Source organism: Mustela putorius, unplaced genomic scaffold, assembly GCF_011764305.1.
Source record: "Mustela putorius furo isolate JIRA1106 unplaced genomic scaffold, ASM1176430v1.1 tig00003988_pilon_pilon_pilon, whole genome shotgun sequence".
NCBI lineage: Eukaryota > Metazoa > Chordata > Mammalia > Carnivora > Mustelidae > Mustela > Mustela putorius.
In genome coordinates, this window is record NW_025422127.1 from 14,668,900 (window position 1) to 14,904,722 (window position 235,823).

Genomic DNA, 235,823 nt, shown 5'->3' on the forward strand with positions numbered 1-235,823 from the left:
TGTGGGTTGGAAATCTGTTGTTTGCATGGTTCCCCTGGAATCACTCATGCAGCTACAGACATCTGACAGCTTAACTGAAGTTGGAGGATCCAAATTGGCCTCATCACATCTCTGGCAGCTGGTGCTGGCTGTTGGCTGGGTCCATTCTCCGCATGACTGCTCATGCTTGGTAGAATCGTCTGTGTTTTTTCATAGGATGGTGAAACATTCTAAGAGTATGAGAGTAGAAGGCTGGGCCTAAGTCCTAGGCTCCAAAGTATACAAGATCACTTCTGTCATATTCTGTTGGTCAAAGCAAATCATAAGGCTAGCCCAGATTCAATAGGGGGTGAAACAGGCTAAGTGTTTTCATGGGAAGAACAATAATATCACATTGTAATTAATTGCATACAATCATAATGATTCACATCAAAGTCAGATTTTGTACTATTTAAACCCAAAAATCCAGATTATTAACCAAAAAAGAGAAATAATGAAACTCTAAGTAAAGTAACACTGAAATAATCATTAAATATGTAATTAAAGTATAATGGTTTTGCTTTCATATTACTAATAGAACAACAAAGCCATGACTGACCCTCAGAATAAGCACAACTCCTAAAAGCTTTGTTTCTCTTTATTTCCTTTTAGTCTTTTGAGTTATACTTACCAAGTACTTTATTTTAAATTGTCTCTCTAGAATATAAAATCACAGAAAAATTATCCTCAATCATGTCTTTACTTTGATATGCCCAAGTAATCTATAACAGTCCCTTAAGCAATGTGTCTATAAGAGAAGGGCAGTGAATATCTCCACCGGGATGGGGAAAAAAAACTCCTCCAGTTTCTCCCACAGGAGAAACTGATGCTCCCCTCAGGAAAGGAAAGTGAAGCGACTCTCATCCCCTCATGCCCATCCCTTTAAGCATCAATATCGTAAAGATCTCAGACTTGTGTTTAATCAGCTCCTATGAGGGCTTTCTGCATAGAGGCTGTTAAATTGACTGTTCGTAGTATTTAGTTAGGTCTCTGGGCAGAACAGTTCGGTTTCTCTGGAGTTTAAAAGTGCTATTTGCATTACCTAAGCAGTTCCTAAAAACATTTGAGAAAGAAATTAAATAATATTAAAGTATTAGGTGTTATCTAAAATTTGCTGTCCTTAGCATTAGAAGTGGATAAAACGAACACCCAACTCTAATAATCATTTAGCTAGGCTGTGATCTCTGAATTAAAAAAAAAACACACACATTACAAAAGTTCATAAATTCGGACTAATAGAGGGAAGGCTGATTTCAGAGATCCAACAGTCAAAATTATTGAATTTTAAAGGAAAAGCTATTTTGTTTCAAATACAGTTTTTACCAGTGGTTCTCAAACTTTTTGGTCCAAATTTTGGTCTCAGGACCATTTTTTTTTTTTAAGATTTTATTTATTTATTTGAGGGAGAGAGAGACAGAGTGAGAGAGCATGAGAGGGGAGGTCAGAGGGAGAAACAGACTCCCCATGGAGCTGGGAACCTGATGTGGGACTCGATCCCTGGACTCCAGGATCATGACTCGAGCCAAAGGCAGTCGCTTAACCAACTGAGCCACCCAGGCACCCCAAGTTTCAGGACCACTTTTATTAAGAATTATTGAGAACCCCCAAAATGTCTTGGTATACATGGATATTTACTATATTAGAAATTAAAACTAAGAAGTGTTTAAAATATTTACTCATTTAAAAATAAAAATAATAAACTCATTACATGTCATATTGGTCAACTTTCTCCAAAGAAATAGGACCAACAGAATGTGTGTATATGAAGAGAAAGTTAGTATGAGGAATTAGCTCACCCATTTATGGAGGCTAGCAAGTCCAAAATCTGCAGTGTGGGCTAGCAGGCTGGAGTCCCAGAGAAGCTGATGATTATACAGATGAATTCTGAAGGCACTCTGAAGGAGAATTCTGTCTTGCTTGGGAAGGTTGGGTTTTTGTTCTTTTCTTTCTTTCTTTCTTTCTTTCTTTCTTTCTTTTTTTAAGATTTTATTTATTTATTTGAGAGAGAATGAGTGAGAGAGAGCATGAGAGAGGAGGAGGTCAGAGGGAGAAGCGGACTCCCCAGGGAGCTGGGAGCCCGATGTGGGACTAGATCTTGGAAGTCCAGGATCATGACCTGAGCTGAAGGCAGTCGCTCAACCAACTGAGCCACGCAAGCACCCCCTGGATTTTTGTTCTATTCCAGCTGATGAGATGAGGTCCCCCTACATTATGAAGAAAAATCTGCTTTACTCAAAGTTCAATGATTAAACACTAATTTCATCCCCAAATCATCACATATGTTGATATAAATATATTTTTATATATAATAACAATATTTTCCAAAAGACATTTAATGATAGTGGCTTTGGTTTACATTTAAAAAAAATTTTTTTTAATATTTGGCTTTGTGGGATCAAGCTGGATTCTTATACATGTTTCTGCACTCAATTTTCTATGATATGTTGTTTGGGTTGAAAGACATGAAAAAACACAGCATCACATAGATATGTAATAGGAAAGGAAATAGTATTTTTCCAAAATTCGGCTTTTTCAGATAATTGTAATTTCTTAAAGACTAGCAATGTAGAATCTAAAACTTTATCCATGAACTTTTGAACTCTGTTACATTAAAATGGCAATCAACATTGCCCTTGAATGGGTTTATTTATTTATTTATTTATTTTTAAAGATTTTATTTATTTATTTGTCAGAGAGACAGAGAGAGCACAGGTAGACAGAGTGGCAGGCAGAGGCAGAGGGAGAAGCACACTCCCTGCGTAGCAAGGACCCCGTTATGGGACTCAGAATGCTGGAATCATGACCTGAGCCAAAGGCAGCCGCTTAACTGACTGAGCCACCCAGGTGACCCTTGAATAGGTTTTTAAATCAATCCTGACTTAGTAATATCGCGCATTGATGGTTTTGAAAATATTAGTTCAATATTATAACTGAGTTATACAGGTCTTCCCAATGTTGATGCACATAATTATATAATATTTTAAAATCATGACAATATCACCACTGATGATCTCAGAAAACTGGGAGGCTGTCAAACTCAGTAAGAGAAACAAGTTTTCCAAAAAATAATTTTCATTTAAAGCTCAAATTTTCATTGTCAACGAATTCCATCAGTTGTTTCCCTTGAATAAATGGGCTCACATTGTTCATTTTCAAAAAAATGTCACATATCAAGATCAAAATAGACATCATTTATCTGTTAGACTCTCCGGCAATCCATGAAAAAAGCAGCTAGTTTAGCTTGTAAGTCCTTTTCCTTGAGGAAAGCCTCCTGCTTCTCTCTGCAATGGAACTCCTTTATTTGTACTTCCTATTTCAGCACACAGACTATTAAAAAGACATGTTCCAGAGCCATGGTTTATTAAAACTAATCACTTTTACTGCCTCATCATGGGCAATCTTAAATGAAACTGGCTTTTTTTTTTTTAAACCATTACTGTGTATAATGAAGACAATGGTTGCAAGTACAGTTTGGTGTCACTAAAGAACCAACTCTTACCCATCACTGCTTTTGCACTATCAGTGCTAATGTCACTGGTAAAACAACAACAACAACAAAAAACCCAATTAACATCTTAGTATTAATATGAAAATTTTGACTTGAAGACCTTCAGAAAGTATCTCAGGGACCAACATGGATCTGGGGACAAACAAGATCTTTTGACCAGACTTTGGGGACTGCTGGTTTATCCTATCATTTGAATTAACATAAATAATGAAAGAGCTGAAAGAGACCTGCTTTAAGAAGAAACTACTTATAAATTATCACACTCTATTGTCCTTCCTTAATTCAAGTATCAACAACTACTCTCCATCAGATTATTTGTACACACTTCTTTAGTCTATGTCTGTGTTCCCTCAAAGTACCCACAGTTTGTTTTGCCCAAAATATTTATTTATTTGAATTATTTATTATTTATTTGAATATGACTTATATGACCTTTAATGGATTCTTAATCATCTATTCTTTTGTACTTAACAGATAAAGGATTGCTGTAAGGCAAGGTACAAGATTATCAATTAACTTTGATGCATTGTAAATTGTTCTTTTCAGCAGTTAAAACCATGAATATCCTTCCAAGAATATCTTGTAATCACTCCTAAAATAACATAATGTAGGGTGCCTGGCTGGTTCAGTTGGAAGATCATGCAACTCTTGATCTTAGGGGTGTGAGTTTGAGCTCCATGATTAGAGATTACATAAAAAAATAAAATTTAATAATATAATGTATTTTTCAGTTTATAAAGTCCTTTACTGTCTTTCCTGGGTTGTGCTTAAATTCTGGAAGTTGAGAAGTGAATGGGAGGTAAGAAAAGAAGCAAAGCATAGACTCAAGGTTCTTGACTGTGGAGGAAAGGTTGGGCACCAGGAAGATGGAAGTTCCTGAAAGAGAATGGAAGAAAGTCTTCAGAAACTAGTACAGACAAGTGGGTCTCAGTACTGAGAAGGAATAACTAATGGAGAACAGGTGGTTGAAGATAATAAGAGAAAAATGGAAGTCCCTAAAGAGATGAAGAAACTAGCACATGATGGAAACAGAGATACCCCTTCCTCTGAAGCAGGGGGGAAGGAAGCAAGTACAAGTACAGTGCTGTTAAGTAAGTGAATGAGAAGGCAAGAAGTTAAAGCAGTTGGTGACTTTGGGAAACAAAGAGAAAGTTAGGAGAGCTTCCTTAAGGGCTTAAAGCAAATTGTGAAAGCCCCAAATGGGCGTAATATTATATATTCCCACATAATACTGTGGGAAATAGGGGAAGGAGCAAATGTTTCCTGAGAAGTGTTGTTCTTTGCTTCTGAGGGCTCAACTAAGGTAAGAGACCATACAATTTTTAAAAAAATATTTATTTTATGAGAGAAGAGCTCAAGTGCACACACATGTGACCAGGGGGAGGGGCAGAGGGAGAGGGAGAGAGAGTCTCAAGCAGACTCCCTGCTGAGTGCAGAGACTGACATGGGCTTGATCTCACAAACCTGAGATCACAACCTGAGTGGAAACCAAAAGTCAGATGGTTAACCAACTGCACCACCCAGGCGCCCCTGAGAGCAGGAGAATATACCAAGTAAGAGTTTGCCAGGCTGTTCTTCTCATAGTCTCCATACATATTCTTCTCCTTGTATTTCCTATTCTTTTCTTTTCTTTCTTTCTTTTTTTCCTTCTTTCTTTCTTTTTTTTTTTTTTTTTTAGATTTTATTTTTAAGTGATCCCTACACCCAACATGTGGCTCAAACTTACAACCCCAAGATTAAGAGTTGCACTCTCCACCAACTGACCTAACCAGGTGCTCCTTGTATTTCCCATTCTGATTAATGTCAGCTACTCCAGCTAGTATCCTTGTCCTGGATCCAGTCAGTTGGAACTTTTAAATATCTCCCATTTTCCTCTTCATATTCCCATCATTGCCTTCCTTGTTTAGTTAGGCCTTTTCCTTCACATGAATTATCATTGCAGCCTCCCAAATCTTCAGGTGTTGTTCTTGATTGATCCTCTGCCAACAGAGTGTTTTAAAGAAAACAAAAAAATCAGGGGTGCCTGGGTGACTCAGTGGGTTAAAGCCTCTGCCTTCTGCTCAGGTCATGGTCCCAGGGTCCTGGGATCGAGCCCCGCATCAGGCTCTTTGTTCAGCAAGGAGCCTGCTTCCTCTTCTCTCTGCCTGCCTCTCTGCTGACTTGTGATCTCTGTCTGTCAAATAAATAAATAAAATCTTTAAAGAAAAAAAATCAGTTCGATGTTAGGTGGTTGGTTGTGAGAGAGAGGAGGGGGCGCTGAGGATAACCCTTTGGCATTTGAATGAATGATGACACATTAACCTTGGCATAGAGTGGAAGAAGAAGAGCAATTCAACAGGAGAGGCAATACATGTGTAGGGAAAAATGTTACACATGCATTTATTCATTTGGCCACAACTTTTGAGCATCTGCTTTGTGCCACGCACTCTTCCAGATGCTGGATATATGACACGAACAACAACAAAAAGACATAGAACTTGAGGGGATTCAAGATAATAGGCACAAGCCAATAAATATGATTTTAGGTGCTGATAAGATCTTGTGAAAGTAGAGAAGGCAGGGAGTGAAAGGATGGTAAGGGAGGCTAGGATAGTCAGAGAAGGACTCAAGATTGATGACATTTGAACAGAAGCTATGTAGTAAAAATAAGTTGACGAATTGCTAAATGAGTATCAAAACTGAAAGGATTACTTCCAGTAAAGGAGATGGTATTTGTGCTGGCCTTCACCGGAAGTTTATGGGTAAAGATTCCTGGAGAGGGTCAATCCAGATAAAAGGAAGGGTGTGCACCGAAACTAGGAAGTCCATACTACACTCAGAAAATAACCAGTTAATTATTATATAATAGAGATAAATAGGGTCAGAATGTGTCAGTATTTGAATGCCATATTACTATCTGGACTTATTCTCTACTCTTAGGGAGTCACCAAAAATTTATGAGCAGGAGTGTGACATGTTCAGAAGTGTGCTTTAAAAAAAAAATCACCTTTTATGAATGGATTGGAGAAGGAAAAAACACCAGTTTGAAACCTATTGTAGTAGTAGTAGCCCAAGTGAAAGGTAATGAGACACAGAGTAGAAATAGATAGAATATCTTATAGAATATATAATATATAAGAGCTGGTATGAAAATAAGATCACCATGGTTTTGTTTTGCTTTTTTAAAATGTAAGGCCCAAAAGAGAGGCAAAAATACTGAGTTCATATGTCTGGGAAGATCTAATTTTTTTTTTTTTTAATGTCTGGGAAGAACTTGATGTAACTAACAGAGAAAAATCATAAGAAATCACAAGACAGAAAAAAGTAAATTAGAAGACGTCAAGTGACACCAGTGAGAAGTCCCGGCTTTTCCACAGCAGTAGCTGCAGCTCTGAGATGAAGTGCCTTTACCCTACCCCTACACCTTGCTCTTCTGGAAAGATGAGACTACAATTGATTTTTTTTTTTTAAAGATTTTATTTATTTTATTTATTTGTCAGAGAGAGAGAGAATGAGAGCGAGCACAGGCAGACAGAGTGGCAGGCAGGGTCAGAGGGAGAAGCAGGCTCCCTGCCAAGCAAGGAGCCCGATGTGGGACTCGATCCCAGGATGCTGGGATCATGACCTGAGCTGAAGGCAGCTGCTTAACCAACTGAGCCACCCAGGCGTCCCTGATTTTTTTTTTTAAGATTTTTTAAATTTGACAGTGAGAGACACAGTGAGAGAGGGAGCACAGGCAGGGGGAGTGGGAGAGGGAGAAGCAGGCTTCCTGCAGAGCAGGGAGCCCCATGTAGGGCTGGATCCCAGGACCCTGGGGCCATGACCTGAGCCGAAGGCAGATGCTTAACTACTGAACCACCCAGGTGCCTGACTACAATTGATTTTGAACTAGCTTAATATGATTAAAGCCAGTCTTTCACAAATTTCAGGAAAAGGAAGTAGTGTCTGCTATCTGACAAAATTAGTAGCATTATATACATAATTCTCTGTAGAAAGTGAACCACAGGTCCTATCTTGGCTCTAGGCAACTAGGTCATTGAAAAAGAAACTATTTTCTTAGAAAATTCACCTTAATATAAGCTTATAAATTGCAACATATAGTAATCCTGTGATCCATTCCATAATTATGCATCGCGTGCCTGCATAATTTTTCATGAAAAGAAAGTAGTTGAGCAAGCTTAAACTGGGTGTGCCCAGAACTAGTGCGTTCTGACCCCAAACAGCACCCTGCCAGTACTGAGATGGCCTGGGCGGCAATCGGTTTACATCCTCCAACCGGGGAAGCTCTGTGCAGAAGTAAAACTACACTTCCCGGCGATCTCTGCGCGGTTAGGCCCGTAGCGAGAAAGGGCGGGGAACGGGGGGGGGCGTGTCTCTGTGTGAATAGCCTTCCTATTGGTGCGCAATCCAAAGGGTCGTGTAAACTCGTGGACGATTGGACAGATTCGTGCACACTCAGTGGCGCCGCTTCGCTACCGGATTTAAGTTTTGTTTTTCGGTTGGGGTTTCTGACTCGGAGGCTTAGTGTGGCGTGAGTACGGAGTTTTGGGTTTAGGATGCTGGGATTGGGGAATGGGGCCATAGACTAAAAAAATACTTAGCGAGGGAGAAGTAGGTGCGGGGACCGGAAGAAGGAAGTTAGGACGTGCAAAGTGAAAGGTTTCAGGGGGGTGTTGGAGGATTGGGGAGCCATAGCAAGAGGGAGTCAACAGCGGGATGAAATGTAAACGGGGTGTAGAATTTGGAGGTCCTGGAAATGCGTTCCAATATTCCCTCATTCCAGGATAGTCTAAGCCCTCAATTTCCTCATTTGTAGAACTAAGGAATAATAAAAAATACTTGACAGAGTTGTTGTGGGGGTGTATAATTGAAAATTCAAATCAGAATATTGAAAGATGTCATTTGTTTATTCAATGATAATTATTACTCTGTGCCAGGTAGTGTTTTAGATAATGAGGTAGTCATAAACGCAGTGAGAATAATGATGTTCCCACAAAAGTGATTAGAGGAAGTATAAAAGAAAGCTGAAGACAGAACCTTTTGAACCAAGAGAGGAAAATTATCAGTAAAAATAGTAATGATCTCCATTTATCGAGCACTGGCGTGTCAGACACTGTGCTCAGCCCTTTTATTTATTATTTCATTTAATTCTTACACCAACCTATTATAAATGCTATTCTCCCTCTCTTTTAATAAATAACTCAAGTGTAGAGAGGTGAAATAACTTGCCTCATCACACATCTAATAAGGAAAAGAGCTTTGACTGAAAGCCAAGCCTTTTCGATTTCAGAGCCCAAGCTCTGAACTACAAAATTTTTTTAAAAGATTTTATTTATTTGCCAGAGAGAGAGAGCGCGCGCAAGCGAGCACAGGCAGGCAGAGTGGCAGCAGAGGAGAAGCAGGCTCCCTGCCAAGCAAGGAGCCCTATGTGGGACTCGATCCCAGGATGCTGGGATCATGACCTGAGCCGAAGGCAGCCGCTTAACCAACTGAGCCACCCAGGTGTCCCTGAACTACAGTATTTTTAAAAAGGTGATCAGTACTATCAAAGTAAGCATATAAATTGAGGAGTGGGGATGCCTGGGTGGCTCAGTGGGTTGGGCGCCTGCCTTTGGCTCAGGTCATGATCCCAGGTTCCTGGGATCGAGTCCCACATCGGGCTCCTTGCTCAGTGGGGAACCTGCTACTCCATCTCCCTGTGTATTCTCTCTTTCAAATAAATACATAAATAAAAATCTTTTTAAAATAAATAAATAAATAAATCGAGGAGTGACTTGCTGGGTGGAGGATGGAAAACCAAGAAAGCAGCTGAATTCATTCATTTGGGTATCTAATGACCAAGAAAATAACTTCAATTCGGATGTTATAGTAGGCATTGGTAGTATAGTGGTGAGCATAGCTGCCTTCCAGATGTTGTAGAAGACAGACTGTGAGAGGTTTATAAAACTAAATGAGATGTGAATGTAGATACCGTTTTGTTGACCTGCAGTAGTCACAGGCAAGAGAAGGAATGAGGATAGTTACTATAAGGAAGAAGAGAAGTTACAGGTTCTTAGAAGGCTCTTTAAAAGTTCCAAGATATTCTGCGGTGCCTGGCTGGCTTAGTTGGTTGAGCATGCAACTCTTTTTTTTTTTTTTTAAAGATTTATTTATTTATTTGAGAGAGGAAGAGCATGTACAAACAGTGGGAAAGGGAGAGAGAGAATCCTTGAGCAGACTTCCCGCGGAGCATGGAGCCTGACTCAGGGCTCAATCCCAGGACCCTGAGATCATAACCCAAGCCAAAAGCAAAAGTTGGCTGGCCAACCCACTGATCCACCCAGGGGCCTGAGCATGCAACTCTTGATCTTGGGGTCTTGAGTTTGAGCCCCACATTGGGCATAGAGATTACTTTAAAAACAAACAAACAAATGACTCAAAAGATTATTTAAAAAAAAGAAAAAGTTCCAAGTTACTCTTAAATAGTTGAGGAACAGTGACATTCATCTTTAAGATGTCACCTGTATTTATAAAAGGGAATATTATTTGGCCATATATAGGAATACTATTTATTCATATATATATATATATATATATATATATATATATAAACTAACACCTGCTACAACATGGATGAACCTTGAAAACCTCATGCTAAGTGAAAGAAATCCGTCATAGCCAGCCACAAAAGGACCACATACTATATGATCTCATTCTTATGGAAGTCCAAATTAAGGAGCTCTATAAAAATAGAAAGTAGGGCACCTGGGTGGCTCAGTGGATTAAGCCTCTGCCTTCAGCTCAGGTCATGATCTCAGTGTCCTGGCATTGAACCCTGCACTGGGCTCTCTGTGCAGCAGGGAGCCTGCTTCCCCCTCTCTCTCTGCCTGCTCCCTGCCTACTTGTGATCTTTCTCCTGTCAAAAAATAAATAAAATCTTAAAAAAGAAAAAAAGGTAATAGAAAGTAGATTAGTAGTTGCTTAGGGCTTGGGGGGAGGTGGAACACAGGGCTGATGGCTAAAGGTTATAGGATTTCTTGAAGTGATGAAAATGTTCTGTAATTGTGAGGGTTGCACGTATCTGAGTATACTAAAATCATTGAATTGTACACTTTGAGTTTTATGGAATGTGAATTATCTAATTATATCTCTATAAAGCTGTTAAAAAAAAATGTTGCCCATAATCCTACCATCCCAACCCAATTACCATTTTTATTTTCTAGGTTGTTTTTTACAAGAGACAAATTCACCCAGTTTGAAGAAGCTTTGTGGAAGGAAGTGAGTTTAAAGGAGGAGAGTAGTCATTTTAAAGGAGAGAATGAGAAAAAGAGATGGCATGCTTGAAGGGTTGGTGGGCAGAAGGAAGCTAATGGAATGACAGAAGCAGAAACTGATTTTCTAGTTATGTCAGTGACATAAAAGTGAAGCAGAGAAGGTAGGTAAGGGGATGTCAGAAGGTCAGAGAAGACTTCACCAAGAAGGCGACATTAAAACCCTCAAGGAGAGGGAGAAAGCCATATATAGGTAAATGGGAAAAGAACATCATAAATGATGTAGAAGGTGGAAGTCTGAGGTAAAGGTTTATCTGGCGTGTTTGAAGAACAGCAGAGGCCAGCATTGGTGGCACATTGAGCACGGGGAGAGTTCTAGGTGAAGCCGCAGAATCCTGGGGTAGCCAGATCACGTAGGACCTTGGAAGCCATTTTAAAGACTTTGGCTTTCTGACTGAAATTAAAAGTCGTAGGAGGCTTTTGAGCAGAGAAATTTTGTGTTTTGACTTATATTTTACTTATTTTTTATTTTTTAATTTTTGAAAATATTTTCTTTATTTATTTGACAGACACAGCGAGAGAGGGAACACAAGCAGGGGGAGTGGGAGAGGGAGAAGCAGGCTTCCTGCTGAACAGGGAGCCGGGTGTGGGACTCCATCCCAGAACCCTGGGATCATGACCTGAGTCGAAGGCAGATGCTTAAGTGACTGAACCCAGGCTTCCCTTGACTTAACATTTTAGATAATCAAACTGCTGTGTTGAAAATAGACTGCAAGGGCTGAATTTGAAAGTGGAAGCAAAGAGACCCGATAAAGAGGCTATTTTAGTCCTCCAAGCAAGAGATTGTAGTGAGTTGGACCAGGGCAGCATGGGCATAAGCCACTGTCTGATTCTGGATATTTTCGTGGTAGAGCTAAGGGGATTTGCTCTTGGATTGAGCATAGCATGTAGGACAAGAGGAGTAAAATTTCTCCAAGGTTTTTGGTCATAAGCAATTGCCAAGATAGAGGTAGTAATTACTGGAATGTAGAATTGTGAGAGAAGAGCAGGTTTTGGTGGTAGGTGTTTATCAGGAACTTGGTTTTGGACTTGGGAAGCTTGAGAGACCTGTTAGACATCCAAGTGGAGATAAGAAATAGGGCAATGAGATAGGTATGAGTGGAGTGGAGGCCAGAGTCAGCCCTGGAGGTAGGAATTTGAAAACCATTGGTGTGTATGTGGTATTTAAGAATGACACTTTTTTTTTTTTTTAAGGATTTTTTATTTATTCGTTTGAGAGAGAGTTCACGAGTTAGGGGAGGGATAGGACAGAGGGAGGGGGAGAAGCAGGCTCCCCGCTAAGCAGGGAACCTGACGTGGGGTTCAATCCCAGGACTCCAGGGTCATGACCTGAGTCGAAGGCAGACACTTAACTGGCTGAGCCACCCAGTTGCCCCTAAAACTGACACTTTATACAGTCACCAAGGCCCTATAAAAAGAAGGCAGTAACTGAAAATTAATGACCAGTGAAGAAGAAAGAAAACCAGGAACCTCTGGTGTCCTAGAAGGCAAATGAAGAAAGGTTTTAAGGAGGAGGTGCAGAGGCATTCTGGGGTTCCAAGCGGGAAAATGATCTAGAATTAACAAGAGTGATGGTCTCTTCACTCTTGTTCATGAAATTCTTCTCCAAAGGACTGAAGATTATAAACAGATACATACAGATTAAAAGAGCACAAGAACAGAATATTACATCATCATGCCCAAGATCAGAATGGGTTGACAAAGCATGCTTGATAAGCCAGCATTCCCCAAAGCTAATAAAATAAACTCTCCCCTTCCGTCCCTCCTTCTCTCCTCCTTCCTCTCCCTTTCTTCTCCTCTTCTCTCCCCCTTCTCTCCTTCTCTTCTGTTCCCTCCCTGACCGTGAGGTTATCTTCATGAAAATTTCTGTGATAAGATTATTCAAATAGAGGATCCCAAGCCCCACGTTAGCAATTGGAATGGAGATTGTAAGTGGACCTTACAAAGCTTGAAAGTAATTTTTTCTTTCTCTAAAATGAAACAATAAAGTTCACCAGATGTCAGTGGCTTTGTATTTATTTTAAATTTAGTGTAATTAAATTAATTTTCATTTACCGTACCTTGTTAGGAACATTTCTGCATCTCCTTCCTCTTTCAGCACAAGGACTGTCAATTCGTTTTGCATTGCTGCAGACAACCTCCATGTTAAGGAGGCTTTTCTTTTGTGTGTGCTTCTCCATCCAAACATTAGATGCCGTGATGATTTTATTCAAAAATAGTAATGATAAATGCCTTATGAAGATTCAAAAGTCATAGATTTTCAGGATTTGGAACCACTTTAAAGAATCCTACATTGTAGAGCATCACATTCTCACCAGCATGTGATGGTGGAAATGGAACCTGTGTATCCTGTACTGTTGTTTTTTTTGTTTTTGTTTTTGTTTTTGTTTTTTTGGTCTGTTCCTGACCCTTCATTCTGAATTTTTGTGTATTTGACAGGTGTGAAGAGGACAGCATGAACTTTACCCCAGTGCGTACCCCCGTCTGCAGAAAGTAAGACATTTGCCTATTTGCGAGTTGTTAAAGAATCAAGAGTTCTGTAGCCAGAAGCATAAGTTAGCTGAGAAACTAGAAAGGTTTTAGAAGCATGTTTCCAACCTCTGGATTTGAACTATATTACATGTCATTTATCTATTCTTATTAAGTGCCATTAGGATTCAAAACTGGGACATATTAAATGTTGATACCCGAATCCAGGCAGTTTGAATGGGCCTGGTATAGTGCCCGTGGATCCTGGGTTACAGAGGAGACAACCAGCATGCATAAGCAGGGGACTTTTAATTCTGGTTCTGCCCTCTGCTTCCCACGCAACAGACATCCTCCTCCTCATCCTCTTCACAACAACTTTCCACTGCAAAAGCGCAGCAGGACCTCTTAGTTCATCCACTGGTCTATTTCCCAGAGTACTTCCCTTTGAAGACATGAAACATTAAGTAAAAGAACATTTCTGTCACGAGCTTTTAGTTATTGAGAAAACTGTAGGATTTTTTTTCCCCCTTCGTGCTAGCTGAAAGTAAATTTTAATATCTCTTCTATACATTCTTATTAAAGGTGATGACCATCTCCATTGTTAAATACAGCTTTGGGAAACCAGTATAAAGTCTCTGCAGGGAGTTAGCCAAAGTGGATTAATTTTCACAGGGTTTTTCTACTTCCACACCACGTATTTTCTGACTTGGCATTGTTTCAGCTGAACGCTCTTGTTTGCTAAAAACAAACAAATAGAACTTCTTGCCTAGCCTTTTATTAGCCTCTGGTCTTGTCTAGTCTTGGTCTGCGTGATTTAATTGTGTGGTTACTAACTAAGGCTATATCTTCTAATCCTGAATCTTACATTTGTCATTTCCTTTCTTAATAATTTTGCCACTTACATGTACCTGTTCCTAAAAACAGTTTCATTTGGCAAGTTCCATTCTTAAATGGTAATATCTTCTACATATGCATCTACTTATTTTTTACCGCTTAATGTTGTTTGAATGATTCATTGATATTTGGATATCTCTAATCCATTGTTTCTAATGACTTTGAGTAATGTTCCATTTATATAAATATACCACAATTCATCCATTACCCTATTGAGTGGATGTCTGGAAGGTTTACCGGTTTTGTTATTACAAATAATGTTGCTACCAACATTTTCATGTGTGTTGCCTTGTACACATATGCATGAGTTTCTCTAGGACAGAGGGATAGCGGTTTTACTAGATTCTGTCAATTACTCTATGTAGTGTCAAGTTAGACTCCACCAGCAGTGGAATGTGTTCTTTTGCTCTGTGTCTTAATAGTATTAAATTTTCGATTATTACCGGGTCTTGCTTGGGTAATATTTCATTTTTAATGATCTTTTTACTCTTTTAACATGTATTTTGAATCTAGCTGTAAGCCTTTAATACTTGGAAACATCAAACTTCGAAGGTTTATGAGCACCTTAATTATGGCACTTCAAGAACATAAACATTTTTTTTTAAGAAATTACAGTGTCTCATAACTGTTCACATCATTGAATGACTATGTCCTTTTTGATTTCTCACAGGCCAATGACTGTCTCCAAACACGATGTTCCCTGTGGCTTCAGTGGTCCCACCAAGTGGAAGAGAATGTCTTTCTTGGATTCAATGGAGTCGACTCCCTTGCCTTCCACGGAAGATCGTCTGGCTGTCCTCTGCCCTTCTCAGGAGCTTCTGGAATATTACCAAAAGAAGATGACTGAGTGTGAGGAAGAAAATGAGGACCTGCTGAAGAAACTGGAACTCTACAAAGCAGCTTGTGATGCGCAGGTGAAAGGGATGACACGCTATACCCTTTTAGGGCTCTGATTGAGTCTGTTCCTTTCTGAGAGCAGTGCCAGCTCGAACCATAAGCAGATATCTTATTTAAGAAATTATTTTTTTATCCTTTCTGCCTCAGCCTAGCTACCTATACACCTTTTGGGTCCCTCACTAGGTCATAATCTCCCCCAGCTGCTGGACCTTTAAACTCTTATATCTCGGGCTCTTGTATACTTCTAGATCTTTCACCCCCTTACACCTGACTTCATTTAATGTCATTGTTAGCTCTATAGCTCCTTGACAGTTCGGTTTTCTAAGCATTGCCTGCCAGCTTCTGAATTCACATCCTTCCTTTCTAATCCAGGCTCCCCTGGGCTTCACTTCAGGAACTGTACTACCTACATGGGACCCCTTGCTTATTCTGCCTTGCTTGCATAGCACAAGCCCTAGCTAGAATTTCGCCCAGTTCCCTACTACCTCTTCTCTTGGAGCAGGATTCTTAACGTTGGCATTATTGACATTTAGGGCTTGGTATTTGTTTGTTGTGAAGACTGTTCTGTGCATTGTAGGATTTGAAGTAGCACCCTTGGCCTCCACTCACCAGATACCAGTAGCGCACCTCTTCTCCCATCCCCCCCATCCCCAGTTCATGACCCATCAAAAATGCCTGCCGTTGCCCAGTTTCTCCTGGGGCATAGGCAGAATCACCCCCGTTGAGAACCATTGTCCTAACACAGTTACATATCATTACAGAATAAATTCATGATAAACTTGTCCATCTATATCCTTAGTCACTATACAGCAGTTTTCTTGGCCTGTGCATACCTGTGCCATACCTTCACCCTCCACCAGCCTGCAACCCCTTCTTAGTCGTCTTCTCTCTGGCCATCTTGTTTCCGAGTTCATGGAGGAAACACCAGCTATCATACATGTGCTCCCTTTCTGCCCGTCCACGCAAGTTACCTACGTCTACGTCCATGTCTCCTCTCTTACTGCTTTGGGGATGAGCTGTCTCTGCCTGTTCAAGCTGCACTGATCCAGCAGTCCCCCTGACCCCCAACCCTTTCTCCTCCTCAGAAACCCTGCTTCATCATCTCTCTTCTCTGTGTGTTCTATTTTTAACTTCTTGCCTGACATTGGCTTTTGGTCCTCAGTATATAAACCTACTCAAGTCTTTCCCAACTTAAAAAAATACCCTTCAGTAGTTGACTTTCCTCTCTAACTTCTTTCTTATGTAGGTGGCTCTTTCTCAACCATACCTTTAGAATAGCTTGACTTTGTCACCCACTCAGTGACCTCTTGACTGCAGTTTGGTCTCTGTCCGCATTGCTCCACTAAAAATCACCCGCTGTGGTCCCTGGAACCTGCTAGTCAGAATGATCTCTTCTCTTCATGGCCTTGGCCGTATTTGTCGCTATTGATCTCTCCTTTCTGCAGACTTGTCCTTTCTTGATTTCCTTTCCCAGTTTGTCTTACCTCTCTGACTGGTTCTTCTCAGTCTCTGTCAACGGCCCCCCCCTTCCTTAGTCTTAAGTATCAAAGTTCCAGATTCCACAATATATGGTCTCATTGTATTCATGCCTTCTACTACCACATATGAGGTGATGACACCAAATAACTAATGTGGACTCACTTTTCTCCAGAGTTCCTTGTTAATATGTCCGTGTCTGAACTGCTCTCTCTTTCCTACCCTACCCACACATGATGTGTACCACTGATGTTTCCCCTCCTTCCATTCCTTATCTCTTTGCTTTTTCTTTATTTTATGTCCCGTAAATGGTATCATTGCCTGCAATTCTCCCCAGCTCCTACTTCTGTCACTTGGCAAGTCCTTTTGATTCTGCTTCCTAAATGTCACTGCACCCATTCCAACAACTTAATCACTGTTTCCTCAACATCGGTTCCAACTCTCATTATGTCTCCCCCGAACTATTAAAGTGTCCTCCATACCAGTATCCAGCCTGGATATCATACTTACCCACTCTGCCTCTCGCTGTCCACTCCAGCAATACTGAAATACTTGGGGTTACCCAGACACTTAGGGCTCTGATGGTTCGGTATTTCTCTCCCTTTCCCAAGAGTACTTGTCTTCTGGTTGTCTGTAGCAGTCTTCATCTTTCAAGTTCCAGCTTTGCCTGTGTTCTCTGACTTCCCAAAACCTGCAGAGGTTTTACTCTACTGTACTTTCCCATCAACCATTTTACTATGCATTCTCTTTCATGAAATAACTATTTCATTTTAGTTGTTTGCATTTCTCTCCCCTCCAACAAAATTCTTCAACTCTGTGGGCAAGAATCATACCTTTTTATCCATGTTTTTCGAAAATTTTGAAATCCTTATTACATAGAAAGCATTAAAAAAAGAAGTGTGACTAGAACAGGTAAATCATATGGTGTTGCAGGGTTCTGTAATCTGTAAAAGGAAGATACAAGAGCTTTGATGTTATAGGCAAACATCACACTTACCCTGCAGCTGTTAAACTCAAGTCTGTACACAACCTGTTGTTGTCATTTGAATTCCATGTTGGTGAAACCATTCACTCTGTAATATTTCTTTTCTTTTTTATAATTTTTTTAAGATTTTATTATTTGACAGAGAGACACACAGGGAGAGAGGGAACACAAGCAGGGGAAACAGGGAGAAGCAGGCTTCCTCCTGAGCAGGGACCCTGATACAGGGCTTGATTCCAGGACCCTGGGATCATGGCCTGAGCCAAAGGCAGATGCCCAACCAACTGAACCACCCAGGTGCCCCCACTCTGTAATTTCTGCATGACCTGATCCAATCAGAGATACTCCCATGAAGTGCAGTATCTTTTCAATACCTCTTTCCCCCCCCAGCATAAACTAGAATGGGATTTGCAGCAGAGGGAGGAAGAGATTGCGGAATTGCAGAAAGCTCTAAGCGATATACAGGTCTGCCTCTTCCAGGAACGGGAACATGTTTTACGCCTCTACTCAGAAAACGACCGACTGAGAATCAGGTACCCAGTGGGAGAAGGGAAATATTGGAGTTCTATTTCTAAATTACACTAAACGAGATACATTTCTCTTAGGTTGTGTTCCCCAGGAAGCAGACTCTGAGATGGATACAAGGATGGTTAGTTGGGGGACTCAGCAATAATATCTATGAGCAAATTTGGGCAGAGGGAGAATTTGAACTGTGATTCTATGGTAGGAGAGGCTTTAGCCAACTGCACAGGGAGCTCTGAGGCCAGGACAGCCATTCAGAGGCAAAGCGGTTGACCATTTGTAGCCCATAGTGATCACTCATTGGATGTCGGCTGTCACCAAGGAGGGGATGTAAATTTGGGAGAGGCAGCCTCTGTCAGCCTAGGGCAGTTCCTGGAGAAGGACTGAACTCTTGGGTGATGGATGTCTAGGTTCTGAAAGTGGCATCTGAGCAGTGTTCCACAGGATCCACTAATTTTTTTTTTTAAATTGTGATAAAATATACTTAACATAAATTTTACCATTTTAGTCATTTTCAAGGACATAGTGCAGTGGCGCTTAGTATATTTATGTTATCAGGCAGCCATACCACTATCCAGGTCTAGAACTTTTAACCTTCCTTATAGAAACTCTGTCCCCATTAAACAATAACTCCTTATCACCACCCCTCCTCAGCCCTTAGTCACCACTGTTACATTTTCTGTCTATGTATTTGACCTCATATAAGTAGAATCGTACAGTATTTGTCCCTTTGTGAGTGGCTTATTTCACTGAGCATGATGTTTTCAGGGTTCGTCCATGTTGTAGCATGTATCAAAATTTCATTGCTTTTTAAGGCCATATTCATATTCAAATTCATATTTTAAAAAGTCATTGACAAATCCAGTATCACTATAGTTTTTTGTTTGTTTGCTTGTTTGTTTTTTTAAGAGAGAGCACTTGTGAATGGATATAGGGAAGGGGCAGAGGGAGAAAGAGAATCTTAAGCAGGCTCCATGCCCAGCGTAGAGCCCAACACAGGGCTCCATCTCAAACCTTGAGATCATGACCTGAGCCCCAGTCAGGAGTCAGGTGCTCAACCACCTGAGCCACCCAGGCACCCCCAACTGTGTTTTAGAGTTTTAGCTCTTACAGGTAGGTCTTTGATCCATTTTAAGATAAACTTTTGTATATTGTGTTAGGTAAGGGTCTACCTTCATTCTTTTGCATGTTGGATATCCAGTTTTCCCAGCACCATTTCTTGAAAAGACTGTCTTTTCTTCATTGAAAGTTGAAAATCACTTAACCATACATGTGGGACTTATTTCTGGGCTATTTGATTCCAGTGGTCTAAAGATCTGTCATTGTCAGTACCACACTATTTTGATTATTGTAACTTTGTAGTAAGTTTTGAAATCAAGATGTGTGGGTCTTCTAATGGTGTTCTTTTTCTATATTGTCTTAACTATTTTAAGTTTCCATATGAATCCTGAGATTCCATATGAATTTTAGGGTGGATTTTTCTATTTCTGAAAAAAAATGTCATTGAGATTTGATGGGAGTTGCTCTGAATCTGTAGATTGCTTTGGGTAATATTGACAATATCAAGTCTTCCAATCCATGTACATGGCATCTCTCCATTTATGTATATATAGTATACAAGTCTTTCACTTTCTTTTTTAATTCCTAAGTATTTTATTCTTTTTGATGCTAATATAAAGCAAATTACTGTCTTAATTTCCTTTTCAGGTTGTTCACATTAGTGTATAGAAATGCACCTGATTTTTGCATGAAGAATTTGTATTTTGCTACTTTGCTGAATTCTCTTTTATCAGTTCTAATGGGATTTCCTTCGTTTGTTTGGGTTGGCTTTTGTTGTTTTTATGGAACCCTTCGGTTTTCTACATATAAGATTATGTCATCTGTGAACAAAGATAATTTTACTTCTCTCTTTCTACTTTGGATGTCTCTTCCTTTTTTCTTGCCTCCTTGCCCTAGCTGGTATTTCCAGTACTGTGTTAAATGGAAATTGTGAAAATGGGCATCCTTGTCTTGTTCTCAATCAGAGAGGAAAACTTTTGGTCTTTCACCATTGAGTATGATATTAACTATGGGTTTTCCATACATGGCTTTTATTGGGTAGAGGTTATTTCCTTCTTTAGCTAGTTTGTTGAGTGTTTTTATCATAAAAGGGTTTTGAATATTGTTACATGAGTTTTCTTTATCATTTATCATTTATGATTGTGGGTTTTTTCCTTTCATTCTGCTAATGTGATATATTATATTGATCAATTTTCATATGCTGAACTATGCTTGGATTCCAGAAATAAATCCCACTTAATCATGGTGTGTAATCCATTTAATGCTCCTGAATTTGGTTTGCTTGTATTTTGTTGAGGATTTTCACATCAGTGTTCATGAGGGATATTGGTCTGTAGTTGTCTCTTTTTCAGTTTTTAGAAAAGTTTGAGAATTATTGGCGTTGTCCTTTAGATACTTGGTTGGGTTCACTAGTGAAGACATCGGGTCTAGAGTTTGTCTTTGTCAGGAGGTTTTTGATTATCGATTCAATCTCCTTAATAGTTTTAGCCTTGACCTAATGCAGAATTTCCTTTCAACTCTGGGCCACACTGAAAACTCACCTTTCATGTCACTTGATATATGGGTCAAAGCAGTATCCCATAGTATGGGATATGGTCTCTAAGAGATTTGAAGAGTCCTTTTTTCTACTTGGTAAGGGTAAGGCACAGTAATTTGTTTTTTACTTTGAAGGAAATGTCTGGTCATGCCTAGATCAGATCCCTAAAACTTCACTGATATGCTTTGAAAAGTTTACTCCAACCCTCTCAAGCCCATGTATCTTACCAAGGGTTTTAATGCATCTGCCATTTCTTGTCTAGCCAATCTAATTTAATCTGATATCATTTTTTTTAAAAGATTTTATTTATTTATTTGACAGACAGAGATCACAAGTAGGCAGAGAGGCAGGCAGAGAGAGAGAGAGAGAGGGAAGCAGGCTTCCTGCGGAGCAGAGAGCCCGATGCGGGGCTCGATCCCAGGACCCTGAGATCATGACCCGAGCCGAAGGCAGCAGCCCAAACCACTGAGCCACCCAGGCGCCCCAATCTGATATCATTATTAATGAACTAATGAAATCTGTGGTATGGCGGGATCCAGGTCTCTTTAGACTTATTTGATAGGATGCTGAAGAGTTAACATGGTTTTATGGAAAGACTGTAAAAGTGTACTGTGTTCACCCCACACAAATGAGAACTATTTCTGGTCCTGTTAGGAATGGAAAGGAATGCATTTGCTTACTCAGTATCCATATTCCATGTACCTAAAACCAAGTAAATCTACTCTAGCAAAAATACTACTTCTAGGACAATGACTGAAATTGGGACCTCCTTAACAGTAGTAGTCCACTGTTATCCTTCTGGTTTTGCATAGCTCATACTGTGAATTAAATGGGGATTTGATGGTGACTTTGACCCCACATCTTTTAAGTCTTTATCTTCCATCTTGGCAGGGGTGGGGAGGGGCAGTTTCAGAGTCTTCCTCTTACCTTAACCCAGATGCCAGGAAACCAGGCAACTACCAACTACCAAATTTTCCAACTACCAAATATGGCTATTCCAGTTATACATTTAGAGATGGGGAAACTAACCATGGATTGGGTCTGGACCCAGTGGACCCACTGTGAGCTGGGCCTGGTACAAAATTGTGTTGATTACATGGTTCCTATATACTCCAGTGCCATGATAATGGCAGGTATCAATGTCAGTTCAGACCCTGGACCCATCAGTTCTTGAATTACCTGTGTATTTCCTTTTCTCCAGTGTATAATTACTTAAATAAATGGCCATGGGTCTTTTGGGGAAAGACTAGGGGACTCATTATCGTGTACTTGCTGTGGTGTCACCAAGTCTTACCTCCTGGGGACCCAGCTTCTTTGTCAAGTAATTATCTTTATGCTGGCTGAGGTGTGGAAAATGGATCAGAAATTGTGCTTTTGCTTAGGGTGCTGCCCTTAGCCTCCCTTCATCTTTGATTTCTTTTATTTTATTTATTCATTTATTTCTTTTAAGTAGGATCCACATCTGATGTGAAGCCCAGTGTGGAGCTTGAACTCACAACCCTGAGATCAAGACCTGAGCTGAGATCAAAAGTTGGATGCTTAACCAACAGAGCTACCCAGAAGCCCATCTTTGATTTATTTTAATTTTTTAAGCTGTACCTTGTTAACCACCCATCTGTTTTGCCCCTAAGAACACTGTGTTTGTTATTAAAGATTTTATTTATTTAGAGAGAGAAAAGGAGCACAAGGGGAGGTGAGGCCAAAGGAGAGGGCGAGAGAATCTCCAGCAGACTTTGTGCTGAGTACAGAGCCCAACACAGGGCTGGATCCCATGACCCTGAAATCATGACCTGAGCCCAAATCAAGAGTCAGGTGCTCAGCCAACTGAGCCACTCAGGCACCACAAGAACACTATGTTCTATAAACCATCTCCATATCACAGACTCTGAAATCTCATTTTAGAGTTTGCTTCCTTGGTCCATTTCTGATATCAACTGTCTAAGGTTGGGTTCTCCAGAAAACAGACTTTGTAATGGATATTTGCTTGCAGGAGATTGTTTAGGAGAGTCCCTTCAGAGATAACCACCAATGAAGGAATAAAGTCTGATTGGGCAGCAGTAGAACTATTTAATTAATTACAGAAGACCTCAGCCAGTGCCACAGGGTGCACTGAAGCTGGGATGGCCCTTCAAAGGTATTCTGAATTGATGCAAGGGAATTGGACTTTTCTGTCCTCTCATTAGCCAGGCCCTGGGTCCAGTCTGTCCGTTGGGTATACAGTTGGTTAAGGCAGTCCCTCTTGACTGAGGACAATTCTGGAGAGATATTCAGCTGTGAGCCCCAGTTTGCAACATTGCTGGCAATTGGAGGAATGAACCCATTAGTGCTGAAGAGGGAAATCTGAGCAGGGTACCCCAGCATCCACTATAACTTTCTTCTGGAACCAACTAAGAAATTATTTTGTGGTCCCCTCTCTCAATTTCTGGATATAAATATCTGATGTTTTAAAAATTAGAGCCAAGGTCTCAATAAATCTTATTCAATTTTAATTTGATGTTGCTATTGTCTTAAATCAGAAAGGAGATCCTTTAAACAGAAAAGTTTATTTCCTCTGAACACAATGTGTGGTTATTCTCTTTGAGAATCGCAGGGAGATAGAAGACAAGAAAAAGATTCAGAATCTCTTGGCTCTTGTGGGCACAGACACTGGAGAAGTGACCTATTTTTATAAGGAGCCTCCAAACAAAGTAAGTAGTCTTTGGTATGGCATGGTAAGCATTACTTTTTATTAAAAAAAAAAAAATAGGCTGGGGTCTATAATAAGAGCAATTTTGGTACTTGTTAAAGAAGATAGAAGGAGAATTAGCTGTCTTAGTCCCGAAGTCTTCAAAGCATTTTCTATAATTACAAAGAGCTTTGTGCTTTCATTTACTTTTTTCCCCCAAAAAAACCTTGGGAGGTGGCATCATTTCACTGTTTGGAAATCTTAAAGCACAGAGGAGTGGATGTTTTGGGTGAGGTTAGAGAGGAAAGCAGGAGCTAACTTAGTGTGGGAGCAAATTCGCAATACTCAGATTTCTTTTTTATGTTAGTTTATGCTGATGATAAAGTACTACATGGTCTTTATGAAAAACAGATTTCAGAAATCTGTCATATAAAAGTGGCAGTCTCTTTTATCCCCAGAGAGAAAGCTCTTTTCCCATTCATATAGAAATATTTGTGTGTATATATAGTTTTTTTATTTTTACTTTTCTATAAACTGCCTCAGTGAGCATCTTTGTGCATATCTACATATGCATGCTTTTGTGTTCCTGTTATTTTCCTAAAGGTCCTTGCCAAAGATGCCCCACCCCTTTCTTTTAGCAGATAGTATGAAATAACTCTGAAATTTACTTTTTTAGCTTATTTCACTAGCGCTGAGTTTTGTCCACTTTAGTGTCCCTCACACATGACATCCTTATATGATTATGGTAATTTCAACCAATTGTATTTGTGAGTAGTGTTTTGATCTATAGAAGTAAAGCTAAAAAGTGAAATACAACATTTATAGGAAAGCTAACTCTATACTTTTTGCTTTTTTTGCTTCTTCAGGTCAGCATTCACTCCAAGACTATCCAGGCTATAGGTATATGTGAACAGAATGAATCTTCCTCAGCTTTCAGAGCAGGTATCAGCCGTATTACTATAAATTCTCGTTGATGCAGAATTCAAAAACACAGTCAAATAATTAGATTTTGTTTCTACTATGTGGTAATAATGAATGTTCATATTGATGTCCCTGCTAGTTTAAGATCTCACTGAGCTTTTTTTCCTTTAACCTTCCCGTGATGTTTTAATAAAGGAGAATAAATAATACATAATAAACATGCTTATAGGTAATAAAACAGATTGGGAAAACTTCTGGGATCACAGAATGTTAATTAGCTTCTAAGCCTCAGTCTCCCCCCGCCCCTTTTTTTTTGATGGAAATCCCAATTTTATTTCTTTCTTTGCCCTTTTTTTTTTTTTTAAGAAAATTGAGATGTGGGGCGCCTGGGTGGCTCAGTGGGTTAAGCCGCTGCCTTTGGCTCAGGTCGTGATCCCAGGGTCCTGGGATCTAGCCCCGCATCAGGCTCTGCTCAGCGGGGAGCCTGCTTCCTCCTCTCTCTCTGCCTGCCTCTCTGCCTGCTTGTGATCTCTCTCTGTCAAATAAATAAATAAAATCTTTAAAAAAAAAAAAAAGAAAAAAAAGAAAATTGAGATGTAATTGACATATAACATTACATTTAAGTATATAATGTAAGGATTCAATATTTGCATATATTATGAAATGATCACCTCAATAAATCTAGATAACATTCATCACCACAGTGGTTACAGATTTGTTTTCCTTGTGATAAGAACTTTTAAGATCTGTTCTCTTAGTGTGAGCTTCTTGAATCATCCTAGGAATTTTGTTCAGTGTAATTTTAGTGTTTCTTATTTTTAAAATAATCTTGTCTTTTGAAAATTGGGTGATCCATCTTAACCAAATATTTAGACTTACTTTTCCTTATTCCTTATCTTTTCTGATTAAATATGATTTTATGAAGAAAACAGATACAACTTCAAAGGAAAATTTAGTATATTCTTTAGAAAGATGAATATTATTATTCAGGAGACATCCTAGCAGAGTTCCTTTAGAGAGATTCTCATTTGAAAAAGTATTGCTATAGTCATTGTATGCTTTCCTTTTTCTTCCTTTCCTTCTCTTCTAGGTAAATGAAATCAGACTCCTCTGCAGAAGTCTGCTGATGTTCAAATAGCCAAAATAAAAACTAAGTAAAGGTCTTGATTAATTTTTGTTTTCTATTTTAGATTCTAAAGTAAACAAAAAAAAACCAGCAATGAGAGAGAAGGAAGAAAGTTCTGAGCAATATCAGAGAGACATACAAACACTTATCCTGCAGGTAAAGCAGACCAGAACAGTTTCTGTCCACAAGTTTAGCTTTGTGTAACATATCTTTGTTATCATATAAGTATCTCCTTGCACACATTATTTTTTCCTTTTGTGTGTGTGTGTGTGTCTATATGTTTTCTTTTTTTTTTTTATTAACATATATTATTTATTTCAGGTCTGTGATTCACTGGTCTTATATAATACTCAGTGCTCATTACAACACACACCCTCCCCAATGTCCATCACCCTATTACCCCAACCCCTACCTCTCCCCTCCAGCAATCCTCAGTTTCCTAAGATTAAGAGTCTCTTATGGTTTGTCTCCCTCTATAGTTGAGTCTTGTTTCATTTTTTCCTTTCTTCCCCTATGATCCTCTGCCTGCCTCTCAAATTCCTCATATCACTGAGATCACATGATAATTGTCTTTCTCTGACTGACTTATTTTGCTTAGCATAATACCCTCTAGTTCCATCCACGTTGTTACAAATGGCAAGATTTCATTTTTTTTACGGCCTTGCACACATATATCTAGGTATCAAGTGATTACGAAAATTTAGGTTGTTCCTAATTTCTGAGAGTTTATGTTTTAAAACCATTATTCTCTATTCAGCCATTCTAGAAGCGCTATCCTTAGCCCTACCTAACAAAACTATCATATAGTAAGAATTTCCTTGTGGCTTAAGGGATACGCAAAGAGTTACAATTGTCTCTGCTGAAAGATTGACCAGTAGGGGTATATCCATTTATTTAGTTTATGTGTTCTAAAGTCACCAATTATCCTTCTACCACCTGGTAGTTGTGTAACACTTGCAACCATGCGCTCAAGTTCCTGTCCTTACTAGGGTCTGTTGCCTTAAATGACAGTTTCTGCCTTTGGCCAGTATCTCCCCTGGGAGTCATGACAACCAGAATCAGAGAAGGAAATAACATGATACTGATTTTTCTTCACTTTTTAAATTAAAGGATGAAGAAAGGAGTCATTCTATTTCTATGCAACTAGGGGGTCTTAGAAGGGAGATAGTCCTAAGAATCCCAAAAGGGAGATAGTGAAAAGCTGAAAATGTTAGGGTAGAGGAAACTGGATTTTCCAGCTTTTTGTGTGTGACGCAGATCCTGTGTGGTGTGAACAGAGCTTGCTCTTGTGTAGCCTAACCCCATGTATAAGACATTAAATGAAAAGGAGTACACTTAAGATTTTTCTTCTATTTGTTTCGCTGCCGTGCTTTTGTTTGTGGATTTGTTTTGTTTTGTTTTCTAAAGTTTTCTGGAGAAAGACTCACTTTTTGAGGTAAGAAATAAGTGGAAGTGAGACAGGAGTGGATACCTCACCTCTTTTGGCCTGTCCAGGTGGAATCACTGCAGGCTCAGCTGGAAGAGCAGACCAAGCTTTCTAGAGAGCAAGTTGAAGGGCTCATGGAGGACAGACGGATTCGCATTGAGGAAATACAAGTTCATCACCAGAGAAATCAGGACAAAATCAAAGAGCTTACCAAAAAGTGAGTGTTCAAGAAAGCTGCACCTGACAGATCTGTAAATTTTTCTGAGTGGCTTGGAAGTTAACAGTCCTCTCCTTTAGCAGCATAGTACTGTGCAACTGAAAGGGATCTGGAAAATTCGTCTTTGTCAGACACCCCTGCCTCTATGTAGGTGGGTGTCCGGGCTTCTCCACGAGTGCTGTTGATTCTTTTCTTGAATAGCTGCCAAGTATCCCCCATGCTCCGTTTAACCCACTTGACTTTTAGCTTGATCTTAGTGGTGAAGAAATATTCTCTTATCCACTGATAGGTTATCCAGTGCAGCCCAATACGGTAGGGACATTTTCTTTTGTTTGGCCCTTCACGAATGTGGGAAAAATGACTACGTACCTGTACAAAAACCACAGACTCTCTGTCCTCACTGCTTTAATTCCGCACCTGCCTGCCTGCCTTTCCTCACCTTTCTGCAGTCGGATTTCATCCCCACTGTTTTACCAAGCATGCCCTTTCTAAGGTCATCACTGACTTCATTATCTCTTTAAAGTGCCCGCTGTAACTAGTATACTAGTATCATTCTGTATATTCAGTACCGCTAAGCTCCCTTTCTTTGAGATGAATTCTCTTTGCTTCTACCTGTCTGACCCTCCTCAGATTTTTTAACGGTTCCAGTGGCCAGACTGTGCTGTACAGATCTCTTCCGTAATGTTCGAACGCCTCCAATTTACTGCAACTGAATCAGACTGTTTTTCTTCCCCAAGAAACATCTCATTGTCCCATCTCAAACCTACTACTACATTCTTTTTCCCATTTACTTTAAAGATATCCATCCTGTTTCCCAAGCTCCCTGACCTTAGACTTATCTTGAATTCCCCACTCTCTTATTCCTGAATTCTGAGCCCTAATGAGTATGATGAGCCTGGGAAGCCTCTCCAGGCCGTTCTCTCCCTCTCATTCTTCTCACATTGGTTCAACCTATTCTTTTTTCTTTTTTTTTTTTTTAAAGATTTTGTATTTTTCTAAGTATCTCTACCCCCAACATAGCACTGGAATTTGTGACTCTGAGACCCAAGAGTTGGGTGTTCTCCCCTCCTGAGCCAGTCGGGAATCCCCCAGCTCTATTGTTTACATTCCTGCAGTAACCTAGCTGTTCTTCCTATCACTGATCCCACTGCCTTCTACACTTTTCCTCGCTGCTATGAAGTTACCAGCTGCTCCATTGGGAGTTACCAACTGCTCAGAAACATACAATAGCTTCCTATTTATCTCATGATAAAGTCCTGCTGCCTCAGCATGAATTACTAGAATCTTCGTCATCTGGCACCAAATGAACCTTTTCAGTCTTAGCTCTTCCTCTACTGCTGTGTTTTAACCTGTCCTTCAGTCTGACCACTCATGTCTATTGCTTATGGGATCCTTGCTGTGTGGCAGGCACTTGGCTGTGCATGGTCTTCTCTCCTCTGAACACTTCCCCCGGCAGAATTTAATTTTTCTTCCTCCGCATGCCTCTGATGCCTCGCCTGCCTCTGGTGGCACTAATCACCACCTATTGGAGTTATGTCTGTTCCCCAGGGGCGTGCTGTGGCCTCAGTTAAGCATCTGACTCTTGTTCTGAGCTCAGGTTTTGATCTCAAGATTATGAGTTCAAGCCCTGCTTTGGCCTCCATGCCCAGCGTGGAGTCTATTTAAAGAAAAAAAAAAGTGATGATTAAAACTGGATGTGATTCTTAAATTAAGATCTCCCAATACAGGCTAGAAAATGCATTCTGCCTCTTACAGACTCAGTTTTTGTTTTTTGTTTTGTTTTGCTTTTGTTTTTAAGATGTTACACATTTATTTGACAGACAGAGATCACAAGTAGGCAGAGAGACAGGCATAGAGAGGTGGGGGGTGGGGGTGGGAAGCAGGCTCCCCGCTGAGCAGAGAGCTGGATTTGGGGCTCGATCCCAGGACCCTGAGATCGTGACCTGAGCTGAAGGCAGAGGCTTAACCCACTGAGCCACCCAGGCACCTCACAGACTCTGTTTCTTTTAACACAGTATAATATGTTTTCATGTGGCCAGCACATCTCCATCTTCATTTTCATGTTTGGTATTTTGTGCTTACACATAGCATGTTCACTTTTCATTGGATTTTAATTGTTTTAAAAAGCAGTGTTTTTAAATTGTCACAGTAATTTGTAATTTTATATCTGTCTTCTAGCAGATTAATAACCATCCTAGTTTAGCATTATCTGCCCATCTGAGCATATAATCAGTCCCTTACATTTGATAGATCATCCTAAGGATATTGAATGGCATGAAATCCAAGGCCTTTAATGACTGTCCTTTGGGTCTCATTTTCATACCATTTATACATTAACAAGACTATTTATTGCTCAGTTTGTAATCGAGAACATAATGTAAAATAGAATAAAATAACTCATTGAAAGCATGAGAGATCTTGTGGTAACTGAATCAGTCTCTCTTTATATACATAAATATATACCTGAGTATATGTATACATTCGTCTGGTGACAGTTACTCTGCTTTGTGTCTGCATTATGCTCTCATGTTCTCCTTATCTGTGTATCCTATTACTCATGAAAAGAACTGAGTTTCTCTGACATTATTTGGCCAGTGGAAAATTACAGTGATTGCCTCATGGTATTTAATATTCTTTTTAAGCAGTTTGATCATTTGGTACAGTATTTTTCTAGAAAGTATTGATATTAAACTGATGAGTTGCTAACTTCTTAGGGATATCCTTTTTTAAAGATAGAAACATTATTTGCCTATTCCTAAATCTCAGTAGTCAGCAGGAATTTGTTTAGTACTCTGTGTATGTTTAGCATTTGGTACTATTCTTGACAATATGGTGATAGCAAGGCAAAAGCAAATGATAAATAGGGGATATGCTTTCACTCAGGCTAGAAAAAATATGCATGTTGGGGCACCTGGCTGGCTCAGTTGGGAAAGTATGCGACTCTTGATCTTGGGGTTATAAGTTTGAGACCCACGTTGGGTGTAGAGATTACTTAAAAACAAAATCTTTAAAAAAAAAGAAAAGAAGAAATTATGCCTGTTGACAGTTAAAACATGACAAAGGCACCTGGGTGGCTCAATCAGTTAGGCATCTGCCTTTGGCTCAAGTTGTGGTCCTGGGGTCCTGGGATTGGGCCCCGAGTCAGGCTCCCTGCTCAGTGGGGGTCTGCTTCTCCCTCTCCCCTCCTGTTTGTGCTTTCTCTCTCTCTCACTCACTCTCTCAAATAAATATAATCTTAAATATAAAATAAAGTAAAATAAATTAAAATTAATAAAACATGACACAGTCTATGAGCAAGTGTCAAATTATAACACAGGGGTAGAAATTTAAACTGATACAAAATTTCAGAGAATGGAGAAACTAAATGGGCTAAAGTTGTCACGATCTCTCCATGGAGGAAACTGATGTTGAGGAAAGGACAAGTTTTGCTACCAGGCAGTTTACATGTGGATTACAGCATAACAAAACCAAAACTATTTTTGACATTTTAGAACTTGTGTTCACCCTCAGTCAGGGAATATATTCCATACTTGTGCAGGCTCTGTGTAGATATTTCTGTAAATCTTTTAATGATATAAACTAGAATTAGCATTGGGAAAATATAAAGACCAGTCTACGTTGGGCACATGGGTAACACAGTCAGTTAAGCAACTTAACTTGATTTTAGCTCAGGTCATGGTCTCAGGGTGGTGAGATGAAGCCCTGGATTGTTCTCTGCGCTCAGCAGAGAGTCTGCTGGAGATTCTCTCTCTCCCTCTGCCCCTCCTCCTACCCAATGCATGCGTGCATGCTTTCTCTCTCTCTCTCAAATAAATAAATTTTTTATTTTATTTTATTATTATTTTTTAAGATTTTATTTATTTATTTGACAGAGATCACAAGTAGGCAGAGAGGCAGACACAGAGAGAGGAAGGGAAGCAGGCTCCCTGCCAAGCAGAGAGCCCGATGCGGGGCTTGATCCCAGGACCCTGAGATCATGACCTGAGCTGAAGGCAGAGGCTTAACCCACTGAGCCACCCAGGTGCCCCAATAAATAAATCTTTTTAAAAAATAATGTTTTTATTTAAGAGCGAGAGATTATGAGCAGGGTGGGAGGGGCAGAGGGAGAAGTAGACTCTGCTGAGCAGGGAGCCCAATACTGGACTCAATCCCAGGCTCCTAGGATCATAACCTGAGCCAAAGGCCGAGGCTTAACCAACTGAGCCATCCAGGTGCGCAGTAAATAAATCTTAAAAAAAAAAAAAAAGACCAGTCTGTGAACTAGTGTGCATGGATAGGTACATTACACTTTGTCCAGTAAAACATGTAAGTTTACCAGTGATTAGATTGTCTTTTAAATACTGCTAGTGATATTTTATAGAATTTGTGTATTGCACAATTTTTAAAGAACTCGTATCTTCCCTTTGTTTGAGTAACTATGTACCATATGTACCCCTAAACATGGTGTCCACATTTGTACTTTCTTTCATAGTCTCCATCACACCCAAGAACTTCTCTATGAGAGCACGAAAGACTTTTTGCAACTCAGATTTGAAAGCCAAAATAAAGAGAAGTCGTGGATGCTTGAAAAGGATCATTTGATGTCGAAGATTAAACAATACAGCGTGCAGTGTAAGAAGAAAGAAGAAAAAATTGGAAAAGTTTGGCCAGTCATTCATGAGACTCATCATAACCAAAATGAATATATTAAGGTAGTTTTCTTATGTCCTACAGAAATTGTTAATTTTTTTGGAAAAGTTGAAAGAAATCAGAGAATTCCAAAGAACCTGAGAATTGAAATACAAGGTCCATTCAGTCCAGAAAGCTGTTGTAGCAGCAGCCTCAAGAACTAGGTTTCAAGGAGTAGCTTATCATTATAGTGTTTAGGGATTTAGAAAAGTGAACTATTGATTGATTCATTTAACAAATATTTATTGCACTCCTACTGTGGGCTTGGCTCTGCAGCAATAGATAAATTAGACCAGGTCTGCCTTTGCAGCATTTACATTTGAATGGGTGCGGGGTCGGGAGGGAAGATGGGACTGGCTGGCTCAGTAGTGAGAGCATGCGTCTCTTGGTCTTTTGAGTTCAAGCCCCTCATGGGGTGTAGAGACTATTTAAATAAATAAATGAATGAATGAATAAAAAAAGCCTTCATGGGTGAGAGGGTACAAAAACAAAACAGAGAAAATGATAGCTTATTTTTTAAAATGGTGTTAAGGAATTGAAAAGATTATATGAAGATTTTATATAGTTGCTGAAAGTCTGCTTTTATAGGGAAGCACAAGGACCCTCTGTGAAGTCTGATATTGTTGCTGAGACTTATAAAACAGTACTGAGCTTGCCATACAGACCTGGGGAAGAACATTCCAGGCAGAGGGAAGAGCAAGTCTGAAGTATGTTCAGGGAAGAGAGGGAATATCATTGTGGTCATGGAGGGATAAGCAAGAAAGAAGTGGTAAGCAGAGAGGTTGGAGGGTGGGTAGCAACTAGTCATGGAGGGCCTTCCAGGGCCTTTACACGCCTGGAAAGAATATTTAGCTCTAAGTGTTGTATGTCTTTGAAGGATTGTGTGTAAGGAAGAAACATGAGCTGATTAAGTTTTTTATCCACCATTCCCTCTGCTCAATGGAACATGTATTATGTGTTCTTGTTGTTTCTATTTAAAGAAGAGCAAATTTGTGCCAAAACATATGTTGTCATGTCCTACTTGGTATAGTTCTAAGCTCCATTATCTGACCCTTCTCAGAGCCCAAAATACTTGTTTTATTTTAAAGAATTTCTACTGTGGACACTTCAGGAAAAGGTTAAGAGAATCATCTAGAAATAGGAGGCTTTCAGATGTTCTCCAACATTCCTTGCCATCTTGTTCCTTAGTTCGTTTTAGATTTAATGGAAATCATTTCTTTCCTTTCTTTTGTTGCCTAAGTACTATTTGAATTACCAAAATTGTAATTTTATTTTCCCTCTGACCTGCAGTCCCTAAAGGATAAGTTAGTTCAAGAGAAAAAACTGTCCAACATGTATCAAGAGCAGTGCATTTCCCTAGAAGAAGAACTTGCCCGAATTCGTGAGGAAGAGGGAGTGAGGAGAGAGATCTTCAAGGTACAAATTCTCTATCACTTCTGATGGGGTAGGAAGCGCAGATGCTCCGGGAATGTGTTCCCTCTCTTCACATGCCTTGCCATGTCTCTATATTTAGGATCGCACTAACAAGATGGGGAAGCGTTTACAGGTGATGACAAGACGCTATGAGGCCTTGGAGAATCGGCGCATCCTGGAAGTAGAAGGCTTTAAGACAGATATTAAGATTCTCCGGCAAAAGCTGAAACACTTGGAGCAAATCCTCTATAAGGTAATCACTGATCCTGAATTACCGAGAGGGGGGAAAAGGGGTGCAGGTAAGGAAACATGGTCATGAGGGCTCCTCAGAAGAAAGGTGGGCTGTTTCCCTGGTGGTAGACCCTAGCGGATCAACATCCTTTAAGTCTCATTCAAAGCAGCTTAAGTACACAGCAGAGGGAAGACACAGTAGACTAAAATCATTGCTAGTCTGCACCATTGTACTTCCATCTGAGTTGAACTGAGGAAGAAGAAAGCTTCCTCCTTCCCAGATCAAGAAGCAGATGAAAAGAACTGTGTCTATTTTACCAATGGAGAGAGAGCGAGTGAGTAAGGAATGAAGTAGTTTCTCCCCTCAACCCTCAAACACAGCTTTATTTAGAATTCAGGTTGCCTCAGAATTCTTCTTAGATATTTTTTTTTTAAAAGATTTCATTTATTTATTTGACAGGAAGAGATCACAAGTAGGGGGAGAGGCAGGCAGAGAGAGAGGAGGAAGCAGCTCCCTGCTGAGCAGAGAGACTGATGTGGGGCTTGATCCCAGGACCTTGGGATCATGACCTGAGCCGAAGGCAGAGGCTTTAACCCACTGAGCCACCCAGGCGCCCCAAATCCTTCTTAGATTTAAGCAGTAATTCACATATCCTAAATGATTGCTATGTGCTAAACAAGGTTAGTTACAGAAGAGAAGCTTTTTTTCCCATTCTTTGGCAAATTTACCAGTAACATTTATATTGGCCTCTGTTTTTACTCATTTCTGTTTGTTGACCTCTATCTTATGGCTTCTTTACTATCGTATAGAAAAGCAGAGTCTCATGCCTTTTCTGCTTTAATTCTACTCTACATTTTCTTTCTTTTGGTCATTAGCAAGCTAAGGATTGAATTTATCTTATGTGCTAAAAGTCTGCCAAAAAGAAGCCAGCATAGCCTAGTCTTTATGACTGATTTCTTTCTCCTGGAATGTGCCATAAACATTTCTTCTTTTTTTTCCCAATCTCTAGGCAACACTGAATGCCCAGGCAAACCAGGATCTTGCCATTCTGTGTGAGGTGCGTGACAGCAATAGACGGGCACATAAGCTGCAAGGAGAACTGAAGAACCTTAAGTCCAAAGTCTTTGGTCTGGAGAATGAACTTAGACTCTGTTGACATTTACGTTTAGCCATTGCCTTTGTCTGGAATAGGTTTGCTTCCTAAAATCTGAGGAAAAGGTTCTTTTCTCCCAGAAACTATGCACCGAGCCAGCTAGAATCGTGGTATCCGTTATTAAGAAGATGGAGCTAGGAATTGGGGACCACTAAAAGAGCCCTTCTTGTATGCTAAGCTTTAGCTATCATTTTTACTGTCCTATTAATTAACCTTTTTTGTGTTTTGGGTCTGGATTATAACCTTAATCACTTAGAGACTTTCCCACATTATTTCTCCCATTGATAATATGATGACAGTTTTTGTTTTTTTAAGAAGGCAGTGATGATGAAAATTCCAGAAGGAAGTATTTTTTTGCTATGAGCTTGACTGGGTGTCGGAAGTTGAAATTCTGCCTGAGATCAAGGCATCCTCTAAGGTTGCCCAAGGCAGCAAATCACAATCTATCACATGTAAATAGATAGTAATTGTACTATTTAACTCTTCCATTGTGAGCCGAATTACTTTTTTGGATACCCAGTCTCAGTAAGTTTCACCAGAGGGCACTAGAGACCCTAGTCTTTTTCTTTTTCTTTTTTTTCTTTTAGAGACGCTATTTTTAAGTAAAATGTTCATATAGGAAAATAAAGGTGCCACGTTGGTAAGAGCGAGTGAAACTTTAGTCATCCTTAAATGAAAGATCATTATCTTACCAATAAAATGCTTTTTAAAAAAAAAATCTATAAATCAACTACTTTTCGGGCGCCTGGGTGGCTCAGTGGTTAAGCCACTGCCTTCGGCTCAGGTCATGATCTCAGGGTCCTGGATCGAGTCCCGCATCGGGCTCTCTGCTCAGCAGGGAGCCTGCTTCCTCCTCTCTCTCTCTGCCTGCCTCTCTGCCTACTTGTGATTTCTCTCTGTCAAATAAATAAATAAAAATCTAAAAAAAAAAAAAAAAATCAACTACTTTTCAATAAAAATGTAATTTAAAAGATTCTGGTTTCTATAACTTCTTGTTAAAACCACATTTATAACTTTGTTAATGACTCGGTTTACTTACTTGTTCCATGGTCTCTGTAGTTTTGTACAATTATTAAGGTTTTTTACTCTGAAATTTTATGATTTAATAACCATTTTGTTTGATGCCTAGCATCAAAACAGTAACTAATAAAAAGTCAGTTCCTTAAGTGTTAACACAAAAGGAAGAACCATCCGTTATATATGTCCCTCTAAAGCCCAAGACTGATCCTTCTGGGTATTTGGGGTTGAATTTATTAGTGAAAAAACTGTAATCTGGGGGCGCCTGGGTGGCTCAGTGGGTTAAGCCTTTGCCTTCAGCTCAGGTCATGATCTCAGGGTTCTGGGATCAGCCCCGCATTGGGCTCTCTGCTCTGCAGGGAGCCTGCTTCCTCCTCTCTCTCTCTCTGCCTGCCTCTCTGCATACTTGTGATCTCTGTCTGTAAAATAAATAAATAAATAAAATCTTTATATATAACAAAAAAAGAGTCCCATGTTTTACCAAATGAACCGGTCTCCAAAAGGTCTTTTTTTTGTTGTTAAGATTTTATTTATGTCTTTGACAGAGAGAGATCACAAGTAGGCAGAGAGGCAGGCAGAGAGAGAGAGAGGAGGAAGCAGGCTCCCTGCTGAGCAGAGAGCCCAACGCTGGGCTGGATTCAGGACCCTGGGATCATGACCTGAGCCGAAGGCAGAGGCTTTTTCCCACTGAGCCACCCAGGTGCCCCCAAAAGGTCTTTTTTTAAGCCTCTACATAGCTTTATGGGTCTCAGCTGTGAAGGAGTCCACTCCTGGACTGACCTGTAGCTTAGTTCCCAGTTAGTCCTACAAAAAAGCAAGTGTGAACATAACAAAGACCTCTGGAGCACTCACTTCCTTGATTACCTGAGTCTAAGGTGACATCACAGTCTTTCAACTGTTACCGTGTTTGGAGTAGCTCTCAGTTTGCAAATGACATAATTTACTTATAAGCTACCAGATGATAATATTCACACCCTAAGTGGAACCTAAGTGTATGGAGTAAGATTGTTACTAAGAAACCCACTGCCCTTGCCGTAGCAGCTTTCTGGGAACTGGCCCGTCAAATAGCAGTGATCACCGCTTTTGTTTGCAGATCTTTTTGGTATCTCCTCTTTGCTTCTTGGACTGCATGGCTTCTTTTTGAAAACTGAGCCAGCCACGCCTTTTTTTTTTTTTTTTTTTAAACTAAATGTGTTGTATTGACACATGAACAGACTGACCAATGGCACAGAAAATGAAGTGGAGAAATAGGCCCAATTAAATACTGGAATTTAGGTTATTGTCATAGAGTCAAGTTGGTCTGCTAAATATGTATTTGTTTTAGTTAAATAATTATTTATTATAAAATCTTGTGCTTGAAAAATTAGCTCATTTACCTCCACCTGCTGACATCTATGCCAGAATACCTTTTTTTTTTTTTTTTAAGATTTTATTTATTTATTTGACAGACAAAGATCACAAGCAGGCAGAGAGAAGAGGAAGCAGGCTCTATGCTGAGCAGAGAACCCAACGATGTGGGGCTCAATCCCAGGACTCTGGGATCATAACCTGAGCTGAAGGCAGAGGCTTTAACACACTGAGCCACCCAGGCACCCCCTATGCCAGAATATCTTTTAGATAATTGCAGAGTCACATGTAGTTGTAAGAAATCATACAGAGAGATCCTTTTATATGCAGTTTCCCCAAGTACTCCATTCCGACATAGCTAGACCACAGTTTTTGCATCCTAGCAAACTCTGAATAGGACCACAAGGTTTCTGATGGGCCTTGTGTTGGTTTTGTGCCCTGCCCCCCCCTTTTGCTTCATGATTGTCCTACCCACTAAGCATCTTGGTATTTAACCATATCAGTGCTAATTTTAAATTTGTACAATCTTGATATTGCTATGTTGACTGTTCTTTGCCTTGACATTTAGAAAGAGATAATAAAAGTTAAATGGAGGAATCTAAAATCTGAGTAATGTAGTATTATAGTATTGTCATGCAGATTTCTATAAAATTTCATTGGGCCCCAAGCTCCATAATCAGTAAGGATTGAGCTGGTCTGTCTCAAGTTGTTTTACTTAAACTAGAGTGATTCTTCATTTCAGCCCTACGACTTGCATCACTCCCTAGGCCAGGCCAGCACCTGATAAGCTTCTGCAGAAAATAGCTATGTTCTCTATGTGCCAAAAGCTGTGTTCTCTTTCTTGCTTTGTGTCAAAGCAATGAATTCCTTTCCCCCCAAAACGACCTCATAAAATTCCTCTTTCTCTGCATGTTCTTTGCTCAAATCCTCTATAATGTTTTTGGGATTCTGTATTTCGCCTCTGCTTAGTCTGGGCATAACCCTCTGGAATTCATCCTGCACCTTCTCCTTGTGGGTCATACCTGGCCTTTCAGCTTTACCTCCTGAGCACTGGCGTCTTAGGATGCTACCGTGTCCTCGCCTGTTCTCCCTACTTTGTCAATCTCTGTCCCAGCTCCTCTGTCTGCTGGGTTTGCTCACTCCTTGTCTGATTCTCTTCTGCTTATCCCACAATTTCAGTATCCCCAGGACTCTGTGACCCACATGATCCTCCCTAGGTGATATCGTGCTTTTCTATCATGCCAACAATGTTATGGGATTTCTTTTCCTAGAGGTCTCAAAAAGCAGGAGTAATCTCCCTTGAGAACAGTATGGAATTTTTAAAAAGAAACTTTTATTATTTTTAAAAATTATTTATTTTATAAAGTACTCTCTACACCCAATATGGGGCTTGAACTCACAACCCTGAGATCAAGAGTTGCATGCCAGGCACCCCGCCAGGCACCCCAAGAACAGTATAAAATTTAAGGGAAAAGTTAGTTGAAAGCAAAACTTTCCACGTAGTAAGCCAAGGTTGCACTGGGTTGGGAAAATGTATAGCAAAGGGTGACTGAACTCAGATGAGAAAAATAAATCAGAGATTTATTTATTTATTTTTAAATATATATATATATATTTTTTTTTTTGGACAGGGATCACAAGTAGGTAGAGAGGCAGGCAGACAGAGAGGGGGAAGCAGGCTCCCCTCCCCAGGCACCCCTCAGAGACTGATTTAAAGTTCCCAAGTTCACTTTCTAATAATCTAAAGAAAAACTGAGAGCATGAAATGTCCCCTAAAAAGATCTGGGATGATGGAATGCAAGGTGTTCCCATGCATATCTCTCACTGACCTGCACTGACAGCCCTCTTTTGAGGGTAGGATGTCAGGCTGAAGAGCAGAATCTTTGTCAAGGTAGAAGAATTTTTTTAGAACTCAAGGGAATAAAAAAGTTTAGGAAGACTTAAGCATTTCACTTTCTCCAAGAGTGGTTCCTTATACCCAACACACACCCTGACCACCCTCCACTACCATCACATACACACCGGGTATTTGGTGAATATATGAAGGGCGAGAAGAACAAAAGAAAAAAAAAACCATCACGTGACTAGTTGCGCTGTCCTTGACCCAAATCACTAGATGGGTTTTAGCTCCTCTCTTCATAGCTTTACCCAATGAGAATGTTCTATTTCAATTGGTTCTTGGAAACTGACTTTATTATTTTTTTTATGGTGAAAAGATTTATATTTAGAATTAGCCAGATGGACTCAGTTTAGATGATCCCAATTTTGTTGGCAACATCCAAAGCATCCTAGTCAGGAGCCAGCTGAATGGAACATATGCCTTCTTCTCTCCATTGGGCCTGATCAGGGTGTTGACCTTGGCCACAACAATGTCATAGAGCTCCTTCACAGCCTGTTTGATCTTGTGCTTTTTGGCTGCAACATCCACAATGAACGCAAGTGTGCTGTTGTCTTCTATTTCTTCATGGCTGACTCGGTGGTCAGGGGGATCCTGATGATGGCAGACTGCTCAAGCTTGCTTCTCCTGGGAGTGCTCTGTTGAAGATATTTGGGCTACCTTCAGAGACGTCTTGGGCCGTCATAGGTAAGTGATGTGCAGATCTTTTCTCTGTGACTGTGGGCACCTTTCAGCACCCCTGTCCTGGCCTTGCTTTAGCTTTGGCTTTGGGAGGGGCAGGGGCTTCCTGGTCACCTCTGGTGCCATCTTCATGAAAGGGCTGGTTCTTGTGAACTGATTTTAAATCTGACTCCCAAACTCAACACCTTAGCATTGACCATGGAAGGTGGTAGGAGCCTCCCCCGCCACCAAGAGGGGCCGAAATCCTTCTTGTCCTCACCCTAACCCCTTCCTGCTCCTGATGAGCCATATTCACGGGGTTTGCTGCCTGCAGAGGGCGTTGAGAGTGGATGAGCAGCGTTGCTCTTAAATTTTCCCTCTCCAGAGCCAAGTTAAATTCCGGAGAACCACATACAGTGAGGATTTTTGTTTTCTTTCTTCCATCTCCAGTCCGGGTGGCGGCAGAGCTCAAAGGGTAGTCTGTTCTGGGGAAAAGACGGCGTCTGCCTCTCTCCCAAACTAGCCCTGATCAAATCCCAAGCAGCCGGTCCTTAGATAACACAGCTGAGAAACCTGAAACCAACAGCCTGGACTCCCATCGGTGCCCAGCATCACCGTCTGGAAACGGAGACATGCTGCTGAGATGCCACAGTGATTGAGTGTTAAGTAGCATGGCTGGGGTTCTCTCACCAGAGTTTATAGCCTGGACCTCTGAACTTAGACAAAGAAGGTTTTCAGAAAGTCTGTCTGGGGCTGGAGCCCTGGAGCTGTTTTGTGGCACTCTGCACACGTACTAGCCGTTAGGATCATTGTTCTTCCCTAGCAAAGCCATTCGGTACGTTCATCCAGCCTGCTGTCCACTGGCCTGGGTTGCCTGCCACTTTCCCAGCAGGTGAGGGGATTTGATTGTGTTTGTGGCAAGGAGAGGAACGTCCCTATTTCCACTGTTGCTTTAATAGAGGAAGACATCCTTCAATGAGGGGGTTGAAGAGGAGGCAGAGCCTCCTGGGATAAGGAGTAAGAACACTTCCCCTTATGACAGAGTGTTTACAGAGTGACTTCTGGGCTGGAAGCTCTAGAAGGAGTACAGCTTGTAGCGTGTAGAACGGATGTGGTCCTTGACAAGCCCTGTTAGTGACTGGAGAAGCTGGGAAGTGGTAGATGTGTATGCAAGAGTTTCTTCAGGATGAAAGAATAGAGGTAAGAAATCCAGCTCCCCTCAGGGGCTTGGAGACCCACAGTTTATTCTGAAAATGCTGAGAACACCCTCAGTGCTGCAGAAGGTGGTGCCAGAGAGCTAAGTCAGCTGCCTCTGAGTCTACCCTCTGGACAGTGTGGGTCCACCTTGTGTGTATGCGTACTTGTGGGGACCAAGCCTGTGGGGTGTGTTGTCCTGGGAGAAGAGAAGAAAGCACCTAGGGTTCACTCAGAGGTACGTGGGTCATGGGTTTCAAGCCATGGCAAGTCACATAGCTCTCAGACATCAAACACTGCCAGGACGTGGGTGTGGGGAAGAAGCTTCTTGGGGCTGAGGGTCACCATGCTTTAGCTTTAGCTCCAAAGCCCCCTCACCATTACCTGCAGTAGCAGATCGCAGCATGTAGACAAGAGAGAATGTCTTTCGACAGAAGGGTGAGAGCATGTCTTTCTCATGAGGTTTAGTGGTCAGAGAAAAGGGAAGTAGAGCTCCAGGGAAGGCTCTTTTCGCCTCTGTTTCAGCACCAACTAATGAGCAATGGAGAGTGCTGCTCACCCTTTCTCCTTGTGGGTTTCCCAGCAACAAAGCAAATCTGAGTGGAGGGGAATAATTGCTGTTACTCAGCCGAAAAGCCTGAACAAGTCAAAGTTAATTTTTTGACTTAGATAATTGTTTGTTGACTTGCTGGGGAATCCCTTTCCTTGGGGAAGGAAGGCAGGAAGAGGGGTTGTGATAATTTGGAGGTATTCACACTGCAGACTGGAAAGAGAAGCAAGACCCAGCAATAGATGCCAAGTTTAAGCTTCGAAGCATATAGTTCCAGTCTGGGTCATACCTTGCATTTGCTGAAGATCGAATCAACAACTCCATTTGCTTGGGAGGAAGATGAAGCCATAAGCTCTCAGTCTGTGAACTGCCTGGGAACCTTTCCTGAAAGCTAAAGAGCTTTGTTCTGACCCATAACATCTCTGCCCTCTGTTCGTCTTTCCTTTGACTCTTCTCTAGACACGATATTTTTTCAAAAAATCTTTTGTTGATTTGAGAGAGAGTGAGAGAGGGAAAGCAGAGAGGAAGAATGAGAGAGAGAAGAAGACTCCCCGCTGAGCAGGGAGCCTGCCCTGGGGCTTGATTCCAGGACCTGGAGATCATGAACTGAGTTGAAGGTAGATGCTTAACTGACTGAGCCATAGAGAGGGGAAAAAGCGACCTCGTCTGTGAAGAGTGGAGCAGCAGCACTGAAGAGGGTGGGGAGTAGCAGGAGGAGAAGTATTATCATGTGGCTCCGTGAGTTATGGATGTGTGAGAGTGAGCTCAGAGTTTCCAGGGTGAATATATTTCTCCAGGGAAACTTCCAGGGAAATATGTGCAAAGGGGAGTAGGGGGGGGAGGCATTGGATCTGAAGTTAGAAAGCCTGAGTGTGAGTGTCATCTAAGATACAAGTCACCTATATCACCTTGAACCAGTTATTTAACATCTCCTTATCTGTAAAATGGAACTAGTGAATCTATAGCTGTGGATGTGATACATGAGCTGAAAGAGATAAAACAAATAAATGCTAGCCATGATGGCCATGGCACTGGGAGATAGGTTCATGACTATCCTTTCCTCTCTTAGGAATTGTCTCAAAATAAAGGAACTCGGCCCTCTGCATTGTCATAGTCTAAGACATTGAATTAGCAATGGCCCAGAAACCCTCACTGAACTATTATCAGAATTTGTACTAACCAAGATATATGTCCATGAAATACTTTGAAGAGCAGAGAAATTCCTGAAGTAAAAGACAAGAGCGAGGGTCTATATGGGCAGAGGGCAATATGGAAGTTCAGGCCAGAGGAGTTGTTTGGGTCCAATGGAAAGAGAAACAGAGGCTAAAGTTGTGGTTCTAGTTCTGATTCCATCACTGCACTGGTTATCTGATCTTGGCACAGATCACCTTGAAGAAACTGAGGTTTGCACAGTTCATCTGTCAATAGAGGAGAGTATCTTTCCTACTATTCTCATGTGGTCATGAGAAAGAAAACACATATGATGAATATGTAAGTTCAAGGTGCCATATTATAGTGTAAGTGTCAGGTTTGAGGAAATGGGAAGGGGAGACTCTGGGATCACGGCAGTTACATAGTAAAGGCTGCCATCCCTATGACTAGAATCCATATGGCTCTGGACACAAGAGTTCTGCTACCACACCTACTGGTCACTGTACACATTTCCCTTTTGAATTCTCTACAAACCAGAATTTCCTGGTCCCTGTGCTAGCCTCGGCCCATTTTAGAAAGCTTCGACTGACCTCTCTCACAAAGCCTCTGCAATTTAGGAGAAGAGATTTTGTGGTTTGACCTGATGCTGACATCCTAGCCAAGCCAAAGACCAGAGCCCATGCCATCCAAATTACAGGTGACATGATGGAAATGCTCTTTCTTTTCAGGTGTGAATTGTGCAACATGACCCTATGCCATTGTGGACAGGGGCCAGCACTAAAGTGGGAGAGTGAAAAGACAGTGAAAATCATCAGAAGAACCAGTGAGTATCCAGAAAAATTGACACGACAATGAACAGATATATTGTGCCACTAAAATTATACCTTAACCTATATACTTAGCTTTGGACCTGAGGGAGAAGGACAGCTAGCTCCCATTGATTGAAAAAAAGAATTTGGGTCTCAAAGTCTGGATGCTGCTGCCTTGCTGTGATATTAGGAGTCAAAAGGGGATTTGGAACAAGCTGTCTGAAAGCAGCATCTGGATGGGAGGGAAATCTCAGTGCTGAGGAGACAGAAGAGGAAGAGCCACAAGGGTTTCCTGGCCTCCTTATCCTTGTCATCCATGCACCCTCTCACCATAAGTAGAGAAAGAAAAGATTTTTAAAAAAATTTATTTATTAACTTTTTAAAAAGTAAGTGCTACATCCAATATGGGGCTTGTACCCATGACCCCAAAAATCAAGAGTCACATGCTCTTCCAACTAACCCAGGCTGGCATCCCAGAAATGAGCTGTTTAAGGTATAAGAACACAGAATGGGAAGAGAAGGGCAAAGAAATGAGATGTGCAGAGTGATCTCTTTCCCTTTCTGAATTTCTTTGGAATTTACTATTAGGACCAGAGACTTAGTCTTTATGTTTTCAGATCTCTTTCTGTGGAATGTCATTCCTCCTCAACTAAATGGCATGCCCTTTGTTTTATCTCGCTCCCAGTTCCCACATAGTGGATACTTCAAGGGTTTGGTTGATAGAAGTGGTTACATGTGTCTTCTCAGGAGGAACTATCTTTTTAATCAATTAAATTTAATTTTTTATTAATTATTTTTTAAAGATGTATTTATTTATTTGATAGAGATCACACGTAGGCGGAGAGGCAGGCAGAGAGAGAAGGAGGGAAGTAGGCTCCCTGCTGAGCAGAAAGCCCGATGCGGGGCGTGATCCCAGGACTCTGGGATCACGACATGAGCTGAAGGCAGAGGCTTAACCCACTGAGCCACCCAAACGCCCCTTTTTTATTAATTATTTTTATTACCATATAATGTATTATTTGCCCCAGGGGTACAGGTCTGTGAATCTTCAGGCTTACACATTTCATAGCATTCACCATAGCACATACCCTCTCCAATGTCCATAACCCAACTACCCTCTCCACATCCTCCCTCGCCCCAGCAACCCTCAGTTTGTTTTGTGAGATTAAGAGTCTCTTATGGTTTGTCTCCCTCCTGATCCCATCTTGTTTCATTTTTTCCTTCCCTGCCCCCATAACCCCCTACTCTGCCTCTCAAATTCCTCATATAAGGGAGATCATATGATAATTGTCTTTCTCTGATTGACTTATTTTGCTCAATATACTACCTTCTAGTTCCATCCACGTTGGTGCAATTGGCAAGATTTCATTTCTTTTGATGACTGCATAGTATTCCATTATATATATGTGTGTATGTGTGTATATATATACACATATATATATCACATCTTCTTTATCCATTCATCTGTTGATGGACATCTAGGTTCTTTCCATAGTTTGGCTGCTGTGGACATTGCTGCTATAAACATTTGGGTGCAGGTGCCCCTTCGGATCATTACACTTGTATCTTTAGGGTAAATACCCAGTAGTGCAACTGCTGGGTTGTAGGGTAGCTCTATTTTCAACTTTTTGAGGAAAGGAGGAACTATCTTGGGGACAGGATTGTAGTAGGGGCTGCTACATGTTTCCATGACAAAGTACCTGAGAGTGACTCAGGCTAACAGTCAATCTGGTTGCTCCCAATGAGAGACAGAGAGAGATAGAGAGAGAGAGAGAGACTCTCTACTTACAGAGACCAGGCTCGCCTGGCACCTTTCTCAACCAAGCTTGTCCATGCGGACTGCTCTTGCCTCTCAGCCTCTTGGTCAGAAGAGCATGGGAAATGTACACGTCTCTGGTTTGGAAATTTGCAGAGATATTTCCTTGGGGCTATTAGACAATTGCTCTTTAGATCTAACTTTTGTTAAAAAACTACACCGGAAGTTCTGGCAGCTGTTTGCTCCAAGCGATATCTTCATCCTCAAACATTACTCAGTGCTAAAAGGGACATTGTGCCACCTCTTGAAGAAGCAAAGTTCCCATTTTCCAAGCCTCGCGGTGAGGCTGGGGAGTCTGTATACATCCGCGGGTGGGGCAGGTTATCAGTTCTACAGGAACTCCAACCAGGATAGGGTTGTGCAAGAGGTGGTTGGTCCAAAAAAACTTCATAGAACCTAAAACGGACCTTGAAGCAAGGGTCAAATCTGACTAACCAAAAAAAAAAAAAAAAAAAAAGATAATGTATTGTGTGCAGTAAATGACTTCATTTTAGCAGGTTTCATATGCTCACATGAAGTTGGAAAAGGTTTTGGAAAACCTTGACTTCCAGATTTACAGTTTGCATTTTAATCAGTAAGCACTAGGAAGTCATTAAATATTTGTGAGCAAGTGTATGAATGGGTCAAAGAATTGGTACGGGAGACAATGGTGGGGGTGGGGTGGTAGCTGGGAAAAGTTACAATAGTCCCTACAGATTATTGGACTACGAAGTATCCAACTAAGCTTGTAGCAGAGAATGGGAGGCACAGCACTCAATTCTCCGAACTTCTGTCTTGGAACACTGCATGTTGCTGACTTGATTTAAAAATATGTGGGAATGCCTCTCTGATCCTTGCTTGCTTCATTTCTCCTTCATTTCCCCAGGAAAGTGGAAGGAAAACTTCCCTATTACCTGTTGATTGTCCTCAGGCAACTCACTGGGCTCCACTGGACCTTCATTATCTCATTTAAATCAGATGATCATAATTTTACCTGCCAGAAGGCAGAGCGCTAGAGTACGGAATATCTTGATGATCTTTTCAACTCTTTGAGTACCTTTCTTGTGTGTGTGTGTGTGTTTTAAACATTTATTTATTTAAGTGATCTCTGCATCCAGCCTGGGGCTCCAATTCACCACTGGGAGATCAAGAGTCGCTCCATCTTTCAACTGAGGCAGCCAGGCACCCCTCTTTTCCATTTTTAATTCTTCAGAACTCTCCAACATCTGCTTTCCCTCAATAGCTATTTCATCCCAGTCTGGGAAAAACCACTTGGGGTTCGATCTGGGGTGTGTATAACTTCCCCAGATTTTCCGGTTCAACGTGGTGGTTGAAGCCGGGGATGCAAAGGTCTTCAAATCCAACCCGGACGAGGAATCTGTGGCTGAGTGAAGCGGTCATTGCCTCCCAACTAACACCATGTCTACTCTTATTATTAAAGTAGGAAGGAGGGCCGTCCCTGGCCCCGAGAGGTCCTGAAGTCAAAGCCTCAGGCTTCGGTCACCCCCCTCCGCCCCCCAGCTTTTCCCCAGAGTGACCGCACCCCAACTCCCCACTCTGCGCCCCTCTTCAACCCAGCTTCTATTTCACTTCTGCCTGAGGCACCACGCCGCTAAGTGCTTGGGGGGTACCTCAGTTTCCCTCAGTCACACAAATTTCGGATCAGAACTCGCCCCTTCGGGGCGCCTGGGTGGCTCAGTGGGTTAAGCCGCTGCCTTCGGCTCAGGTCATGATCTCAGGGTCCTGGGATCGAGTCCCGCATTGGGCTCTCTGCTCAGCGGGGAGCCTGCTTCCCTCTCTCTCTCTTTCTCTGGCTGCCTCTCTGTCTACTTGTGATTTCTCTCTGTCAAATTAATAAATAAGGTCTTTAAAAAAAAAAAAAAGAACTCGCCCCCTCCAACACCCCAACTGTCCGAGTCAATGAAGGCGCCAATCTCTGGCCGCATCTTTTGCTGCCCCAAGGAGGCCAAAAGGGGTTCTTCCCCGAGGTTTCTCAGGGGCGGAGCCCACCTGGGCCCCGGGGGCGGGGCCGGGGCGGGGGCGGGACAGGTGGGTGTGCGGTCGCGCAAAGGGCTGGGCCAAGGATTCTGAGCGGGAGGCGGAGGAGGAGAGGCGGGCGGGCGCGCACCTAGGGAAGCCTCCCTGTGTGCAGTGTGAGAGCGAGCGGGCGAGCGGGCGAGGAGGCGGGCGGGCGGCGGCGAGCCTGCGACGAGGAGAGGCGTGGAGAGGAGAGCCGGGCGCCGAGGACTCTCGGGGGAGGAGGCGCCGGGTCTGCTCGCGGACAGAGACCTGCGAGGCGGCGGCGCGACGCGCCCGCGCCGCGGGAGGGACCCCTCGTGCGCCGAGCATGAGCCGGCGGCCGGCTGGAGAGCGGCGGGGGGAGACGGCCTCGGCGCAGCCCTGAGACCCTGGGCTGGGGCTGGGCCACCGCGCGCCCGGGGCGCTGGGCCCGACAGGGGGGCGAGGGCTGGGTGCCGAGCGTCCAGCGCTGGCGGCGGCAGCCGGGGCGCCAAGCCATGGGGAGCCCCCGGACCGCGCTGCTCCTGCTGCTCCTGCGCCCGGTCAAGCTGCTGAGGAGGCGCTTCCGGCTGCTGCTGGCGCTCGCCCTGGTGTCCGTGGGGCTCTGGACTCTTTATCTGGAACTGGTGGCGTCGGCCCAGGTCGGCGGAAACCCCCTGAACCGGAGTAAGTGAGCGCTGGGGGCACGGGGAGGGCGCGGAGGTGGGAGGAGGCAGGACCGGTGGCTCCCGGGTTGCGGAGACCCGCCTCATCCTCAGACCCGATTTCCAACTCCTTTTCGTCTCCAGGTGCCCGGCGCCGCCCCTCTTCCTACTCCGGGAAGAGAAGGGGGGCGTGGGGGCCGGTCGCCGAGTTCCGAAACCGCCTGCCCGCGGGGCCGTGTGGGGCCGGGGCATCCTCGGGGCTGCTGGCTTCTCCCCTCGGAGGATCGCGTGGAGAGAGGCTACCACCCGCGGAAATGCGGGCGGAGACGCGGGGCACCTCCCGCACGCTAGACTTGCAGCCCCCGCCCCCCAGCAAGGGAAACGCGCAGTCCAGGCGTGGGCTGGGGGTTCTGTGCCCAGGGTGCTCTCGGCCGTGTGCCCCCCGAGGAGGCGCGCTCCGGTCAGCGCGGCCCAAACTTTTCTCTGTGGCTCGCTCCGTTTCCTCTCCCGCTGCGCTTTCTGCGGTTCTTTATTTTAACCATTCCTCCGAGAGTCCCCACACCTCCCCCTTCCTCTGCGCCACTACCTCCCACCCGGTCCCTTCCTCTTCCTCACTGAGCCGGGCCCCTCTCCTAGTCCTGACCACCCCTCCAGCTAGTTATCCTAAGCTCCTTTTGGAACTCTTCGGAACGTACTGAATTCACCAGACCCTGGGCATGGAGACAATGGACGGCACAGTGCACCAGGCAGTGGCTACATCCCTACTTCTTTTAACGTAGCCAGAGCCACTTACTTTTTCTGTGCCTCAGTTTCCTGCTAGGAACATGGGAGGGAACGGTCTCTTTCTCGTTTTCCTTCAACAGCTATTGCTGTCCGACGTCATTTTCAGTTTACTGTTGATGGAGCTAACAAAGTAAAATTTCAAGAGTGTCAGGGACTGTAAAAGGTCAACAATAGCAGGAAAAAGTGGAGAAGCTCCCAGAGAGGAGGTTCCCTGCGCAAACCTAACGAGTGGAGGTTCATAACTGGAGCACATTGTCTCCCATGCCTTCACTTCCCCCTTTGAGGAAATTCTGAAGGTATATGCGGTGATGAAATTGCTGGTGAGAAGATGCTTTGACATGTCCTCCTGTCAACTGCTCTGCCCAGAGTTGGGTGTGGTGCTTGTCTCCTCCTGTGGCCAAAGGGAGGGAATTACTAGGGCCAGTAATTTTGCTGGTTCAGGGTAGAGACATATACTTATGGCAGAACCTCTCTGTTGAAGTAATTCTGGCTGTAAGTAGGGAGAGTGGGGTGCCAGCCCTGGTTCTGCCACTAACGAGTTGGGGGAGCAAAGGCAAAATGGCAGCTTCTCAGGTGGAAGGAGGAAGTTGGACTGAATGATCTCTAAGGTCCCTCTGAGTCTGGATGCTTAGGTTGTGTGATTTCACCTCTTGGGCTTTTCCGGGGCCAGAGAGCTCGAGGAGGGCTTTGCTTAGCCACAGCTCCACAGCTCCAAATAGGAGAGTTCTTCCTTATGGTGACCAAAACTCGCCTTCCCATAGCTAGTTCTTCCCTCCCCTGAGCCTTGAAAGACAATGCTCTTCCATACTGTGGCCGCTCAGCCCCTTGGAGTGTGTGCAGGTGGGAGCTCCCTTCTCTCCTCTTTGGGACACCCCTTCTCAAGGTGGCCACCATTTTGTTAATGTGGTAGCCAGTGGGATCCTCTGCATAGATTAAAAACAGAGGAAAGCAGTTGCTTTGTGATCCTGAAATTAGTGATGTTTCTTCTTCCTCCCACCCGCACCCCAACACACTTGCCCTTTACCTCAAGTGTGCTTTTTCCTCAGAGACCAGAACCAGTTTGCCATCATCATAATCTCACACTCTGGCTCCTACCCTGACTCCTGTTGGCTGTCTCATCCTTAGCTATCAATTTGTGGGGCTATTTGATTTCCCTTCTAGATGAATCTTAACTCTGACTGGGTTTCCATATTCTGTCTTTTTCCAAACTGACCCTTCTCCAGAAAGATGTTCCCAGCTTCCAATTCCAGCAATGTCTTTGTTTGTCTAATCATCATTTTTAATGAGAGCCCAGGCCTGGATGCTGATGGGTCTTTCGTTTGCTTGTCTCAGCCTCCTAAAACCCCGAAACCCATCTGCTCTGCAGGATGACTTTTAGTGCTGGGCTGTATTCTCATTGTATTCTACTCTTGCCTGGATTTCCTTTTGGAATGAGATTTAGACAGTGGCTGTGGTTTCTGGCTCCTTGTCTCCCATCCTTCTTTGTTTTCAAGAAGCTCAGACATCTTTCATCGAAGTCCTCTCCTGTCCTATAGGTCTTACTCCCAGCTCAGAGCTGTTTCTCTGGAGGGAGAGCAGGGGAGGAGGAATTAAAGAATAGAGGTAAGGAAAAGCTTCCTGGTATTCCCTCCTTTACACCCCGACGTACCAAGAGCAACCAGGCAATAGAACTTTCCCTCCCAGGACTGTTCCTGTGGCCTTGACCACAAGCAGCCAGAGTCCCAGTTTGGCTCTGCTTCCCAGCAAGCCACCCTGCCTCCTCTCCCTAGTAGTCCCTGCCAACTCACTCTACCATCAGCCTTCCTGTCATCTGTAAGGCCGGCCTCCTTTACCAAGAACCTTTCATTTGCCTGTCCCTGTATGATGGGTACATTGATCTGACGCTGTAAGAAGTGTATGGAGACATGGCAGTCCCAAACTCCAGGGTGGTAAAGTAATGACAGGGGGAGCAAACTTCCTGCTTCATCTCCATGGAATAACCCAATAGTTTAAGATATGGATGATGTGTAGTTTGGGTTCTGTATGTAGAAGGAGATACAACCACAACTGAGTAACCTCAGAGAAAAACAACCCAAATCTTTAACAGATAGAAAATGGGTCCCTTGGACAAAAGAATCAGAACTGTTCACTCACTCACTTAAACAAATATTTATTGAGCACATACTTTGAGCAAAGCCTTGTGCTAGGTCACATCGATATAATGGTGAGCAGATTATGTTGTTTGCCCCTCTCTGGGAGGGGAGTGGAGGTACGTGTATAAAAATAACTGTAATATGGAACAGTCATTAAGTTTTACAACTGGGGACACTAGGTGTTGCTGTGACACTCCTGGAAATGGGATACGGCTCTTGCAACTAATATTTGATGCAAATGGTGACATTTCAGGAGAGATTGAGAAGTTGGTAAGATTTTAATGGATTTGGAAAGAGAAGGCTATTCCAGGCAGAAGGCAGTATAAACAAAGACCAGGGAAAAGTTAGTGTTTGGGAATGTTGAGCATCTGGGTTTGATGAAGCAGAGAAGGAGGGAGGTGATAGGATGGCGCTATATTATGAAAGACTTTGAAAGCAACCTTCAAGACTGACATTTATTCAGTAGATAAGAGAAGGCAATTTGGGAATAGGGTAGGTAACCTTGTAGAATGGAGCCAGCCAGGATCAAGCAGTTTTGCGATACTTTGGCCTGGAGGATGCCTAAATAGGGCTCTGAAGGTCCCTTGCTGTGGCTGGCACAAGCCCTTTAGCTGCTGAGTCATGAAGCTTTCCTGGGGACAGGTCAGGGTGGTCAGGGGCATTCCGAGGGCTTAGGGCAGTCACTCTATGCCAGCATGTTCAGAAGTCTTTCGGTAGTTGAATAACTAGTACAGCCATACTGAAGTGTACCCGCTGAGAAGCACCCTGGGAACAGACTATTATTGGAAGTTAAAGACTCTCCATCCTGGCAGGTTTTAACAAGTTATACCCATTTGTTCAGATTGGATTAGCTAAATCCTGCCCGAGGCCAGAGGTCTGGACCAAAATGGTTTCTAGGTTCTTTGCTCTATAATTGACCTGCTGCTGGGACCAACTTGGTGCTGGAGCCAAGAGATTGCGTTCGGGCCCAGAGCCAGGACAGAATGATAGCATGCAGCGGCCCCTTTCTAGATCTCGCAAGGCTGGTTCCAGCGTGTCCGTCTTTCTCAGTGTCAGGTTTACACGCTGAACCCTAGAGTGTCCTCAGGCTCAGGAATGAATTGACTTTTGCTGCATTACATTTGTAACACACCTTCCCGGTTGGCCCCTGTAACTTTCGATGGACTCCTTAGTGGGCGGAGGGGGGCATACCCACTGAAGGCAGCCAGGCACCTCACCTCCTGGGGTCACCACGTCACGCTGGTTTGGAAAGGATACAGACCCTCCCTAGCAGAGGTAGGAGTCTGAGCCACAGGCAGAGAGAGAGGGAGAGCAAGTCAGACAGATGTGTGGGCAGAGTGGGGCTGGTGTGGCTTACGGCCGACCCTCAGAGCAGATGTGAGTGTTGGAGAGGAGCACACCTCCTTCTGTGCTCCATGTGGGTAGGGACCATGTCTCCTCTCCCCCTCCTTCCCGTGGAGCCTTGGTTCCTGTGTCCTACTTAACGCCCCTTTTTCTGCTGCCACCCTGGGCACCTGGCTGCTGTGTGTGTATTCAGATCTGGGCACACACTAGGTGCTTGACTAAATACCTCCTCGTTATGGATGGTAAGCTCTGAATTTCCAAGCACCTGATATTTTCCACTGGCAGATACTTTGTTTATCAGTGACCTATCCAAGAATAGAACCTAGGAATTCTTGTTCCTTGTAGTGTAGCACATATAAACAACAATAGCCTATCCACACGTATGCAAAGAGTAAGAATTAAGCCATCAATGCCTTTTTACATAAGCGTATTTTCTTTGGACCCAGGACCAGCTGGACCCAGAATGCCACGCGTGACAGGGAGTAGGAGACCTTACCCAGACTTGGCATCTCCTTTCCCTGGTCTCTTCTGTTCTCCTTCTGATGTGGCCAGGACAGCTGCAGGAGCACACCTTGCCATCTACCCTGCCCACACCCCCTGGGGGCCCTTGGTCTGGAGTCGAGGACCCTGCTCCTCCACCCCATTCGCCTGCTTAGGGGTGCCTGCTTAGAGAGTTGTTCAGACGCCCTGCCTGGGTAGAACTGCTTCAGAGCACCAGATCTTTCGAAGCAACCACTTTTGTGCTGGTTTTAGGAGCTGCTGGTGCTCGCACTGCAGTAATTTTCCAGGCCATGGAGCCTGCTGGTCCTGCCCTCTAGAACTGAGCTTTATGGAGCAGAGCGGAGCAGCCGCCATAGCGGAGTTTGCTTTGGAAGGGGGCCTAGAGGCTGTTCTTGGAGCCTAGTTCTCTACCAAGTTCCACCGGTCTCAAAATCTACCGTTTTTATTTTCCACGAATACTTGCTTTATATCCAAGGATGGTAAGGTCAGCTCACCAGGCCAGCTCTGTAGTTTGCTTTCAGAGCCCTCTCACCTTGTGATCCACAATTAATAGATTTCTGTGTTACCCGATATTAAAAAAGAAATACTACTGGAGGAGGTGAGAAAAGTTGGGAGGGTGTATATAAGGGGTGTTGGGCTGGATATGTTATATATTCTGAGCAAAGCATGATGGATAGCTCCTTAAATTTTGCAGACTTTTAGGTTCTAACAAGTGCTGCTTTCAGTGTTACAAGTATCCATGAGACAAGCAAAAATGAATATTATTTTTATCCTTGTGATATTTTTGTATGTGATTTATTTTTTATGCTAGTTTTTTAAAAACTACTAACCAACTTTTTTAGAAAGTAAAGCCACAAATTATCCTAAAGGTCCCTGGCTGCGTGTGGGTTTTATTTTGTTTTTTTGTAACTTTTCTTTGAAATATCTTGTGTTCAGAAAAGCGCACATATGAGTGTACCGCTTGAATGATCAGAAACTGAACATACGTGTGTAATGAGCGCCCCAATGAAGAAATGGAACATTGCCAGCACCCAGCAGCCCCCGTTAAATTCCCTTTCAGTCACTACCCTTAGGACAGATACACTTTACCTATTTTTATACTTCTTGTTTAAAATACATGCTTTATTTTAAAGTTGATATTTATCATTATAAAAATAATGCATGTTCATTATACTAGATGACAGCTTCATAGCTGGACCACATTAACCCCTGTAAAATTACATTTTCGTGCTGTGGGTACCCACAAATAACTGATAGAATAGCTTGAGGAGTAGGTAGTGAAGACCCAGGACCTAAAAGCTCTGAGATAGAGCCCTGTGAAATTCTCCATTAGAATTGCTACCAGGGTGGGTGGGGTTGAGAAGCATTGCTTATCATGTGTGTGAGAACTGTCCAAAAAGGCTTCTCTGGTCTTGATTTTAGAAATAGCTGTGCTTCTTTTGAGCAATTTGTTTAAATTTTTATTGGCCATGGTAAATTGTCTAACTACCAGGTTTTTCCCCTTTGTATTGGTTACTAGAAAGCTTTAGAATTCAGTTTTTGGTTCATCTGGAAAAAAATGTAAAAGGCTTTATGATCTGCCTCTTGGTATTAATTTTATGCCTCCCATATCTTTATTCTGCCCCTCCCCCCACAATGACTTCCAGTTTATGTCATCTTACATTCTTTATCGGAGCAAATCAAGGCATAAAAGAAATCAGTAGAAATGCTATGGTATATATAAAAGTATGAAGAAGAAATTAAAAATCACCTATAATCCCACTACTTTGACCTAGGGATTGTTTGAAAGAAAAATAATAAGTATAATAAGCTGTGATCACCAGATGCTGGATTCTGGAATACTTTAAACTAGAATTCTGGAGAAAAAAAAGCCAAAAAATAATATTCCCAGTCTTTTTTTTTTTCTCTTGGTATTTAGTTTATTTAGGTGTCCAAGTCAAATGGCATTCAAAAATAAATTCTCACCTCTTTATGAGGATCATTAAAAACTTAGAATTTACTAGACAGATGTTGGGGCCTGAGCCAGTGTCATTGAGAACAGAGACATAAATACAAGGAAAATTCAATAAAGCTTGGGGAAGCCCATGACCACTGATCAGGTAAGTGAGGGCACTGGTCCAGAAGGCCAGGAACCTCAGGTTGGTCATGTGGATTCCTGCCCTGCCAGGCCAGCAGTGAGACCATAAGTGTGAAGACCCATAGTCCCCAAGCCTGTGTGTGGCTTATGTGCATAACGTCACAAACATCAGAAAGCCAGCCCCTTTACTAACAGATGAGAAACCAGGCCCAGGGAAGAGATGTTATCTGCCTCCTCTACTAATTTCTTTTAAACCGAATTCTTGTGGTACCTAGCAGGGCCTAGGCGCTCATCCTACCCTATCCCAGATAGAATTGTGCTTAACAGTATCAGGACCTGGGAAAAGGGCCCACAGATGGGAAGAAGAGAAAGAAAAGTGGGGGTGGGAAGAGAGAAGCGATGCTGCAAACAGACCGAGGATGTTATCTGTCAATGCCCAGAAGCGTGATGTGTATTTTTCCATTTTTATTTATTTTGCAAATCCTGAGTGGCCACAGAGGTGATTCATTTTCAAACTAAAAATGTTCGTGGAGCATTTACTTGCTTGTGGGGGACTCCGTGTGGTAAAAAGTGTTGATGGTTCCTGGAAAAAATGATGGACTTTGAAGACAAGGCAGGGCTCAAATCCAAGCTCAGTTACTCACTGGTTGCAGGACTTGACTTAGCCCTTTTCAAGACTCAGATGCTTCTTCTGGGTAAGGGGAGGAGGTAGGTTGGGTTATAATGCCCGCCCTGTAGAGCTTTTCTTATGATTTTGTAAGATGTAGTGAGCCTAACACATATTAGGTGCCCAGTTAGATTTAACATAAGCCTTGCACATATTAAGAGCTCATTGAATGTTGGTTCCCGTCTCTGCCCCCTGTGAGTTTACAGACTGGTAGGAATTGGAAAATGGCTGGGCAGGAAGGAGGGGATAGATACATTCTTCAGCTAGCCCTTTGCCAGTGTCTCTTCAGCTCTCAGTCCGTGACACAGCTGTGTCCTATCCTCAGCAGTCCCCATCTATGTCCTGCCAGCAAATACACGGTCTTTAACCACCCTTTTTCTTTGATATTCAGCACTGCCTCCATCTTTCTGTCCCCATCCCAGGCAAAGATTTGCATTAGGGGGAGCGAGAGGTGGATCAGAAGTCAAGGATTTTGCTGAGAATGACAGATCTGTTGGGGATGAGTCAGGGCACAAGAGCTCTGTGCTTGGGAAGTGGTAGCCGGTCCCTCTGCTGTGTGACCCTGAGCACACTCTGAGCATTTCTGGAACGGGAAGGCAGAAACACTGGGCACACATCTTTGTTTGTTTTTTTTTTTTTTTTAAAGATTTTATTTATTTATTTGACAGAGAGATCACAAACAGGCAGAGAGGCAGGCAGAGAGAGAGGAGGAAGCAGGCTCCCCGCTGAGCAGAGAGCCTGATGCGGGCCTCGATCTCAGGACCCTGAGATCATGACCTGAGCCGAAGGCAGCGGCTTAACCCACTGAGCCACCCAGGCGCCCCACATCTTTGTTTAAATCCTAGCTTTGTAATGGACTTATTGAGGGTCCTTGGGCAAGTGCCTTTTCTTGTGAGGGCTTCAGTTTCATAATCTTTGGAAGGAGACGCCTCTCTCAGGAGTAGGTTTGGAACCTCTGCAGTGTCACTGAGATGTCAAGGGGACAGTCAGTCTTGGCCATTCTGGCACTGGTCTTTCATGACTCAGTTGCCTTGAACTGAGAGGTGGCAGCTATCCCAGGGCTTCTGGCTACTTGGTCTCCAAGGTCATTTCTGACAACGTGGTCTCCGAACAAGCAGTTGGCCTCAAAGATTAAAGGCCTCTCTGCTGAGATCTTCTTACAAATCCTCTGATCCACTCCTTTCCACCCTGCCTGCCAACCCGGGTTCAAATGGAAGCATGCAGGCATGTGTACATACACACCCTCCTGTCCCAAACAGCTGGTCTCCTGACCACACACCACCACCTATGACTCAAAGATTGGCAGGAGGAGTGAGGACATTGAGGATTTCTTCACGCACCAGGGACTAATTGTTAATGGAGCATCCCAATTCTTGGTTGTCCTTTTTGTTCCAGCCAAGTTGAGGGCCTGGAAAAAGGGAGAGGACAATGGGGAACAGATCTCAGGTGAACAGCTTCCAGAAGGCAGGGACGTGTACAGCACAATGAGGGGGAGAAGTTGGGTGGGAGAGAGACATTATCGCATTTTCGCAGTTGATTCAATGACTATATTTTTCAAAGATAAAAGTTTTTTTTTTTAAGATTTTATTTATTTATTTGACAGAGAGAGATCACAAGTAGGCAGAGAGGCAGGCAGAGAGAGATGGAGAAGCAGGCTCCCGGCTGAGCAGAGAGCCCGATGTGGGACTCGATCCCAGGACCCTGGGATCATGACCTGAGCCAAAGGCAGAGGCTTAACCCACTGAGCCACCCAGGCGCTCCCAAAGATATAAGTTTTATCTGGTTCAGTTTACATTTGGTTCCTTTTAACATACTACTTAGAAATTACATTGTTCTTCTGTTTATAATAACATAAAATTAATTGACATAAAATTAATGTAAAATTAATGTAAAATTTTTTTTCTAATCTATTATCTAAAGTTGTTGGTTGCCCCAGACTAAGAGGCTGCTAAAGTGTTAGTGTCTGCTTGCTGCTCTGACATTTGGTTCTTTTTTTTTTTTTTTTTAAAGATATTTATTTATTTATTTATTTATTTATTTATTTGACACAGAGAGAGAGAGAGCGAGAGAGAGATCACAAGTAGGCAGAGCAGCAGGCAGATAGGGGGAAGCAGGCTCCCTGCTGAGCAGAGAGCCTGATGGAGGGCTCCATCCTAGGACCCTGCGACCATGACCTGAGCCGAAGGCAGAGACTTAACCCACTGAGTCACCCAGGTGCTCCTGACATTCAGTTCTTTTTTAAAAAGTAAACTCTACACCCAACATGCAGCTCGAACTCACAATCCCAAGATCAAGAGCTGGATGCTCTACTGACTGAACCAACCAGGAGCCCCTCACTCCTTTATATTCTGGCTCATGGAGATTTCCAGAAAAAGACGTTTGTTGTATTTTGTCCAGCCTTTCTTAGTATTTCACTGTATTTCCCAGAAGGAAGTACTTTGGCTTGAATGTTTAAGACCAAATTTCCAGCCCCACTAGCCTGTAATTATTGGGAGTTGTGTGTGTAAGCAAAGGTGAATGTTCCCATTTGAGGAATCTAGTAGGAGCTAGGTAAACATTGAGGGAATGCCAGTCCTGTAGCACAGAGTCTCACATGGTCTGAAGATGAGGTTGGGACAATGGTTGTGACATGATTGTGTTGTCTCCAAGTGACAGGCTGCTGAGGTTGGATTTGGTGTGGAGTGACATACGGTCTTTTGTTTTTGTTTTGTTTTGTTTTTAAAGATTTTATTTATTTATTTCATAGAGATCACAAGTAGGCAGAGAGGCGGCAGAGAGAGTGGGGGAAGCAGGCTCCCCGCTGAGCAGAGAATCTGATTCGGGGCTCGATCCCAGGACCCTGAGATCATGACCTGAGCCGAAGGCAGAGGCTTAACCCACTGAACCATGCAGGTGCTCCCAACATACCGTTATTTATTTTTATTTGTTTATTTTTTAAAGATTTTATTTATTTATTTGACAGAGACACATACAGCGAGAGAGGGAACATATACAGGGAGTGGGAAAAGGAGAAGCAGGCTTCCCACGGGGCAGGGAGCCCGATGTGGGGCTTGATCCCAGGACCCTGAGACCATGACTTGAGCCGAAGGCAGATGCCTAACAACTGAGCCACCCAAGCGGCCCACAACATATATTTTTTTAAAGCAGGGATTTGATATGATGAAGGCAGTGTTTTCTTATTTTTCATCCACTGACTTGACTTTGATTCTTCAGACACTTGTTGAATACCTTTTACATCCTAGGAACTGTGGCTCTAGGTAGATGAATCCGTTGGAAGCTTGCAGGACAGCGTGGAGATAGTGGGGGCACTCAGGTACTTATCACAGTGACCTAAAGTGTAGGCAGCAAGTGTCTAGCTGAGAAGGGTGACAGAGAATAGCTGAGACCTGTCAAAGAAAGAAGTGACAGAATTTGGTGGTAGAGTTGATGTAGAAGGTGACAGAATGTTGGGTTGTGAGTTTCTCCCACGGTTCTGTCTACATTGCTGTGATCATTTTAATTAAGGGCAGCCCTGCACAGCCAGCATCACAAAAGATGTTCTCATGAAAAAAAAAAAGGGGGGGCTTTCATGTATCCGTACAGCTTCCTCTCTGGGATTTAGATGTTGCGCTGTTTCTGAAGGACAATACAAAGGGACAGGAGACAGACACTCATTTATTCCACAAATATTCATTGCATGCTCGTTCTAGGTATTAGAATATTGAAGGGAACCAGAAATTCAGGGTTGTCATGGTGCTTACATTGCATGAAAAAAAGTAATAATAAACATGTAAACAAACATAAGAATTTAAGATGGTGATTAGTTCTTGGAAGGAAATGAAATGTGGTGATGGCACAAAATTTCTAGGCAGAGGGGTGAGAGGGAAGACTAGCTTAGAGAGTCAGGGGACTCTCTGAGAAGTGACTTACCTGAAATAGCTGACTAGGGGTAAAGGACATGATTAAGCCCGAAATGAGTGAGTACCTCAGGAGTTCAGAGAATGGGAACTGGGTAGAAGAGGGAAAAAATGTAGAACAGAGTCATTGCTCATTTTCAGGAGATGCTCTCCTGGCTACCGCCTCCCATTGTCCTGAAAACAATGTTCTCCTTCACCTCCCTGGCAGGAATAGGGTCAGCCTTAGACTCAGTTTTCACTGGGAGTCCCTGAGAAAGAGGGGCTAGCCAAAGGCTCTGTCTGGGCCTGAGGAGAAGTAATAGTTGTTGCTTTTCCTGATTACAAACTTGGATCCCAAAACCAGGAATGGGGGGGCAGAGAGTGTTCTAAGCACAGCACAGTTGGAATCCACCTCTGTTCCCCCTTCCCTCACTTAGTATTTTTTTTTTTTTGTACGTTCCATTAGTGCACTTATCAAAGTCTGCCTTCCATCAAAGTTATTTATGTCTGTGTTTGTCTTCCCCCACGGGATAGTGAATTTCTAGAGTGCTGGACCTGGGCATTTTTCTCCCTTTGTCTCCCTAGTGCAGACGTTTTTAACTTTTTGTGGCTCATATACACTTGTAGAATCTGAAGAAGAAACTGGAAATTTGCACAGAAATTTGCCTGCCCTCTTATCTGTTTTGCATGCTGTTTTGGGGAAGTACCCAGGCCCCTGACTCCCATCTGTGGATCCCTAGTCAGGAACCCTGCCTGAGTGATTTGTCCAACACCTGGTACACAGCTAAGTTCTCAGAGTTTGATTTGGGGGCATACGCCCAGTTAAATCCTGTTACTCTGGCTGCAGGGAGTGGATATTGCATGGGAGATTGGCAAAAGCAGTCCAGAAGAGTGTGTACAGACCGGAAGTAGCCATCCAGAGAGCAATCGCCTCGCTGTTGCTTCTTGTCCCCGCAGAGTCAGAGTTGGTGTCTCCTTCCTCTCGGGCTGGTCTTCTCCCAGACTCTTTAAGTGCTGCTGTCCAGCCTCATGCTATTCCTTGGGCCTGCTTTTCAAAGCCCTGCCCATTTCTTCAGCCCCATCTTTTCCCTGAAGCCTTCCTCAGTTATTTCTGTGCCAGATTACTTTACCCTTTCTGGAGGTTCTGTTGCACTTAAGTTGTCTGCAACTCACATGTTGGTATTTTGTTTTGTTATTTTATTTAGTTTTATTTATTTATTTATAAATAAATAAATTTATTTATTATTTATTTATTAAATTAAATAATTTATTTATTAGAGAGGCAGGTGGGAGGGGCAGAGGGAGAGGGGGAGAGAGAATCTTGAATGGTCTCCACGCCCAGCATGGAGCTGGACACGGGGCTCAGTCTCCCGACCCTGAGATAGTGATCTTGAGCTGGAATCAGGAGTTGGGTGCTTAATGGGCTGAGCTACCCAGGTGCCCCTCTTTTGTTAGTTTAGTTGTGTTTTTTTTTTTTTTTGTCTCTGCTTCATCCAGGTGGGCCTTATGTACTCCAGCTAGGGTTGTTAGAGAAGCCAAAGATGATGGGTCCTGAGGACCGGGTGATGGTGGTTTGCTCCACCCTCCCCGCAAGCATCGATGAAGTGCTTGGAAGAGGCAGGAGGTGAACCTGGAAGTGAGTGGGCACAGGCTTCGTTGTGCCCACGTTTCTTCCATGTGGACACAGCCATCCCTTCTACCTTAATTCTGGAGGTTGCTGTTCTGTCTTCTGTGCCATCTGCTATTGTCTCTCCCCTCCCCCCCCCCCAACTCCTTTTCTTCCTTTGTTGTAGCATAGCTGTCAGGAGCAGTCTCTGAAGGCAGACGTCTGGGTTTGAATCCTGGCTTCGGTTCTCAGTAATCGGTGCTTTAGTGAACAGAGTACTAAGCTTCATGATGCCCTAGTTACTTGTCTGTGGAATGGGAACATTAATAGTTCTATCTTGTTGGGGTTTTGTTGCGGCAGTTAAGTGAAATAAGACACACAAAGTACTTAGAACAGTTCTGAATATATAACGTTTAATAAATGTTAGCTGCTTGTTTTAATTATTGTCTTATTTTTAAAATTATTCTTGTTTTTTAAATCATTTAATCAGCCTTTAAAGCTCCTTTGTTTTTGTTGTTGTTTGTTTTAAGATTTTATTTTTATTTATTTGGCAGAGAGAGGAGAGACAAGCAGGGGGTGCAGCAGAGGGAGAGGGAGAAGTAATCTCCCTTCTTAGCAAGGAGCCGAGTGTGGGACTCTGTCCTAGGACCCCAGCATCATGACCTGACCCCAAGTCTTTGCTTCAGGTGTCCCTGAAGCCCCTTTGTTTCTCTTTTGGTTTTTGGGAGCTATCCTTCACATATTATAGAGAATCCAGGGGCAGAATGGATCTCAGAGATTTTTAAATTCTGAGATGGAAAATACCTGTATTTCTTATTCCAGGCTGATGGCAGACATCATCAGTAGAACATGGAATTCTTCTACTAAGCCCAGACGCAGTCTCACATCTTTCTCAACACAGCTCATCAGGCAGTGGCGAGTTGCCTCTTCAAGTGTAATCTGTTTGCTCAAACTCTGCATTTCACCAATGCAGGGTATAAGGCCTAGAGAGTTTAAGCAACCTGTCTACAGCACAGCGCTGGGCTCAGTATTCCTGAGGTCTGAGCAGTGCACTTGACCACACACCGTGCCACTAACCATTCTGCCACTACTTGTCCCCATTTTGTTTGCTGAGAGTGCTTTCTTTTCATGTCTAAGTTTCATGATGTCTTTTTTTTCCTACCCATCCAATCAGTCAGACAGTGTATGAAGCAGGCATATAACCTGTTCTCAAGTTTATCTGTTCTTGCCAGTGAAGGAGTGGAGGTTACTGTCACCTAGCTGGGGGTGGATCGTGGGCCCACCTCAGCTGCTGTGGGGGTGACTTGTGAGTTTTCTGAAATTTCTCTAGTGACACTCTGCGTTGATATCAATAGCTAAGGGTAACCTGCAAAGAGGCTCTTGCTGATGCTGAATTTTCATACTGCAAAGGGCAGGCGAAGACGTAACATTTCTCATCCAGCAGGTCCTTTTGTTCCCCACACCCTCTCATCCTCAGCCCCTTCTAGGAAAGGAATAAAGAGCTTCTTTAAAAATGGAGAAGAATTGGAGAGGATAATCCTTTTGGATAGCTGGGGATATTTTTCTTTGATGAAAAAACTGACAAGCAGTAGTTTATAAAGATAGTCATCATATGGGATATGAAAGAATATCACCAAACTTTTTGTATTCTGTTACATTCAAATCCATTGACTCTGTTTCCACTTTGTTTTTTTTCAACTTTCTCTCTGAATCTATCTTATATCCATGTATTCATTTTGTAACATCGAGCATTGGTCCCTTTGGAATAATTGTCAAGAACCAAAGACAAACAGAAATCTTGAAAACAGAAAAAAACCGTTGTAGAAACACTGTGGAAGAAGCCTGAAGAAAACAATGGATTGGTATCTTTAAAGTGTTGAAAGAAAATATCAGGCACATTTTTCAGCAGATAAAAATATGGAAGTGCAAGACTGATTTGAAGGACATTATAAGGCTTGAATATATGGAAAAATTTAAACAAATGCTGACTTTGTAAAATGTTAATAGTAATGTTCTTTGTGGTCTCAATTATATGAAAATTAAAATGCATTATAGAAAAGAAACAAAAAGAATTAATAGAGTCCATAGAAGGAAGATGTTTTAAATTTCTAGCATTGTTGGAGAGAGGCAAAATAAATTCTTCCATAACAAAAAAAAAAAAAAAAAAAAAAAAAAAAAAAAAAAAAAGCTTCTTTAAAAAAAAAAAAAAAAAAAAAGAAAAATTCAGGAGCACCTGGATGGCTCAGTCGGTTAAACATCTGCCTTTGGCTCAGGTCATGATCCCAGGTCCTGGGATTGTCCTGTGTCAGGTTCCCTGCTCAGCCAACAGTCTGCTTCTCTTTCTCACTGCTCATGCTCTCTCACTCTGTCTCTCTCAAGAGGTAAATAAAAGCTTAAAAAAAAAATCAAGGTAAATCAAGACTCTTGAAACATATAAATCATGATGAGATCCTTTGGTAAAAAGTACATTTTTTTTTTAAGATTTTTTTTATTCATTTGAAAGACAGAGATGACGAGTAGGCAGAGAGACAGGCAGAGAGAGAGGAAGGGAAGCAGGCTCCCCGCCCAGCAGAGAGCCCGATGTGGGGCTTAATCCCTGGATGCCTGGACCATGCCTGAGCCATAGGCAGAGGCTTTAACCCACTGAGCGACCCAGGTGCCCCCAAAAGTACATATTTTTAAAAGATGTTGTCATCTCCTTTATTCTCATCTCTGGAGAAAGATACAAGCTGATGAGGGCTAATGTTTTTGTAATTCTAGTCCTTGTTAGCAAGTGGAAGTCCATTGCCAGGAATTCTGAGCAGGGAAATAAAATGGTTGACAAATTGAACATAAATTGCAAAGAGACAGTAGTAAGGGGATCAGAATGCATTTGGAAGCGTATAGAGAGGAGGCAAAAAAATTAATATTCAAGTTTGATTTAACCTGTTGAATAAGAATTCAACTTTGCTCTGATGCATGAAGGTTGGAAAAATATTTGCCTAAGGAACATTCTATAATAGTGAAGCTTTAATTGTGTTTCTCAGGAAATACCAGCTGTCTGTCATGGGACAACATTTATCAAAGTAAGAGGTATTAAATTGGAAGTTGGTATTTACTTTGAGAAAAAGAAGTGAGCATGATAAAGTGCCTAACAGACTTGTTGATATCAAAAATTAGCTTCAATGTCTGGGAAATGGCAATATATTGTAATATATTGGGGAAACAGTTAAGGGAAACAGTTAAGAAATTTTTTAGTGTCCCTTACAGATCTAAAGCCATTTTGTCAGTTTAGCAAGATAAACATATATCGTACATAACTTGGTTTGCTCAAAATGATTATGCTTGGTATATTTAGAAATTGGAAAACTTGAGAGGCAGGGGTAAGAAAAAAAACCAAAGTTGTTTCTTCTAAAACCAAGAAAAAAAGCCCTCAAAAAAAGGTTGTCTTGGGGCGCCTGGGTGGCTCAGTGGGTTAAGCCGCTGCCTTCAGCTCAGGTCATGATCTCAGGGTGCTGGGATCGAGTCCCGCGTCGGGCTCTCTGCTCAGCAGGGAGCCTGCTTCCTCCTCTCTCTCTGCCTGCCTCTCTGCCTGCTTGTGATCTCTCTCTGTCAAATAAATAAATAAAATCTTAAAAAAAAAAAAAAAAAAAAAAAAAAGGTTGTCTTTCTATATTTTTCTGCCCCTTTCTGTCGCATAAGGTTTGGAAAGTTCCAGAGTAGTGAACACTTTCCCCAGCTGGCAGGGGTTTCGTGATCCAATCATGTGAGGGAAGGAGTGGAAGGTGAGGGAGAACAATAGTACCTTGTTTTCACCAGGAACTTTTCTCCTGGGAACTTGGAGCAAGTTAGGCTGCGCCCACCTTTTAGGATCAGAGATTGTTATTTCTCCTGGAAGGAAGATTGCTCCTTTCGACCTGTCTGTGAAGGTGTCCTCTGCCGCCGTCTAAGGATGCGTATGGAGCAGTGCGGGTGGGAAATGACATTCACCCAGTGTCGTGAGTGCTGGCGTTCACTTGGAAAACAGAAGGGGCAGCCTGCTGCCCACTTTATATAGAGAGAAAACCAAGCAAGAGGGGGCAAGAGGTATACACAAACCTATTAAGCCTGCCGAGTAAGGGCCTTCACTCAAGTGCGCTGGCTGTCAGGGTTGGGGGCTACAGGATGGCTCAGAAGCTAGTGGGCCTCAGTAGGCAGTCTAGAATCTCTCTTGAGTAACTTAACTCTCACTGAGGGTATTTTGTTTCATGGCTGTGGCCCTCCCAAAGAACCCTGCCCTAGACCAGTGAGCTGGCATTCATTGGACCGTTAAAGCTGGGGTAGAGAGAGCACACATTGGAATCTAGTCATCAGCAGAGCAAGGGGCAACCCTTGGTTGCCTGCAACTAGCCAGTAAGGGAGACAAAATGAGCAATTAAGGAAATGTGGAGGAGAGGGTCATTCTTCAAAGGAGCCTTTAAAAAAAATTATTTATTTATTTGAGAAAGAGCAAGAGTATGAGCAGGCAGAGGGGCAGAGAGAAGCACACTCCCCACTGGGCAGGGAGCCCAGTGCAGGTTTCAATCCCAGGACCCCCAGATCATGCAGGACCTGAGCTGAAGGCAGATGCTTAACTGAGCACTCTTAGGGAGTCTTGATAAGGAAAAAGATGAACAACAGTGTGAGGTGCAGATGAAAGATCCAGGAGGATGAGACTTGAGAGGAAACTAGTGTATTTGGCCAAGGAGCAGGGAGAGTCACTGGTGAGCTACATGGTCAGTTGAGTTCTGTCATAACTGAAGGGGGAAGGTAGAAGCCAGGTTATAGAATCAGGAGCATTTGGGCCAGAAGAGAACTTAGATGTCTTTTTCTTTTAGGCACATGGTTAGGGCTAAGAACCTTGGGCTGGGAGTCAGGGCACCTGGATTCTAGTCTTGGTTATGATATGAACTGGTTCTGTGACTTTGAACAAGTCATTTCTGCCATCTGGGCCTCAATTTTCTTTCCCTTTCTTTTCTTTTTTTTTTTTTTTTTTTTTTTAAGATTTTTATTTATTTATTTGACAGAGAGAGAGTACAAGCAGGGTGAGCGGTAGGCAGAGGGAGAAGCAGACTCCGCTGAGCAGAGAGCCCAGCGTGGGACTCCATCCCAGGACCCTGGGATGATGACCTGAGCCGAAGGCAGACGCTTAACCAACTGAGCCACCCAGCTGCTTCAGGGCCTCAATTTTCTTACTTGTAAATGAGAAGGCTTGGTTACTTGGTCTTTGAGGTCCCCTCTGGCTCCAGCATTATTTCCACAGAAAGTGGTATTCGCATCAGCACTGAGGATCTGAGCTGGATGTGGCTAGAGAAAGATTGGAAAAAAGATTCAGAGAGATTCCTGGATTCAAATCCTGGCTCCCGTTGCTAGGTATGATACCTTGCCTTCTCATTCAGTTAGCGCTGGGAGTTGGGTCCTGGACCCAGCTCCTATCCCAGAGACCGAGGCTCACCTCCACCTTCTTCTAGCATTCTTTCTTCCTCCACTGATTTGGGAAAGACAGGTTCCATAGATGGGGGGGACAGTGAAGGAGAGGTTGAGTTGAGGTATGAGCCCAGGGGAATGATCGTTGGGGTCTCTGGGAAGCCTTTGGTTGGAGAATCTTAGTGACTTGGTGGGACATCTCTATGAGCCCTAGTGACCGTGGTCATCTTTCCCATAGCCCTCCCATCTACTCTTCCTGTGTACTTCTGAGCTGCGGACCCCCTCCCTCTCAGCCCAGGGTGAGAGGGACTTGTGCCCAGGGGTTGGACCTGGGCTTAGCTGCTTTTTTTTGGCAGCTCCAACCACAGGCTTCCTGAACAGACCGTCAGAAGCTGGGGGACCTAGAGGTGGGGGTCAGTGAGTCATGAGCTCAGGCTCTGCCTTAGGGAGGGAGTCCTCTCTAGAGGTACCCCTCCAGGAAGCAGACTCTCCCTCCAAAAGAAGGGGACTGATACATCTGGATTCTTCCTCATAGGGTCACTGACTTAGGTCATCTAATTCGATGAGCACCCTTGTTGGATTCAGTATAATGGGATTAATGATCCTGACCTCAGAAGGCTGTGGTGGCAGATTGAAAACCTGGCACACCTTAAACTTGCTGGAAGTTTGCTTTCCTTTCCTTGGTGTCCCTTGAGTAAAGAATAGGACCGGGTATACCCCATAGGTGCAGACGTGGAGGAAAAGCAGAAGCAAAGCAAAAGTCAAGTCCCACATACATGGCTGTTTTTGCTTCCCCTGTTTCCCCAGTTCCAGCATGATGGGAAAGTGGGACTTGGCTCCATGCTGCCTTCTCCTAACCCCTTGTTGTCCTGGGCCAGACAGGCTCCCAGTCATTACCTCACCACAGGGCCTCGCCTGCCAGAGTGAGTGGTGGAACTGCCTGGGTGGAGAGCCGGAGGCTAATTTTAGACCAGGAGACTCCCTGCCAGCAGCTGTGGCTGGGCCCAGGCAGCTGGGCTGGGCCGCCTGCGGGGCGTTCTCAGTCTCCTTGGGAGCCATGGGACACAGCCCTCCAGGTCTGCTCCTTGGGCACATTCCTGCCTCTTCCTTTGCTGCCGGGAAAGCCTAGGACACGGGTTCCTCCGAATGTAGGGTGGGGCCTTGAAGCTGCCACTTTCTCCCAAGTCCTCTTGCAATAAGATATTTCTAGCTTTTATTCCTTTCCAGGTGATTGATATCGCGCCTCCACAGTGGGCTGGTGGCTTCTGAAAAGGGGCAGCTGGGGGCAATGTGTAGAAGAGTGTATCCCCAGACTGTCTTGGGTTGATAGACTAAATCCAGCCTCCCACTCAGCACCAAGTGAATGATGGGATTTAGGGTTCGTCAGCTTTTTTCTTACTGGTACACAGAGAGAGTGACAGAAAAGTATTTTTCTGTCCCATGGGAGGGTAAAGAGATAAAGGTATTTGTGGGTGAATGCAGCCAGCCCTGGAGTTCCGCCGCCCCAGGACCCCAAGGGGTTGATACTGAGCACATCTGGTACCCATTTGAAGCTGGCTAGAAGGCCATGGTGCAGCAGGTAGGAAATGCATTCTGTCAGCAGCGTGCCAAGTCCTAGCCCCAGGACACACTGGAGACTGAAAAGAAACCCAGAAAGCATGGAAACTGTCCTCTCCTTACAGATGAGGAAACTGAGGTTCAGATAGGTTACCGACCTTGTTTAGGGTTTTGTGGTGAATAATCTTTGCAGTCAAGTTAAGGGAGAGCGCTCACATCTTAGCCTGTGCACGCTGTGAAGCAAGTGAGCTGTTGGGCTCAGTGAGCTGGCCTGGAGGCAGGGGCTGGGGTAATCGCTCTAAACTTCGACTTCCCATCTGTAAAATGGAACTCATTTTACTTGCTACTCCTTCTGTGTAAACAGTTTGAATATGAATATAAAAGTACCGTATCACTGTAAAAAGTGGCGTCTATTGAGAACGAATGCCATGCCAGCAGTATACTCTTATCTTCCCTTGACCCCATCAAGACCTTATGACTGCTGTTTCACAGGGCCGTTTGCCTCCTTGCTCTCTGCACTCCTCCATTAACAAATCGTGTCTCCCTGCCTTCCCCGGGGTGTCCCACTTTGTCAGTGGCAGTCATTCCAGAGCTGAGATGCTACAAAGCATCTGTCCTCACCCCACCCCGAGTGCAAGCAATGCCACTGTTGGTACATGCCAGGTTCTATGGTTATCTCTGGGTGATTGATATCGCGCTGAGAAGGTGGAGGCTTTGAAATCCTTTATTTATCCCCGTGGTTCTCAGTCTGGCTGCACATTTGAATCACTTGGGGAGCTTTAAGAACTATCCATACCAAGACGTCACCTCAAGTCAATCAATTAGATCTGAGAAGAGGGGGACCAAAGCATCAGCTTTCCAGGTGATTTTCATGGGTAGCCAAGGTTAAAACAAAACAAAACAAAACAAAACAAAAAACCAACAAAACCAAACCAAACAAACAAAAAACTTAGGTCTGTGCTTGCTCTCTAGATGGGATGAGCTAAGAAATAAAGGATGATGAAGAGATAAAGAAGTACATGGCTAAGCAGTGACCCAGAATGCCCTGGGCCTCAGGTTGATCCAGGATTAGGCCAGTGAAGACTGGAAATGGGGCAAGTAACAGAGGAGGAAGGAGACAATGAAGTAGAAAGGAAAGAGGAGAAAGTGGGAAAAAATGCTTGGTGTTGGAGGATGCTATATTACCCCCTATCATGACCCCCTATGTTCCCAGTGATACCTGTTTCATGAGTTGTTTCACCCAAAAAATATTTGATCATGTGGATTGTGTGAACTGCAGGAGATACAAAGAAGTGTCAGCTCCACCCTGTTGGTATTCCAAGAGCTATGATGTTCTTGCACAGGTGGATGTATGTATCAGAAATAATGCATTCCCTTAACAGTACTCTCTCCAGCATTCAGAAACTCTCTCACCTTGGGTAGAGCTTATTACACTTGTTTAGAGTCTGTCATGTAAGGGCAAGAAACATGTCTGTTTTTTGTCTTAGTCACCACTCTATCACCCAGAACCTAGCATTATGCCCACTTCAAAGAAAGCTCTCAACAAATTCCATATTTGTTTAATGAATTTGATTATCTGAAACAGCTAAAGCAAGGTGAGCTGTAAGGGCATTGGTCACATGGTTATGTGCTCAAGCACCTGGTAGAAGTAAGAGAAATAAAATCTAGCTAGGAGAGGAAGACTTCGGGGGAGATGGGCTTTGGATTAGGACTTAAATGGTGCAGAGGGCTTAGATGGAGATAAAGGAGCTTGAAGATGGAGGGAGTGAGCAAGGATGTGCCATGGGCATGAAGAGGAGCCTGGTCTGATAAAAAGAGGCTACTGTATTCCCTAGGAAAGGTGGGCAGGGAGAGGAAAGAGGTCCTCACAGTCCAAGGGCAGCTCAAGGTGAGAGAGAGGGAGGAAGGAACCAGCTGTGGGAAATGGGGACAGACTCAATAGATACATGAAGGATAGATGAATTACTTGATCATTTAAATAAATTTTCTGTCTCCATTTTGAGCCTAATTCTATAATATGAACGATCAGCAAATTGAGACCCCTTGTGGCGGGTTGGTGTTTACAGGTGTTCCATCTAGAAACAAAAGATGTGAGGAAACCATGACCCAGAAATGAGTGAATAACCTCAGGATTCGCAGTCCGAGTGCCTCAGCTGGCAATGAACAATGACAGAGCAGTAGTTCTCAACCCTGGCTGCATACTGGGTTATCCCGGAAGCTTAAAAAATAATTGACACAAAAGAGTGGAGGTTATACAAGTGTGTACATTTGTCAACCACTCACAGGACTGGTCACTTAAAATGGGTACATTTTGTTGTATACAAATTATCCTTAAGCATAGTTAATTTTAAAACAAAATGTACTGGAGCAGAAACTTCCATGGGAACCAGTGCCAGCACAGGAAAACCCAAACTGTAATTGACAAATTGCTAGAAGCTCAGTGTGGACAAGTCTGAGAGTTAAAAACATCAAGGGAGAGATCTAATGCACAGCATAGTGATTATAGTCAACAGTACTGTGTCATAAACTTCAAAGTTACTAAGACTAGATCTTAATTGTTATCACCACAAAAAAAAATGATAATTATGTGGCACAACAGAGGTATTAGCTAACTGTGTTGGTAATCCTATTGCAGTATATAAGTGTATTAAAACAACACGTTCTGTGCTTTAAACTTAAACAATGTGGGGCTCCTGGGTGGCTCAGGTGGTTAAGTGTTGCCTTTGGTTCAGGTAATGATCTCAGGGTGCTGGGATCAAGTCCCCTACATCCAGCTCCCTGCTCAGCAGGGAACCTGCTTCTCCTTCTCCCTCTGTCTCCCCTGCACTTGTGCTTCCCCCCTCTCTCAAATGAAGAAATAAAATCTGTAAAACAAACAAACAAACAAACAAACCTTACACAATGTTGTAAGCCATTTATATCTCTAAAAACAAAAAATTTCAGGGGGACCCATTCATAGGGGAGCCCTCCCACTTTTGTGTTTTACTTCTAGGAACTCTACCAGGCCCTCACAGTGGAGACTAGAGAAAAATCCCCTTGTGCTTCTACCCCGGGGAAGAGAAAGAACTACTAAATACTCCAGAGCAGTCTCTTCTTAACAAGGCCTGCCCTAAGAAGAAGCTATTTTATCAGGGCCTGACCTACCTAGGGGAAGGGAAATACCCAGCTCCAGCCTACTTTAGTCATACTGTCCCACCTAAGGGCAGGGAGTGGGAATTGAGTAGCACCAGTGAAGGTCACAGTCCAGATGGACAGGTTCACCAAAAGATTGAGACCTAATCACAGGACTGTAGAATACTACCCCTTCCCCCACACCTACTGTCATATCCCTAAAGGCCTATTTACCGCAGTCCTCTCTACCGAATATATTATGTCTACCTTTCAATAAAAATATCACAAGGCATACTAAAAAGCAAAAGCACAGTTTGAAAAGACTAAACCAACATTAGAACCAGAGTCAGATATGTGGAAATGTTGGAAGTATCAGACCAGTACCTTAAAAAAAATCTATGATTAATATGCTGAGGGCTTTAATGGAAAAAGTAGACAACATGCAAAAACAGATGGATAACATAAGCAGAGAGATGGAAATTCTAAGACTGAAAAATTACAGAGATCAAAAACATGGCAGTGGAAACGAAGATGTATTTTTTTTTTTTTAAAAGAGGGAGGTTAGGGAGGGGCAGAAGGAAAGAGAATCTTAAGCAGGCTCCATGTCCAGTGTGGGGCCCAACATAGGGTTCATTCTCACAACCCTGAGTCCATGACATGACCTGATATCAAGAGTTGGTTGCTTAATCTACTGAGCCACCCAGGCACCCCTGCAGAGTGCCTTTGATGAGTCATTAGTTGACTGGACATGGCCAAAGAGAATCTCTGAGCTTGAGGATATGACAATAGAAACTTATAAAACTGAGAAGCAAACAAACAAATGAAGATTGAAAAAAAAAAACAAAAAAGAATAGACTCTCAGAGAACCGTGGGACAACTAGAGAAGGTGTAACACATGCATAATATTCACCAGAGGAGAACAAGGAGAGAAAAGAGCAGACGAGATATTTGAAGTATTAATGACTGATAATTTCCCCAAATTAATATCAGACATCAAACTACAGATCCAGGAAGCTTAGAGAACAGTATATAGGCCAAATGCCTCTCTACCCTAATCACATACCAATTTCAGAAAATCAAAATAAAGGAAAAATCCCTGGAAGAAGTGGTGGGGGGCCCTCCTCACCTATAGGAGATCAAAGATAAGAATTATATTTGTCATCTCAAAACCATGTAAGCAAGAAGGGCGATGTGAAATGTTTAACATGTTAAGTGAAAAAAAAAAAACCCAAATTCTGTACCCTGTGAAATTATCTTTCAAAAGCAAAGGAGAAATATTTTTTCAGACAAACAGAAATTGAGGGAATTTATTGCCAGTAGACCTATCTTGCAAAAAATGTTTTAAAAAGTTCGCCAGAGGTGCCTGGGTGGCTCAGTCGGCCAAGTGTCTGCCTTCAGCTCGGGTCATGATCCCAGGGTCCTGGGATGGAGCCTCATGTTGGGCTCCCTGCTTAGTGGGGAAGTCCCTCTGCTTCTCCCGCTGCTACTCCCCCTGCTTGTTCTTGCTGTTTCTCAAATACAATTTAAAACTAAAAGTAAAAAAAAAAAGTTCTCCATAGAGAAGAAAAAAGATAAGTCAGAAACTCAGATTTATATAAAGAAAGGAAAAGCATTGAAGAAGGAATATGTGAAGGTAAGATAAAAATTTTAATTTTCCATATTCATTAATTTAACAGCAGTTCAAAATAATAGCAGCAGTATATTTGATTATGTATGCTTTTCCTATAAGTCACTTTATGGATATTGACAACTGATTCTAAAGTTTATATGGAGAGGCAAAAGAGCTACAGTAGCCAACTTAATATTGAAGGAGAAGAACAAAGGTGGTAGACTGATATTACTTGACTTCAAGGCTTTATGTAAAGCTATTGTAGTAATCAATGTGGTGTTGATGAAAAGAAATGGACAAATCAGGGGTGCCTGGGTGTCCCAGTTGGTTAAATGTCTGTCTTCAACCCAGGTTATGATCTCCAGGTCCTGAAATCCAGTTCCGAGTCAGGCTTCCTGATCAGCAGGAAGTCTGTTTCTCTCTCTCTTGCTGTCTCTTTCCCTCTCCACTGCTTGTTCTCTCTTTTTCTCTCAAATAAATAAATAAAATCTTTTTATTTTTTAAGATTTTATTTATTTATTAGACAGAGATCACAAGTAGGCAGAGAGGCAGGCAGAGAGAGAGAGGAGGAAGCAGGCTCCCTGCTGGTCAGAGAGTGGACTTGGGGCTTGATCCCAGGACCCTGGGATCACGACCTGAGCCAAAGGCAGAGGATTTAACCCACTGAGCCACCCAGGCGCCCCCCCCTTTTTTTTAAACAAAAAGAGAAATGGACAAATCAGTGAAACAAAATAGAGATCTTAGAAACAAACCCACATAAGGCAACCCTCTAGGGTTCCCTCCCTCCTTGGGAACTTTGTACTATCACTTTGCTATTGTTCAGTAGGCCTTGCTTTGCGTGCGCGCGCGCACACACATGTACACAAAAGGAAAGAAACCGACCTACATATAGTCAGCTGATCTTTGGCAAAGGAGCAAAGGTGATACAATGGAGCAAAGATAGTTTTTCCAACAAATGGTGCTGGAATAACTGGATATCCACATGCAAAAAATAAAACCAAATCTAGACACCGACCTTCCACTTCTCACAGAGATCAACTCAGTCTGAATCACAGACCTAAATCTGCAAAGCAAAACTGTAAAACCCTTAGAAGATAACATAAGAGAAAAAACCTAGATGACCTTGGGTATGGCAATGACTTTTTAGATACAACACCAAAAGCACAAGCCATAAAAGAAATCAATGATAAGCTGGACTGTATTACAATTAAAAACTTCCATAATAACCAATGTCAAGAGAATAGGAAGACAAGCCTGAGACTAGGAGAAAATAAGTAAAATAATTTCTGATACTGGACTGCTACCCAGAATATACAAAGAACTCTTAAATTCAACAATAAGAAAAAGAATGGCCTGATTTTAAAATGGGCAAAAGACCTGAACAGATACCTCACTAAAGATAGCCAGATGACATATATAAGCATATGAAAAATACGTTCAACATCATGTGATGTTAGGAAATTACAAGTAAAAACAGCAGTGAGATATCACTCGATATGCTGTACGAATAGCCCAAATCCAAAATACGGAGACCACCAAATGCTGACAAGGATGTGGAGCATCCAGTACTGGTGGGAGTGTAAAAAGGTATAGTCTCTTTGGAAGGCACTTTGGGTGTTTTTTCTGAAACTAGACATATTCTTACCATATAATCCAGCAATCATGCTCCTTGGTATTTACCCAAAGGAGTTGACGAATTTTGTCCACACAAAAACCTGCACACAGATGTTTATAGCAGCTTTATTCGTAATTACCAACACTTGGAAGCAGTGAGGATGTCCTTCTGTAGGTGAATGGTTCAATAAACTGGTACATTCAGACAATGTACTGAAAAGAAATGAACCATCAAGATCTATAAAGACATTGGAGGGACCTTAAATGCACATTACTAAGTTGAAAGAAGCCAATCTGAAAAGGCCACATGCTATATGATTACAACTAGTTGACATTCTGGAAAAGGCAAAACTATGGAGCCCATAAGAAAAAAGTTGGTAACTGCCAGGGGTTGGGGGGAGGGGTGGCACAAATAGGCAGAGCAAAGAGGATTTTTAGGGCAGTAAAACTATTCTGTATGATAACCACAGTGGTGGCTGCATGTCATTATATGTTTGTCAAAACCCATAACATGTACAATGCCGAGAGAGACACTAGTAACCCTATTATAAACTATGGACTTTGGGTAACAATATGGGTTTATCAATTGTAACAGATGTACCATTCTGATGAGAATGTTGATAGTCGGGGAGTTTGTGGGTATTTTGGATGGGGGTATATAGGAACTCAGTACTGTTTGCTCAATTTTGCTTTGACTCTCAAATTCCTCTTAAATAAGTTTATTGACTTTAAAAAGTGTGGGAGGGGTCTGTGGGTTGTGTGCTCCTGGTCTAGAGTTATAAAGAAACTAACAAAAAATTGCTGTTTACCATCCCCACCATTCCCCAGATACTTTATTTGGGCTGGCAAGGACCCAGGCTTTAGCGTATTTTCTAAAAGTTTTTTGGATTATTGTTATCCACAGCTAGGATTTCCACTTGTAGGTTAAAAATTTGGGAGCAGAAAGAAGATCAAAGATAATCTGGGCAAACCTATGTGTTTTACAAATATGTAAGTGAACTGAAAGTGAAGCTTCTTATTGACCAAACCTAATAGACATTTTTTGCAGCCATTATCCTCAACCTCCCTAACCTATCCTCTTATAAACCTCCTAGGCTGCACCATACCTGTGTTCTCAGACTCTGAGACTAACCTCATCTAAATTCTATTCTTTAAATATGATAGCTCTTTCTAAAAAACAAGACAAGTTTAAGTGGCAGGGAATTCAGTCCCCTAAGTGATTTGAGGATTCATGGTACCCTGGTCTGATTTATGTGTATCTTACATCCTTATTTTTTCCATGAGGCCTTCTTGTTTTCCCAATAAAATCCTACCCATCAAAAGACCAATTTGCATTTGATCTCTGAGTATTCCTATATTCTTTGTTCTTTGTTTTTAAAGATTTTATTTATTTATTTGACAGACAGAGATCACAAGTAGGCAGAGAGCCAGGTAGAGAGAGAGGGAGGAAGCAGGCTCCCCGCTGAGCAGAGAGCCCAATGCGGAGCTCAGTCCCAGGACCCTGAGATCATGACCTGAGCCGAAGGCAGAGGCTTTAACCCACTGAGTCATCCAGGCGCCCCTATCCACTAGCTTTTTATATAACCTTGGGTACATTTTCCATCTCATTTAAACATGAATCATCAGGATTTGGAAGTAATTAATAAAAAGTTAACAGTAGCCATAGAGATGGGTGGTAGGTTTTAGGTATCTCTTGGAACTGACGACTCAGTATTAGCTAAGTCCTCATAGGTCATACATCACTCATCTGAAGGCCTTCTCAATAAAGTTCTCAACTTCATGGGTATAGGTCATCTTTAGAAAAGGGCCTTATTATCTGTTCCTTAAAATGTAAAGGATCTTAGCCCCATCAGTCAGAAAGTTCCATTGGCGGCTCTGGTATTTCAAACAACCAAACCCTTACATTAAACTGATTTTTCCTTAACCTTAAATTCAGCCCTCCACCTGAATTTAAGAGGCAAGAGTTCAGGAGAGTGAGTGTTTGGGCTCTGGAGTTTCTGCTCTCTTTTCTCCCATTTTCCATCATTCCATAGCAGCCATGTAGGATTGGAAAGGACTATAGTTAAGGTATTGGAACAACACCCAGGTACAGCTTGGGAGAACTTCCTGAAGGATGTGGTTTTCCTGTTTCAGAAACTGATGGGTAATATTAGAAGCTGGGGCTTTCGTACAGGGATGTAGGAAGCCCTACAGATTGGCCCCTTGTTACCAGGCATGTCGATGACCAAGTAGCATGAACAGCAAAAAGTGGAGCACACAGAGCTCCTGAGAGCAGTGATGGGAGAGTACACTGGGAAGACAGGCTATGGCCTGATGTTGGTGGGGTGTCTTTATTCTTTTTTTTTATATTTTTAAGTTTATTTTATTTTTAAAAAGATAGAGGGGTGCCTGGGTGGCTCAGTGGGTTAAGCCGCTGCCTTCGGCTCAGGTCATGATCCCAGCGTCCTGGGATCGAGTCCCACATCTGGCTCTCTGCTCAGCGGGGAGCCTGCTTCCTCCTCTCTCTCTGCCTGCCTCTCCCTCTACTTGTGATTTCTGTCTGTCAAATAAATAAATAAAATCTTAAAAAAAAAAAAAGATAGAACACATGAGTGGGAGGTAGGACAGAGGGAGAGGGAGAGAGTGAGTCTCCAGGAGACTCCGCATTAAGCAGGGAGCCTGATGCAGGGCTCAGTCCTATGACCCTGAACTCATGACCTTGGAGGACCCAAGTGCCTAGTGTCTTTATTCTTTGTTAATAGATAGTTATTAACTGGAGCGTTTTCAGGATTTGGACTCAGATTTTACTTGCTATGTTAAGGATATTGTGAAAGCCCCTACCTAGCCCCTTTGGTTAGGAGTTAAAAAATCTGGAGGTATAAAAGGAGATGTTGAGTTTTAATTAGCTTCAGGCTCTGGCATAAACATGGTACTGGAATTTTAGTAATAATTAGTATTTGTGGGGGTGCCTGGGTGGCTCAGCCAGTTAAGCCTCCAACTCTTGATTTTGGCTCAGGTCCTAATATCAGAATTACGAGATCGAGCCCTGCATCAGGCTCAACACTATGTGTGGAGACTGAGATTTTCTCATTTCCTCTCCTTCTGCTCCACCCCCACTCCCCACTCACACACTCTCTGTCTCTTAAAAAAAATAAATTGTTTGTGGAGCACTTTCTATGTGCAGGCACAGTGTGAAGTACTTTGCATGTAGTAGCCCATTAAAATCTTTAAAGTCTCCTTGCAAAGTAGGTATTATTTTTCTTTTACAGCTAAGTGAATTGATAATCAGAAGGGTTAAGTAATTTGCTCCAAGTTACATAGTTGCACTGTAACAGTCCTGATTTGAGACCAGGTCTGTCTGACTTCAGAACCCATGCTCCTACTTAACTTCCGTATACCTGCTCTTCTAAAGTGATTTTGGATTACCTTTGGTTTGGGGGTTCACCTTACTAAGGGAGGATTTCTGGTTTCCTTCTTTGAGTTTCCTCATTCTCTTCTGAATTCTTGGGGACTTTCTCTCACCCCTTAGTCACTTTCACTTTCATTGTAAACCTTAATTCAATTGATCAATGCGCCCTTTCCAAATAGGCTATCTGAGATAAGAAACTGAAGAGTCATATAGACCTTGAAAATGCCTTGGATGAGATATGATTACCTCTAGTGTTGCTTCCTATTTTCAGCAGTTGGGAGTACCCAGTGTATTTCCAGGCCTGTGCGCAGGGGTTATTGTGTACAGTTGTGCAGGTTGTATACTGCATAGGTATTCGCCTGCCAAGGTGTGAGTGGGAACCAAAATCTAGCACGAGCTCCACTTACTAAGCTGCATGCCTGGAGGAAGGGCACAAAGGCACTAAACAGACGAATGGTGGCCCTGACTGTGCTAGAGCTGTTCAGGGTTGAGTCTTGCTCTTGGGTAGCTATCTTATCTTTACTTATAATTGTATCTGCATGAATTAATGGAAGCAGGGACCATTTGGTTTTAAGAATTATAGGAATAAGGAGACGTCTGGGTGGCTCAGTCGCTAAGCTGCTCCTTCAGCTCAGGTCATGATCCCTGGGTACTGGGATTGAGTCCTGCATCAGGCTCTTTGCTTGGCAGGGAGCCTGATTCTCTCTCTGGCTCTGCTTGCCACCCTGCCTGCTTGTGTGTGTGCTCTCTCTCTCTCTCTGACAAATAAATAAATAAAATCTTTTTTTTTTTTTTTAAAGATTTTATTTATTTATTTGACAGACAGAGATCACAAGTAGGCAGAGAGGCAGGCAGAGAGAGGAGGAAGCAGGCTCCCTGCAGAGCAGAAAGCCTGATGCGGGGCTCGATCCCAGGACCCTGGGATCATGACCTGAGCTGAAGGCAGAGGCCCAACCCACTGAGCCACCCAGGCGCCCCAATAAATAAAATCTTTAAAAAAAAAAGAATTACAGGAATAAGAAAAAAAGAATTATAGAAATATCAGCATTCATGAATGATTTATATTTTTAAAAAAGATTTTATTTATTTTTGAGAGGGAGAGAGAGAGCACGAGTGAGGAAAGGGACAGAGGGAGAAGCAGACCCCCCACTGAGCCAGGAGCTCAGTGTGAGACTTGATCTCAGGACCCCGGGATCATGACCTGAGCCAAAGGCAGATGCTTAATCGATGGAGAGACCCAGGTGCCCATGAATGATTTAAATTTTAAAGGTATGCATTTATTGTATACCTTTGTATTGTATACAAAATGTATAGTATACATTTTGTGTTTTGTATATGTATCCATAAATGTAAAAGCAATTTTATATCCTTGTCCCTCATGTGTATTCCAGAATTCTTTCTTGAGGGGTAGAGAAAAGGTTGAAATTTGTTAGGTTCTTGAGAATTGCCAAGGACTCCAAAATGTCCATAGATGTGTCGTGCCAAGTCACCTGTCAAGGATCATGGCAGAGAAAGGATTGAGAGCTACAGAACTAAAGACCAGATGGTAGTATTTCTGTCCCTTACCCATCTCTGGTTCCTGCCTTTCTATTTTGATATTTCTATGCCTTGTTCCCTAGAATCCCTTGCTGCCTTCATTCATTCACTCATTGATTCATTCGTTCATTTTTTAAAATTGAACTGAAATTCATATAATATTGACCTTTTAAAGTGTACAGTTCAGAGGGTACCTGGGTGGGTCAGTCAGTTAAGTGTCCAGCTCTTGATTTTGGCTCAGGTTGTGGTCCCAGGGTCATGAGATTGAGCTCTGCATCAGGCTCCATGCTCCGTGCAGAGTCTGCTTGTCCCTCTCCCTCTCCTCCCCACCAGCCCCGCTCATACTCTCTCTGTCAAACAAACAAACAAACAAACAAGCAAACAAATAAAATCTCTAAAAAATGATGAAGTCTGTAGTTCAGTGGCATTTAGTACATTGATAATGTTATTTAGTTTCAAAATATTTTCCTCATCCCCGAAGGAGACTCTGTACCCATGAAGCAGTCATTCTCCATTCCTTCTACCCCTAGCCCCTGACAACCTCTAATTTGGACCCCAGTGCAGGGCTCAGTCTCACGTCCTGAGATTGCGACCTGAGCCAAAACCAAGAATTGGGAGCTCAACCCAGTGAGCCACCCAGGCACCCATCTCCCTCTCCATTACCTCACCTTATCTCCCAAGTCCGGATGTAGACATTTTAATTTTTCTTGCTTTCATCACCAGCATTCCCAAACCCAGTGTCCCTAAGCTGTTCTTGCCATCTTCTTGTCGTGCCTCTTGTTCAGTAGCACAACCATCCTCAACGTGTTTTGATTTCCTAGTCTAAACATGTCCTCGCTTGCTTCCAGTCACTGCGATCCTTAAGTCCCCTCCTGGGGACAGTGCATGTTGGGTTACTTAGCTCTTCCCACCCTCGCCCCTCTTCTTCCACACCCACCCCAGATTTCCCCTGTAGTGGCTAAACAGTAAACAGACCTGCCTCTACCTTCTAGCTTTCTGCCCTCTTCACCCCCACTGCCCTGGCCGTTTACCAAGTCTTCTGTGCCTTCTCCTGGACTTATTAATACCTTAGCAGTGCCCTTCATTTGACCTGAAGAGAGATTATTTTTCCCTCTTCCTATTTGATGCTGCTTCTGATTGGATATCATGAAGCCAACCTTCATGTTTCTTACCGCTCAGAGGTGGCTTTGAATGAGATGCTGAGTTCCCCAGCTCCCATACCACAATTTCTACCCAGGTCCAGTTGCCATCCGAAGAGTAGACACTTCAGGCTACAGGTCACTGCAAGGTTACACCTTACTGCTTTGGATGCTCCAAACCATTGCCCCCTCCTAGGCACTAGAATGAAGCTCTCTGACCCGTCTTGAATTTATATAACTGTATCTATGGTCCCACTTAATGTTGACTTCCTGATTTTACTTTGTTCTTGGTATATTCCTTGTATGTTTATATATACCCATGTTGTCAGTTTCTATTAGTTCTCAGGAAGCAACGGTTCATACATGTGAAAGATGACATGCTTGGGGATAGGCCAAAGAGGCAGGTATGACTGGATGGCAGGTACAGAAAAATAAAATTTTCAGATTGGAATAACATGCTGAGGAAAGCAGAGATGTGGGGCTAGGTTAGAAGACTCAGAATGGCAAAGTAGAGGAATTTATATTGTTAAGGCAGCATTTCTAACTTTGTCTTCTTGGATATTCCCAAGTCTGTCCTTAAAGAGGCTCCCTCCAGCAAGCTGGACAGCTTGCCCTGGCCTGAAAAGACTCTCAATGATGGTGTCACCTAGATAGTAGAACTGGGAAATCCAATGATAAATGGCAATTTGGTGAATCTAGAGGCACAATGGTGGAGCTTTGGTGTGGAGAGAAGACCACAAATCTGGTATGAATCTGGGTCAGAGCCCAGAGACCCCAACAATGTAAAATCTGAGGACAGTACTGTTTGAGGGGTCTGGAGAGGCTTCTAGGGACTGATAGTCTCCCTTCAGGAAGCTTGAGCTGGTGCAGGGATAGTATCATGAGAGTTGCCTACCTGGTGGTGACCATTCTGACCTTTGTCCATTTAGCTCAGGGTGTAGGGGTTGGTGTCAGAAGCTTACGGTCCAAGCAGGTGACTTTCAGTAAATAAACAAACATACACTTTGGGTGAGTTACATGGGCCATACTCCATGTGCAATGGAGAGCCCTCTCTCCCTATACCTAGAATAGTGCCTTGCCTGTGGTGAGCACTCAAAAATTCATTTGTTATATGAACAAAGAAAGGAAGGTGGCCACTACTCAGCTGGCTCCAACCCTTTATTTCCATTTGGTTATGGGTCCTGTTCTGCCAGTTTATCCTACTTTGCAAGAGATTAGAAATTCGGAGTTTATGTAAAATCTTCCAAGTTTTAAGTATTGGCTCAAATTTATTCAAAGCACCGTGAACTCTAAGGAGTTTGCAGCTCCTAACTTAGAGCTTTTGATCTAGCAAATGCACAAGGTTATAGGAGAAGTATCCCTTCAAAATGTTAGCATGCACCTGTCAAGCTGAATAAAGGTTCTCAGAGCAAATTTAAATGAGGAGACTCATGGGAGGAGGTGAATATAAGATTTTGACCATTTAAGTTGTACTTGTGGCTGGGTTCCTGGCATGTCTTCCTGTGTGAATCAAGTTCTGCCTGGAAAAAAGCTCCAGTGGTAGGTGAAGGGGACCAGGATAACTGAACTGGGCAGAATGATGGGAGTGGAGGAAGCCTGGGATTTTGGAGCATGGATATTCAGCTGATATGCACCGATATTGAAATATTTATGCATTGGAAAGTAAATAGATGCTGGTCTGAATCCCCTGGATGCCACTCCCCTCCCGTACCTCCCTCGCCAATTCTCTAAACCTCCATGCAGTCTAACAACCAAAAAGGTGATACCAGGCCATTAGCGAGTCCCCAGTACTGTGCTCCATTGCCAGGGCCAGCATCTAGTCTCAGTAATGAGCCTGTGCCATAGCACTTGTCAAGTATTTGGAACTCAGCCCTAGGTAAACTGGAGTTTAAATCCTAGCTCTATTTCTTACTTAGCTGAGTATTTCTTAACAAATTACCTAACCTCTTTCCCCTTAATTTTCTTTATCCATAGAATGGGGATACTACTACTACTCACACTACCCTATTGTTGGGGTCATTGTGAAAATTAACTGAGATAGGCTGCTATTATTATTGTTTTCCATATTCTTAACAGGAAACAGCATCCTTTCTAACCTTTACACAAAGCTTAGAGAAGTAGAGGTCAGAGACTAGAGGCTGGAGGTTTGCACAGTGGTGTGAACTGTGGGGTCCCCAAAGTTGGTGGTGCTAATTAATCACCAAGAGGTTAACTATAGGTCCCTCATGACATTTTTTTAGAAGAGTTTATTTATTCATTTGGGAGAGAGGGAGAGTGAAAGGGAGAAGCAGGCTCCCCACTGAGCAGGGAGCCTGACCTGGGCTTGATCCCAGGACCTGGAGACCGTGACCTGAGCCAAAGGCAGACATTTAACTGACTAAGCTACCCGGGTGCCTCCCTCCCATAAAATTCTAATTCTGTAGATATGGTGGGGTCCAGGAATCATTATTTTTCTCAAGTATTCTTAGATGATCCTGATTGGCAGCCAGATGCAGGAACTATCCTATTCTGTCATCAAGGTGAGTGTCATCTCCTGCCTCTGCCTCTTCACACAGAACTCAGTGCCACAGCCTACCTGCATCAGGGGCTCAGTGCACAGGACTGAGTGATGGGGCGGTTGGGTTGGGAAGAGATGAGTGCTCTCTTTAAACTCCAGCCAGTTGGGATGGAGGCCATTTCCCCATGCTTTATTGCTTCCTCTGTCATAGAGCTTGTCCCATCCCCCCAGTGGGATCTAAGCATTCCCTAAGGTTGAGAGCAAAGGACAAGGGGGAGAAGAAGCCCAGGGATCTTGTTGGGCTTCAAGATAAACTAAACACAGGGCGAGGATTGGGTTTCCATCCCAGGAGTGGAGATCCGGTCTAGGCAGATTAGCTTGCTGGTGAGTGTTTTCCCCATCACATCCCCTTAGGGCCTGGATCCAGTTGGCTGACCTTGTACAGGCCACCTGCTGACAGGGCTTTCTGTGTCCTGAGCTGGGCCTCCAGCACCCGCCTGCCCCCTTGTCTTCATCAGATGCTCTGACTTGTAGCAGCTGTCATCGCCGAGTACCCCTTTTGCCTGGCAGCTGCGCTTCGTGCCTCATCATTGTATCCCTGGGTGGAGGGCTTCCTTGGAGGTGGAGTATCATAGCTCCACCTTGAGAGTTCTGCTCCCAATGTTGCACTGGTTCCAAATGATAGGGATGTGGAAAGCGGCCTAGGGATGGAGGGCTGAGAGACAGATGTAGAGAGATCCAAAGAAGAAGAAACGAGAAACCAGAGACTGAAAAAAGGGAAAGTGATGGGAAAAAAATCTCAGGAAGAGAAGCCAAAAAGACCTCAGGAGGGAAGTTAAAATCTGGGAAACCAGTGAAGAGGTGAGCAGTATTCTTAGCACATGTGTGCAGAGGGTGAAAGTCCTTGCCATTATTTTTAATGGCATTAATTGAGGAGGAGTGACATCTGTGAGCATGATTTCCTTTTTGTTTAAATAAGTTCCTGAGTAGGCACCCCGAGACAGGTGCAGTGACTCACCAGATGCAATAGGTAGGATGTTTGGGGTTCGCAAGCTCTGGCTGATGTTTCCCAGCAGGTAGATTCTGGAAATTGCAGGGAGTATGTGCAGTGACTCACATGACCACAAGACCTCCCTGCTTTACAGCCTTGGCCTCGCTTACCTGTTCTCTCTCACCTGCGCACCTATCCAACCCCCACTCAATGACCACGCCCCACTCTCTCAGAGGTCCTCAACTGAGCTTCCTCTGTCACCAGGCAGGGCCCTGACTGCACTCGCACACCCATCTTTTTTCCCCCATCCAACCTTCACCTCCCTCAAAGAGTTTCCTGGGAGCCATGACTTCTCTTCCATCAGGTGTCAAATCCTTTGCAGGTCTTGCACAAGCTTCCTTCCTGCCTGTGTCTCAGGTTTCTGACCTGTGAAATGAACCTCAGGCTCACTGCTAAACCCTCCCTGCTCTGTGGAGCAGTGAATTAACGTCTTTCAGGAGCTTGGAGCTTGTCAGATGAAAGATGCCGCTTCTACTCTTCTTCCTCCCGCCATACCTCCCCTTCACCCCTGAACCAAATCCTGCCCTTCCCTTAGTGTTTCCCAGGCAGGTGAGCCCTTGATTACCAAAGCAAGACACCTGAGGTCTGTGAACCTTGGTAGACCCCAGTTCTCCAACCTCTTCCACTCAGCCCTGCAGCATTTGGTGCTGTTGACGACCTACTTCCTTTCTAAGATTATAAAAGCAATGCATGCTCATTATTTAAAAAAAAAAAAAAAAGAATAAAGAAAAAGAAAATCCAAGACTGTGGAGTTGAATTTAAGTAAAATATAAAAACTACCAGTCCTCTCATCTCCCCCATATGGTCATGAAATGTGTCTCCCATTGGTCCCCTCTCTCATCCCCCTTTTGAAACATTTACCATATTCGAGTGTTAAATGTCTGTTTCCTCTTATTTGATTGAGGTCAGTGACTGTTCATCTGTATGTCTTCATTGTCAGGCATAATGCCTACCATACAAAGGAACGGATGAGTCCGTACTAAGAAAATTGGACTCGCATTCAAATCTTTGCTTCCTGGTTGGGTGGACCTCTGTTTCTTCACCTTTAAAATTGGAATAATAAGACTGATGAATCACAGACCTGTACCCCTGAAACAAATAATACATTATATGTTAATAAAAAAAATAAAATTGGAATAATAATTCATGACCTCCCTGCTGACCCCTGGGGTTGCTTTGAAATTAAATATGATATCAGAAATAGGATCAGCTCGGTGCTTGTTGAGTCAGATTCTAAAGGGACCCTGTTGCCCTTCTCCCTGCACAAACCTGGGCCCACCCTGTGGGCGCTGAACACGCCCACTGCGTAGAGCTTGGACTCCTGGTTTCCTAACGGCTAGGAAGTTACCAGCCTGGGGCACCTGGGTGGCTCAGTGTGTTGAGCCTCTGCCGTTGGCTTAGGTCATGATCCCAGGGTCCTGGGATTGAGCCCCGCATCGGGCTCTCTGCTCCTCAGGCGGTCTGCTTCCCCCTCTTTCTCTGCCTACTTGTGATCTCCCTCTCTCTGTTAAATAAATAAAATCTTTAATAAAAAAAAAAGTTACCAGCCTGCTGTTGGGGAGCTTCTGGTTTGACTGGGGAGACGTAAGCAAGCCCCACCCAGTGGACCTGCAGTACAGATGCTGCACCAAAGGCCCAGTGTTTGGAGAGGGACATGGAGGAGGACACAGGAAGAGAGCTTCCAGAGTACATTTGGGGATACAGGCTGGGTTGTTAGTTTGGGGGGAATGAATGAATGAGTTCTAGGTCAACTTTTCTAGGCTCAGACAGGTTATTCCATACGGGAGGCTGTTGGGACATCATTGGCTGCCTCTTCTCCAGATCTCTGCTGATCCTTCCATGTCAGGAACTCCAGTTGGTTACCATGATCCACTAAAAAGGTACACTTTACATCGCCAGTACAAACACACACACTTACACATCATAGTTATAACTGGAATGAAAATTTAACGACACAATACTTACTGCGACTATTGGGGGATACTGTGATATTTTTCATTTTTTAAAGATACTGTTTGCAATCCACTAAACTGATTTCATGGACCACTGATCCTCAATTTAAAAAATACTGTCTTGTTTAATGATTCCACTTGCAGTTTGCTTTCAGTTCCATTCTGTTGTGCCTTGTTAACTCCAGTTTGCAGCTGCGAAAACCAAAGCTCAGTGAGAGTCAGAAACTGTCCAAGGATGTATACCCGATAAGTGGCAAAGCCAAGGGTCAAATCTAGGTCCAGATGACTATAAAGCCCATTCATTGAGTCAAGTCCCTTTCTCTGGCACTTTGCCTGGAGGCCCTGTCAGCCGGTCACTGGGTCACTAATCAAGGATCATTAAATGTGGCCCATTTCTTCGTACCCTAGGATGTTTGGCCAAGGTGACAGCTAAGCTTGCCTTGTATTATCAAGTACCGCTTGCCTAAAGCTGAGCAGGCAGGCCTTAGACAATGAGATTTTAACTTTATATTTGAGATTTGAAGTTTATTTTTATTTTAAGTTTATTTTGGGGAGGGGCAGAGGGAGAGGAAGAGAGAGAATCTTAAGCAGACTCCATGCTCCGTGTGGAGCCCTACGTGGGTTTGATCTCACAAACCTGAGATCATGACCTTAGCTGACATCAGGAGTCAGACATTTAACTGACTGAGCTACCCAGGCACCCAGAACAGTGAAGTTTTAACCTGCCAAGTTAGTTATGGAGAAAAGGTACAGAAGATTAATGTGTTGCACAGAAGCTAAAGATGATAAGACAAAGCCTCTCCGTGCCCACAGCACTGTCCTCATACCCCTGTCCTTTGGACCCCCTTAGTCTGAAATTGGGGGGGTCTTCTGTGCCACCCCAGAAAAGAAGGAAGTGTGAAGAGAGACAATTAGAGAAGGAGATGAACTGGGGAAAGAAGGGAGCTGAGGAAGACCGGGAGTACAGACGGAAAAGGATTTCCAGAGAAGGCTGTTGCTATAGCCATTGGCCTCTGGTATCTTTGAAATCCCAAAAACTGCCGGAAGGCAATAGCTTTTATGGGAAGAAGGAGGCAATAAGAGGCTGTGTCCAGCCACAGTTGTAAAATCATTGGCAGCGGTGGAGGGGGTGAGGGGTAGGCTGTGGGTGTCCTGCTGAGATAAGGGAGAAGCTCATTGAGATAGTGGGCAGAACTGGCTTCCTGCCAAGCTGGTCTCTTCCCTTCTTTGTGCCAGGTAGTGGCTCACTGATAGGTGAATTGTATTTGCTGACATGTGCGTGTGACATAGGAACAGGCTGGATATACGCACAAGGGTGGACTACATTACACGGGCTACTGTTGGGTTTGCTTTTGAAATCTCTCTTATTTCATATTGGAAACTAATAAGCAGACCTGGTTTGAATTGATCTTGGCACTTTTTCCCTCCCTGGACCTCAGAGCACAAATTATATATGTGATGGTTTTGTGTGTGTGTGTGTGCGCACGTGCATTTTATTGATTTTTGGAACATTCTGGAGAGGGCAATAGTTATTATTTTATGGCATGAAGCCAAAACGGAAAATGACCCAGCACTCACTGAAAGTGGCAGCATGGGTGAGTGGCAGTAGCAGAAGGAAAGTGTGGGGCTGACTCACAGATCCAAAGTCCTGTCTGCCTTGAATGCCAGAGTTAGGACATTCACCTCAGGGAGAGCATAGGCTGGGCTCCTATAAAAGTTTACTACTTTCAAGAAGCCACATACTTCCATTCAATACTAATCACTCCATTATTCCACATGTACCACTGAGTTACTAGTTTGTGCTATGTTAACTTATATCTGCTGGTGCTTTTGTAAAAATCTATTTTTTTCCTTTGTATTAGTCTAGTGTTCTTAAATTTGAGGATATAAAAACTCTTTAAAGTTAGGATAAATTCCTAAACCTTCTATTTCTCTCTTTACCCTCTGCCCTCAAACCCCACACCCCTCCTGCACATCCAAAGGAATGTACACATCCCTTTGGTTTTAGGAAGGCTTTGTCATAGGATTTAACAGATATTCTACACTATGTAACCAGGGAATTAACTAGTTATTTGGTAGCTGTGCTTTGAGACAACCTGGGATTTGGCTGTCTTCCTGGAATAAATTAACATCAGGGGAAAGAACAGAGAGAGATGCGTGACCACCATGCCGACTTTACCCAGAAAAATGGCACCACCACCAGTGGCTTCGCAATGGCCTCCCCTGTTGGTTCCCACTGCAGCCTCCAACCTTGGGCTCCCAAGAGCCCAGCCAGGGAAAGGAGGGTACTGTCTACACAGCCCCCTCCATCCCCATCCTTCTTGGATTGGACAGTTGCTTTGGATAAACCCCAAGTCAGTACTTGGCTCTTGCTGAAATTTGCCTGGGGGAGAAATTTGCCCCTATCCCTAAGTTTGGCTTTTGTGATTCCTGGCCTTTCTCATTCTTCTCATCCCATTTTCGGAATGTTTGCAATGGGTGAGATACTGTCTCCCTGGCACATTTTGCTGTCATGGGGGATGGTGTCCTGAAGACCCTTGTTTCACATTACCAGGTCCATGATTGCTATCTTCAGAGAGATAGGGGTTGAATAGGTCTGCCTCTCAAATTGTCCTGCATCTGGAGTTGATAGGAGCTGGGGGAGGTGAATGGCAAACTGGAAACAAAGCTTTGTGGGACCCGCCAAGGACTTTCAACCCTCTCCCATGAAGAGCCCTAGATCAATGACAAGTGGGAGCATTGCCACCTGCAACTCCATCCATCCTTTTTTGTCTTCCTTCATTTGCATAGATTCGAGCCAGTTAAGCATCAGCCAGTACTCTTCTTAAAAATCAGTCTGTAACCCAGTTTGTCTCCCTCATTTTTTTTCCCCCTAACTTCAAAAGCTACAGCGTACCTGTACATCCTGTACATCCCGGAAAAATTCTATGTGGTTCAGATTTTTTTTTAGGGGCTGAAATATTTTGAATGCATTAGGGGGGCTTTGTTACTTAAAGGAAACCATCACCGATCTGCTGGCAACACACGAGGCTTTTCTTTGTGTGTGTTTATCATCACAGAGGGTAACATTTGGAATGCCCCTAAATGTCATCATTTTATAGGTGAGAAAACCGAGGTTCTGAGAGGGTCACTGGGATCGCAAAGCTATAGGGAGAACAAGGACCAAAAACCCTGGCCTCCTGACACCTAGTTTCGTGCATTTCCTATCACAGGAACAACAGAATATGGCAGAATGTTCCAGTTTTGATTCTCCTCTATTTTCATTCCTGTCTATACCACTTAAATCCATTTTTTTTAAATTTAGAAGTGTATAATGTAAACAGTGTCTTCCTAGAGGTAACAACCATAAAAAGTTTGATACGCCTTCCTGAGTTTCCTCTATGCCTATATGATACATGTACACATATAAATCCCTATATTCATAGATATAAGTACATTTTTAAAAAAGAAATTTTATTTATTTATGTATATATAGAGAGAGCATGAGCCAGAGTAGGGGAGCAGAGAAGAGGGAGAGGGATCAGCAGACTCCACACTGAGCGCGCACAGAAGCCCGACTTGGGGCTCGATCCCACGACACTTCGAGCATTACCTGAGCCAAAATTAAGAGTCCGACGCTTAACCAACAGAGCCACCTGGGTGCCCTGACTTAAGTACATTTTTAAATACAGCTTTTCTTTTAGAATAGTTTTATATTCACAAAATATTGCAAAGATCATACAGGGAGTTCTTTTCTTTTCTTTTTTTTTTTTAAGTCTCCACACCTAATGGGATTTGAAGCCCAATGTGGGGCAGGAACTCACCACCACTGAGATCAGTTGCCCCATGCTCCACTGACTGAGCCAGCCAGGTGCCCCGCTGGGAGTTTTACTTATCTTATACCCAATTTCCCCTATTATTAATGTCTTAACATTAGTATGGTACATTTGTTACAATTAATAAACTAGTATTGATTCATTGTTATTAACTAAAATACATAGTTCATTATTATTCTTTTTCAAATGTCCTTTTTCTGTTTAGGGTCCCATCCCCATCATTCCATTATGTTTGCTTACGTCTCTTTAGTCTCTTTGCCGTGACAGTTTAAAACACACACACACACACACACACACACACACAACTTTTTTTAGATGACTTCGCTTTGGTAACGTTATATGGCCACTTTTTTCACATAACCATATGTTTTGAACATGTTTCAGGGCCAGTGAGTGAGGTCTTGCCCACCTTTAAAATCACCATGGCAGGGCTCTACCCCATCATTTTACACTGCCCTTGGCTTGGAGCATCTGTCTGACAGTGTCCTTGAGCCTAGGTACTGTCTCGTGACTTAGACAGACACTTCCTGCTGTCTCAGAGTTCTGACATGCTTGAAGGCAGAGAACTCGGGTGGAATGGACTGAGAGCTCAGAGAAAGGCACCTGCCTCTCTGCGCCACCCCCCCCCCACCCACACCGCGTGCCTCTGCATGGTGGGGGTGGTGAGAGTTGATGCTTCTGGCTGAAGAAGGGCTGAAGAAGGTCTTGTTCTGGGAGGCCCCACAAAACACAAGAATTTGATTAACAATGTGAACCAATAGTGGGGCAGCTACCTTGGCAGGCAGAACATTCCCAGTCACTGGCTCTTTCTAGCAGTGGCTCTGGTGGCCACCTGTCAGGAGTGCTTGAGTAGAAGGCTGGTATAAACCTGTGAGGGAAATTTCTGGTGGTGATCAATTATAACCAGAAAAGATCCCCAAAGTCATGTAGCCTGTAGTCCTGCAGTCAATGGGGGGGGGGGCTCCCCTCTGCAGGCTGGACATCCCATTAATACGAGCTGATGAAGACAAAGCTTACACACCCTTCACAGATTGTTCTGTCACCTCAGAAGGGCTAGTCCCTATTTTTTTTTTTTTTTAAGATTTTATTTATTCATTTGACAGAGATCACAAGTAGGCAGACAGGCAGGCAGAGAGAGAGGGGGAAGCGGGCTCCCCGCCCAACAGAGAGCCCTATGCAGGGCTCGATTCCAGGACTCCGGGATCATGATCTGAGCCAAAGGCAGAGGTTTTAACCCACTGAGCCACCCAGGCGCTCCAGGCTAGTCCCTATTTTGAAACAACTGTTTTGTCTTAGCATTTTGCCTATTTCACTGAGGTTTGGTTTTCTGCAGACGTCCCTGGGAACATCATAGCCTCTGATCTGCCTCCCACCTTCTGACTTAAACATTCACCACCATCCAGGCTCCCTGTTCTCTGCCTCTGACCCCTTGTTTCCAACAGAGCTCCAGGGCTGTCCTCCCTGGACCTGGGCTTACAGATGTACTCCCGGGACTGGCCTTCTCTGACTGAAGCCCCTAGGAAGGAAACCCCTAGACGGCCCTCTTTGTATCATTACACAGAGCCCCCGAGCTGGCTTCCCACACTGCAAACTAGAATCAGTCCGCTCTCGGAAAGGAGCCATGCAGCCTAGGGAGGCCGACAGGATAGCGTGTGACCCAAGCTGGGCAGAGGCGCTAGGCTCCAAATGCCTTGCAAAGGAGTTCCTCCACTTGGGAAAGGTGTAGATACTACACACTCGGCTGGTTTTTCTCACCCAACAACAGAATCTGCCAGGTCTCCACAGGTATCTGGGACACACTCACTCCCATGACACTGCTTTCCCCATCTCTGCCTGCTTTCCAATTCTTCAAAAGTGGTGGACAGCTTGTGCTGGGGCAGATGGTGTAGGTCCAGGACCCCTGCAACCCGCAGACCTTCTGCTGTGCCCTTTCTCCTCCTCCTCTGTGGTACTCGGACCTCATTTAGGAGTGGGTGGATGGGCTTGTTGAGCAAAAGGGCTGACAGCCGACAAGTAGTTTGCAAAGTGTCATTGCTTAATAAGTCAGCATTAGGGGCACCTGAGTAGCTAAGTCGGTTTAAGGCTCTGACTCTTAATTTCGGCTCAGGTCATGATTTCAGGGTCATGAGATCAAGCCCCACGTGTGGAGCCTGCTTAGGATTTTCCCTCTCTCCCTCTGCCCCTCCTCCCTCACACCTTCCTCTCTTAATAATAATAATAATAATGATAATAATATAATAGAGCATTAGAAGGTAGTCTGGGGTCACTGTTTGAGGAGACTCATCAGCACTGAGAGGACGGAGAAAGGGAGGTTTCCACAGCAGGAGAAACTCAGGAAGCAACACTGAGTAGGGGGAAGGGGAGGCTTCCTGGGGGATTTGGATGATACTGAAACCCGGATATGGGATAGGAGAAAAAAATAGCAACTTTGCTCTCAGGAGGGAGTCTTCACTCTCCCAAATGCTGATTTCATCGACCCAAATCAGGTCTTTGCTCCTGTTTGCTGGGACCTATTTTAAGTAAGTCTTATAAATATACAAGGACGGAAATGCCTGGGTGTGGGGGGGGGGGGGTGGCAGGAGGATGTGGTTCTTCTCCAGGACAGGATCTGACTCAAATCACACCTCTCTCCTGGATTCCAGGCTGTCGGGAGGGATGCCTCCGAGGTGGTGTTTGGAAGGAGGAGTGAGAGCAGAGCCAGTCGTTCGAAGTTCTAACTGTGGCCCAGAGAAGCTCCTGACAGCTTTGATAATGTGTGTCCTGCCAGCGCCTGAGGCTGCAGGGGCAGAAACGTGCACTGTGGGTGGGGTGGTGGGAGCAGGGACGAGGGGACACCCGGAAACCTTTTCTCCTCCGCACTCCTGGAGAGCCTCTGTGCTCTATTTCCTCCCTTGCTGCATGACATCAAAATGATTACTTATGTGTCAGTCCTCTCCTGCCCTCCTGGCCCAGCGAGTCTTTCCTCCACAGACCTCCGTTCCCCTCCAGGACCTAGAGAATTTAGTCTTTGTTTGTTGAACTGAAAATTCACCAGTCTTAGAGCCTGGAGAAATAATCTAGACCCTGACCCTTATTTTTCACTTAGACCCAGATTACTTCAGGAGTTAGCTGCATGGTATCTCCAAGGCATTCATCTCAAGTGAGTTTGGGCAGGCACAGAGCCCCCAGGATGGGATACCACTGTTTGAGGCTAAGATGTGGCAGCAAAGCTCAGGCAGGAGGGTTCCAGATAGCCTTCTGGCAATCGTGCACATGTCAAGTCTTTGATGAACAAGGAACTCTGCAAACATTTGTGCAGATGCTGAGCCGGTTGCCTGCAGGCCTTGTAAGCCATAAACTAAGAAGACTGTTGTGTCAGCTCTTCGAGGGGTTGGTGTGGCCTTCCTTGGGTGAGAAAGCTCAGTAGGTAGGGGTGGCAGCAACCCCCTTAGCCTCTGGTTTCCTCGGACTGTCTGAGCAGTGGGCAGGGGGTGGCACCGGGAAGGAGAGGGAAACAGGCCCTTCCAGTGCAAGTCGGACTCTGGTGAGCTGTTTATCCCGCCTCGGGCCCAAGGGTGCAACTGTGAGTCATTTAATCTAATTGGTTTAATAAGTAAACGATCTGGTTACAAAGAGGAGGGGGTTGGGTCTGTGAGGGAGGGGCAGGGCACAAACCCAACCTAGGCCGCTTTGAAAAGAAACCTGTTGCCTGCTCTCTAGGGATCAAGATAATTAAACTGGGGGTGGAGAGGCTGGGCTGGGGGAAGAAGGGAGAATAGAGAGACCCAGATGTTTGAGGTGGAGAATTGAAGGCTGTGGGGGTGTTATTTGATTAAAGTACAAAACTCAGTGGTTTTAGTATATTCCCATCATCACCCTCTACTTCTAGAACAGTCTTATTCCCAAAAAGAACCTGGTACCCATTTAACAGTCACTCCCTGTTTCCCTCACCCTCTCAAACCCTCTCCCCCTATCCCCCCCTGGCAGCCTGTACTCTGCTTTCTGTCTCTCTGGATTTGACCTATTGCGAACATCTCATATTAATGGGATCAGACAGTATGTGATAAGTTGTGTCTGGCTTCTTTGACTTAGCACAATGTTTACCAGGCTCATCCAGGTACTGGTGCTGCAGTTTTTAAAATGGCTGAATAATGTCCCTTAGTATGAATATACTACATTTTGTTTATCCATTCGTCACCTGATGGATAGTGGGGTGGTTTCCACTTTGGGGCTATAATAAAGAATGGTGCTCTGATGTTTCCCTTTTTCTTGGGAATATGCCAAGGAGTAGGAATACGGTAGCTCTATATTGAATGTTTTGAGGAACTGCCAGACCATTTTCCAAAGAGGTCACACTATTGTACATCCCCAATAGGACTATATATGAGGGTCCCGATTTCTTCCACGTCCTTGCCATCCTTGCCACTTCTTACTATCTGTCTTGTTGATGATAGCTATCCTAGTGGGTATGGAGTGCTTCTGTACTTGTTTTGGAATAATCTCTACCTTCTCTGGTCAGTGCAGGAAGGTCAACATTGTCATCCCCATTTCCTCCAGAGAGCAACTGTTCCAGGTGGGAGAGAAATGTGCTCCAGGTCACAGAGGTGAATTGAAGGACACAAACAGTGACATTTTTAAGCTATTGAAGAGATGCCCATGATACATTGTTGAGGAGAAAAAAGCAAGTTGCAGGATAGGATGTATAGTATAAGCCCATCTAGGTTTTAAAAATGGACACTCCCATCAGATTGGCAAAAATTTTTTAAATTAATATGTGGTGCTGGTGAAGTTGTCCCGAAACTTGTAAGTAACACTGGCAACAACGTGAGTTGTTTTCAGACCTTTTTAGAAAGTAATACTCAGGGGTGCCTGGATGACTCCGTTAAGCATCTGCATCTTGATTTCAGTTCTGGTCACTATCTTAGTGTTGTGAGATCAAGCCCATGTCTCAGCCTCTGCTTGAGATTCTCTCTCCCTCTCCTTCTGCCCCTTCTGCTTGTGCTTTCTCTCTCTCTCTCTCACTTCTCTTTATTTATATAAATAAATAAATCTTAAACCAAAAAAAAATAATATTCAGTTACTTACTTCTTTTTTTAAATTTTATTTGTTTATTTGACAGAGAGAGAGATCAAGATCACAAGTAGGCAGAGAGGCAGGCAGAGAGAGAGAGGGAAGCAGGCTCCCAGCAGGGAGCCCGATGTGGGGCTCCATCCCAGGACCCCGAGATCATGACCTGAGCCAAAGGCAGAGGTTTAACCCACTGAGTCACCTAGGTGCCCTCAGTTACTTACTTTTAAAAATGCACTTTACCTTGCGATCTCACTTTGGAACTTATCTGTAGAAACCATAGCAGTCATACATGCTCGAAGCATTATTTGGGATGTCTATCAGCGGGAAACTAGTTTACTAAATTGTATGGCTAAAGCCATACTATGGAATATTTTTGCAGCTGTTTTTAAAAAAATGAATTATGTTTTGGCCCAGAGAAATATCTGTGTTTGCGAGTGAGAAAAGCAGTTCCAGAGTAGTATGTATGCAATATGAACCTATTTTCTAAAACTAAAAAACAAAGAAATTCTATTAGTGTGTGAACAAGTAGAAAGGTATGGATGTTTATCTAACTATTAGCATCAGTTAGGGTGGGGAGGGATGGAAGGAGATGAGATACTTTAAAAAAAATATGTTTCTGTAGTTCACTTGTGGTGAACACTTGGAATTTTTAGGAAATCAGGAACTATGCAATAGAGTTTGTAATCGGAGCGGAATAGAGGATGAGGATAGACACTGGAGCCAGAGACCCTGGGTTGTGATCCTCCCTCTGCCACTTACCAACTGACCTTGGGAAGTAACTTAACCTCTCTGAATTTCAATTTCCTTAATCTGTAAAAGAGAGGTAATAATAGTACCTATCTCAAAGGGTTTTTATGAGAATTAAGTGAGACAATATTTGTAAAATGCTTAGCACACTGCCTGACACATAGTCAATGCTAAATATCTTAACTATTAGTATTATTATTACCTCCAGAATTTATTGAGCACTTACTGTATGCTGCTCTCATTTGATTTTCATAATAACCCCAATAAGGTAAATCCTACTAATGTCACTATTTTAGAGAAGAAAATCAAAGTTAGAGGTTAAGGTTACCTAGCTAGGTAGGTACTATCACGTCTGCCTAGAGAGTTCTTGCTTCTAACCCTCGTGTGAAAGTACATGGATGCTATTAACAGTGACATTACTCATTCTCTTAAGTGTCTATTCTGTGTTAGGCATAATGAACAAAATACATGTAGGGAGAAGGTAGATTTAATACATATGCAGGCATAAAATGTCAAGTAGTAGTAGGTGCTATTAAGAAAGATGATGCAGGGTAAGGGAGAAAGATGGGCTGGGGGTAGACAGCATCTGTTGTAGGTAGAATGATCAGGAGGGCCTCGGATATTTGAGCAGAGACTGGAATGAGGAGAGCAAGTGTGCCGTGTAGATACGTGAGGGAGTGTGTTTCAGGTAGAGGAAGTGCAAAGACCCTGAGGTACTGTGTACCTGGCATGGAACAGCTGGAGTGGAAGGATGATGAAGAGATACAGGAGATGAGATCAGGGCAAGGATTTAATCTCATCTGTAGGGCCTCGGTAGATGCGGTAGATGCGTGACTGTATCATTTGTTGTGCAACTGGGACACCATTGACAGTGAGTCCTGGCTGTTAATAAGACTGCTAGGACAGCCACTGACCTGGGTCTGTCCCTAGCCAACTTCACTTCTAGGTGATCAGAGACTCTTGGATTATAATTTGGGTGTGCTAAGAAGGCATTGCAGGATTCTGAGCAGGGAATTGCCATGGCCTGACTTGCATTCTAGTGGAGTCCCTCCTGCTCTAGACTGTAGGGTCTGAGGGTGTGCACTCAGGGACTAGATGAGAGGTGGGTATGATGGGGGCAGGAGAAGTCGAGGGGTCAGAAGTAGGCCAATGTGGGATCATTTTTGAAGGTACAACTGACAGGACTTGCTGATGAACTGGGGTATGGGGAGAGGAATCAAGCATGGTTCACAGATTTCTACCCTGGGCAGTTGGAAGGCTGGAGTTGGCCATTCATTAAAATGGGGAGGAATGGGGAGAATGGGCAGGAGCAGGTTTGGCAGGAAAAGTCAAGACTTGTGAAGTCTGAAATGCCTCTCTGATCTTCAAGTGGGGAAATGAGTGAGTCAGATCCTACCAATGTGGAGTTTGGGGAGGGTCAGGGCTGAAACTAAGGAAGGCATAACAGACTGACTGATGGTATTCAAAAAGATCAAAAGAGATTTGCAAGGGTTGGACTGTAGACAGAAAAAAGAAGTCGTCTATGGACTGAGCCCTGGGGTAACTTACATGGTGTGTAAAGGTAGGCAAATGAGGAGCACCTAGCAAGAGGAATGAGCGGTGGCTTGTAGGGAGGAGAGTGGGGAGTCCAGAGATGGTCACTTTCTGCTCCATGAACTTCTACGCTGTGACCTTGGGGGAGGATGGTGTTCATATGTTACTTTTATTTCAGAAAACGCTTCTGGGTTCCAGTCGGGGAACTGGGTGGGGCTTGGAGAGGGCCAGTGGAAACAATCCAGATTGTCTTGTAAAATCTAGGTCTCTGTAGGGGCAGTGACTGACTTCCATTCCCAGACTCAGCAACTCCACCTGCTTCTCAAAACACTTGCTCTGGACCTGCTTCATCACCAAGTCTTCCCTGACCACCAGAGTCCTCCTCTCGACGGGAGACTTATTTGGTGATTCACAGCGTGTCACGTTCTATTACCAAATCTTCCTGCGTGTGCAAAGCAGTGTTGTGTCATGGAAAAAAGCACAGTGGGGGTGGGACATAGACCTGGGTGTGAAAATCCACCTCAGGGTACATTAGCCTCAATGGCAGAACTATTGGCAGTGGCCTCTCACTCCTGGCTGGGTTAGTTTATTTGCCTGCATTTCCTTCTTGTAAATAGGTCTCCAGAATACTGGTTTGTGCTGGTTGGTGGTGAGGATTAACTGGGCAGCAGTGGAGAAAGACTGTGGCCTTTGGAACTCAAAAGAACCAGTATGAACCCCAGTTCAGCTGTTGACAGGATCTTGAGCGAATCATGTAAACTCTTTAAACATCAGATGTACTATGAGGAGAATGGGGGAAATAGTACTTACCCTATAGGGTTATTGTCCCTTGGAAATTAACCCATGTAAAATGCCTGGCAGAGTCAGTGCTGGGTCAGTCAATAAGTAGCTGGTACCCCAGTTACTCAAGGAGCTGCCGGTGAGCCTGAATGCAGGAACAGATGCCTAATTCATTCATGGAGCGAATTGATCTTTCTAACGGAAATGGTGGAGGGAGGTGTCAGGGAGATGAGACAGCTGAAGCTCTGAGAGGTGAAAAGACTTGCCAGAGGTCCCACAGACAGAAGGTGGCAGGGCCGGGATTCATTTCTAGATCTTTCTTTCTTTCTTTTTTTTTTTTTTAAAGATTTTATTTATTTATTTGACAGAGAGAGAGATCACAAGTAGGCAGTAGGCAGAGAGGCAGGCAGAGAGAGAGAGGAGGAAGCAGGCTTCCCGCTGAGCAGAGAGCCCGATGCGGGGCTCGATCCCAGGACCCTGGGATCATGACCTGAGCCGAAGGCAGAGGCTTAACCCACTGAGCCACCCAGGCGCCCCCATTTCTAGATCTTTCTGACGCTGAACATGGTTCTTTAATGAATGCATGGTCAGCCACCTGCCCAGAGCCAGGCGAAGCCTCACCATGTCCATACTAGATGCTCAGTAAAATCTAGTTTTACAGACTGCTCATGCAGCTTCCGCTTTCCATCCCTAGGTCTCTCTTTTTAAGGCTTCCTTCCCGCTACGAGCCATTTAGTGCAGCCATCACAACTCTAATAAACGGATCCCAGAAGCCAGTTCAAAACCAACAGCAGACTGTGCAGGCTTTGTGAGAAATCCGGCTCTGTTCTGTATAGGGGTGAGCTCCAGGCAGACCTAACTCGCTGCCTCCACCCGCTCCGGGGAATATTTGTATCTTCCTCCACAGACAGCCTACAACAGGCTCTTTGAAAGATGGAAAGCATATTCCCCTAAGACCAGGGAATGCGAAACAGTTAATGGATTCCCAAGGGTTTTATGTATTACCGGGATACCGACCTCTATCGCAGGTCAAGGTCATTAAATATCAAAAGTTTATGCTCAGGAAGCCAAAAAATAATCTAAGTTCTCTGTGCCTCACTTGTCTTCACAAATAGTCCAAGTAAGAGAATGTTCCCGAAACCATGCAGGTATCACACAGGTAAAATGAGAGCTGCACAGATGGGAAAGATGGAAATATTAAACTGTTAGCGGCACGCGGCTTGGTGGTTGCAAGTCTCCCTCTTGCTTTTTAATCTTTGGAGCTTTCTTGTAGCATCGGCTTCTCCAAAGGGCTCTGTTACTTTTCTCTTTTTTGGTAAAGGATCAGAGTTGTCTGCCAGATTTCTCAGCAGTTTTTATCAGCTCATCTCTTTGGCTATCTTTGAGTTCCTCTTTGGTTTCCACCAGACCTTGTTGATTGGTTCTTTCACTGAGGTTCTTTGAGCCAAATCAGGCACACAAATTCAGGCTGAGTGACCAGCTTCTTAGCACAGTCTACTCGGCAAAAAGTGGGTAAGTCGAGCCCTCACTCAACTTTCAGTAGTGCTCGTGATAATGCTGAAAGTTTTCTTTGATTTGCCAGATTGGTCCCTTTCATATTTTTGGCTCCATAAGTCCTCTGTGTGGGGGGGCGGATTTCAAAATATATTTGGCTTAGCAGTGATTCTCTGTCATCTCCACTAATGTGTACAGTTTAGGTCAAAAGTCACTTGTATCCGGATATGGTGGTAGATTGGCCTGTTGGCTCAGGGAATGGGAGTGGTGAAAGAAGTTGTTGGGGGGTAGGGTCAAGGGCAGGCAAGATGTGAGATGGAGGACCTTGGAATGACCTTTTATCCTCTCGAGTGTTTGGGCGTCTCTAGACAGCCCTCTTGTTAATCCGGTATAAGTGGGCTTGATGGAATTGTATGGATCAGTCGTGCTTGGCCAGTTCACTAGTGAATTTAGCAAATTTGGTGAGGCTAAGGACCATAGAGTTCTGTGAAACTGATGATTTAGTGTCAGATAAACAATGTGACTGTTTGGCCTGAATTTCCAGGAAAGATTAACTGTTTCAAACATACTGTTGCCTTGGTTACACCACCTATCCTGATTTGGGGTTCAGAAAATATGGTCGCTGACATATCAAATAACCAGTTGATTTAATCAAATATTCATTTTTTTTCTACTTACTGTACTTTTCCCTTTAGACATAGGGCTGGTACTTTGATTGTATGGGCTATAAAAGCCATATACTAAATAGTTTAATCAGCTGTCCTAAGCATCAGTGTTTTATTGCGTTTGTGGAGATAAGAGTTAGACTGGTGGAAATTGTATGGTATTTTATGGTATTATGACCAATAGTGTCTAAAGTAGATATTTCAATTTCAGTTCCTCTAAAGTAGATATTTCAATCATGACACTGCAGTCCAGGGAGCAGATTTTTATTTGTGAAGGTAGAAGACAGGTAATACCAAGTGAGCTCTTGGTGCTTCTACTCAGCCTTTTCCTGAGTTGAAATTTTTTTCCTGTTCCCAAACATATTTTTCCATTTATTTTAAAAGTAGTTGTTTGCCAAGAGAAGAGCATTTTTTCCCCTTCCATGTAGAGTTTTAATAGATAGCATGGCAAGGTAATATTTAATGTGCTTGTGGTTATATATGTATGTAGGTTAAGTCTTTTTTAATCATGAGAGAACAGGAGCACCTGGGTGGCTCAGTCAGTTAAGCATCTGCCTTTGGCTCAGTTCATGATCTCAGGGTCCTGATTCAGTCCTGCATCAGGTTCCCTGCTAGCGGAGGAGTCTGCTTGTTCCTCTCCCTCTGCGCCATGCACGCATGCGTGCATGCTCTCTCTCAATCTCAAATAAATAAAAACAAAAATAATTAGATAACAGGGGTACCTGGGTGGCTCAGTGGGTTAAGCCTCTGCCTTCAGCTTGGGTCATGGTCTCAGGGTCCTGGGATCGAGCCCCACGTTAGGCTCTGTGCTCAGCGGGGAGCCTGCTTCTCCTTCTCTCTCTGCCCGCCTCTCTGCCTGCTTGTGATCTCTCTCTCTGTCAAATAAATAAATAAAATTTTTTTTAAAATTAGAGAACAAAATATAATAAAAACAACAAAAGGCATTTCAGTGAAATCCATTAGTCATTTATTGAACATCTACCATATTTAAACGTGCCTACAGGAGAGACAAAGGTAAGCGTGACACAGCCTCTGTTTCCGAAAAGCTCAAAAGCCTTCTGTTATAGAACAGCCACAGATTCTGGATTTAGAATGGTCTGGACCCAAACTAGCAGGCTCTCAGATACTCGGAGAAACTTGTTCCCCAGGTTGTCTCTTTCGAGCGCATCCCTGTTTGCACGAGTGGCTGTGCTTGGTCCTAGGATTCCAAACAACAAAGGTCTTACATCAGCATCCTTACCGCTGTGTGTGTTCAGAAAGCCCAAAACCTGGGAACCACCTCCTGCATTAGCAGCTTAGTTCTGTGGTCTGAACAGAAGACTCCTGATCCAGAAGAGAGGAAACCTGGATTCAAGTCCTGGTTCTGTCTCTAACTTGCTTTGCCACTTCAGCCAGTGGCCCAGTCTTCAAGGCTTCCCCGCTCTACAGTGGACAATGTTGAGGCTCCAGCAATGATGATCTCTAAACTCCCCCATAGGCCAACAACTCTTGCATTCTCTCTCCCTAGTTTTTTTTTTTTTTTAACTGAGGTTAAAATGAATTAGATGGAGTATCACTTTCAAAGGCTCTGACGAATGATTGTTTTACCTCTCTTTCTGAGAAATGTGTTTTTGAACATTGTCTCTCTGTATGAGTCTGGAACTTTTCCTGAGGATATTCTAAATAATCAACTCTCCCATTTTTATGTATTCTATAAAGTCTCTTAAGTATTGGAAAACTAACTCCATGTGTGTACTTTCGGCTATCTCTGCATTTTATGTGCCCCTGCTTTAAAAATATAATGACTCTCTGACAAATTCCACTTTTTATTTTTTAAATTTTTTAAAAATTTCACTTAAAAAAAAAGATTTTATTTATTTTGGAGAGAGAGCGTACAAGTAGGGGTGGCGAACAGGCAGAGAAAAAGAGAGAAGCAGACACCCTGCTGAGCAGGGAACCTGATGCGCAGCTCCATCCCAGGACCCCAAGATCCTGACCTGAGCCAAAGGCAGACGCTTAACCGACTGAGATACCCAGGCGCCCCAAATTCCACTTTTGTCTTAGGAATAACAGTCAGGGGACCCTGGCTCGCTAAGTCGCTCGGTTGGCAAAGCAGGTGATCCTTTGATCTCAGGGTCGTGATTTCAAGCCCTATGTTGGGCGTGGAGCCTACTTTAAATAAATAAATAATTTTATAAAGGAATAATAGTCATTTGTTCAGAGCTAAGTTGTTTTCACGTGGAAGATTCAGAAAAATCCCCATGCTATATCTGCCCCCTCCCTCTACCTGTTCTAACAGAGTTTGCTGGGGTCTCATCTTTACTCTACACAACATGCCCCCCCCATCCACCACCCGCAGACACCGGACCCAAGCTAAAACCACTCAGGTTCTCTTTCCTGGGAATTTAACTCTGAGCAGAGACACACAGAAGGCGTTTGGAGCAGAGTCTTGGGCCGGCTGCTGAGATTCCAGCCACTACCCTGGCTCTTGGCCCTTCTGGGATCCGGTTGTGTCGTTCTCTCTGATTCTGTGAGCTACTCTCCAGTTTTTTCCAGAGTTACCTGTAGCATAAGTTAGGAAGGAACAGAGGAAGGAAGGAAGACAGGCAGGTCTATGAAGGTAACCGGAACAAACTATGGTGAAGGACCAGTTTTTCCAGTTTTTGCTTTTAGTTCCCAGTCTGTCACTGACTGATGTGGTCATGCTACATTTTTCCAGGATGTGGCATTCAAAACATCCAAAAATGACCTATACCATGTTCAGTGATGATCCCATGTTGATGTTCAAAAAGGCTCTAAATGCTTACTCTGAGTTTCTGTGCCTGTCTTACTGAGGACTAGTATCAGCACAGAGCTGGGGTATCTAGGAGCCCAGGAAACGAAACTTCACTCTGAAGTCGGGATGTGTTGAAGCTGCTAATTTCTACATAGGCTAGCGTACTCAGTTCCTAGAGAAAGCCCTACACTGGGCCCACTCAGAAGTTCTGCTTTTCCTCCTAACTTGTTGGCTGGGAGTACTCCAACCTGATCCCACACACCCACCCCTCCTCCTCCTTCAACTCAATGTCTCCAGACTTCTTATATTCTCAGTCAAACAAGAAGTTTGCCGCCTTGTCTCCACTATGAGGACAGCAGCCTGGCTCCTTTGGCGTATCTCTGGAAGAATGAAAAAGTTTTTAGCAGTTCAAAAGAGAGTGCCTTATGGAAGAAAAGAAAACAGGGACTCACACAGATATGTATACATCCGTGTTTATAGTAGTAGTAGTCACAATAACCAAAACGTGAAAACAACGCACGTGTCCATTGATGGGTGTGTGGAGAAATGAAATGTGGTCTGTACATTCAATACAATATGGTTCAGCCTTAAAAATTCTGACACATGCTAGAACCTGAATGGACCTTGAAAACATGGTGCTAAGTAAGCCAGACATAGAAGGCCAAATACTGTATGATTTTGCTCATATGAGATAACGTAGAGTCAGATTCATAGAGACAGAAAGTAGAATGGTGGTTGCCAGAGACCCGGGGCAGAGAGGAATGGGGAATTAGTGTTGAATGGGTACAGAGTTTCAGTCTGGGAAGATAGAAAAAAATATTGGAGATGGTGGTGGTGGTTGCATACCAGTGTGTGCGTAATGCCATGAAACACTTAAACATGGTTACGATGGCAAATTTTATGTTAATTGTATTTTACCACATACACACAGAGACTTGGAAGTTGAAGTTTTGAAAAGAGAGACTGAGCACCCTAAGAGAGCTTTCTCAGAGGTAGCCTCGGTTTGTGCCTTTGTGAGTGCCCACAGTTGTTGAGAAAGCCTTCAGCAGGTCAGCTTCTCAGAATGTCAGGGCTGGTGTCTGTCAGTTCATTCAAGCCTTAGTCCAGAAGACCCCTAGATAGTTCTGTGATGATAAACACAGCAGGTCCTTCCTGTACCCTCTGTGTTGTTCATTCATTCATTCAGTCAATCAGCCAGCCAGCCAGCCAGCCAGCCAGCCAGTCAGTCGGTCGGCCAGTCAGTCACTCCGCATGCGTGAAGTGCCTGCCCTCTACAATGGGAACATAAAATCAGGCCCAGGTAGTTTAACCACTCTCTGAAGCAGGCATAGGTTAAAACTGCTCCTTTCAGCTGATTTATACAGTGGGAGGACAACGAAGAACAAGACCTAGCCCCTGCCAGCACAGTGCTAAATTCCAGCCCTTTCCTCGCATGGCCTCCGTCAGAGTGCCACGGAACACCAGCAGCTGCAGACCCACACCACGCCATGGAGGAGCAGCCTCGAGCCAAGAATCAAAGGCCCAGGCTCCAGCCTGGCCTTAGCACTGGCTTCCATTTGACATTAAACAAGTCTGTTGACCTATCTGTGGGTCCGTGTCCCCTCAGCCTCACGGAATGCCTCCCAGGATGGGGGTGAAAGTAAAAATGAGACCAAGTGTGTGAACGAGCTCTGATACAAAACGTGAGCTGGGTTGGTTGTGGTGGGATGGTGACACGGGGTTGGGGACACACAACTCGGGCCTCTGCCGTCGTTTGGTCCAACCTGTGAGGTTCTGCTAATGGTGATGTGTTGTGAAAAGGAGGGGAGTAGAGTCCCCGGATTCCTCTCTTGTCCCCCATGCCTTCCCTGTCTCATTCATCACCTCTCCTTCCCCCAAGCAGGTCGTAACAACCTCAGCTTGGCATTGGCCAGTCACCTTCATCAGCTCTCCCAAATCCAGCCTCTGGCAGTCTGTCAGATCAGATAATGTGTCTGATTCATTTTCAGGCCTGGTGCAGAAAAGAGAATGGGCTCAATGAGATGCTTAAAAGAGTGTGGTGTTCTAAGAGGAGACATCGGGTGGAGGGGGGAGGTGGAAGATGGCTCCTGACTTCTTTTCCCAAACCCAGTCCTTGTGTGGCCCTTAGAAAACTTCCTTGGCCTCTGGGCTCCTCTCTCTTCCTGCTTCATTTGGATCCCATTGTTTTTTCACTCACCAAACCAAAGGGTGTGTGTGAGAGAATTGTTAAGAGAATTTATTTTTGATGAGTCAGGTGCTTGGGTTTTGAAAATCTCAGCTCTCACACCGCATCTAGAGGCTGTGAGGTTTGGGCAGATACGTACCCTCCTCACTGCCCATGGCCTCCATTTTCTCATCTGTAAAATGGGAATAATATTACTGTCTACCTGAAAGGATGGTTATGAAGAGTGAATGAATGAATGCTTAGCATGCTGACTGGCCTAAACAAGTGCACAGATGTTAGCTTTTGTGGTTATTCTCTGTTAAATGCACTTGGTACTAACCTATTTAGTGGCCTGAGTGGGTTAATGCGTGGAGGAGGGCTTTGTCAACAGTGTTGTTCCCCTCCCAGGTCCCTTTTGGCATTTTACTGTAGTAACCCCAGAGTCTTTATAATTAACATAGTTATTATCAAATATTCCCACTTCTCCCCTCGTGTCTCATTACCTGGCTGGGTGGGCTCGCTCTTCTCTTTTTCAAAGCTCTTCTCCCCTCCTAGCCTTCCCCACCGCCCCTGGGCTAGGGTTTTTTTCCTTCTGGTTCCAACTCTTTTCTTTCTAGAACACCTTCCGTGAGCCTGAAGGTCCTCTAAGACCCGTAACTATGGAAACCACGCCTCTCCCTTCTGTTGGAGAGGGGCCACCTCCACCCAGCTGGGAAAGAGTCCAGGGATCTTGGGCCTCTGCTGCTCCCTCCTCCCTCCTGAAAAGAAGTAGAAGAAAGAGCACTGTCTTTTGACTGGCTCCTGGACTGTTGTTCCACTACGGCTCCCACCTGTCAGGGCTTCCAATAGGCAATGTCAGCCTTCAACTTTGTCCTGGGGATAATTCTGCCAAAATGACTTTATTGCCATTTTACAGAACCAGGGTTTTCCTATACCTGTGCTGCTTCTCCTGAACTCTCTGGGATCCTAAAGACCAGTTGCCTTATTCCAGAATGGTTTGCAGAGTGTCTTGCCTGAGGTTCTTGCAAATCTGGAAGATCATCAAGCCCTATCCCATCACTCACCTCCAGTTAGCCCAGCTTTCTACTGTGGGTCTGTTTGCATAGAGCAGAACTGGCCTGTACATGCCCAGAGTGTATGCACAGGTGTGAGTGCCGGAACACACGCACGAGTCCACAGACATGTTGGTCCTCGTGCCTCAGTTTTTACCTTCTGTTTTGTTTTTTATGATTTTATTTTGAAGTAATCTACACCCATCATGGGGCTTGAACTCACAATCCTGAGCTCAAGAGTCGAATGCTTCCCCCCACTGAGCCACCCAGGCATCCCTCAGTTTATACCTTTCTGTCTATTAGGGCAGTTAGCAGAGTTCTGAGTATACAACATGCTCAATACATGCCACTGATTTGTTGGTCCACTGATTCATTTATTCACTCTTTCCCAACCTGCTAATTGCTTCTTCTTGAGCACCACTAAACTTTCTCTTTGCCAGGAAGGAAAAGGATTGTTCCCCATTTTCCTCCATGTTCATAATCTTGTCTGTGTCCCAGTCCAGAATCAAGACTGGAAACAATCCCGGTGACGTCCATCATGATCTGAGGGGTCCTGAAACTACCTAAATGGTCCTTGTCTAGGTCCACGAGAGGATGAAAACACCTCTTCAGTGGGCTTGGGCCAGTCTTAGAAGTCCTGGGCCATAAACTTCGTTTGTGGCTGTAATTGTCCTGTTGACACTGACTAGCAAATAGGGCCTTACATGTTGTCGGGGTTTTTGTTTTTGTTTTATAATAATGATGATGACGGTATCCTAAGGGTGCCTTGGGACCTGGCCAAACCTTCTGGGACCTCTACCGATCAAATCTGTGGCTCTGGGAATGGAAAGTTACAAGCTAGGCTGTGTGCAGACAGACCCTATGTTCCTGGAGCAGTGGCAGAGCCATGGAAAGGGCCTTTACCCTCTCTGCCTCCTCTCCTCATCTACCCCCTTAAAGTTGTTTGCTCGAGTTTGTTCGACGCTTGAGTGAACAGGAAGTACTGACAGCAGAGCTGAAATACACAAGCACATAGTTGGCTTAGCTCCAGTGCCCTCTTTTAGGCCCCCTTTAGGTGGCACCCAGCAGGGCAGTAGGTACAGTCCCTTGCATCTTGCTGGCAAGCCTCAGCCTGCCAGCAGCCAAAACCATTCCAGCAGCTCAGGTGCTAGCTTGGCAGGGAGCTGGGGAGCAGCTGGCCGTTCTGGTTCCTGTGCTCCGCTCTAAGCAGCGGCAGTTGGTGGGGGGGGGGGGTGTTGAGGGTAGGGGGTAGTGGGGGAAGAGGCTTATCAAGGAGGATCTGGGGAGACACCTGGACCCCACCTCGTGCCTGGTCCTCATTAACCTCACCCCGCCCCCAGCACACACCTGTGCTTTGAGGGAGGGTGAGCAGCCCGAGCAAACCACTTCTAACCTTCTAAACCTCTGAACCAAACCCTGCGTGCAGACACAGTGCTGGATTGTTTACCTTCAGGCTGGGAAGGACGAGGCTCAGAAACCAGGAAGAGGGGAGCAGGCCTACATGAAGATGCTTTCATGTCTAGTTTTCAGCTGTTTGGGGGTACCCGGGTCTCTATACTCCCTCTTGCTTTTCTTTGGCTTATATGGAGAGGTGTTTGTGGCCAAGTTAGAAGGAGTAAGGAAATAGTCTGGGGGGGCGGGGGTGGGGGGTTGGGTGGTGGTTGGCAGGTGTGGGTGGTGAGGGGGAGGTCATGAGGGACGGGATAGTTTGGTGACTAAATTAGTGCGTGACATCAGGTGATAATGATGGTGATGTAGAAGTGGATGGAAATTCTCAAGTGTAGTCAGTAGGGACTAGCGGAGTTAAGGACGTGGACTGTTTCCTCGGTTCAAATACTGGCCCCTTCCACTTATGACCCCTGGCTTTCAGCAAAACTTTTAAACCCTAAGTCTTGTTTTCCTGAAATACTCTATATTTCATCTAGTATGAATATATATATGCCTCACACATCAATATTAACTGCTAAGGTTACGTGAATAATAAGTTCTCTTGCATCATGGTGTCATGGGCTGGGAAGGAAAGATTAAGCCGCACAGCCTTCTGTCTCTGTCACTAGAGCTTTCTGTTTGCCTCAGGGACTGCCTCCCAGGTGACAGTCCCGGGTTTCATCCCTGTTTGGCTGTGTCACCGCAGGTTTCTGGCTGGGGGTGGGGAGGGGTGTCCAGGCCCTGCTGGCTTCTAGACATAGGGGCTTTGTTGTGCTGAGGACATGTGACTGGCCCTAAAGGACACTCCAAGGTCAGAGCCACAGAGCCACAGTCTTGCCTTTTTGTCCTAGGACTCAGGGCTGGTTGCTGGCATTTGTGGAAGCGTGCCCTGGGTGGCACGACCTCTCATTCCCTTGGCAACCTCTTGTCCTCTGGGTTCATCACCTCTTCCCTGGACAGACGCTGGGCTTCTAAGCAAATCCTCTGCATTCACCCTGGATCTTTGGGTCCCTGACATCTGATGGAGCCCATGGGACCAGCCCTCCTAGGCTCCTCCTTCAGCCCCAACATCCCACTGCCCCGGAGTGGGGGTCAGTGTCCGTCTTCTTCCTGTCTTGCAAAGAGTGTTTGATTCAGGGAAGGTGCCAGCCCTTTCTTGTGGAGTGAGCCCTGCTCCAGCCTGGCGACAGGCTTCAGAAATACTATTTCCATGGCCCCCGCCTGCTCCCCAGGTTCCCCATCTTAGTAAATGGCAACTCTGGCCTTCCAGCTGCCCAGGTCAGAATCTTCAATTTGTTCTTGCTTCCTCTCCTTATATCCAACCCATGAACAAAGTGAGTCAGCTGTACTTTTAAAATCTCTCCCAAAGCTGTCTGAGCCCTGAGGGACTTCCTTTCCTCCTGGTATAAATGTCCCTGCTGGCCACATGACACCCTGCCAAGGGAATCAAGCCAGAGGTCAGGAGAAATGGATGTAGGTTTTGGACCTGCCCCATTGTGATGAATAATAAAACCATCAGCAGCTACCGACTGGTTGCTGATTATGTCCCAGGTACTAAGTCCTTTACGTGGATTATCTTATTCACTGTGTGACCTTGGGCTGATGACTCCACCTGTCTGTTTCTGTCTTTTCATTTCTAAAACGGAGATGACAACAGTCCACGGGGAGGTTGTGAGGATCCAGTGAAATGGTGAACGTGAGAGTCTTTGAAAAAAGCACCAAGGGGTATATGTAGCCCATATTTTCCACAAAGAGCCAACGTGATCATCTTCAGGCCTTTGAAGAGTTCACATTGCACAGAAGAGAGATGTTGGCGAAATTTCAGGTGATGGTGAATTTGATAGCCCAGCTTTGTGAGGGCAGAATGTGAGGCCCATGGTGGTGCTTTATCTGTCACCTGAGATCGGGGTGTCTGTCTCCTGGCACAAATGTGACACCTGTTGCAGGAGAAACAGGCCCCGGCAGCTGGCACTCTGGGAGGAGAGGTCTGACCAGGAGCAGGAGGCATTCACTTATCAGAGGGCGAGTGACAAGTGTCAATAGTTAAATCAGCACATTCTTTAGCACCAAGTTCCCCCCCAGGGGCTGAGCAATGCCTGGGGATCTGCTCGCAGGGTTAAACAGAGGCAGAGAAATGGGAAGAGGAATTACCAGATGCCCAGCAGGCCCGTACCTGATACGCATTCAGTGAATGTTCACAACACGGATGGATGGACAGAGGGGAGGACTGGAAAGTAATACCTGGGAAACAGACAAGGAGAGTGTGTTATCCATTGCTCTTTTACCCCTGACCCTGCTGGCCAACAGTCCGCTTTCTCCTCTGGTCAGTAAGCAAAGGAAGAAGAGAGTAAGAGAACTACTGGCCATTTGCAGTTTACAAAATTATAAAGGGGCCTAAGCTCATATGTGACTCTGAGGTCTGGAACCCTAAACTCATTGAGGAAGGAGTGCTTACAGTGTGTCAGAGTACTTGCTCAAGCAGTCACCATTTAAAAGTGATAGATAGGGACGCCTGGGTGGCTCAGTTGGTTAAGCAGCTGCCTTCGGCTCAGGTCATGATCCCAGCGTCCTGGGATGGAGTCCCACATCAGGCTCCTTGCTCCGCAGGGAGCCTGCTTCTCCCTCTGACTCTGCCTTCCACTCTGCCTGTGCTCGCTCTCGCTCGCTCTCTCTCTGACAAATAAATAAATAAAATCTTAAAAAAAAAAAAGTGATAGATAGATAATTAGATCTGACTCTAAAGCCTTGCTTGTCTTTCTCCTATACTCTGAAGTCTGCACAGGGAATTTCCTACTCCTGAACTTACTAAAGGCTGGGCTGTTGACTACCCCAGTCTCTAAGTGTCTCAAAGCCATCTCAACACCTGTCACCAGGTGCAGCACCCGGTTGGCTTTAACCTCATGGATATCTGCCCCCCTCCAAACCCCCATCAGTGGATTTGTGCTTGTTCACGGAGAGAACCACCTCTTACCTTCCTTTACAGAGAAATAGAGGCAGACACTAGTTAAAGGTGATACAGATGGATTTTATTCAGTACTATCATGATATGGGAAAGAGATCTCAGGAGAGAACTGAACTCAGTTCTGAATACAGCAAAGATAGCTGGGGATTTATAGCTAGCAAGCAGAGTGAGGGGGCCAGGAGATGGAAAATTACCAAGAGGAGACATTGGGGTGGGGGAGATTCTTGCTGAACTGGCTTAACAGGATTCTTGTCAGAGGTTGGCCGAGGACTTATATATCAAGGGTGGGAAGATGAGGAATTGATCACGTATCAGAGGTGGGGGAGATTTGTCTTAGAAAGACCTAATAGGATTCTTCCTCAGCATGGGGCTGGACCAGCTAAGCACAGGGCCCAAGAACAGGCTTACTCAGAAGGAGGGCTCAGAAGAGCCTGTCTATAATTTGGTCAAGGAGTCTTCATCATATAAATAAAGTTAAAAAAAAAAAAAAAAGAGGGCGGGGCGCCTGGGTGGCTCAGTGGGTTAAGCCTCTGCTTTCAGTTTAGGTCATGATCCCAGGGTCCCAGGCCTGCTTCCTCCTTCCCCTCTTCTCTGCCTGCTTTCCTGCCTACTTGGGATCTCTCTCTCTCTCTCTCTCAAATAAATAAAATTAAAAAAAAAAAAAAAAAAGGAGAGTCTTCATCAATTCCCAGCAAATGCCGGGGATAGTTCATTGACCTCGGGTTGACTCACCTTTGGTGTGACTTCCAAGAGTCAAAGGATTTTTCTGGAGCTGAAAACTAGTCTATGAGAAAGAATGTGCATCTGAGACATGCTGTAACTCCCACCGAAAGGGGAAGTAGTGTTTTATTATTTCCCCACAATTTTGTCTAGAAGTAGATGGCTTTTGGTTATAAGAGCAAAGTCAAGGAAGAGATAACTTGATCATTCAGAGGCAGAAGCAAGGCAGAGCCTGCCCACCCCTCCCCACCGTGTGACTCATTCATCACCCAGCACCTAAGCTCCCCAACCACTAGCCAGAGCTTCTTGGACTTGGGAAGGGCGGGGGCTCTTAAATAAGATGTGTCTGAGTTGGAGTTAACAGGTGAACAAACTGCTTTCTCCTGAGTTCATCCAGAAATGCAGGGTGTAGGTCTGGGAGCTTTCTTTCTCTTCCTCCCTCCCATATCCTCACTTCACTCACTGGCTCCAGAATCCTGCTTCCCCAGGACATCCCCCTCCGCCCTGAACTAGTCTGACCTGTCCCTGCCTGCTGGCTGGCCAGCCATGGAAACAGGAGAGACCTTGATGGCAGAGGGATAAACCCGCAAAAGTCCCCATAAACATAACATGAGCAGAGGTTTAAGGTCTGTGCAGAAGCCCAGAGAGCACAGATCCCCAGCTGAGGCCTCTGCCCCTGGGACTCTTGAAAGTTTGTGCCAAAAAGTGCCCACAGGAAAAAATGTAGGCAGAATGAGAAAACGCTGGCTTAAGAGACAGAGAGGCTCTCTGTTCTGATCCTGGCTTCTAAACAACTCCCTCTGTGACTTTAAAGTCTGTCTGCTCTTTCCCCATCTGCAAAATGGGGGTAATCAGACCTGGGTTATCTCATAAGATTCATTCATTCATTTATTCATTTATCTATTTATCTAGCTATCTATTTATTTTACGGGGCGGGGGCACAAATGCACACAAGCACACGCAAGGGAGGAGCAGAAGGAGAGGGAGAGAGGGAAGCAGACTCAAGCAGACTATGTGCTGAGCATGGACCCTGACGCAGGGCTGGATCTCATGACCCTGAGATCATGAACTGAGCCGAAATCAAGAGTCAGATGCTTAACCAACTTAGCCACCCAGGTGCCTCTCTCACAAGAGCCTTATAAGGCTCAGAGGAGATGCTAAGTAAGCATTAAAGGGCCCCACCAAACAGAACCGGAAGAAAAGCATCCCCGACCTCCTCACCACAGTCCCCCTCCTGGAGTCAATTACATAAACACTCACACGAAATGGTGGTGGCCCCCTGCTTGCGTGCGGGCTCATGTTCATACACTGTGCTCTTTTCCTCTGTGGCTGATTGGCTGTGTCTCGACTGGGCTCACATAGGGTTTCTCAACACTTCTGTTCTGGGCCATGCTCTCCGTGAGCATGAGTCTAACCTCTTCTGTGCGGCACCCACCACACTGGGAGCATTTTGATGGAGCTGTTGGAGACAGAGTAGTAGCCCAGTGGAGGATCTGGACACTTGGGTGCCAGTCTCAGCCTTGTCACTGTTTGTTACATGAGCCAAAAGAAATCATTTGGCCAGCTGGGGTCCCATTTCCCTCATCTGAAAAGAGGACCAGATGATCTTGAAAGCCTTTACGAGTTCCTGATAACTCTGTGATATGGGTCCATTGACCAGCAGTGGTTTGGTTTCACATGCTCAGTCTGACAGTCATGGCCAAGTGGCCCCCTTGAGGCGTGGGGGGCTCTGACCCGCACAGTGCTTTGCTTCGTGACTCTTTGCCGGCACCCCAACAATGTCCCATTCCCTGCCAGCAAGGCAATCCTGCTGTCTCCCTGGGCTCGGAGGAAGGGGACTGAGCTGGCAAGGGAGCAAACTTAGTTCCACTGTCTTCAATGCCCATTTCCCCACCGCAGCTTTCAGGAGAAATAGGCCTCAAAAGGCTGTTGAGAAAGGGTCAGCCTGTAGTGCGGGGCACCCTCCATGGGCAAACGGATGGTGCTCCCATTTTCACCTGGCCTGGCTCCTTCTCTGATTATGGAAGACAGCAAATTTTAATGTGCTAGGAGCTCATTTCCTTTCCCTCTGGGCTACTGACCTTGGCCAAGTTTTAACTATCTTTCGACCTTCCCCCAACTTCATGCCCTCTGTAGGAAGAGATGTGAGGAGTGGCAGAAGGGAAGGAGCTTACCTCTTTGATTCCCCTCACACCTTGCAGACCTGTGAGGTCGTCATGTTCTGTTGACCTTATTTCTCTGTTCGTTCCCTTCTGTAGGATATGGCAGCTGGAGAGAACTGGCCAAGGCTTTGGCCAGCAGGAACATTCCAGCAGTGGATCCAAATCTCCAGTTTTATCATCCCCCGAGGCTGGGCCCCCAGGTATGTGGTGGGGCCAGCCCATTTTCCCTACTAGTGTATTAGCATGGGCCCTCAGCTGTCCATGACCTTAAAGCCTTAAGGGCATTCCTCTACTTTTCTGTGGTAAGAGAGGTCAAGGAGAGAATTCCTGGAATTGTACTCTGGCATCATAGGATCTCATTAGCTGGAGGAGTAGAGCTGTCCATCCTGTCCTCCTCAAAGCCTTCCTCAAGCAGCTCAAGAGGCCCAGAATTAACTGCTCCAGGCATGTGGCCTTTGTCTCCAATAGTAGCAGAGGGCTTAAGGTAGAACCACACATCCTGCCTCTTGCTGGCCTGAGGCCTAGCCTGATGTCTTAGTGATGATCCCAGATGCTTACTGCTAAGAGTCAGAGATGAGGAGATAGACATCATATATAGTTGCAAATGGCTGGAGGACAGATTTGTAATGGAGCATTTTTTCTATAGTGTTTCAGTGGTCAGTGGTCCCTATGGAGGCAGGAGGATCTCTGGGTGGGAATTAGGGTAATTGTGGTCTAATTCAGTCTGGAACCCTAAGATTGAGCCTCTGAGCCTAGAACAGATGTGGATCTCCAAGGCTGGGCCAGAACCAGACTGAACCCATGAACCTACACGGTGGGTAGGGAGGGACTGGCATGTCCCCAGGGGGCTTCCACTTGTTAGACAAATGAGTGACAGACCTGGGCAGAGTCCTGGAGGGATGTAGAGGAAGACTGAGGCAAGTTCCTGTTCTCAGAAGACTCATCAAATTAGAAATTATTAAAAAAAAAAAAAAAACCAACCACGAGAGAAAAGGAAGAAAAAAAAAATTTTTTTTTTCCAATATGGGAAGACAGAAAATTCAAGAAAGTAAAAGAACCATAGGAGAGTATGCATTGATGAAACTGTAAGGGGTACAGGGTAAATAATAAATGGGAGTGTCCCTTATATTGATAAGTTTCCTGGAGGCAGGGACTGTATCTCCCGTCCCTCTGCCTCCCCACAGGCACTTTCAAGGGGCCCCCAATCCTAATGTTCCCACGAAGTTCATTCTTCACTCTTCTGCCAGGACCAAGACTTGGAGCGAGGTGGGAGTGGTAATAGCAGCTACCTGAAGTGGAATAAGCCTGTCCCCTGGCTCTCAGAGGTAAGGGGTTCTCCACTGTTCGTGTTCTTGGAGACAGTCAAAATACAGTTTTCACAGATAATTCCAGAGACCATAGACAATTTTGGTCTGGTGGTTATTATTAAAAATTCTCACCTGGGGCACCTGGGTGGCTAATCAGTTCAGTGTCTGACTCCTGATTTCGGCTCATGTCATCATTTCAGGGTTTCAGATCACCATCACCGAGGCTGGGCTCTGCACTGGAGCTGGAGCCTGCTTAAGATTTTCTCTCTCTCCCTCTGCCCATCTTCTCCTCCACACCCCCACCACTTGCAGGCACTCGCTCTTTCTCTCTCTCTCTACTCCCCCGCCCATGCCCCCTGAAAATTTTTTTCATCTAATTAAAAAAAATAAAAAGTGCTTCAGGCTCATTCAGTTTTCTTTCTTTAGAGGAGAGCATTTGCTCCAAGCCTGTTGTGTGCTGCTTTTTTCATCTCATCCCTTATCAGTTTTATGACCCATAAGGTAGTGGTCATTGTTCTCATTTTATAAGTGAGAAAAAACAGGACTCAGGAAAGCTACGTGACTGACTTTTACATCCACATCATTTTTTTTTTAAAAGATTTTATTTATTTATTTATTTGACAGAGAGAGATCACAAGTAGGCAGAGAGACAGGGGGGGTGGGGGTGGGGGGGAAGCAGACTCCATGCTGAGCAGAGGGCCCGATGTGGGGCTCAATCCCAGGACCCTGGGATCATGACCTGAGCCGAAAGCAGAGGCCTTAACCCACTGAGCCACCCAGGCGCCCTGTCATCAACATCATTCTTTTTTTTTTTTTTTAAAGATTTTATTTATTTATTTGACAGACAGAGATCACAAGCAGGCACAGAGACAGGCAGAGAGAGAGAGAGAGGAGAAAGCAGGCTCCCTGCCAAGCAGAGAGTCCGATGCGGGACTCGATCCCAGGACCCTGAGATCATGACCTGAGCCAAAGGCAGAGGCTTAACCCACTGAGCCACCCAGGTACCCCCCACATCATTCTTAAAAGATAGGCTTACCGAACTGTCTTTCTTGGACTAGTAAGCCTCATAAGGCATTCCAGGAAGAAAGGAGTCTGTTGTCAACGAAGGCTTAAACACCTTTATATTACATCCAGTTCGTAGAAATACACATTCACATAGGAAAGGTTCTGAGAAGTTCTACAGTAAGCTGTTTAACTTTGTTTAGCTCCCCAGGTACCAAAGCTATAGGTCTTCTGCCTTTTTAATCCCGTGAACTATCTCTTAATATTCTATGAAACTAGTGTTTTAAGGAACATACTCTAGGAAATGCTGCTTTTTATAGGAAAATTTTATAGGAAGTGGTTTAATGTGTGAATAAGAGTTGCTACGATACCTTCCACTTTTATGGGATCTGAAGGATTCTTTTTCTTTCGGTAAATAAACTGAGGGGTAGAGCAGTTAATTGACATCTCCAGATTTCCTTGAATAAATGCTTATGCCAAGACTCTGTAAGTAGCATGGTGCTTTGGGGGTGAGAAGTTTATGGGCTTCATATTTTACATCCTGCCCATAAACCAATGCCTTTTAGTCCCAAAATCTGTGGACATGTATTACTTTTCTTGGCTGGGTGGTATTGGGAAGCCCAGTCTTTATCCTTACCTATCACAGGTTGAGCTCTTCAGCCTGTGTGATTTTATTTCCAGTCTACCTGTTTGCTGTGGGGTAGGAGAAGAGGAGGCAGTATCGTGCCAAATATGGTGTTAGGTTATCCATGCCGTGAAACTGCCCCTCTGTTTAAAGCCTCGAGAGAGAGACAGATTACAACACTGGCACACCTGTGCTAGGTGACGTCATCAGGTGATTATGCCCCACCCCACCTGCAGTGTTTTGAAAGCGGTTACCTTAAAGACCATTGGTCCAATGATGATCTAGCCTAGAATTCTTTGAGGATAATTGGAATCATTTTCCTTTTTGTTTTGGTGTGTGTGTGTGTGTGTGTGTGTGTTTTAAGATTTTACTTATTTATTTTAGAGAGTTTACTTATTTATTTTAGAGAGATGAGGGCAGGGGGGAAGGGGCAGAGGGAGAGAATCCCAAGCAGACTCTGTGCTGAGCAAGGCATAGGACCTAAACCCACAACCCCAAGACCATGACCTGAGCCAAAATCAAGAGTCCAGTGTTCAACTGACTGAGCCACCCAGGCACCCCAGATCATTTTTCTTAATAGCCCAATTATTTCAAAAGATTATGACTGCATAACAGTCTGCATTTATTAATCATTATTTTCCCCACTTTTTTTGGCCAATCAAGGATAGAGATATATATGAAATTAAAACAGTGAACAAATAGTAAACAGTGATTAAAATAGGATTAACTTTCTTTTTTAGGATGAACTTTTTAAAAGAAATAGTTGATTTTTAAATAAGTTTGTATGGCCTTTTGGTGGTAAATGACTGATTTCTACTTACTTTTTTCTTTTATATTAAAAGTAGCTTTGGGGCGCCTGGGTGGCTCAGTGGGTTAAGCCGCTGCCTTCGGCTCAGGTCATGATCTCAGGGTCCTGGGATCGAGTCCCACATCGGGCTCTCCGCTCAGCGGGGAGCCTGCTTCCCTCTCTCTCTCTGCCTACTTGTGATCTTTCTCTGTCAAATAAATAAATAAAATCTTAAAAAGAAAAAAAAAAGTAGCTTTACCAGGGTACCAGGGTGGCTCAGTTGGTTAAGCGTCTGCTTTCTGCTCAGGGCTCAGGTCACGATCCCAGGGTCCTGTTCAGCGCAAAGCCTGCTTCTCCTGTTCCCTCTGCCCCTCCCCCAGCCCATGCTCTCTCATGCTTTCTCTCAAATAAATAAAATCCTTTTTTAAAAAGTAGCTTTTGGGGCATTTGGGTGGTTCTGTCATTAATCATCTGCCTTCAGCTCAGGTTGTGATCCCAGGGTCCTGGGATTGAGCCCGGAATCAGGCTCCCTGCTCGGCGGGAAGCCTGCTTCTCCCTTTCCCGCTTCCCCTGCTTGTGTTCCTTTTCTCGCTCTGCTCTCTGTCAAATAAATAAATAAAATCTTTTTTAAAAAAGTATACAGGGGGGCACCTGGGTGGCTCAGTGGGTTAAGTCTCTGCCTTCGGCTCAGGTCATGCATTGTCTCAGGGTCCTGGGATCAAGCCCCGCATGGGGCTCTCTGCTCAGCGGGGAGCCTGCTTTCTCCTTTCTCCCTCTGCCTGCCTCTCTGCCTACTTGTGATCTCTCTCTGTGTGAAGTAAATAAATAAAACCTTAAAAAAAAAAAGCATACATTCTTCTAAAAGAAATTATTTTAAAAAGTAGCTTTTACAAAAAAAAAAAGTACCTTACAAAGTCCTCATTACAAACTTCATGGATCTTTAGGGAATCACTGACCCAATCATCTTACTTCCCCAAGAAAGAAAACAAGGCCCTTTGGAAAGGCTGAATAACGTCTGCCCCACAGAGCTGCATGATGGTCCCTGCCCCCACCGCGGGAGCCTTTCCGTTCCCATCTCCTTACCTGTCTCCTGCCCTTTTGACAGACCATTTCAGCAGGTTAATGATAAATGTCATTTATTGAACATCTAGCTGTCAAGGAGCATCAGGTGGTACTGTTATCCCCCTTCTGCAGGTAATGGCTCAGAGAGGGGTTAACTTGTTCACTTACTCCAGGTGGCCTCACTAGGACACAGCTGTGCTCTGAAGATGAGCAAAGACAGAGGATAAGAAAGCTGACAGCTGTCTCTTCTTTTTCTCTCTGACCCAGTCTTTACCCAGCAGTGCAGGGTCTCTGGGGCCAGAAGTCACCCTGGAAAGCAAAGCAGCCATCGGCATTCTCTTTGCTGTGTCAGAGAGACTGCCAGAGTGGATGGCTGTGGGGCTGGGCTTCATGGGGTAACTGCCCTCAGAAACTTAATTTATAGCACCCCAAATCCTGACTCTAGTTCACAAACCCCACTGATGACTACAGACCTCAGTGCCAATTTATTATTTACGTCCATTGACCAAAAACACTGTCTGATGCCCAGGGTGTTCCATCTGGAAAAACCAAAATAGTTACAAGAAAGAAATTTGGTGACTCCAAAATAAGATCGAAGCAAGTTAGCGTTTCCCTGGGTCATGCCACGCTGGCTTTGCGAGCTAGGGTCTCTTGAGGAAAGGGCTGAGACCCAGAATCATCTTCTCAGGCTTACTTTTTTTTTTGGTAGCAATTTTATTGGCATGTAAATTAAATACCATATAAGTCATCCATTGAAGGTGTGTAATTCCGTAGCTTTTACTAGATTCATAGAGTTATGCATCCATGACTGTTACTTTAGAGCACTTTCATTACCACAGAAAGAAACTCCATACCCATTAGCCATCAGCCCTCACCACCCCATCCCACGAGACCTACACAAGCAATAATCTACTTCCTTTTTTCTTTTTAAGGTATATGCTTTTTTTTTTTTTTGGCCCTTATTATTATTATTTTTAAGTAGGTTCCAGGCCAAACATGGGGCTTAAACTCATGACCCTGAGGTCAGGAATCACATGACCTACCGACTGAGCCAGCCAGGGCACCCAGTAGTCTGCTTTCTGTCTCTCTAGGTTGCCTGTTCGGGACATTTCATATAAATGGACAATGTGACCATTTGTGTCTGGTTTCTTTCACTTAGCATGACGTTTTCCATGCAGTTGCCTGTACCAGCAATTCATTTCTTTTTCTGGCTGAGTACTCTTCCATTGTATGGCCGTACCACATTTTATTTATCCACTCTCAAGTATCCATTCTCAGCTCCTGCCTCTCCTGGGGACAGAGGTGACTTGCTCCTGCCTTCATGCCAGGTGCCCCCCGACTCCCCGGCAGTAGCCCCTGGCACAGGGGATACCAATTGTTAACACGTCTCTCTCCTTGGAGGACCACAGCTCTTTTCATCTTGAACTGGTCCAAAGCAGACATTCAGTGCTTATCAAATAAATGAAGGAACATAGGGTTCCGAGCTTAGCTCGCAAGCATGTGTTCATTCAAATAATTAAGATGTTCTGGGAACACAGAGGAGGGAAGCCGTTAACTCTGGGGAGGAAGTCAGAGAAGGATGAGCCACGGTTTGGGAGGCAGGGGAGAAAGGAAAAGGCCCTCCCACTGGGAAGGAGTGTTTGTAAAGACTTGGAGAGGCGGAGCTTGAGGAAGGGGAGGAGATGGGTGTGGGAGGCATGCAGGTGTGTGACAGGGAGTTGCCGGAGGTGAGGCTGGGAAGATAGGTGAGTCGAAAAGACCTCACCTGCCAGGGTAAGGTTTTGTTCTGAAGCCTCTTGGGAGTCGTCTGAGGTTTGAAGCCACAGAGTGACATAATCAGGTCTATGCTTTAGAAAGACAATCTTGCAGGCAGTGTAAAGAATCAGTGGAGGCAGAGAAGGTTCCTTCCAGTGAGGAGGCTCTGCTGCAGGTCTGGCAAGCCCAGTGAGGCCAGGCAGAGGCAGTGTGGTGGCAATGGAATACAGTGGACATTCCCGTCTGAGGACCCACCAGGCTGACGTTATCCTCCTGCATCCGTATTCCCATACACCCTCCCCACTTCCCTAGGGTTAATTGCTGTGTGTTTGGAGGGAGTCAAGTTTACCTGTCTGGTCCTCAATAATCTCACCTCTAAAATGAGAGGGTTCCAACAAATATTTTCTCCACTACTTACAACTGAAAGTTCCAAATCCATCACTGGCTGTGGACATACCCTGGTGACGGGAGCAACCAAGTGTCCTTCCCTGGGTCTCAGCCCCAGCTGGAGCATGAAGGGAGTGGGCAAAGGGTGGTGCTAGTGAGCTGAGAGTCCCTCATCCCTGCCGTGTACAAAATCTCCAAACCTTGGAGAGATGCAAGTCTTGATAGGGGTTGCCATTCCGGGCCTGGGGAGGAAGACCGGGGCCACTAGTCTTGCAGAGAACCCCACCTACAGCCTGAGAGTGGATGAAGCATGGTCTGAGGGCTGCCATGATGCCGAGTGAGGGCCTAGGTCTCGGAGGAGAGGGCTAGTCGTCTTCCTTCACCCCCACTTTCCCTGCCTTCCCTTCCCTGGAGCATCCCAGGCTACCCTTGCTATAGCAAGCAAGGACCTGAGTGGGAGGTGGGAGGCAGCCAGCCCAGCTCCTTCCTCCTTCCCCTGCCCAAACCCCCTGTGTCCTCTGGCCTTCTGGCTGAACACAACAGATTTCTCTGGTGGAATGCCCTCCTTCCGCAGTTTGCTGTGGATCTGAGCACACTGCCCTGAAAGTCTCCCAGGGAGGGGCTGAGAGGAGGACATTTGTGGGAGACAACTGAGTCTTGTAAACTGGACTTAAAGAATTTCCCCAGAAGTAGCACAATGTCCCCATTCTTTCCTTCCAAGAAGCCTCAGCCCGCCTCCCACCTACTCAGCCCACATTCTCTCTCCCACCCATCCCAGCCCCCAACTTATATTCCCCGGTGTGATGGCTGCTTCCCAAGGCCCCACATGCTCAGCTTTGACCAGGCCAGTGTGCCCAGGAAGTGCCAGGCTGCTGAAGGGACAGGGAGTGACAGGCTCTCCTGCTTCCTTTCTGGATCCAGCTGTGGGGTCCTGTTTCCTCTGAGGCCGCACCTCAGATCTTTGGCCTTGGTGTGCAAGACTTCTCCCCCCACCATCCGTTCCTCCAGATCTCTTGCTAAAGACCTTGTGCCACTTCCTTTTATCTGGGCTTCCAGTCTGGGTGTCCCTCCTCTGTTTTCCTCTGGGCAGCTCAGATTTTGGTATCTGATGGCCCACGTGGGGAGGGAAGGGCAGGGCCTGTTTGTATAGAGTAATTGAGGCCCCACCTCCCACAACCTGGAGATTAAGCTCTGGGGGAGGGGGAGGAGAAATTGCTGAGATGGGGTAATCTGAAACTCTTTGTCAGGATAAATTGGGACAGGATCCCCAGGCTTCCCCTCCCCTCTCAAATTCCCAGCACTCCCACCCACTCACAGCGCTGGCTGTAAGGCCCTGTCTTGTGAAGGGGGCCCTCTGCTGCTGGCCTCTAAGCTGGGTCTCTGCCCCACGGATGACACAGCCAGGGAAGAGAGTGCATACATCCTTTGCTACTACCTTCCCAGGGCCCAAGTCCCAGGCACCTCAGTAGTTAATGCCAGGAGAGGCAGGAGAGTGAGAGCAAGAGAGAGAGGCTTCCAGCTCCTAAGGGAGCAGTCTGAGGTGGTCCTGCCCCTGCCGGATGGGCCCCCCAAGGACCTCCTGCAGCGCTTTCCCAGCTGCTTCCCCACAAGGGAAGCCAGAAGCGTGAAGACTACTGGGTAGATAAGGTTTCACCAGCAGACAGCTGTGGAGCTTACTGTTAGGCAGAAGGGGAGGGGAGGAGAGCAAGTCTTAGCTGAAACCCCAGCCGGGCCCTCCTTGCAGTTCTCTCATCTTTGCCTTTCTCTTTTGGCTATTACTCCCCTTTGCTTGGAGAATCTACACCAGCCCCCTTCCTGCATGGAAAGAGCCAGTGCAGCGCCAGCGCGCATGCGCACACACACACACAAAGTATGGCCGAAAACACCCAGGCCTCAGGGCCGGGCAATGGGGATGAGGTTGGAGAAAGGCTGTGGGTGTGAGGCTGGGATGAGACTGAAGTGAACCTTCAGTGACTAAAGGAACGCCAGGGCTGGGGCTGCAGGGACCTGGGTGTCGCCTCTCCACCCGGCCTCCTCCAGCTGCGGGGCGCGCACACTCACCTGCTTGCTTCTCTGCCCCGCACAGTTCCGGGGCCGCGCCAACCTGCATGTGTTTGAGGACTGGTGTGGCAGTTCCATTCAGCAGCTCAGGAGGAACCTCCACTTCCCACTGTACCCCCATGTGAGTGTTTGCTGGGCGCGCCTCTTTTCTGTCTCTTGCCCCACTCCTGTCTCTCATCTCCCTCAGTCTACTCTATTCTTCATCGGTCCTGGCTTCTTTCCTAGTTCATTTTCTTTCTTTTATATCTTAGGTCCTTTCTTCTTCTGCCTATGATTATTACTATTGCTCCCTTCCCAAGGATTCCTTTGAGTTCTCTGCCATCTTCTGCATCATTTTAGCTTTAGGCTCTCATTGTGGCTCATGATACAGGTTAGCCAGAGCCACCACATACAGTCGGGCTGGTTGTACACTGTACAAGGTCACATGGACAAAGAAGCAAGTGGGAGTGGAAATCTTGCCTACACGCCACTCACCAAGCCAAGTCATGCCCTAGTCCCTTCTGTCTCCCTCCCCCTCCCCTGTCTTCTCACCAGCCCTGAATGGACCATTTTCTTCAGTTTCTTGTTCCCTCTTCTGGGTAATGGTTTCCCTCCCCTTTCTTGGCATAGATTCGCACCACCGTGAGGAAGCTGGCTGTGTCCCCAAAATGGACCAACTATGGCCTCCGCATCTTTGGCTACCTGCACCCCTTCACCGATGGTGAGGCCAGCCCCAAAGTCCCATCCTCCTGCTTCCTGCTCCAGGTTCTTTACGATACCCAGAGAACATAAGCCTGTAGCCAAGAAGTAAGTCCACACTAGGCTCCCTGGACCCTGTTAGTCCATCACTGGGGAGAGGGGAAATTTCGTCATGGCGAGGTCTCATCCAGTACCCCCACCAGCTCCCGCTTTCATTCTGATTTACAGAGTCTGGCATTAGCTTGTCTCTCCCTGTGAGTCTTCTCCATCTTCGTGGTGTCACCTAGGTTGAGGACCGCCCCCCAACTTTACAGAGAGGGAAGCCACAGCATCCAAGGCCCCTGAAGAGAATGTAATTGCTAAGACATAAAACAGGCCTTCAGTCCTGCATGCTAATGCCCTTCTTGCTCTCATCTGCAAACTCTCTCCCCCACTGTCCAGGAAAGATCCAGTTTGCCATTGCTGCAGATGACAACGCTGAGTTCTGGCTCAGCCGGGACGACCAGGTGTCAGGCCTTCAGCTGCTGGCCAGTGTGGGCAAGGTAGGGTCCGCCCAGCCTGGGAGCCAGGACATGGAAGAGGCACCTGCCCACATCAGGAAACCCTCATTACCCTTCGTCACTCTGGCGTGACAGCCAGGGAAAGGTGTAAAAAAGAAGCATCCTCCCTCTCAACATGCCCCATTTTACAAAAGGATAGAAAGAGTGTAAACTGGGGAGGAGTGAGGAGTTAGTCTGAGGCCACAGAAAGACCTCAGGAAGATTCATCTCTGGGCGGGAACTGGGCCACATCCGCCTTTTGGGTTCCAGTGTCCTTAGCATGGTCCCAAGTATGCATGCCATGGGGCCTGAGTAGGAAGAGCACAGGTGCTTCTTGCCCTGGTCACCTGTCACTCCCCTCACCTCTCCTGTTTTCTTTCTCATCTTGCTCTTCTTTGCTCCCACATGTCTCCTCCCCATTCCTTCCTGTCTCTGCACTCCCCACCTCCCTTCCTTCATGTTTGTCCATCTTCCTCCTTCCGACTCTTCTCGCTCTCCTGCACCTCTAGACTGGAAAAGAGTGGACCGCCCCTGGAGAATTTGGGAAATTTCGGAGCCAAATTTCTAAGCCAGTGAGGTGAGTTGGGAGTCTCGTGATGTTCTTGTGAGTGACAGAAAAAAACCAACGTACCTCAAGTGCTGAGGCCAAATCAGAGTCAGGGAAGCCATTCATACCCTCCCTGCTCTCCAGCCTTCCTTATCCCAGAGGTGCAGTGTGCCTAGGCACCCCATGCGTTCTGAATAAATGAAGTCTTTGACTTAGAAACCATCTGGCCCATCCTTCCCCATTTTACAGATGGGAAAACTGAGACTCAGAGAGGGTGTGACTGGGTGAAGGTCACACAGCTATTTAGTGACACTCAGGACTAGAAAACAAAATAGGTCTCTTCTAGTCCTTGCCCTTCCCATTTGCTCCATCTCTGGAGATGCCCACAGGGGTACAGCCTGTACACTGGCTCTCTGCCTGTGCTGCGGAAAGTTCCTCACCGTTGTGATCCCTTGGGACACTGGAGGGAGACCAGGCCTTTCCCAGCCTGTAGTTGCTGGAATTGCTTTAACATGCTGGAAGGGGAACTTAGCCTAACTTCAGAGTGCCACCTGGTGGCCGGCGCGCGCGCGCACACACACACGCGCGCAAGAACACGCGTCAGCTTGATGGTGGTAGCCTTGAGGTCAGTAGCAGTAAGACAGTGTAGCTTGTGAAGAGCGGTTGCCGGGAGCCAGTCTCCGTGCTGAGCACTTTACTGGTAACTCCGCCTGGCAGCTGACCCTGTGGACACGGACATCCAAATCCCAGCTCCACCACCTACTACCCCAGTGATTTTGGGGCAAATGACCCAAGATTTCTGTGCCTCAGTGTTTTCCTCTATGAACAAGAATTTAGTGAGTTGGTATGCGTAAAGCACTTAGAACAGTGCCTGGCACATAGTAACAACTCTAAGCATTATTATTACAGATGGCCAGACTTGTAATAGTTCAACTTACGGTGTTTCAACTTGACAGTGGTGCAGAAGTGATATGCATTCAGTGGAAACTGTACTTCAGATTTTGAATTTGGAGCTTTTTTCAGGCCTGTGGTAAGGGATACAATAGTCTCTTGTGATGCCAGGCAGTGGCCGTGAGCCTCACTTCCCAGTCAGCTATGTGATTGATTGAGCACAGAGTCCACAACCGATATACTTATAACCATTCTATATGCATGCCACCATGCTGTTTTTCCATTTTCATTCAGTAACTGACATGGGGTATTCAGCACTTCGTTATAATTAGGATTTGTGTCAGATGGTCTTGCCCAGCTGCAGGCTAATGCCAAGTGTTCTGAGCGCGTTTAAGGTGGGCCAGGCTAAGCGATCATGTTCGGGAGGTGTATTAAATGCATTTTGACTAATAATACCCTCAGTTTACGATGAGTCTATCAGAACATAGGCCCATCGTAAGTTGAGGAAGATCTGTATATCCTTCGATTCTCCTGATTTCTCTGTGAAGTGTATACTGTTATTACCGCCACCTTACAGAAGAGAAAACTAAGGTCATGCTGTGAGTAAGAAGAAGTAGTGGGGACTCCAGGCCAGCATTAAAACCAAAGCTCCTGGAATGCCAGGAGCAGAGAGAAAAGGTCAAGGGGGTCTGGGGGTGGCAGGAGCAAGGTGGGAGCTGGTGTGGCCTGGCAGAAGAGTGGGTTACTGGGGTGACTGCAGGACCCAAGAAGATAGCCTTCTGTGTCTACTCTCTCTTGCCAGCCTGGCGGCCTCCCAGAGATACTACTTTGAGGTTCTGCACAAACAGAACGATGAGGGCACAGATCATGTGGAAGTTGCGGTGAGAGCTCCATTTTTCCTGCCCCCCAGCTCAGCTCAGAACCACTCCTCACCCCTTGTCCCTTGAACCCTTTTCTAAATCCAGCTCTCTCCGGGGCACCCGGGTGGCTCAGTGGGTTAAAGCCTCTGCCTTCGGCTCAGGTCATGATCTCAGGGTCCTGGGATCAAGCCCCACGTTGGGCTCTCTGCTCGGCGGGGAGCCTGCTTCTCCCCCCGCCCCGCCTGCCTCTCTGCCTACTTGTGATCTCTCTCTGTCAAATAAATGAATAAAATATTAAAAAATCAAAAATAAATAAATAAATAAATCTAGCTCTCTCCAACCTGCATCTACCTTCTCTCCTCTTCCAGTGGCGACGGAATGACCCTGGAGCCAAGTTCACCATTATTGACTCCCCTTCTCTCTCCCTCTTCACAAGTGAGTAGACTCTGACCCTCCCCTGGAGACAGAGGCGAGCAGGTGCCAGCAGGTGGGGCTCAGTCTGCCGGGGGTGTTTGGTCAAGGGAGGGGTGGAGGCTAAAGCTCAAGGGGCTTGAAACGTAGGTGGAAAGGGGGTCCAGAACAAGGAACAGAACTTAAAGGGACCCTAAGTCAGAGATCCTTAACTTTCAAGGGTTAGTGACCACTTTGGAAGCTCGCTGAGACCTCACCCCCGAAAAAATGCACTTGTCCATGCACACACAATATTTTGTGTACAATTTCAGGGGCCTCCAGAGACCACGAGGCTCACTCCAGATGAAAAACCTCTGAGTGAGGCCAGTTTTCTGTTTCCCAGTTGAGGGTCCCGTGGTTCTTTGCAAAGCCATGACCAGCCATGAAGAAACTTTCTAGCTGCTTTAGATCTGTAGTAAATGAACTCTTCAGTTGTACTATGTATTGCTTATGACTTCCTATACATTTGCAGGCCCCACTGAGAAATCACCACCAGGCAGGTTGGGCCATGTGGGCCCAGGTATAGGAAGAGCAGGCAGGGCCCTAAACCCCAAGGGAGGAAGGGAAAGCCAAGGAATGCTGGGAAGAGACTGGGAAGGCAGTGGGAAGTGTGTGAGAGACAAGAAGGCCAGGAAAGTATGGGTTCGCTGGACCGGGGCGGTGTGGCATGGGCCACACAGGTGGGAGGAGGTTGGTGGTGAACAAAGCTAGAGGCCACGAGGTCAAGGCAGAAGGGGCAGATTGTGAGCTGCTGAGTTGGTACAAGAAGAAGAAGGCAGAGCTGGAGTCCGCAAATGCAATGTGAAATGAGAAGAAAGAGGCCCATAGTAAAATTCAGGGAAGAAACCAGTAAGATGAGCCAGAGGTGACCGGCCCGGGGTATAGAGGGAGAGCTCCACCTGGAGCTGAAGACATGAATCCAGATGGTGGGGAGCAGCCAGTGCCGGGGTGGTTGGGAGACGGAGGAGGCCTGTCCCACTTGGAGGGGAGAATACTGGTCAGGGGCATAGGGGTAAGTGTGGGGGTTCCGGATGGGGGGGCGTTGAGGAGGAACAGGGCTGCAGAAAATGCGAGGGAGTGCCCTACAGTGGTCCACCTTTGCTGGCTCGTCTGTCTGAGACGTGGCATAACCTGGAGGCTGAGATTCCAAGATTCTCAGAGAGACTTGATTCTGAGAGTCCAGATTCAGCTTTGCCCCCAACCAGTTTTGTGATCTTTGACAAGTAACTTAGGTTCTCGTTGCCGAAATTCTTATCTGGTAAAGTAGGAAAACTTAATGAGTACCTAAGGCATATGGTGCTTATGGAGGTGAAATGACTTGATATTTATAAGATGCTTGGAACAGTGCCTGGCTGGTTATTTTGTAAGTTCTCTATACATGTTTGTGAGATAAAGGAAGCAGACTTACAATGACAGATTTCCGGCAGAAAGCAGTAACACTTTTTGAGGAAGTGGTGTCTTTTCCCAGTTTACACAAAGCTCTGGTGTGTGGTAGCCATGGGGCCGGTAGAGTGGGTCTAGGGGAGATCAGCAGCCAAACTCCCAACTTGTGAGGGGGCAGGGCTAGAGGGAAGAGGGGTCACACACACCTCATACTGTCCCTGGAGTTGGGGGGCGGTTGGATACAGAAGCCTGGGCTCTGGTGGGCAGTAGTCTGGGTTCTAGGTTTACTCCAGGACTCACAGCTGCCTCTGTTCTTTCCTCCCTGAGCCCAGATGAGACAGTCCTAAGGATGGATGATGTGGGCCATATCCCTCAGACAGCAGCCAGCCATGTAGGCTCCCGAGACTCTCTTCCCAGAGAGGAGCTGCCCCTTGCAGACATGCTGCGGCCTGACCCTCGGGACACCCTCTATCGAGGTAAGACCTTGACCACACACTTCTCACCAGGTCTGGGGACCACACACTCAGGCCCATGGGTATTAGTAGAGGAGACTCTGCAGATTTGTCACTTCTACCACGGTATCCCAAAGTCAGAGAATCTTTGTTTTCCCTTAAGAGTGTAAAATATAATATGCATACAGAAAAGTACAAAAATATATATGCACAACTTTACAGTTACACAAATCATTACACATTAAACATTATGTAACCACCTCCCAGGACAGAAAGTAGAACTAGAGCCCAGAAATCCCCTGCGTGTCCCTTCACAATCACATATATCATAGTTTCCTAGTGGACCCCAACTCTTCTAATCCAATGAGAGAAGTGTGTTCCCACCAAGGTGTTGGAGTCATAAATTCTTGGGAGCATTTGCATTTTAAAAGCTGAGAAAACCTCCCCAGCCCCCCTGCAACCCTCACAACTGAGAGGAAGTTCAGTTCTTGGCCCTGCACTAGGATGAGACTCGGTGGCCTCTTGGATGTTTGTGAATCTTTCCTGAGGCTAGCCCTGTACAGCAATCCCATGCCATGAACCAGGGATTGCGTCCGAATCCTTGGCCTTCAAGGCTCCTTGAACGCACCTGGCCGAGAAGAGTGGTGCCAGCCTTAGTTTGGCAACCTCAGCTGATGAACTTGGCCTCTGCCCATGGCTGCCATGAGTGAATTATAAAAAAGTGCCTGTTCAGAGCAGAGGCCTGCAGCCCCTGCCCCCCTACTCCCCCGCAGCCAAGAGGCTTTGTGCCTTGAAGCCACCCTGTTCCAGATTCCTGTCCCTACCCTCATGCCTTTTCCATTACTGTCCTCAGTGCCTCTGATCCCCAAGACTCATCTCCGCCACGTCCTGCCCGATTGTCCCTACAAACCCAGCTACCTGGTGGATGGGCTCCCCCTGCAGCGCTACCAGGGACTCCGCTTTGTAAGTCTTGAGGCTGGGCAGTGGGGGCAGAGTCAAGAGGGCTTGCGGCCTGGGGCTAAGAAAGAGAGGTGCTGGCCCTGACTCTTCCTCCTCCCCAGGCCACATAGCAGCAGACAGGATGGCCTCACAGGTCCATGGGCTGGGTGAACTTGCATTCCAAGTTGTCCATGGCCCGGTGGACCGCCCTATAAACTGCAAGAATGAATGGTTGGCCTTAGGAAGGCCTCCAGCTCCAGCTCTGCCACGGTGTTGAGGATGATGGGAAGTGGGTCGGCCTGAGGCTTCCTATGCTCTCGGCTGCTTGGGCCACACAACCCCGTCCTACCTGTGTCTGTCCTACTGGATGATCAGCCAGCAGTTCTTAAACTCATTGATGAGGCACCGAGGGAGGTAAACTATGGAGCGAAGCTTAGTTCTAGAGAACCTATAGCCCGGGTGGAAACAGCAGAGGCAGAAGGCACACTATACATCCAGATCTAGAAATGATTTGGGTGCTCGAGGCTGGAAGAGGTGACCAGGACTCATCCTCTGGGTCATAGAATGGGTGGGCTCTAACTTGGAATTTGGTTGGTGGCATTGCCTGAAGCTGTAAGGAGGGCAGGAAGCAGTGGGGTGGGTAACAGAAGGAGGTTGTTCCAGGGCCCTGGAAGGTTGCAGTAAAGGCCTCGAGGCAGCAGGAGAGGGTGAGTTGGCAGGAGGAGGAGAGAATGGTACTGGCTACGACTAGGCAGAAGGAGCTAGGATGGGAGGGGAGGGGCGTGTGCACTGGGGAGCTTGAGTTGGGTTGCATTTTGTCCAGAGAGCCCGGGAGAGGAGCCCTGAAGAGTAGAAGGAAATCCTGGTCTGTGGAACAAATGTTTTCTTCTGGAGCTCAAAGCAGCCCTTTTCCCCTCACCAAGGTTAGGGCCCTTAGAGCCCTGTGTGGTCCTGGTGAGGCTCAGGCTTAACCCTGCTGGCTGATTTCTTACTGAGATCCCACCCTCTCATTCCTGCTACTTTCTCTGCCTCCAGGTGCATCTGTCCTTCGTTTACCCCAATGACTATACCCGTCTGAGCCACATGGAGACCCATAATAAATGCTTCTACCAGGAAAACTCGTACTACCAGGATAGGTGAGCAAGAGAATGGCCTTACAGAGGGGCTCTCCAGGAGCCGGGAGAGCTGCCTGGACTAGAGGGGCCACAAATGCCCTTCTAGCCTGAGGAGTCTTGGCCCTTCCCAGGCATGCCACACACTCACAGACGCACACACACTCTTGCCCTCCAGTGTGGGGCATGACTCCATGCTTTTGTTGACGCTCCCTGCAGAGCTTAACACGGCAGCCTGCGGGGCGCTGGGTGCCAGTCTGCCTCTCCCTTCCTTCTGCAGGTTCAGCTTCCAGGAGTACATCAAGATTGACCAGCCAGAGAAGCAGGGGCCAGAGCAGCCAGGTACAGTGTGACCGCTGAGGCTTCCAGGTCAGGCAGGGAGGGATGAGCATGGTCTGTTTCTAGAGGAAGTTCAGACCAGGCCAGCCCTGTCCCTGACGAGCTTAAAATCTGACCCACATAGCCCCTCCCCTACACCCAAAGGAGTAGAGAGTGGCACTCCTTCCTTCTCCATCCCACGCACATGTGGAAAGTGATACTGTTTTTAACAACGTGCTGCGGTCAGCTGGAGGAGAATTAGAGCCCCAGAGGAGATTACTTGGAGTGCTGGAGGGATTGCTCTCGCTGGCGTGTCACTGGGAAAGTTATGCTGCAGAGAAACACTGTCAACCTGTGGCCTCCCTTCTGGAGGGATTAGGGCATGCCGGGAGCCATTTGTTGGGTCCCGTGTGCCAGGCACCTGCTAGGCACTTTGGGTATTTTATATCACTCCATCTTCACAACAGCCCTGTGGAAGATGCATGATTATTCCCTTTATGCAGAGGAAGAAACTGGGATTGGTGGAGGTGGGTAACTTTCCCAAGGTCCCACAGTAAGCCAGTGGCGGAGCCCAGGTGCAATCCCCATCTGACACTCAGTGTCTCATTCATAGGATCAACTGCTTCTTGTATATCTTGTTTGGGAAAGGCTAGGAACTCTGATGTGAGCAATGGTTGTTATTATTAACAACAGGCTTTGAGGAAAGCCTTCTAGAAGAATCCCAGTATGGAGAAGCGCCAGAAGAGACCCTTGCCTCCAATGTTCAGGATGCCAGGATGCCAGAGGGAAGACAAGTGCCTACCTTTCCTCCTGGGCAGGATGTCACTGACTACCACCTCCGGAAACTCCTGGCTCAGCCCCGGGAGGGTCTGCTGGCACCCTTTTCTAAGCAGAACTCCACAGCTCCCTTCCCTGCAAGGACTAGCGATGTCCTAGTCCAGCAGCCAGAAAAGAGGGAGCGAAGACCCAGCCCTGAGCCCAGCCAGGATCCATCTTACTCTCAAAAGTGGCTCCCAGGGCATCTGGCAGGGAAACTGCCTCCTGTCAAGGGGCCCAGGCCCACTAGTGACAGTCCCAGGAAAACTCTAGGGCAGTCCCAGTGGCTGAATCAAGTTGAGACATACATCGCAGAGCAGAGGAGGGGAGACAGGATGGAGCCCCTAGCCCCTAGGAGGGGTTGGCATGGCAAGGAAGACGTCGTGGTTGCTGCAGGCCAGGAAGGACAGGTGGAAGGAGAAGAAGAGGGGGAAGAAGAGGAAGAGGATATGAGTGAGGTGTTCGAGTACGTGCCCGTGTTTGATCCAGTGGTAAACTGGGACCAGACCTTCAGTGCTCGGAACCTTGACTTCCAAGCCCTGCGGACCGACTGGATCGATCTGAACTGTAACACGTCTGGCAACCTGCTGCTTCCGGAGCAGGAGGCTCTCGAGGTCACACGGGTCTTCTTGAAGAAGCTCAACCAGAGGAGCCGGGGGTAAGGTAAAGGGCTTTTCTGGGACTGGGGCTGGGGCACACCAGCCGTCTAGCCTGGGAGGCAGGAACCTTGGGGTAGTCGCCTGTTCCCCGGCTACAGGCTCCCTGGATGATCACACACTTGGGACCCCTTATTCCTGAGAATGAGCTCTACCTGTCAGGTCTTTGTCTAGCCTTGGGCAAGGTTCTCACATCCCTTGGTACCTGGCCTAGGACATGTGTTGAGCACTGGGAAGATGGGGTCCCCTTTCTCAGGGAAGGAGCTAGTAGCAAAGAGATAAAACAGACAAAACTGAGTCTAAGAGAGTAAGACCCTAGGTGTGGGCCAGAAGGGAGTGCGAGAGCGGAGAGCAGGCCCTGACTTCCTTGGTTTTGCATTCATTTGCTTAACCAATCAACATTCTTATAATTGAGACACGATTCGCGTAACATTTAACTCCCCATATTAGAGTGTACGGCTTTAGAGTGTACAGTTTGGTGGTTTTTAGGCTCATTCATAATATTGTGCAACCATCACCACTATCTGATTCCAGATGTTTTCATCACTTTTCAAAAGGACTCCTGCACGTGTTAGCATTACTTCCATTTCTCCCTTCTCTTGGGCTATAGCAATCACTACCTGACTTTCTCCCGCTATAGATTGACCTGTAAAAATCATTTCATGCAAATGGAGTTAAATTTCAGGTAAATGGAATATGTGACCTTTTGTCTCTAGCTTCTTTCACTTAGCAAAACTTTTTCAAGGCTTCTGGTTGCAGAAGGTATTGAGCGCTTCGTTCCTTGGTACTGCTGCATAATATTCCGCATATTGTTGGTTAACATCCGGGTTGCTTCCACTTTGGGCTGTTAGGAACACAATGGTGCTCTGAACAGTCATGTGTAATTGTTTTGCACGAACAGGTTTTTAGCTCTCTTAGGGGTATACCTAGGAATAGAATTGCTGAGTCATAAAACTCTGTGTTTAACATTTTGAGAAACTGCGGATCTCTTTTCCAAATCAGCTGCATGGTTCTACATTCCCAACAGCTGTGTTAATTTCTTGTGTCAGTGCTAGTTGTTTTCCTTTCTTGAAAATAGCCATCCTGATGGGTGCGAAATGGTATCACATGGCGGTTTTGATTTACATTTCCCTAGTGGATTAATGATACTGAGCTAACCAGTCAGTAGTTTTCTTTCCTTTTTTTTTTTTTTTTAATTTTTAAAGATTTTATTTATTTATTTGACAGAGAGAGATCACAAGTAGGCATAGAGGCAGGCAGAGAGAGAGAGAAGAGGAAGCAGGCTCCCTGCTGAGCAGAGAGCCCAATGCGGAACTCGATCCCAGGACCCTGAGATCACGACCTGAGCCGAAGGCAGCAGCTTAACCCACTGAGCCACCCAGGTGCCCCAGTCAGTAGTTTTCTAATAACCCATCCTATGTTATGGACTGTAAATGAGCAGAGTACTTTATTGATGAGGGTCAGTTTCTGAAGGAAATATTCACCTTATATATTTAGGATCTTAGAGTTAATAACGATCTTTAGAGATCATCCCAGGTCAATGGGTGCATGTTTTTTTTTAAATTTGACAGAGATCACAAGCAGGCAGAGAGGCAGGCAGAAAGAGAGAGGGGGAAGTAGCCTCCTGGCTGAGCAGAGAGCCCAATGAGGGGCTCGATCCCAGGACCCTGAGATCACAACCTGAGCTGAAGGCAGAGGCTTTAACCCACTGAGCCACCCAGGTGCCCTAATGGGTGCGTTTTTAAAGATGAGGCAGTGAACAGTAGCAATTAAACATCTGGTGGAAGCATCTTAATTGATTAATTATTTTCTATTATTTATTTATTTATTTATTTATTATTTTTTTTAAACTAAACTCTGTACCCAACGTGGGTCTTGAACTCACAACCCTGAAATCAAAAGTCACGTGCTCTACTGATTGATCCAGCCAGGTGCCCCTGCATCTTAGCTAATGGCAATACTAGAACAAAAAACAGGGTCCCCTGACATCTGACCTCACAGGCTTCTGCTTACCATGTTACCCCTGACAGTGGGGAAAGAGTTACTCAAGCTGCCCACCCTTTCTGCCACAGAAAGTACCAGCTACAGCGCATCGTGAATGTGGAGAAGCGCCAGGACCAGCTACGCGGGGGTCGCTACCTCCTGGAGCTTGAGCTGCTGGAACAAGGCCAGCGCCCAGTGCGGCTCTCCGAGTATGTGTCTACACGAGGCTGGCAGGGCATCGATCCAGCTGGTGGGGAAGAGGTCGAGGCCCGGAACCTGCAGGGCCTGGTTTGGGGCTCAAACAACCGCCGGAGACATGTCTTGAGTGTCCGGGCCCCGGAGCCCAAACTGTGTTGGCCCCAGGGCTTCTCCTGGAATCACCGAGCCGTGGTCCACTTCGTTGTGCCTGGTGAGCCTCATGCTGAGCCCGGCCATTATCAGCAGAGAGGGGATCCTAAAATTCACCGTGAGCACCCAGGTGTCTGCTCACTGGTGTGATCTTACAAGAACCTGTGGGAGAGGCCACTTGACAGTCGAGGACCTGAGGTCACATGGCTGAGTGTTGTGGTTGGCAAAGATGCTGACTAGCAGGCCAGGTGCTCCCTGTTGCTCCAGATTTCAGGGTGGGGTGCGATCATGGCCACGTCATTGTACCGGGGCTTGCAGCTGCTCTGGGAACAAGACATAGAGTGGCTTAGCTGGTATCTGTAGTGGGAAAGGGGAGCAGGGAACAGAAAGGAGAGCAAGGGTGCTACTAGGACGGGCAGATGACGGGGTCCGAGTGTGAGAGCACAGTCCGGTTACTACGAGAGAGCTGAGGACGAGCCCCTGTCCCAGGACTTCCCATAGGACTCTGCCTGGAGGCTCTGTGGGAGGCAGGGTGCAGAGGCCCCGTTCACGGGTCAGCTCCCCCTCTGCCTCCGCCCCCACCTCCCTGCTGCATTGCCGATGGGTCTGTAGTGGCGGAGGTCCACTGGGGCCCTGACTCGTGCAGGAGCTGGCAGTGGGGCTGCCGTTCTCGGTGTTACCGCCTCTTTCTCCCTTTTGCCCACTGTGGTAGTAAAGAACCAGGCGCGCTGGGTGCAGCAGTTCATCAGAGACATGGAAAAGCTGTTTCAGGCCACCGGTGACCCACACTTCAATATCATCATCACTGACTATAGCAGTGAGGACATGGACGTCGAGATGGCCCTAAAGAGGTCCAAGCTGCGAAGGTGAGGGGGCTCCCCCGCTGGAGCCCAGCCTGAACCACCCGCTTTCTAGAGTCCCAAGACTGCTGGGTGCTGGGCAGAGCCTGAAGTCCCAGCTGGCTTTCCTGAGTCCCAGTGTCTGGCTTTCTCCAGATGACTCACCTGGGTATGATCCCACCCTAGGAGCCACATCCTCTTCCTCCGGGCCCACTGGTGTCCTCCGGGGACCACTGCCGCCGAGCCTCATACTCTGCCCCTCTTTCCTCTCCTCTCCCTGCAGCTACCAGTATATGAAGCTGAGTGGAAACTTCGAGCGCTCAGCTGGGCTTCAGGCTGGCATAGACCTGGTGAAGGTAATATCCTGGGAGGGGCCTGGGAGACACGGTTACAGACTGGTTAAGAGATGGAGACATCTGGGATGTGTGAGGCAGTCAGCCCCTCAGGGAGGAAGGAATGAGGACCCGGGAGGTCCTCTCTGTTCTGCTGCAGGGCGGGTGGTGGGCGAGACTGAGCAACTGACAGTGGAGCATTTGTCCGGAGGCCTTGCGGTCCAGAAAGGAGGAAGGGGAGGTGTCAGAATTCATTCTCTGACTCTGAAAACTGTGTACTTGGTGCCCAGTACCGTGGCAGTCTGCCCAACAGTTTGGTGGAAGTTTGTCCAGCATTTGAGTGGGAAGGAGCCTGAGGATTGTCCTCGGGAGTGGCCTGACCCTCCGCCCTGGTCTGTGGGCTCTGCTGAGCCTCCCCCATCTGTCTTCAGGACCCGCACAGCATCATCTTCCTCTGTGACCTCCATATCCACTTCCCAGCCGGAGTCATCGATACCATCCGGAAGCACTGTGTGGAGGGCAAGATGGCCTTCGCCCCCATAGTGATGAGGCTGCATTGCGGAGCCACCCCACAATGGCCTGAGGGTGAGCCCTGCCTTGGGCTGGGGTGGGTAGGCGAGCCCTCTCTGGCCTTGGTTCTTTATCCCAGAGCTAGAAACATCCGTGTCTACCATGGCGGTCTCCCTCCTGTTCCTCCTGCCCACTGGACAGCCCACCCTAGGAGCACCCGCAACAGCAGCAGTGATGAGCATTTCCTCCTCATTTTCCCTTCTTTCAGTCATCAGATACCTACTCTGTGCCAGATTCTGTGCCCTCTGCACATAGAGAAACGGGAAGACAGGCTGCCTGCTTCTGGGAGGAAAACAGACAAGGAAAGCATGTTCGGCTGTGTCTTCAGTGGCTGCCATTGCGAGATCCTGTTTTAGGGCCTGTAGTCACCCTCCTGTAGGACCGCAGTTTTGGCCGGACCCTGAATCTGAGTGTGGGCAGGGACTTGTTTGCATGAGAGTTTTCAGCGTCAGGCACCTACGTCCCCTGTCTTTCAGAGAAGGCTCTGGGAGTACAGCCCAGCAGCCTTCCTTGCTTCCTCCTGGTCCCTGGCTCATCTCACAGGGGCTTCTTGTCTGGCCACAGGTTACTGGGAGGTGAATGGGTTTGGACTGCTCGGCATCTACAAGTCAGACCTGGACAGAATCGGCGGCATGAACACCAAGGAATTCCGAGACCGCTGGGGCGGGGAAGACTGGGAGCTGCTGGACCGGTGACTGAGGGAGGAGGGTGTCTGAGAGGGACTGCGGGGAGAGAACAGGGCTAGATCAGCCGAGGCTGGGGCCATCGGGCAGCAGATTCCTCATCTCTGGGCTCAGAGCAAGCCCTGCCCCTCGCCAGGGGTCCTATTACTCGCCTAGCCAAGACTCAGTCTCTGTGTCTATTAGAAGGAGGATGATACTGCCTTCACCTGTGTCACAAGGTTGGCGTGGAGATTAGAGTGCATGGTGAGCTGTCAGGAGAAAGTAGCTCGCGAGCTGTGTGCTTGTAAATGCTGATGCTCTCAGCCCCGGTGTTCTCCGGATCGGAGCCTTCCTCCTCTGCACCACTGCCCGGTGGGGAAGCTGAGGCTGGGAATGGACAAAAGAGACAGATGAAGGGTCAGGAAAGACTTGGGGCCAACGTAAGAGACATTAAGGCCATTAAAGGGCAGTAAGATAATCCAGGACGTCCTGGGGCTCTGGAAGCCTGGGAGAAGGGAGTTTCAGGGAGCAAGAAATAGTCCCTGGGAAGAAGAAAGGAGAACACGGGACAGACCACAGACTTGGGAAGCAGTAGCAGGGTTGAGGCAGGCACAGGTGGGCCAGGACCCCACTGTAGGGTGGTGAGGGAGCGGAAGCTGTGTTAGCAGGAGAGTCCTCTTTCAAGAAGTTTGTTTTTAAAAAAAAATTTGCTGCCACGCTGCCTGGCTGGCTCAGTAGAGAGAGCACACAGGTCTTGATCTTGGGGTCATGAGTTCGAGCCCCACATTGGGTGTAGAGGTTTTTTAATAAATAAAAGTTACAGAAGAAGGAGAGGAATTTGTTGCCAAGAGATGGGGAGGGAAAGAGGATAATACCTTGAGATTTGGATTGAAGGGAGGAGGCGGAGGAGAGAAAGGGAGAGAGACATCAAAGGAAGAAAGGACCAGGGTTGGCTGTGTATCACTCTCTCTTAAAGGAGGAAAAGACTCTGAAAGGTGACATGCTTTATAAGGTATGGGGCTGGGATTCAGACCTAGGCTGGCTGGCTCCCAACTGCAGCCTCCTCCCATGTCCTGTGGGGAGGAAACAGGAAGACAGGGAGCAGGGGTGACATAGGCATGGGAAGTGGGGTCCTCAGGGGCCTGGGCCTCTCCCCACTTGCCTCTGGTGCTTCTGTTGCTCACCCTGCCCCTCCCTCATTCAGGATCCTCCAAGCGGGCCTGGAAGTGGAACGTCTCTCCCTCAGGAATTTCTTCCATCACTTCCATTCCAAGCGAGGCATGTGGAACCGCCGCCAGATGAAGATGCCGTGATCCCAAGGGGTGGCCCGCTGGACTGACTGCTTCCTGCTCCTTGACTTGTGCTGGCTCCCCAGTGCCCCTGCTCGCCGCTGGGGGGTGGGGAAGGGGGGCAGAAGCCATGGCTGAGCCCCGAGAGGCCTCAGAGCTAACACCGTCACCACCCAGAGCTGTTGCCTCACGCAGACAGCTGCCAAGGCCCCTCTCTCTACCCTCGGGGTCTCTGAAGGGAGGACCTTGGGAGAAGGACCGAGAGGGGCCGTTCACTCAGTTGACAGAGATGGACTGGCCTCTGGGAAAGGCAGCACAGTGCAGCCAAGGAAGGAAAGACCTGTTTGAGCGCTGCTGACCTATCCGTGAGGTGCATTCCAGCACCCCCCACCAGGCTCCTCCTGGGGAGCAGTGACCATGACCTGGAAACTCTTCTCTTGGACATATTCTATTGGGGTTTTTATTTTTTCTAACAGAAAACCAAAACTGTACCTGTCCAGACCCAGCCTTGACTGTGAGAGAGGGATGGAGTCATGCATTTAGGGCATGTCCCAGCTTGCATACCTCAGACCCACTTCTGTGTAGCGCGACGTGTCCTTCAAGTCCTTGGTCTGGCAGCTGATTTATAACCAGAGGAGCTGGCACAGCGTGGATCCGTTCTCAGCTCTACCCCGGCTGTGCTTTCCAGAGACATGCACATCTCTTCCGGGGAGCCACAGAACAGCTGGCCGCCAATTAGGGCATTAACCTGCTCCTCTGGGTGGTGCTAACTCCAGCCCAGCACAGACTGGCATCATCATGGTGCCTCAGCGGGGTCGGGAGACAGAGGGCTGGTGGACCGTGGACCCGTCATTCCTGGGTGTCTGGTGTAGAGGTGGTGCCAGACCGGCACGGTGGAGAAGGAGGGAAGAGAAGCCCCCGGCCTGGCCCTGCCCGGCCTGGCCTGCCTGCAGGCTGAAGCTTTGAGGAGACCATGGAGCAGAGAGGAAAGAGGATGGAGATGTAACAAAGCCCTGGGCTTAGACGGGAAGAGGGAGTGGGCATCCAGCAGGAGGGGGAGAAAGGGAAGTGGAAAATCGGAGTTCCCCACAGTCCTGATCCCGAACAGACTTGGCCTCCTTCAGGGAGATCCCCAGTCCTGGCCTGCCGGAAAGAAGAGGAAGGGGTATGGACAAAGTGGAGGAACAGGAACCAGGGTGTGGAGGGGCAGGGCCATGGGCTTGGGGAGGTAAGGGCATCGCCCTGAGATCTCTTCCTCAAATTGGAGAAGAGGGGGGCCAGGAGGAACTGAAAAGTGGAGCCATTTCAGGAAGCTAGCCCTTGGCCTTTGTAATCTCTGGCTGCCCTTTCTCACACCTGCTGATCATACATTTAGTCTTGCACTAAAAGTCCTCAGGTGCCTTCAGGGCTGGGGATTTTTCTGCTGCTGCTGCTGCCTCTGCCGCCGCCGCTGGTTTGACCAGTGGTGCATTGGACACTGGCTCTGGCACTCCAGTCCATGGAAGGAGGGGAGCCCGGGGCTCACTGCTGTGAGGAAGGGCTCGTGGGGCTGCTGCGGGTCACAGGAGGCCAGGCTGCTGAGCCCAGGCTCCATTCTGTGGTAGAGTCCTAGTCACAGCTTTCAGAGCTCCAGGGTCTACCTGGTGGGCCCTGCATTCACCAAGAGCACACGCTTGGCATTAAGGAGAATCAAGCCTTGAGAACCTTCTGGAGGTTGAAGAGAGTTTCATCCTCCTCTAAAAAATCAGGAAGGACAAAACTTTCCAATTAATGGGCTGTGGCTTCTGGATGCCATTCCTGCCCCTTGGGCCCTGGCTTTTCACACGGCCCTTGCTCAGGCCTACTGCCTTTGGGAAAGGGCTATATGGAATAGGTAGAGCTCCAGTTAGCTGGCTGGGGTGGGCAGCTTGCTTTCTGGGGCCACCCTTGTGCGTGGCACTGGTAGGCCTGAGCCAACCGAGACAGCTCTGCTGCCTCCATGCTTTTAAAGACAGGAGCCAGCCCTGCCTGCCCTGCCCTCCCCTGCCCTGCTCACGACCCCCTCTGACTCTGGCCAGTGCCTTTCCTTCAATGTTTGTTACCTCCACACCATCTGCCTTAAGGGGGAGGGCCCCTACTCTGTAGGGAAATGTGTCGGGTTGGGGGGGAGGGAGGGAAGTGATTAAATACAGCATCTTCTTAGAAAACCAAGTGGCTCATGTGTTCTTCTCATCCCCCATCAAGATGGGAGAGGGCTGGGCTGAGGGGCTAGGGGGCACTTCTCCGTCCTTCAGTCGTCAGGATGCTCCCACACCACCCTCCACTGTTCACCATCAGTTTGGTCTTGCCCTGTGGGGAACTGCCTGAGTTCACTGTCTGAGAGCGGACTGGGCATTTTCTGCTCAGCAAGTTAGTGGGAGATTGGTGGTTTCAGTAGAGAAGGGCTACCCTGGGGGACGTCCCCCTGGATGGACGCCCTGGAGGACGAAGGCTAGATGCAGGCCAGGATGGCTCGGCGAAAGTAGCAGACACTCTAAAAATCATTCCTGTGTGAGGTATGATACCTGGTTGGGTCTTTACAGGTACAAATTTACCGTCCTCATTCTGTTTGGCTAAGGCAAAGATCAAAATGAGTTTGTATGCCTTAAGCACATGCCTAAGGGAAGGTGCTAATTTGAAAGCTATAACAGGTTTTCAAAAAGGATTGTGCATAAACATGGATCAATCCAGAACTAAGTAATCTGCCATTGATGTAGCAGATGGTAATTAGCCCAAGGTATGTGGGGCCAGAAAAGCTGACTCAGAGCAGGACCCAGAGAAGAGGGAGTCGAGCCCTTACCAGAACACAGCTGGAGAGGGCATCCAGAGACTAGCCCAGAGGCATAAAGATTGACTCAGAGTGCATGTACAGAAAACTTTATAGATAGAGATCATTCCATTTTACAAAAGGGGAGAACTTGGCCTGGAGCAGAGGGGATGGATAGGATGGAGGAAAGGAATGAGGTGGAGTAAGAAGTCCTGAAGCCGGGCGGGCTTGGCCTTAGGTAGACACGCCTCAGGTGCAGGAGATACTACCAGAAAGAAAGGTCGGCAGTACCCCATTCTGAGCTCAGGACTCCAGCCCAAGATGGGATTCACTCAGACCAGTGAAAGAGCACATCTTTATTCAGATGCTCTTGGTGGGGAGGAAGGGCACCTCCATTGCCCTTCTCAAGCTCTCCCAGGGGCTATGGAAAGGGCCCCTCAGCCTAGCAGAGTGGGTAGGAGAGGCGGAAGCTGTTCCAGACCTAGGACCTGTAGGGGGAAGCAGAGACGAGACGGTGAGGAGGGCAGGCCAGACCAGCGGTCCTCAGATTTACTGTGCACACAATTCCCCTAGCAAACTTTTCCAAACACAGGCGCTCATTCAGGAGATCTGAAGTGGGGCTGGAGATCCCACGTGTCCCGCAACCTTCCAGCTGGTGTTGCTGTTGGTCCATTGACCCCAGTTTGAGCAACAGGGACTGCTGGGCAGTGCCAGAGAGGGATCCTATACGGCATCTTTCCTCTTGCCAGAGGGGCAGAGCCAAGCACTAACCACACTGCCTCCCATCCATCCCAGGCTCTAGAAAAACCCCAGCTTGACCGCTGAGGAAGATTCCCCTGTTAGCAGCAGGAGGGGCCTTTCTGGGCCCCAATCCAAGTGCTCTCAGACCCCCTCCTGCCTCAGATCTATCTTTTCCCTGGTCCTTGAAAGGATCTCACTCTTACCCCAAATCCCCAGAGCCGGGAGAAAGGTCATTTGGAACTCTTGGACCCGGGGGAACCTCTCCTCCTCTCTCACCTGGGTCCCAAGGCTGTGTTCAGAGAGGATTCCTTGAGGTCCTGGCAGCCAGGGAGCCTGTCTTGTGTACCCCGAAGGCCGTAATGAAGACATTGATGACGACCGTGATGGCGACCAGGCTGGTGGCCGTGTTGTTGAGCTGGTTAACCTGGCCCTGCTTTCCTACCTCATTGAGGTTCCAACGTGCTGCGGACCAAGTGGAAAGCTAAGGGTCAGTGTGAGTTCACAGCCCAAAACCTCTCCCGCAGCATCCACTAGAGGCCAGAGAAAGTCTGGCACCGTGGAGATCCGTGTGGCAAAAAGCAAGGGAGGTGGTAGGCATTGGGCTGTGCCTCCTTCCCCCTCACTGGGATTTGGAAACTTCCACTGGGTCTTATAAGTGGGACACACGCTCACACTAAAGGCCATAAGGACCTCTGCCACAAGTAAGGAAAGAGAGTCGTTTAGCAGGTATCGTGGAGGGACCACTATGTGGAAGACCAGGAGGCAGGACAGGGACCTGCTCTCACTGTGTAGGAGTTGTTAGCTGGGTGTTAGCTGTGGAGGGCTACCACCAGCTTAGCCAATGGTTGGGATGTTGGCGTGCCAGAGTAGGGGAGGCTCAGGGAGGCAGTCGGGGATTTTCTTCCCACTAGAGGGCCCTGAGGCCCCCTCCAGGCCTGGGATCCTCACCAATGACCACGAGGAGGATTCCAATGGCCACCTGCAGGAGCAGAGAAACGCTGATGAGGGTGACAAGGGCGGTGTAGTAGTGGGAGGCCGGTCCCTGCTCCAGCACCGCTTTCAGCCGCGTGGTGTTGGACATGAAGAGGGCCACGTCCAGCATGCTCTCTGCCATGCTCTTCTTGGTGGCATAGTGGTTCAGGTTGATGGGCTGGCTCCTCCGGGGGTTGGGGTTCCCAGGCTGTAACAGAGAAAGCGCAGGCTGACCCGGGACTCTCCCGCAGGGAAGCCACTGAGAGACTGGAAGGAGGAGAGAGGTTCTCAAGCTTTCTCTAACTGGTGGGAAGCTGAGGACAAGTAACAGCCTGCTCAGTTCTGCGGCCTGAAAGAGTGAGGAGTTGGACTAGAAAGGACCTTTGAAATGATGGTACGTTGTCATTTATGGTCCCCAAGGGTCTCCCCACTTCTATCTGAGGAAGGGCGAGGGGCGGTGGTGAGTTCTCAGCTGCTTCTGAGATGTTGCACCATCATTTCATTGTCTATTTTGTCCGAGCCGGCACTTGGGCCCCTCTCTTTCCCTCTGAGAGGAAGGCATCTCAAAAACGACAGGAGGAGCTCTGAGGCTCCCGTGGAATGGGAATGGCACCTCTGCTCACATAATGCTGTGGCCCCACAGCTTAGCACATGGGTCATGAGCTGTACCTGGGTCCCACTCAACTCTGTGGCCAAGGGCGCTGAGGCCACAGCTGTGCTCGTCAGAATGCATGTCTGGCTGTGTGTATGGACATGCATGGCAATGCGTACTAGTGAAAAGAGCCTCATTTAATTTAAAAAAAAATTTTTTTTGCTAGGATTTATTGACATAATTTACCCTTGATTTGACTTTGAAAAATAAAGCTCATGTTCCCAAGATGTCACCCACTCTGAAAGATGGAGTAACGAGACAGAACATACGGACGGGGCCTCAGGGTTGGGCCCAGAAATTCAGACGGGTTGCTGCAGGCAATCTGTGGTCACCACGAGAACTTGGGTATGTTTTCGGAAAGTTAATTCAGGAGTGGTACCCAGGGTGGGTTGGCCTGGGAGGGCCCGGAAGCAGGGAAACCCATTGAAAGATTATGGTCTGATTTGGGGTCCCGGTGACAAGGAACTGAACCAGAGCAAATGAGAGAGGAGAGGAGGGGGCGGTTAGGAAGATGTCACAGACTGGAGGTAGGGAAACTGACCCCGCAGATGACCACAGAGGTGATATATTGAGTGTGTGGGTGTGTGTGTGTGGGGTGGATGGATAGGTAGTTGGGTGGATGGGGCAGGTCTCAGAGGGTTCTGGAAGCTCCTTCTGGATGCTGGACTTGTCTGGAGCCAGCTGGCCTGGTTGATTAGGACCAGGGATGCCAAGACCAGGACTCAAAGCTACAGCCTGTGGCTCTGGCCCATTTGTTACAGATCTGTTCAGGGTACAAAAACACTTACTAAGTGACAGAGTCTGTGGAGCAGTCCTCAGGCCTCTCCACTGCTCAAAGTGCTTCTGACTGGGGAAAAACTGCGAGTGCGCCTTCCCAGCCCATGGATTTTCCTGTGGGCCATGTCTACTCCTCCTCTCCTTATCCTACCCTCCAGGGTGCCCGGTAGCCACAAGCTTTGCACTTTCTGTTCCCTCCGCAGCCGGCTCTCAATCTGAGATCTGAGAAACTTCAAAATTACTGTGAAAGCCTCAGGGGAGACCCACTTCTTTTAAAATTGCCTATGAACACAGAGGACAAAAGCTTAAACCCAACACGGATCTAGTGCTGTGTTCTGAGCTTTGCCCAAAAAGTGGGTGAGGGGTTGGGGGATAAAAAGAGTGGTTTACTCGGGGACACAAAGATCTCCCCAAGCTTTAACAAAAAATACTGCTATCTCTAAGTTTTCACAGAGCTGCGAGGCTTCTGTGGTTAAATGGCTCTAAGAAAGCCATTTCACAGAGGATGTATGAGTCAGAGGAGGGTGCGGGCCTATCTTTCCCCCTCTAACCTGCTTTTATTTTGATGTGTGCTAATTCCGGGCTACTTTCTACCTAAGGATGCTTTTCCAGTGTCTGGTCAGGTGGCAGTGGGCACGTCTGCCCCCTTGAAGCCCCAGAAGGCTCCCGATCCCCAGAGTGTCCACATGGTGGCGTACGAGGTCCAAAGAAGTTCCTGGAGGCACCCCGGCAGCGCCGGCGCCGGGACGGTGTTTCTCCCCTGAGGAATCTGCGGGCAGCGCGGGACCCGCCCGGAGCCCGGAGCCCTCGGGGGCCCAGAACGGGGAGCCGGGTTCACAAGTCTGGATGGGCTAACCCCAAAGTCACCAAACACGTGTGTGAAATGAGAGCTCAAGGAAAGACCAATACTGATAGGGCCCGGGTGGGAGGGGTTGGGGTGGGGTGGGGTGGGGGAAGCACAGAGTGTCCCCTCCCCCACTCCCCACCCCCCGCCCCCCAGAGGGACCTCTAGCCCAAGCTGCAGCCTGAGGGGTGGTGTGAGAGGGGAGTTGCTTTGAGACTCTGGAAAAGTTGCTTTGAAAAGGGTCCCCTCAAGGTAACATCTTTAAAAAGCAGGACAGTCCTTCTTGGCTGGTTCAGGTGCAGAGGCAGAGGAATGTATGAAATGACCTGACGGCCCTCGCTTACAGTTTGAGGATTCAACTGGATGAACCCCCAAATCCTGCGGGACGCCACCCTTTTTTCCCACAGCCCGGAGTCCAGGAGCAACCCCGCGAAGGGTCAGGGTTAAAGAGGAGGGTGGGGGCGGTGCAGGGCGGCCTGGCCAGGCCCGAGGAGCTGGCCCTTTAAGGCTGGGCCTTGGCTGGCTGGGAACAAAGACCCGGGAATGTGGGCTGGGCCGGCCTGCGGAGCCACCCAGCGTGAGTCATTATATTTCTTGGGATTTGGGAATCCCTGGCTCTAGTCTCCTCAGTCCTCTGGCCCTAGCCCTAGCCCCCTCCCCAAGCAGCCCCTGGCCCCCTGCTGCAACCTCCGAGGCGGGGCTGCCCCGAGCCCCGCATTACCTCCACCCAGCTCCACTGGGCCCCTTTCCTCTGGCTCCTTAGCACAGGGCCAGGGCCTGGGGGTTAGGGCTCCCGGCCTTGGGGCCCAGTTCTGCCTCGAGGCTTGGCACTTTGGGCCTCAGTTTCCGCCGCTATTACAGAAGAGGAAAATCCCATCTCTGGAGCTGGGGAGGCTATGGGGAGACAGAACTCATTCTATCTTTGTTTCTTCCCAAAGAAAAGAGAAAACTCCAAGCTCTTCTCATGTTTTCCTTCAGTCTGAAAATTCTCAGTGACTTTTAGTGACCCTCAGTATCTTCTGTCTTATTCCAGCCCACCCCACTCAACCTGAGGACAGGCCCAGGAGGTGGGCAAACTGGGAAAATTATGCAGCAGACCGAACCAGAGATTACAAAATCCCTGCTTAAAATGCAGAGACCTGTGGGAAAGGCACCCCATCAAAATCAGGCCGAAGACACCTGAACGCCAGGAGAATGGGGGTTGGTAGGAAGTTGGAACAGGGGTGGGTGTGGGGACAGATGGGGTTAGATCCAGAGTCCCATGCTGGAGCGCCACGGGGGTCTGGGCACCAAGAGGACATGGATTTGCTGACCCAGGTGGGATGGAGCAGGGAGGCTTGGGGGTCGGCCCAGATCCACTCCATAATTTCCCCAGTTTGCCCACCTCCTGGGCCTGCCTTAGCACAATCACATCCTCTCGCTTCCTTGTCCTCCCCTCTTGTTTCCACTCGGACTATCCTTCTTGTTTTGCCAGGTCCAGCTCCTGAGGCTGGTGTGGATTCCAGCCCTGGAAGTCACCGCTGCTCGCTCCATTGTTCTGCCAGACAATCATGGGTCCCTTCATCCTTGTTGACCTATCTTTTTGTTTCTTTACAAAACTTGAGTTGGATAGGAAAGGAAAGCCTGTTTTAACAGAAAAGTAAACAGACTTTTACATTGTTCATTGGCGTTATGGTCATGGGGACCACAGGCTCCAAGAGATCATTCTGTCCTTTCACAGAAACAAGATTTCAAAGGGGTAAGTGACTGTCCCACCACAAAGCCATGGAATGTTTGGGACCTGGAGCCTGAGGCAGGGAAGGAGCGGGCCGGGAGGTAGGGCCTTGTGGCAACCAGGAGAGTATCACAGAGGGCACCCTGGCCCAGGGTTCAAATCCTGGTGCTACTACAAGTTGGAGGTATGAGCAAGCCAATCGCCACCATGGGGTGGCTTTTTTCCATCAGTGAGATGAGGAGGGTTAGAATACGCAATTTCCTGGGTCCCTCTGAACCCGGAGTGATGTAGGAGTGGGGAAGCCCCCAGTCGGAGAGTCTCAGGGGTTGAGGACGTTCCCCCGAGAGAGAGGGAAAGGTCAGGCAGCTGTGGAGCGAGGCCCAGAGGCAGCCAATGAGTCACTTTGCCCCAGGCAGCTCAAGGGCACTGGTGACCAGCCAGTGAGTCATTAGTGTCAGCCCTGAGAAAAGCCATATGCGTGTCTCATCTCCTTGTGTATCCGCTGGTACTCAATGCTACAGACAAAAGAGGCCCAGAGGAGCCCTTGCCCGTTGGCCCTTCTTTTGGTCTCAAAAGGACTGACTGTCCAGAAAGGCCAGGCCTCTCCTGAAAAGCAGATGGGAATGAGCTAGAAGGCTGGTTTGGGAAAGAGCAGATGCCGGCCCAGGAAGAATGATCTGCGTAAACATTTGGCTTGGGGTGGCCGACTACGCCAGTTTGCTTTAGATTAGATGCCCAAGATCCCTAATCCTCTGTCAGAATTAAGTTTGAGAGAGTGCCTCGGGTCCATCTTAACTGTGCACAAACTCAGTTCCCCAGGGGACCCTAGTTGTTCCTACTGACAGAGGGCTTGCTTGGCGCCTGGCAGAAGGCTGAACGTGGACCCGAGTCATCTTATTGAGTCCGCACGAGAACCCCGGGAAGCTGGTGAGGGCATGATCGGTGTAGTTGAAAACTGGAAGCTCAGAGAGCCAAAGTAACTTGCACAAGGTCACACAGTACAGTTTGTGTTCCCGTTTTCTATGTGCCAGACCCCATACTGTGAATCCTTCCTCCACCAGCTCCCAGGAGTTGAAGGCCTACTCCCTACCTCCAAGGAGTTTAGGTTGGAAAGATAAAAGATGTGTATGAAGAGGAAAGAAGACAACTTGTCCCTAAGGATACATATGCATACTTGCTAAGAGGAGGTAGAGCACCGTTAGCAAGTGAGACTTGCCTTTCAGCTTTCTCGAACCCGCAGTGTCCCTGAGCCTTGGCCCAGTGCAGGAGAAGTCAAAAGGCTTGGGTTCAAACTGGCAAGAGGTGACCCAGGCAGGGGGGGAAGGTAGGGTTGAGAGAGAGAGATTTGTACCCATACCTTTTGAATTTTGAACCATTTGCATATTTGAACTATTGAACAAATAATAATAAATTTAAGACAAAAATGAATGTTCACCCTAACAAGGCCAGTGGTTAAAACAAAGGGGGAGCTTCTCCCTCTATGGAATGGGAGTCATGTCTTCCCTGTTTAGCACAAAGCTGCTGTCTTTTCAACAATTTTAACATCAGCGAGATGAAGTGGGTGAGTGGGCTTTGAAACTGGGAGTCAGATAGGAGGTGGGAGAGGCTTACACTTGCACCTGTGGGCCTAGAGGCGTTTTCAATAATATGTTGTGACTCAGGGCCTGTTCCAGCCCAAATTTCGAAGGAAGGCATCACTCTTCTTCCTAGCCGCCCCTGAAGTCTTTGAAATGCCTCTCTCTGCCCACTTGGCAACCTCTGTCCTCACCCAGAGGAGCCTCACCTGCCAGCTGCCCCAGGCCCATCCATCGGGGAGGGGAATTCTCGGACCAGCCCACCTCCACTGGGTCTCTGGGGTCTCTGCTGGGACTCAGTGGGGCAGGCCCTGGCCACTCGCCTCCCTCTACCCCTCTCTCTAGCCTGGTGGCCTGCTTCTCCTCCCAGCCCCAGGAGGGGGCAGAGAGCTAACCCTTACTTATGACCGCTCACTTGGCTGGCCTGCTGGTGCCAGGCACAATGATGTTCAGCAGCCCTGGGCCACATCACATTACTCACTGTTCCCTGAACGCACCCCACCCTTCCCGGCCTGCTCCTGCTTAGCTCTGGGACGTAAGGCTTTTCTTTCCCATGCCCTCTCCACCCAAGCTTCCCCTCCCTTCTAGAACCTGTCGCTGGGCACGCTCTACCCAGACCGTGGACAAAGGCTGGCTTGCTCCGTACTGGCCTAGGGTTTGTTTAGACCTTTTTAGATGGCTCCTCTGGCCACCTACTTTACTGTAGGGATTTCATCTTAGGTATGGGTCTCCCCTGGGCCTAGCTCCGTGACTTGCCTGTATTCAATGCACAATAAAGGATGATAATATTGAATTTTTTATTTGAAAGAGTTTGGTTCCTTTTTTCCTAAAAGGTAAAAAGAAAGGCTTTTTGAGGGTGGGATTTCATGCGCAGTAACTTCTGGGCAGGGAGGGCAAAGGAGTAAGTGTTTGGACAGTGAATCTGCCTTTAAAAGAAAACCCCCAATCCAGGGAGAGGGTTTCCCCTGGGCTGGTATCTGGCCTCAGGGAGTGAATGACTCAGATTGGAAGCTGCCACTGATATTCAGGCCAAAACTGCAAAAGTTCAGACCCCTGAGGCCTCGGTCTGGGGCAAGTGCTCTGATTGAGGGCGTCCTGTACCAAGAGCAGTGGCTCTCACTCTTAAAAATCAACAGTCTCTTAAACCACCTCTGGTGGGGTGTCTTTTGCGTGCTATTCCGGTAATAATAATAATACCCAACTGACCCAGAAATCTCCTCCAAACCTTGGGCGCAGGCTTGCTGAGAAGCTCCAGCCCTTGGCCCAGGCTGCAAACCCGGGCTTTAGAGCCCAAATACTGGCCACGTGGGCAGAGCTCCCCCCCCCCCCTGCCACCCCCCATGTCGCCCCTGGCTCTGCAGTACCACTGTTTACCACCAGGGCCCCCCCTCCAGAAAATAGCTCAAGGAGCGCCAGGCTAGCTCCACCTGCTAGCGGCTAGGAGCCCAAGCGCAGATCTATGAGTTCAGGAGGTGACAGGGTTACTTTCTAACAAAAGGGGGCTATATATAAAAGGAAGAGAGTGTGCGGGGAGGGACAGGAAGGCACAGAGGTTGTGTTAGGAACCCCATGTGACCTGTTTGCTCTTTCTTAGTAAGAGGTCACCTTGTCAGTGGCTTTCAGGAAACACCGTCATCTCAGTTAGGGTCCAAAGTTAATCATGGCTTTGCCACATAGAAATTTCCAAAGAATTTTTCTGCACTCTCCCAATACCCTCAACGAGAGTACTTCCTGAATTAGCACCTTGCTCTGGGGCTTCCAGACATTTGCTCTAGGCCCTACTTTGACTTTGGGGTTCTCCGCAGCATTCCCCAGCCTTACCCCGCCCCTCTCTACTCCCTGTACGCCTCTTCATCTTTCAAGGGCCAACAAATCGAGCTGAAATGTGAGCAATAATAACGATAATGCTGTGGGCCAGACATGACCCCTGCGATGTGGGTGGGAACAGTTCCGTTTTACAGGTGAAGTCATTGAGGCTCCCCAAGGTCACCTGCCCAGAGTCTCCAGATACTACATACAGGATGGTCCTATGGTCAAAATCCTAAAGCCATATTATCTCTTCTGTACGGGTGGTTCTTTCAGGGTGGTCCCTGGGGAAGCAGCAGCAGCAGTGCCTGGGAACTTGTGACAAATGCAAATTCTTGGGGTCCAGTCCAGACCGACTGAATCAGAAACTTGGGGGCAGAACCCAGCAATCTGTATTTTCAAGGGATTTCCCCCCTCGAGCTCGGGCTGGATGACCACTGGTCTACACCGTATTACCAAATATCTTTACTGTCTTCTAAGCTCAGTGCTGGACCCTCCGGTACTGATTCTGTCACTGAACTCTTTAAAAAAAAAAAAAAGATTTTATTTTTATTTATTTGAGAGAGAGAGAGCACACAAGCAGGTGGAGGGCCAGAGGGAGAAGCAGACTCCCTGCCAAGCAGGGAGCTGGATGTGGGACTCGATTCCACGACCCTGAGACCATGTCTGAGCCAAAGGCATATGCCTAACCAACTGAGCCACCCAGGCACCCCTGCCACTGAATTCTTTTAATAGTACCTGTTTTACAGAGGAAAAAATTGAGACTCGGAATGATTCAGTGACTTTCCCCGGGATCACTGAGCCGTTAAATATCAGAGCTGGGATTTGAACCCAGGCAGGCTCTGGAGTCTAGGTGCTTACCCACAGCAGCAGTCTCTGGCAGCACTGGCCCTATAAACCTCTCAAGAGTGGACACTGAAGTATGTAGACATAACATATTTAGATCTTTCCACTGTCCTTCACGCCGGCAGCTGGCATATCTGGCGGCTCCTGGCTACCCAGTGTCCACTGCTACCCAGCGCCCACTGTTACCCAGCGCCCACTGCTGCCCAGTCGCTGTTCCTCCTGAGCCCGTTTATAAGAGTCTGATACGTTTACCCTTAAGTTCCCTTTATGTCTTCACTCAGTAACATTTATTGAGCCTTTCCTGGTCTTGTAGAACCTTGGATTTTGTGGTAGGTCCCATATCCGGATGGGAAGCCTAAACACAGGTAAGTGAAAATGGCTTTCAGAATCATGAATCCTAGAGCAAAATATCACCATTCCACATGATAGTGTGCATGTGTTTTTGTTTTTGTTTTTTAAAGATCTTATTTATTTGTCAGAGAGAGAGAGAGAGAGACAGAGAGAGAGCAGGCACAGGCAGATGGAGGCAGAGGGAGAAGCAGGCTCCCTGCGGAGCAAGGAGCCCGATGTGAGACTTGATCCCAGGACGCTGGGATCATGACCTGAGCCGAAGGCAGTCGCCCAACCAACTGAGCCACCCAGGCGTCCCTGTGTGTGCGTTTTTAAGGTCCCCACTAGATTATACATTTTTTAGAAAGGTTTTATTTATTTATTTGAGAGAGAGAGAGAGAGCATGCACAAACAGGGAGAGGGGCAGAGGTAGAAGGGAGAAGCAGCCTTCCCACTGAGCAAGGAGCCTGACTTGGGGCTCGATCCCAGGACCCTGGGATCATGACCTGAACTGAAGGCAGACACTGAATCGACAGAGCTACCCAGGCGCCCCTGTCCCCACTAGATGAGGAGCTTCCCAAAAGTGAGGATGATTTCCTTGGGCTTTCAGGCGGTTAGAGTCAGAAGCAGTAAAAGCTGTGCCCACAATCTGGCGACAGTCCAGGTGAGGAGACCTCATGAAGCAGATCCTATCTGACATGGAGGTGGGAAAAGGGAAGGTGGTGCCTTTCCCACCCCACCCAGGCCTGCCGGGAGAGCCTGCCAAGATTCCTACTCAGTTCCGTTCAACAAACATGTTTTCAGCCCCTATCACGTGCCAGGCATCTAGGACACAGCAGAGATCCCTGTGTTCCCTGTATCCCTGTTCTCCTAATCCCTAAAATGACAGGGCTTAGCAGAGAGTAAAGTGTAATAAAGGCGGTGTGGGGTGGGGTGGGGGGCGATGGCAGGGAAGCCAGGAGATAAAAAGACCTTTTCAATCCCACGCCAGCTGATCAACGTCATGGGAATGAGGACTCAATCTGCCTTGTTCCCAGCTGTGTCCCAAGCCTGGCACCTAGCCCCGCGTGTCGAATGAACAAATGATGCTCTTGTCACCCCTGTCTTCATTCAGTGGGGCTTGAGAGGCAGAAGCATGGTGAATTGTGCTCCACAGGTCTCTCTCTTCTTTGGAGCCCCTTATAAGGGCATGTCGATTCCTGACCCCTCTCTGTCCTCCCTACAACTTTAGCGTACACCCTCTGTTTGTGCGCGCGGGCGTGCGCGCGGGCGTGTCTGCTGTCCCTGTGGTTGCAGTGCCTGGGTCCTGGCATAGATGAGAACAGCTGCTCGCAAGGAACGATGCTGTTACACTCCCTACAGCCCCAGAGGCAGATGGGATCAGCATAAAGACAGGAGTCCCCAGAGCAGAACCCTAGGGACCCCAGCCAGGGTGGGATCCACCGTCAGGGGTCTGCCAGCCCTGCGTCACTGCACCCAGATAGCTTCAGCCAGTCCAAAGAGGTCTCCCAGCCTTTTGGGAGACCTACAGCCCGAGCCCCCCAGGAAGCCCCGCTCTGCCGCTCAGGCCCTGCAGGTGCAACAGACCCCGCCTGACTTCTCATACCTGCTCTCCCTTCCATCCTCAAGGTCTGAATGTAGAAGGGAGAAGCCAACATCACACAGTCTGCACTCTCAGCGACAGCTCGGACACCAGGGGCCGGGGGCTGGGGAAGTGGAGGTTGAGCAAATGGTTGGCTTTGGGCTTGGCTCAGAATGGAGGCTGGCTGACATTTCTTCTTTCCGTGGCCTGGGGCCAGTTGTGCCACCTCCCTGTTTCTCCAGCTTCCTTCTTTGGAGAACGAGAGGATCCCCGCCTCCTTCCTCATTGTGATGACCTAGCTCCTGGTCCGGTCTACAGACATGGAAGGAAAGAACTTCAGCCAAACTCTGTCAAACCCTCAGGAAAAACGTCCAGTGGGTCCAGGCCGGTTCTCATCCCGCCCTCAGGCATTCTCTAGATCTAGATCCACTGTGGGTGCTGAACAGATTAAACAGCCCAAATTCCAGAAGTTTGCCAGATTTATGGCAAAGAGCTGCATCTGTTCATAACTCACCGTGTTCCAGTCACTCTTCTGAGTGTTTCTAAGCATTTTCTCCCTTCTCATAGAAACCTTATGGGAGAAGCATACTCTCAGAGGGACTAAGTCGCATGGAGTCACATAGCTTGAGAGATCGGAGCCCAGATTTGAACCCAGGTCTGTCTGAGGCCAGAGAGCTCTAACTCTTAAACAGTGTGTTGTTCTGTGAGCTTCTGCTTAGCTTTGGAAGGCCAGATCGCTGAGGAAATTTTCCCTCTGGTGCCTGACACAGCAGTAGTGTGTGCTGGGGCAAGGAGGAAGACAAGAGGAAGGAGGAAGGGAGGGATGGCGGGGCAAAGACAGGCAGGCCGGCTAGCCCTGCCCCAGCCGCTGGCCCCGACCCATCTTAGAAGGACCCTTTCAGAGCCTGGGGCAATGCCCCAGGGCAGTGAGGCAGCCGCTGGGTCACTGCTGTGCCCTCACTCCCTTTCTAAAAATACAAAGGGCACGGACTGTTCAAGGCTACCAAACAGATATCCAGTTGCTCTCTGGGGTCAGTCGTATACGGGCTTGATCCTGCCACCCAGCACCTGCTTCCTCTGGGCCCCCTGCCCGAGAGCCGACCCCGGTCATCCCTGGGGCTGTTTACTGCAAGACAAAGTCCAGTTCTGCAGCCTAGGCCCTGCCCAGCCTCACCCCTGGTGAATGGTGGGGCGCCTGGACACTTGTGATGTCTTTTCCCCTCAGCCCAATAGAGCAATCACTTTGTTGCTGGGGTTCCTTTCCTACGGCCATCAAATAGAGGGGCATTCAGTCTCTCTGGCCCCTTTGGAATTGGAGCAGCAGCCGGGTTCCAGGATAAGAATAGTGGTCTCTGATAATCCCTGGAGTCAGGCTTCAGCACTGTCCCTCCCTCACTATGGGACGGGGGACCTCAGTTAGCCACCTATGAAAAACGGGCATCACATGATCACAAAACAGTGCTAGCATTATCCGATTTTTAGGTGCATCTGAGAAGCTATGGACTAAATGGGAACGGTGTCCTCTCTAGTATTCTCTCCCTTTTTGCTTTCTCTGTATTTTTAAATTTTTCCTCAATGAGCCTCAGCGAACAATAAAAGAGATTGAACAATGAGTAGTAAAAGAAAAAAAAATGTTAAAACAGCCACCACATCACTGGTGTTGAAGTGTTTGTCCTGACTTATAGGACAGTTTGAGGATAATGTTTATGAAAATGGCTTGCAGACTTTGAAGTGCTTTGCAAGTGTCTGGGGTTTTTAATATAATTACGCCCGCAGGCACTTTGGAGGATAATTAGCCTCCACCTCTGTACCAGGAGACACTGTATCTGAGAAGTCCCACTCTGGACCTCGTGGGCTCTAGCCTCACTATGTAGGAAAAGGAGACAGTGATTGTCCATGGGACTTCTTGCCTTGGGGGAGGGCCTGGCCACGGGATGTAACCACCAGGCCTGCTCAGAGCATGAGTCAGCACATTGATTGAGCACCCACTGTATGCAGTGCCCCGTACTCTGTACTGAGTAGATAGCTCTGTTTGCTCTCCAGTCAGTCAGCAAACACTTACTAAGTGAGCATCCATCCACTGGGGGCAAGTCAGAGCACAGAGGGCGTACTGTGGAAATGACTAATTCCAACAGGGAGTTTGTGATCAATTGTAGAGAGTGATGGGTGCCATGTGAGATATGGATAAAGTGGGAAAGTAGGAAAACCTCCATTGGGGAGGTCAGAGGAGACCTCATGGACTTCAATGCCATCTCAGCTGGACCTTGAAGGATAAGAAGAATCCTTCAGAATGTTCTTCCTCTGGTAATCATGGAGTCTGTCTTAGGAACCAGTACCCTAATGGGAGGGGCTCGTAGATACATGATAAAAGGTTGCCAAATGGGTATAATGTAACCCACAGTAATTTGTAGGGCCCAGTACAGAATGGACATATGGGATCCCAAGTTCAAAATTATTGAGAATTTCAAGATGGTGACAGCCGAGCACTAAACCAGGTGGGGACCCTCTGTGGTACTGTGTCCTTCTGAACAGGTGCTGTGAAGCCAGGCCAGCCTCTTAGTAAGTGTGGGAGAAAAGCATGAAAGATTTCTTGTTGCCATGAGGACCACAGGCCTTGGGAAACCCAGTGACTGCTTCAGTGTTTGCATCTTAGGTCAAGGTTGACCTCCAAAAGGTGAGGTAACCTAGCCTGATCTGGTTCTGTATTTACCTCTTCCCTTTGGCGGCCAGCGCAGTGTTCTGCCTCTTAAATAGTGGTGCCCAAAAGCCCAGGAGCTGTTGGCTCCTTTCCCAAGAGCCAGGATTGCGGAGCAGCAAAGAACACAAATTCAGGTGCCTTCAGCGGTAAAAGTGGGGGCAAATGCTTCTCACTGGGAAGTGTCAGCTCCACCTAAAGGCATTCAACCTCAAACCATGCACATGTCCCTCTGCCAACAGGACAGCCCAGTGGCCTGCCTTCTCATTTTATAAATGGAGAAACTGAAGACCAGAGCAAAGAAGGGACTTGTCCAAGTTCCCATAACTAGACAGTGCTGAAAATGGAACACAGGTTTCCCTAATTCCCATTAGGGACCCTCCGCCGGCCAGCCGCCTTTCTGTGCTCTCTGCACAGGACTAGGATTGCGGGGTGCTGTGCTCTGCAGTGGTCTTCAGATCTCTAGAATGATGCACTTCTCTGGGCTCTCGCAGCATGGGGAGGAGTTGAGGTCTGGCTGGGTGATGTGCATCTGACCTGCCTCTATGCCTATAGCTCTTATTCATAAGCAGATGGTAGAATTGCCAGTGACAGGAAGGCGCCTGTGCCAATGCCTGGGGAAAACAAGGCCAAAAGAACACAGTAGGTACCTGGAGTGGGGGCGCAGATTCCCATCCCGCTACGAACAACCTATCAGGTGAGGAGGCTCGACCTTCCTGTGGGGTATCTTTGTCAGGGTTAAAGGGCATTGGAGTCCTGACCTGGGTCAACAACAAGACTAGGAGAGGCAGGAATCAAGACTCAGGAGACCAGGGCGCACTGTGGACAGGGAGTTGGGACCCCACTGGAAGCTGTCCCCTCTGCGGGCAGCAGGTGTGGAAGCCCTGGGGAATGCAGACAGGCTGAACCCACAGCGAAGTCCCCTCAGTAGGAACCACTCCAGTTATTAATTTGCAGCTCAAAGTACCCTGAGGGTGTCAAATATTTACATTGTACGGGACAGAATTTTTACACATGTGTAATCTTACAGGATTTCCATAGCTGCCTAAGGACATGAGCTGAGGCTGCACATTAGGGACGAGCTAAGTGAGCCCCAGAGGAGGGAAGCTGCTTTCCTAAGGCTGTAAGTGGGACAGAGGTCTGAGTCTGAAGCTCTGGGATCTGGCCTCTAGCTATTCTCCATCCTTCACCTCTTTCCAGTGCTACAGGTTATCCTCCTGTTCTCTATGCCTTTGTGGAGGGGGTAGCAAGAGAGTCCGATACATTAGAGGCAGACACAGATTTGTAGAGTAGTGACTGAACATCTTGTCCCCACTGTTTGAAATGTCCTCTGCTCCCCTCCTTGGTATTGACACAATGAGCTTTTTCTTCCATCAGGGATGTTATTTCTAACATAAGGCCTTTGATGACACCTTCCCTCTGATGACTTTTCTGTTCTCTCATTGGACTGTGAAGTCCTTGAGGGCGGGGACTCGGCACGGAGCTGGCACTTTTGACAAGTACAAGTTGTTTAGTTTATGAAGGGGGGATGGGCTGTATGACTTGCCAGGCCCACCGTTTGGACATAAAATTGCAAAGTGAGCCTAGTCTATTCCCCAAACCAAGACACTGTAAAGACAACCCGACTTGGTCATTGCATACATGCTGAATACAACAGGGCTCCCCTTTAAAAAACTCCTGAGCTGTGCTATCCCCAAGATGGTGATCTAGGTTGTTCCCGACTTCACACCCTCTCCCAAGAAGAACAGCTAACAACTATTCAAGAGTAAGACACCGCCGAGAGGATTCGAGACCATGGGGTATGTCTGAAACACCCCCTTGCACCACAGAGACCAAGACAGACTGCACAGGAAGGATGGCTGTTAGCTGAGCCTATTGTGGTGGTCATCTCCCAAGGTATATAAATCAAGCCATCGTGTCATATGCCTTGAACTTATACAGGGAGGTATGTCAAGTATTTCTCAATAAAACTGGGGAGGGGGACGGGTAACAGGGACTTGGACGCACAGAGGTAAGATGGCCATGCAAAGACAGAGGCAGAGATCGGACTTAGCCATCCCAAATCAAAGAAAGCCAAAGATTGCCAGCATCCACTGGATGGTACAAGAAGTAAGGAAGGATTCTTCTCTAGAGCCTTTGGGTGGGAGCAAGCCCGACTGACACCTTGATTTTGGACTTTTAGCCTCCATTTTAAGTAAAATTAAATTATCTTTCTGGGGAAAAAAATCCTGTATGCGAACAGCCAAATTAATTTACAAGAGAGTAAAATGGGGGAGGGGAATTCATATTGTGAATGGATTCCCGAAGACTCCTTTCAATCGCACGCTTGATGAATAATTTTCTTTCTTTTTTTAAAAAGATTTTATTTATTTATTTGAGAGAGAGTGGGGAGAGGGCAGAGGGAGACAGAGGGGGACAAGAAGACTCCACACTGATCATGAGCCCAAAGTGGGACCCAAACTCTCAACCCTGAGTTCATGACTTGAGCTGAAACCGAGTCCACTGTTTAACCCGCTGAACCACTCAGGTGCCCCAAATATTTTTCTAATCTTAGATGGTGAAAAGCCTTTATAAATATGACAGGAAATCCAGAAACCATAAAGGATCAATAAATTTGACTGCATAAAATTAAAACTATTTGAATGCATAATAATAATAATAATAATGGTATATACGACTTTAGTGCTTATTTCACGCAAGCGCTAGGATGAAACTTTATATGCCTACACTCATTTCATTCTTGTAACAACCTCATGAGCTAAGTGTTGTTCTGATTCTTCAGTTTACAGACATGGAGCAAGAGGTTGAGTAACGAAACTATGGTCATTTGGCTCGTCTGTTGGCGATGAAGCTGGAGTTGGCCTTCAGACCCGGTGCGCCAGCCACTCCCTGCATTGCCACCATAAATGTCAGAAGACAAAGACAAATGAGAAAAACGATTGCAACACATAGGACAGATGACTGATTTCTCTGATATACACAGAGGTCTTTAAAGTGAACCCAACAGAAAAATAAAGGATGCTAAACAACAGGTCACTGAGGAAGCAGATGGCTGAAGTGTGCGCACACACCCATGCCCGTGTGTGTGCCCGTGTGTGTGCGCGTGTGTGCGTGCGTGTCCCCATTACGCTGGTTGCAAAGATTTAACTGGCTTGATAACATTCAGTGTTGGTGATGATGTGAATAAACAAGCATCTTCATACACGTAGTGGAATGCAAACGTAATTTACTACCAAATGTACCCAGATCCCTACACTCTTTTCAGAAGGACAATTTGGAAATTATCTATTAAAATTTAAAATATTCTCATCCATTTACCTAATAAGTGCACTTGTGGGAGTTTCTCTCACAGAAAATGGTCTCCAGAGTGCATTTCATCCACCAATGAAATATTATGTATGTCTTTAAAAAACAATGAGTTAAGGGTGCGTGGGTGGCTCAGTCATTAAGTGTCTGCCTTCCACTCAGGTGGTGATCCCAGGGTCCTGGGATCAAGCCTGCATCAGGCTACCTGCTCGGTGGCGGGAAGCTTGCTTCTTCCTCTCCCACTCCCCCTGTTCGTGTTCCCTTTTTCCTGTGTCTCTCTCTGTCAAATAAATAAATAAAATCTTTAAAAAAATCAAAAGAAAAAGGATGAGTTAAAACCTTATGCATAAACATGGCAAGATATATAAAACATACCTAGTGGAGGAAAAAGTCATTACAAATATGATTATGATCTTGTATTGATACAAATTAAACAAAAAATTCAGACTATCTGTTTTAGATTACTATACATTTGTAAAGCACAGGAAAAAATATGGAAGGAATTTGTGTCACAATAAGGAATTTCCCTAAGTTATATATTTTCCTAATTTGAATTTTTAAAGAAATCTCTCTATACCCAGGGTGGGACTCGAACTCACTAGCCAAGAGATCAAGAGTTGGACACTCTACCAACTGAGTCAGGTACCCCCTCAGTTTGAATTTCTAACAACCAGAAGGTCATTCTTTTATAATCAGGAAAAACAGAAGTAAAGATAAAATGTAATCAAATCCATCAATAAATATTAATATAGTATATACAATATACTATATTAACAGAAAAATTATATAATCATAGTATAATTATATGATCTTATATAATTATAAGTTATATAATCACAATAATTATAATTATAATTACAATAATACATAATATATAATGTAATATTATAATATACAATATGCAGTAATTATATAATATATACTATAATATCATATATAATAATTATATTTTATAAATATACATTATAAATTAAATAACTAAAACAAATTAGATTAAATAAATTAAGTAAAAATTAAATGTAGATAAAATATTTAGAGATATAAAGATAAAATTGACATCAGTGTTTGTGATAGGGTAGCAACTCCTGTGTATTCATAATCTGCAATCTTGCCCCAGTCGGATTCAGCCTGAGGATGACTTTTCCGGATTTTATTTAAGATTTTATTTATTTATTTGACAGAGAGAGATCACAAGTAGGCAGAGAGGCAGGCAGAGAGAGAGGAGGAAGCAGGCTCCTCGCCAAGCAGAGAAGTCTGATGCGGTACTTGATCCCAGGACCCTGAGATCATGACCCGAGCCAAAGGCAGAGGCTTAACCCACTGGGCCATCCAGGCGCCCTGTACCATTTTAATTTTAAGAAGTTTTTCAAGTGGCAGAAATTTAACCTTTGTGATGTCTATTAATCTTTTCCTTTGTGATTTCTGTCACTTTTTTTTAGATTTTGTTTATTTATTTATTTATTTATTTGAGAGAGAGAGCGCATGAGCCGGGGTAGGCACAAAGGGAGACAGAGAGAGAGGACCTCAAGCCGACTCTGCATTGAACTTAGAGCCGACTCGGGCTTGATCTCATCACTCTGAGATCAGGACCTGAACCAAAATCAAGAGTCAGATCTATTTTGTGATTTCTGTTAATCTTTCAAATTTATCTTGATAGTCTCTGTTCCTTCTTCCGTCTTTCAACTTTTTACTTTATGTTTTTAAGCCTATTATTAAGTCTGCAGAATTCAGTGTGTATTTTACACTTACACTTACAGCACATCTCAATTCGTACATTAAATTTTCAGAGGTTCAAGAGAAATGTAGTCTTCCCAATGCAATAAAATTGTGGTTGAAGGAGAGCTATTTTACTGGCTTCAGCATTTACATTTTAAATTAATTAAAATTTCATAAAATTGACACAACCCAAATGTCCATGAATGGGTAAATGGAGAAATACAATGCGGTATATCCATATAATGGACCACTATTCAACAATAAAAAGGAATGAAGCCTGGATACATACTACAGTATGAATGAACCTCAAAATACTATGTTAAGTGAAAGAAACCAGATTCAAAAGGCTGCAAACTGTATGATTCCATTATTATGAAATGTCCAGAATAGACAAATCTATTGAGAACAAAAAGCAGATTGCCTGCCACAAGGGTGGAATGGAAATTGATAGCAACTGGGCATGAGGAAATTTTTGAGGGTGATGAAAATGTCAAGTGAAATTTTAAAATTCAGTTCCTTAGTTACATTAATCACATTTTGAGTTGCTCCATAGTCACATGTGGCTACTGGTTACTGTGCTGGACAGGGCAATTCTAAATATTATAATTCATAAGCCTAATAATTACAAATGGAGCAGTGTACTTTATGAAATTCTTACCTTTATTTTTTTTAAGCTAAAGTGCAATGAAACTGCAAATTAAGCCTTAAATGACCACATGTCATAAAACAGAATACTAAAGCTTAAGTCTCTAAAAACTTGAAAGTTTAGAGGCACCTGGGTGGCTTAGATGGTTAAGTGCCTGACTCTTGATTTTGACTCAGGTCATGATTTTGAGGTTGTGGAATCAAGCCCCACATCAGGCTCCGTGCTCAGCACAGTCTGCTTGTTCCTCTTCCTCTGCTTCTCACCACCACCCCACGCCCCCCACCCCCGCCACACTCAGTCTCTCTCTCTCTAAAATAAATGAATAAATAAAATCTAAAAAATTTTTTTAAAAACTTGAAAGTTTAAAATAATGCTTTCAATATACATTTATATTCCAAAGGATAAACTAAAAATTCAAATATACAATAGTCAAGACTGCATAGTACTTACTTAAGGATAGACATATTGATTGATAATAAAGAATTGAGAGTCTAGAAATAAACGATCATATTTATTGATTTTTAACAAGGATGCCAAGACAATTCAATGATCTTTTCAGCAAATGACACAGGGACAAATGTAAATTTATATGTAAAAGGATGAAGTTGAAACCTGGCCTCACACCACATACAAAAATTCACTCAATATGGATCATAGAGGGGTGCCTGGTTGGCTCACTTAGTAGAGCATGTAACTCTCTCTTTTTTTTTTTTTTTAGATTTTATTTATTTATTTGACAGAGAGAGAGAGAGACCACAAGCAGGCAGAGAGCCAGGAAGAGGGGAGTGGGAAGCAGACTCCCCACTGAGCAGAGAGCCCAATGCGGGGCTCAATCCCGGGACCTTGAGATCATGACCAGAGCCGAAGGCAGAGGCTTAACGCACTAAGCCCCCCAGGTTCCCCAAGCATGTAACTCTTGATCATGGAGTTGTGAGCTTAAGCCCCACATTAGGTGTAGACATTTCTTAAATCAATCAATAATCAATCAATCAACTTAAAACAAACAAAATACCCAAATGGATCATAGACCTAAATTAAGAAACTAATACTATAAAACACTTAGGAGAAAGTATAGGAGTAAATCTTTGTGACCTTGAGTTGGGCAATGGGTTTTTAGATACAATGCCAAAAACATAAGCAATAAAAGAAACAATAAATTGAACTTCATCAACATTAAAAACTTCTGTGTTTCAAATAACAGCATCAAGAAAGTGAAAAGAAAATTCATGGCATGATAAACGTAAAGAAAATAAAAGACCTCAAGACTGTGAAAAAACAAAGAAAGTGAGAAGTAGAACTCATACAATGGGAGAATATGATTTACCAATCATATATCTCATAAGGGATTAATATCTAGCCCATATAAGGAACTCATTCAATTCAATAAATAGGAAGACAAATGATCCAATTAAAAATGACCATTTTCTGAAAGTGCTATATGGACAGCCATAGTTCACATGAGAAGATACTCATAACCATCATCATTAGTTATCATTGCAAATAAATGAGGTGCCATTTCACACCTGCTAGAATGGCTACAACAAAAAGCATTGAAATACCAGCTGTTGATGCAGATGTGAAGAAACTGGAAGTCTCTTTTCTGGTGGAAATGAAAAATGGTGCAGCCACTTTAGAAAACAGCTTGACCGTTCTTCAAAGGTTAAGCATAGAGTTAACCATATGATCTAGCAATTCCACTCTCGGATACCACCCAAAGGAAAGGAAAACATATTTCCACACAAAAACTTGTACCTGAATGTTCATAACAGCCATGGCAGAAATAACCCGAATGTCCATCAGTCCGTTTGGTCTCAAAACCAAATCAAACGTAGTGTATCTGTACAGTGGAATGTTATCCAGTGATGACAAGGAATGGAGTACTGACACAAGGGATAACACGGATGAACCTTGAAAACATTATGCTAAGTGAAAGAAGCCAGACACAAAAGGCCTCATATTATAGAATTTCATTTATATGAAATGTCCAAAATGGGTAAATCTATGGTGGTAGAAAGTTGAGTAGTGGCTTCCAGGGACTGGGAGAAGTGAGGAATAAGTAATCCTGGTAGGTTTCTTTTTCTTCTTTTCTGTCTTTTTTTTTTTTTTCCTTGAGGGAGGGGGAAGAGAGAGAAGAGGGAGAGAGAATCTTAAGCAGGCTCCATGTCCAGTGCGGAGCCCAACACAGGGCTCGGTCTCACAACCTTGAGATCAAGACCTGAGCTGAAATCAAGAGTCAGATGCTTAACCAACTAAGCCACCCACATGCTCCACTCTCTTGCTTTTTAAAAAAGGTTTATTTAGTTAAGCAATCTCTACATGCAACATGGGACTCAAACTCATGATCTCTAGATCAAGAATCACATGCTCTTCTGGTTGAGCTAGCCAGGTGCCCTCAGGTTTTCTTTTATTTTTTTTTTTTTTTTTTTTTTTTTTTAAAGATTTTATTTATTTATTTGACAGAGAGAGATCACAAGCAGGCAGAGAGAGAGGAGGAAGCAGGCTCCCTGCTGAGCAGAGAGCCCGATGCGGGCCTCGATCCCAGGACCCTGAGATCATGACCTGAGCCGAAGGCAGCGGCTTAACCCACTGAGCCACCCAGGCGCCCTCAGGTTTTCTTTTAAAAGTGATGAAAATGTTCTGGAAACAAATGATGGTGTTAGTTGCACAATTCTTTTTTTTTTTTTAGCATCTTTTAAAAAAAATTTTTTTAAATTAACATATAATGTATTATTTGTTTCAGGGTACGATTTTCTAAATATATTAAAACCCATTGAACTATATGCTTTAAACAGGTGAATAAGACATATATATATATATGTACATATATATATATTCCCAAAAAGTTGTTTTTAAAAAATCAATTATAGATTTCATAGTTACGGGAATTATGGGAATCAAAAAATATTATGGAATGTAATAAAAGCCATGTTTGCTTGTTTTTTAAGATTTTGTTTATTTATTTGACAGAGAGAGAGATCACAAGTAGGCAGAGAGGCAAGCAGAGAGAGGGGAGGGGAAGAAGCAGGCTCCCTGCTGAGCAGAGAGCCCGATGTGGGGCTCGATCCCAGGACCCTGGAATCATGACCTGAGCCAAAGGCAGAGCTTTAACCCAGCATTTAGCTTTAACATGGCTTTTACTGGGACGCCTAGGTGGCTCAGTGGATTAAGCCTCTGCCTTCAACTCAGGTCATGATCTCAGGGTCCTGGGATCGAGCCCCGCTCGGGCTCTCTGCTCAGCAGGGAGCCTGCTTCTTCCCCTCCCCTCTCTCTGCCTGCCTCTCTGCCTACTTGTGATCTCTGTATGTCAAATAAATAAATAAAATCTTTTTAAAGAAATCTAAATGCTTTCATTTGAGGCTCCTGGGTGGCTCAGTAGGTTAAGTGTCTTCCTTCCACTCAGGTCATAATCCCAGACTCCTGGGATTGAGCCCCTCATCAGGTTCCCTTCTCAGTGGGGAGCCTGCCTCTCCCTCTCCCTCTTCTGGTCCCCCAGCTTGTGCTCTCTCTTTCTCTTTCTCAAATAAATAAATAAAGAAAATCTTTAAAAAATAAAATAAAATGGAAGAAAAGAGAAATCTGAATATCTTAAATAAATCAACTTCTCAAATTAAGTTGTTAGGTTAACCAACAATAATATTGCTTAATGCAATAATTGTACTGTTTATTTGGCAGAACATTAAGGCATGATAGGAAAAAAGGAAAAAAGGGGGAAAGCTTGCTCTAGAAAAGAACATGTATTAAATAAGCAGCTCAGTCAACTCTGAAACTGATCTTAGAATAAGTAAGAACGTAATGAATGTGAAGGAAACACCACAGACTTATCAGGGCAACGGATACGTTATTCATCAAATAAATTTCAAATAACTTAAATAATAATTAAAGGTCAAAAAGAAACAATAAAAACAGAAGATGAGATAGTGATCCTGTAGCAGGGAAGGATTTTCCAAACAAAAAATGTGGGGACACCTGGGTGGCTCAGTTGGTTAAGCATCTGACTCTTGACTTCGGTTCAGGTCCTGATCTCAGAGTGGTGAGATCAAGCCCGAGTCGGCTCTAAGCTCAAGGCAGAGTCGGCTTGAGGTCCTCTCTCTCTCTGTCTCCCTTTGTGCCTACCCCGGCTCATGCGCTCTCTCTCTCAAATAAATAAATAAATAAATAAATAAACAAAATCTTAAAAAAAGTGACAGAAATCACAAAGGAAAAGATTAATAGACATCACAAAGGTTAAATTTCTGCCACTTGAAAAACTTCTTAAAATTAAAAAGGTACAGGGCGCCTGGATGGCCCAGTGGGTTAAGCCTCTGCCTTTGGCTCGGGTCATGATCTCAGGGTCCTGGGATCAAGTCCCGCATCAGACTTCTCTGCTTGGCGAGGAGCCTGCTTCCTCCTCTCTCTCTGCCTGCCTCTACCTGCTTGTGATCTCCGTCTGTCAAATAAATAAATAAAATCTTAAAAAAAATTTTTTAAAGGTACATGGGGTGCCCAGTTGGCTCGGTTGGTTGGGCATCTGATTCTGATTCTTGATTTCAGCTCAGGTCGTGATCTCTGGGTGGTGGGATGGAGCCCTGGGCGGGGCGGGGGTTCTGTGCTGAGCATGGAGCCTGCTTGGGATTCTCTTTCTCCCTCTCCCTCGGCCCCTCTCTCCACTTGTGCACTTGAGCACTCTCTCAATAAACAAACAAATAAACAAACAAATAAAATCTAAAGGTACATCATACAGATATTTCAAATTTATATCCCGAACAAAGACTTACTTAACACGTGTTAAGTATATTTATGACCTCAGTTTTCTAAAGTAAAACAAAGTGCCATTCTATACCCTGGGCAAAAAACCACAATGCTGAACAGCAAAATGTTGGCAGTTATAGGTCGGGAGCTTACGAGAACTGTTTGGTTCTACTACCTGCATGACCTTAAGCAAGTCATTAAACTCTCTGTGCCTCAAATTCCTCATATGTAAAATGAAAGTAACGATAGTATCTTCCTGACAGAATTGTTGTGAGGACTAAATGAATTGATGCCAGTGAAGTGCTTACAACAGAGACCTGCATGTGGTCGGCACTCAATAAGTCCCAGTATTATATTTCATTTATTTATTTGACACAGAGAGAGAGACAGACAGACAGACAGACAGCAAGGGAGGGAACACAAGCAGGGGGAGCACTAGAGGGAGAGGGAGAAGCCTGTTTTCCGCTGAGCAGGGAGCCCAATGCGGGGCTCAATCCCAAGACCTGGGATCATGACCTGAGCTGAAGGCAGACGCTTAATGATTGAACCCCCCAGGCGCCCCCCAGTATTGTTATTAATATCATATGTTTCCTTACACATGGGCTGTTGGAGCTTCTATTTGGTGACCCAGGATATTAAGGATTGTAATGCATGAGAACACTGACACTGACACTTACATGTTACAGGAAAGGACATGTGAAAATAGGTCCAACAAATCAAAGAATAAAGATAATGCATATTATTCACATTGTGTAAAGTTTAGGAGTTATCATACAAACATGATGAACCAGAGTCTCAAAAAAAAAAAAAAACAACCCCGACCTTGAGACCAAGTGAGATTGGTCTAATATAGGGCCAAGTGAAATTCTTACTTCTCTTACCAATGACCAAGAAGATTTCATGGATCTTCTTTTAAGGATCATTGCAGCCACAGAATAGAACTTATTGGCTGGAATTACCATGAATAGTCAGCAGTAAGAACTGTTGTAGGAGCCTGTGTCTCTGAAAATAGAGCTAGCTCTGAATGGAAGGTGTGGGTGGGTTGGGGGTGTGGTCAGCTTGGGTGGAATGCTGACTTGTTGTACCCCTCTAGTAGATCACTGAACCCTTCTAGCATAAGAGACTTTCCGCTATCACCAACAGGATTTTCTTTGTAACTCTGGTCTCCTATGGCAGTGGGAGGTCCCCTCCAGAGACAACTTAATCTCTCATACATAAACACATCTCACAAGCATCTGCAGACAAGCCTTCCGTAGAGAACTGAGCTTGGTCATGGATGCAGAGACCACTGCTGGCATACCGAATCTAGGCACCGAATTGTGTGTGAGCTCACAGACGTTTGTTCCCTGTGTGTGTAGATATGTTCAGATAGTCCTTTGTTAATGACCTGTTTCTAGAATGCCCAGGGATGATTCTAGATTTGGCTACATCCCAGGTGTTTTCACTCACTTCCCCTGGGCATCCAGAGGGTGAGGGCTAGAACCTACGTTTAGAGCCCCATTCTGGCACCCCCTTCTTGCTTTTCCTCTCCAGGAAGAGGGGACCCACAGTGGATTCCGGAGAGAGGTTGAGGTGGCTGCCCGAGCTTGCCTGTGATAACCAGACTGGGCTGTGCCAAGGGTGTGAATGGCGTAGACCTGGCCACAGGCCACCTTCAGAGAAGGAGCTCACTTGTGACTCAGCCTGGGCTTGTAAGAAATGAAGAGAAAGGAAGGCAGATGCTTAAAACATGGTCATCAATTGAATCTAAGTATCTAATTGGACTCATTCAAGGTATTCCTAGTGTACACCAGACTGTTAGTAGCAATGATCTCTGGACAACAGAATTAAGGGAAATTTGAAATCCTTTTTAGTATATATCTCTATCATGTTTGATTTTTTTTTTTTTTTGACAAGAATGTATTTGTTTTACAAGCAGAAAAAGAGAAATATTAAAATAAATAGATAAGGGGCACCTGAGTGGTTCAGAGGGTTAAGCCTCTGCCTTTGGCTCAGGTCATGATCCCAGGGTCCTGGGATCGAGCCCTGCGTCGGGCTCTCTGTTCAGCAGGGAGCCTGCTTCCCCCTCTCTCTCTGCCTACTTGTGATCTCTCTGTCAAATAAATAAAAAAATCTTTTAAAAAATAGATAAAACATAAATTTAAAAAGTCTTTCCTGTCTAGTTAATTTGTCAGTGGGTCTCAAAAGCCTTAAAAATGTGTTTACCTTTCAAGGTAGTACTTTTTTTTTTTTTTTAAAGATTTTATTTATTTATCAGAGAGAGAGGGCCAGAGAGCGAGCACAGGCAGACAGAATGGCAGGCAGAGGCAGAGGGAGAAGCAGGCTCCCTGCCGAGCAAGGAGCCCGATGCGGGACTCGATCCCAGGACGCCGGGATCATGACCTGAGCCGAAGGCAGCTGCCCAACCAACTGAGCCACCCAGGCGTCCCTCGAGGTAGTACTTTTTTTTTTTTTTTAAGATTTTATTTATTTATTTGACAGAGAGAAATTACAAGTACACTGAGAGGCAGGCAGAGAGAGAGAGAGAAGGAAGCAGGCTCCCTGCTGAGCAGAGAGCCCGATGCGGGACTCGATCACAGGACCCTGAGATCATGACCTGAGCCGAAGGCAGCGGCTTAACCCACTGAACCACCCAGGCGCCCTCGAGGTAGTACTTTTATTTTAGAAATTTATCTTAGGGAAATAATCAGCAATATGTGAAAGATTTAGCTTTACGAATATTCACGAGGATACGAATTATAAGAGCGAGAACAGGCCATAACTAACAATAGGGGGCTGGTTAAAGACTTATGGTATCATCATACTATGCGCTATTAGTATTTTAAATGCTAGTTACTTTAAATGTTATTGTATGAGAATTGTGGTGACAGATACTTAGAGTAGAACACAAGTCATTAACTAAATGTGTGTACTTCATGACACTACATACATAAATCAAAGAGCTCAGAAGTCCATTAACAGATGAATGGATGAAGAAGATGTGGTATGGGGGGCGCCTGGGTGGCTCAGTGGGTTAAAGCCTCTGCCTTCGGCTCAAGTCATGATCCCAGGGTCTTGGGATTGAGCCCTGCATCGGGCTCTCTGCTTAGCAGGGAGCCTGCTTCCTCCTCTCTCTCTCTCTGCCTGCTTCTCTGACTACTTGTGATCTCTCTCTCTGTCAAATAAATCAATAAAATCTAAAAAATAAAAAAGAAGACTTGGTTTTTATACACAATGGAATATTACTCAGCCATCAAAAACCAAAATCTTGTGATTTGCAACAACATGGAAGGAATTAGAGGGTATTATGCTGAGCAAAATAATTCAGTCAGAGAAATACAAATATGTATGATCACTCATACGTGGAATTTAAGAAACAAAGCAGAAGAACAGAGGGGGAGAAAAGGAAAAATAAAATAAGATGAAAATTGAGAGGGAGGCAAACCATTAGAGACACTGAATTCTAGGAAACACACTGAAGGTTGCTGGAGGCAAGGGAACTGATGGAGGGATAATTGGATGATGAGCATTAAGGAGGGCTCTTGTTAATAATAAGCACTGGGTGTTACATGCAACCGATAAATTACTAAATTCTACCCCTGAAACTACAAAAAAGTTCCAAATTCTGAATTTGCTATGTTTTTTTGCTCTGTTTTGTTTTTTATAGATTTTATTTATTTATTAGAGAGAGAACAGGAGCAAAAGCAGAAGGAGAGGAAGAGGGAGAAGCAGACTTGCTGCCCAGTAGGGAGCCCCACACAGACTTGAACCCAGGACCCCAGGACCAGGACCCAAGCCAAAGGCAGATGCTTAACCAACTGAGCCACACAGGCACCCCTGAATTTGCTTCATTTTAGAATAAGAGGATATTGATATATCTTATATTCTGTATCTTTGTAATGAAGTAATTACTACATTGGAACCACTATTAAAATTACAAGCTATTTAAAAAAAAAAAAAAGAAGACTGGGAGTTAAAATGAAAATGTTAGCTATGCTTATTTCTGAGGGGTCAGATTACTGGCTTATTTTGATTTTGTGTTGTCTTCCTGTAATTTTCAAAGATTCCATAATAAACATGTATTACATTGTAGTCATATTGTACAATAAGCTTCTTAATATTGAAAAAATTCTATTCACTGAGAGATGAGAATAACAAAGCTGAATCCTAGAAATTCAGGGGGGCTCGTAGCCCACAAGAATAGGTAGGTGTCCTAGACACAGCGGCAAGTAACCCACTGAGAGGAAGATGCTGTGCTAGGCTTCTTGCCATCTCTAACTCCCACAGCGTTCCTCAGGGTGAGGATTATTATCGCCATTTACAGACCAACAAATGGGTTCAGAGAGGTAAAGGGACCCATCAAGATCTCACAACACATTCTTGGCTTTGCTAGCATTTGGACCCAACTCTCCGCAGCAGAGTGTGGAAAAGTGTCCCTGGGGCTGGCCTGCTGTCTCTCCTCATCAGCGAGGTCAGACTTGCAGCCCAACACGATTGAGTGGGGGACTCACATTCCTAAGATGTCACCCACTGACTTGATGGTGACACTGTTCACATGGCCAGTCTCTGAACATGGGACACCTCCAATGCCAAGGTTTACACAGTTGAGGAAACACCCCACCCCCGTCCTTTGGCCAGACTAGCAGAGGCCTGATGTTCAGCAGCCCTCCCCTGCCCAACTCTGCGGAATGTGCCCCGAAGCAAACTGGCACTGGGACTCACATCTACTCCTTTACCTCCTGAGCAACTGGGAGGTCTTGGCTGCCAGAAGCTTCAACGCCTCGGGTCTGAATTTCTCAAAGTGAGCCTTAGGAGGTCCTCTGAACTGGGTCCTCTGAGAGGCATAGAATAGAGGTGGCCAAAGCTAGGGAGAGATGGAGGAAGAATCTTCAGCCTTGGGTAGGAGCTGAGAAATGGGTTGAAATGAGATCAGTTGGGGGAGGGGCGGGGGGGCAGAACTGTTGTTAAACTTCTTTTATTCCCCATTTCTGTTAGTATTGTTCTAATATTTATGTAATAGTTATAATTTTAAAAACCCACCCTGAGTTCCCAAAGAGAAAAAAAAGATATGTGGACATTTCCCCGAATCCCTCAATAGTTAACAACCACCTATTCCTCTGCCCTTTAAGATCCAGGACAGACTGGTTTAGGTCCACATGGACTAAGGCTTAGTTATTCAGCTCTCCTCTCTGTAATTTGCCTGCCATTTATTGCATTTGCAGAACCTGCCAGAGCAGCCAACACATGGTGAATGCTCTATAAATATTTGTTGAATAAATGAGCAAACTGGGTTTGTACCCTTATTCAGAACACATTCTGAGCCTTGCCAGTAGGAAGGGGCTTTTTGTACTAATGGATGTTAGTAAAAGGAGATATCTTTTTAAAAAGCAAAGAAACTATTTTCTATGGAATAAGAGTGTCAAGTTAGGCACAGTTTATTAATTTGTCTGCCTCAATAAACACTATTTCTCAGTACATCCTTTGAGCCAACAGCAATCCCTTGAGTCACGATCAGATCGAGAGCAAGTGTTGACACCTCAGGTTGGATCTAATGCGTTGATAAAGTGAGAGCACTGTGCATAAGATAAGCTGGAGACTTCCACATTCAAGAGTGATGATGCTGGAGACTTGCAGTTAGACATGCTGCATTGACTCTAGAAAGTCCAGTTTTATTGAGATGTAACTCACACCATACAGTTCACCTATCCAAAGTGCAAAAGTCAGTGGCTTTTAGTATATTCATAGAGTCATGCATCCATCACCATGATCAATTTCGGAACATTTTTATCACCTCGAAAAAAAAATTCCTTAACCATTTCCACCCCATCCCCTGGACTCTATCCTAGATAACCACTGATCCATTTTCTCTCTGTATAGATTCCCCTATTCTGGATATTTTATGTAAATGGAAACATTTGTGACTTTGTGACTTTTGCTAAGCATTATGTTTCCAGAATTCATGTTGTAGCATGTATGGGTACTTCATTTCTTTTTATCATTAAGTAAAATTCCATTGTATGGATATACCACATTTGACTTATCCATCTTCAGCTGTTGACTGTTTGAGCTGTTTCCATTTTTTGACTACCATCAATAATTTTGCTTTGAACATTCATTCATTGTGTGAATATATACACAAGAGTGGGATTGCTGGGTCCTATGGTCTATGTTTATCTTTTTTACATTCCCATGAATACAATGTGAGGTTCCAATTTCTCCACATCTTTTTTTTTTTTTTGTAAAGACTGAGATAAATCAGACCAGCATTTTAATTTGCACAGGAAGAGAGGATGGGGGGAAATACAGTCCAACATGAAAATATTCTCTTGAGATGCTTCAATTAGATTCTTGCCCCTTCTCCTTAATAAAGAGAAAATCACAAATTTAGAACAGATACCCTCTCAGAAATGATAATTATGTTGCAATACTGGTTGCATCAGGATGGCATGTTGTTTCCAATGAGTTCTGCTCTTATTATGGAAGTATCAGAACCCACTTCCGACACAGCACTCTCTGGGAAATAAAAGAGTGAGGCATCTGTTAAAGTGTCTTTATAGCACTGAGAGCTCTCAGAAGAGCTCATATTTTGGAGGGAATTTCTCCACATCTTTAAGAGCATTTGTTACTATCTGTGTTTGTGATGTTAGCCTCCTACTGAGTATCAAGTGGCATCTCATTTTAGTTTTGAGTTTGTCTTTCCCTTATGGCTAATGATGTTGAACATCTTTCCATGTGCTTATTGGCCATAGATACATCTTCTTTGGAAAAATGTTATTTGGATCTTGTGCTCATTTAAAAATTGGGTTATTTGCCTTTTTATTATAGATTGTAAAAGTTCTTCATATATCCCAGATACAAGTCCCTTATCAGATATATGATTTGAAAATATTTTCTCTTGTGAAAGTTCTCTTCTCACTTTCTTGATGGTGTCATTTGGAAACAGAAGTTTTTAATCTTCATGACTAATTTATTTTTTCCTTTGTTACTTGTGCTTTTGGTATTACATCAAAGAAAGCTTTTTCTCATGAAAATTTAGTCTTATATTTTCTTCTAGAGTTTTAAAATTTTAGCTCTTACATTTAGGTCTATGATCCATTTTAAGTTAATTTCTGTGTGTGGTGTGAGGTAGGGGTTCAGCTTTGTTCTTTTGTGTGTGGATCTCCAGTTATCTTGGCACCACCTATTGAAATGACTATTCTTTCCCCCACTGAGTTGTCTTGGCATTCTTATCAAAGATCAACTGATCACAATATAAAGGTTTATTTATGACTCTCAATTCTATTTCATCCATCTGTAGGCCTATCCTTATGCCAGTATCACACTTGATTGCTTGATTACTGTAGATTTGCAGTAAGTTTAAAAATTGGGATATATATAAGTCCTCCAAATTTGTTGTTTTTCAAGATTATTTTGGCTATTCTGGGTCCATAAAATTCCATATTTCTACAATGAACCGTGCAAAGAAGTCAGTACTTTTTTTTGTCTTTTAAGTAGGCAGTATGCTCAATGTGGAGCCCAATGTGGGCTTGAATTCACAACCCTGAGATCAAGACCTGAGCTGAGATCAAGAGTATGATGTTTATCCAGTTGAGCCACCCAGGCACCCTGAGAAGCCAGCAAGATTTTGAAAAGCATTTTAAAAAAATACTTTATTTATTTATTTGAGAGAGAGAGAGTGAGCAAAAGAGAGCATAAGCAGGGAAGCAGGGGTAGAGGGAAAGGGAGAAGCAGGCTCCCCACTGAGTAGGGAGCCAGATTCTGTACTCTATCCCGGGACCCTGGGATTGAGACCAGAGCCAAAGGCAGATGCCTGACCAACTGAGCCACCCAGGTGCCCTTGAAAGGGATTTTTAAAAGTATAAATTGCTTTAAAAAAAAAAAAGGCAAAAAAAGCTTAAAAAAAAAAAGAGTAAGGAGGGGTAAATGATTTGACCAAGCAATAGAAGCTGTGGCCCAAAGTCTGCAGAAAGGAACCAATAATGGGGCATGAGAAGTTCAAGAAGGTCCTCTTACATAAAATCTTTTTTAAAAATGCTTTTCAAAATCTTGCTGGGTGCCTGGGTGGCTCAGTTGGATAAACATCATTGGAAACACAGGGTACCAAGGAACGTGGGAGTGACTTGCAGAGTTGAAATGGGGGATGAGCTAAAAGTCTATTCTCACAGAAGTCCAACACTCCCGATGTCCCCTGAACACCCCTTCAAAGCCTGGTGACAGCTCCTCCTCCAGGCAAGAGATTAGAGATTTGCTCTTTTCTAGAGCAGTAGTCTTAAATTGTGGTTCATGAACTGGTTTAGGCCCACAGACTTTGTTACTGGCCCTAATAAGATAAGTACAGAAAATACAAATAAGTATTTAGAATTTCCATAGAAAATTAAAATTGCCTCAACATTCAAGTGAGTTCTCAGTGGAGTTTTCTTGCTGAACAGGATGTAGACCAGTTTGGATGTTTGAACTCCAGTTGGAAGTCATGTGTGGTAGGAGATATGGACTAGCCATGCACGCTAGAACTACATGTGGGTCCCTGACAGATCAGATTTAAAAACAGGTCCTTCACCACAGATAGCTTGAGAAGCATCCCCTAGAGGCTGACAGACCAGTTGTATGTGTGGTTAGGAGAGGGTTGAGGCTCCTGGTTAACAAACTTCATTCTCAACAATAGGATATCCAGCCTTCCTCCCACACTCATTCAAGAAAATTGTCAGGTAGGCTTACACCCTCCCCTAACACCCATCTCCAGAGAGGCGTCTAGAAGATTCTTATCAGCAAAGACTTAATGGTCCAGAGAGACTTTGAAACGTTGACATTTAGAAGTCTCTTCAGATAAAAAGCTGCTTGACACCCCATATCAATATCTCTACAGTGATGTTCTTCAATGGATAAGTTATACCCATGCACCTAAAGCTTAAAATAAAGTTCTAAAAGGTTTGTTTTGGTTTTTGAATAGGTTTTATACTAATATGGTCCAGAATTCAAAAGACTCAAAAGGGTGCAATGAAGAGTGCCATCAGCTACTTCTTTGTTCTCATCTGGTAAACTGTTTAGCACCTCACTCTTAATATAAATAGGAAGTCTATATGAAAGACAGAAACCAAATTAAAGAAGTAAGAAGTGCAGAGAAAAGAATGTAGAGAGAAGAAAAGTTCAAAAAAAGGAAAAGAATCATATCCCTGGAGACAGAAGAGAAGCTATTCCACTCATAGAAGAATGGTAGCCTATTAGAAAAAGGAATATTCAGCGAACAATAAAAGAGAACTCTGAGAATTTAAAAATATAAATATTTAAAATTCAACAAGAAAAGTTAGAAAAAATAGTTTATGAAATCTTCCAGAAAGTAAAACAAAGAGATAACGAGATGATAAATTAGATACAGAAGCTAGGAAACTCAAAGGATCAGGTCAGAAGATCCAACATCCTGACAACAGGAGGTCCAGATGGACGGAACAAAAAAAGAGGGGGAACGAAATCATTTAAGAAATAATCAAAGGAATTTTTTTTCCCACAACAGAAAGATATAAATTTCCAGGTCAAAAAGACCCATCAAACACCTAGTATAATGAGTGAGGAAGGAGCCATCCCAAGGCACAGCGTTGTGAACTTCCAGAATACCAGAGGTCAGGGAGAAGAATCGAAAAACTTCCAGACGTGAGATACAAAGGACAGAGGGCTGATATGGCATTGAGTATTACAACAGCCACTCTGGAAACTAGAATTCTGTACTTGGGGAAACCATTGATCCAGTATAAAGACATTTTCAGTTATATTAATAAGTAACATTTTACTTCCTTTGCTCACTTTCTTAGGAAGTTACTGGAAGATGTGCACCACCTAACCAAGGCAGGAAATCAAGGAAGCAGAAGATGTGGAATCCACAGGACTGTGGGGAAAGCTGCCTTAGCCCTAACCAGGATGGAGGGGAAAGTAAGGAAGGAGGGGTGGAGGGAGAATGAAGCAATGAAGTGCGTGCAAGGAAAAAGCAGTGGCAAAAGACCAAGGGGGTCTCGGGTCTCCTTTGGCTCCAACTCTTCCGGAGGCACATTTTTAATCCTATACTTGGCTTTGTGGGACACTCCACTATCCTTGTAACAAACTCCTCTTCTTGCTTAACTAGTTCACACTGGATTTCAGTCACCTGCAACCAAAAGAGCCTTCCTGATACCTTTGCTACTCAAGGAGTTAGAACCAGCAAGCACCAACATCATGTTGGTTAGAAATCTTGTTAGAAATGCAGATTCCCATGCATCTCCCAGACCTACTCAACAGAATCACATCATAACAGGTTTCCCTCTACATATTAAAGTCTGAGAAACACTGTCCTAATATAACTACTTCACAAGGTCAAGGACTGGGCATATTAGAGGTAATATGTAGAATCTCTGAAAATGTAGTAGGTGCCCTGTAAGTTATTGATTATGAAGAGGATGGGGGGGGAGGAGGAAAAGGAGACGAAGAAGAAGGAACTAGGAACACTTGGGAATGACCGTCTCAGTCCCTGGGTCCACAATAAACGGTGGTTCTGAACCAAATTACAAAAACAGGCATACAACAGAAAAGGCAAAAGCACGTTTCTACCAGGAAACAGGTTTCAGCTCTGTTCCGGGAACCTGTCAGGTTAGTCAGTCTAGGTGTCAACATGGGAAACCGGTAAGAAAAGCCACCTCTCAGGTGTGGCAATTGACTAGGAGTGAGTGACAGATACTCAGCATCTGGGTGACGTTTGGCAGGGGAAATGCTGAACTAACCCAGCCTTTCTCAGCAGGGCAAGCCTTCGGCCCCAGCACTCAGGAAGTAGGTCAGGGGGAAATATCCTGAGTGAGCAATGCTGAATTGCTTTTTCAGGCAGAAATCCGTGGCCCATAGGGCTGGGGGTGGATAGGGAATGGGAATGACAGAAGGTTGGGGGGCCCACTGTGGGGGTAGGGGTAGGAAATCACATCCCATTCTTGGCAGAAGCAAGGTTGCCTCTCACATAGTTTTCCTGGCTCTGGTCCTTTGGCGTTTAGCCACCTTCTTCATGCTGGGGGGCTTCCAGGGACTTTGGAATGCTGAGTAAATCTGAATGAAGCCTGGGACTGGAAAGATATTAAGGGAAGGAGATGTGCTTGTAGAAAACCCGTGTCCTATCTCAGCCATCAATGTGCTGTGGATCGAGCACAATGACTCCAGGTCCGCACCTCCCCGAGAGTTCCTGCTGATCACTGCTTCCTAATTGCCCACCAATTGTATGGCACTGAACTCAGTCCTTGGGAGTCCTTCCTAGAGGTGCATCACAGCCCTCAAAAAATTTACACAACAGAGTCTCCAGTCCTTTAAAATAACCATGGAAATCTTAATTCTAGTCAGAAATAGCAAACTCCATCCTTAAAAGGATGTCTTTGTGAAGACTGAGTGTAGGTACTGACTTTGCAGCCACCATGATGGTGACCAAAGCCTAACATTTCCTGTGACTGGCAGCGAGAACATACTTACTATGTGCCAGGCACTTTTGTAAGTGTATTTTACGTACTTTAAATGTATTGTATATTTTAATTCATTTGATCCTCACTACAACCTTGCGATCTTAAATACAATATCAGTCTCCATTGTACAGATGGGAAAGCTGAGGCAGAAAGAGAGTAAGTGAGGTCGTGTAGTAGATGGCAGAACCAAGATTCAAACCCAGGCCATTTGGCTCCAGGGTTTAACCCTGTTCCTTAACCATGCATCGTACTTAGACAATGGGCACAGGTGTCCACAATGGCTCTCTTGCAAACAGATCCCACCTTGCCCTTAAACAAACGATCTGATTTTAGCCAGATAACTCAGAACAACATGGTGAGGGGTAAGAGTGGAGGTGTCAAAGGTCAGAGATCTGGGGTCTACTCGTGGTGCCGCCGTTTCAAAAGGAAGGCCACTTATGTGGATCGGGTTCTCAACAAGGTCAGGTACTGGGCACTTTCCATGTTTGATCTCCCGTCTCTGTCCCTCCCTGGGTTTCGGTTTCCTTACACATCAGGTGGAACAAGTGAATTCAGTGATTTGGTCTGGACCAGATTCACTGGAGAGGTACCAGGTGCCATGCCAGGTGCTGAAGGGCACAGACAAATGAAGTAGAGACCTCGTCTTTGCAAGGCTCCCGGGCCAATTCTCTTTCATTTTATAAATCCTCTGGAGTTGAGCAACGCGATCATTACCCCTGTTTTTGAAAATGGGGGGAATGATATTTGAACACTCAGTTCAGTCGTACATAGCCAAAGAGAGTGTGAGCACAGGTCGATTCTTAGCTTGGGGCTCTCTCTGCTCCTGATTAAAAACTACAAAGTCCACTTTGAATTCCTAACTTCCCCCAGTCATGTGGTACCTCTGTTCTGCCTTCCCCATCCTGACAAGTGCAGACACACATGCACACGCACATACACACACGCTCGGTGCTGGACCCCCGAAAAACACAAGGTCAATGCTATGGAGTAGCTGACAGTCAGCCCCCTCTGGCAGCCCTCCTTTCTGGGGCAGAGTACAGAGCTGAGAGTCTGAGTGCAGAGTCAGCAAAGCCACAGCATCCCGCTGACTCGGAACTGAAGCCTCTTGCCCCGTCATTACTTGACAGTGGGCAGGAAGTCCTCAGCTAAAGATAAGGTCAGTCTGGTGGCAGAGAGGAAGGGGCTGGTGAGCGCAACCTTCTGCTAAACGCACCCCGACCATTGCCGTGGGCTCTCCTGCAGCAGCCAGCACTGTGCCCTGCAAACAGTAGGTGCCCAGCGTGGTTTCCTGATGGATTAGCTCTTCTGAGCTGCTCCGCCCAGCACAGCTGCAGGATGGGGTTGCTAGGCTGGGGCATAATGTGTGGGTCTAGTGCCTAAAGGAAATGACTTCAGCTCCATCTTGTTTAACCAAGATGAGCTCTGCCCAGGAGAACCGCAGCTCTGAAGATGTGTTCTTTAAAGAACTCCGTGTTAGACAGCTCACTTCTGCAATCTGTCCCAAGAACTTCCGCTTCTATCCCCTAAGTTAGGATAGGGGAAGAGGCCCATCACCCTCACACTTTCTCGAAGTGGCATTAAGAGGGCAAAGGGCTTTAGATGTTGCTTAGTCTACACTCGTCCTGTTCTGTCCTCCTCGCCATTCCCATGTCCATGCTTCCATGCCTGCCATATCTGTCCCCCAGGGCAAGAACCTCCTCTCCAGGCTAGAGTCAGGAGGGACGAAAACTTCCATGAACTTCCAGGAACCAAGGCCACTCTTTCTTGTTGAAGGAGATCATCCCCCAGTATCTATTTAATCCTCTCACAGAGTGGTGGGATTTTTGACCAGGCACATGACAACCTAGCCTATCACATGACCACCTAGTCAACCTTCCCCAATCTCTCTTGCGGTATGTCCACGTGATCACGTTCTAGCTAATAAGAAGTTTCAGGAGGGGTACCTGCATGGTTCAGTAAGCTAAGCATCTGACTCTTGATTTCAGCTCAGGCCATGATCTCGGGGTCGTGAGATCGAGCCCTGAGTTGGGCTCTGTGCTCAGCAAGGAGTTTGCTTGAGATTCTCTCTACCTCTGCCTCTGCCCCCCACCCAATAAATAAATAAGTAAAATCTTTAAAAAAACAAAAAAAAGAAAAAAGAAAGAAAAAGAAAAAAAGAGTTAGCAAGAACAATTATGCACTTAAAAGGAAGGCCAGTCCAGTTAGACTGGACATAATGGTGAGCCATCCTCAACTGTGTGCTTAAGACAAATATCCTGAGAGTATAGTAACAAGCTAGAAGGAGCCTGGATTCCTAACACTGGGGAGTCCCCGTATTATCCCTGCAGTGTATACACTCAGACTCTTCCCACCGGAGAGAAATAAACTTCCATCTTGTCTAAGTCCTTCTTATATTGGGTTTTGACAGAGCTGCCAAACTTGTATTCTAACTAACCTTTGTTAGTTGTATTCTAACACACTTTGGGGTGTAAGGGCGGTCACAACCTCCCCTTCTCTGAGATTCCTCAACTCTACTCACCCAGGAGCAGCCTAGAGAGTTCTATTTATGAGAGTTTATCCTAGTGGTCTGTGGATGCTTGGCTTGTCTGTCTGTTGGCTGAGTGGACCAGGCATAGGCATCCCACCCAAGCAGGGCCAATCAGATTCTCTCTCCTATAAATTTGCAAATGAGATTCACTATTGCCATCCAACCGGTGATGATAGCATGAAACAAGACACTTAAGGAGAAGCAGAAATGAAAGGCCAGTCAGCCTTGGAAAGGCAGAGTGAAAGAAGCTGCCTAGGTTGGTACCAGCTTCCTGGTTTCTGGTTCCAGAACTACTTTGTATGGCCTCACTGATCACTCTGCCTATGGTTCCTAGGAGAGACTCTGACATCTTGTAATAAATTCTCCCTTTTGGTTTTAGATACTTGAGGTTCATTTCTGTTACCTCTAACCGAAAGTGTCTAAGTGTCTTCTGATCCTTGTAAAACCTATGTATCCTTGTAAGCCAGGGGCCCCCTCCTCTGTGGCCCACTCCGTGGCATGCTAGTTAGATCCTTTAATCATTATAATAGAGGGATCGGAGGTGAACTAAATGGATGGTTAGGTTGATTGCCTGGTTGATTGGCTAGCAGGTCACAGTGTATATGGACTTTCCAAGGGACTCTAAGCAGGCCTTGTAGTTAGGGGTGAAAGGGGTCAAAAGCATCAAGCTAAGTTTGGCCACGGAGGTTTAGTGGCAGAGCCTGGATTGGAACCCCGCCTGGCCTTGGACCCCCCAGTCTCACTCCACCTTCCCTGCCATCAGGCTGGTTGATTTTGGCGGTAATCTGACACACAGAAACAGCTTCCCCGTGCTGATGAGCAAACTCCGTAGGGCAGCTCTATCAGATCTGTCCTTTCTGTGGCTCCCAGGAAGAATGCAAAATGATCCTTTTCTCTTTCTTTCTAACTCATTCTTTCTAATTCTAAATCTCACTGTGGATTTTAAAGAATGAACATCTTCTCTTCCATGGAAGGAGTAACGAGTGTACCTCTACCGTGTACCCGGCACTTGTGTATGACACTTTACTGCTATGCCACTGAAACCCTACAGGGCGCCATTTTCCAGAGAGGAAAGTGAAGTTATGAAGGACTAATCAGCTGGCCAAAGACACACAGCTGGTAGGAATGGAACTAGGGAAGGAAAGAATCCTGGCTGGTCTGGGTCAAAGCCCTGTGTCTTTTACATGGCTCCATACTGCCTCCTGAAGTTTCATCTTTACCAGTTCTTTTGGCCTTTCCTTTCCAGCTTTCTCCATGGGCACCTGCTCAGCAGGGGTTGATTTAGATCTGTGTGGGTGTGGGGCTGTGAGCCCCTGGCCCTAGGTGGGGAGGGGCAGTATGCCGGATGAGGCCTGTGGGGCCAAGGGAGGCTTGGCAGATGGCACTCCTCTCACCGGGTGGCCTCTCATTTCCCCTGTGGGGCCGGTCCTCCCTCACTGCTGGCCTCCATCTGTTTCCCACTTGCCTCAGGCTTGTGTTGCCCTTCTCCATCCCTAGGCATTCTTTAGTGCCTGGACACTAACGGGATTCCAGCCTCCCCTCTTATCCTCCACAAAGGGAGCTCTTGGGTATCCCTGTGTGCTCCCTTCTTCAGAGAATTTGTCTAGCCAGCTCGTTTTTTTTTTCTCTCAGGAGGGAACAAAGGCCTCACACCTTCGGGCTCAGCCTGTCTGCTTTTCAAGCTGTGTTTGCACCCAGAGCTGAGTCTCTAGCTCTGGTTCCCAAAGGCCTGAGGGCAGGACTGTGTCTTCACATGCCGGGTGGCATGCATGGTCAGCACCCTCTAGAAAACAAACAGCTGTCATGCACAGATGAGGAAGCTGCCAGGCCTGGAGAGGCTGTGGAAAACATAAGCAAGCCTGAGGTCTTGACCTTTTCCCCTTAGTGTACAAGTTCACATCCCCGACAGTGCCTGCAGAGGCCCTGCCAGGACTCCAGAAAGATTCCACAATTCCACGGTCTCCCTGAAGAATCGAGGGAGCACGGTTATGTGACTGTGTACCAGGGGCCGTGCAGGGAAACCCCTGATCTGTTGTGGACTGTAGAAACAATAATCTGTAGTTAGCTCTTACTTCCAATGAACGAGAGATTCTCAGAGGAAAAGTGCAGGCCCCCTAGGAAGTTTCCTCAAATCTCAGGGACCAGAGGAATCAATGGGAACATGTCGTATTTTTCCAAAGGAGCATGGTTTTTTTAAGATTTTATTTATTTCTTTGACAGAGAGAGATCACAAGTAGGCAGAAAGGCAGGCAGAGAGAGAGAGGAGGAAGCAGGCTCCCTGCTGAGCAGAGACTGATGTGGGGCTTGATCCCAGGACCCTGAGATCATGACCCGAGCCAAAGGCAGAGGCTTTAACCCACTGAGCCACCCAGGTACCCCAGGAGCATGATTTTTTTAAAGGACAGACTCTACCCGCACAAAGGCCATACTGCTTCCCGTTCTTTTCTCTGCTTGAAGAAATTCTACCTACTCTTTTAAGCCCAACTCAACTGGGAAGTCTTCCTCAGCCCCATAGGCTAAATTTATCTTTCTCAGGTCTCCTGAAGCACCCGGTTCATCCCACGACTACAGCGTGTACATAGGCTATCACCGAGGGCTACGTGAGAGCGCGTCACCCCATGGGCTGCACGCCGCCCCCACCCCCAGCACCGGAAATGCACCTCACGTGACTTCCTGTACCCATTTCAGGGTCGACTGACAGGCAAGAGAAGATCCTGCTGACTGGTAGAGAGATGGTGCTGGCTAGAGCATGTGGGACGAGAGGATGGAAGATGTTCTCTGAGAGAGAGGGTGTAGGTTACAGGGGATTTTATTTACTGTGAAGGGCTTCAGAAAGGAGGATTTTCAGTGGGCTAATGCTCAACTGGTTAGAAAGACCTAATGAGAATTTGTTGGGAGCAGAGGAATTTCTTAGGAAGGTAAAGGATTGATTCAAGGAGATCTTTCTTTCTTTCTTTCTTTCGATTTTATTTATTTATTTGAAAGAAAGGGGAGGAGAGAGAGAGCGCGCGCGCGTGAGCAGGGGGAGGTACAGAGGGAGAGGGAGAAGCAGGCTTCCCGCTGAGCAGTAAGGCTGATGTGGGGATCTATCTCAGGACCCTGAGATTGTGACCCGAGCCAAAGGCAGACGTTTAACCGACTGAGCCACCCAGATGTCCCAGGAAATTTCTGAGGGTGGGAAACCAAGACCACCCTGCTATCCTTACTGGTTGCCTGGCCTAGATTGAAGAAAGGCAGGCAAACAAAAAAGCTGCAAGAGCAGAGGTGGACCTCACCAGGAATAGAAGGTAGAGGAGGAAAGCCAGGAGGCAATGGTAATAACCTGGTCATTGGGATTAACTGTCAACATGCCCAGAATAACCAGACTGCATACCTATAAATTGCTCAGCTCTCTATGGTTTATCCCTCAAGATTTTTTGCATTGTGCTGATTAATTATAGATGGCATGAAGGAAAAAAGGAACGTATGTAGGCTGGGGGGTCTTGATCTTGGGAGGTAAATGTCCAGACCCTTGGGTGAGAGCAGCATAAGGTTTTCAAGGGATGGAATGCCAGAAAACATTTGCATGGTGCTCTTATCATTACAGTGAAACACGTGATTGCTCCGGTCCGAGGGACAATGACAAGGACAGCGCTACGGGTTTCATCAGGAAAGGCACTCCCACCCCCTCTTCAAATAGGCAGGACGCCAAGATGCCAAGAGCGGGGATTTATGAAACGGGACTATACACCAGCTCATAAATTAGAAGCCAGACTTCTGCGTGATACAAGGAAACTGCTTAATGATCTCCTTTCTCATACCTATAAGCTTTGTCCGAAATGGAACACGCTTCCTTACAGCAGCCCTTAGATGACCTGATTCTAGAGACCAGTGTTCCTAGTTAGGCGAATAAAGGATTACAAATCCTTACTTTACTTTCCAGAATAAACGCTGCAAGTCTCTGGCATGCTGGATGCTGAAATTGCCCGCATTTCATTAAAAGGGTATAGTCACCCTCTGCTGTGGGGCTGAGCCCCCTGCCCTCACGCGATCAAGGCTGTTGTGGTGGGCACTGGCACAAACTAAGAGGACATCAGCGGAAAGACCCCGGGGGAGAGTACGCAGCGGTCAGAGCACACTGTCTCTGGCTGAGGCTTTGCAGGCTTCTTCCCTCAGATGAAAGCTCTGGCCCTGGGCTGAGCCACCCTCTTGCTGATGCCTGCCTCTCTGCACCTCTCCTGGCCTCCCAGCCCTGCATTCACAATAGCTGATGAGGCAAGTGTCTCGGCCAAAGCAACGTTTTCCTCCCTTTCTTCCTGGGCTTATAATTAAGAGGTTCTGTGAAGCTCTCAAGCTCCTTGGGATAAAAGGACCAGTTTCTCACGGTTCCCTGAGCTCTCCAAGGTGGTTATTGCCAGTGGAGGCTCCCACGGCTGGCCAAGCGAGGCGGCTCCCACCCCAGGGCCCTCAGCCAGGCTCACAGGGTTCCCTGGCCCCTGGGCACCCCCGGCCCCATGGCGTCAGTGTGTTTTCTGTTCTCTGCTCCTTCCACAGGATGTTCTGATTTCCTCACCTCAGCTCTCTTTGTTTAGCCACAGAGGTTAGGCAATGACCGTGGGGCAGCCGGCCCAGGGCCCAGCTTCCTGGGAAAGGGCTGCTCCCTCCCAAGTTGATCTGAAGTCACTTGCTCTCCAGAGGCCTTGGTCACCCAAAGCCTGGGCCTTTGCTTCCCCAGCACCCTGAGCACTGTTTCTCTGGGCATTGCCATTCAGAGGTCTCATGCACCTCCATCTGCACCCAGAGCCCTGGTAGAGATAGTGTCATGCTCTGATCAAGGGTGCGGAACCCTTGTGCATGAACCCTGGACCTGCCATCAGCTAGCCGTGTGACCTTGATCCCCCATGAAATGAGGCTCAGAATAGTTCCCCTCTTACAGAGATGATGTGAGGCTCAAATGAGAGAATTTGTCCAAAGTGCCTCAGCTTTGGTGAGCGCAGACCAAGTGGTTTCCTTTTCTGAGAAATGCTGTCGACAGGGCCCTGGATTCTGATCTGTGAGTCTTCCTTGGATAGCCCAAATGAACTGCTTTTCCTGCCTGACCTGGTGCCTTTCTTGCTTCGGGGGAGCTGTACTTTCTGACCCAGCCCAGGGGACAGGCTATAAAGTGACAGGAGAGGTGTCCAAGGCACAGCAGATTGACCTCTCCAGACCGGACCATGCTGTAGGTACAAAGCTCTCGCTGTACCTCCTTAAGGATCACCTCATTTTCCTTTGCCCAGTTGAGGGGTGATGATCTTGCTGAATTTGGGTACCATTTCCAAAGCCTTCCCTTTCTGGAGAGAATAATTACACTCTGCCACTTTCCACCAGGAGCCTCAGAGCGCAGTAGGGCATGACCTACATGATTCAGAGAGGTGGGACCGTGTGGGAGAGATTACAGCCTGCGTCTCCCTCCCACTGTGCACTTTCATCACTGCCCTCCCCCAAGGGGGAGGCCCTGGGGCTGCAGGAAGGGAGCTTGGGTCTCAAGAGGGCTCTCGCATCCTGCCTAGCTCTGAGCAGGAGCTGTGACCTGAAAACGGGATGGGGCCAAACATAAGGAGCTCTTTTCTCCTTTCCTTACCTCCTTTCCCACCCTCTGCCTCCACAACAAAAACTATCAGAAGGAAGAAAAAGCAGGCTGGAAATCACCCAATACCCTCTATCCGGTCACCATCTCCTCTACTTTCTCTGGTTCTTGCTCACGGGAAGGAATCGAACTACTGCTCTTGTGTTCCTTTGCAAAGCACCAAGCAAACTCTTGGTTCAAAATCTCCAGAGGCAGATTTACATATCATTTGCATATATTTTCTATATTACAGATATTTCTCCTTCACATGTTCACACTGAGTCCTATCGTGGTAAGGTAAACATCCTTAAACAGGTCTGCATTTGCTCCTGGCTTCTAGGGGCCTGTGGTTTCTCTGTAGGACATTCATTCTCAGCTTTGTCATTCTGGTTGAATAATTTAGGTAAATCATTCCATTTACCTGGTCTGCAAAATAGGAATGATAATCCCTGTCTTTTATGTGGAGTTGTCGGTGAGAATTTAAAAATGAATTGTAGGGAGGTGCCTGGCTGGCTCAGTCATTGGAGTATGCAGACTCTTGATCTTGGGGTTCTGAGTTTGAGCCCCACATAGGCTGTATTGATTACTTAAAAATAACATTTTTAAAAAGAGAGCAATTGCTGGGTTGTCTGGGTGGCTCAGTCGGTTGGGCTTCCGACTCCTGATTTTGGTTCAGGTCATGATCTCAGGGTTGTGAGATCGAGTCCTACATCAGGCTCTGTGTTCAGTGTGGAGCCTACTTCTCCCTCTTCCTCTGCCACTCCCCCTGCTCTCCCTCTCTCTCTCAAATAAATAAATAAACAAAATCTTTTTTAAAAAAGGAGAGAGAGATCACAGATATAAAACCATTTCATAAACTGTAAAGGACGGGTAAAAAATTCAGATATTATTGTTAGTAAAATTATTCAGTGGAAAATAGTACACTGGTTATCTGAAAGGGACCAAGCATTTCCAAAGGTAAGTAGGGGACGCTATGATTTCTTGATTTAATGTCAAACTGCCTAAAAGACCCCCTTGTTCCCTTCTGCAGTTTGCCAGGACACTGGATGGCAGCAGTCCTGTTCTGTCAATAGGACTATCTCAACCTATAGAACTCCTAGCTGGGCAAGGCCAAGGTGCAGCCATGACCACCGTGTGGTTCAAAGTCCTGTGGGAAGTCAGTGGCAGAGTGGGGGTAGAGGTTGGGAGGAAAAAGTTTAGAAGGCAGTGATGATTCAGGGCAGGAAGGGATTCAGTGATCAATGCCCAGCCCCTCCATTTTACAGCTGAAGAAACTGAGGTTCAGAGAGGGGTATGGCTGGCTCAACGGCCAGGAGGCTTCAGCGAGCTGTCCTAGTTGACCCAGTGAAGATCAGTCAGGACAGCGCCTCGTCACCTCGCCAGAGTGCTGGGCTCCACCGCGGTGGGGGGATTGGGTCAGGAGCTCGATTTCCTCTTGCTTCAGACATTCTGTCTCAGTCTACAGACAAAAAGAGGCTCTCAGCCTCCCAGAATAGCGAAAGGCAAACACACTTAGTTAAGAAGAGCCCTTGAGAAAGAGACACGAGCGGAGAAGAAAACTCACACACCTTCCTCTGATTCTTGCCTTTTTAACCCCCTGTCTGGACTCAGGTGATTTTAAAAGTCCGAGCTGCCGAAGCCTTGAATGGTCTCTTAGAGCTCAAGGAGAGCCCTGCTCAGGTGCAGAAAAACTGGTCTCACGTCTTCCAGGCCATGCCCCTTGGGCCCCAAAGACAAAAAGATTCTCAGAAAAAGTCAGGCTTCTTTCTGATGAGGGCAGCAAAACAAATCCCAGCACTTTCAAAGGTCATGAGCCTCAGGGGAATTAGGTAGGGGGTGGGGAGCCAGCAATGTCTTTGGAGAGGAGCTGTAGCCAGAATGAATGGTCCAGGAGGAAGGAAGTTCTCAGGACCATGGCTTTCCACGTAGGAAGTACTGACAAGCAGTCCTACCGTGTGCTGGGTGCTTGGGGGCAGGCGACACTGAATATGTTTGGCTTCTGCTTTCAGGGAGCTTGCTGGGGGCTAAGGCTCTTCCACCAGTCAAAACAGACAAAAGGCAGAAGCTGCAATTAGGCCAAAGAGAAAATTCCTCCAGAAAGAATGAGACAAATCAGCGTGGATTCATATAGTTTTGAAGAACTTCGTGGACCAGGGAAATCTTTGAGTCAGCCTGGAGGCCTTAGTTGGTGAGTGGATCTGTCAGGGAGCACTTCCGGGTGGAGCACAGCCTGGGCGGAGGTGGGAACAAGCCTAGGAACTCACCCTTTCTGACCTCCTCTGTGCAGGAGCTGTGAGCTAGAATTAGGATTTTATTTTATTTTATTTTTAAAGATCTCATTTATTTATTTAAGAGAGAAAGTGAGAGAGAGCAGGAGAGGGGAGTAGGTCAGAGGGAGAAGCAGACTCTCTGCAGAGCAGGGAGCCCTATCAGGGACTCAATCCCAGGACTCTGGCATCATGACCTGAGCCAAAGGCAGTTGCCTAACCAGTTGAGCCACCCAGGTGCCCTAGAATCAGAACTTTAAAGATCAAGTGCCTCTGTTCTCATGGATGAGCGCTGTTTATGGAGTCCATCTGGGTCCCTAGAGGATGTGGCAAAGAGGTTCCCAGTTTTGGAAGAGAAGGGCTTCTGCATTACTGGGTAACTATGACTGGCTTTAGAATGATTCCTTGAGTAAAGGGGTCAAAATATCATTTACTCCTAAGGAGGACCCAAGAATCCTGGGACCAGTCAGCCTGGCGTAACAGAGTGCTGCATAGAGGTTACCCCTGTAGGCTCTGGCTTTTGGCTTGGCTTTGAATCCCATCCCTGAAGCCCTTAGAAAGTGTGTGGCGTTGCCATTTACCTCTCCAAGCCTCAGTCTCCTCATCTGTCAAATGAGGATGAGAATAATACAGGCGTGTGGTAAGGACCACATGAGGCAGGGCTTAACCTGTCTGGGTGGCTCAGTCACTCCAGTGGCAGCCATTATGTTTGTTGCCAAGGCCTGGTGCCCCTCAGTTGACTCTCTTGTCTGATGGTTTCTCAGGTCTGCTAATCGGAAAGGAATAAAGCGTCTTCCACAGGTAAGCAGGGGGAGAATCTGATGGCTTGATTTAATGGCAAACCGCACGAAAGGGTCCATTCTACAGTTTGCTCGGGTGCCTGATGGCAGCAACGCAGTCCTGTCAGAGGGCCAGGGTCCTTCCTTCCCTCAGGTGCCCTTTGGAGAGGTGGCCCTCTTAGTGAGGGGAGGGTGTGGAGGTATGGATGTTGGAGAGGAGAGTTCCAGGGCCAGTGGGAGACTGGAGGCTCTGAGAACATTCTGTGGCCTCACAGGCCTCCTGCAAAGACCTCCAGTGGCAGTAAGGAAGGTCTCGAATGAGCTCCACCCGCCTCACTGGGAGACTCATATTTTCAGACCACAGTGTCCTCATCTATAAAGCGAAGAGCTTAAATGAGACCAGTGACTCCCTCTTTGAGGGAAGAGGAGAAGGTCCTCAGGAGGTCCACAGTGAGGGGTTCCGGAATCCAGAGGCTTCCCGATCATTGCCTATAGACGCGATAAATAATTCATCTCGCATGTAAGTGCTGAGCTGTTTTTCAAACACACAGAGATGCTCCTGTCATTTTTAAAAATACGTATTTAAAGGAATATCACCCACACTGTTGCTTTTTATCAGCGTGCAGTTTTTCATTCAGGGATACTGAAAGTACAATTACAATTACCCGGAGGAATCCACAAATGTTTTAGAAGTTTTAAAGGGGTACAGGCTTGACAAGTTTGGCTTCCACTAGAACAGGTGAAGGACACACTCAACCTTGCCCAGACCGTGGCTCTTCATGCCAGCCCAACAAACGAGGCCTCCCCTTCTAGGCTCAATGCCCTTGAACAAACAGCATTCTCTAGAACAGGTAATCCCGTGGCAGCGAAGACAAAATGAAAGAGAGGAGGGACAGCTACGTAAGTCGTATCATTTAAGAAGAGAAGGACAGACCTCAGGATTCTATCAGCCTGAAGGGCTTTTTTTTTTTTTTTTTTTTTAAGTGACCTGTCACTTCCCTGTATTTGTCACTGTTTCCCAGCGCACACATGTTTGCATCACATGGGAAGTGGGAGGAGTTGGAATGTCCTCCAAATTCCCCTGACACCCAGTTCCCACCTTTATCCTCTAGAAAAATGTGCTGTTTTGTTTTGTTTAACTTCAGGAGGTCACAGACCCTTTAAGAATGTGATAAAGGTTACAGGCCCTGGTTCCAGAAACAAAGGCAGCCACACCTATACATACATATATAATTTTTTTTCATAACATATATAATTTTACACACCACTTCAGTGGGTCCCCCACACCCTGAATTCACCACAGACATCTTTGGGATTTGGAGACTTCAGGTCAGGAAATTCTGCTCTTGTGTGGGTTGCTTTCAATAAGTTTAATTTTACCTTCTCTTAGCTTTCTATAGATCAGAGTTCTAAAAGTCTCACCAGACATTTAATGGGACCTCTGAGTGTCCCATCTCCCAGTTGCTATTACAGGCTCCTTAGACTCGGGAAGACTGGTTCAGAAAAAGGCTGCGAGCTCTAAGGCAGAGCGTGGCTCATGTAGACCTCATCTCGGCACTAGCTCCCCTGGGAAGCTGGAATAAGGTGAATGGAACCATAAAAGGGGCTTGGGAACAGAGACTACCTAAGAGTCAAGAATCCCTCCTGACAGGGCCATTTTTACAAGTGCCTATCTAGGAACTCTGGACCTGCAGACTTGTAGTCCTTGAAACGGAAAGCTGCTCTCATCTCTTCCACCCCTCCTGCCCCCTCTCCGTGGTGGTGCGACTGTCTTTCTGCCTTCCCATCCTTTGTGCAGATGCCTTGTCTAAGGCATCCTGCTGAGGTCGGCTGCCCAGCCTGCTCTGTCCTGTGAATCCCTGAACAAGCAAGCCAAAATCAAGGAAGATTTTTCCATTCACCTAAAATGTGATTCTGATTCTGAAAGTCCAATGGGTTTTACACAACTTGAGCCCAAGCTCAGTTGGCCCAAGGAGATCCAACCTTAGCCTTAGTTTGCACCTAACACTTGCTCTGGGATGACAGGGAGGGCAATACATCTGGAGGGGCTGGGTAGGGGTAGGGGTTGGGGGCAGGGAAGCAACAGGTCCACCAGTGAGAGTCCCGGCTGCTAGGCTTGGCTAGAATGCCACAGTTTGCACCAGACAAGGGAGGCAGATTCCCCAAATACCAGGATGTTGGACAATATTTCAAAGAAAGAAATTCATTGCTATTACAGCCCTTCCTCTACCCGCCACCCTGAACTCTATGTCCTGTCCTTTTCCTCTACAATGTAGCATGCAAATGATCCATTGTTCTCTAGACTCTTACCCTACCAGGTTCAATTCTATCTTGGCTTTCTAGGACTCTAAACTATAGCTCTCTATCTTCACAGCTTCTGTAAGGGTATGGGTACTTCGAAAGAAGATTGGCAGAGGAAGGTGCTACACATTCAAATCCTTCCACTTAATTAGTTTATCCTTCGATTTAAACAATTAATTCATCCAGGGTGCCTGGGTGGCTCAGTGGGTTAGGCCTCTGCCTTCAGCTCAGGTTGTGATCTCAGGGTCCTGGGATTAAGCCCCACATCGGGTTCTCTGCTTGGCAGAGAGCCTGCTTCCTCCTCTCTCTCTGCTTGCTGTTCTGCCTACTTCTGATCTCTCTCTGTCAAATAAATAAAGTTTTTAAAAAAAATTAACTCACCCAATAAATATTTATGGACTTCTGATTAGGTTAGGACATGGAGGATATGGGAGACTGTATCTAATTAGGATATAGAGGATATGATATATAGAATAAAGATATTCTAGGTACATAAAGAAGTACTAGGATACTAGGGACTGGGATATGGGAAAATATAAGAATGAATGAGATTTGGATTCTGCTTTCAAAGTACTTGCTCTCTAGTAGAGGAAAAAAGACTCATAAATAATACATGGAAATTATATCTATATCGATATCTATAGATATAGATATCTATATCTATATCTATATCCATATCTATATCTATATCTGTATATATCCCAAACTTGGTAACTGTCATGTAACAAGTGACATTTAAACTGGACATTAAAGAACGGGTAAGAGTTGGAGACACGAACTGAGGAAAAGGCATTCTAGATGGAAGGTATGGAAAGAAACTTGGAAGCAATAGTGGTGGATCTATATGCTGAATAGCAAATAGTTCTATTTGGCAAAAATATAGGGAACAGAAGTAGAAAAAGCAAAGGCTGGAAAGTTAGGATATACTTGGCCAGTGGAAGACCTTGCATGTCAGGCTTTGGGTGGCTCAGTCAGTTAAGCATCCAACTCTCATCGTCTCAGGGTTGTGAGATCGAGTCCTGCGTCAAGCCCCGTCTTGGGTTTGCCCTGAGAGTGGAGTCTGCTTAAGATTTTCTCTCACTCTGTCCCTCTGTTCCCCTCTCCCACTTAAAAAAAAAAGAAAGAATGAGAGGGAGAAAGAAGGAAGGAAGGAAAAGAAAAAGAACGAACAGAAAGAGAGGAAAAGAAAGAAACATTAATTTGGTAGTACTGTGAAGGCTAGGTAGGGGAAAAAAATGAAGGGAAAAAAAGGATTGGGCCATGGCAGTGGGAAGTATCATTTAGAGGAGAAGACTTCTGGTTAACTGAGCCAAAGTGACCTTATCTCTGTTTTCACTTAGCACTCACTGTCTGGACCTTTCAAGAGGAGCGGTACAGCGTAGCTGTTAGAAGCCAACTTTGGGGTCCAACAAACCTTGGCTTGAATGATAGCTCTGTTACAAATCAGCCTCTCAGAGCTTTATCCATCATACATAAAATGGGAATAATTACATCTAGATTTGTTATAAAGATTAAGTGTGATAACATCTGCTAAAACATTATTAGCATAGAAGCAAAGGGTGAGCAATTAATAAACGGTTGATATGATAATCATCATATGACTTGTGTTGTAGATACGTGTGTTTATAGAGCTAAAATCATCTCCTTCATGAGATTATTAGCTGCTGGAGGGCGGGAAACCAGTTTTGTGGTGTGCGCCCTTAAGTCTTAAATAGCTTCTTTTTTTTTTTCTTTTTTAAGATTTTATTTATTTATCTGACACAGACAGAGAGAGCGCACAAGCAGAGGGAGTGGGAGAAGCAGACTCCCCACTGAGTGGGGAGCCCATTGTAGGATTCGATCCCAGGACCCTGGGATTATGACCTGAGCTGAAGGCAGATGCTTAACCAACTGAGCCACCAGGGCACCCTCTGCATAGCTTCTTTTTTTCTTTTTTTAAGATTTTACGTATTCATTTAACAGAGAGGGAGAGCACAAGCAGGGAGAGCAGGCTCTCTGCTGAGCCAGGAGCAGGATATGGGCCTTGATCCCAGGACCCTTGGGATCCTGACCTGAGCCGAAGGCAGCCGCTTAACGAACTGATCCACCCAGGTGTCCCTTTTTTGTTTTTTTGTTTTTTCCCCTGCATAGCTTATTATACTATCTAGGCCATCAGTAACTCTGAAAGAAAGAGATAACATGATAGATGAGTAACTAGAACGGGAGTAAGATTTTCATTAAATGTCAAGGAATCTGTCCCCTTGAATGTGGACGGATATTTTTGTGCCTCAAGTGCCCCTGCTCTCAGACATACAATCACTCTAACTCGGCAGACATGCTAAGCAATCCTAAGGTTGGCTTGTAGATGTGAAGATGATACAAGTCTGTCCTCAAGACAGGACATTCTTAGTTCTAGGCAATGTTGGGGACTTCCGGGTCTTGGTAATCATTAACCATGAACCTTCTGGGCCTGTTCCTAATGGACCTACATGCAGGCTGTAAAGTGGTCCTCAGATAAAGCCCACCTAGTACCTAGAGGCCTGGCTCGGTGGTAATGTTGGTCTAGGCCTGGAGGCAGCGAGTGAGCTGCGAGTTGGTCCCCAGCAGTATGTGGACCCTGGACTCCTCATCTATTTTTCTGGCTCTGCTGCCCGGAACTATGAAACCCGGGGCAATCTCTCCTCTCTGCCGCCGCCGGGCCTGCTCACCGAGGCATCCCTGAATCCTGGCGGACAACTCACCAGCGGCGTGTGCGGCTGACCTCCAAAACCAGCAGTGTGTTTAGTGCTGCAGGGGCTGAGGGAGGATGAGACAAGGTGCCTGGCCTCAAAGAGTTTCATGCTCATTGAGCAGAAAAGGTGAAACACATGGGGAAAATTACGGCAGCGTGTGAGGAGTGGAAACAGTAGAGTCGGCCTGCCTGGCTCAAATAATAGCATTTCCCCTACAGAAGAACTATTAAGGGTTAGATAGTTCATGAAAGCCTCTTGGCACAGTATTGACACATAGCAAGTATTCCCCCAATGGTTTATTATTATTGTTGTTATTAAGTTAATTAATAAAAACAGACCTGCAAAGCAACATGGGGATTTTCCAGGTCATTCTCTTAGAGTCTAACCTTCTTGATAAAAGACGATCCTGCCCTTTACTTTCATACTTTCCCCAACATCCACGCCCAGAGCCTTGCAACCCAACAGGTGCTCAGATATTTGGGGCAAATGTAATTAACCACATTTCAACTTTCCACTACAAGGGAACTTAGGGCAGTGAGAGCTGGGTGGTCAGGGAAGGCTTCAGGGAGGAGATGAGATTGAAGTGGACCTTAACAGATTGGGTAGCCTTTGGATGGACAAAGCAGAATAATGAGGACTCTGATTATAAAGCCTAGAATGGACCGGGGGTTCAGGAGAGGCAGGGGAAGACTGGAAGGGCATGGCCATGGCCCGTCACACGCGCACACTAGGGAGGACACACCAGTGTGCCCAGAACCAGGGCTCTGAGTGTGGGGCTAGGCCCAGAAGGGGGAGCCTGAATCCCCTAGGGGCAGATTTGGGGCCTAGAGGCGGAGCTCCTCAGCTGCTCATGGAACCCTGCCAAATCCCAGTCCTGTCTGTTCTTCCCGCTCTTCTTTCACATTCTGTGCCAGAAGGAGGCCTCGAGGTATGAAGATAACCTCCACAGCTTTCTTTGCTCCCCAGGCGCTGCTGACGATCCCCGGTCCCAGAGCTTCTGGCAGGCCTCCATGTCCTGACATTTCCCACAGGGGAAAGCTGGGTGCAGATTCTTTCCCTTTGTGAGTCGTATTCTCTGAGAAACTCTCTGAGGAGTCTCTTCCCCTCCCAGAGGGTAGGAGCCAGATCTTTCCTTTCCTCTGCCGGTCCTCAGAACAACACTCGCAGTGAGTGTTTGCACACAATGGACGTTCTTCCTGTCAGGAGTGCAGAATGACCGACATGACAGTTACAAGCACTTCGTCATGCTACAGCCAAGGAGAGGAAAAAGCCCATAATCTCAGGAATGCTTCCACGATATATGCTGGTCCCTGGCCTACCCACCTTGCACTTAAAGCTCACGGTAATCTTAGGAGGCAGATCCGGTTATCAAGGAACTTGCCCGAGTTCGCATAACTAGTAAGCCGGTCCTGCAACCAGTAGGGTGGGATTCAAACCTGGTCACCATGCTGTTACGTGGATGGACGTAGCATGGGTCTGATAAAGGGGAAAATGGGAACCCAGGAATCCTGAATCAGTCCACCAATGTCTAGGTGATAAAAACAAGAACTTGACTCTGTCGTCCCAAAAGCCTCACCTCAGTTCCTATCCTCCGGTAACTCCAACATCAAGTGAAGTTTTACCAAACTGCTCCCCATTCCTTCCTCAGGAGACTGAGAATGCACTGGGGACCACCTGCCTGTAAGGCAACATTTTTTTTTTCCATTTTACAGAAAATGGTAAACACCTTAAAATCGAGTTTCTGAAAGAAGGTCACTAAAAAAGAAAGAAACAACGGAAGGAAGGAAGGAAGAGAGAGAAAGGGACATAATTATAGCTAGAGCGGGCCACTGCTTTCTACAAGCAGGACAACTGCTTCTAAGTATAGCCTGCAAGGTGACTCTTGATCTCAGCGTTATGAGTTCAAGCCCCATGTTGGGAGTAGAGCTCAATTCAAAATTAGTTAGTGATATAAACAATGAATTCTGGAGCACTGAAAAGAAATTTAAAAAACAATAATTTTAAAAATTTTAAAAATAAAATAAAAACAAGTTAGTGAATTAATTAACCAGTTAATTAATTAATTAATTGTAGCCTGCAAAATGCAATAGCCTTTCCACCCCACTGCTTTTTCCTTCTCAAAGGCTGGTGTGTGCACCTCTGGCCACAGACTCCCCACAAAGAGGTCCCAGCTCCACCAAGTCCACACCCCACCCCACCCCACCCCCCGCCCTGGGGAAGATAGGGAGAAGGAAGGGGGGGGGTCGGCTTTCTGCTTAGTGTTCTGGAGGGAAAACAGCTGCTTCTTAAATGTGTGCAGGGATCAAGGGTATATTTGAAAATATCGTAAAGTGCCTTCAACTGTTGAACAAGGACAGGATTGAGCCCTGGGGCTGTGGAGGGGAAGAAGGAAGGGCCAAGTACAGAGGGCTTGTGGAGGAGGACTCAGCAGCAGCCCATCCCAGGCTTGGGACTAGTGTCTTGCCAGCTCATTTTCTATTTCTAACCCAATGTCAGGCACTTGAGTCTCGTACTCCACTTAGCAATTTGGAGAAAGCGCTGGGGATGTATATAACAGAACAGGATGCTCTCTGGACGAAAGTTTTGAAAGAAAACCAAAACGGAAGAATAGCTTCCACGCCCCCGCTGGACAGTCTCTAATGACCCTTGGGGAATGTTCTGGACATGCATGGGCATCTGCAAATTTACTCACCTGAGAGTTGCTTCTACTTCCTGCTCCCTGGGATTGGATATGGGAGGGGCCAGGATTCTCCTTGAGCCGTCTGTGTGTTTTGTTTTTTAATCACAGTGATCCACAATCCCTTCTCCTGCTCCTCACCCCATTTTCAGTTAGGGGAAAAAGAAGGTGAAAAACAAGACACCAAAGCACAAAGGTTTTGAGAAATCCATACTGAAAGTCCTGGAAGGCTGGAATTAGGTATAAAGGAGTATAAATCCAGATTTCTGCAATATCTCCTGGGGGGCGGGGAGCTGAGCTTACTATATGCCCTTTGTTTATGTATTTATGTCTGTGTATATGTATGTATTTAAACATTTTATTTATTATTTATTTGAGAAAGAGAGCGCGTGCGCAAGCACCCACAAGCCAGGGTAGGGGCAGAGGGAGACGGACTCCCCGCTGAGCAGGGAGCCCAACCAGCACCCTGGGATCATGACCTGAGCCAAAGGCAGACTCTTAACTGACTGAGCCACCCAGGCGCCCACTATATGCCTTTTAAAATGAGGGCAGCTTTTTCACCACTTCAAAATTATATCAGAAAAGCGTACAGATGAGAAAGTAACTAGACCATGAGGAAGCCCAAAATATTTGGTAAGGATGCTCAAGTATGGGGAAGTTCAGCTGAAATAGCAATTTGTGGGCAGAATATTAGCTGGGAATTACCTGCAGAATTACCATAGTTTGAAGGGACGCTGGGGGTGAGGCGTAGGATGAAGTTTGTACTCTGATTCGGGCGATGGAAAGGAGTCAGTAAAGCTAGTTCCGTGTGCTTAGGGCTTAAAGTCCTAACCAGCCGCCGGGTGTCCAAGGCATGACCGGTTAAGTCGAATCAGAGATTCCATTGACCAAAAGCAGACAGGAAAACAAATCTCTCTCTCTCTCTCTCTCTCTCTCTCTTTTTTGTTTGTCCTGGTTGAAAACCACACACAGTAGCCATCTGAAGAAATTCCAATGTTGGGAGTGTTCAGGCAGGGGAGGAAGGATAAAAATGCAGCCAGCCTCTGACCACAGGGGAAATCAGTCTAATGGTTCCTCATATGCCATTGTCTAGCACTGAGCTCTGGAATGTTCATGGGGTGTCCTTGCATATCCCATGATTCTAGCCCATGAAACACTTCCTGCTTACCCTCTCTTTTCCTGTGACCCCCCAAAATGTCAACTGGCAAGGCTCCACATTCCTCTCTGGGACAGAGCAGCTTGGACCACTTGTGTGCATAACAGGTAATCTTTGGCTGCTGAGGGAGAGCACTGAGTGGAGAGAAAGTGCTAGGTCCTGCTGAGCATTTAGGGGAATGCAGGTGGGATGAAAGGGCTAAAAGTCAACCGCAGTGGTTCCCAGTTTTTGTGTATCTTTTCAACACAAATTCTGGCTGATACACTAAGAGCTTTAGAAAAACCTGATCTTTTGTAAAAATGAGGAAACTGAAATTACAGCCCTGCCCATAGCTTGGTAGCTTTGGAAACATGGCACCCTAGTGAGGCAATCTGGGGAGAGCGCCAAACCAAACCAGAACCCAGAGTGGAAATTTTAGGCCATTAACATGAAAGATTAGTGGGTCTGCTTGAACTTGGGCAAGATCTTACAGGATTTTAGATCCAGTGCATTTTCTAACACTGGATTTCAATTAACAAGGGTTCTGAAACACACCTCAATCTGACATTGGACTTGGAGCAAAGATCTACTTTTCTTTCCAGGGAAGTCTTATGATAACTGAATCAATTCCTCTTCTCTAAAAACCTACCCCACATTCCCTCCTGAACAAATCTACCTAAAACTGTACCACCATCCTTTATTTTAAAAATTAATCATGTCATTTAAGAACTATTAAGGGTATCCTATTGTCTTACTAAATCAAGTGCACACTCTTCTGTCTGGTTATTTAAAAACCCTACATAATTTAGCCCCACCCCACTTATCCACCACTGCTCTCCCACACACACCCTCTGATCTAGTTGGGCTGGCCTTCTCACTGTCCCCAGATAGTTCATTCATATCTGCCTTCGTCTTAATACCTCATATTGTTTCCCTTCAACCCTTGAAACAGAATTTACTCTTCCTCTTTAAATATCCCGGAAAGATCCTACATTTGGAGATTTGGGCGACTATTTCCTTTTTCATCTTTCCCATCTCTAGATGATTATCTATTTATATATATACTTTGCCTCCCTAATTGCACTGGAAGCCACAATGGATGTAAATTTTGTGTTACAGTGTCCCACATAAATTGTGCTCAATGAAGAACCTCTGACTAATAGCGATTCTTCTTTCATGAGTTAAAGGCTGAATGCACACAAAGAATCAGTCTCATTCCCATCACGTGGGATTTCAAAACAGCATCACTTGCAAGCGTATTTGGGTCCTCTAAGTTTGGTAACACGGGAAAAAATGTAAAGAATGGTTGTGCCCAAGATAGCAAGGGATGGGTTCAAAATAGAACAAAATGCTTGCTCAACACTGACAATTTGAATGCTAGTCTGAAAATCGGGCACCTCCAGAATGTTGCATTCTTCCTAGCATTCAAATCCAGGGCACCATAACATTCGTTACTTAATCCTTTGGTGCTTAAGACTTTTCCTCCTTATTCCCCCCTTGATGGAGTGGGTACAAGGATAAGAGTTTAGAAGAAACCATATTACTTCTTAAAATGGAATAGAGCAGACATATAGACCAATGGAACAGGGTCAGAAATAATAAGCCAGAAATCATTGATTTTTGTCAAGGGTACAAAACTATTCAATGGGGAAAGGACAGTCTTTTCAACAAATGGTGCTAGAAAAACAGGATATTTCCACATGCCAAAGAATGAAATGGAACCCTTATCTACATCATATACAAAAATTAAGGCAGAATGAATCAAAGACCTAAACTTAAGAGATAAAACTACCTAATTCTTAAAAGAAAACCTAAGGGAAACTCTTAATGACATTGAATTTGGCAATGACTTCTAGGATATGACACCGAAAGCATAGACAACAAAAGAAAAGTATGCAATTTGGACGTCATCAGAATTAAAACTTATGTACAAAGGATACTATCAAAGGAGTGAAAAAGAACCCACAGAATGGGAGAAAATATAGGCAAATCATATATCTAATAAGGGATTAAAATACAAAACATGAAAGAACTTCTAGAACTTAAAGAACAACAACAACAACAACAAACAATTCAAATGCAGACAAACAACTTGAATAGTCATTTCTCCAAAGAAGATACACAAATGGCCAAGAAGACATAAAAAGATACTCAACATTATTAGTCATTTGGGAAATACAATTAAAATCATATTGGGGACACGTGGGTGGCTCAGTAAGTTGGTTAAACATCTGCCTTTGGCTTGGATCCTGACTTGGGGGTCCTGGGATTGAGCCCCATGTGAGGTTCCCTGATCGTCAGGGAGCCCACTTCTCCCTCTCCCTCTCCTCCCTCCTCATGCTCGCTCTTTCTGTCTCTCTCAAATAAATAAATGACTAAATCTCTAAAAACAAACAAAATCACATTGAGATACCACTTCTCACCTATTAGGATGGCTATTATTAAAACAAAACAAAACAAAACATACTGGTGAAGTTGTGGAGAGATTGGAGACCTCATGAGAACTGAAGGCTGGTAAGGATGTAAAATGGTGCAGCCACTATGGAAAACAGTATGGCGGTTCTTCAAAAAGTTAAACATAGGCTTCCTATATGATCCAGCAATTCCAGTCCCAGGTATATACCCAAAATAATTGAAAGCAGGGACTCAAACAGATAATTGTACACTGGTGTTCATAGTATTCAGTATTCACAACAACCTAAGGTTAGAGGCAAACCCATTCATCTGTCAACAGATGAGTGGATAAACAAAACGTGGTGTATACATACAAAGCAATATTATTCAGCCTTAAAAAGGAAGGACCTTCTGACAAAGGCTACAATATGGATGAACCTTGAAGACATCACACTAAGTGAAATAAGCCAGTCACAAAAGGACAAGAATTGTATGTTCTTTATATGAGATACCTAGAATAGGCAAATTCATAGAGATCCAAAGTAGAATGATGGTTGCCAGGAGCTGGGTGGGGGTAGAGGACATAGGAAGTTATTGTTTAATGGGTATGGAATTTCTGTTTGGGTGGATGGAAACATTCTGGAAATAGGCAGTAGTGATGGTTGTGCAATATTTTGAATGTATTCAATGCCATGGAATTGTACACTTAAATGTGGTTAAAATGGTTACTGTTGTGGAACAGATATTTTACCTCAGTAATTTTTAAAAAGAAAGAAATAGCACCTGAATCCAACCAGGAGGAAATAATCAGACAAACCCAAATTGTGAGTCATTCCGGGGCTGCTTGCTGGCTCAGTTGGTAAGACATACAGCTCCTGATCTTGGAGTTCAAGTCCCGCGTTTGGTGTAGAGATTACTTAAAAATACTTTTTAAAAAAAATCTTTACACGTGAAAAGATGCTCAACATCACCCATTGTCAGAAAAATACAAATCAAGACCATGGTGAGATACCATCTCACACCTGTCAGAATGGCTAAAATTAACACCACAAGAAACAACAGGTGTTGGCAAGAATGCAAAGAAAGGTGAACCCCCTCACATTGTTGGTGGGAATGCAAACTGAAGCAGTCACTCTGGAAAACAGTATGGAGTTTCCTCAAAAAGTTAAAAATAGAGCTACCCTATGACCCAGTAATTGCATTACTAGGTATTTAATCAAAGATACAAAAGATACAAAAAGATACAAAGATACAAAAATACAGACTCAAAGGGGTACATACACCCTGATGTTTATAGCAATTTTATGAACAACAGCCAAATGACGGAAAAAGCCCAAATGTCCATCAACTGATGAATGGATAAAGAAGATGTGGTATATCTATACAATGGAATATTACTCTGCCATCAAAATGAATGATATCTTGCCATTTGCAACGCCTTGATGGAGCTAGAGGGTATTCGGCTAAGTGAAATAGGTCAGTCAGAGAAAGACAAATACCCAGGATTTCACTTATATGTGGAATTTAAGAAACAAAACAGATGAACATATGGGAAAGTGGGGGAAGAAAAAAGAGAGGGAAACAAAGCATTAGAGACTCTTAATGACAGAGAACAAACTGAGGGTTGATGGAGCGAGGTGGATGGGGGACAGGCTAGATGAGTGATGGGTGCTAAGGAGGCATTTATCGTGAGGAGCACTGTATGTTACATGTAAGTGATGAATCACTGAATTCTGCTCCCGAAACCAATATTGCATGGTATGTTAACTAATTAGAGTTTAAATTAAAAATTTGAAAAGAAAAAAAATGTAGGTCATTCTACAAAACGACTCAGCTGCACTCTTTAAAAATGTCAAGATGAGAGGACAAAAAAAGGGAGTAGAGTGCTGTTGCCAATTAAAGACGCCCAATGCAATGACTAATCCTTGATTGTATAAGAGCTCTAGAGGGTATTGTTGTGTGGCAATTGGGAAAAGTGAATATAAATGGTACACGAATGTGGAATTTCTCCTGAGTGATAATTACATTCTAATTACATTAGGTGGGAGAATACACTTCTTGGAAGATATATGCTGACGGCTTTAGGGATGATGTCTACAACTTCCTTTCTAGTGGGGAGGAGGGTGCCTCTGTAGAAAGAGATCAAGTAAATATACAGCAAAATTGATGAATGTAGAGGAAGTTTCCAAATATTCCTTGTTCTAGTTTTTCTACTTTTCTTTATTGGAAAATAAAATATTATACGAAAAACATAGTCTAGTCCTGTTGCTTCCAAAATGATCAGGGAAACATTGACTTTCTGTGAATCCATGAGCAAAATGTTGATCTGTTTCTCATAAGGTCATCTTGCATTACTGAACTGACCCCCCAGGTTTGCCAGAAGAAGCTGGCAGGAGTATTTGGGAGGTGAGACTAGATGCCCCTGACAACAGTGACTCTTTTTTCCTTTTTTTTTTTAAGATTTTATTTATTTATTTGACAGAGAGAGAGCACAAGCAAGGGGAGTAGCAGGGAGAGGGAGAAGCAGACTCCTCACTGAGTGGGAGCCCATTGTGGGGCTCGATCTCAGGACCCTGAGATCATGACCTGAGCTGAAGGCAGACGCTTAACCAACTGAGCCACCTAGGTGCCCCAACAACAGTAATACTGGGCCCTCTGTTCACTTCCAGGGTTGCTTCTCTGCCCTCCCATTTTCCCTGCCAAATTCGATAGCACTTAGCATCTGTGCTATCGCCCTTCACTGTTTCAGAAACTACTGTGTGGCATTCAGGGTTTTAAGCCCCCTAAACCAGGCCATGCCTCACTTTTCTTTTCTTTTCTTTTTTTTTCTAGTAGGTTCCACACCTGGTGTGGAGGTCAATGCACAGCTTGAACTCATGACCCTGAGATCAAGACCTGAGCTGAGATCAAGAGTTGGATCCTTTTTTTTTTTTTTAAGATTTTATTTATTTATTTGACAGACAGAGATCACAAGTAGGCAGAGAGGCAGGCAAAGAGAGAGAAAGGAGGAAGCAGGCTCCCTGCTGAGCAGAGATCCCGATGTGGGGCTCAATCCCAGGATCCTGGGATCATGACCTGAGCTGAAGGCAGAGGCCCTAACCCACTGAGCCAGCCAGGCACCTCAAGAGTTGTATTCTTAATGGACTGAGCCACCCAGGCACCCCATCTCACTTTTCTTTGAACTCTCGCCTTGCCAGCGTTTTCCCGATCCCATGCTTTGTCCAGAGCTAAATACATAGTAAATGCCTGATATTTTTCTATTAATTGACTATTGATTCTCCCATCAATATAGACAGAAAGGCAAGCATGGAAGTATAGGTTGTCAAGGATAGAGGGAAAAGGTTTATCCCAACCAAGGTCTTAGTATGATGCCGGCTAGGGCCTTGCAGAAAGAATATCAACTGTGGGCTTTCTGTTTGTTTGTTTGTTTATTTATTTATTTATTCTTTCTTTCTTTTTTTTTTAAATTTTTTATTTTTTATAAACATATATTTTTATCCCCAGGGGTACAGGTCTGTGAATCACCAGGTTTACACACTTCACAGCACTCACCAAAGCACATACCCTCCCCAATGTCCACAATCCCACCCCCTTCTCCCAAACCCCCTCCCCCCAGGAACCCTCAGTTTGTTTTGTGAGATTAAGAGTCACTTATGGTTTGTCTCCCTCCCAATCCCATCTTGTTTCATTGATTCTTCTCCTACCCATCAACTGTGGGCTTTGACACAATCTAATTCTCTGTGGCAACCAGGTGTTACTGGTTTAGGTAGTGATTAGTGCTTAGGGGTGGGGTAAAAGAAATACAGCCTTGGCTAAAGCTGATGAATACCTAAGTACAGAATGTCCCTAACTAGGTCCCATAGGGCAACTGCTCTCACAGCCCTGTGAATTCTTCCCAAGGAAGCAGAGCCAAACAAAAGGACTGAGGATCTCAAGAGAGGGAGTTCTCGGGGCACCTGCGTAGCTCAGTCAGTTAAGTGTCTGACTCCTCAGCTCAGGTCTTGATCTCAGGGTCATGAGTTCAAGCCCCACACTGGGTTCCACACCAGGCATGGAGCCTACTTAAAAAAAAAAAAAAAAAAAAAAAAAAAAAAGTTCTCATTTGGGTTTCTTGAGCAGAGTCGCTGTGCCTTAAAGAGCTTATCTACACCACTTGGGAATCAAGGAGAACAACGTGACCCTCTCTCTACCTGAGAATGGAAGTGAGAACAAATCTTTGCGCTGCCCACAGGCCCAAGGAGTTGCAAGAGAATGCGTAGGCCTGGCGCATTCCAGCTCCAGCTGAGACACCCGTGCGCTGCTGTGTTGCGGCTTGTTAAGGGAGTGTAGACTTGTCTTTCTTGTCTTGAGTCATTTTTCAAGGAGGCTGGAAGAACTGAGAACTAATGGGTGAATTTCCTCTCTGTCCCAGCCAAAGCTGCCAGGAGGCAGGCTCTAGGCTCTGTTGTTATATACAATGTATTGTTATTTCCTATTAAGTGGCAAGCACTGACACTTGGGTTTGAATTCCATTTAATATTTTATTACAGACCCTCTTGTACTGGTCTGGGATTATTTCATCTAAGTCCCCAGTTTCCCCACCAGCTTCTTGGAGAAACTATGCTCTATGCTACTTTACCACCTATGGTTCCTCCCACATCTTGTACCGTACACAGTAAACATGAGATACACAAGAAATATACAGGACTGTGTAAATAAACTATTCTATGTCCGTCCTGAGACGAATCTCCATATTCCGACATGGAGAGATTTCTAATTCACATGAATGTGTCAAAAAAAGAAGCTATTAGGTACAGTATGAAACCCTTTATGCAGAAGGGACTAGTAAGGAAACAAGGGCTTGGTCCACTTATCTGTTTATTTCCTTCCTTGTATATTCCTCTGGTCACAAACATTGTTATAATTAGTGGAGCAGAATTCGGTAATCTCCTTTTCAAAAAGAACTCGTGTTAATGTTGAGTAATAAGGCAGTTAACATGGGACTGCTGCAGGTGCTTGGGTGGCTCAGTTGGTTAAGTGTCTGCCTTCAGTTCAGGTCATGATTCCAGAGTTCTATGATCAAGCCCCACGTTGGGCTCTCTGCTCAGCAGGGAGTCCACTTCTCCCTCTCCCTCTCTCTCAAATAAACAAATAAAATCTTTAAAAAACCCAAACAGGGATGCCTGGGTGGCTCATTTGGTTAAGCAGCTGCCTTCAGCCTGGGTCATGATCCCAGCGTCCTGGGATCGAGTCCCACATCGGGCTCCTTGCTTGGCAGGGAGCCTGCTTCTCCCTCTGCCTCTACCTGCCACTCTGTCTGCCTGTGCTCACTCTCGCTCCTCTCTCTCTCTGATAAATAAATAAATAATCTTAAAAAAATAAAAAATAAATAAAAAATAAAAAGCTTTTAAAACCCAAACAAAACATGGGACTTGCTGCAATAATGTCACATTTATGTAGCATTGGCATGGAGCAGACATTGTTCTTTGTGTTCTATGTGAATTAATAGTCCTGTAAGAACCTGAGGGACAGAGAGTTTAAGGAATTTGCCTTAGGTTAGACAGCACCCCAAAGAAGTAGAAGACCCAGGATTCAAACCCAAGCAGTCCAGCTCCAGAGCCTGTATTCTTAACCCCTATGCTAAAGGTATCCAGTTAACGGCCCCTTTCCCCACCCCTCTCCTACCTTCTCTGTGTTTCTACATCTTTGGTATGCCTCAACGACGACATACAGATCACTGTGTGAGAATTAACTGGAAAGAAAAAAAATCCCGTTCCCCACCTTAACCTATGGCCTCATCTATGGATTTGAAATTTCAAGGTACCTATAAGGAGCTACTGATGCCTTCTGGAAACTATGTATGGACTGTTACTGAGAGATCATGACCATTTGCCATGTCTGTATTTAGTCATGCGATATACATAGATTTCCTCAGCAAATGCCTCCTAAGGACGGCGGTAGTCCAAACTGTGGAACACAACACGTGGGACCCCAGCCTCATAGGCAAGGCTGATGTTGGTCCAGGTGTAATGAATCTTACCTGATGGAAGGTGGGGCGTGGACCGGGTAACTTTTTTGAGGATCATGGGTAGGCAAGTTTTACCTTCTCAAAGTCCTGAGGCATTCTGACGGATGTTACCTAAAAGCAAATTAGGAGGCTTTGCTCCAGGCCCAGGTCCCCAATTGTGTGTTGAAGCTTAGTGCTGTTTCAGATTAAATCAGCATGCTTCAAATTTGCCAGCTATTATTACAGCAATATGTATCCCCAGTTCACACATGGAATGTTTGCTCTCTGGCAGCCAAATGCACTTGGAACTGGCAGTGATGATCTCATAGAGCCGGAAAGCTGAGCAGTTAGTCAGATGATTAACATGTTATTGAGATGGAGGAGTTGAGCATCATTTAATGAAAATATCTGGGTGTTGCAGAATCAGAAGTTTCCAGAGTTGGGGGCAGCTTAAGAACCCTCACAGCCAAAGTCCTTATTTTCCAAATGTGGAAACTGAAGCTTTATGAAAGGATGGATAGCAGGGCTTCTGACCTGAGAAAAGTTAAAGTGGGTTTCTTCTAGCACAATACACCCTAGAGAAACAGCCCTGCTGGCTGCTCAGACTTCCCTTTTCATGGCTCCAGAACCTTCTGTGCTCAACTACAGTCAGTAACTCATCCTCCCTTTTTAATGGTATTCCTTATTTTTAAATGACCTGTTTTTATTGTGTTTATTCACATTAAAAAAAAAAAATCATACCCCTGCCCCCCCTTGGCTCCACTGCTACACATTCTTTCCACTTTCAGTAGCAGAGGAATGGAGGGCTGTAGTTTTGGAAATGGGGGAGAGAAGTGATCTTCATAAATTATTTGCATGTTCTGAGTCTAGGGATCTTCAGAGATAGGTCCTCCAGATGGGTTTCAGGCTTCTCTCTTAAGGAATTGTGTTTACCAGGTAAAATTATTCGACAATTGGCTTGTACTATCTTAAAATACTAAATAACAGTCCTTGACTTATTGATCTCTCATCAAAACAAAAATCCTTGTCTTCCATGTGTAAATGCTCTCTGGCTTTCAAAGCTGCTTCTCAAACAGTCCTACCCTCTCTCTGCCAGGGAGTAGTTCTGAGGACATGAGATGGGTCTGCTCTGGGGGGCACAAGAAGGATAGGACCTGGGAGATTGATGTCCTTCTCAAGCACTGTGAGCACTGAAGGTGATTGTACAGAGTTGCTCCTAGTGCCTCACTTTCACCTTTCAAGACTGGTTCTGTTTATGCTGAGTTTACAGGTCAGTTCCAGTTGGAGATGCTTTGGACAAAAGCAATGGCTTGTTCTTTCTCGGCAGAATGAAGGGGAGAGGAAGAGGCATGTGCAAGGGAGGAGGAATGTGCCCTAAGCCAGGATGCCTCTCACGGAAGTCAGGAAAGAATTCCAGATCACTAGCTTAGATTAGATCTCGATGTTAAAGAAGTAGGCTCTTGGGGAATCTTTTCTAATATTGCCCCAGAGCTAGGTTATTTCCTAGTCTGGCCCCCAAAAGTGTTCTGGAAGACAATGTGGCCTTAGGGTAGAATTCAGCTGCCCACCATTAGTCTTTTCACGCTCCTGGCAAGGCCTCGCCCGGGGAGCATGACGGGGTGGGGGGCGTTGGGGGGCGGTGACCAGCGATGGAGTTCCACAGCCTGGGAAGTGGATCCTCGCTGAACTACTTGATAGCTGTGACATTCAGCAGATTAACTCATCTGAACTTAAGTTTTTTCATCTGTAAATGGGGTTAATGATACCTACAAAGTTGCTCTGAAATATAAAAATGAATATGTAAAGTGCCTGCTTGATATAAAGTGCTCAGAAAATGGTAGCTATTATTAATAACATAAGGGAAGCCTAGGGGAAACTCAGCAAGAAACCCAGGACTCCAGGCGAAGAAGGAACCGAAATAGTCCAGACCCAGCTCCACCCACCGAGATCAGCAAGTGCCTCGAAGAGGGGGAGAAGCAGGAAGAGGGCCCTCGGCCTTCCCCGACCCGAAGCCGCCGGACTGTCAGGATCCGAGCCAGAGGCTGGGCCAGGCCGGGGTGGGCAGGGGCCTGTTTTGCTTCAGCAGAGGGTGAGGTCGGCCCTCGGCCTTCTGCGGGGGAAGGAAGAGGGACAGCCACGTAACAAAAGCTCAAGGCCAACCCCCACCCCAGCAGGCCCCCGGACCTGAGCGGGAAGCAAGCCTTTCAGCCGGCTTCCCCCTTCTCCGCGGGCGCAGTGAGAGTCAGCTGACCTGCGGTCGCGGTCGCGAGCCCGCCCCGCCCCTCGGCCCCGCCCTTTCGACCCTGCGGCCTTGCGATCTGCACGCCGGAGGCTGGGGGTTGTGAGGGGTCCGCGCGGCGCGAGCCTCCCCAGCGGCCAATCAGCGGACACCTGGCCGCTTGGCCTCTTCAGCTCCCTCCCCCCCACCTCCCGCCGCTGCCAGTCTGGGTTGGGGAACTGCGCTCTCCGGGGTTCCTTCACGGACGCGGTGTCTCCTTATGAAAGGAATAGTCACATTGCCTGGGCAGCCTCTGCCAGTGGGCGCACCTCTTACGGGCAGGCCGGCTGCCCGAGGCTCGCGGTGACCACACTGTGCGGGCTCTGTTCTGGAGCTTTCTGAGCTTCCACCGAGGGCTGCCCCCAAACACTGCGCCTTTTCTTCCCTCCCAAACCTGCCCACCTGCGACCCTAACTGACCCCGTTTCCTCCAGCTGCTGGGAGACTGAACGGAGACCACACGCCCGCCTGCAGCGGACCTCAGTCTCCGGCCCCGGCTGGAGGAGCAGAGGGAAGGGTGGTATTTGCAAGTACTAGGAGGTGTTTACGGTTTCAGAAGCTCGAGCCTGAGTAAAGCCGCTGGGCCACCACTCAGATCACCGGGAAGGGACACTTGATCCCGCCCCTACTGTGTGCCTGCAACTTGACTTTTGTTCTCTCTCCTAATCCTCACAATCTTTCCCCCACGCTGTGTAGGGGGGGTACCATTATCCTAGTTCTGGAACGGGGAAAACCAAGTTTCTGAGAGAGAAAGAATTGTACAACTACTGAAGGTCAAGTTTGCAAGTGGAAGCCGTAGTTAGTTTTTTCTAAGTGATTGGGCTTCATACCAGGGCGCCAAGTAGTGTCTAGACTCAAACCCCCATGGGTTTCCCTGTTTGCTTGGGGGAGCAAACAGCAAGGGCTGCAGATATTCCCTCAAGTTATGGGCCTTTCCAGGCCCTTTTTACATTGTAGGAGCAGCCAATCCACCGAAGAGAGCACCAGCCAACTCCCCTTTCAGGTCTTAAGAGTGGAGAGCACCTTCCTTGCCCCGCCCCCCAACAAGCCTAGGTCAGCTGCCCCTGACAGCACCCCTCTATGCCTTTTTTTGGTAGTCCTTATGACACAGCCTGTTGCAATTTCCTTAGCTATCTCCCTCTGTAGATGGAGGGAAGCCACCTGAGTGTAAGAAAGAGATCTTGACTAAAACCTCAGCATTTGGCTGAAATGCCAGGCATGGTCCAGCTCCCAGGACACAAGGCTGGAGCAGGGGCTCCATTTGAAGAGCACTGAACTAGAGTTTGGAGGTTAGAAGTAGGGTCGAAAGGGAAACTGGAGACAACTATAAAAAACTGACCTTTAAGAAGCTCAACAATAACAATAATAACAATGGCTAGCACGTATTGTTTATTACGAAGCTGGCATTGTTCTAAGTGCTGTAGTCCAGTGCTACCCAAACTTAAATATGCATTCCAGTTACCTGGGGATCTTGTTACCTGGAGGATTCTGATTAGTACATGGTGGGGGGGGGAGTGATGGTGCTGAGATTCTGTGATTGGTAACCAGCTCCCCTGTGATTGCATGAATCATACTTTGCAGAGCAAGGCTTTGTGTGTTAATTGATTTTATCCTCTTAAAGTCATTATGAAGTAGGCATCACTATTACTGTTTTATACACAAGGCAACTGAGAGTTTAAACCCGTATGAACTAAGGTCAAGTAAATAAACTGCAAGGCAATGAGGAAAGGGGGAATGGTATGAGCAGGTACAGTTGTGGAAGTAGAAAGACAATCCTAAGCCAAGGAAAATAGTATTTACAGAAGTCTGGCATGCGGGGAAAGGGGCCAGGGGCTGCAGCAAAGGACTGCTTCACCTCTTAGGCACCATGTGTATAGTATTCATGAGCTTTCCAAACACCCCAAATATCTGAGATCTGAAAAAAAAGTCTTGGCACCTGTATGTGAAAACTGAACATTTAAGTGAGTCATTTCAACATTCAAATCATTAAAAATCCTTTCAAAATCTTTATATTAAAAAATTCATATTTAGTGAACAACAGGGGTGTATTTTTAATACGTCTGATAAAAAATGGAGCAGGGCCTCCCAAGCCTAGGGCCTACTAAGGACAAGATAGGCCCTGGCCACACTGAGTTTGGATGTAATCCTGAGGGCAGCTGGGAACCACTGATAGAAGCAGGAAAATGTTCCCTGTGGCTTCAGTGAAGAGAATGGATTGGAGGGAGGCCAGACTGGAGGGCCAGTGGCAGGAGACAGATAGACGTTTATAGACTTTCAGGCTGCAAGACAATCTCTCCTCGGTGCCAAGATTAGCGGAAAATGATAGCTTTATACAACCCAATTATTGTTTGATTCCTCCAGCCCCTATCTGACTCAGCATTCCAGATTTGCTTAAGATCCGGGGACAAGAGTTTTGTCAAATCCTTTCTCATTAAGGCTGGGCACTACAGTCTAGGGGAGGTGTGTTTAAGAGTCCACCCTTGAATTAGACAGCCACAAGTGTGAACTTCCGCTCTGCTCCTTGCTAGCTGTGTGACTTTGTGTAAGTGATTTAACTTCTCTGAGCCTCAGACCCCTTATTGGGCATAATACATACCTCCTGGAATCTAAGCAGCTGTTACCACATACGTGCCATTATTCTGAGACCTGGTTAAGTTTTCTTTAGGCGGGAACTGAGGCTAGGGTCACTAATTTCATCTTTTCATCCATTTTCTGCAGTAGAAATTATTATTCCCACTTTGCAGATAAGGAAACAGGCTCGGAGATTAGATAGCTCAATGAACTTGGGGCAGAAAGTTGGAGACCTGCAAAAGCTGGAATTTTGTTTTATGTTTACTTCTGCATGTGTACTCTCTCCAGCCGTCAGCATCTGCAGTCTTATCCCAGTCTTTGACTGGTCCAGAACCTGTTTCCCTTAGTCACGGCGTGAATTTGTCATGATGGCCAATGCCACACCACTGCGTGCTCTCCTCAGTTCCGCCATTGCCCTTCCTCCCCAACCTTCCCTAACCTCCCCACTACCTTGCCCCCACCCCCGATTTTACAGCTTCTGGATTTCCCTTATTAAAGAGACAGCTTGTCTCTTTGAGAAGCAGACAGAACCGCCCTAGACTGGGATGCTTTCCAGAGTACCTCCCTTTAAAGGGAGTAGATAAGTAGGTCACATCAGATGGTAGGGGAGGAGGCCGACTTCTAATGGGAAGGAGGAAAAGTACTGCACATCACGTGGAGAATGGAAGACAAAATAACAGGCCTCCTCTCTGTATCTCTGTCTCTCTGCTTCTCTCTGTCTCTCCATCTCACAGTCTCAGTGGCAGTTCCCTGCTGGCCACTACTATGGGGATCCCATAGGGCATACTGAACTCTTGGGGTCCGGGATGCCACTGGAAACCACAGTGAGCAGGAACTGGAAACTGCATCTCCTTGCTAGCTGTGTGACTTTGTGTAAATGATTTAACTTCTCTGAGCCTCAGACCCCTTATTGGGCATAATACATTCCTCCCGGAATCCAAGCAGCTGTTACCACATGCATGCCATTATTCTGAGACCTGGTTGGGTTTTCTTTAGGCAGGAACCGAGGCTGGGGTCTTCCTTCGTTCCCTTCCGTCCCACCCTGCCTCCTCTTCAGGTCCTCCCACAACCACCAGTCTATGTTTTCCATTTATATGGAGAGGAGAGATCTCCGCTTGGAGAGAGGATTTGGAGCTCCTGTCCAATTCCTGCTCCCTGAGGCGTTGAAAGCACGGAGACTTGCAGCTTAGAGGTTCCATGGGGCTGGGAGGGCACTGGCTTTGCAGCGATTGCTGGGAGCAGCCCAGGGTCTGGTTTCCAGAGATTCTGCTGTGGCAACCAGAACAAGTCCCGGGCCTCGCAGAAGAGCAGCTTCCCCACTCCCAACCCAAACCCCATCGAAGGCAGCTTGCCACGAGGCACGCAATGAGTGCTAAATGACAGAGACAGCAGTGAAAACCGGGAGACAGAGACAGGGCAGGGTGAGGCACTAATGGTCCCGCACTGCCAGCCCCGCCCTGCCCTGCCCTGCTCTCCCTTGGGGCGAGCCCTGTTTGAATCCTAACGCCTGGCGGTCACTTTCTAGGGGCAGTCACATTTCTAGGAAACTGCCTCCGAAGCCTGGTGGGAGAGGAGGCCGTGGTCAGCTAGTGACACCAGCCCAGCTGTCTACAGATGAGTGCTGAAAATGGGTACCCAGGCAGAAGATGGGTCGCTGGCCTTGGTGCATGGGAGACTGGGTTGGCTCACACACGCAAAGACCAAGGCCAGATTCTTGCACCTGGGACTAAACAGTCCCAGTTCCCTGAATAGGGCTTTGGAAACAGAGTTCACCTCTGCAGAGGCCCAGCATTTTCCCATGCCTCGGCTCAGAGCCTGGTGGACTGCCAACTCTTGAGACTCACCGCTTTAGGAATCGGATGAGCCTTTTTGCCCAGACACTCTGGATTGCAGGATGCAACTTGCTCCCACCTGGCTGCTGCCCCCTTGCCCTGCTTCCTCCGATCCCCAAGGCCCTGTATTCCTGAGCTCTCTCTGCTCCACCCCTGTGCCTTGGGGGAAGTTCCATCCTTGCCCACCGCTGCTCTTCTTCCTCCATGTGAGGCAGGGCCGGGTGAGGACATCATCTTCACCTGGGCCCTTCCTTATGCTTCCTCTCCCGAGGCTGGTCTAACACACTCTTCCCCAGGCTGGATCCCGCCCACACCACCTCTCATCAGAGGGCGTAGAAATCCCCACAGGTATGTGGCAGGCAAGTCGTAGCCATGACAGGGTGGCGGTGGCCCCATATTACAAGAAACTTAGATCCTTTGTGCTCTCAGATGGTGACAGGTAGCTCCTCTCACCTGGCATCCCATCCAGCCTGAGCCTCTTGCTTTGCCTTGCTGTAGGTCCTGCGCAAACGCAAGCACTACTCCCTGGCTTATCTACGATTGCCTGGGAGAAAGGGGCCCAGGCTTGGAGCCTCCATGGCAGCTCCCCAACAGCAATCAGCAATGTATCTGGGCAGCGGCTCTGAAACTTTGGAGGGCATCAAAATTACCAAGAGACTGGTTAAAATACAGATTGCTGCGCCCCCCGTCCCCAGGGTTTCTGATCTAGTAGGTCTGGAGGAGGAACTGAGAATTTGCATTTCTAACCAGTTCCCAAGTGATGGTATACTGCTGCTCCAGCAACATTTGAAAACCAGGGAGGGTGATGGGTGTTAAGGATGGCATGGGATGAGCACTGGGCATTTTACGCAACTTATGAATTACTGAACACTACATCTGAAACTAATGATATGTCGTCTAATTGAATTTTAAAAAAAATAAAGATTCAAAAATTAAAAAAGAAAAGAAAAGAAAACCACTTAGCTAGAGTATAGAGTATAGCTAGAGTATAGCAAATGGAAAAACCAGGTTTGATCTCTTGCCCTGCCACTTTCTTGCTCTGAGATCTTGTACTTGACCTTTCTGAGCTTCATTTCTTCTTCCAGTAAAGGTGGAGTAATGACCACTGGATGACTAGATTAGAGGATTAGATTTCATCATGTATTTGGTAGAGCCTCTCATTGTGCATGGCAAATTGAATTATGAATTAGTCAACAAATATAGTATATATTGAGCATTTTGTTGTCCATTGGATACTCTTCCCAGTGTCATGGCTGACTTTGGGCAGATAATATGTGAGGATTCTAAGACCTAGTTAAACATCACAACTCTGGACTATTTTCTCTCCAATAAAATAAGACCTTCGGTCTACCAGACTAATGGCCCCTCTGAGTCCCATATAGAAAGAAGGTCAATTCTGGGAGGGACCTTAGGTCTTGGGAGGCATAGCCTCATTCCTTTTCCTTGCCCACCCCTTTCTAGGACCTCCACCTGGGAGCTCGTGCTTCTGCAGAGCAAAGAACATCAGTGACCGGTCAGCTCATCCTCGAGGAGAGTAACGTGGCCTTCACTGTCCATCATGATCTGGTTCCAACCTACCTTCATAATCATAATGCCACTGTTTTCCCTCCATCCACCTTAGAGCCTAGACAAATGGGACTACTCATCCTTCCCCCAATACACCCTGTGATGCTCTGCTTGCAGGCCTCGTTGTCACTGTTCTCACCACTGAAATATCTTCTACTGGTCAAAGTCCTACTCATCCTTCCCAGTCTAAGCAATGACTGCCTCTTCCAAGAAGTCATCCCAAATCCTTCTGTCATCTGTCTAGCTAGCTAGCTATCATCTTTGTATCTGTCTCTCTACTTAAGACAAATGATTTTGTATTTTTCTTTAAATGATGGAAGGACAAGTTACTGCAGTTGTTAAGTATAAGATCTAATTAAATCAGGATACAACCACTTCACCCCCTCCTCTTTGTGTCCCTCTGAAGGGACTGCGTAGAAACTCAGTGGTCTGCAGGTTTGTCCTGGGACTTCAGATTCCTAAAGTCTGTTCTTGAAGCATACTGAGACATAAAACACAAGAGTGGAGATACTATATGAAACTTTTAAAATGAGGGCTGGCCACTTACATACAAGGAGATGCCTACTTACATAGAAGACTAGTCAGCTGTTTATTTTCTATGGTAATCAGAGTTGGGAATAAATATATATGTGTGTATATATATGCTCATATTCACGGATTTGCATATAGGCACATCTGCTTCTCTAATTTTCTTTTTTAAACTACAGGGTTTTTTTTCCTATTCTAAATATATGCATTGGTGAAAATGTGCAAAGGAAATAAAAAGTAAAAATAAAAGTAAAGTAAAGGTAGAAAGTAAGTCATTCATAACCCCTAAATAACCAGTATTAACATTTTGTTGTATTTCTTGTGAATAGTTTTCGTGCACATATTTACTCTATATGATTTTTAAAGGAATTGGGATAAAATGTTTATATACTTCTGTAACCTACTTTTTTGATTTACATATGATTAGCATTTTGGTACTCTTTTAAATATAATTCCCAAACACTGGAAAAAATTGTTTCATGATATCAACTTACAGATGTACCAAAATGTATTTAATCATCCCCTCATTGTTGGATACTCCTTTTTATTATAAGCAATATTTCAGTGAACATCCTTACATATCTGAACACATGTCTGACTATTCTAGAAGTGGAATTACTGGGTCATTTTTCTTTTTTAAAGATTTCATTTTTTAAAGTAATCTCTACACCCAACTTGGGGCTCGAGCTCACAACCCCAAGATCAAGAGCCACATGCTCTACCAACTGAGCCAGCCAGGCACCCCATTCTGGGTCATCTTTAAGTGTCTTGATATACACCATCAAACTGTTTTCTGGAATTTCCATTTGGAAACACCTCCTCCAAAATACTTTAGCTTCATGTTAGCAATAAAAATTTTGAAATCATTAAGTTTGATGGATCCGTTCCCTTTTTTGTAACACCCACTATAACTATAAAGATGGCCATTCCAATAAAAAATTATCAGCCAGTGGTAGTTCCTTTACTACCCATTGGTGGTATTATACCCCATTTTTGGAAAATACTGTTTTATTTGAACAGTTTCTCTATATTATAGTTGTGTATATTTCTTCCACTTAATCATAAGCTTTCTAAGGTTAGGTACCATGGTTTATTTGGTGCTTCTTACAGTGCTGAAGCTCAATAAATATTTGTTCTCCCTTTGGTTTGGTTTGGTTTGGTAATGGGGTAGTGAGGAATAGGAATCAATCTATATACATAATATAAATGATGTCTTCAAGATCAGGATTATAAGGAATATTTATATGGTAAAGAGAGTTGCTCCAATTTAAATACTCTGCCATCATTATTTGAACTTGAGTTTTGAGGTGTTTAGAGTGGAAAACAGTAAATCATTCACATACTTTCTAGCTGTTTTTCTTGGGGGTAAATAATACATTTGCAAGTTTAAGAATTAGTCTTGGGGCTTTAAACCAGAGTAATACTATTTAGCTCATGTAGAATTCATCCCACCGTAATGGCTCATAAAATAAGAACACTTTTCCAGACCTAGCAAGCACAGAGGGAAATAGAGGGTCATTGATTAGTAAATACCGGTCAGTAGATGAAATGGCTTAGCTACAGTCCATGTATCTTTACCATCCCTGGAAAACCTCGGAAACAGAGGAACTAATATTTACTATGTATATAATATTCTAGGGACATTATATATGTCTTTCCTCTGGATTTCCTATGGTAGCTGCCATGTGAGGAGAGGGTAAAATCATACTACTAGGGAACAGGTGTTTCTGCCTCTCCTTAATCCAAACTTGCCTTCTTCCCAGAACAGCAATGACTGTTCCTGAGAAGGGTCCAAGACCTAATCAGTTCCAGAGAGCTGGTCAGGAAGATGCAGAAACTCATGGATGATCTTCTGACCAACAAAAAAAAGAAATGACCAAAGGCAGGTGTGAACAAGATATTAGAATAAAAGAGTATAATTGGAGAAGAGAGAATAACTCTAATAAAGAAGAGAAGGGCACCCTAACACTTCAGTTACCGGGTAGAAATGAAGACATTTATCAAGGCCTGGCCAGTAATGTTCTCCTCCTTAGTTCTACCTACCTCTTTCTTTCTGAACCATTCTTTCAAATGTAGAGTCCTTAGCCCATAACTCAGGATTGTTTAATTCATCAGTGCATAAAAAAACTTGTTCTTCAGAGACTGAAAATGAACAATACTGCTTCTTTAGCTACTAAGGATCCAACGGAGACAAGAACTAGAGGAAGTAAAAAAGAAAATACATCGGGGGGGCACCTGGGTGGTTCAGTTGGTTAAGTGTCTGTCTTTGGCTCAGGTCATGATCTTGGGATTGTAAAGTGAGCCTGGCATCAGGCTCCCCACTCAGTGGGGAGCCTGCTTCTCCCTCTCCCTCAACCTCCCTCACCCTGCTTTCTCTTTTGGTCTCAAATAAATAAATAAATAAAATCTTAAAAACAAAATATACCCTAGCATCAGAAGACCTGGGTTGAGGCCTGACTCTGTCAGGGTCTGAGTCACCTTCTGCCTATTATTCATCCCCTCTAACTTATGGTTTCCTTAAGTTAACCACATACACGTATTTTCTGAGCAACTACGGTGTACCAGGCATTGCCCTGGGCACTAGGGCTACAGCAATGGGAAAAAACCAGAGGAGATCCTCTTCCAATGGCATTTCTGTTCTGAGATTGCTTAGATTGGATAAGTAATCAAACACTGTAACTTCAAATAGTGAGCAGTGCTATGGAAGAAATGGAACAAATGATAAAGACAAATTGGAAAGAGGGTTCCTCTGCAGAGAGTAAAGGGAAGGTCTCCCTGAGGCAGAAACATCTGAGCTGAGATCTGAATGTACTAGAAGGAGAAAGACAGAAGACAGCAGACCTGAAAGACCAGAAAGACAGAAAGACAGCAAACCCTGAGTCGGGACCACATTTGGGACTGTGTGACCATCAAGGAAAATGGACCTGTGTTGTGGTTGTACTGGACCAATAGCTTTGAAACAGAACTTCTGCTGATCCTAGGATTTCCCTGGCTGTGTACCAGGGGTGATGGGGCTGGGGGTGGAGGTTCGACTAATGCCAGGCCCGCAACACCCTGCCCAACACACACTCCTTTTCTATTTTCTTTCTTTTCATTTCTTCTTTTCTTTTTTTCTAAGATTTTGTTTATTTATTTGACACAGACAGAGAGAGAGAGAGAGAGGGAACACAAGCAGGGGAAGTGGGAGAGGAAGAAGCAGGCTTCCCACTGAGCCCAGATGTGGGGCTCGCTCCCAGGACCCTGAAATCATGACCCAAGCTGAAGGCAGACACCTAACCGACTGAACCACCCAGACGCCCCACGCACTCCTTTTTCATCTGAAACACACACCAGGGTGTTGTTGAAGCTTTTGCCTGAAGGACAGATGTCAAGATCAAAAATCCTTGGTCTCAGAAGCCCTTCTCCACTCCGTAACCGTCCAACTCTATGAAACTTTGCCATACAATCTCTATGATCCCTACAGAAGGTTGACTTCATCCACTAGACAGACAGGGAATGCTGGTTCCAGGGTCCTGGCTCTCCTCTCACCAGAACAATCCAACCCCTTCCCCTACAATGATAGATTGTAACCTCAGATGCCCTCCAAGCCTGTCCCAGGTAGACAAGGACATACATCTCTGCCTCCTCCTAACACATGACACTGACTTCCTCTTTTCCCCCCACCCCCGGCCAAATGAGACACTCTGCCCTACACAGGAGAGCTTTGTGGAGAGAGCCAAGGAGTGGTTCTGGCTTTTTCCAACCTGTAAAATGCAAAGTTGGCCAGCTGCCTCTCTTCTTAACTTTGAAACTCCTATCTCTTCATGTCTCTAGAGAACCACCCGACAGCTCTCAAATAAGTCTCTACTGTCCTGGGGTTTGGAGGAAAGAGCTATGCTGAACTTGAAATCATCTTCTGGTAACATGCATCTAATTAGCTCTTTGACTGACAAGAGGAAGCAGAGGCCAAGAGGGATTTAAACAATCCCTTTCTCGCGTATTTCTAAACAAGCAAAGAACCAGAGAGGGAAATGGAAAGAGAGTAAAGAGACAAAGCTTAGGGGACATTTGAAGAAGCGGGTGAGTAAGAAAGAGAGGGGGAGCTGAGGGGGAGAATATCAAATGACCAAGATATCAATCCTTCCTTCCCTCGATGTTCACTCTGCTCCCCATCTCCACCCTCTCATGCTCTCTCCCAGAGAGAACTTACTTGGAGGTCGATGATTTCTGTTTCTGATTCCATCTTGCTGCCTTCAAGCGCCGGCCTTCACACGCACTGCTGCTGCTAACCGACTGCGTGGGCTACTCCAGGCTCTGCTGTCTGAGTCTCTCCTGCTTTCTTTGGGTGGGAGAGAGCACACAGCTGGCAAGACAGACCTGCTATTCATCCATGTGCTGTGGGAAGCCTGTCCTGACCTCAGCCCCTGCAGGAAGTGTACACATGCATACCCTTGGCATGTGTGTGTGTGCGCACATGCGTGTGCACTCCAGGGGCTGGCGGGAGCACACTGATAGGTAGCCTTTTGAGTTGGTAGTGACAGCATCATTTTCTTGAGTGGCGCCAATACCCCCCCAGCCCCAGAGGGGCTGACAGAGCTCACTCAGTCTGCTTTGAGTTAGTAGCTCTACTTGCTGGCATAGAAACCCTGTGGATTTATCAAGGAAATTGAAAAACAGCCTGAGGATGCTGTCTGACTTCGCATTGGTGGAACTGAGTAAGGTCCCCAGTCCACAGGGTTGGGTGGACTCCAGCATATTCTCAAGATTGAGGCTTAGTGACCTCTTCCTCTTGGTCCCCTTGTCCCTAGAAGTTAAAAAGAAAAGATTGTAGTTTACTTATTAGGCTCCGAAACATAAGCCTTGTGCTACAAAGTGAGTAAGCAATAAACTTTGATTGACAGGTTATCTGACGTCCTCGTTTTCTTCCTTCATCGGGCAGGAAGAGAGCAGGAGAAAGTTAGACCTTCAAATTCTGTTTAGGCAAGTGGTTGCATTTTTCTCTATTTTTTAAAATAAAGTTACCAGGAGTGAGTCTTTTTTTGGGGAAGCTTTTCTTTCTCTTGTTTACCTTAGAGCCTAAAACTCTCTGGCTGGTCCCTGAACCTAGTTTTAGACACTAGCTTGTGGACATGTGGGTGTGGGTATGTCTGCGAGCACACAGGACAGGGACAATGTTAAATGGGAATCATCCAATTCAGAGTTTAAGGAAACGAGGAGAGTAACAGTCACAAATTTACTCTCACCACACTTAAACGTGCTGCCCAGGGTGTGTTTGGGGGGGGGGGGCATTTGTTTGTTTCTATTAAATGATGTAATGTCCCCACCACCCTAGACATGTGGTGAGTGGGAGGGTCGCTCAATGGGATGAGGATCACATTTCAGTCTAGTCTAATAAACACAGTTGGATTTAATTTAAACAGTAAACAGTCCAGTTTAGAGAGAATGCGTCACCTTTCCAACTTCCAATCCTCTCCCCCAAAGATGGCATCTAGGGTGCACAGGGGAAGGGGTATGATTTATATATACTTGGAGGTGGAGGGGTGATGGCTCTTCGAGGTACCTTGGAGCCTCTGCTAATTTCTCCTCTGGAGCTGCTGGGTGGGCTCTGTGTTGCCCCCTGAGTTGGGGACTGCTGGGGAGAGACTGAGCCTGGTCCTGGGTCTGTTCCTGGGCCTCCTGCTGCTGTCTGTGGCCTGATAACTCATGGTCCATTCTCTCTCTGCTCTTCCGGACCCCGTGGGCTCCCTTGTTGACTTTGCCCCGTCTCAGCTCTCCGTGGTGATGTGATCATCCAAAGACCTGCTATGGCTCACATGTGCTCCTGTCCCAGTGGTACTAGCTCAGTGGCCCAACCCCTCTAAGACGATCCATTCTAAACTCTCCCACCAGACACTTGGCTACATGGGAACTGAGAGATACGGACAGATACTGGGGAGAGACAAGCTCAGCCCCATTTCTGGTAGAGAATTTGTTTTGATGTGGCGGCTCCAACTAGTGCAAGGGCAGACTTTAAGGTGATCTCTTTCTGGACTCCAAAGCAGGAGTGACAGATGGAGCCAACTCTCTTCTCAGCATTCCTTCAAAGATATATGGGTAATAAGCATCTCTCCCATCCCCCAAAACAACACTAGGGGATAAGTGCTATTCTAAGCACTTTAACACACACTCAACTTACTTAGTTCCCATAACAGTTCTGCAAGGTAGCTAATATTACTACACTTGTTTTACAGATAAGGAAACAGAAGCATGAAGAGGTGAAGTTGCCTGAGGTTGAACCGAGGTTCGAACCCAGGCAATTAGGATTCAGAGCCTATGCTCTTATCCATGATTTTGGCTCAGAGCAGACAGATGGAGACACATGTCTGAATACCTGCTTTCTCTTTCTCTACTTTAGTTCTTCCCACGATTCCTATAATCTAGAATCAGAAAAGGCGGATTTTGTGTTCCTTCTCTTCCTGTTTGGTTGGGACATGCCTTATATGGAGCTCTATTAAAATAATTCTAAGAGGAGATAAAGAAATTTAGAAAATCCCCATTCTCAGCAAAACCTGACGAAATTCTCATTCTTGACAAAACACAACCAAAATATCATCTTGCTGGGAAAATCTCATTTTGGGTGTCAGAAGCAAAATATCAACATTCCCGTTGCAACGATCCCAATCATTCTTTAGATAATATGGGTGCATCTGGCTAAATAGAGAGGAAATCAGAACAAGAAAATGCCAAACAGAAAATCATCTGAACATATTCTTTCCTACCCCCAATTTCCTATTGATTTCAAAAGGAAATAGCTTGGTTTTGGTTTGGTGAGACCTTTCCAGATTTGTACCTTTCCTAACCTCGTAAGCATCATTTGGAAGTAAATTTGGGTTTGGAAAGTGGTTTATCTACTGTGACTCTGGACCAAGGGTCAGCAAACTTAACTGTATAAGGGCCAGAGAGCAAATATTTTTTAGCCTTGGAGGTCAAATGGTTTCTGTTGCAACTACTCAGCTCTGCTATTGTAGCACGAAAGCAGCCATAGACAGTATATAAACAAATGAGTATGGCTGTGTTCCAATAAAACTTTATCTACAAAAACAGATAGTGGGCCAGATTTGGCCCCACAGGTCATAGTCTGCTGACTTCTGTTCTAGAATATAAATGGAAGGAGAATCTGGAGGTCTAATTACCACAGCCATGTCCAGTCTTCCAGACCGTGTCTTTTAAACCTGATTCCCACTTGAGAGGTCACAGCTGAGCCACTACTGTGAGGGTAATATGTTAAACACTAACCATGGGGATATAAAATGACAAAATATGTGCCCTTGTGAGACACAAGCGTGGAAAGTTAACCTTTGTGAAGTGTGTTCTGACATTTGGCTGTGATACTGGAACTCTCCCTACCTGTAGATTATCCAATCTAGATAGGAAAGGTTTTTGTTTTTCTTCACTGGGAGGGTGACTTTTTCAGTGTGAAGCCCAGGGGACATTTTTAGGGAAACTGCCTCTTGAGGAGGATATTTTTTAGAATATCCTTAAACTGATAGAGGTATAAACACTCACAGCAACTCAGAAAGTGGTCATGGAATGCACGGCCTACGATGGGACCCTAGTGGTGTCTTGCTAGGTAGGAGGAACAAAGAGTGGCCATGTACGGAAGATACTGGCAAGAAGAAGATCCCTCAATGGTAAATAATGAGGAAAACCCCAGGGTGAAAACCAGGTGATGTAGGTTCCTCTCTGCGTGGTGAGCTACTGTGTGTTCTTAAGGCAAGTCACATGACTTCTCTGGGTCCTATTTATGTTCTCCTTTGTGAAAAGTGAAGCTGTCAAAAAAGATGAGTCCTAAGATGCCTTCAGCTCTTAAAAGTCTGTTTCTAATGTGTGTCTCTATTAGTCACTTCCTGCCTGACAGTAAAACATCCCAGATCCAGGTCTGAATTTTGATATGTAAAAGTTAAGGATCACTAATGGAATATCTATGTAGTTAGAAAAATTTTAGGAAAAATGATCTCTATCTGTTACCTCTGCTAGTGAGAGCAGGCAGAGCAGATCTAGAACAAACAAGATATAGGAGTGAGAGTAAAGGCACACTTCACACACAAATTCCTTTATGCTCATTTACACATTAATTCACCCGCTTCCAGACTCACTGCTCCAGGAACCCTAGGACCAGGATGGATGGAAAGAGAAACTTTTGGGGCACCTTGGAGGGAGCTACCCATTCAGGGATTGATGAGGGGCCCAGGTTGGCCAAATGGTAATTCAGAATTACATTGGGTGACATTAGCCCTGTCTACTGGAACTTTCTGCAGTGACTGAAGTGTTAAAGAACATTTACATCTTCTCAGTTCAGCCAAGTAGCTGTCAACCATATGTAGGCAGGGAGCACATGAAATGTGGTAGCGTGGCTGAAGATCTGAATTTTAAGTTCCATTTCATTTTAATGGATTTACATGTAAATAGCTAACACCTACCATATTGGACAATGGAGCTCTAGGCCAAAATTCAGTATATTTAAAACACTGCTTAGCTCTGGCCATCACATATTTAACAATCCCATTCTGGCCACTCATCTCTTGAGAGAGGTTCATCAAGCAAAAGCCTGATTTGACATAAATAGGAACCCAGGGCACACAGCTCTCATGGGAATGCCCCCACAAGCCCCAGGGATGCTCTTGGTTGTGGTGAGTAAAATTTCCCTTCGTGCTTTTGCATTCAGGGTAGGGGGATTTTAACTGTGACTCACTCTTTGATGAATGATTAAGAACAGAGCCTCTTCATGTTGCTATGCAACACTTGCCACCTCTCACCTCCGTGATCAAGTTGAAAGGTGCCTGGCACTCTCTTGGTGGCGTAAGGAGGCTGCTGGCTGATCTCAGTAACAGGAGAGAGACGCTCCTGGTCTTCAATATTTTAAAGCAAGGGAACCCTTTTCTCATTTTTAAAAATGAAATCTTATGCAGAAGGTAATATAAAGCAGGTGAGGGGCTCCTGGGTGGCTCAGTTGGTTAAGCATCCAGCTCTTGATTTCGGCTCAGGTCATGATCTCAGGGTTGTGTGATCAAGCACGGAGTCTGCCTAAGATGCTCTCTCCCCATCTCCCTCTGCCCCTTCCCACCCCTAAACAAACAAACAAACAAACAAAAAACCAGGTTAAAGTGTAGCTGCTCAGATCCTGAAGTCATATTCACTTTTGTCCCACCCACTATTTTTCAAGTTATCCCTTAAGGGACCTCTGGGGCACCACTTTGGGTCAGCTGGGGCTAAGCAATCATAAGTCACATGAAATGCCACATTAAAAAAATAAAAGGAGGGGCGCCTGGGTGGCTCAGTGGATTAAAGCCTCTGCCTTCAGCTCGGGTTATGATCTTAGGGTCCTGGGATCGAGCCCCGCATCGGGCTCTCTGCTCAGCGGGGAGCTTGCTTCCTCCTCTCTCTCTGCCTGCCTCTCTACCTACTTGTGATCTCTCTCTGTCAAATAAATAAATAAAATATTTTTAAAAAATAAAATAAAATAAATAAAAAAATAAAAGGAAAGGAAGATTTAAAAAGCACAGCCCAAATTATGGCCACTTATCCCAGCAGCAGATGGGATGCTGGCCCACACGGTCTTTTCAGCAGACAGCCGCGTTTCTGCAGTGAGATCTGAGAGTCACTGTTACGCCATTTCCCAAAGAGCACAAAGGACTTTGGCTTAGGGGCATGGGGAGGATGAAGGCTGGAAGGTGCTATGGGGGAAGGGCCCCCAGGACAGCACACACCGCTTTGAAGACTGGGGGAAGGGGCAGGGGCAGGCGGCTTGGGGGCACAACAGTGAGATTCTGAGTGGTGTGAAAATCAGAGCTCTGAGACCGAAACAGCCCTCCAAGATGGAGGTCTCAGGCCCAGTACTTCCTCTCACCGATGACAGAGGCAGCTTGGTGGTGAAGGTGAAATGAGAGATATAGAAACTGAATTTCCTGGCTACCCTTTGAATCACAAGGGTGTGTACAAGGGTGAGTATATGAGTGTTAAGTATGAGTGTATTTGAGTGTGTGCATGACAATCATGGGAGTCGTGGTTTAGGACTTCAAGGAACTCTGTACATATGTAATTTCATTTAACCCTCCCAATGATCCGGTTGCAATTTACAATTGAGGACCCTAAAATCAAAGGACTTGCCCAAGATCACTCAGCTACCATGTGATGGCGTGAAGACTCAAGTCAAGATTTCTTCTTTCTTTTTTCTCTACGTGGTACCACTTAACACACCGCTTCCAACCCCTGCCCCACACACAGATACGCCAGTGTGATGTGCAATAACTGTCACACACACACACACACACACTATTGTTATTGCTGCCCTTGCTGTGGGGCTGAGTATGTCGTTGATGACAGAAACGTATCATCAATGCAAGGGGACAGACCTAGTTTTTACCCTAAGCCGTGCTATTTACTAGCTGGGTGTGTTTTAAAGTATAGAACCCATTTTATAGAGGAGTTTCAGGTTCACAGCAAAATCGAGGAGACAATACAGAAAGTTCCCAAATATCCTGCACCCTTACACACGCAATTTCCCCCACTATCAACATGGGAGCCCAGAATGGTACATTTGTTATAATTCAGGAACCTATAATTCATGATTCTCCAAGTCCAGAGTGTTCACTAAGATTCGTCCTATGGCTTTTGACGAGCTGTGCTTTTGAGCAAGTCACTTGGCCTCCCTTCCCCCGGTAAAAATGGGGACCTTAGTATCTATTTTATAAAGATCATTGTGAGGATTAAGATAAATCAGAACACAGATGTAAAGCAGATTTCCTTTCTGGCACAGAGTGAGAAGCACTCGTTAAATGGAGCTAATATTGGGGCACCTGGCTGGCTCGGTTGGTACAGCATGTGGCTCATGATCTTGGAATTGTGAGTTTGAGTCCCACTTTGGGTAGAGAGATTACTTAAAAATAAAAATCTTTTAAAAAATGGAGCTAATATTAAATTTCGTATGAATATCATCCTTATAAGCCTGGCTGGATGGCCCTTCTGAGTCTTTCTCTTGAACTCCTTTATTTCAGCCCAGAACCTCTAGTCTGGGCTTACGTAATTCTGCCAAAGGTGAGTTCTAGAGGTCGGTAAAAGGCATTCAGCTATGTAGATTTTCTGTGCTGCGAAAAGGAACTTAAATACGAAGTTTGGTTCTTGGAGGAGGAAGGGTTAGGCAAAGTAGGGATAAAATGCGTGGATGTTCACAGAAGCCTCAAGGTGGACCACAGAACAAAAAGGCTCTGATTGGGAGACACAGAAGGGGAAGAGAAAGTGCAGAAGGGAAAAATAAATTCAATGGGAGCTGTAGCTTGAGCTACTGTGAATGGGACATGAGAAGACCTTTTCAGTGGGAGTCTGTCAAAGAGATCTTTAATCCTGTGAACTTTGAAATGCACCAACTGAATTATCCTGTACATTTAGATCCTTTTTTCCTCACACCGTTCACCTTTGGAAACCCCTACAGAGAGTAGCTGGGGAAAATCAAAAGGAGCAAAACTCCAGCACACCTCAGGTTTGCTTTGTGAGCAAATAGCCCTACTGAAAAAAGGTTTTGTGCTAAATGCTCTCTGTTGCTCCGCTGAGACCAGTTCCTGCCCCTTCCCCCACCCCCAATGCCTCTTACATTTAGAATCTGCACAACAGTATCGATACCGCTATTTCCTATATAGCTAGTCTATAACCCCTTCTAGAACAGGGGTGGGGGCTTGTCCTTCTGAACCTCCATGGCAGTCAGCCCACGCCCATGAGCACAGAGAGGGTGACCCTGGGCTTCAGAGGGGGCCCTCTCTGCAAAGTGTGCTTGCTTCTGGGCTCCCCAAATGCAGTCAGATGCCCAAAGAGATTCTTGTTAGAAAAAATTGGGTAACTCAGACCCACGTCAGTGGGGCTCAGAACTGGAAGTGCAATTTCCTGAGCCCTTGTCATAACGTGACATCGACCACTCTGTGATCTTCAATGACTCACTTCCTACCTGTTACCTTGGTTTCACTCATCTGCAAAATGGGGAGAACGGTTTTCTAGAGGAACATGTATTTGCTTTTTTTCTGATTAAAGTAGTGTGCGTTCATTATGAAAAATGTAGAGTATACAGAAGAATCAAGGAAGAAATAAAAAGAACGTGTAAGACCCCCAAAGGTTAACGCTCTTAACATTTTGCTTTATTGCTTTTCAATCTTGTGTGTGTATGTGTGTGTGTGTGCGTGTGCGCATGCCTGTGCATGTGCATGTGTGTGTGTTTTCCCAGAACCAGCCTCATAATTTGCAGGGCCCACTGTAAAATGAAAATGTTGCTCCCCTTGTTCAAAAGTTATGATGAATTTTAAGGAGGCAACAGCTGAGCATTCAGGCAAAGCACAGACCCCTTCCAAAGCCCAGGCACGCAATTTGCTTTACACCTTGTGTGACTACACAGTCATACAACTGTAGAGCTGGCTCGTTCGGCTTTCTCCTCAAAATAGTAGTCAAATCATTTATTGAGTGCTTTCCATGTGTCAGGTGTTTTAGTTGAATTAGTTCTAATTTAATTCAGCTTTCCTAAAATAAATGTAATTCTCCTCCCCCAAATCTGGCAGATAAGGCTCACTGAACTTACATAGCCAGCCAGTAGTGGAAATCATACTCACACTTTAGTCCTTCTGATTGTAACCCTTGCTTTCTCCAACTACAGTGTACTGCTTCTGGTACTAACATAAAGTAGTAAAAAAGTTTTTAATAAATTGAGATGATAATATATATAAAATCTTATATTGCATTATTTCCCATTTTATAACATGAGTGCCTTTTTCTCCTTCTGCATCTTATCTATTTGGGGTGCTGTAAGAAAACACCACGGACTGGGTAGCTTCTGAACAAAAGAAATTTATTGCTCATGGTTGTGGAGGCAGGAAGTCTGAGATCAGGATGCCAGCAGGGTTGGGTTAGGGCCTTTCTTCTGGGCCACAGAGTTCTCTTTGTATCCTCACATGGCAGAAGGGGCTAGGGAGCTTTGTGCTTTTTTTTTTCCCCAAGATTTTATTTATTTACTTGACAGAGATCACAAGTAGGCAAAGAGGCAGGCAGAGAGAGGAGGAAGCCAGCTCCCCCTGAGCAGAGAGCCTGACGCAGGGCCCAATCCCAAGACCCTGAGACCATGACCCAAGCTGAAGGCAGAGACTCTAACCCACTGAGTCACCCAGGTGCCCCGAGCGTTGTGCTTTTATAAGAGCACTAATCGCATCCAGAAGGGCCCCATCCTCATGAACTCATCACCCCTCAAAGGCCCCATCTACTAATACCATCACCTTTGGGGGTTAGGATTTCAAACTATGAATTTGGCAGGGGACACAAACTTTCAGATCATAGACTTAACATTAAACAGAGAAGAAGAATAGTGGCTACTCATAAGAAATAGTGAAGTTCCAGATGGCAAAGCACTAAGAATAATTCCATTGCAGGATTATATTAAATATAAAGCACCAATGGGCCAAAGCAGAAACATGTGGCTATAGAGACTTAACCCATATTCCCCCATCAGATAAACGGAATATGAACACCTTACTTCCCTGCTCTGAATGTCCTCCACCTTAAAGATGATTTCTTTGCATATTTCAACCTCCCTCTTAGACACACACACACACACACACTCTCAAATATCCCTATAGGGAGTATGTACTCACCCTCTCCCCACTCAACAATCACTGAACTACATGTCTGAGCTCAATATTAACAACCGTACTATATATCACTTTGTGGTCCGGAAAATTTATTTAATCTCAATATGTCTGAGTAGCCACATCTATAACTCAGGGATCAAGCGCTCCTTTGACAGTGTAGTGAAGAAAAGGCATACTAGGTAGGTCTTTCTCAGAGCCAGCGATTTCCAAACCAAGAGCTAAGCTTAGGTTCCACAAATTAGAATTTCTTAGGAGGTCCTGATTCCTCCATGAAAACTTCCATCATGTGTGTGGTCACTGGGGTCAGGAACTGGGGAAGGAGTAAGGCCTATCACTGTACACACTTCCCCTCACATATGAACCATGGTTAAAGGAAGACCATGTGCGGGCCCCTCTGAACTTGGCCGAGCCGCCATTTTCCTTCCTCACTCCATTCTGTTCCCCACTCCACCACCAGTATTTTGTCTCTACATTCCTTGGTCAAAGTATTTGGCCACTTCCTCTCCCTGATCCTAGATAAGCCTAGCACTTTCAAATTTACTCTGAAAAGCTTGCAGATAGGAAAGACCCTTAAACTTTTCTGCCTTTGATGTCTCCCCCAACTTGAGATGAACGCCTACGTGAGAAACTGAGAATCCTTGTAATCACAGTGGGTTACATTTTGGTTTTGGTTCTCATTATGATTTTTCAATTATTAATGTAGTATAATTCTATTATAGAATATTTAGGCACTAGGGAGGAGGAGGGAAATACCATAATTAACTTCATGATCTTAATACATTCCTGCACACAGGCTATTTTAATAATGATGATGTTTTAGAAAAAATTTGACTCTCCATTTACTCCTATAATTATTACACTATTTTTGCATTTAGAACATGTTTTAAACTAGTGTTCTCTTTTCAAGACACCACAGCCAATTCAGGAGCACAGGGCATTGTGCTCCTGAATTGACTGTTCTGTCTTGGTCTGTCAGAAAGTAACCACAAATCCAGTTTTGTTTAAAGGACTGGTCAGCTTATTTTAAACAGATCTGTTGCCCCCTAGGTAAAAGAAGTCCTCTTTGAGGATACCATTTGGACTGGCTGATTTGGGGTAACAATAACTGTGTTTACCCAAACACAGCCTTGTCCAGATCTCACCACTGAAAAGTTCTTGGCCATTCAGGCTAACTCAGAATATGTCTTTTGTTCAGGGAAGAGGTTACTTAGGGGTAGAGGACTATATAAAATGCATCTATATATTGAGTAGAACTCTTCCTAACTTGGTTTAAAATTTCCCAGGTTTGGGTATATATTACATTTTTATCAAGGCATGACATAGATACACAAAATGATAGAGATAGAAGAGGTGGTGGTTGAGGGGGTTGGGGGGTGGGGAGATGTAGGTAGAAGATATACCAGGATTATCTGGATTACATAGGGCAACATATGTAACAGATAGATCATTAGACTCAAAATGTATAAAGAACTACTATAAATGAACAGGAAAAACACAAACAACCCAGAAAGTAAACAGACAAAGAATTTCAAGAGATGATAACAGAAAAAGAAAGGAAGTTGCTGGGGCACCTGGGTGGCTCAGGCAGTTAAGCCTCTGCCTTTGGCTCAGGTCATGATCCCAGGTCCTGGGATCAAGCCCCATGTTAGGCTCTCTGCTCCTGGGAGTCTGCTTCTCCCTCCCACTCTCCCTGTGTTTTTGTTCTCTCTCTAGCTCTCAAATAAACAAAATCTTAAAAAAAAAAAAAAAAGAAAGAAAGAAAGAAAGTCAGTTGCTACCTATGAAAAAACCAGTCCATTTCACTGATAATCAGGGACATGTGACTTAACGCAAAAATAAGATACTATTTCACACCCATGGATTGGCCAAAAGTAAAACATTTGACAATAACAAGTGCTGGTGAAGATGTAGGGAAAAGAGAACTCTCATACACATCTGATGGAAATTTCAAGGTATGTTTTGGAGAGTAATTTGGTAATACCTAGAGAAATTGAAAATGTCCATATTTTATTTATTTTTTAAAAATTTTAAAAAGATTTTATTCATTCATTTGACAGAGAGACAGCGAGAGAGGCAACACAAGCAGGGGAGTGGGAGAGGGAGAAGCAGGTTTCCTGCTGAGCAGGGAGCTTGATGTGGGGCCCAGGGTCCCAGGATCGTGACCTGAGGTGAAGGCAGACCCCCAATGATTGAGCCACCCAGGTGTCCCCAAAATGTCCATATTTTAAAACCTTGTGATCTACTTCTAGGTTATACTCCAAGCATCCTTTCTCAAATGAGAACCTTCATCTGAACTACAAAACACAGATAAGTATTTGAGTAACAATTTTACCAACTCTCCCAAGGACAGTACATTACTAGTATCATTCTAGATGCAGAAGAGAAAAGTTAATTTGTTATATACTGTGTACACATTATGACATTGGAATTTATCTCGTTAAATCCAATTGAGAAAGATTGACAAGGAATCTCTCAGACATATTTACAATACCACACTACCAATAACAATAAAAAATTGGATATAGTTTCTTTATGTGTATAGGAATGGATAAATAAACCACAGCATATTTACAGTACAGAGTTCTATGCAGCAGTTCAACTAAATGAACCAGGTATATGATTCATCTTAGATAAATCTTGGGGGGAAAAGTGGATTTAAAAAATTGTAGGACATTATAAAAGGATAATTTCTTTAAAAAATATTTCATAAAATGCACAAACCAATACTATATATTATTTTTAAGTGCTCATTTCATAATAAAAATACAAAATAAGTTCCAAATATGCACCAAACTCATGAGAGTGGCCACCTCTGAGTAGAGAGGGAAATCTATCTGGGGAAAGAAGCATAGGGAACTACAATAGTCACTGCATCTGTTCATGAAAGTTCTGGCGTTCCTACCTTGCGCATGGTAGGATGTACTTCCTCCCATTCTTTGAAATGGGCGTGACCAATAAAACGTGAGTAGAGTGTTACTTGTATGTGGAAGATTTAAGAACCAAATGTAGAATTTGCTTTGTTCTTTTCCTTATGCTAAAGCGACCAGCGATTTTTCAGTTTTCATTGTTTCAGGCTACTTCCTTATCTGGGGTCCTGGAGTGAGAACAATGCAGAGCAGAGTTCCCAAATGACCCACAGCAAACCTGAGGCACAATTGAGAAATAAAGCTTTGTTGTTCTCAGTCACTAAAAGTGTGGGATTGTATGTTACTGCAATATAGCTTAGCCCATCCTAACTGGTACAGGGATTTCATCTTTACCTACAATGTTTTATTCCTTCTTTTTACTTTTAAGGTCTAAAGACCATATAACTAAGCGTTAACAGCTATTCACTTTGAGTCTGAGTATGTGCTGCTTGTGTGCTCACTTTCTCATATGGATGAATAAAATCTTTAAAACACTGTATTTATCTATTTGAGAGAGAGAGAGAGCAAAAGAACGAGAGAGCACAAGCAGGGGCATGGCAGAGAGAGGGGGAGATGCAGACTCCCCACCGAGCAGCAAGCCTGATGTGGGGCTGGATCCCAGGACTCTAGGACAATGACCTGAGCTGAAAGCAGATGCTTAACCAACTGAACCACCCTGGCCTCTATGAATAAAATCTTAAAAAGGAAGGAAGGAAGGACTCCAGATGAATTTGATACTGCTTCCCTACCTCTTCTCTGATGTATAAGGCTATTTCTTCCTTTTATAGGAAGGAAAACTGAGGCCTAGAAATAATAGGTATCTTGCTCTTCACAGAGTTATCAACAATAGCCAAATTATGGAAAGAGCCCAAATGTCCACTGAATGATGATAGATAAAGAAAATGTGGTGTGGGGCGCCTCGGTGTCTCAGTGGGTTAAGCCTCTGCCTTTGGCTTAGGTCATGATCTCAAGGTCCTGTGATTGAGTCCTTCGTTGGGCCCTCTGCTCACCGGGGAGCCTGTTTCCCCCTCTCTCTCTACCTACTTGTGACTTTTCTCTGTGTGTCAAATAAATAAATAAAATCTTAAAAAAAAAATTCTCTCTCTCCCTCTGTGCCCCAACCCATCTCTGTGCTCTCTTTAAAAAAAAAAAAAAGAAAGAAAGAAAATGTGGGGTGTGTGTGTGTGTGTGTGTGTGTGTGTAATATTACTCAACCATTAAAAAGAATGAAATCTTGCTATTTACAAATGACATGGATGGAGCTAGAGAGTATTATCCTAAGTGAAATTAGTCAGTCAGAGAAAGACAAATACCATATGATTTCACTTATTTGTATAATTTAAGAAACAAAACAGATGAACATTGTGGGGCAGGGGAAAAGAAGAACTTAACTATGGAGAACATACTCAAGATGGGGGTGGGGTGGGTTGGGACATGGGTTAAATGGGTGAGGAGGGTTAAGGAGGGCATTTATTGTGATGAGCACTGGGTGTTTTGTGTAAGTGTTGAATCCCTAAATCCTATACCTGAAACTAAGATTACACTGTATGTTAACTGGAATTTAAATAAAAAACTTGAAATTAAAAAAAAAAAGACCAATCTAATGCCAAAGCCATTAGGTCTTGCTAAAAATAATCTTGACTCCAATCCAAACCTCAAATCTCTAATCCAACTCAAATCTTCATAGTCCCATGAAGGTTTTCTGCATTTATTATAAAGCTACTATCCACAACAACACCTATTAGATTGCATTATAGCCCCTAAAATAAGGTCCTAAATGAGAAAAAGAATTTTTTTTAAAAGATTTATTTATTTATTTGACAGAGCGATCACAAGTAGGGAGAGAGGCAGGCAGAGAGAGAGGCAGAGAGAGAGACAGAGAGAGAGGAGGAAGCAGGCTCCCTGGTGAGCAGAGAGCCCGATGTGGGGCTCGATGCAGGGCTCCATCCCAGGACCCTGTGATCATGACCTGAGCCGAAGGCAGAGGCTTTAACCCACTGAGCCACCCAGGCGCCCTGAGAAAAAGAATTTTTAAAAAATAGTTCCAGGAAAATCTTTTTCTATTGTGAATAATTGGTAGGCAACCACTGTTCTTTTTAACTTGTTTTTCCTTTTCACTATGGTTGCCAGGAAACTCAGAGACAACTGTGTCCTCAGTGTGCATGGTCACCTTCCTGGTGTTTTAAAGTAAGCCTTCCTCTTACTTCAAAACTATCCTGATACTAACTTTATTGTATGTATATCCTTTGTTTAAGCTATCTCAAACCTCTTCAGGAAAAAAAAAAAAAAGTGATTAAAGCATGAATCTTCGGGGTGCCTGTGTGACTCAGTTGGTTGAGCTTCTGCCTACGGCTCTGGTCATGATCCCTGGGTCCTGGGATCGAGCCCCATATTGGGCTCCCTGCTCAGTTGGAAGACTGCTTCTCCCTCTCCCTCTGCTGGTCCCCCTGCTTATACTCTCTTTCTCTCTGTCTGTCAAATACATAAATAAAATCTTTGTTTTTTATCAAAATTTTGTAAAGATTTATTTATTTGAGAGACAGAATCTGAACGAGTTGGGGAGAGGAAAAGGGACAGAATCTTCAAGCTGGCTAACCACTAAGCAGGAAGCCAGACGAGGGGCCAGATCCCATGACCCATGAGATCACGACGTAAGCTAAAACCAAGAGTCAGCTTAACCAACTTAACCAACTGAGCCACCCAGGCACCCTAAATAAAATCTTTTAAAAAGATTTTATTAAAAACATTTTTTAAAAAAAGATTTTTTCCTAAAAAAAAAAAAAAAGGCAACAATCTTCTCTTTGTCAGATTGCCTCCTTTATAGGCTCTTTCTTTTGACTGTGCTTTATTTCTTCTACAGCAAGGGAACCCCAACTGCAGGAGAAGTCTGTTCACCAATTCTTAGCACGACCACTCTGCTAAGTAAAAGCCCAATATAACCAAGACGAGTCTATCACCTCAGATTAGTTCTGGTCTCTCACTTGGGTATAATAAGGGGGTTCTCTCTGTGGATAGATATTTTTGGGTCTACTTCATATTTCTTAAGCAGATGTTTTTACTACTATCTCTTCCTTTCCTTCCCAACAGTATTTTTTTTCTAAGATTTTATTTATTTATTTGACAGATCACAAGTAGGCAGAGAGGCAGGCAGAGAGAGAGGAAGGGAAGCAGGCTCCCTGTTGAGCAGAGAGCCCCACAAGGGGCTTGATTCCAGGACCCTGAGATCATGACCTGAGCTGAAGGCAGAGGCTTTAACCCACTGAGCAACCCAGGCGCCCCCTCACACAGTATTTTATACCAAACATCCAAATGGGAAACACAGAATCAAGATAATTCAAAGGGCTCAGTAAGACACCTAACCCGTCAATGTAAGCAATCAGCAGTCACTACATTAGTAGTGACAAATAGCCTAGTGCCAGGAGACAGGGTACCTCACTTCTATTTCTAGGACTGTGATTCTCTCATTGTGTGACTTGGCTGCAGTAGGATTTGGCTTCATTCCTATATAATTCTAATTCTAACTTTCTCTCAGGATTTTATCTTAAAAAATTAGGAATAATTGCTTTCTTATATTACTTGAAGTTCTCAAAAAAATTTTTTTTAAAAGATTTTATTTATTTATTTGACAGACAGAGATCACCAGTAGGCAGGGGCGGGGGGAAGCAGGCTCCCTGCTGAGCAGAGAGTCTGATGCGGGGCTCGATTCCAGAAACCTGGGATCATGACCTGAGCCTAAGGCAGAGGCTTTACCCCACTGAGCCACCCAGGTGCACCTAAGTTCTCAAAATCTAAAAAATGATTCACATTTCAGAAAGAACCAAGGAAACAAAGAGTTAAAATATGACACATGAGCAAGCACATGATCAAAGACAGGCTGTGGAGGAAATCAGTTCCTCAGGGCATGTAATGGCTTGTGATACAGGAATGAAATCTCAGTCTCCAGGGTGGGACAAGGGTGATGTGGGGGCAGAATAATTTCAGAAATGGTTATTTTTCAGCATTCCAAGAGCAGCTTGATTTTATAACTGAGAGGAATTAGTGGAGTAGAATTCATGCTGGTAGTATCAACGAAGGCCTGTTTCTAAGCTAGTCCTCTGAAGAAAACGATCTTAAGAATTGCTAAGTAGGTATACCTAAAGGTCGATCTAGAAAAGTAAGTATTCTCTGCATCTCTGCTGGAGAGTTGTAATGCACATAGGGCGTTAAAGGTTGACAAGTCCTACAGAAAAGCTGTTCTATTTGTTCAACACTAGATTCATTGTACAGATCTTACTTAAGCACAGAACGCTCTGGCACTTACCCTTTCCATGTCAGGTGGGGAATGCTGTGTGAAGGCAATATCTTGGCCGCTTGCTGTGTGGCCTGTCAGTGTTGCTGAGTAACAGGGCCAGGACTGTTGAGGTCTTGATTCCTCCACTTGAAGACTGAGGAAGACAACACTTGTCCACATTTAACAGGGAGAAGTTAGATAATGTCTGTGAGGGCTTTGAACACCCTGGAAACTAGGTTCTATAAAAACAATACCATTATCTCAGCCACATCAGCTCAAAAGAATAATAAGTCAGACCATTAGATACAACAAATCTGGAGTCAGCCCATGCTCCACACTTAGCTTTCCTTCTTGGTCTCTGAAGGGATTTATAGAAATTCCATACACTTCAACAAGCAAACTTATTTCATGCTGGTGCCTGTTTCAAATACTTATGGAGAAGAGAAAAAGGGGGGAATAAAGAGGGGCAGACAAAGTCGAGAAGTAGAGGGTATGGCAACGGCGAGAAGACTAACATCTGTTGAGTACTTCCCCCGTGCTGGGTATTGTGCTATGCAGTTGAAACCAACTATATTTAAACTCATCCCATTCAAGCCACAGCAAAATCCTAATGAAGACAAATTCATTATGACAAAACTGAAGTTTAGAAAGATTAAGTGACTCGTACAAGGTCATACAGGTATTACGCAGCAGAGCTAAGTAAGACCTGAAAAAGACTTTTCTGGTTCCGGAGCCCATGCTCCAGTGATGTCCCCTAAAGCGGTGCACGTAGGATGATCATGGGCACTGAGAAATATTTTGTTTTGCAATGGTTTTGCATTTTAATGTATATTAGAAAAATATAATATCGTAGCAAACCCATGGTATCCTTAATGAATATTATAGGTAAGGAAGAGCCAAAAAGTTTAAGTTACATTTTTAAAAAATATTAAGGAAATTATAGGTGGTATTTGGAAACGTCAGAAATCATAAAGGTAGTGTTCTAGTGACTGAAGTTGGGCAATCTCTGCATTATCCCCTTCTACCTCCCCCGGAGACATTAAAGGCAAAAAGCCAAAGACCAGGGCTTTTTGTAACAGGGCTTCAAGCTTGTTTCTGTCTCCACCCAAACATAAGTGTCCTGGAAGTTCTTCAGAAGGAAGTGCATGAGAGGAAATGAAGTTCTGTGAATGCGGAAGGATGGCAACAGTTGCTGTGTTTACCTGGATGGGGATGGGGGTGGGGTCAAGGAAAATATCTATGATTGTGAGATCTGAATCACAGAAAATCGCACACTGACAAGTACTGCCTCCTACAGAGAAGGAAACAACGCCTGCGAATCCTTAGCA

At 45.4% G+C, this 235,823-nt stretch overlaps 3 protein-coding genes across 9 annotated transcripts; 2 read left to right on the plus strand and 1 right to left on the minus strand.

Moving 5' to 3' along the window:
- The first annotated feature begins 7,928 nt into the window (after positions 1 to 7,928).
- CCDC77 (coiled-coil domain containing 77) lies at positions 7,929 to 35,211 on the plus strand. 5 transcript variants are annotated; one of them, XM_004773716.3, is made up of 13 exons: positions 7,938 to 8,036; positions 10,708 to 10,762; positions 13,255 to 13,308; positions 14,849 to 15,092; positions 17,924 to 18,066; positions 23,242 to 23,338; positions 24,183 to 24,258; positions 25,428 to 25,519; positions 26,858 to 27,006; positions 31,478 to 31,697; positions 32,965 to 33,090; positions 33,188 to 33,340; positions 34,329 to 35,211. In XM_004773716.3, exons 3-13 carry the CDS (start codon positions 13,271 to 13,273, stop codon positions 34,473 to 34,475), a joined length of 1,485 nt encoding a protein of 494 aa, XP_004773773.1. In that variant the 5' UTR covers positions 7,938 to 8,036; positions 10,708 to 10,762; positions 13,255 to 13,270; the 3' UTR covers positions 34,476 to 35,211. The 5 variants fall into 5 exon arrangements, with proteins under 5 accessions (XP_004773772.1, XP_004773773.1, XP_044927578.1 ...); XM_004773715.3 differs by lacking the exon at positions 10,708 to 10,762 and having other exon boundaries at positions 7,929 to 8,036; XM_045071643.1 differs by lacking the exons at positions 7,938 to 8,036; positions 10,708 to 10,762 and adding an exon at positions 10,781 to 11,008 and having other exon boundaries at positions 18,014 to 18,066.
- An 11,782-nt stretch (positions 35,212 to 46,993) lies between these two features.
- Positions 46,994 to 139,585, plus strand: B4GALNT3 (beta-1,4-N-acetyl-galactosaminyltransferase 3). Of its 2 annotated transcripts, XM_004773717.3 has the most exons (20): positions 46,994 to 47,578; positions 112,842 to 112,945; positions 113,993 to 114,070; positions 121,757 to 121,852; positions 122,341 to 122,431; positions 122,851 to 122,951; positions 123,458 to 123,525; positions 125,189 to 125,267; positions 125,615 to 125,681; positions 127,412 to 127,555; positions 128,385 to 128,494; positions 129,506 to 129,606; positions 129,863 to 129,924; positions 130,594 to 131,374; positions 133,445 to 133,764; positions 134,416 to 134,569; positions 134,826 to 134,898; positions 135,306 to 135,459; positions 136,009 to 136,135; positions 137,311 to 139,585. In XM_004773717.3, exons 1-20 carry the CDS (start codon positions 47,410 to 47,412, stop codon positions 137,417 to 137,419), a joined length of 2,988 nt encoding a protein of 995 aa, XP_004773774.2. In that variant the 5' UTR covers positions 46,994 to 47,409; the 3' UTR covers positions 137,420 to 139,585. The 2 variants fall into 2 exon arrangements, with proteins under 2 accessions (XP_004773774.2, XP_004773775.2); XM_004773718.3 differs by lacking the exon at positions 121,757 to 121,852.
- A 936-nt stretch (positions 139,586 to 140,521) lies between these two features.
- NINJ2 (ninjurin 2) lies at positions 140,522 to 234,694 on the minus strand. Of its 2 annotated transcripts, XM_004773719.3 has the most exons (5): positions 234,526 to 234,694; positions 217,875 to 218,468; positions 141,870 to 142,101; positions 141,198 to 141,383; positions 140,522 to 140,668 (listed from the first exon to the last, which is right to left on the minus strand). In XM_004773719.3, exons 2-4 carry the CDS (start codon positions 217,905 to 217,907, stop codon positions 141,217 to 141,219), a joined length of 432 nt encoding a protein of 143 aa, XP_004773776.1. In that variant the 5' UTR covers positions 217,908 to 218,468; positions 234,526 to 234,694; the 3' UTR covers positions 140,522 to 140,668; positions 141,198 to 141,216. The 2 variants fall into 2 exon arrangements, with proteins under 2 accessions (XP_004773776.1, XP_012901896.1); XM_013046442.2 differs by lacking the exons at positions 217,875 to 218,468; positions 234,526 to 234,694 and adding an exon at positions 204,945 to 205,178.
- Positions 234,695 to 235,823: the final 1,129 nt, after the last annotated feature.

Bases quoted from the DNA above. Each gene is read 5' to 3' on its own strand.
- CCDC77 (XM_045071642.1), top strand. From the start codon at position 10,932: ATGTCAGAAGGTCAGAGAAGACTTCACCAAGAAGGCGACATTAAAACC. The intron at 18,067-23,241 runs GTACCCAGTGGG...TGAGAATCGCAG, and splicing joins AACGACCGACTGAGAATCAG to GGAGATAGAAGACAAGAAAA. The intron at 33,341-34,328 runs GTAATCACTGAT...CCCAATCTCTAG, and splicing joins TGGAGCAAATCCTCTATAAG to GCAACACTGAATGCCCAGGC.
- B4GALNT3 (XM_004773717.3), top strand. From the start codon at position 47,410: ATGGGGAGCCCCCGGACCGCGCTGCTCCTGCTGCTCCTGCGCCCGGTC. The intron at 123,526-125,188 runs GTGAGTTGGGAG...CTCTCTTGCCAG, and splicing joins CAAATTTCTAAGCCAGTGAG to CCTGGCGGCCTCCCAGAGAT. The intron at 125,682-127,411 runs GTGAGTAGACTC...CCCTGAGCCCAG, and splicing joins TTCTCTCTCCCTCTTCACAA to ATGAGACAGTCCTAAGGATG.
- NINJ2 (XM_004773719.3), bottom strand. From the start codon at position 217,907: ATGGAATCAGAAACAGAAATCATCGACCTCCAA. The intron at 142,102-217,874 runs GTAAGTTCTCTC...TCTCTGTTACAG, and splicing joins CAGAAATCATCGACCTCCAA to CCTGGGAACCCCAACCCCCG. The intron at 141,384-141,869 runs GTGAGGATCCCA...CTTGGTCCGCAG, and splicing joins AATCCTCCTCGTGGTCATTG to CACGTTGGAACCTCAATGAG.